At 41.5% G+C, this 288358-nt stretch overlaps 3 protein-coding genes across 4 annotated transcripts; 2 read left to right on the top strand and 1 right to left on the bottom strand.

The window, feature by feature from the left end:
* Window positions 1-19487: 19487 nt before the first annotated feature.
* Window positions 19488-180287, top strand: SLC35F3 (solute carrier family 35 member F3). Of its 2 annotated transcripts, XM_058802402.1 has the most exons (8): window positions 19488-19540; window positions 19820-20049; window positions 135938-136262; window positions 168540-168759; window positions 174404-174529; window positions 176870-177062; window positions 178569-178658; window positions 179696-180287. In XM_058802402.1, the coding sequence occupies exons 1-8, from the start codon at window positions 19488-19490 to the stop codon at window positions 179938-179940; spliced, it is 1482 nt and encodes a 493-aa protein (XP_058658385.1). In that variant the 3' UTR covers window positions 179941-180287. The 2 variants fall into 2 exon arrangements, with proteins under 2 accessions (XP_058658385.1, XP_058658386.1); XM_058802403.1 differs by lacking the exons at window positions 19488-19540; window positions 19820-20049 and adding an exon at window positions 120774-120849.
* Window positions 180288-192017: 11730 nt separating this feature from the next.
* Window positions 192018-193783, top strand: LOC131556109 (cytochrome c oxidase assembly factor 6 homolog). The gene is made up of 2 exons (XM_058802523.1): window positions 192018-192279; window positions 193293-193783. Exons 1-2 carry the CDS (start codon window positions 192136-192138, stop codon window positions 193386-193388), a joined length of 240 nt encoding a protein of 79 aa, XP_058658506.1. The 5' UTR covers window positions 192018-192135; the 3' UTR covers window positions 193389-193783.
* Window positions 193784-194397: 614 nt separating this feature from the next.
* On the bottom strand, window positions 194398-226424 carry TARBP1 (TAR (HIV-1) RNA binding protein 1). Its single transcript, XM_058801846.1, has 30 exons — window positions 225593-226424; window positions 225410-225507; window positions 224549-224618; window positions 223581-223729; window positions 222812-222864; window positions 221782-221879; window positions 220586-220721; window positions 219441-219537; window positions 218508-218597; window positions 217668-217806; window positions 216069-216165; window positions 215602-215777; window positions 212440-212537; window positions 211641-211802; window positions 209834-210024; window positions 208913-209168; window positions 208637-208825; window positions 205205-205404; window positions 204986-205057; window positions 203691-203811; window positions 202768-202878; window positions 202046-202195; window positions 200791-200877; window positions 200031-200227; window positions 199441-199522; window positions 198008-198179; window positions 197594-197785; window positions 196574-196698; window positions 195958-196094; window positions 194398-194747 (listed from the first exon to the last, which is right to left on the bottom strand). Exons 1-30 carry the CDS (start codon window positions 226422-226424, stop codon window positions 194582-194584), a joined length of 4743 nt encoding a protein of 1580 aa, XP_058657829.1. The 3' UTR covers window positions 194398-194581.
* Between the last annotated feature and the right edge of the window lie 61934 nt (window positions 226425-288358).

Here is a 288358-nt window from a genome sequence, read left to right on the forward strand (position 1 = left end):
ATTGCTTTTAAGCTTGATTTAATTCCCTAAATGTGTTAACAGCTAACAACCATCAAGTTTTTTTCTAATGCAACTTTGTAAATGCAGAGTATAAAATACAGTGAGGATTGAATTACACGGGTATGCGATTATGCTCACAAAAATGTGTTGCAATGAGCTTTTCCATTTATAGGCAGGAAATGAAGCTCTGTAATTATATGACAACATCAGAGCAGTGAAACTGGAATCTGGTTCTTTCTTTTTCTTGGTCTACTGTTAGAAGACATGAGCTTGACCCATTCTCCCTTCCATGTAGCTCAAAAGAGACTCCTGGTGAGAATCCAGTGCAAAACTGGTAATTTAGAGACTTGAGAAGTGAGACATTGCCCAAACCATGCAGGGATATCTGGCTCCAGTGCTAGTGAGCAACAGGGCAATGCCCCACAGTTCCTCAGCTCCCTCACTCAAACATAAGGTCTTTTAGAATTTAACACATCTTTTAATCAGAGTAAAGCACCCCTCAACACAGAATAATTAAACTGGTTTTGGAATATCCTCTGTTCTGAGATTCAGTGGTGCCGTAAGATATACTTGTTTGAGGGAAAAGGACAAGATCCACAACCCTCCCTGTACCACACAAGACTTCAAATTTAAGTCATAGAGGATGAACATGTTGGACCTCTGATGCTGCTTAACTGTGAAAATATTTTAAAAATACTGTACTGATACCAAGATGACATGATAATGGCAATTCATACAATGCTTTTTATAAAATATTTGACAGAAAGGCTACAAGAAAACCAAATTGATACTTTCTGAGTAAGGGATTCATTCTTATTTTGGAAAAAAAATATTGAATAAGTATTGCACCCACAGTATCATGAGCTCTTCATAACAGTGATACTTTCTGAAGTAAACTTTAAATTAAACAATTACAAATAGCTCTATGTTTCCACAAATACAGTGTGGACCTACTGCTTCTGTATGAATGCTTGCTACCGAAGTGTATGTCCCTCAAAATAGGAAGAGCTGTGTCTGAATAATCTCATTAGGAATTCTGCCTCAGCTGAAGTAATCTGTGGTTACTTTTGTGATCATGTAACTGCAGAGACTGGAAGACAGAAGGAAAGAAATGGAATAAGGTCTTTGCTGGTAAGGGTTGAGACAGGCTGGAGCTTCAGCCTGAAAAGGGCTGCTGAAGGACAGGCTGAGCTGCCAGAGGAGCTATTCATTGAGAAACTTGCTTCTGAGCAATGGCTGGGGATTTTACGCCAAAGATAAGTTAGGCATGTGATGAGAAATAGGGATAACGAACCTAGGACTGGGATTTCTCAAGGAAAGAATAGAAACACTTGTTAATTGCTAGGAAATCCACAACACTCAGGTCTTCATTTTAAAGTAGCTCTCCTTAAAGTACTTCTAGTGACCTCCCCCGTCAGAAGCTGATGCACTTCAGGCATACTTCCAACTCTACAGATGATGTTTTATGTGATCACTGAATATTAATTGCCTTTTGTACAGAACTGCAGAATTTAAACATAATGTAGATCAATGCTGATTCCTACTTTCAGTTACATAGTTCTTATATAAAATTTCTTTGTACTTGTGTAATTGTTTTCAGTACTGTGAGAATAGAGAGTATTTGTGATCCAAGCAGTTAATCTTGATTAAGCTGGAAGGGGAAGCCCCTTATTCCATACATAATGAATTAACTGTGTTAGAAAAGCTTTTTAATCAGTGATCTCTAGTAGGTACATTCTGTGTTAGGCTGCTGTTATGGTATGCTGCTGTGTTATGGTTTACTTGACTTAATTGGAGGAATATGTTATAACAATTTTTTAACCATCTTAACAAGAAATATAAATACTCTACTTGCTCTTTCTCTTCATGATCATAGGACCTATCACAAGTTGCTAGTGGAATACAAATATTCATTGTGTTAACAAGAAGTAGGATATGTATCTTTGTAATACAGAATACTGAACATTGAAGTATAGATTTTTAGTGTGGGAAAATAGATATTGCATAATCTGTGTTAGTAAAGACAAACCTCCCAGGTGTTTCACACTGTATTGCTTAGGAGAGTAGAGTACAGGTCTCTTGCTTACTCTGAAGTCCCTGTTTCTTCTTTGCTTGAGAGGATTGATATTCATGGAGGAAAAGTGGGACTGAGGAAATGATGTATATCTTACTAACACCATCAGGTGATTGTTTGAATTTTTACTCCTATCCAGAGTGAAAAGGAGGACTAACATAAAGCTGGCATTAATGCCTGCTCTGGCATGTGATCTATGTGCTCAGAAGGTTTCTATTATTGCTGTTGAGGGATCCATCTAAACCCATCCTCACTCTGTTCCAAAGTGTCTGTTTGGGTAAGCTGGGTTTGATCTTCAGTTCGTTGGAAAATAATCACTATTGCTGCATCTTACAGACTGAAGTATAAAGTCAACAATATCTCTGCAATAGCTAATGCTGATCTGATGGAACTGCAAAATTAAGATATTTGTCTTGTGGAGCTATGAAAACCATAATTAAAGCTCAGTAAAGGGAACCTCTATAAACATCTTCATGTATTTTGCTGTGCACACTGGTTTTTCAGATTGCCCTCTCTTGCCATGCTTCAAGAAAAGCAGGAGGTGAAATTTCCCATCTCCTTGATATTGATTTAATAGTTCTTTTTTCTCTTGTTCCTGAAGACAGATAATCTATAGGAAAATATTCTGAAAACCCTGTGAATCCTGATGAATGAGTTGAATTATCTTAATCATCTCAGAGAGGATACCTGACTTCAAACCACAGTAATGCTATCTGTTTCTGTCTGGCACTGGGAATGCTTACAGGGGGTGGTAACACCCTCCACCAGCTTGGGACTCCAGATAGCATTAAAAACATGATGATGAAGTACTGAGCTCTTCCCTACATTCCCTTTTTGAATGAAAGTAAGTGGCTGCTTCTGAATTCAATAGTTCATTTTGTAAAGTAGTCCTAAATAGGTAGTAGTAGATATACACACAAAAAGGAGCTGACTTTATAGTTTCTGAATACCTTGTCTTGGGAAAAGGTGCATTAGTTATCTAAAAATACATAATTTCTAAAAGATTTGGTGAACATCCCATGTTCTAACAGATCAAACTTTTCCAAAAACTAAAGACCCAAACAAACACAACTATTAACATTTGCATAACCACAGCACCTGCCCAAATTCTTCTCCAGATTTTTAGATCTCCTATTTCATATGAAGAGTAGACAAACACTTTAATACTAGAATACAGTTTGATTCTACTGTACTCTAACAGGGCTTTTTGATTAAACTTAACAACTGAGCTGCTAAGAATAGGTAGAACAAGGGTTTGTTGGTTTGGGGCTTTTTAATTTAAAAAAAAAAAAAAACAAATTAGTTTGGAAAAGACCTCTAAGACTCTAAGATCATTGACTCCAACCTATGACCAAACACCACTTGCAAACTAGACCATGACACTTTCATATCCAGTCTTTCCTTAAACAACTTCAGGGATGGTGGCTCCACCACTGCCCAGGGCAGCCCATTCCAATATTTAATCACCCTTTCTCTAAGGATTTTTTTTTTTCATGTCCAACCTAAACCTCCCTTGGCACAGCTTTAGACTAAGTCCTCTCATCCTGTCACTGGCTGCCTGGGAGAGCAGCCCCCACCTGGGTACAACCTTCTTTCAAGCAGTTGTGCCCCTGAGCTCCTTTCTCAATGCTAAACAATTCTCCCTCAGCTGCTCCTCATAGGACTTGTGCTCCAGACCCTTTACAAGATCCATTGCCCTTCTCTGGACACACTCCAGAACCTCAATGTCCTTCCTGAACAGAGGAGGTCAGAACAGGACACAGTTAACTTGTTAGAGTAATGTGCTTTAAAAATCAAAACCTGGATGCAATGTTTCTTCCTGCAGATTAATGATATTTAAGTTTCCAGTTCAGGCCAGGACAGTGAAAGGTTATGCCGTCCTGTTAGGAAAAAGAATTCTCTACAGGTTGAGTTTTGAAAATTAGAACAATTTTTCTACTTAATATCTCTGACATTTACTGATATTACTAAAATGCCAACTATAAAAAAGTTTACATGGAGAAAGATGATGTTCTGGACTGCTTGAATGGTCAAGCAAATGTTTTCAGAGGTGTTAATTGCAACATTCATCTCAATAGGATTCTGGGGCAAAGGCCAAATAGTGACAGCCTTTTTAATTTCCTCACAACTGATCAAAGCAGGCAAGAGTAGAAAAATGCTGTTAAATTTTTTTATAAGATCTTGATAAAAGCTTATCTAGTCGAGGCAAATGGATGGTATTTTGGAAAGTATTGCAAAGTCTGATCTGCTTTCCCTTCTGTTCAAATGCATTTTCTCCCTGTAAATGAAGGGTATGCATGTGTCAGTGTCAGCCTTGACATTCTAGCAAGAAAAACAGTTCTTAAAATTCAAGCAGCTCAATATTTTTCAGTAACAAAATTCTTTTGTGTTGATGGCTAAGTAGAGAAATGTGGTGGGTTGGTACTGGCAGGACACCAGGTGCTCACCACCACAGCTGCTCTGTCACTCCCCTCCTCAGCTGGGAAGGGGGAGGAAAATGCATGAAAGGCTCCTGAGTTGCAATCAGGACAGGGAGGAATCACTCAACAATTACTGCAAGGGGCAAAGCAGACTTGATGTGGGGAAATCAGTTTTAATTTACTACAGATCACATCACAGTAGGATCCTGAGGAAAAAGCCTGCAATCTTAAGACAACTTCCCCTCACCCCTCCCTTCTTCATGGGCTTAATTTTACTCCGAATTTTCTCTACCTCCTTCCTCATGAGCAGCATCTTCCTCATGAGGGACAGGGAATGGGGGCTGTGGAAGACTTCAGCATGTTTTCTCTGCTGCACTTTCCTCAGGGGAAGGAGTCCTCACACTCTTCCCTTGATGCAGCATGGGTTCTCTCCCATGCAGGAAAGTTCTCTGTGAATTTCTTCAGTAGGAGTCTTTCCAATGGGCTGCATTTTTTTACACACTTCTCCAGCATGAGCCCCTCCTGGGGACTGCCAACAAACCTGCTCTATGAGAAGCACTTCCTTCCCTTCCTTCTCTGACCTTGGTGTCCGCAGGGCTGTTACTCCCACATATTCTCACTCCTCTCTCCAGCTGTAATTGCTCCTGCACAGCAACTTCCCCTTTTAAACTAATTATGTTATCCCAGAGGTGTTATCATGACAGTGTTTTCATATGTCTGCCCACAGCAATCCTCAAGGGAAACGGGTGCATCTTCACTGGCCACAGAAAATAGATTATCTCTGACTTCGACTTTAGTTCTTTAATCTGATCAAGGGTCAGTTCTGAGGCCCTTATTGAATTTCTGTGATGGATAAAGATGATGATTAAAGTCTTGAATATGCACAGAAAAGAGACAATGAACTGCAGTATTCTAGAAGCTGCCATTATTAAGCTGGTAAGTGTTCCTTTGGTCAGAAATCTCAACTGTATGACTCTGACCTAGAACCTTCTTGGAATCCAGAAGAAATATTTATCTTCTAGTAAGGCCAGCAGTTACATTTTAAGAACCTTGCCCGCAGACTCTAGTCCCTCTAGAAAATGCATATCTGGCCACTGACTTAAAAATGACAGGATGGAGATGATGACAGTATAAAAACAGTGCAAGTTGGAGACTTACTTGCCACATCAAATGAGTGCTGGAGCATTTTCAATCTCACTTTTTTCCCTAGGTCAGTGCTATAGTCACGTCTCAGATATTTAGGAAGACCAAAGGTCATTCAATCAAGAAGTCATTATTAGTTGTTTTATTCAGGCATGGTCCGTGAGCCATTAAGGGAGAGAAGTGAAAGGAGAACACGTAATCCTGAAGTTCTACACTGTCTCATTAGTGACTAGGCTAATCACTAGTAAATTATTAGGATTTCTTCAGGAAATCCTGAATCCTGTCCTGTTCTTGTTAAGTGAAAAATATTGAAAGAGTCCTGGTGAAAGCTGCAGACAGGGTCATCAGGAAAGTAGCTGGATATAACTGATTGAAATAATAAATAACTTTGAAGTGTTGATGAAAGGCATATTCATTCATGTTTTAAAAGTGTTGTCTTCATGTCAGACAACATGAAGGCATGAGATATTCTGCTGTTTTATGGTGTTTTCGTTGTTCCTGGTGCAGAGTGTTAACATAAAACTTCAGTGCTTCCACAAACACTCAAGAACTCAAGAAGCCAATCTAATTTTTAACACCATCATGTCAGTAAAAAAGCTCTTGTGGGCTTTTATCTAGCAGTGCTAGCATGGAAAAAGACATGTGACAGTTCCAGTCAGCCTGGGAATCCTAGGATTTAATTAATCTACCACAATCTTTGTCTTCCTTTCTTAGAGCTTTTTTCCATAATTTTTGTTTTGGTTTTTCAGTTTTCTGTTTAGAATTTACCTTTGCCTGTCCTCTTTGAATTGTTTTGCTCCAAGATAGTGCAGCCTATAATGAACTCTGCAATTAATAATCAATATGCACTGCATTCAACTTTCATGTTCACCAAATCAAAGGCCAGCATGCACTATTATTTTCTTTCAAAAATTTCCAAAAAGTGTGGCAGAATGCTATTTTTAAAAAGCTCCAATGAAAGCAGATGATGTCCATGTGATTAAAGTTCCAAACAGCTGTCATATTTAGGCGCAGTACTGCTTATGCTACTGCACTTTGTAGGCCACTGCGCCAAAGGATTGGCTGTTTCAGGAGATTACTCTGATAAAATGTTGGGTCCTGAGATGCACAAGTACACTGGCTTTTGGTTCTGCTCCAAAGTTCTTGCTCTTTGATTCCTGCGAGTTTTCATAGTATATCATAGTACTAGAGGTAAAAATTGCTCAATTAGTAAGCTCAGAGTTTGCTTTGGGATAATCATGGAATGCTGGCTTTTAGAATTGCTGGAGTTATTTGATCCGTATCTTTGTAGACTCAGTCATGTTTCTAATTTACTCAAGAAAGAGGGCTCAGTTTCTTTTAGCTTGAAGTAGAGATCAGTGCCCACAAGCAGCTCCCTTGGCACACCAGCTAGGATATTAGTATGCAGGGCTTTTCCATGGCAGAGCTATATTGTAGTTTTCTATGTGTAGACATGAGAAAATCAATACACTCATTGTAATCTTCAAGGCATTGGAAAACTACAAATGCATGAACAATGGAAAACAAAGCTACTGTTATTCTAACAAGCATGCACCTGGTGGAATGAAGAGGTTTGTGTCAGTGCAGTATTGTTGATTTTCATTCTAATGCTGAACCTTGTAGATATGTTTTATTAAGCTAATGTTATCACATCTTAAACAAATTAATACATTACATTGCATGGACAAGAAGTGCTAGTAATAGAGTGTGGCAAAATGTGGCAGCAGCAGAACCTTCTGAATGGAGCTTTGCACTGAATTGACCCGTTCGAAGCCTTGCTTTTGCACCACCTGGAGGCTGTAGGCTTCTCTGAAATTAACCGCTCCAAACTCATAAGAAATGCCATTTTTCACTTACGTCTACTGAGACAGCCTAGTGTCTTGATGCTATGTAGCACCAAAACTCATTCCACTGGGAATTCCCTTATGGTCCTTGTGCCTGTGGTCACCACAAACAATGCTTTATAGTAACTTAGCATAAATTTGCCAATACCATGATGGCAAGCAAGTCCTAAAATAAGGTCCTTGTCTATTTTCCCCCACCCCATTCTTCCTGACAGCAAACTCTTGCGCTGTTGTTTGAATGTCAAAGTATTCTTATCTCCAAGGTGAGGTCATCTGAGTTGACTGATACTTACGGATTTTTGGGTGAGTTTTTTTTGAGTGGGAAAAGTCATGCCAGGTGACCCTATAGTGAAGTGTATTACAGGGTTTCTGTCAGCTCCTGTAAAAAGTGCGTGCTTGAAGCTTGACTATCATTTACTGGGTGTTGTGGGTTAGATGTCAGAACTAGGAACTGGGCATTCATTTCCACATCAACCATAAGGTTTTCATGATACTAACTAAAACTCTGTCTTAAGCTCTATTGTCATAATCTAAAAGAAAGCTGAAGCTACCTACAGCACTGAGAAATGCTGGTTTGATAGAAGTGATTCTTGGCTAGACACTGCTGTAGAAGAGCTGGTGACATGCAGGTTGAGGTCAATTCCACCACCCTGTGCCAGGAAGCATCCAGTGTTTCACCTCAGGGATCTCTTACTCTTTATCTCCAAGTGGGATAGAAATTTAGGAAGCACTTCAGTTCAACTTAAAATACATATTGCTAACAATTGTTTTGCAGCTTTAATCATGCCCTTGATTACCCATTTATATTGCCTGACAGTCTAGAACTAAGCAATCAATACGAAGGATTATTGCACATCACAGTCATGGAGCTGTCACTGGAAAGGATTTATGACTCTGAGTGCCACAAGTTGTTATCTTGTTGCAGATAAGCTGAGGCTCTTAATTCATGTTGATAATGTTTATAATTGCCTAGAAATTATTAAACACACTTTAAACAACTAGTTTCTGGAGAAATAGGAAACTTTTCTTATATGACTCCTCAACCACCACTTTCCACCAATAGTATGTTTAGAAAAGGAAGATCTAACACAAGTGCTTATGCATAAATGACTCTCAAATTTTGAACCAAGCTCATTACAGTTGCATCTAATCATGGTCCATAGAGTTGGAGTGGCAGAGGGAAGAGAAGTAAGAGAGGAAAAAAGACAATCATTTATAGAAGCTTTTCTAGTTTGACAATTAGAGCAGAAGATGCAGACTAGCCAGAACTAGAAGCTGCACAATTAATTACCAAGGCCTGCAAACTTCATCTCTTCCCAGGAGAAAAGCAGAGCTGAAAGTTTCCAGTTGTTCTGTCAAGCACAGAGTGCCCTTGCTTCTTGTTTGGTCCTTTTCCATGTTCCTGGCTCACTGCTGGAGAGAACAGCCTCCAAACAAAGGCTGTGTCACCTGCCCACCACTCTGGAGTACTTGTCAGTCTCATTTTAAGTGATGGTACAGCTCAGCATCCCTACTTAATGTTGTTATGGTGACTGTGGGAACCTAACGCTGAGCGCTGCATCTGTCTGCTTCTCTACTGCTAATGATCCTGCTGTGTACAACTTCAAAAGGAACAGAACCAATGGGTTGTTTTTTAAAGCCTGGATGATCAAAGAGACCAGCGACTACAAAACTGCTCTTCTATTAAAAAATTTATGCTTGAGTTGGATCCCAGGTAGAGGAAGGGAGGGTAGATAAATCTCTTGGTACACCTCTACAGCTAGATCCTTTGTTCATTTAGGGCCTGACCATGCTCCTGCAGAAGATGGCAAAAATGCCCCATGTGAGCTGCATCCAGGGGGGCCCACAACTGGTACAGCAGCTTGGAGAATGAGCTGATCAATGCCATGGTCTGGACCTAAGAGAGAGAGAGAGAGAGCGTGTGTGTGTGTGTGTGTGTGTGCAGACACACCTACTTTTTTGGGAAGGCACTAACAGAGGGTAAGAACATGTATTTGCTGGCACACACCTGGACAGTTTCGTATTACAGAATTGCACAGTCCTCAGGAGATATTTTCCTATCATCCCTTCAGCTCTTCGTGCCTTTTGCTTAACACTGGCAATTGAATCCATGTAGGTATGTAACTTAAAACCAAATAAAATCAACAGATGCTTCAGAAAGGTATAGAAATGAAGTGTGGGTTTTAAAAAGTTTTTAAACTCAAATAAAAATATAATTGATCAATGAACAGCATAATGGTTACCTTTCTATCCTCAGCCACAGCCATATGAGAGGTTACTAACCTCCTTTATATCCCAGGAACTTTCTGTAAATCAGATTAGTTGGCCTCTCCCTGACCTTCCCACTATATATTTGCTTGTCTTGTTGGTCTGTGTCAAGAAACACCACAACACAGACAGCACAAGGGGCAAACCCCTCCAGTAAGATGGACCTTAGGTGATAAGCAGGTGCTCCACAGCCTTCCTGCCTATTCTAGAACAAGGTAAGAAAAGGTATTCTGAACTTCAGAAGAAAATGGCATGCTGATAATTGTTATTACTGGTGGATAACTATGGGCCCTTTTGTATGATGCTCAGCTATTTAGATTCCATATTAATGAGTTCTTAAGGGTGTTCACAATTTTTTCATCCCAAAATTTCCTTTTTCTGCTTCTGAGTAGTGGAAGGAGGTTCTGTTTTTATTTTCTTGGTGCTGTCACCTTTTCCCTTGGGATTTGGCTGCTTCTGTTTTGTTATTTTAGTGACTGCCCCACTCATGTGCCTGCCTGATTTTAAGAAGCATTGGGACAACACTTTAAGGCACATGGTGTGATTCCTGAGGATGGCGCTGTGTTGGGCCAGGAGTGAAACTTTGATGATCCTTGTGGGTCCCTTGCAACTCCATATATTCCATGATTCCATGTGGTGAAATTGGAGTCATGGAAGCAGGCAAGCAGTGCTCCTCCTAACAACCCTCTGCATGGCAGGCTGCATGGAAATCTCTTTTTTGCTTCATTTTTATCTTTACAAAATGTCACCAAAGAACCTTTCTGAAAGTTAGTGCTACAAACTGCATTTCTGAAAGGTATGACACAGACAACACTCTGCAGCTCTGAGCTGGCTCATAGGCCAGAGAGCTGATGAGCATTCATGAGTAAAGCATGACAATCAAGAATAATTAAATTTCATCAGATAAAATGATAACTCTGGAGGGGGGTGAAAAAATTCTTCATACTTAACCAGAGAATGGGCGTTCAGAAATGGGAAAACAAGTCATTACACAAGCCCCAAGATTTATTTCCTTTCAATCTTGTTTGACAACTAAAACTTAATAAAATGGAAAAAGCAAGGAGGCTGCAAATAAAGAGGTAGCTATTGCCTAATGCAATACAAAACATTAAATGGTATAATAGCAGCAACAGCAGCAACACTTCCCTCAAAATCTAATATTGAGTCTGTGTTTTTACTGGTGTGATTTTTGCCTGGCACATGAAATAGCTGCTGCCAGTGAGCAATGGAGATTGATGTCTCTGCTGTGGAGATGGACAAGACTGAATCCACGCTCTGACGTGTGTGTCCTGCTACTTCCATAATGCTCATGGAGGCTGCAGCTAACACGCCTAAGCAAAGCACTTTATTGTTTTAGGATGGAAAAGTGCTGTTGCTAAACTGCATGTGTATCCATGCATGTATATCTCTTCAAAGTCATGAGCAGAGCTGCACATTACTGCTGAGTTTTTGTAAAATTTGGCTGTTAAAATGAGGCTTTAAAAATGGCTTCTGTATACTGCAGTATCTCTGTTTGTGTATGATATTGAAGAATATTACACCAGGTTGAGCAAAGAGCATCCACAACTACTGGAGGAGGGAGGGAAGGGAGCATGACTTGGCTTTGCAAGGACCAGGTTGTTTTTCATGGACTAATGCAGCCAAAGTGAATTAGAGGCATAGAACAGCCACCTCTGTAACTGCATTGTGTGGGTGGGCTTTTGTCTTGAATGGTATCATAGTAACTCACAATTCAGCAGGTGGGAGGAGAAGCCACAAAAAAAAGGCTCTTTTATTTATGACAACAAAAGGAATAAATGAAAATTTTCTCCCTAAGAGATGTCAAAAGCCAGGCTAAAATATGTTGTGATGAGGATTTGTTTTGGTTTGGTAGAGAAATACATTTGAGGTTACAAGACAATAATTTCAGTAGCAGCTGAGGGTTAAACCCTTGTCACAAATGTGTATGAGTACTGAAGGATTGCAAAACACTATCTGTAGCTCAGTGTTCAGGAAGTAGCAGTGGTTGTGTTTTATTAGGACTACTTTATTTCTTTTTTACTGTTTATGAAAGTGCATCCAAGGCAATATAAAAATCTAGGTGAGATACAGAAGGTGCAAATTGCATCTTCATTGCACTGTAAAGCATAAAAAGTTGCTGGTTTTCAACTTTTTAATGTGTGAAATCTCAACTGCAGGAGAACAATAAAAGAAAAATTATTTATTCTATTTATTTTTCTTTTTAGCTATTTGATACACCTAAAATTTTTATTTCTGTCAGGCAATAAAAAATCCAGTTACGGAGGTTTGCAATGTCCTTGTTTTCTCTATTTATTACAGATTTTAAATGTCAAGGCTAACATTTTTACTTCTTTCTAAAGCCAAATGCTCAATTAAAAAAACAAAACAAAACAAAACAAAAACAAACCTCAAAGTGACCTGAAGAAGACCGGGGGGAGATACATTCTTACAGATTCTCTGTTTCACACAGCACTGTCATTTCCTGAAGTGCCATGGAGTTCTCTGTTTTAGGAATTGTAATTTTTGTCTTTGGATTACTCTTTCAAGGGCAATATTTATATTGCAAGACAGATAAGGGGAGTGTCTCTTTTCTAATGAAGATAAGTAAGCATAATGTGATCTCTTCCTTACCTATGTGTATGGTGTTAGTTTACCTTCCTCGTATTTATCATGTTGTTAATAGGGCTCAATTTTTCTTTTAATTTTCTCACATTCCCCATTTTTACTTTAATAGGAATTTTGCAAGGGCCAGAAAAGGAAAACCTTTATACAAGGAAAACCTTTAGCTCAAAACCAATAAAGGTAGTCTAGAAAAAGGAATATAAAAATGCATTTTAGAAGAAACATTACCAAGAGAGCAACAAAAGGTTCCATGAACTTTTAAGACACTCTTATGTGTTTCGCTTAAGCAAAAATAGAAGTTATTTGCAATAAAATTTTCTTGTAGTCGCATTTCTTTTGAAAATACATTGAAGTGATTGATCACAAAAATCATGTTAACCTTCACAATGAGAGCCTACCTGTTACTTCAGAGACTAGACATTGGAAGCAACTCTACTAAACTGGTGAAGTTTCACTGGTATGAAGCAGCTTAATTGAGCTTAGAGGATAATTTTGCCATAAATTTTAATGTCTTGAAACTAGTGTGCTACTGTTGAGAAATGCAGCTGCTTCTGCATTTATAGAAATATAAATGTGTCTATATAGAAAAAACTATTTCCACCTAGGTGACCAGATATAAAGAATGTTTTAACTACCTGGGACATTCACTTTACATATTTAAGTAAATAATCTAAGCACTGTTTTTAAAACAGAAGGTTGAGATCTGTTTTATAGGCTGTTGTGTATTAGGATTATAATGCAATTTACTTGACAATAAATCTTTCTATAGTTATTGTGCCACAGATGAATGATTTTAAACAACAATGATGTAATTAATCTTGATCTTTGTGATGTTTTGATAGGCATGATAATGTACACATGCTTTTCATCCACTTTGTCTATGTCTTTCTGAGCTGTATTTGCTTATACAGATTGTGAGGCAATAGTTAAAGTGGTGTAGTACATCTCTATCAATTCTTCTAAAATAAAATGTACCTTTAGACCATCAAGTGATGCTAGCATACTTCCAGCTACCAAAAAAGAGAAAAAAACCAACTAAAACACAAAAACCCTGCTAGAGGACATTGGCATATTTGGCTTTTTTTAAAACTAAGCTTTTGTACATAGTTTTCCAATCAGCATGCACAGCAAAATAAATCCTGATGCATTAAATTGCATATGGAGAAACCATACTATTTAACATATTGTTCTGTGCAGTTAGCAGCTCTAGCATGAATGGGCAGAAGGGAAGTCTGCACAGTTAGGACCACAGCTTTTGCAAGGTCATCTTCTCCTGACTCAACCTTTAAGAATATGATTTAAAAGCTTTTTGACTTTCTTCAGCAAATGGCCTTTGGCAGGATTAAGCTGTGCTGCTGCCAATCCAGCTCAATACCAAGCATGTTAATGAGGTGTCTTGGCCTTTTTATTAATTCTACAAGCAGGGTAGTCCATTCAGCAGTGACTGAGAAAGTTTAATCAAATAATCTCATTGTTCCAAATTTATCACCACAATAAAAGAATCTACTAAGGAAATACAAGATGAAAGAACTCATTTTTAATGCTATATCATTTTCCACTAAGAAGCAGTGCAGCCTTGAGGCTCACAGCAGTGCTAATGTCTGCCTCTCTGTGGGTATGCACTGTATAGGGGTGTTGCAACCTGCAGGAACAATCTGCATAGCAAACTGTCTGCCCCTGGCTCTTACTGTTGCTCTCACTGAAAATTTATACTCTTAAGAGATTTACTTTTTCTAATGAAGTCTTTTGATTTCAAAGAACATCCGGGAAAAAAGTGTAGTGAGATACAGTCTTTATTCATGACAGGATGAAATCTGTCCATTGTAGGAGACAAAAGGTGAAGAAAGGACACTTTTTTGTATATTGAGGGGAGAAGTGAGGTCTGAGTTGGGGCAACAGAATAGTTGCAGTAGCTTCCAAAATGAATTCAAAGTCTGGAAAAATAAGTATGGTTAACTTACAAATAGGACTTAAAATGTTTACATAGAAGTAAGCAGCTTTGCCCCACACTTTGGAAGCATTTGGCAAAAGTGTAATGCTTTTTTGATCCTCTGTGCTTCCAGATCAAAAATTCAGCTGTGGGTTATTTAATGTTTCAGACACATGTGCAGCTTCAAACAGCTACCATTAATTTTATGCAGTAAAAATTGTCTGTCAAATCAGTTTCCAAGTGTTTCTTTCTCTTCAGAAATCTCTCCTGCTGAGAAATCTGTGCAGTCCAAGGCAAGTGACACATTTTTTTGCATTAAAAAAATCCAACTTTAAAAACACCTTCAAAACTAGAAAACAGCCCATAAGTTTATCTGAAGGGTGAGAATTATTAGGTTTTTCTTGGGGCTAGCACAACTTCCAGATAAGCAACTTTAAACATAACACGAATATTGTGCTCTAGTTTGCTAAAGCAACTTCCTTCCCTGAGCACAAATCCAATAAAAATTTTCTTTCATGTTCTTTCTGGAGTCCTTAATTCTCTTTCCTATATCTGTCCCCCTCATTCCTTGGTTGTTTGGCTCGCCTCTCAGCAAACTTGTGGGACAAGGGGGAACTAGGAGCCATACACAGCTAAATACAGAAAACTTGCAGTACCAGTATCCAGCCTTTCCTTCACCTGGGTTTTGTAGCCTGCTATTTCAAATAACATGAAATGGCAGAACATGAAGGGATATCAAGGCTACATAGCATACCAATGGACTTTGACAATTCTGGCATTTCTTAAGATATGGGATATTGAAGAGGTCTGTTCTGCATTCTCTCATTAACATTTCCTTTTGGGGCTCTTGCTGGAGGAAGGAAATGTTACTATTTTTCTGCTCTTTTCATTTCAGTTTTTGATTGGAACTTGGAAGAGAGGCACTGGCAGGGCTCGTACGCCACTAAGACATGACGAGTTGTCCTAATTTTTTTTATGCACTTCTCATCTAACAATGGATATCAACAAAAAAATAGGTCTATTTTCCATTCCAAATATAAAGGACTTCTATTTTCCACTGTGTCTGTCAAAGAAAGAAAGTGAACAGTTTATATTCAACCACTTCAAAGTAGCAGATTAAAATCAGCTTTCTTTCTCTAAAGCAGCATACCTCCCAGGAACTGGGACACTAACTGTGTATGGCCCTTCCTAACTATAACAGGCAGCTACATTGTCATTTCCAGAGCTTTCCAGTTGCTTTCAGCAAGGTGTCATGACAAAAATTCTGATGCTTATTTGGTTTTGCCATGCATTGCAGGGGATTCAGAGCAATGTGAGAGCTCATGTGAAAAATTTGCTCTCACTTGTCTTAAATTCATCTGACTGTTCTCTCAAGCACAGTGTTGGTTTCTCTACTTGAGAGAGCAAGAGACTCTGTCAGAGGTGGTCAAGCTGACTTTTGCTTCTCATTCAGTCTTCATGTGGCCATTCTCCGACTGCTGTATCAGTTTTTCTTGGTTCTCTGGGTTTATTTCAACCACTTCAAGATGGTATTAAATATTTTTAAAACATTAATGCAAGCAAATATCTAGGATGCACTAGACAGTTTCTGCTTTTTTTATTGTTGTTGTTGCTGATTCAAAATATTTTGTATGTGAAATGCATTATGCTCAAAGTTGCACTCCTGTCCAATCTGAACATGCTACAATTAGTCCCATGGATAGAGCTGGAGTAATTTGGGTTATGCAGCAGCATTATATTCATGTGGATGTCAAATTTGACCCCAGCTGGAGAAAATTAATAGCTTTGCCATACAGCATTTCCATATATTATATAGGACTTTTATCATGTATATTGTGTTTCTGTCCAACACCCAAATACCCTGGGACACGAACAAGTTATTAATAGCTTGGGCTTATACCTTCAGTGCTAAATATAAAAATACTAAGAAGCAGGACTAAGCATCAAATGCAGAATGATTGGTGAGAAGGGCACTTACGTCTTTCCTTGCTTAAGGAGGGAGCTAATTTGCCTTCTAAAGACTCAGGTTCTAAGGCTGACTTTTATGAACTGGGAAAGAAGGACCACATCAACTTCATGCTGGTGTTTATACAGTAGTGATTGTTTTGTTGCCTGATGAAACATGGTTGCTATCTTAGTCTAGAATGTCAGAGAATCTTTTAAATGTAAAATTCTTATCTTGGGGTCGGGGTTGGGAGAAATAAAAAAAATGCACTTTCCTTTCTCATGAAAAGAGTAGTATTTTGATAAATGTAACTTCCATCCCAGAGAATCTTCTGGCAAGCTAGTATTGATGGAAGGTGAAAATAAATACAGTTTAAGTTATATTTTCCTTTGATATGGCATCACACTGTAGACAACAATGCTAATATATCTTAATGGCTGTGCCTTTTAAGAGCTGGATATCAGTCAAGCATATAATTTCATGTTGTCTGGAAAAACATAAAAAGGAGTATCTAAAAGGACAGAATAAGGCACCACACTCTAGAATAATTAGATATTATCCCTTGCTTTAGAGTTCTTCCTTTTAGAAAAATACAGTTTCCTAACCCTTCTGTGTTTGAATGATTGCTGGTGTTTTACTAAAGTAATAAACTCTCACTAGTAAGAGGTTCAGAAAGCTCTTCTTAGTGGTTCCAGCTTGGTGTTGCATACCATTTTGCCCACTATTCCTAGAGTAGATAAATTCTGCTTAGCTAATTTTTTTCCTTACACTTTGTGGAATTGCTAGAATACCACAAGATTTTCTTCTCCTTTTATTAAAAATCTTGAACAGCTCCATAAATCTACAAATTCCAAGTCATGTGGAATTCAATACTTTATGCTTTATTGTCCAATGCCATACAGCTACAGTTTTAGCTACAATGCTTGAACATAATTAAAATAATATACATAAGAATTTTTACTTGCATGTCTCCAACAGCTGCAATTTTTAAAGAAGAAACATCCCTTACAGCAAGGTTTGGTAAGATCCTAAGAGGTAGCTGTTTGTAGATGTTGCTGTTGCATCTTATAAAATTTTGAAATGTCATCTTTATTAAATGTTTCAGTGAACTTTAAGATGTTCACTCCCATGCATTTTTTTCCTCTCTTGCAAGAGGCATGCTCACTTCAAGTTTGCCAGTGCTGCCACCCAAGCTGTTCAAAGTCACTTGTGTGTGTGAGAGGAGAAACACCCATCCGTCATTTCATTTGCACCTTGGAATGACAGCAGCTGGGGAGCAATAAAACAGCTGAAAAAATTTTACTGGATAGAAGAACAAGATGGTTCTGGCATATCAAAGTGGATATGTGTGTAATAGGGTCTCTGACTTCCACAGCTACAGTCTGGTGCTATAGAAGATGAGCAGCTAAACACATCAGTGATGAAGGCACAATTTCTAGCAGGGCTGAAGCAGCCTGTGCTAGTTTGCAGCAGCCTATGCCAAGAGGCAGGTGAGTGCTCAGCAGGTGTCAGTCACTATTGGCTGGTAAACAATGTTTGGCTTCCTTCATTATTGGAGCCTTCACTGGCTCTGAGACTATGTTTTATTTCTGGACCTATAATCATAGAGGAATTTTACACTAGATGCATGCAGTATTATGGGAAATTCTCAGAATAAATCCTATCCTTGTCCACCACGTAAAGCAAGAGAGAGCATGGACCGTGCATACCAAACGATGCTGGTCCAGTGATGGCCTTGGGAGGCCTGACTGAAATGTTTAATCCCATTCGTGCCTTTCATAGCCATTCCTGCCCCAAATGCCCTAAAGAGACTTAAATCATGACAGTGATCGGTATCCTTAGATTTAGTGAGCATGGTGCTTTTATCCCCTCATCTTAACCAAAATCATCCTTCTGCATTGATTTGTGCACCCTGCAAGGGTTTCTGTCATTACTGGCGGGCAGCATCAAGCACATGAACAATTACCCTCTGTTTGCACTGTTGGACCACTGCTGTTCATCTGTAGTGGATTTTGGAACCAGCTTCCTTAACAGCAAACATTTTCCCCCTTCACAGGTTCAAAATAAGGGTTGTAGAGGAAATAAAATAAAGTTAGTGCTTTATTAAATGCATGTGTATTTAGGATGATAATTAGTTTGATTTTCATTTGCTGGCTATGTTTTATACTTTCCCTTTCTGACAATGGCACAGTGATGCTGTAATGTTCCCTTCAGTGACAGTGAAAGGTTGCATTTCACTGATCCAGCTCACTTCCACATTTGATATCTTGGTGGTTTAATGTTCCAAGTAAACTGAGCTAGTGAAGTGGTGAAAGGTAACAACCTTTTCTCCTTGGACTTGATTTTTACCCCCTTCCAAATATATATGGATACATATATACAAAACACTCTTTGACTTCAATTGTCTATACTTCTAGGTGACCAAGTTTTGCCCAAGAATCTATTATCCGATTTTAATCTTATTTGTCTGTGAATTAATTCTTTGTATAAGGTAATATCAATGCTCACACGTTCATTTAAGCTTAACTGCATGTTCGCCACTTAAACTTGGTGATGGATTTAAAAAATTAATAAAAGGAAAGGTGAGTTGGTAGAAGGCTGCGTGATCCCGGAGCTGGTTCGGCGGCCTTAGGGGGTATCCAGGTGAGTCCCCTCGTCAGACGGGCTCCACGGTCACTTCAGAGCCGGACCTGCTGGGCTGACCAGCCCCCCCCCGCGCCGTTCCGAACTTGTTGCCATCGAACAGAGCTGAGAACGGCTTGGCTGCTCGACCGGGCGGGCACACCCAGGGAGGTGAGGCGGCCCCGGCAGGGTGTGAGGCCGCCCCGGCAGGGTGTGAGGCGGCCCCGCCCCGCCCCGCCCGAGGGCCGCTTGTGGCGGCGGCGGCGGGCCCGGGGGCTCCCCCTGCCGGCGGCCGGCGGGAGTGCGCGGGGTGGGGGGCGCGGAGCGCGCCCTGCCCTGCCCGGCCCCCGCCGCCGGCGCTCGGCGCTCCGCAGGCGGCAGCGGCTCGCAGGCGGCAGCGCTGGCCCGCCCGTCTCCGTCCCTCCATCCCTGCCCGCCTCTCTCCCTGCCTGCCTCTCCCGCCGGGGCCAGCGCCAGCCCGGGGACCCTCTGCCACGGGGGCGCCGCCTTCCCCCGCTCGCTCCTTTCCTTCCTTTCCGCCCGTTACCCGGCCGGTGAGAGCCGCCGGCTCGCCCCGCCGGGAAGCCTGGGCGCCCCCCAGCCATCGCTGCTGCTCCCCATGGGGATCCGGGAGTTCCCCAACGGCTCCGCGCGGGGCAAAGCGGCCACGCTGTGAGTACCCGCGGGGCCGGGCGGGCGGGCCGGGGGGACGGGGACACCCCACACCTCACCTCACCTCACCTTACCTCAGCCCGGCCGGCGGCGCCGCCCGCTCCCGGGGGTCGCTCCGGTGGAAGAGGGCGGCGAGGAAAGTTGTGGGTGCCGCGGGCCCGGGCCGGCTCCCCTGCCGGCGGGGGTCCCGCCGCCCGCCGCCAACTTCGCCCGGGGCCGGCGGAGGGCGGCGGCGCTGGCGGCGCGGCCCCGGGCTGACGCCCCTCTCCCGACCCGCAGCGGCATGCGGCGCTCCCCCGATGTCAGCCCCCGGCGGCTGTCCGACATCAGCCCGCAGCTGCGGCAGCTCAAGTACCTGGTGGTGGACGAGGCCATTAAGGAGGACTTGAAGTGGTCCCGCTCCGTGGAAGACCTCACCAGCGCGTCCGTGGGGCTCACCTCCATCGAGGAGCGCATCCTCCGCATCACCGGCTACTACGGCTACCAGCCCTGGGCCGCCAGCTACAAACGTGAGTCCCCGGCACGGACGGGCGTGGGGGGCTTGCCAGGACCGGGGCGCAGCCCGGAGCCGGCAGAGGGATGGGGGTTCGAGAGGCCGAGCGCTTTAGCGCTGGAACAAACCTCGCTCCGTGGAAGGAAGCGCTCTCACTCCCGGCGCTTCGATGATGCCCGTGTTGTCTTAGTCCTTTGGCAGTGCCTGGTTCACGAGAGCGTGGTGCTACGAATGATGACAGCTAAATTCTGCTAAGAAAATAGGTCAAATATTTGTCTTCACGTTGCAGGCACACTTAGCGACGGTGATTACCGTGGGTTGACAGCTGTGTAAAAGCCCCTGCACGCTCATGCACGTACCATTTCCACAAGTGACGCGTTATCAGTGTGTGTTTCTGTTGTTTTAGGAGAAAATTTCTGTCAAATTTTCGCAGCACTTGAGCTGAATGATGTGTCTTTTCCTATGTCGAGTAGAGCTGTTTCTTCCATACGCATACACTTGAGAAAGAAACTTCAAATGGTAACGATATGAAGAGAGGTGTAGCTGTATTCCATCACATACATGATTTACAAAGGAAGCATTACCTCGAGTCGCTGTAATATATCAACTAGTACTTTTTGTGTATTTTTTGTCCATCTTTCATCATATTTATGTCAGTTGTATGCATTAAAAAGTTACAGAATAGTATACCAATTAATTGAAGTCATAACATTATTTTGGTTATCTTAAGGTCGTTTGAAACATCACAGGGGTTTTTGTTGGTAAAAGGATTCTTCTGTAACCAAAATCATTGCTTTGCTGGAAACACTGGCTCTGATAAAGTGGTTGTTTTCATACTGTACTTCCTTACATATTAAGTGCAAATGTTCTGAAATATTTACTACTAGATTATCTGTTTGACAGTGTGCTTAATAATGGAATAGAATGATACAAGAATGCATGGCACACAGTACTAGTTCAGTTTTTCTCTGAGGGAGAGCTGGTCTTGATTGCCTGAAAATAGGACTTTACTAATAAATATTCTCATACTCTTCTGTGAGAGCCTTTTTTTATTTTTTCCTTTGATTGCAATTATGATAGAAATATCAGATATTTGCTACTTTACTCACTAGGAATGTGGTGTTTCTATAAGAGCAATTCCAGTGCCTGGATTGGGGCTATTCTTGAGAGTAAAGCTTATTCAGGCCAGTTTTAAGGATCAGATCATATGTGGATGCCAGACTGAGTTGGATGTTAATGGTTCTATCTGACAGAGTGACTAATAGTCTAGCTGAAGTCACACTGAGCTGCTATGGCTGAACCTTCTGAAATAATAAAGGTCATGCTGGCTCCTCAATTATAACCTATTTGTTGAAATTTATAACTCTGTCTGAAAAAGTTAATAGCAAGCCTAATCCTGCTATTCTAGTTACATTTTCTCTCCTAATTCGATTTGAATAGCAAAATTACATACTTGAGTTATAATGGTGGGCAATAAATATACTAAGTGTCTGAGTTTCATAAATGTGTGTCTAAAAATAATAGGTTATGTGAATGTGTTGCCAATTTAAAATCTGAGTTACTAGGAACATGGAAGGACACGGAGAAGGAAAGATACATCTCTACAGCATGGTTTAAGGAGAGCCATGTTGATCTGCATCAGCTCAATAGCTGACTGAATGGGGTATATCATCTAAAGTGGGAAGACAACTTTGTCACAGCTGCTTTGAAACATCTTTGAATGCTCCTTCAAGTTGGGCTGATGTCTAGTTTTGGGATATGGACTTTCCTTGAGACTTTGCAGTTAGAAAATTTATTTGGCTGAAGTACTGCGAAAGAATGATTTTCATTAAGTTTAAATTGCAACCTGGGTACTCTTTGTCATCTTATTTTGCATCCTTGTAGACAATTAGATGCACTATAATTATAATTATGGACTGCATTAATAATGGACCTGCTTTGCAGAAAATAAGTCCATATTATGGTATGATCTAGATTTATTTAGTCTATCTCTCTTGGTGACATTCTTTTTATTGTAACTAAATTGCCTATAGGGTCAGATCTACCTCTTTTGCACTGCAGTGCATTCCTTTTGTGCTTCATTTAGACTGTTTATATATATATAGCTGTATGGATGGATGTGTAAAACTGAGAGATTCAGAAAGCTTTTGCTTATTTCGTTGTTTTTGTTTTAGCAAAACTCCATTAGGGAAACTACCACTGATAAACTGAGGTAGTGTTACCATGACCCCAAAACTTGCTTGGAGAGCAATTTGAAACATACCAGGATGCCTCAAGGTTATGTAGCAACTCCAGTATTTAATATTCTTATAAATTCATTGGAAAAAGAGGAGGAAGAAGTGAAAATGTGTGTAAGACACAAACTGGATTGGACACAATGAGAAAGGACTTGTAACATTACCTTAGGGAGACCTGTCCTAGCCAGGTAACTCGCTGAAATGTCAATAAATGTCATTCAGTTATCACAAATAGAAGCCTCACATTTCCTGAAAATGCTAAAATTACCTGCCAACTTGCACATTACATTGGCTGATTTTGGGACTGTACACAGCTCAGGGAAGACCTCTGCTGTTGGACTGTACTTGCAAAGCAGATTTTAGGAGCTGGAACAATGTAATGTAGTTCCTGTGTGTTAGGATGCCTTCAGCAAATTTAGGGTAATTATAGTTATCTGCTCTCAAAAAAATATTACTGGAGACTCTGAGATGGGCAAGGAGAAAGAGTACAGGCAATCTGTAAAGAGCATCAGGAGTTTTTGCTGTTTACCTTAAAGAGGTTGAAACAAAGTGTTGGAAAGTACTGGCACATGCTGCTTAGGCAGGTAGAGAGGTTTTCTTCTGGTCATAAGAGAAAAAAGACAGGAAAAGAAGCTGAAATGCCATCAATTAAAGACTGATAGAAAATAAATCATATTGAAGAAAACATGTAATTTATTCTTGAGATGATTTCAAGGAATTATAATAGCAGTGATAAGATCTAGAATTGTGATAAAATGGGTAACATGCTGGAGATTAATATTAAACTTCTTTATCTGAATTTGAATTAGCCCCTCCTTAGGCTGTTAGGAGAATTTCTTGAGGGTTTCTTGTGCTTCCCTCCATAGCATCTGCCAACTTTCAGAAAGATGAATGTTCTAATCTGGTAGTTCTTATTTTTCTGAATTCTTTGATTTCCAGGGTAACTAATTATGTGGTTAACTGTTCTCCAGTCTAAATCAAATATTCATATGTGTCCCATGGGGAATATTTTGCAGAATGTGATTTGATTTTTCAAATATAAAGGCAGAGGGGAAGAAACAGATAAGATGCAATCAGATTGCAGAATCATACCCTTATGCAGCTTCAGATGTAACAGAGCTCAATATTTGTGAAATTCTCTTTATCAGTAAGAGGTAAGTTGACTTTGATTTTTTTTCTTTTAGTTAGAACATAGGGATCAAAGGCTTTAATAAAAATGCCCCTAAAACAATGCCATGAGATTTGCAGATCCCACTGACAGTCTTCTTGTTGTAGGGAGATGAAGCTGTTAGAGCTGTGTTAGCACTGCCATTCTCATCCATGAAGGTTATGTGAATTCTCATGATTACTGCCTCTGGAAGCCTGGGACTTCAGTTGAAGTTTGGAGGTGAACAGCTATGTTTTAAGTATCCATTTCACAGCATTGTCAGTTGGAATTAGTTTTCTAAATATTTTTCAGTAGTTCCCTAGGAGCTTTTCTGTACTTGAGAAATACAGGTGTCACAAAACTCTTGGACTGCCCTTCTGGTCAGTATGGAAGACTCATCTATTTTAATGATTGTAGCAATTGGCAGCGTGCTTGTTTCCACAGGAAATGTTCACAACTATCACCTTTGCCAAACATTCATTTTTCTCTAACTAGGTCTATTTTCTGGTGATTCAATATCACAGTGTGTCATTATGTGATTAGTATTTTAAATACATTCACGTGGGCTTGAGCCAGCTATCCCTATTTTGCAGTCTTCTTCCTACAGATCACCTGCTTCCACTCCTTGTTTAAGATTAGGGTCTTGCTTTTAAAGCAGGGACTTTCATGTATCCTTAGCCTGTGTTCATAAATACAGACTTATTATGGACAAATCAGGATTGTGTGGGCCTTGGCCTTCCTCATTTATTCACTTACATTTTTTGTGTGCTTACAGACATTTCCATACCTGCAGAAAGAAGAGAATGGTATGTAGTTTTAACTCCTCTTGGTTGTGTTTATTAGGAATTGACCATTGTCTGTGGATCATGGCTTGTTAAAGTACATTTCTCTGAGACTTCTGCCTTGTGAATAATTCCAGGTTGTCCCAGAGATAACTTTTAAGAGACATGATGTTCAGGTGAAAGGAAAGATTGTGTCTACTAAATGAAGTTCTCTGGCTTTGTTTTTCCCTGCTACTTTAAATATTAATTTTCATATTTTTCATGTTTGGTCATAGTTATTTCAGCAGCAACAAAATAAACCATATAATTTTAATGCACAGCATTTCAATATAGTACTCATCCAGTGTAGCACATTAGGTCTTGACCTGAATGTGGAATTAAAATGCTGTCACCAATATCAGTAACATACTAGAACACATTGGCTGAATAGCCTGAAGATTGCTCAGAAAGCATAATTGTCTGAGTAGGCCAATGACTGAATTATACCATAGAATGATTTGGGTAAGAAGGGACCTTAAAAGTCATCTAGTTTCAACCCCCCCTGCCATAGGCAGGGATACATTCACTGGACCAGCTGGCTCAAATCCTAATTCAGGTTTGCCTTGGAAACTTCCAGAAATGGGGTACTCCTAACTCCTCTGGGCAGACTGTTCCCAGTTATAGATTTTTACAGCCTTTCAAGGTAAGAGTTTGGTGTTGGTTTTAGCTAATTAAATGTATGAGCACTTGTAAATATTAGAGTATCAGTAATACAGCTAAAGACCAGTGTTTCCAGCTGATCCCCAGCGTTCCTCCTTGTGATTTTCTTTTCATGCTCCATTGAATGCTGAAATTTCACAGTTGCTAAAAGCAAATCCAGTGAGGATATGAATCAAGAGGAATTTGTGCAAATACCATTTTCATGTATTTGCATCTGAGGGAGAATTTAACTTACTTTTTGAGGTGATATACTCCAGAAGTTCAAAGACATAAGATGAAGATTATAATTTTTCTGGGGAAAGCCATTTTCAGGCCAACTGTAAGCAATTAATTTAAACTGCTTGCTTGCTTTCCAATGCATAAATACTGAATGCAATAAGCTTATAACTAATGCAAGACTTGGTGGTATCATTCATGTTGCTGTTTCTGAGGTCAAATGATTATGAGAGAATCTTCCTTTTCAGGTGAAAACCTGGAGTAACCTCTAGGTGCTGGTAACCTCTTGCTTGTTGCCGCTATCCAAGTTTCTCTTCACAGGTTCAATTTGTAGGTCAGCAGCCCTTCTACAACACCCAGTCTGTAGGTCAGCACTGAAGATTAGAAGATGAATAAAATATGTGCTTTATATATATTTTTTTTAATATAGGCTTATGGTGTCTGAGGCCTAATTTACTTTTTAATCAATGCTCTTCAACTCTTCATTGTCAGTACTAACATCAGTAATTTTTTTTGTTACCAACAAAACCAAAGAAAACATGGGAGCACCTACAGGTGAAAGAAAGCAATGGTGCTGAATTGCATTGGAGATTTAAAGGCACTGTAGCATTGCTGTTTCTAATGTCAGTGGCAGTTCTCTGCTGCAAGCTAAACCTCCATGGTGATACATGAACCAGGGATATTTCTGACTTGTGTCCACATGACAGCTCATACAAAAACTTTTTAGGCAATTCCCTCATTATGTAGCAGTCACTGTGACTGAGAAGAGCTGTCCCCAGAAATAGTCTCTTTAAGTATCTCAGAGACCTAATCACAAGTCTGTTTGTATCCCAAATACTACAGGATCTATTTCTCTTTTGAAAGACAACTTGCTGGGTCTCCTGGGTTTTGGCTCTCTGGGTGTTCTTGCAACTGAGAATGAGTACAATCTGGCTACCTGAGGCCGGCCAGAGCAGTACAGGTGCTGAATACTGAGCAGCTGCAAAGATACCAGGTGAATATTTTTTTAAAAAGCCTTTCAAAATCATCTTTTTCAGGACAATTCCCACAAAGAAGAAACATGGGGGATTCTTAGGCTTTTGAAAATTGGTAAAACTTTTTTGGCTAGTAATTAATAGAAAACTGGTTCCTGTTACAATATAGAGCTTAATTAATCACAAAGTTTAAGTCTTAAATTTCTTGCTGGTAAGCCAAGCAAATTCTCATTTAAACTGATTTGCTAAACATTTTTGATTGTTTAATAAATATTTAGTAAATGATAAATGTTTAGTGAATATTTAGTAACTTTTTTACTTAACAGTTTTCATTGTGTAGTGTTAAGTAACCACCACTTTTAACTAGGCAAATGAATAAACATTTTGTGTTTTGTATCTCATTTTCATAGTGAAAAAACTAAAAAATTACCGCCTGCAAAATGGGCCATCTATTTTTTTGTTTGCTGTTTAAACAAATTAATTCATTGCTTTCAGCTTTTTTTCAGTGCAGCTTTAATTACATGTCATCTTCAGCCATTTATGCAAAACAGTTCATGGGACAGCAATTAAGAGTCTGTTGATTTCCAGCATTCATTTTAAACCCTTAATGAATGTTATCATTGAATGCTGCTGTGTTAGAAAATACCACTGAAGTCTCCGCCATGAAAACCTAGCTGTACATCTTTGCAGTGTCAGGGCCCGTGTTAACAGTTTTGAAGAGTGTCACCTGGCATTTGAGAATCCTTCCACTGGAAAACTGCATTTATTTCTTTTATTTTTTTAATAGAAATGTGAACACGTCCACTAATCAATAATAATGGATTGTTGCTAAAAACACATACTACTCTGAATTGATATGGAATAATGAGGAAGCAAGTTAATTTTGAAAAACTAATTTGGAAACCATCAAGAATTATGAATGAATGCTTATTTTTGGAACTATTTTTATTGCCGACCCTTCTGGTTAAATTTCTGTAATAGTTCTGGAGTGCACTGTATGATGGATCTTTGCAACTTTAAATAATTATTTTTTAATAGAGACAATTAATTGCACAAGATAATAGTATTGAAATCAGACTACAAAGCCTTTGTTGTTGATATCCTGCTGTGATATCAGATACTGTTGTGTTACTGAAACACAAAGCCACAAAAGAACAACGACCAGCAATGCTCATTAGCTTAATAACTAATTTTACTAGATTCTAGCTCATGTCAGAGCTTTCTTCAAGGTGAAGTTTTGTGCCATAATCTCTCTTCTGTATAATGAGGTGTTTGTGTTTCATATTCCCTGTGTAAATTGCTGATAATTTCTGCCACTTACTTCAGATAAAATAAGCCTCAAGAGAAAGAGAGAGATGACAATGAGATATAGTTGAATCAGGTGATCCTTAAGGTCCTTTTCAACCCGCATTGTTCTACAATTCTACAGAAGAGTTTTGTAAAAGTCACTTTGGCCCTTTGGCAGGCACCATCCTTTGGAACACAAAGGTGTAGTTCTGTCCCTCTTGCTGTTTTGGAAGCTGAAGCCATAGACTTTCCACTGTTGCTTGTGAATGATGACTACTCTAAGAACAGAGATAAAATGGGCACTTATGTTCATAGAAATCTATCTGCAGATCATGGTTCCTACCTAGACAATGGATTGCCTTCATGTGGTACATCTTATTGTAGAAACCACTTCCCTGAGTATTTATGATTCCCTGTTTCTCTTCACTAGGCACATATTCTTTCATCCCTCAGTGTATCCTTGGAAGAAAAAAAGATGCTGTGATTGTGTGGAAGACCATAGAGAAATATTTTCTTTATGAACCACTACTTTAAGAAGTCCTTAGACAGAAGGGATGCAGCAGACATATCCCAGATTTCATTTTCTTCAGAATGTGAGAAGCTTGTTCTCCACTCAGTCATCTCCCCTTATAAAAAACTGCATCTGAATGGTTTCAGACGCTTCTATTTTTCTCTGGAACTTGATGATCTAATAAGGTTAATTTTTTTCCCAAATGTTTCCTATAATTTTGTTTCCATGAGTTTATCTGGCCAATATAGGAGTTGGGTTGTTTTTCTGAGAAAAGCTCTTCCGGCAGTGTTGGAATTTACGTATCATCACATTTAGGAAAACAACAGTGGCATCACACAGCTGATAGGCTCTGTTAACTCAGCAAGCCAATCATCTGAGGCAGGGAAATTTGAATATTTGAGCCCCTCCAGGATAAGGGAATGTAACTGGCTTCTAGTGAAATTATAAGGTCTTAATCTTGCAGTTAAAGTTTCTTTTTGCTTTTCTGTAACTGGCCTCTGTCAGATAATTCATGAAAATTATTTATGCCTCATACATCTAAAGGAAGCAACCAGATTTTCATTTCTGAACACTGGTGCAGAGTCCTATTGATCCCATTGCAATATAAATATTGTGCCAAAGCTGATCCAATAGTGACAACCCAAAAAGTTTTTTTTCTCCTTGACTCTTTCATCAGAAATCCCACAAATTTGGTGCTTTTCCTTGCTATCTCTTCACACCAGCTAAGGTACCAAAGTAGCGTGGAAATTGACCTGCTTGTCCACTCTCCAAGTAGAGCAGGCCCAGTCATTCCACCCTTAAGCTCACTGTTGTGCTGTTTGTAGCCCTGTGGCAGCCTGGGGGCTCTGCCTTCTCCAGGACATCTTGCTTTGGCTTTGCCACATCTGAGCAGTTGTGTGAACAGAGCACAAGTTTGTGCTCAGGTGGGAAGTGGAGCAAGGACCTGCTCCTTCAGAGTTGATGAGCTTACGTGAGGATGCTGATGGTATATTCATGGTCCTGTCCTGAAAACCTGGAGTTGTCTTTCCATTTTCAAACAGTAACTGCTTTCCAGACAATCTGGTTCCTTGGGTGTTCAGTAGAGATTTTCTGCTTGCAAAATTTTGCCCTAGTTGAAATATGTAGGGCCAGGATTAATACCAAAGATGCAGTGTTTGCAATGTGAAACAGGAAACAGAACTTCATGGCTTTATGATTCTGTTGTCTCTCCTGCTCACTTTATGCAATGTTTTTTGGAAACTTTAAGACTGATTTAATTAACATGCAGCCATTTATTTTGAACAAGTGAAGATGGTAATCATGTTTACTTTTTAAGCTTAGATACTAGCTACTGCTTATGGTTTTGGTTAGCACTTTCCATGGAACAGAAATTACTGACAGAAACCATTCTTCCTTGTATTTCTGCTGAAATAATTTTTTGCTGCATAGCATTTAGTGTCCTACTGGCCCTATAACTTCTCAGTTGTGGGTCTTTCTTCACTTCAGAAACAAGACATTTATAATGAAAAGAAATGTGTTTAGATTTGATTAACAGAGGCTAGTTAAAGAGAAGAAATTACAAAATAATGTAAAGGTAGAAAAAGGCAGTCAAGAAACAAACCCCTTAAAGTCAGTGGAGGCATGGAAAATGTCTTTAATTAAATCAGGAGATTTGATTACTTTCAAGTTGAGCAAGAGAAGTGAGAAAAGAGCAGAAAGGCTATTTTTTTCACAGATTTGGCTTCCTGACACTTCTACATCATATGTGGTGACTAGAGGCCTCTGTTTTTCAGGATTTATATTTCAGCTATTTCTTACATACATTGCAAGTGTATTCCATGGGCCTGAATTTGGGATCTTGGGTTTCATGCAAGCCAGAGATTGTGCCCACACGAGGTGAATTCAGGTGCATTCAGGAGTTCAAAAATTATTTAAGTTTTTTCGATAGACATGAGAATGACAGATGGGTCTTGACTTGGAAATGAGCATAAGCCCACATTCAGTTATTATTGTAGTAATAATGTGAGACTCCTACATACAGCCACATGAACTCGTGAACTTTCTTCCAGTATATGGGAAGTAAAGTCCTCTTTATCAGTCTGGGAAATTACATGAGTTGGAATGAAAACTAGGTTAACATGAAGGAATAGAGTACTGCGTGCATGGCTTCAGGGATTTCAGGAGGATATATGGCTCGTGCCTGGTTTCTCCAGCTTGCCAGGTTATCTTGAGATAATATATGAAGAAAGCACAAAGACACCTTAAATGACTGCCTTATCATGATTGTTGGCTTGTAAGACTTATGAAGATCCTCTTGGAGGGTGCAGCATGGAATTGGATCTCTGGTTCCGTTCATAAAATTACTTCACAGTCTTTGGGAAGTATTATTTGATAAACAACTTATTTAATAAACAAATTCTGTATTTTATTTTCTTGTTTCAAAGACAACCTGCTTTCAAACTTTACAGCTTAGTAATGTGTAGTTTAATATCTGTAGGAAAATCCTTGTCTTTTGCAAATACTGATTTCAAGAGGTAGAGGGCTGTATATGTGTTCTGACTTCACCCAGAGTGAGAAGTGGTTTTGTGTCTTATAATATTTCTCCAAATGGGAACAGAAATGAGAGTAAGGCATAGAAGCACAGATGAGTAATTTCTTTGTAGAGAAATGCATGGACAAGAAACACATCTTGTACTGGGAACAATACTTTGTGCCTTCTGTGGCTGCTATGTGCATAGTAAAAACTGCATCTCACTAGAAATCATTCTGGCAAACAGTATAAGGCATTCTGTATTTATTTCTACAAAATGAAAAGATTTTTGCATAGCATCTCCATAGGAATCTTTGTGATTAATATTGCTTTAAAATGATACTCATATACCAGGCAGTGTTTTATCTCTGCATGTCAAATTCTTTTGCACCCTACAACATTTCTCTAAAGGCACAATATCTCATGTCTATATAATGAAAATACACTGGAAATGGTATTGAAACTAGAATCTTAAGAGTATAAGCCTAAACTCTCTTATGACTCTCTAGGTAGTTTTTGCTTTGTGATAAGCTTGCTGAACAAGGAAGACAGGGAAATGCATCTCCAGTACAGCACTTTTTAATGTATTGTTTAGTTCTGCACCGATAGAAATGAGAGAATTAAAAAAGCTTTTGGGATGAATCCCTGACTCCAGCCAAGTACCAAAAGTACCAGACATGGTACTTTTCTCAGTAACTTCAGTCAAGCCAGGTTTCAGCTACCAGGCTTAAGTCTTTGAGTTTGCCTTTTAAGCAGGGCTTCCTGCTCTGCGTGCTGAACATTTGTTCCTAAGGCAACTGCATCAAATTACACCTACCCATACATGGTCTTTATTATATGTTCCTGAGCACTACTGAGGAGCTCAATTTAAATTATAGAATAATTATTTCTTTTAATAGATGTGCAATTTTAAATTTCTTTAAACTTGGTGTTTAGTTAATACTTAATAGCTTGTCCCAACATAAGTAGAAAGCATCTACAGGAATTAAGAAGAGGCTACTCTTTCTTCCCATTGCCTAGAAAACTGACTACCAGGGACCAGGTACTGAAAGGAAAATGAATACATATGCAATTATTTACAGCTTTAGCTTAGGAGTAAAGGATTGAGCTCCTAACAGGGTATGCTATAGAAGCAGCATATAGGAAAAAAAGTCCTCAAACAGGTCTGTTACCAGTTGAAAATTTTGTATTGCCCTAAGCTCAAACTTACATTTCTACTAAATAATAAAACATAGTTCATGTCTTTCCACTTCAGATGTGGACAATCTGCCTGTACTAGAGTGGGTGTCACTGAATGAGTCTGAGGCAGAAGCCTTTTAAAGCAGTAAAAGAAAGGCATTCTAGTTCATCATTTGTATAAGCAGCAGTTTGGAAGCCAGTTAGTTTTTGACAGCCCTGGCTCAGTCAGGTAAGGAATAAGAACATATACACCCAGAACTCCTTGCAAATGTAAACAAAGGACAGTCTGAGTTGGGATGGAATTACAGTGTTCTTGGAGAAGTTTGAAATGCTAGAGATAACAATGTTGTACATCCGTCTTAGGTCTTTGGTTTTTGCTTTTGTTGCTGTTTTTTTTTGTTAAATTATCCCACCACAAAGCCATACATGTGATGGGCAGCACGTGGCTTGGAGAAACTCCTGGTAAAGTTGAAAATCTATCTAATGAAGCTGTTTGAGTTAGTGCATTAACCTCTTATGTCTTTATTTTCAAAGGCCAGAATTGTTCCATCTTCACATTGATAAAACTGATAGAAGCTAAGAGGAATTTTACCTACCAGACACCAGTAACTAATGGCACAAAGGAATACTTCAGTCCTGAAGGGAATTGAGGGTTCTGGTCTGACCCTATAATAGGTTAGTGAAAGCTGTGCAGTTTGGCAAGCTTGGATACTCTTAAATCTCCAGAGAGTCCCAGAGCATGCTCACCAAAGTATTTTTACAAATAAAATCTGCTATATCACAAGGCTAGAGTTTCCTCTGCTATTAGAACTTGTTCTGCACGTTTCAAATGGAAGTGCAGAGTGACTGGATCTGGTCCCATCTTCCAACTGAGGGCATTTGTGTTGCAGCTATCTATTGATGTAAACCTGTATACAAAATTCCCTTCCAGCCAAGAGCATTCCCCTAGTAAACATCTAGTAAATTTTTGTTTCCTTCACTTTTTTGCCATGCGGAAGGCAATTAGACAGTTGCTATTTTTGATCTTCCAATTATCTATAACAAAGTGATCCTTCTTATTTATGCTAGGTGAGAACAGCATGGGAACAAGTCAATGAAACTGCCTTTCTCTCTGAAACAGTTAAAAGCAGGAAGAGGTAAAACAATCTCAAATGTTGAGATAATCAGAATCTTGAAACACTTTTTTGGAGGAAGGTTTGTAGAACCTATGCAAAGTTGCGTGCCCATTTGTAGGAATTGTACCAGAGAAATAAGAGATCAAGAGGCATAAAATACCCTGGATATTAACTGCTCGAGCTGAATTACTTGAATTGTAGAATAATTGGGCAGTACAACAAAATCAGCACCTTGCAAAAAGGCTTCTTCTACTGGAGATATATAGCTCTCAGTTCAACGTTAAAATAGTTGCACTGTAATCTGCTTTGTGTAATGGCAGCTGATTTTACTAAAAGGTAAGTGGTTACCTCAGCTTGGTATTGAAACTGATGAATTTCACTGACAGATTTCAATAACCAACTTTGCAAGTCTGATCTTTCTTGGGTGTTTTGTTACTGTTGATTTATTTGCCAATAGGCTGAATTATTGTCATCTCATAAAGATGATTTCATTAGATTTTTTTTTTGTGTTAAAATTAGAGCAATTCACAACCATTACATAATGCAAATAATATAGCTCAAATAATTTTGCATTTATAAGCTTTTGGAACTAGCTAATGAATGAAATTTAAACATTAAAGTAGTTATTATAAGTTAACATTTCAGGCACGTCAGTGTTGAAGAAGCATTTGGACAAAGCCAATAATAATATGCATCAACTTTTGGTCAGCCCTGAAGCTGGCAGTTGGATGAGATGATCATGGTAGGTCTGTCCAGCTGAATTTGTTCCATTTTTTCCTACTCTTCATCTCATAATTTTTAATGCTAATGTTACACCATTAAAATATTAAGGGCCTTATCCAGTAACCAAAATAATAGCTGAAAACACCCATGGGTGTAATTACAGAATCATGCATCTGCTTTGCAATTGGAAAATAGGTCTTTAGTGGTTTTATTCAGTAAAATAATGAGGAAGCTGTATTTCATTGGAGTTACTGAGTTGTGAGGAAATGTCACTGCAACTATTTGATACTTAAGTTTCAAGCCTGCAAAATTACATATGAGTAACTTAAACTGTGCAGAAGCTGTGTGGCTAAAAATATTTGTTTGTATATATTAGCTTTTAGAATGTTAATTATTTATATTGCCCTAGGCAGTTGGTTTTAGCCAACAGTGAATGTAAAATTGTTTTGAAAATACTAATTTAATATTCTTCGCATCATAAAATATAATTTTTATTTCTCTATGCTAAGTATATCTATCTAGAAGATTGCATCTTTGCTCTCATATATAAATTCTAAGTCAATTTGTGTGTGAATAGACCAAATTTTTTTTTTTTTTGGTGCAAACATAAATAATTCCATGCACTGTCAGAATACTTGAGTTCTCTTAGTCATTTTGTCCTTTTCAACATTATCACTGATCTATGCTTTAATTTTTTTCAACAGTCTGATCTTGTCATTTTTTCAGAATGTAATATAATCCGAAGTAATTTGCATGTACTGAGCAATTTAGCTTGACACAAAGGTCTGTCTGTACGGAAAAATCCTTGTGACGGGGTATCTTTGTGGTTATTTAATGCAAATTAAAACCTTATAAATTAGTGTTTTGATGGTTGTTTGACTTATTTCAGAAAAATTTATTTCTTCAGGTAATAAATCTGAGTGAGCAATTAGGCATTCTTGCAACATGTTGAGAACTTAAGTCTTTGATACCTTGTTTGCAAGAAGCACCATTTCCAGAAGCATAAAATCCTCTTCAAACCAAATACATCATTCATTTTATTTAAATTGGTTCTCTGTTGATTTTAATGAAATAAAGCACTAATTAAGCAGTGCAAGCCTGTAGAATACAGCTTAAAATAAGCTCGGAAAAGACAAGTAAGGGCAATTATTAGTTGTAGGGTTTGAGGGAAACAACATTCAGTTTTCAGATTTCTCTCTGAAATGAAACTACAATTCAAATGCCTTGGATCCCAAATGCAGCCTGTGAAAAGAAACTGTGGATACCTCTTTCTGGTGTTTTTGTACTGTTTTGTTGCTTTTTTTGTTTGTTTTCTTTTGAGCTTTTTTGTTTGTTTGGGGTTTTCCTAAGTGTTCAGATTTAACTCTGGGTCAGGTTTTTGGAAAGAGATTTTGTTACACAAAAGTCTTACAGACTTGTAGTCTGTACAAGATTTATAGTCTCTTATGTAGAGCAGAATTCTTCTTGTTCCATATAAACATCACTTAAGGGACAGCCATCTTTAAGTAGCCACACTTTTTTTGCAAGTGATTAGCTGCAATTTGAACAGAGTGTGGGGAGAGGAAGAGAAATTAATCTCACCTGCTGGGAGATGGCCTGTGAGAAGCTGTACTGTTGTTTTCAGTTCTCCAGCCAGGTCACTCTCTTACTCAGAGCCCTCAGCTTCTTCCTTTCTGCACTCTTTACCCCATTTACCACTGTAATTGTCTTTCCTCTCAACTACTGATGATTTTTTTCCCCTCTCTTGTTTAGGTTTCTTATCTGTCACGGTAAGATCTCCTTCATTTTCTAACAGTCAGCTGCACTTCCAGCTGGAGTACTGGTCATTTATAGATAAACACCAGGCCTAAAAGAAAAGGAAATTCAGTAACCCTAACAACATTCTAGACACTGATGTGGAAAAAAAAAAAAACCCTGCTAATATGTTCTGAATTTTTTGTGAGAAACCCAAAGAGATAAGGTGTCCAGTGCTAAAAAGGCAACTCTGAAAGCAGTTGGGGAAAAATGACAAAGGGGGAGGCTGGTAAATAACAAGTTATACCAGTTAATTTTAACATTTAAAATGAGTGAACTTAGGTTTCTAAATAGACATGGCGTTTCAAGTTGCTTTGTGATAGGATCTGTACAACTCCTGGGCACCAGTGCAAATATTATGAATGCAAAGTTGTATCTGTCCTGCAGAGGAATATATTTCCCAATCTGTTTGTGTGTAGCCAGTCATCTCTAAGAATGAAATGTTAGTGAATTGTATTAAAGCTCTCTGCCTCCTTTAAACCAGTGTTTTCTGAAGAGCTGGACAAACTGTCTGACCTTCCCTCACAGCTCCTGGAGGCAAAGTGAGAAATGTCAGTTCAGCAAATGTCACATAACTCACCTGAGTTCTGGTTTTGATAGTCATGATGGGCTATTCATATTCATATATATGGCAGTTAGCAGAAATGATTTTGGCAGTAACAGAGCAACAGGGATAAAATATGGAAATCTGAGGAAAACACTCTGAATCAATTCACTAAGTAAAATATTAAAAGCAAAATAAAACACAAAGTGAAAGAGATTTTTATGGAAGTGTAAAAGTACGTGGGTGAGATGCCATATGGAACATTGGGTTGCGGGCAGCCAAATTTGCATCTTATGTGAGCTCGATGAAAACTTGTAAGGAAATAAATAGGATAAGAAAAAACATTAAAGAATAGCAAAGGCATAGGAGAGGTCATGAAAGTTTCAAACAGGTCTGAAGAGCTAGAACTGGGAAGAAAACTAGGCTTCTCTTCTGTTGAAAATCTCAGAAGTGTCAAGGTTTCTGGTATCTTAATAAATTTCTTATACTCTTATTTAAATACATAATGAGCTCAAACATTAACACATGAACTGATTGCCCTCAAACAAGTTTTGTTAAAAGGTAGCAGGGCTATTTTGCAATTGTAGTCTTTTGTTTTCTATGTAGGCCAAAAGAAAAGAGCAACTTTATCTGAAATAATCAAATGAAAAAACCCACACAGTCTAGTATCAGTCCAAAATTACCTTTGCATACAGCTGGATAAATACTTAAAGAGAATGTTAAGAAGATTCCTTCAGTTTAAACATTTCTTTCTCTCTGTACTAGATCCTAAGCATCCATAATAAACAAAAATAGTGGCTAGATCTTGGTTATGCTTTTTCTTAGTATTAGTAAACAACTTAGTATTGTTTCCTGACTTAGAAATTTGTTGGCCAGCAAACTCAACTGTTCCTGATAAGGGACAGAGAAGAGAGACATCTTCCATGGAACATAGATTTTGGGGGCAATGAGGTACAATTGGGTGATCTCAGAACAAGCCGGGTCTATCTGATATTTTCTACACACATTGTTTAGACTTGTATCAGTCCAGGATAACAGGGATGCAGGGAATGGAGTAACATATTGAGGTGGTCTGTGCTCTAGAAGTGGTTTGTACTGGGAAGTTTTCTGAGAAAGGGACCCTTCCTCCCCAGATAAATTGTTCTCGGCAAAGTAACACTGGAATCCACAGTTCTCTCTCCCTCCTTTGCTTGGTGGCTGAGACTGTCCATATGCAATATTCCAGACATTCAAATGAGAATTTTAATCCTGATGTTACATTGCCCAGTGCTTTCCACTGATTTAAATATTAATATGATTTTCACACATGCAAACCAAATGCACGTATGTGCAGTGTTAGCAGCCAGTGCTGTTGGGTTTTTAGTGTTACCTTGGTGAAATGTGTCCCTGAAGAGAAACAGCTAAGTTTTAGCAGAACAAGTGCCACAAGAGAACATCATGTAATGATCCCCACTGACATGTTTGGACGGTTTCTTTATGTTGACTGATTGTTCTTGCAATTCATATCCCCCCTCCGTTTCTAATAGTTTAATTTGTTCACTTGGATAAAGCCCATTAGTTTTGCACTGAATTTATTGTCTCTATCCCAGCTATGGATTTATTCATCTAAGGCATTTTGCAAAAGTCTTAATTTAGCCTTTTCTACTGTTGCAGCAATGAATATTGTAGTTTGACAACCAGTTATTTCAACCTGCATAGAGCACTCCTTGAGTGGTGTTCATTTAGAAATGGAAAAATTAGTGAGGGAGTTTGGCAAAAACTATGTACTATGCTTTTTTCCTGGCCAGGAGAAACAATCAAACCTCTTTAAGGAAAAACAGAGGGAAGACATTAGGAAAGAAATTTGTGCCATTTTCCTATGACTAAGCTGTTCTGCTAAGTCTATAAGTACCCACAGTGTACTAAGATCCTTGTTTTGGGTGCTCAGTGGAATTCAGAGGCAGAATTACATTTTTAAATTTTTTCTTTTACTTAGAAATTGGAATGAGCATTGGAAATTTATTTCAGAATACTGGAAGTTTCTGTGTTGTCCATGATACATAATGTTGAGCAGGTGATGGATAAAAGCATAATTTGAAATAATATGACAATACAGTTATAATGAGAAAGTTTGAATTTTTTTAATGGCTTCTTATTCAGTAAGGTTTAGGATCCACAGACAGGGTACTGTAACCAGAAAACACCACAATTACATTGCCTAGCCCCAAATCAGATGTGCTTATTCGGGGCTGGTACAGTCCTTTTAATTTAGACTTGTTAACACCTAGATATAGCCCATTAGCTCTTTCAACACTTCTTTCCAGTAACTCCTGTTACTTGAGGATAGAAATACAGGAATTGCCATGGTTGCTCTAAGTTCCAACTAGTTGTTATTTAGCTTTCAAGAGAAAGCAAGGCTAGGCAGGTCTGAGAAGGTATTAAGAGAGAACCTGTCCAGAAAGTTGCTGTTAGTTTGTTTGGTGTGGTTTTTTTGGGTTTTCTTGGGTTTTTTCCCCCAATCTCTTTGAGTTTGCTGGTAAAAATAGGAGTTCACATATTTAAATTCAGGTTTTGAATGTTTTGGCAGGTGGTGTCTTACAGGTTCAGATAGCATCTTAAAATAATCTAACAGCTTCCCTATGTATATTTAAACTGCAAAATAGAATATATTGTGCCAGTTATGATAAATGATATGGAATAATTATCTTTGGCCATGCAAATAGTGGTGGCTTTATTGATTTGATTGTCACTGATTTACTGCATAATTCTCAAATACCTGACAAGGTGGAACAGGATTGAAAGATAACAGCAAGCTGATAATGAAATCATGCTTTGCTAAGCAGTATAAAAAGCCTAGCTACCAAAGTAACAGTGAAAAAATATCAGAACATTATGTCATCCCCCCCTTATGCCATGTGTCTTAGGAAACAAACTTGTCTGAAATTGGAACACAAGCAGGTGAACCAGATAAAGCAGTATAACTTAAAATATTTCTGTGTCTTAAAAGTGTAAAAAGTAGCTGCACTGATGTCTAGACATTCCACACAGTTTTAGTAAAGAAGAGGAAGATGAAAAAAGTAAATTTTAATTGCTGAAAGTATCATCAGAAGATAGACTTATTTTCTTCTTGGTCCATTTCTCAAATTAAATTATGTGCATTTTTTTCTGAAACCAGGAGGCCTTTACAGAAGTGTAAGTACAGTTCAATTACAGGAGCATTCATCCCCATTAAGTAAAAAGCAAGCTAGTCACATACTTAAACTGCTGAAAAATGCAAAAGATCTTCAAATGTAAAGTGTAAGTAAAAATTCACTTTTTTTGTTTCACAATATCGCTCTTGTGAAAATTTAATTTTGTCTTTAATGGAGATTTTCAGTTATTGTTACGTTTTCCAATGTATTTAGTATGTTATACATAAACCCTATCTGTCATGCTAGTTTTTTTCACATACTGGAACTACCTCTTGAAAGTTTCTCCCAGATGGTATCCAAAAAGACCTGTAACCTGGTAACTGGTATTATTTTTGCATATTGCTCCCAGCTTGTCCAGGCATGAAGTATATTTTGTGATTTTTGCCACTGTGTTTCCTTCCCAGACCAGTTCTGTTTGTCCTCTTTTATACTCTCATTTGATCCTGTTTATTTTGTAGTATTGGGAGGAAAGTGCTCTATATAATAATTCTGTTACTGATACTGATGGTCCCAGTTAGCTGGATTCTGAATGTTACCATAATATAAATATTTATAAGCTATGCCCACTGATTGTACTGCCAAGGTTTGGTGAGTTTCTTGTCTGACATGGGGAGGCTGCAGCCCTGCAAGCCTGTCAAATGGCGTATGTTGTGACATGGCTGGGAAGGAGGGATTGTGTGTGGTTTATTATTTAATGGGAACTGGCTCATGGAGTCAGACAAAGCGTTTGGGTTCTCCCCAGTTTTGCTGGAAAAAAGACATCTGTATTAGTTGCATAAATGTTTTTCCTTTCTTTAATAGAAAAAGGTAATTGAGAGAACTTTCCTGTTTATAACATCTATAAATATGAGATGGGGTGTTTGGATTTGCTGTAGAAGTTTGTTAGAAAACGACTCAAAGAGGCATGCTATTCTCTTTTCACATGTGTCCTGCAGGATAGTTTTGGACCTTTATATGTCTTCTTAGGTGACCTGTAATGATCACTCAGGGAGGTGAGTGACCTCAGACTGAGGGCAGCCTGAATCTTTCAGGTGCATACTGCTCCACAACTTGCATCTTTTACAGATTTTAAAAAATGTCTTTTTCACCAATTCCAAGGTGACTAATCTTTCACCTTTCTGCATTCAGAAAGATTACATCATGTTAATTACCAAGAAGTATTTGACAAGTTATGTTCTTTCCCAGGGTGGAAGTGTGAAGTGCAGGAACATAAATCAAGCCTTCTGCAGAACAGGCTGACTAGGAAGTGACTAGAGATGGGATAGACAATAGTCTTATTTTGTTATAAGCAAACTGAAGTCATCTCTGCATGTAAGTTCAGGAGGAACAGAATGACATTCAGCGCTATTCTTGGCAGTGACTTTCCTCAACACCTGGTGAGTTGACCTGTCAACAGTTATGTGAAGGAAACAGTGACAACTCGGTGAAGGAAGTGAACAGCTTGAGTGATGGCCTCTTCCCTCTCTGGTTACTGTGGCTGATAGCTCCCTCCTGGAGGATTTTCCCCATTATTTAATTCTTTTATGCATTGCACAGAAAAAAGAGCATAAAATTCTTTTATGCGCTGCACCAGGAATGAACCTCTGAGAAAATTGCTGGTTTTGATGTTGATGCTTCTGCAATGTGATGGCATCTGCAAGGAAGGTATTCCCTTTTGTTCTGTCAGGCTTAACTAACTGTGATACAGTTGAAAAAGATATTTTTCACTGTATGAAGGTCTTTTTTTGAGAGGGATATGTCTGGTGAAGCAATTTACAAAGTGATGAAATTATGTTTCAATTGAGAAGTATTTTGATGTAGCAACAGAAGGTAGGAGAGTCCACTGGTCAGGACAGAGTGAGCAGACTTGTTTGATTAGTAGCATTGCATGGCATTTTTCTCCTTTTGGCTAGCATTTCCCATTGTTTTGGTTTGTTTTTTTTCTTTTTTTTGGAGGCTGTGTATTATGCATCTCACTTGTGCCTTTGGAAGTTTACTGAATTGCCTCACATTCTTAAATGAAATTAAACCATTCCTTGATTCCAGCAGAGTGGGCTTTTGTTTCAGTCTTAGATTTGTTAGTGATGGACATGGTAAACTGCAGTATATTTTCTTTACTTTATATAGATAAATAAATATGTAACATTATTTAAAAGGCTACAAAAAAGTCTCATAAGTAAAGCCTAATTTTGAAAATTTAGGGGACCTTATGCCTAAGTAAATGCATTATAATCTATTCTGATAATTTGAAGTAAGTGTCTAAAAGTGATCAGTGTAACAGCTTTGTTTGCCGCTGAAGTGTTAAGAAATGTCAGAAGGGAAAGAGGTAGCAGTCCCTGGTTGTTTACCAGGACTGCATTTTTTGAATGGCTGAGCCCACTTTTGGAATTTGTAATCTGTTCTGGAGGAATGGAAAGAATTTTCATTTGATTGAATAAATCAAATGAGTAAGCTTGAAAGCTGAAGTACATATTACAATAAGAAGCTTCTTTTCTGCTCTGTGAATGAGGATGCAGTACATTATTTTGCTTTTGTTGGTTTTTTTTATTTTTTATATTTAAAGGATATACTAGCTCTTTAGATTCCTCTTGAGCCTCCTTTTCTTCGAAAGAATCCCAGTTCCCTCATCCTCTTCTTATAAGGCTTGTTCGCTAGATCCTTGGCCAGCTGAGAATCCTCTGAAGTACTACAAGAATTTGTTCACAGTGTGAGCTTATTCCATCCATTCTCATGAGTTTAGATGAAACAAGTTTAAGCAGAAATGAAAAATAAATAAAGAATTTAAAATAACCTGACTTGGCATCTTTTCTCTTTACTGAGAACACCCCAAGTCAGAAGCCACTGTACTTTATTCTGTCATGATTCCACATGTTCATTATTTTTCAGTTATCCATCAATACCAGAGGAATCTACATTCACTTAGCATAAGGAGAAAGAATCTTCATATCTTTTATTTAACATCTCCTTCTAAGCATCCTTCATTCTTTTACAGAGAGAATAAAATATACCAGCTATTTTTTTTTATTTGTTTGGTTTTTTGGTTTTTGCTGTGTTAGTCATCTTTTTAGCTTCTTGTCAGTATCTGAAAATGTTTTCATTCCAACTCGTGCAGGTGATTTCTTTTTTATTGGTAATATTATTATTTTTCCTTCCTTTGGTAAGAGTAGTTCTGTAGGTACATGTGGATAGAATTCAATGCTGTTTTTCAGGTTGAATATCTTATTTCTGGCTTTGTCTGGAATTTTGAGACCCTACTAATTTTCTTTGTTGGCTAAAGCAGCAAACTCAGAGATTGCCCTTATTTGGACACCTCACTACAATGCTTTGTGGATAGTGAGAAAAGTTTGGATTCTGTTGAAAGGAATGTTAGTTTGGATGAAGTTATCAATATTTCTGGTGATTGCTTAAGTGCATTTAACCATGTGGCTTGTCTTCAGTTTTCCTCTACTGCTTAGGTATAAATTATTACGTTATTGTATTTATTGGAAAAGAAAAATGTCACAGAACACTTGTATCTAGTTAACTTGTAGACTTTCTCATTAAATTATTTGTTGTTTCTTGCCTTGCTTTTATGATAAATTAACTGTAAGTTAATGTGAGGTATATCTGAAGTAGGTTTTTTTCTTTTTTCCTTTTTTAATATTTCTGCTCTGTTAATATATTTGGTATTTTTCCTAGCACCTCGTCTTTGCCTGTGCATGTTTCCATTTTACGTAAAGTATCTGTAATTTCATTTTCATTAGACTAGGATACAAGGTCTCTTTTTAATTAACAGGGGAAGACATAATCATCTCTAATTCTGCCAGAATTTTTAGGTGACCTTTTTAATCACTGAAACAAAAATAGACTTTCATTTAGACTTTCACCTAGAAGTTCGTATCTATTGCTTTTTCTTACTTTTCTCTTAGAATAACCTCAGTTAGTTGTTCCTTATGTTTTTCCTTTAATGCTTAAAACTGGCTAGATAGTTGTGTTGATGTTGTTGATTTGGGGGGGGTTTTATTCCATAGCCAATGTTATTTGCATAAAGCAATTTTCTTGTGGAAGCCTTTAGATATGTGCCTAAATTAGTGCTTTTGATCTAGTGGATCTTGTGCATTATGTCCACTCTTCTTTTGCAGTCTTTTTGCTTATCTTTCCTTCAGAGCCTGCATCTGGCTTGGGAGTGTTGTAACCTCCAGTCTCAGTACATCTCTGCCGTTAATGCAACCAGAAAGTCTGACCAGCATGTCAAGTGCTGGATTCTAAATGACATTTGCTGCATGGCAGTGCTGGTGCTGCTGTGCTTTCCCAGCACTGCTACTCCTCACAAGTGATTTCGGGTTTTAATAACATTGCTTAATTGAATATTTATCAGATGCCCACGCAAACTATTGTGGAGAACTTCTGTAATTAAGTTTTAGAACTGATGAAATCATCTGCTTCAAATAGTGTAAAGGAATTGTTTATTTTTTCATAACTTAACATGCTTTTAATATAAATACACCAAGGGAACGTGGAGGATATAGTTCTGTGTTACACAGCCAGGTTACATTATTGACAGATTGGCTTTTGCTGGATTTTTTTATGGTGTTCCGTTTATTTTGTTGTTTGTTTGTGGTTTGTTATTAGTTTTCCTTTTTAATGTTATTACACAGTCATTGGTACCTGTGAAGACAATATTCTAATTAGCTAACAAAATAAAATTAATGCTGTAACAGCCATGATTTTAAAAGAGCAAAAGTATTAGTTGTTCTCTGGTTGACATGTTAATAGAAGATAGGAAAATCTGTCTTAAAAATGAATGGTATCTTTTCATTAATCTGAAAATTACCTCAGAATCTCTGCTTAAAAGGGGAGAAGAAGTAATATACTACTAATGCATCGAGACGTTTAACACTAAGTCTACAGAATATTGGTAGGAACAGTAAGTAATACAAAAATACCAAAACATTTCAGAAATCTGGACAGGTGCAAAAGCTGTATTTTAAAAATTGCTAAGTCACATCCACACTTGGGCGAGTTTTACTTTATGCAGTTTCAAAAAAATATTTTCAACCTAAATATTTGCTAGAAAGAGAATGCCTGCAACACAGCAGTACTGAGGGCTGTCTGACAGATGGAAAAATACCACAGACATGAATTTATAATGTGATATATATGGAGGAAAAGTGTGGCTTTTCATGCATCGTCATCCCATCCTGGCAAAAAGGCAATGGAAGCAATGAGGGAATTGAACTGCATATATACTTGGTTTGCTTCTGTGCACCACCTCCTTGGTATATTGTCAAACTTGAGTGAACCCAAAGGAAATAATGTGTTTTGTATTAGGTGGCTGGAGGGGGCCATGTTGTAAGAGAGGAATTGTAGAAATTAATAAAGTATTTTGCTTGCTTAAGAAATAAAAAGGACAGAAACGCAGCACATGCTGCAATTAGCATTTAAGTCTCTGAAAATAGTAAAGGGACAATGATTCTGCTGTTTTGTACATAGATTATCAGAATTAGCATTGCCTGAGACAAACACACTCAGGAGTGGATTTGAAGTGCTTTTCTGGCTGTGAAGCATCAGACCTTCTGGCTGAAAATGCTTGAGGAGGTGCTGCTGGGGTTGTACATCATTGGTTTGTTAGTGGTTACCACATTACTTGTAATGCATCTACTGAACCTTCATTGTGTGGGAAACTACCTTAAGGAGTTCGTGGCTACTACCAATGGTACGTTTGAAAAATGGGTCCTGCTCTGTTTGCAGGCACATAAATAAGTTGTACCTTTCTGCAAGATCTTGTAATTTATTAAAAGGCACTGTAAAGAGTAGAAGCTAGAAGAGATTTATATCCAGGTGTCATGGGCTGAGACAAAGCAAATGGATCAAGGACATTGAAAGCCTGAGCAACTCAAGAAATGAGTGAGTCTCCCTACACACTTGCTGCAAATAGCTAAACTTACTTTGCTTTCCAGGTAATTTAGGTTAATTAATAATGAATTTTTATCTATAATCATGACTAATGGCCTATCTCTTTGTCCTGAGGTTGACACCAGATATTATTCCCACTGCAACACTGCAGAGACTCCCAATCACTTTAGCTCACTTCCTAATAGAATAATATTGCTGTTTTTTAACTGGCCTAGGCAGTCCAGTTACTCTTAAGATATTCAAGTATTCTGTCAAAGATGTCATAATCTCTAATCTTGTCAGTAGCACCAGAAATAATTGCTTAGAAAAATTAAGAGCATAGTCAAAAACATTCATGGGTTTGTTTGAGGTAGTCTCTGTGTCTAGCAGACTTACTCCTGTATTAAGAAGAATTTTAAAAATAAAATTCTTAGTTTTTAGCTAAAACATATTTCTTAACAATGCCTTTAGCTTTTAATGTAATATCAAAGCTGAACTTTTAGTTATGTTTTAAAATGTCATCTTTGCTTTAAAAGAGAATCTGTTGTGCCTGATTGTACTTAGAATGAAATACAATAGTTGAGAATTCTAAGGTCAATCAAATGAGATCACGTAGAACTCACTTTTTCATGCAGTCATTTCATATGCCTATTTTTTATCTTGCTATTCAATTAGATTTTTTACTTTTAAAATTATTTAGAAATAATTTGAAGAAATATTTTGAGTGAATCTTACTCCATTTGTTTCTGTTTCTCTTAAGGTCAATGTATCTTCCTTTGGTAAGGTTTTGGTGTACTGATGTTTCATGTAGGTCAATGAGGTCACATTGGTTTTTTTGTCTTATTCCCTGTATGAGATGTTTTTTAAACATTTGCTTTGTCATTATCTTTTGTGGATTGTCTGAGTATGACTTATTGTGCACTACAGTGGGCTTGTAGGAAGAAGACCTGTCATATACTACACAACATGGCAGGGAAAATGTCAGGAAGCTTTTGTGTCCTGCATCATCTTGAAAAACTTAACAGGGAAGATGATGGTTCTTACAGTTTCTTACTTTGATCTACTTTTGTTCCCATAAGTGTCAGTGGTAGAATTCTCCTGATTTCAGAGCAGCCAACACCAAGAACTATGAATATGCATAAAGGGGGTTTCAAAAGCACCAAATAAACACAATTTGATTAGCTAAGTGCCCAGCAGTCCTGAGGGAAGCAAACAAAAAAGCCTGTACTTCCTTACCTTCCACTCACTTCTTCAGACCAAAGATTGTTGTAACATTGCTGAGAAGTTGTGAGAGGCATATTATATGCACAAGATTATATGGCTGCTGTCACCCAAGAGTTGCTAGTATGAAAGGCCCTCAGCACAGTCCCATTTTCAGTGCACATTCTTTGCTCAAACCCAGTGTCACCTCAGCTTTCAGCTGTTTCAGCTCAGATACTTAAAACCAAAGCTTTGCATGGGCCATAGGTACCAATTCTCTTCTGCTGCTGTGTAGCAGGTAGGGCAGGCAGCACAGTGGAAAAAAGAGCTGGAAACAGTGAACTCATGCACTCCCACAGCAAGATTGCCACAAAACTTCTGTTAGTACTTTGACAGGTTGTGGAGGAGCTGGATCATTTACTGTATTTTTGGTGAGGTTATTGGTAGTGTGTAACACTGCAACTGATAATGGATGCCATGTAGTAGTAGAAGTATCCATCCACATGGTTATTAATTGGGCTTGTCTGTTGTTTTTTTTAGGAGAGGCTGGGAGATACTAAACATGATGGAAATTATGCATGCCCTACAGTGCCAATAATTTTAATAATAACTGTTACATCAGTAAGATACCCTTTATGTTTATTAATCTCTTGTACACGTTTTCCCAATAGAAACAGAATAACTTAAGCATGCAGAAGAATTCTATGTATTTATCTAAGAATTCCCATTCTGGGAAGTGCCACTGTGATACAGGCTTGATCCACATGAGGATGAAGAATGAACAGCATGTCAGTTCCCTTTCAAATGATGCCCAGGCTGTGGTTTTTTTTCCCTACTGTTGTTTCATCTACTGTAATTTCAACCTACTACCAACTCCAGAGACGTACACTACAGTTCAAAGCTTAATTATAGCCATCTGAAGAAAAGTGACGATGAATCAGCTCTTCACCGGGCTGAATATTAAAATGACTCAAAATAAGATATTTGCAGCATTTACAGATGTAAAAGATTCTGTGGTTGCTGAGCAACCAGGGAAGAAAAAGCAAACAGAGAACACTTTTCTTCAGTAGTGATGGGGAGCACTGACACTTCCTTGTCACTGGCAGTAGTCTGAAATGGAAGACCACCTCCTACTAGTGTAGGTTTCTGCTCAGATGAACACCTCCACCTCCTTCTGGACTTCTTGACCTTCACAGAAGGTCATTAACTAGAAGATCAATCAGCTGTGGAAGCACTTGCACAAATTGTTGGTTGTGTAGCCAGCCTTGCTAAGGAAAGCGTGCAAAGGGAACTTAATTGGACTTTGAGTCAATGCCTCTAAACATTTAACTCATCTATGCCTGTGCTTGTGTCATTAGACACCTGTCAGGGTGATGAATAGTTCATCACAAACATCAAGCCTGGATTCATCTGGCTGTGACTGAATCTCACTTCTTCCCTCCATGGATTGCAGACCATTATTCCCTTTCCCCTTGCAGCACCTTTTCATGTTTTGTTACAGTGTTAATATCCTTGTCTCCTCTGTGTATTTTGCATGCCTTTGACTTCTGTTTGTAGGTCACTATTGCCTGACTTGTGATGGTCTGATTCTGTCCAGGTGCCTGCACTGTGGTTGGCAGCTCCTCCAGCTGTGGCCTTACCTGTGCTCAGTGTTTGGAGCTCCTTTCCCAGGTGCTGCTCAGGCTGCAGGACTGCATGCCCATGTGGCACTCCAAGCAGCAGTGCAGTGCCTGCTGGTTGCTGTGCTTAGCTCACACCTCGTGTGGGGATCCAGTTGCTGGGGGAGGCTGCAGGGGGGTCCCTCCCTGTGCCTGGGGCACCCTTCTGGCCACAGCCTCACCGTAAGGGAAAGCACTTGGAGTGCATTGTACTAGACGTACCCAGTGAGCGTCCAGGCTTCTCCTCCTCGGGCATCCCAGACAGCAGTAATGTCTCAGGAACTTCTGTTCAGCTGATGATCCACAGCAGCCTGCATTTCTACAGAAATACTACGTATTCCATAATAGTGTTACTGGCTTTTCCCACCAGCACTCGGGACCTTGCAGTTCTGCTTGTTGAACAGCGTCCAGCCTTCCCATCAAGGGGTTGGAGAGACAGCACAAACTCAGGGGGTGTTTGGGCAGCTGTTTCTGCTTTCCCTAGTGTAGCAAATCATGTATTGGATGCCGAGTGAACCAGGAAAGAAAAGTACATAATCACAAAGGGAAATTACGGCAATGCATAGGGATGGATTGAGAGTGAATTTTAGCAGATATCCAATGATTCACAGGAGTATGCCAGATTCCTCTGCTTTGGATTTAATGCCAAGGAGAAATCTGAGTGATGAAATCGTGAAAAAATAATGGAAATTCACGAAATTATTCTCTTACAAAGGAAATGGAAATTACAGTTTCATCATCATAGGAAAATTCAATATTGAAAATACATTTTGCTGTAGTTCTATAGTGTGTGGACAAAAGCTTTGGTGCAGTTGCTATTTGATGCTACCATCAACCACTCCTTCTTCCCTTTTGAAAATATATTAAGATTGGTTTTACTTTTCTTTGTGGCAGAGTACGATAAAAATCATACCACTGTTTTTTTCCTTTGTGAGAGTTCTGCAGGTAAGAAGACAGGGCAGTGTAATTTACCTCCTATTCTGGCTGGCGCTTAACAACCATCTTCTCAAATGGGTACTCATCCCTGGCCCCACAAAACAGTCATTTCCATAATGTGCTTCATAACTGGCCTTTGTATTTTCCCAGTGAATTCCTTCCACACACTTTTACAGCCTGGATAAAACTGTGATTAAAAAATGAGAATCTTGCAGGTTCATTATTTTCTGTATTTTGTAAACTGAAATGTGTAATGTCTATAGATTAACTTTTCTAATTGTGAAAGTCTCGGATTGTATAGGCTTATCTAAAGTTTCAGATTGTCAGAATATTTTTTCATACTAATGTTAGGTTTTAAATGCTTGTCTGAGCCACAAAACGCAATTCCAGGGCTTCACAAGTATCAGTGCACATTATAGGCAAAGCTGGGAAGTAAATGTTGTAGGTGATATTTTTAACCACTATTGCTACGTAGTATCCTACACTTCTGCATGTCTGGGTGAGGGTTCTGGGGCTTGTGCTTCCATGTCACTTGTGCTTCTGTGTCACTTAAATGCTTTTGGAAATTTTCCGTGATGTGTTTGAGCATGAATTCAGAAGTCACTCAAAGGTTCTTAAATCTGCCTGTATATCAGAAGTTCACCATAACTGTGCTGAAAGTCTGAAAATCAAATTACTTTCCTTTCTTAAGGCTGTGCTGTTTTGTTGTGATAGAACTAAATCTTGTGAGATTAAAAAATAAAAAGCTTAGCTCTTCATTCTGTAGTAATTATACACATGCCTAATTTCAAGTACAAAAACATTTTGTGAAAGATTTTAGGAATAACAATGTGCAGTGTGTGTTTTGCCCACAGAGATTGGGGGTTTTTTTTGTAAATTGGAAAACCATTTTCACTTTCCTTTATTTCAATTGGAGGAGCCTTTTCAATTTCCTTTATTGTAGAAGTTTATCTAGAATTGGAGCAGTACAATTGTTCATATAATTTAAGGCTATGAAAAAAAAATGATAAATTATTTTTTAAAACCAAAGTAATTTCAAAAGGCAGGTGCAATCATTGCTCTTTGGGGGTTTTCTCAGCCATTTCCCTCCTCTCCTTTGTTTTCTTTGCTGTTCAGCTACCTCCAGGGCATCTTTTTCTTCATCCACCCATTCCCTGTTGCTGTATTCTTTCTTATCTTTGTTTTACTGTTCTGTTGCTGTGTGATGCAGCATTTCCAGCTCCTTTGCTTTTCTTAAACTGCACTGCAAAAACAGTACCTATGTGCTGCAGATTTGATTTGAAGTCTGAGACCTCTCTGAGACCCCATCGTCCTTCAGCATCGAGAACAGCAAATATTTTAAGGACATGCTGCTCAGCAGCTGTAGCATTTTCTCTCTTATGACTGGTCAGCAGGATTTTCCCTCTAGACTTGAATCTGTAGGCTCATAAACTCTTTTATAAAGTGTCTGGCATCTGCTCACAGGAAGGTGATTCAGGGATAAGCAAAACTGGCATTGGTAAATGAGATTATTCATAGGTGGGTTTAATAAATGACCTTGTATGTTGAACAGCAGATGTAATTAATTGTGCTTTTCCTAACAGTGGAAATGTTTCAGTAGCAGAAATAATCTGTTCACATCCACACGAGTGCAGACATACTTGGGGTGCTGCTGCTAATTTTCAATCAGAGCAGTTTCCCTGGTAATTGTAATAACATTGCCATGGGGCTCATGGGGAATTCAAGGTGAACAAGCAGATCTGCACATGGCAGAAGCTGCAGCGTATCCCAGCACATCCCCTTTGCTTGGCTCTGGAAACCAGCAGGTGACACAGGCCAGAGTAATCTATTACCTGTCAGAGACCAGATGTTGCCCAGGACCTGCTGCTGCCAGCCGGGCCAGAGTGGGTTTGTGCGCGTGTGAGGAAGAGGAAGGCTGAGCAAAGCAGTGGAGCTGGGGACCTCAGGTCCAAGAGCCCCAGGATCTGTGTGAAGTGCTCTTCTGTGGTGTGAGATGAGGCGTGGTGTTTACTGTGTTTTTGCCAAAAGGTTGAAGGGCCTCTCCCCAGGAGATGATCCATCAGGAGGGACTGTGGGATGAACTGAAAGCATTTTTCTAGCACCCTGTAGATACTTATTCTGGTTACTCTTGCTGTGCCTCTGCTTTCAGATTTAGTATTAACAATGGCAGTAATATTGGAGTTGGCTGGCAGTGAGGGATGCACGCAGTCCCAGTGTCTTAAAGCAATTTGATTCAACAGACTTGGGCAAGCAGTGCCATTGGCAAACTGACTCGAGTGGGATTGGCATCCAGTTTGTCTGCAGCCAGTGTGGCTTGAGGGTTCCTGCAGACCTGACCTTTGCTGCAGGAAATCCTGAACAATGGCCATTTGTCCAGAGGGGATCAGGGTACTTTGCAGAGGTAGCCACCTGGCAAAACCTAATACAAGGAAGTTTTAGCAATTCTTTGGATGACACAGGGAAGCAGTACTGGTTTATATATTTGCATATGAAGATAACTTTGCACTAATCTGTGTATAAAAGCAGCAGTCATGCAAAATGTAGAATGCATCTTGAATTAGACTTAAAAGCCACCAAATCCAGCAAGCAAGAAGAAAAAAAAAAAAAAAGGTGGGGATTTTATGGTCAAAAAGCCAATTAAAGCTTTACAGAGCTTATAGAAGAGATTTAAGCTTAAAGCCTCCATGAAAGCTTGCAGAACATATGCCAAAGCAGAAAATTAGCAACAGCTTGCAATAGATAATTCTTTAATCCAGAGTGAACTCTGTCATCTTAAATTGTTAGTGTTTATAATCTGAATTGACCATACTTGTTTGAAAGGAAAAGCCAAGGTGGGGTAGATAATGGGGAAATACAAAAATACCTGCACGTGACCAAGTAGCCATAATGAGTAATCCAGTTTTATTCCTCTTTATGTACAGCAAAAGCATGTTTAATATTAATAGCAATTACAGTATGTGGCAAATAGAAGCATTTAGTAACCAAGTCTATTGGAAAAGAAAGTGTCTCAGGAACCTTGCACTGTATCTATGATACACTTTATATTTTTCTAATATTTGAATTCTGAATATTCTTATTTATGCAGCTGGAACAACACAAGGACAACAGTTCATGTGGATTCTGACAAATACAGGTTTATATATATCTAGGTCAAATTGATCTCCTGCTGGATTTGTTAGGATGAATCAGTAATACAGAGTCTGTATTGAAACTGGCATTGATCTACATGAGTTTAGGGAAAGTTTTTCTGAAATGCTTTCCATTTGCTCCTAATACTTTTTATTATCATCATTACAAAACCTCAGATGATAAGGCCAGAATTATTGTCTCAGTACTGTCTTGTTCCATTTTACCTGATTCTGCCACTCACTTTTATCTTTTTATTACTAAAATACTTGACTATTCTCAGGAGCTAAATTGGATGTACTTTTAAATGTTTGTTTCTATTTGCCAGCTGAATTTAACTTTTAAGTAATCAATTAAAAAAATCTCTTTATTCATACTAGTTCTATTGATTTTGGTGGGAGATAGACTTACAAGCTTACTTTCTAATTATTTCAGTTATTGCTTTTAGAAGGAAAAGGAAAGACTGGGATTCAGAAAATGATTTAACAGAACTGTGACTGAGATAGCACAGCCTAGCATGAATCTGGTATATAGAGACAGTTATGAATGACCCAGACTATGGAAGGTCAGATATCAAGGCTCTTCTTGGGGAGAAAACAAAACAAACAACCCAGCAGAAAAGTCTGGTTCTGCTAAATATTCTCCCTTTTAGAGCTGAAAATGTGGTCCAGGATTCCTGAATCTCGATATTCCTTAAAGTTAACAAATAACTATGAAAACCTGTGTTTCATGATTATTAGCCTATGCTAACCACATCTGGTGTTGATTATTCCCCTAGTTCAAGTAACAGAAAGACAGTGCACCTAGAAATATTTCACCTGGTGTGAGTAAAGTTTCAGTAGGATGCTGTGAGATTTTTTTTTTCTCCTTGTTTTCACTTTACAAGTAGCAAAATGTGGAGAAATTCTCATTTAAAATAAAATTACAAAGACAGAAAAGTGGAGTAATTTGCAAATGCTAGAATTTAACTTGCCGGTAGAACCTGAATATGACCCAGTTTGTAGTGGAGGCATCAGAGTTTCTGAATCCAGGCCACTGCAGCCTCTGTAGCCAGTCAGTAGCTGGTTAGGTCAATCTTCTCCATCTGCTTTTACTCACCACTGGCCATAAAAAACCCTCTGATCCTGTATTGACCCTCCAAAAAAATTTAAAAAGGTGCTGCTCATGTTTTAGATTCTGCAGTTGCTAAAAATTTGTTAGCTACATCCTCCCTAAACTCTCGGGTTCTCTAGCTGGTCAGAGTGACCCCAAGAAATGTTAGAAAGTCTGTTTTCCCAGCCCAGCAGTCGAAGAAGGAGTCAGAGCCCTTCATTTCTTGGTCTCAAGGTTGTTCATTGTATCTTATCTATAAAATTCTTTCTCCTGTCCTGCCAAGGTCCACTCAGCAAGACAGTCCAATGCAGTCTGCCCGCCCTTGGGGTGGTGTTATCTTTTTATACTAAAAACTACGTATACAATATTTACAATTACTTTCCAATACCTATCATCTATATTAGACAGTAAGCTTCTACTCTAAACCAGTCTAAAAGTGCCAACATCACAGCAGAAGATGTAGGCCAAGAAGAAGAAGGAGAAAGGCTGGACATGCCCAGATTCCTCCATCTTGCCCCCTGAACCTCCATTCTAAAAACCCCAAAAATCTATTTTTCCACCCTGTGATAAATTCACTATCGTTCTACTTAAACCTCATATAAAGGTTGGTAATTGTTTTTTCCAAGGGCTAAATCAAAGGCACAGGGGTCTTGGGCTCTGCACCAAGGTCTTCAAGCCCCCTGACAGGGTCTCGAGCTCTCCAGGGCAGCCAGAGGAATTTCCTGGGTTCCCACACTAAGCCATACCACAAAGGAGGGAAAACAGTGTTGTTATTCATGTCAGAGGACACATCACTCAGCCAAGTGAGAGATTCAAGGTTTGCTGGGAATGCCCATGCTCCACCCAGCTGTATAGAAGGTTTGGTCCATAACCATTCTCAAAGGAAACAGGGGAGAACCCTGTTAGACTTGCCAGGAGGAGAACAATCAGCTAAACTGGGAGAGACTTGGAGCAGAGCTCTGCCAGCACCCACCACACAGCTCTCTGTTACCTCTGCCTGTTGCTCCAGGACAGGAATAAACTGCAGTCACCATTGCAAATGCTCCAGGAGGGAGGTTTAACAGTGTCATTATACCTACTGAAGAGGGGCCTGACTTTCTCACCACCCACTTGGCCACCTGCAGGATGGAAAGCTGAGCAGCTCTGTGGGGCCTGCAGGCCTGCATTCAGAAGAAGGTGACTCATGGCATTTATACAGGAATGGATATAAATTTGTATCTCCATCCCAAGGTGCCGCTACAGCTGTGAGCTCTGGGAGGAGCTGACACTGCAGCAGGCTTCCAGCAACATTCTTGTACTTTCTGCTTTATATTTCTCTGTGCTTATCTGGTACTGATGGAGCTGTTGCTGCAGGGTCACTGTAACAAAATGGAGTTTCTCTTATGTGGCACTGCTTGAAGCTTGCTTACATCTCTGTACTGATTGCTCCATTGTTTTGTTATTTTTATCCATGATTACATGATTTTTTTACAAATAGACATAAGAACATGCTTTCCTATTTATGTATCTTTGTGTGTAGAGCCAGTTTTCAGCCTTAGAATTAATCTTCAGCCTAATGTGTTCATAGAAATACTGTTACCTTGCATGTGAACCAAATGTTGATCATTCAGATTTTTGCTTCCCCTTTGGCAGGCAATTTAAGAACTTTCCATGTCACTTTGTTGTCTTTTCCAAAGTCAAACTGGAGGTTTTCTAACTCTAACTAGGTTTAATACATGTTGTAGGGAGTGATTTTGTGGCTAGAGATGATTTTAAATGCAACTTGTTTGTTTAAGACCACAACTGGAATTAAAAAATCTTTCGGATACTCCATGTGACCCTGTTAGGAAAAGGAATGTATTGTGAAGAAGTCAAGCAATATAAGTGAACTATCATAAACTCAGACTTGAAGGTGCAGTTCCTCAGTAGATTATTTAAACTGAGGCTTCTTCCTGCCTTATGGTTGTCAGAGTAGTAATTGTTCTATAAGTGTAATAGTTGAGTAATACTTGGAACAATTTTACATTTCTGAAGTTTGAGATTCTCACTAAAGAAGTAACTGAATACACAATGGTGTGGTTTTGTATTTAAAGAAGAGAATCGATGAATTTCTTACCTTATGCTGAATAATTACTTTTTCATGTGTACATATGGGTAGAAAGGAGAACAAAAAAAACCTCTGAAAAACATCTCGCTCTCTTGAAACTTATTAATTTCACTTTGCAGACAAATTTCTTAGGTTTTCTTGTCACAGAAGAAATTTCAAACAAAGATAATACAGAAATTGAAGGTTTTTTAAAGAGGTAAAACTTTATTGCCTTGCTGAATAAGAGGAGGGTGAGTACTGTGTCTGTGAAACTTATAGATGGTGTAGAGTTATGAGTTATTATGAGGAGAGAGAAATGGATAGGAATGAAAAAACAAAATCCTCTTTGAAAAATGCAGGGTAATACAATGAGGAGTTTAAAGATGAATGAGGTAGAAGCTGTAATTTATCAGACAAGATTAAGGTGTTTACTCATGAGCACATCTGTGAATATGTTCCATTAGTCAGAACATGCCTGAAGCTTTTATGGCCTCTTAAGACAAGGAAAGTATTATGAATATTTTTCTAGATTGCAGGTATTTTGATGTTTTATGAGGAAATTATTACCACCATGTTTTCTTAAATGCGTGTGAATGATAACATGAGTGCAGACACACTGGTAAATAGCAGAGTTTATGCTCCCGATTATCTCAGTTTTCCTTGCCTGGGATTCAGTCTGGAATAAATCACAACTGCAGAGAGTATGGGGCTCTCATATTATAGACTGCATTATGTTTATGCTATGTTTGCAGCCATCATCTGGAAAGCTCCAAGAACAAAACCAGACTTTACATCCACTGTTTGCCCATTCCAGACAGTGTTGTGAAGAAGCTGGGGGTAATGGCTCCAGTGTGAAACCTCTGTTTATGCAGCACCCCACGCACACTGGGTCTGACTCTTCTCTTGTACTAGTGTTCATAAACATCCCTGCTTACAAGATTCTCCAGCAAAATATTTTAAAGAGTAGCAGACTTATATTGTGCATCTCATCTCAGCCTCCAGTGAAACTTCCATTTATTGTAAACATCAGCCAAATATGACAGCCTTCTTCCTGTGAAGATGATGATAAATTCTGACTTCAGGGGCAAATACAGCTCAGTTACAGTCAATGGCAAAACTCCAACTGACTTGAGCGGAACTACTATTTGGCCCTTGGTGTTCATCACATTTCTAGCTAGCTAAGGACAGCTAGGAAATCCATGTGTTTATACTTTGTTCTTCAGATGATTTTCTGTCAGCTCCTTAAAGCTCTCTGTGTTTTTTTCAGCTCAGGAACTTGAATTGCTGCCACATTCATGCTTGGAAAATCTCAAGACTTTCAGTGTAGTCCTACCTACATTGAAAAATGAGTATGTGGCTCAGATTGGTACAGCCATGGGTGTTTATTTTAGAAGTTAAAGCATGTTCTTAATTTCTCTTGCTCCTACTTGCCTTGCAGAGTGTATTCACAATAGAGCAGGTATGCATCCTTCCCCCTGTTGCTGTCATAAATATCTTTCCTTTTTCTCTTCTGTGAAACCTCACACAGAACTTCAGTTGATGGATCACAAGCACCTTTAAACTGCATGAGGTAATGACAAGGACATTGTACTATGTCAGTGTGGCTCAGGCTTTGCCAGCAGAACCTTGGAAGGGAGACAGACACATGGGATGCTCCCCCCACCACTGTCTTCACTTCAGGACTGCAAAAGCAGGTCTGTCTGAGCTAGGACTCGAGGAGGTTTTGTATGAACTTTGGAACTCCTGTTCTCGCACTCTGCGTCTGCACGTGGCTCAGAGTAAACCACGCCATGCATGTAATCAGGGGCCTGGAAACAGACTTTGCAAGGAGAACTGGAGGCTTCAGTTTTATCACAGGAGTTCAGAAACTAGGGCACTAAGCTTACCATGTGAAGTGAGAGACACAATTCCTTTGTTCCAGGTTGAGTTTTGGATGCTAGCAGCTGGAAATTGTTTTTCATTAGCAAGCCAGGTAGCCTTCATTCCATCTGTACAGAATGCAGCTTGTTACCTTTCACTTTTAAAAATTACCTTAAAAATTTTTGCTAAATGATTTTCATAAAAAGATTTTAATAGCAACCTATACAGGAATGTGACTGACAAGACTGTAATCTTTAAATGCCATAAGAGATGCTTGCAAAGAACCCATTTTATTCTGACTACTTGGATATAGGTAGGAAGAAATTAAGATTTTTTTTTTTCCTTCAGAGAGTGTATTTTTTTGAACGTCGCAAATAAATTAAGAAATTCTCATTTAGTCCTGGTTGGTTTAATGATGTAGGTCTCTTGACTTCCAACCTGAGAAAGCCATGGATTATGTTTTGTTTATCAATGTTTTTCTCAAATTACCATCCCCAATTTAGAAGCACAACTTGATAAAAAAACTAACAAAACTCCTCAATGCAACAAGCAAACCCCAAACATAAACAAAACCCACACAAAACAAGCAAAGAGAATCCCAAATCTTTGTCCCATCTTGGTGTGGTCCATTTGCCTCTGACTCGCATTTATAACTTGATTTTTCCAACAATAGGAGCATATAAGGAAGGACCAATTAAATACTGGATATCATTGTGACCTCTGCTAGAAGGTCTGAAGAGACCAAATATCAATTAAGGGAGGAATAATATGGCAGCAAACGATTGCTTAGGATGTTGGAATATTGCAAATAGCAGAAAGAATCCTGTTTGTCTAAACTGACTCTGGGTTAAAAAAGGTGCTTTAGAGAAGCTTGAGAGAAAGAGGCCTAAAGACACCTTTTTACATAACTTTATCCTTACTTGAAACACTTTCTGCCTTTGGTATATTATTTCCAAATCTCCCCATCTTCTCCTCTTTCAAACCAGTCCATTGGACTACCAGCCATGCTGAGTCTTACTGTCAAATTTCTGAAAAGTGTACACAGTGGATTTCCATATATGTTTGCTGTGCTTGTTACAGGATGAACTTGTGGGATGGTAAAAAGAATTGAGTGAAAGCATAAGCAGGGAGAGGGTTTCAATAGGTGAAAGTATGTATGAATGGAAATTTTTGGTTGGAAGTGAACACTACTGGAAGTGAGAGGATAAGAACTAGATAGATGCATAGCAGTACAACAGGAAAACTGTTGAGGCAAAAATACAGTAAAGGGGTCTTGATTACTGTAATTCTTGTTGGATAGCAGTGAAATGAAAAAAATTCTTCCAATTTATGGAAGAAAATATTCTGGTTTCTACCCCCATGTTGTCTCCTTTTGCTCTCAGTATCTGTGACCACCAGTGTCTGTGTGACACTGTAAAAGCATGGCAAGAGCTGGGCCCAGAAAATATATTGGAAATGCAGCTCCCACCCTGACCATTTAGGTATAATTTCTAGAGAGCTTTGAGATTAAGAAAACTGAAAGTGTTCAGTTCAGTGGAAGCTGAGGAATCAGTGGAGGAATTAATTGGAAATTAAGAGAGAAGTAGATGGGAAAAGTTATTTGTAGGCAAGTCATGCATTAATCTAGCCGTGCTTCAGTTTTGGATGATAGTTTGAAATCTGTGAGGAAACAGCAGGAAGAGGATCTTCAAAGTAAGAGTTTGACTTAGCACCAGAAATTAAGAGGCTTTGTAAATTGTTTGCCCAAAGATGGGGCACTTACAGATTAAGGTCTGAATTACAGATTTTAGGGAAGCTCACAGGGAAGATAGACACATCAAAGTTTATTAATGATTAGATCAGTGATTTTAAGCATTATAGTTCAATCAGCTGTCATTGGCAGACATCAGGTTGGTTTATTACTCTTCCTTTTGATGGGCACTGCAGTGGTAAGCATCGCTAGGACAGGTTTACTATTTGTCTTTATCCACATGTTCTCATATAGAGGAGCTATGTAAGCATCATTTTTTTGTATGATAATTAATTTTAAAATTTTGCTAAAATCTCAAGGTGCTAGAATGAAAAATGCTATTTGTTTGAATAACTGAAGATTTCTAACATGGAATTATGGATTACTTCAGTCTTTTTGCATAATATTGTTTATATTTGTTCCATTTCTGGATAAGTCTTACAAATGAGTTTCTTTCAAGACCTGACAGTGATAGATATATTATATATGTGAACATAGACAAATGATAAATGTATTAAGAACAAACTATTTTTCAATAGGGATCTGTCTTCCCGAGAGTATTTCTCATGTACCTGTCTATCCAACATTTTCAGTTCTCCTTAACCTTTTTTAAGTCATCTTGTGTATATGGTGTCCTTTGAGTGCTTTATTTCTTCTTCTTCTTCTTTTTCTTCTTCTTCTCTTTTTTTTTTTTTTTTTTTTTTTTAAACTGATGTCTTTGAATGCTTTGGCAATCTTTGCAATCTTTGTTCATCTGTTTGCCATAACTCTGAAATTGTACTGCTGTAGCACTACAGAGGGAGAGAGATATTGTAGGCTGCACAAACCTGTCAACTTTTTTCTGACTCACTGTAAGACCATTGTAGAAAATCATAGGTCAATCTAATTCTAACACATGTTATTTCTTGGAGTGGCTATTATCAGATATTTTGAGAACAAGGTAAGAACAGGACACACATAAAATAGGGCTTTCCTAGTAAGGAATTACTTCCCTGTTCTTGGAATTCATTTGCTTAGGGTCTTAGGATTTCACAGTGAAGAAAAGTACACCAGTATCCCACCTACATGATATAGACCGTATTTGTTATTATCTAACTCATTGTGGGATTTTTGTTAATTTTGTCAGGCTTTTTTTCTCTCTACTTGAAATAGAGAGACTCCTTAGAGACTCCCAAGTAGCATTCTTCTCCCTGTCACATTTCTCTTGCCGTTGATTTGTTCTCTTGCTTCCAGTAGAGGCAAAATTTCAAACAATTTTGTAGTTCTTTCCTTCCATATAATAACTGATCCAGCAAACAGTGTCCACACAGCTCTGAGAATATGGTTTAAGTTGCATGACTGCAAAGATTTTCAGAAATGGAAGTTCACATATTATAGCTATAACTTAAACACTGTTTTCTTCAGATTTTATTTTTCTGTTTCCTGGCAACAGACTGGATTTTTTGCTTTCATCTCTCTTTAGTAGGTACTAAGTTTTGGGAATGCATTTCCAATCATTAAACAGAAGAAAGTTAGTGCAAAAGATGCCTATACAGTCTTTTTAGAACATTATATTCTTAAATTAATTTGTTCTCTTTCTTGTGTAAGTTTGCATCTATCATAGGTCTTCTGTGATGTAGCTTCCATATCTTTAGCCAAAGGCAAAAGCCCAACTGATGTCTTGAAAACAAATAATTGCTCATCTCTGGATTAACTACATCTCATCAGGAAATAGTCTCTCAAATTCTGGCAGATATTAAATGTAAATGCTTCTGGATAGTAAATGTATATAAGGGAATTAACCAAAGTAACTCAGAGTTTAGTTTCTGGGAAAAACATAAAGACATTCATTTAATTGTATAGGATATGTCTGAATGTGTTTGATGTCTTGCTTCTTTAAATGTTTACTTCTGATTTCTCTTTTTAAGTTTTTTTATGTTCAGTAGTTCTGTGTTAGCCCAGATTTTAGGGAGTGAAACATGTGCATGCAATGCAGAGTATAATGATCCTTGAGGAATTGTGTTGAGTACAAGAAGAGCTATACAAGGTGATATCAAAGGCCCAGGTGCTTCAGCACCTTCACTCCATCACTGACTGTGAACTGTTTTCTAAGGAGGACTAAGATCAGGACAAGCCCACCCTGACATCTGTTTCTAATACTGCATCCAATATTTGCAGCTCAGTGACTTCCTGGGCAAGATGTTGCTCCACTCAGCATAATGAAGGCCTAAGATAAACATAGATGTAATTTGAATCCCATTTTTTTACTGTTATTGTTTAAAATGCTTTTAATATATGGGATTATCAGCATCCTTATTTTGAACATAAATATTTTTATTTTGTCTGTGGCTGAAAAACAAAAAGTGTAAACTATAATTGTATTATTAAGCACAATCTGAGGCCATTTCAAAATGAAGACTGCGTTACCATAAAAGAAGTATTGCTATTCCTTTGTCTAGAGTATACTCTTTTGTTGGATGTGTCATTGGAAGTTGGACAAACTGAACATAAAAATCTTTTTCCCCTTAGAATATATTTCAACAGAGACTGTTTCACATTCTCACTCTTTGTTTTGCTGTATCTATACAAATGTCCATTACTGTGAAGTACCTGACCACATCTGTGAGTAGTTTCCAAGCTTTTGAACTCTCCCAGACCTCTTCATGTATTAGCTGCATTCAGATTTGCCATGCTGATTTTATTTTTGTATGCTGGTGCATGACATCTTTGAAAAACCCCAAACAAATCCTTAATGTTCTTTGATGAACTGCTGGGTTGTTGTTTTGTTATGAAGTTTGCCTTGAAAGGAAAGGATGAAAAACATGTATTGACCTTTCCTGATGAAAAGCAATGGAGACCATACAGTATTTCCCTTCTTATGCCCAAGTAGCTAGGTACATCAAAATGCCCTTGCATCCTCCTTGCTTTCATAGGTCTAAACATCAAAGTAAAGCTACTCACCTCTGCTTCCAGGGCTGCTTGTTTTTTACTATTAAACACCCCAGTGTAGGTTGGAACATTTTGTATGTTTGGAAAGAAGAAGAAATAAGCGAATTTCAATAATCTCTGGAATCCTGGTATCTGTCCTCCTGTATGAGTGCACTGGCTTCTCCAGCCATCTTTCTTCTGTGTTTTAAGGATACACAGCTCTGTTTCCCACAAGATGTTACCTTTTTACAAGTACGAATGGCAAATCCACACCTTGACTCCAGATCTGTCTGTAAGTCAAGGTCAGGGCGCTCCACTGGGCTGTGTCCTGGGGAGCCATCTCACCCTGGCAGTGCTAAGTGCAGTAACAGGAGCCACAGGGAGCCAGTGCCAGCTCCTGATGTGTCCTCTATTCCCTTGCAGTTGCTGAGCTGCCTGATTTCAGGGCCTGTGCTAACCTCTGTGCCCCATTCTGTTACTCCTCTCCCTGTCTATGGATGGGGGCTGGATTCTGCTCTGAAAGCCCAGCATCATCCTATCTAGCATCTTTTTGTGAAGCAAGCCCTAACTTTATCAACTCTATTTCAACTCTTAAAGCAGAGAAATGCAAGTTAAAGACATTTTAAAGCCTCTTTGCAATGTCAAACTTGTTGCTGTGATTAAGCGAAGTATTTGTGCCAACGTATGGTATCTCATGAATCATTCAAATAGCTGATAATGGACAATCTGTATTCTGTAGTTTGATCACAGATTTATTTTTTTGCAATTCTTAGGGATGAAATGTGAACTCTGGTGGTACAGACTGTGTCTCATCCTTCTCGATAATAAAGGAGCTAAAAAAACTTCAGAGGTCTCATTAATTTAAATTTCCAGGAATCAAAAATAAGACGAAGCCTTTTCATTATGCATGAAGAAAACTTACTAAGCATCCATCTCTCAGCCAGTTGACTTGTCTTTTTCTGCTGAACTGATTTTGTGGTGGGTTGACTTTGGCTGCACACCAGGAATCCACCAAAACCACTTGATTATTACCCCTCCTGAGCTGGACAAGGGAGATTGTTACTAAGTTGTTGTACACATCCTAGGCAGCCAAAATTTAAAAAAAAAAAAAAAAAGAAAAAAGGCAAATAACATATGGACAGTATTTTTTATTGTTGGTTGGAGAGTTTAGTCAAAACAGGAGGCAGGAGGAACTGTGCTGTGTGCAGTTACAGACCCCTTTCTAGTGGCCGCCCCATCCACAAAATTCCCTCCCAAGAAGTGAAGGCCCTGGGGCCCTGGGAGATGCTGCTTTGGTTTCTATACAAAATCATTTTTACTGTCATTTCCACACAAAATGCACAATTATGTCAGAATAAAACAGCAAGAAGCTGTTCCCTGTATAACTTTATATATCAAGTAACTGTGCTCCTTCCCAGCTGAAAGAGTCGAGTTACTGTTAAGGCCATCTTTGTTGCTTCCTCCCTTTATGTCCATGGAGCAGTCTGGCTTGCACCTCCCTGGGCAGTCGTGCTCAGGGAAAGAGGGCAGAGAATCATGAGAATCATGATTCACTTTGACAATGCCATAAAACTGAAACAATTGTTCTGTACACACAGAGGATACCTGATTTACTTCATGCTTTTAGGTTCATAACTCAGGAATCTCTAAAATTTGCTTCTGAATGTTATACATAGACCAATTTACTTTGTTGATCAATTTGTATTTTGTGAAAGTACAGCCAAGACTGTAAAATACCTGCATAATCCTCTTAAGTTGGAATGTCACTATGAATTCAGAGGTTTAATATTCAATAGCATCATTTAACTACACTCAAAGCTATGTAATCATATATTACTCTAAGTTTCATTTTACTATGGAAAGCTGTTTCTACAGACAGCTGAATTTTAATAACTAAAAACAGTAATAAAAAAATATATATCTTTAGTTAGACTTGTCTGAATAATTATGATTTATACCAAAGAGGTATAAATCACCATTATGGGGTATCTCATTAAGTGCAGAAGTTAAATCATGGTGTACATTTTACTCCAGTGGGCTCATTCCCATTTATAAAGCAAGTCACTCATGGCAGTATAATTCAGAAGATCCTACTGTGCTGTTTATAAGACTATTCCTAAGCATGTTCCTAATAGTTAATTCCTAATTGTTCAGATCATTTTCACAGAGAAACTTCTGAACTGGATTTTCATCTGTGTTTTCCTTGCGATGCTGTAGAGAAGCACAAAAATCATCTCATGGGTTTCCTCTTGAGTATGATCTTTCAAATTGCAGCAGTTGCAACAAATATGTAAAAGCTGGTGTAGGCTCTGTATATTCTCTCAATATTGACCTTTATGCAATTGCTGGAATTTTTAGTAAATTTTAAAAATAATACGGGGATAAAAATCATGACAAACCCCAAGCTGGAAGTTGCTGGAGTCCACCTCTTAGTGACATCCATCTTGAGTTATCGTACTTCCTTACCAGGGATCAGGAATGTGTCTTCGTGTTTCTGCTCCTGTTCCAGTTGCCAGTGATAGCACAGTCCATTGACCTTCCTTTTTTGTCTCAGCCCTTTGGATCAGAGTGAAACATGACTGGAGATCATAGAAGTTAAAAAATGCCTTGATCTTCCTTTTCTCTCCACATTTCTATTGTATAAGATATTGTCTAAGAGAATTTCCTTTCCTGCTCTCTGAACTTCCTTTGTGTCTCTGAGGATACATTAATATTAATACTCACCTGTTTCTTAGCAGAGCAAGAAGGCCCAAGTTTGTAATTCTTTGCTAATCTAAGTGCCAGTTCTTAGTTTTATTTTATATCCTCTTATTATTGTAAATGCATTAAGGTAATTTTTTTGGTCTTTGTCCAGTTTTGGCATTTTAAATTTTGATGTAAAGATATTGAGAGGGGAAACATCTGGCACTTGGTGAACTGACTCTTCACAGCAAGATTTTTAACAAAAAAAAAATCTGCACACTCCTTTCTTACCCTTGGAAGAAATCAGCAGTTTTTATTTGTGCAGGAGAAGTGGCCAAGTGTCCTCAGCACAAGAGTTAAGCACCCTTTAATCTACTCAGGAGTGCATTCTTGAGGTCAAGAGAAGTTTGTTTCAGCTATTGCTGACTAAATTTCATCTTTAGGTCATAGAAAACAGACATGTTTACTGGAGTGGCTGGGATCATGACATTTATCCTATATCAATTGTGTACCTGAAAAATTATGTGGGAAGTTTCTTGCTAAAGTTAATTTGGTCCAAGAATTTAGTTTTCAGCCAGATGGCTGGAGTTATTCCACCCGTTAGTGTGATAACCATGAAGTAACACTTCTCTATGCATTCTGCATGATGGCTCTTTTATCACCAATCTCCTGAAACTTGTATTGCTTATTCTTTAAATCTGTGATTGTATGTATAAGCTTGCTTAATATATTGATAGTTTATCTGTGAGTCCCACCCATGTTAGGAGAATCCGTATGAGCTGCACTGGGATACCCCAACAGCATTAACACCTGAAGATCATAGTGCAGAAATGAAGCCAGAAGTGGAAGAAATAATGACCCTGTCTCCCACCCTTCACTCTTTTCCTCTGTATACATCTGTAACAATTAAGGGTCTATTTAATTAACTTCTATGTCAAACAGCCTCCAAAACCCTTATTTCATAACACACTGAAGTAGCATAGAGCTGTCTCTTGATTTATGTTTTTCAACTCATATTCACTTCCAGATTACATTAAAATGAATTTATTAGTGAAATTAGTGTTCTGAAATGTGAATCCAGGTGGTACAACCTTCAAATGAGTTGGCTTGATATCAAGCAGAGTAATTTCTTTAAGCTGTATAAGTAGTTAAGCTGTCAGCATCCAAACCAATGTACACAATTATCCACTTTGAGCTGTGGGAAAGGTGTGGGTACAGAAATCATCTCTCTTAGAAAAAGCAGCTGTGTAACTGGATTTTTAATTTTTACTGGAAAATTAAAACAGCCGTACTTGTAGGAAATGGCCTTCATTTTGATAATTTGGGTTTTTCTTGGGCCATCAGAAAAGTTATTCTGTGTCACAATGTAGTATCAGAACCTTCAGCTGCTCAAAGCTATAAGGAAATGCTTAATACTTCACAGTATTTTAAACCTTTTCTTAAAATATTTTCTTTTTGCATACACACTTTATTGCCTCAATACAAAATATTTGAAAAGCAGCTTAAAAATATTTTAAAAACTAAATTGTTTTAATGGAGATTGTTGAATTGTTGGTAATAGTTGCTAATATCAGGATTGGTAATTTTACTTGGAGGGTAATGTCATTATTCCAATTTACTTAACGAGACAACTTTGTAATGGTGAAAGTTAATGTTTGATCCTAGTTTATCTTACACTACTGCCTGATATTTAGAAAATAACCCATTGAAATGTCTGAAGGTTTTCTACTTAGCTGTATAATATGTTTATTTCTTTCAAGTGACTGAATTGCAAAAAAAAAGTAATTTAAGTGAATTTTTTTAATATCTATGTACTTTTTAAGCTCTTCTATGAATTTGGCTTGTTCTAGATGAAATTTAAAAAAAACAGAAGTAAAAAAAAACTACTTCTCTTGATAATTTTACTTTCATCAGGCTCTACTTTGGAGAAATTATATTAATTTAAAAACTGTATTTCTTTGCAAAAATATTTTTCTACAAGTAGGGATTTGCTAAATATTTTTAATCTTAGAAGTAGATGATATGCAACTTTGCTGCAGTCTTCATGTTTTTCTCAATTTGCTAATGTCACAAGTTCAACTAACAATGAAGGTCACTTGTAATCAAAGGTAATGAAGGAGAAAATTTACTTCTCTTTTATTCAGAATATACATCTTTGTATATATGGTTTATAAGAAGATTACTGTGTACATTCAATCTTTTCCATTCTTATTTATGGTATATTTTTACAAAATAAATGGGGAAGAGGGAGAAAAAGATAAAATAAATAGTATAACTATAGATACTACTCAGAGGAATTAGACTTATATTGTAACTAGAGGGGTTTTTTTGTGTTTCTCTTTCTTTCTAGAAATATCAGTAAGATTTCAAAATCCCCTTTCCTTTAAAACTAGTCTATATTTCAACATTTTTACCTGTTCTTCCAAAAGAATTTTCTTCTTGAACATTTTTTATTTCAAAAGCTTGCCAGAATGTGTTCATGTATTTTGTAATGGTTGTACATTCTGCAGTATGAGGAAGTTGAAAGTGTGATGAACCTAGATACATGTTCCTATGGATGTCCAAGCCTTTATCCAGTTTTTAATAATGGATCAGAGGAAGATATCTTTCCAATGCATAGCACAAGTACATGTTGCTTAAGTATGCAGGTTTGGGTAGTTTTTCAACCAGAGTTTTGTTGAGGAGGAGCTGGCTACATCCTAACCTGAAAGATACTGAGGAGCTACTTCTAGGCCATACAAAAAGCAGTAGAAATTGTGCTGTACCTTTTGAATGAAAAACTGAAGTAATATTTTTTCTCAGGCTGATGATTTAGGCAGTTTCTAATCTCTGTGAGCTCATAGATATGATTTCTCTAGGTGCCATGTGGCACAGGAGCATCTGGTCTTTGCAGTGTTCGTGGCGTACGAGTCTGTGGCTCTTGTTTAAATTTCAGCTGTATTCTTTGCCTTGGAGGTGGGGTTGTGTGTGTGTGTGCAGGTGCTGTTTTGAAGTGAGGACAGGGAAGAGGAGAGCTCAGTTAATCTTTTTGACTCTTCTGCTGTGGATGGCATGTTGCTGACACCTTGGTGGTTCAGCTTACCTAGGCAGTAGCCTTATAAACTCCTAGGGAACTTTCTGAAAAATTTGGGGTTTAGGACTAAACTTCCAAAACCCTGTTTCTGCTTTTTTCTACCTGTGTTTGATTTTTAACTGACCATCCACTGCATCAAACAGGTTCATTGGTCAGCAGATGGAAATAAAATTTTAAACTGTGCTACCTTTTCCGACATTTGCAGTGCTAAAGCCAAACAGAGCTGAAGAGGAATATTTTTCTGCCTTTAATGTATTTTGAAAAATGCCTGCTTTGAAGTTTGAAGTGTAAGAACAAGTCCTTGTCACAATGGATTAGTGAACATGGAATATATCAAGCTGTCACCAGGGCGTTAGGACTCAGGAATGGCTGTGACAGTCCAGCCCAGAGATCTGTCCAGCATGGTTTCTTATCTCAAACAGTGCCAGCAGCAGGCTTTGAGGGCAGAGTCACAGACAGGGCAGGAATGCAGCTGTAGCTCCCCAGAGTATTCTCCCCAGCTCCTATGGTTTGTGGCTCAGGGATTTTTTGAGTATCATTGTCATTGGTTGCCTTTGGTAGGCACTGTGAATGTGTCACTAAGTGCTGCATCTGCCCTACAAGGAGGGGATGTAGATGTACAAGTGTAGCATCTGCCCTACAAGGAGGTTTGCAAGTGCATCAGGACACAGCTGCTTACTCAGCCTGGTGTGCCCTGCAGGGAAACATGCATATGTACATAGGTTAGGAGGCAGCAGGTCACTGAGCCTAGCCAACCACCATGGGGTCTGCATGCCCTGGCACTGCTGGGTTTGGTGGCACTGGTGTGATGATTCATATTCATTGATGAATTTTTAGGATTTTTAAGAAAAAATAGAGGTTAAAAAAAAAAAAAAAAAGAAAATTGCATGTATCTATGTCACAGCTTTGTTTCCAGGACTTGAATCCTGGACCTTTCATACTTTATTAGATTCTGGTTGCTTGGACTTTGAGTGCCTCCAGAATGGCTCACTGTCCTCGGTTCACAGTATTGGACCCAGCAGTGGGACACAGCACTGTGGGACGCTTGGCCCCATAACTTGCTGCAAACCTAGTGAAAAGGAAAGCCCTGTGGAAGCTGAACCATAGCAGGGCGAGAGGCAGCTGGCTGACTGGAAGTGCCTGTGGGATATTGCTGAATTCACATGAGCTGCTGCGTGTGCACTGCTTGCAAGGACAGCCCACGTAGACAAGTTCGCAGCTGGCTGTCTCCTTCCCTAGCAGGGAGGCTGTGCAAGGGGGAGAATTTGCTTTAGGCTTTTCAATGTAAACAACAACTACAACAACAACAACGATATTTTATTGATATTTATTATTTTTATCTCTGAGATACTTGGGAACCACTGATCTTGCTTTCCTTTTTGTCAACTGCATGTCTGAATTCCATTTTGTGTTCTCTGAATTGGTGGGAAACATATTTTGATATGTTATATCAAATAGGCAATGTGAATAGGAAGATTCTGCCCTGGTATTCTTCTAGTTGTACCTTCTCTCTTAAACATAAAGGATTTTACCATCTTTATATGCTATATGCATACAGAAAGAAACTTGACCTTAGATACTTTACATATCTGTGCAAAAAGTGTGCTCAGAATATGACATAAATGTTACATTCAGTTTTCAGGATGGGTGTAAACTGTTTTCAGTGGTAAAACACAAAGGTATCAAAAATCAGAACTTAAAAATATGAAAACTAAACCAGAAACAATTAACCAAGTCTACATGTAGGCACAGGTGCTTCCATGTTGAAAGTCTCCCTCTCAGAAGTAATGATGGAGCCAGAAACATCTTTAAAAACCAGAAAGTCTTCTCTAAATGTAATCGTGCTGCATTCACTTAATGTATGTGACATTTCTTTCTTTTCAGGGCTCACTTGAATCCTAACCCTTACACTGTACATTCATTTCTTGCTAATCAGGGCCTGACAAGTCACTGTTTTTTACCATTTCACATTATTTTGATCAAAAGGTCATGCATGCTGTGACTTATCGCTCAACCAAATCATGCTCACGATCTCTCACCTATGCAGTACATTATTTTATTGATTTCCACCTCCCCTAACATTTTTGGTGCTTGTCTGCAGTATCTAAAGCATAACAGCTTAATAGATTGACAGGAAACCTTCAAGGCAGGGTTTCTTACAGGGTCATTCCAGCACTAATTTAAAAAGAAAATAAAGCAGCTTTTCTGTTATGATAAAGAGCATTCAGGAGGAGGAACTAAAAGAGGAGGGAAAGAAACAGGAAAGCAGTTGTTGCTTACATGAGGAAACAAAAGGATTGGTTGATAGGAGAGCTAACACAAGTAGTAATTGCTCACAGAGCTATGGGATTTTTCATACAGACTTCAATGATTAAGATGTGAAATGGGAGTGGGGAGTGAATTTTGAAGAACAGTGTCCAAAGTAGCACGTTTGAAAATACTAGGTTTCGGTGGTTGTTTGGTTTGGTTTTTAAAGAAAAGGCATAGTGATAGCTTGCTTCCTTCCTGACATTACCCTGATTTGTGGGTTTATTTTCTCTTGTTTTATAGCTATATGTCATTTATTTATTTCTTTTCTACTGTTTTTAGATGACTGTCCAAAAGAATGAGGATAAATGTTGCATAATTGTAATATATTTTATCACAAACACACACAGACACATATATAAAATTCTGGGTGTGAGCAAGAAGTAAACTCTTTGGCATTACAAAGCCCTTTGAGGCTTTGAGCAGTTGCATGGCTAAAGCAGAATTGAAGGTTGCATATCAACAGGAGATCAGGCAACAGAGATGTGACCGCAAACCCTAGGACGTGGTCAGTGACACCTCCACGAAAGTGTTTCATATGAGCTCTGCTGGGTTTTTAAAGCATGTAGCTTACTAAAGCTGTTTGCCAGATAAAGGGATCCTGACCATTTCTATTGCATAATGCCAAAACCATTTTTCAGCTAACCACGTATATTTTCAACTGTATATGGTATAATTTCAACATTTTGTGCAGGTTTGTCTGTATGTTCAGCACCTGAAAAGGTGCTGAAACACATTTAAGGGCCCAGAGGCACCACTGGGATTGGAAAACAGTTAAGGAAAGAAAGCACCACCTCTGTTTGAAGTCAAGTCCTTTTGTAAATTTCCCTGCATTTATCTTTGCTATTTTTCATGTGCCAGTTCCTTCTGCAGATCTCATCTCACACTGCCTCAAAAGACCATGAATCAGTAAATCACAGTCCTTTACAAGGCCTGTGCTCTCTGAGAGTTTGAGTCTACTATGGTAGTAGTAAAAACAGCAGGTTGCCTCGCTTGCAGGCCCCTGTTTGAAAAATGGCATTGTTACACAGTGGGCAGAACAATCAATCTTCATCTGGAGCTTTCAATGTGAGTAACTTATAAAACAGAAAAATTGGTTTTGCTATTTGAGCCACAGGGTGCTCAAGCAGTCAAAAATTATTATGTAAAATCGGGCAATATACTGCTAATGTGATCTGCATTTAATGAATATCCTGATGTATGTAATTCATGCATACTTAGCTGAAGAACCTGAGTGTGCTTTTGCACTTGGACACACATACCTTTTGCATATTCCATCACAGGTACCAATTTTCCCAGCAAAAAGGGACCAAAAAGTACAGAAGGAGTGTGGTCTATTAAAGCTAAAAAATTTCACACACTTCAGATTGGTGAAACCACTGTATGTGAGACAGAATCATAGAACAGCCCAGGCTGGAAAGGACCTCAAAAGATCATCTGGGATTACCTAGCACCCTGTTCCACTGCATGTTGAACACCTCCAGTGATGGGGACTCCTCTCACCATGTCCCTGGGGAGGTTTTTTGGATACCTGAATGACATCTTAGTACCAGGATATTAATAGCCTGGAGAGGAAGCACTAAGAAGAAATGCTAAAAATTGCCTTAAGGATGAATTAAGACTGATTTTTCCTTGTTCATTTTATGTGTTAGAAGCACCTAAGTGGACCAGATATGAGTTGTCTTGTAACCTTTTAAGTACAGAAAGAATATTTTATAATCATATGCTAGACTTCACATCAGGCAGTCAGTGGGGTAACAAAAGCTGATAAAGTGCCATCACATCACAACAGAGCAGGAGTCAAATGGCTGCAGGTAACTTCAAGGAGGTTATGAACTTCAAGGCTGCATTATACATATTTATTTTTTAATGCAATAACTTAAAGTGAAAAGAGGAAACTAATTGTACATGGTCTTGGTTTTAGCAGGATTCCACTGAGAAAACATGCTGCTGTAGACATCAAATTAGGCTGGTTTGACTTGCTAGAATCTGTCTTTTCAGATTACATGGAGATGCTTCTGAGACACAAGAAGTGTTGCTAAGGCAAAATGCATTAAGAATTACATTCAGTGCTTCAGAGCACTGAATAGACATTTTTTACCCTCAGAATTTACTTGCTTGTCTGCACTTTTCACGAATTGCACTCAGCTCCCAGGTAGAGCTGGTGGTGGAGAAAATAGCCAGGTTCATGTAAATTCTCCAAGTAAAGAGTTGATCCTTCTGAGACATGGAGATTAGTTTATCATCATTAGAAAGGAAACTCTGTGCTGAATCTGATATGAAAAGTATAATTTGAAAATAAATTTGTATCTTCTATTCATAGTCTTAGTTTGGTCATAATAGCTACAAGTTTATCAGCTAGATTTCAGAACAGCTCCTCTGGAGATGAAGTCATGGACAGTTTTTTTCTAGAAATCACATTTCAGATTATGTCAGTTAGTGAAGAAAAACCTGCAGCAGGGCTTAGGAACCTCCTTGATGACTCTGTGGTGCTGAAGCTCACCCAAGAGGAGAAGGCTTAAAAAGATTTATTTTCTCTCAAGCTTAGCAGATTTCAAGGGTCTCAAGGAGGTGAAGGGCCTCTCTAGACAGAGAACTTCTCTGTCTGGAATATATCTCTCCTTATGCCTTGAAGGGCTCAGTTGTGACATTTGAGATCTAATTTTGCACTGAAACTCAGCTGCTTCTTGTGTTGGATTGGGCTTCTTTTAAGAAAATGAATTGCCTTAGGCTGTCTTCCTTAAAATATGACTCTTGCAGATGCCAGTTTTTCTTAAAGGAAAAAAAGCCTGGTATTGGCTATGTTTAGCAAATGCCTCTCCCAAGAATTTCTGCAAAAGCACTTACTGCAGATCTGACCAGTTTCAGCCCGAAGCTTGTGGGAGATTTGCTCAGCACTTGTCTGGAGATCTGAGCTATTTATTAGCTCAGCATTGCTTTTTATTGTGAAAATATAAAGCCCACAATGTTAATGAATGCAAGTAAAAATAGAGGTGTATTTAGTGTAATATCCAGAGTCAAAATGTGGATAGCATGGCTCTCTTGATAATGAGGCATCTCTATAAGGTTTTGTATTAGGTAAGAACAGTACTATTGATGAAACAGAATCCCAAGTGCTTCTTGGTATTTAGTGGCTGTTTCTACCCCAAGTCAGCTGCAGATGCCAGCCATCCACTCACTGCTTACATTGTTTAGACAAGCACATTTTTCTTCCCATGCTCTAGAGATGTAGATCCACTTGCTGAACAAGTGGAGATTCTGCTCAACTTTTGGATTCTGTGAACTCTTTTTGGGCTTACTTCAGGAGAGATTCCCAGTAATGTTTGTGGTTGTTCTCGTGAGGAGCAGAGGGTACATTCACCTTCCTAGTATGATTCATCAATTTTCTGTGTTTCTTTAAACAGTTCTAACAAAAATTCTCTCTGCTTATGTTGCAGAGGGATTATGTATGAATAGGCCTTGTAGCCATTATCAGCCTTGAGACAAATAGGTTGTGTCCAATGCATGGATCAGCAAGCTTTGAAAAAAATAAATGCCTACCATGAAACCTCTTGCAATTCTTCTTCCCTTGAGCATTTCAGCTACTTTGGCTTCTCTTATGAAAATCTTGAGTCTCCATCCTTTGAGAAAATTGCTCCGCTGAGAGCAGTATTCATGTGGTTTGAATGTTTCCTGGTCTTCAAGCCCTATCTGCAGACTAAGGGGAGTAGAGCTGTGTTCTGTAGCAGTGACAGCTCACAAGCAGAACCGCCAGCTTCTACAAGAAAAGCAGTAACACCATTAGAAAAAATGTAAATTTCTGCAAGTGACATCTTCTTCCTGTGATGGTGATACATACTGTGAGTATACTGTTATCAAGAAGATATTCTTCACTGCTTAGAAATCAGACTTAGAAATCAGATTTTTCCTATCTCTGCTTTACTGAAAAACCAGGGAAGTTCCCTAAGCTCCTTTAGGTGATTTCTTAGGGACTTTAACTTTCATAACACATACAGGTAAAAAGACATTTCTCTGTCTTTAGAAATCCCAACATACATTCAGTGGATAAAAATGATTCTGCTGGGACCTTTTAACATTTAGTCAGAAAGAAGAGCAGGAAAACCTCTTCCTAACAGAGCAAAGACTTAGGGATTTCCATTGCTGCCTTGCTTTGGGTGACAAGAAGCTCTTTGTAATGGTGTATACTCTGAGGTCTCTGGTTTTGCACAATCCATTAGGGGCCCTCTCAAATACTTTCTTAAGAATCATCCCATAACACACTGAAAAAAACCCTGATTTTAGACTTGTGACTTTAGACAAATGTGTTGACCATCAAGGTCTTCCATATCCAACTTCTTAACATTTCTAAAGAATACCTGGCATGGAGGAAATTCAGAGTTCTCTGCTATATAAACATTCAACCATGGAAAGATTTTTATACAAGACTCTGCTTGTTTCAGAGGATCCCTTGAGAGCCCAACTCAGAGAAGCCCATCAAGGAGTTCTGGATGGTTTCAAATTGCCTCAGATGTCATCATTGTTAGAGGCTTCTGGCAAGCCTGAGCTATTGCCTCTATCAATTGCAAGTAAAAGGGGATTTTTCATCTTATCAACCAATTTTGCTAACAAGTGTGGCTTGACAGCTCCATTCAGGGTGCTGATAACTTTTATTCCAGGCTTCAGAATGCAGTGCCCAAGGGAACACTCAGTAAGCTACAGCAATTACAACTTTTAGCTGTGCTTTCTTCACTGCTTATTTTCAAGCAGAAGGATTATCTGATGTAAGGTTAACCCTGTCATCAGCTTGTTTCCCAAGATCTCAGGCAACTGCTGTTGGCACACTGATGCACACATCAGATTTCCTGGTATATGTGAGTCAGATTATATCTTTGTGGCTTAAACCAAATTCTGTATAAGCACTACAGTTTAGTGCAGGCTCTCACAGACCTACAGTGATGTTTGTGAGTGCTCCATCTAGGCTAGTTTACCCTGCCTCTCAGACAGGCTGCTAGGCTTAGATGCCATAAGAAATGCCATTAAAGAAATGCCATAAGAAATGCCGTCAAAGCCAATGCCATGTCCAGGACCCAGTTTAGGTGATTGAGAATTAGTTTGTATGCCTTCACTAAACTGCATCATGCAAGGTAGAAATCAACTTGACTCATATATGGGTTTTGTGAGACAGAATTGCTTATTTTGTATTTCTTATTAAAATGATGATAGGAATTTTCTTGTCTGGAATGCTTGATGTGGGCATGCATCTGCAAGCCAATAGGAACTTCTTAACGGAAAGTTTTGTCTCATCATGAATTGTCACAAGTTGCTAAGTAATATGTTTTGTTCATATTTTTCCTTTCACTCAAGAGTATTGGATAATTTTGACTTTTCTGTTCTTTCCTGACAGTGAATGGATTTATTAATGGCACTTGCATGAGAAGGAAGTTGTTCAGATTTGTTAGAAATTACTGCTTTTTGAGGCCAGTGGGTTTTGTATTAAGTTTAGCTACCACTGTCCCTGCCTGGCTGGAGATTTCAATTACAGATAAACAGCAGGGTCAGTGATCATGAAGTATTTCCCCACTGTGGAGTCCTGCATTCACGTTTCAAGCAGAAGTTCATAGCCATAACATATAGGAGGTAATACACATGGGTTGGATCTGAAAGGAAATAATGTTCTCTCACAGGGAGACACTTTTGTTTGGAGATGAATATTCTGTACTTCCAGATTACTCCTGAGAAATATTGTCACTATCCAAATTAATAGTAGAGACTTTCCTACTAAATGCAAGTGTTTTGCAGGTGAAAAGCATTACTTTCTCTCTTAGCAGTTCTATTAATGACATTGCTCTGGGATTTTCACTCTGTATTAAATCTCTCAAACCTTCCTTTTGATATCAGCTAAATAGTAACCATTTTTCAACTATAACCCAATTCTGAATTTCTTTTCCTGCTGCCTTCACAGACATCTCTACACTGGGAGTTTTCCTAGAAGTCTGGTTTTAATTATAGTCCCTTTTTCTCTTGCCGTTCGACGCTTACCAAGGTGACTTGGCCTGGTCGTAAATTTGGGAATGCTACACTCAATCTGCAAATAAACCAACTTTAATATATCTTGATCTTGATAACATACAGCAAGGGAGAAAATGGTCAAAAGTTTGTGAAGGTGTGCTCCATACCTTGGAGCACACAGGGAAGATCATACAGGGCAATCCAGTTCTATGTGGAAGAACACACAGTTGCCCTGAATAAGCCTGGTCTACAGTCAGGAGCTCTGAAATTATAGCAGTGCTAGGCTCAGCCTGTGTGATACCACCAGGGAATGGATCTGAAAATCAGCCTAATGACACAGCACTCTTTGGTGTCACCAGACACCAATCTGTGCAGAAGTCCTTGTCATTTGTGTAGTTAGCAGCCCATGTGGACATTCCCAAAGCAATGCTCACCAAGCTGTTGAGATAAATCCACAGAGAGCTTTCAGGTTAGTCCTTTGCTATCTATACAGCAAAGCAGTGCATGACTTTGTGGTCTCTTACATATGTGATGTCCTGCATTAAGTTCACAGAGTCCCTCCTTTGGCTTTCCATGCAGTGTTTGCAGAGAAGTAGCACACACAGTCTACTTGCAGATGACTCGTGAAGTGAGTACAGGGCTGCAATACTTTAAAGACTATGCTGATTTGTCTCATATCCCTTTGATCTTTAATTTCCTTTTACTGGGTAATTTCACAGTAGTGTGCTCAAAATGAGTGGTGATAGGGGCATGAAAAATCAGAATGAAGAACTGAAGCATATTGTGTCCTACCAAAAGGCACATATAACTTATTTTAGGCACCCTGAGTGTTGTTCTCATTTGTGTTGAAACCTCTTTCTACAATTCTAATGATGTGAAGAAACATTAGAAGATATATTTACATGTAGTTTATACCCAGAGAAATATAAAGGGGTGAAGGCAGCTGTCATGAATATAATTAAGACTTTTAGTGGAGGAATGATTTAAGCTCTAATGAGCAAAAGGCTTCATAGAACAATGTAGAGCACTGGTACCAACTTACTAAATTCTCCCACCATAAAGACAAGTTGGGAGCTCAAGCTGTCTCCTCCAGAGGGGTGATAGCAGCAGTGTTAAGAAAAATCTTCCTTCTGTTTTCAAGCCTTCTATTTTCATGTTTCCTGTCAGGATTTTGAAAGCAATAAGGCAGCTGGCAGGGCTGGAAGAAAGCCACTGCTGCAGGCCAGTGTGTCAGACTGCTTGGGTAAAGCTGTGAGAGGTGATGGCAGGAAGGTTGGAGAAGGAGCAGCAGTAAGGAGGTGTCCCAGTTTAAGGCAGATTTGGGAGAAAAAATGTCACCCTAGGACAGGAGGGGATAAGTAGGAGAAGCCAACATGAAGAGGCTTGAAGACTCTGGTTAAGAGGAATCAACAATACATTTTTAGCATATTGCTGTTGCTCAATATTGAGCTTGTTGCTTTAATATTGAAAGGTGGATAAACACAAGATTCAGCAGTCCCAGGAAAAGTGGTTTGATATAGCCCATTGAGATTTATACTGAGATGACTTCATAGCATCCTTCTAGTTTCAGAAGCTCCTTAAAATTGATGGAAACATCACTCTTGTTAATCATTATACTTTTTTACCCTACCAGAGCACTGGGAGAAGAACTCAGCGTGACTCAGGAGCAAGTATGTTTCTCCATATCCAGAGCTGGCAGCCAAATGGGTCATGTGTAAGCTGGCACTGACTGTGCAGGTTCCTGTTTCTATTCCTGGGCACCAGCTGGGCAAGAAGCAGACTTTTCTCACTTCTGAGTACAGCAGCGCTGAATATTGGCAAACGTTACTGTGCAAATCAGGATCAAAATATTATCAAAACTTTCAAAGCTCGAATCCTTTCTTTCATTCTGAAAAACCCTGGCTTTGAGTGCTGTTTCGTGACAAGATGCTCACTATGTCCCCAACAATCCTTGCAATGGGATTGTTGCATGGTTTCTGTTAATAATCACCTTCCCAGTGAAAGTAAGTGAAGAAAGGGGCTAGTGCATGTATTATAAGACTTATACACCTGGTGATGCATAGTTTGCTATTATTTTCCAACCAGCTCATAGCTGTACAACTGAGTGAGCCAAGAGATGAAATATTAATAGGGAACTGAGAAGAAGTGGGATTTGTTAGTGTTGCTGAGAAGCCTGAGACCTAGTGAGAACCTTGCTCTTATCCTGCTGTTGGCATTTCTTGGAACTTACTAGCTTGGATGCTGGGAATGCCACTAATGAGGGAGTCTGTGCACTGCCTGGAGGGTCCATGTTTCATTTCATTTTCTGACTAACTAGTTCTCTGAGGAACTTGAAGCTCTCACATCTTTTGATTTGTGATGAAACAGGACATGTAAATTTTTGTTTTCTTTACTCATTCTCTCTGTTGGAGGGCAGAAGCCCTTCTAGTCACTTGTTGGTTGAATCCCAGATTTTTGTGATTGTATACCCAGGCCCTCTTTTTGCTTTATACTGCACTAGTAAATTCAGTAGCTGCATCTGCTGGGTTTTGGGATGTTCAGTATTTTAATCACTGAGCTTTCCAGAACTGCCAGTCAGAAATCCACAATGGAAGGTTTGAAAAGCAGCGATGTTGTACTAGTAGTAGTAGTAGTAGTAGTAATAACAATAATAACAACAGTAATAATAATAATTCTAGTAATAATGTAGTACATTTTATTGCTATTAATATTATTTTATACCTGTTCATTTTGTCACCTTGTGACTGAATCCCAGAGTGCATGAGCATCATGTTTTTCACCATATTTCCCTAGCCAACAAGAACTAGGAATGTTTTTAAAGGTATTTCAGATTCTCACAGGGACAGATCCACAGTTATCATAGATGCAGAATAGCAGGTGTCTTGAGAATCTTCATGAAATTGGGAGAATTGACAATGCTAAAAGTCTGACCTTAATGAAACTGATATGATTCTTTGCACAAAGATTTCATTGTGTTTATTGCTGCACTGTGACTTTTTGCAGCCAAAAGCATATGCTTCTTTTTGGTAGTGTCACAATACCCATAGATACAGTGATACTTTTCTCTCCTGTGTAAACTAGCTGGTGGGTATTTTTTTCCTTTTTGTCTTAAAAATCTGCAATTTCCAAAGGTACACCTCTCAGACCCCCACACACTGTAAGCAAGAGCATTCCCATAGGATGCTCTTCTTGCTCTGCTATACCCTGCATATTTCCTTTCTTACCAGATGTGACAATTGAACGCCTTCTCGTTGCTCACACAATGTGGTTTTGAGGTTATGACAACAGAGTGGGAGTCAAGCCTCCCAGATTGCAGCAGCTCAGAGAAATTCAAGCAGCTTTGTAGTTGCTCTGCCTGGGGTCAGAAGGCAGCAAATGGGAGATGGCTCAGTCTGTAAACTCTGACCACGTTCAGCGGAGGCACAGGGGTCTGCACCCAGCCCTGAGCTTAAAGCCCCAAGTTTGTCCTGCCAGCCCTGTCACTGATGCAGTCTGGCCAAGATCCCTGCCGTGTCTTTGTTGTTTTATTGTCCCCACCTGCTAAAGAGAGATTTCCTTCCTTCTTTGTAAAGGGATAGAAATGTTCACTCTCATTTTAGATGTGGTGAAACACACATATGCATGCATGCATACATATAGATCAAATACATGTATATACATGTATATGTACATATACGTATACATAAACACTCTAGTGAACCGGGACTTGTTTTGATCAAGGATTGAAAGTCATAACTTCTGGTCTGGGGAATTTTTTTTTTTGTATTTCTGAAGTAACCATAAATCGTGCCTGATTTTGAACTCTTATTTCTCAGGCCCTAAATCACCATCCATTTATCTTCAGATTTCATGCATTGTGTGATGAGGAGTGTTCTGAATTTCCAAACAGCTTCCATAAATTATTTAGAACTGAAAATGCCATGTTAAAAAAAAAGTAGAAGTAAATAAAGTGAGCATCTTTGCTGGTGATGGAGCCCTGAGAATAAAAGCATAGGGACTTGTGCTCCCTCTTTTGACCATGGCCTGGTCAGAACATCCTGAAGCTTGGGACAGCAAGGTCTTTAGAATGACAGAATGTGTAGAGGACACATGTCAGGAAACGTTTCCTACTTCAGGAATGAAGCTGTCTGAAGTTAGGGAGAGAAGAGGAGGCAGCCAGCTTGCAAAGAGTTTGGGAGCCTTTGGATGGCTTTGTCTAAGGAGCAGTCACTGTGTACAAATGTTCAGTTCAAATCCAGATAAGCACATATTAATGGAATTCTACCAGTTGCAATGGGAGTCTGCAAAACACAGGCTCAAATTAGCTGAAATGTCAAAGTCTTTTGTCTTGCATTTGCTCTCTTTCTCATCTTGCTTTTTGAACTGTCTTTTATTGAATCTCACAGTTCTTTAAAGCTGTGGTATTTGGTGAAGGAAAGGCTCACACATTCACATTTCAAATATTTAAAGTCCTCTCAAAACTCAAAAGGTAAGTTGCTCTCTAGAGAGAGGGGAGCTGGGACTGTCAAGTATTGTCTCAGCTGCTTGGTCTGGCAATGCTCCCTCCACTGTGGCAGAGGTGGTAAAGGTCTTGGAGAATCACGCTGGGGCTTTATGGTGGACACTGATACAAGTTGCCCAGAGAGGTTGTGGAGCCTCCAACCCAGGAGATATTCAAGATACATGGATATGGTCCTAGGAAACTGGCTCTGACCCTGCTTGAGCATGGCTTGGACTAGATGATTTCTAGAGCTCCCATCCTACCTCAGCCCTTCTGTCAGTCTTTATTGAAAGTGGCTTTTCATATCTTGGAATTTGTGACTTAAGTCATCCTGGCTTGAAATGGCACTGGGCAGACTTGTCACTGAAGTGAGGACAGTGTGTGGGCCCAGAAGTGCTGACACACAGCAGCAGGTCAGCACTCAGCAGTGTCCAGCAACATTGTTCGTGTGCCTTATTACAGCGCAAGTGTGGCTGGTGCTGGTGCTGCTCACGATCCTGCGTCGTGCTGCCATCTCCTGGGATAGCCCCTCCATAGCTCCTCCTGCCTCAAGCTACCTGGAGCCTCCTGGTCTCTCTCCTGTCCTTCCTCATTCTCACTGAACCACAGCAGGCCTCGGTGAGATCAGCAGTGTCACAGAGGATGCTGCCAGGCTTTGGGAGGTGTTTCAGGGTTTGCTGTTTCGGAAGGTCAGTGATAGGGAAGGTGCTTGTGAGTTGGGTAAAATATGAGGTTTAGAAATCTCATCTGCATCATGTTCCATGATTCATTCCCCAGGACAGTGCCTGTGTGGCTTCAGCACCCTGGAAGGGATTGCTCTTGCTGGGTCCCTTCTCTGAGCAGCCTCCCAAAGCTGTGCAGGAGAGAGCTCTGCCTCCCGGCGCTCTGTAGGAAGCATGCAGCAGGGCAGGGAACTGAACCAGTTCAGCTTTTCTGATCCTAGGCTAGCACCAAGTGGTGCTGCATGCTTGACATTCACACCACAAGGGATGAAACAGAGCTCCATGTCCAGCTAAACTCCTGTGTGCACCCTAAATTCCTCAAATCTGCACGGTAGGTGCAGATGTATCTCCTATACATAAATTCTGGTTTACATGGCCCATTGGTGTCTCTGCTGCATCTGGAAACCTTATATAACCAGGAAATCCTTGAACTGTGGTCATTAAACTTCTTTAAAAGTATGTCTAGATGTGAAAAACATACATTTATAAACAAATAAACCTGCTGCTTTGGGAGTTTGAGTACAGCATCTAGTTTCTTGTGATGTTGTTGAAATGACCATAACATGCTGAACTTCAGCAGAATTCCTTCACCTGTGCTACTTTGTAGTTTTGGGAGAAATTTCAGGGGGTTTTGATAATTATTACATACACTTTCCTCACTGTGCAACTCTGGAATTCTGCAAGTTTTCTCTTACAGAATAGAAGTGACCTACTTTAGTGATATACTGCATGTAGAATGACTGCTTGAGTTTTTTCACCAGTTTTTTGCTGTTAGAAGTGAGTTGCTGGTAAATTAAAAAAAAAAAACTCCTCTGTGTGAAGAGAGATTAAATCTGGACCTATACTTGTATATAGATCTTTGTGGCCCATTGTGGTCAGGGTAATGTCATTTGCTTGAATGTTTTTTTGCAAAAACTTTTGCTTGAAAGTTCCAAAATGCAGCAATTTCATTCATTCTCCAGGGAGTTTTCCTGTTTCCCAGTTTATCAGGGAAAGCCCTAACTGTCAGGTACTGCAGGGGCTTCAGGAATATCCCAGCTCTAGAAGAATCTGGGTTTTGAACTGGGGTCTCTGGAAGGAGTTTAATGATAAAACATGTGAAAAGCAGCTTCTCCAGTGTCCTGGGAGATATTAAACTAGTCTTGGGGTGAATCAGTTCCCAGGGCTGGAAGGCTTCATTGGCACAAATAAATGGTTGAGGGCTTGAAAGGATTAGAAAATGTATTTGAACACAAGGTGGCACTGTAGGAATTAATTTTACAATGTTTAATTCATATTCTGAGTTAATGGGTTTTTTTGTGGTGCTCTTAATAGGCCCACAGAGAGTATTCTTGTTTCCACATCCATGTTTTCAGGAATTTGTAAGGGCATATTTACTGTAAAATTAATAGGAATCAACCTCAGCGGTGCGGCTTAGCTGATCATAGGCTCTGCAATTTTTGCTCTGAAAAACCTGAACAAACACAATGCAAATATTAAGCCCTTCCCCACCCTGTTCACAAAAATGTGAAAATATGGAGCCTGAGGAGCATCTGTGGTGTTGACTAACTTGCTGAGATGGGCTTGATCTGTATCATCCATCTCCTGTTCCTCTCTTGGTTGCTTTGCCCTATGTGTAAAATGTATGATCATTGGGCCCATGGCATTACTTTCATTCTCCTTTGCCTGCTGCCTCACAGGGCTATCCAGTATGTGATCAAATTTCTAGTGTCTATTAAAATATATATCAGTTTCAAGTTAAAAGCCATGCTTTTAGCTATTGCCAGTCTCAAGAAATTTATCTCAAGGACTCTTTATCTCAATATCTTCAAGTTGTGATAGGCACTTAAAAAATCTGTAAGTTGAAGTCAAACTTACTTTATTGCTGACTTGGGTCTGCTGATTTCACATCTCATTGGTTACAAATGTAATGGAACAAGATGTTCTATTGAATTTACAGAAGATTTTCTGAAGTGTTTCTCATTCTTTCATTGCTCTTTCATTTTCATAGGCATGAAAACGTTTATAAAAGCACAACTGGTCACTATTTGCCTTGGATGTCATAAAATACACCATGCACATACAGCATTTGGGCTGAGGAGGTGTCCAGTATTTTTTTTTCAATGTGTTCACAAATGCTTCTCCAGTTATTAGAACTTGGAATCCTATCATCAGCCACAAACACTCAAAAGATGTGAATTGCTCTTCACAGCCAAGGCATTATTTCACAAAACACAATATGCTTGTTTCTTCTTATGGTCCCAAACATAAAAATGTCACTGTGTTTTTCAAGCCTGGTTTCTAAGGACACAAAATTGTACTTAGATGGTTGGTTCAGATCTTCTTTTGACAGTGTCATGATCTATAAGCATTTTTATTGAAAAACCTTAAAATGTGATCAAGTATCCAAGGCTGGAACTTTAGCAGAAGAAAATATGTAATAAAACAATAACTGCTGCAAACATCTTCAAAATTTTTTCACACAAGTGCCATGGCACTAAAGTGTGGAGCTGTGAGTTTCTCTGTATCTTTTTAAAAAGATTATTTAGCTATGAATGATTGCCTTCATAAGATTAGAAGGTACTTTATTTGTCTGTAATTTTTTAGTCCCAGAACTTCCTGCACTGCCTGCTGTGGTATCACACAATGCTGATATCACAATGGTTAAAAGCAACACCACTTGTCATGTGATGCCAATGCCTGCCAGGGAATAACACCTCCAACTTACTGCTGGGAAAGATCAGGGTCCAGATACTAACCTAAACTAAAAATTTTGGTCTTACTTTTAGTTTGTGGTTCCTTCATATGTCAATGAGTCCATATCAGATAATTGTATCAGTCAAGTTTTATATGAGTTTCAAATAAAATCTTGCATATAAATGCTGTATGGCACCCCCCAAGGAAGTGTGAAGGCTGACCACTGATGCAGAAGGCTTGCAGTCATCTGGTATTCACTGTTCTTCCTTTAAAACATTTCTAGTTTGCACAATACTTCATAATCTGGAAAGAGAGAAATTATATCTGAAAGAGAGAAATTATATAAGGAGCTGCTGAAACCTCCCAGCTCAGTGCTAGTGCATTGCTTAACCAATTTTCTGTCATAGCCACCACACAGGCAATCTCCAAGGTACTCAAAACCATTTCCATTTTGTGGTATTCCTTAAGTCAAAACTTGTGGGTGTCTCCATGTCTTTCCATCTCCATCCATAAATCCACCAGCACTCTGAGAATGTCTCACAGCTGGAAAGAAGTGGAGAGACTTGTGTCAAGAAATAATCTTGGGTCCTGGGAAGCTGTAAAGTTTAGCCCATGTTGGATCTCTGAGCAGCTAATTTGCTCTCAGGTGACACCGGTCCTGGGATGCCTTGTGCTCAGCTCAGGGTCCTGAGACAGCAGTTTTGGGAAGCGGCAGTTTTGGATGTGGTAGTGGTACCAAACTGGTGTATAAGCACCTTCTGTGTCCTTTTAGTTTTATGATCCAGGCCTCCATTCCTAGGAGAACATTTGTCCTGCAGATGTCAGCTGAGTGACACATGCTGGAAAGTTTGGCTTAGCTCTACTTTATGAGGAGGATATGGGTTTGGCAGTGATTCATAACGGAATAGTTGCAAGCCTTTATTTTCACACTACTTTGAAATGTGACAGTATTTCTGCTTTTCAGTTTTTCAAAAAAATTCATTTTACTATTTCTAAATATGTGAAAATGAAGCCTGGATGAATATATGTCTATTTATTAAAACACTTCACTAGGAAATTCCTGGTGAAATGAACCATCTTGTCTCTGAGCAGGGTGGATTGTATAACTAGATAATCTTGAAGGTCCCTTTCAAGTGAAACCATTCTATGATTCTATAGTATCAATAGTTGAAAGTGTCTTTGACAGTATAGAACAAAAATGCATATTAACAAGTTGTTTTTCTTATTTACCTATCAAATGAAGGAAGTATTCCAATTATTTACACTTTATCCTGTTAATAACTGTCTAATTTGGCTGTTGGTTGTAGTAATCACCCAGTTAAATTAATATGTTGTGTATGGTAATCACATCAATGATCAGTGTAAGATAGTCTTGGTGATATTGTGTTTACTCTTTGATACTACCTAGAGCAGGTACAAATTTCACGTGGCATTCATTTTAATCTGCAGCCTCTGCTCTGCAAGAAGACTCCTGGTTATTAAATCATAAAACTCAAAAAGTAGTAATGGTAGGCTTAATTTTCAGATTTTTTTTAATCCTAAATAAAACATCAGCAATCAGAACTTCTCAGAAAGTGAGAGTACCAGAATGGAAAACAACAGAAAAGATTGTCAGTACAAAGGGCTGAATTCCCATTTTCCCCTGGTTTGGGCCAGCAGGTGTGGTAGGGGATGGTCAACAAGAGAAGCCTATTATTGTGGCTTAACAAATCAGTGCCAGTGAGCCAAGCTGCACTGAGCACCTCGGGCACAGCTGCTCAGTAAAGCAGCTGGACAGAGGTCCAAGCATTTGGCATTTTGTCACCCTTTTGGAGTGGGTGGTGAGCACCCAGAAGGCTCAGTGCTGTGACTGTATGCTGGGGAGCTCACAGCTGGTGAGCCCTGGGAGCAAATATCCCTCACACTCAGGTGTGCCCTGGCCTTGTTCCTGTGATTGCATTGGAGGCACTCTGGCCTGGAGCATTCCTAGTTACCAGTATCAGGAAAAGGTAATGAAAATGAGAAGTTTGCTGATGATAATGCAGTGCATCTCAGCTTTTTCAAAATACAATTAAAGACCAGAAGTGTAAATGACATGGATTCATTTCACAGGAACAAAGGCTTTTAAAAATAAATATTTCCAGTTACTTCTTGAAAGCTTGTATTACGTAGCTGAAGGAGAAGAATCAGCCTGATTTTTTTGTAGACAGAATAAAGTCTACCAATGCCTCTGTTGACATACACAAGTAGATACTGTCAGCTCTAATCTGAAATGCTCAGTGATATAAAGATTTCTTTGTGTTAGTCTACAATATTAAAGGAAAATGATCAAATGTAAGCCCAAGCCTCATTCCTCAATGATAGATTTCCTCTCCTTTGTTCCTAGCAAATTAAAAAGACATTTGAAAGCAGGAAGGTTTGAGATTTGATTTGGAAGAAGTAGAACTCTAGCCTATAAATAATAATTTCAATTGATCTATAGTAGTTATCTGTTTATGGTACATTGCTTCAAAAGAAGAAAACTGAAGTGTAGGCTAGAAAAATCTCTATGTTGCAATAAATAAGCCACTCTTTGTCACTTTTTGATGAGACAAAATTTCTCTTTTAGTCAGGAACTTCTGCAGATGTCCTCAGTGACCTTGGTGAGATATCCCTCTGTAACCTGTTGCACTTGCCACTATACAGAACCTGGGCTCCTTTCTGGGGGGCAGGTTCTGGCTCAAATGTCAGCCACTCTGGAGTGCTCCTCACCAAAGGACTTGGAGTTGGACCCAAGGGGTGCTAACTTCCCCCAAGTCCTCCCTTAAGCCTGAACATATGTGTCTGTACTGTGTTTAAGTAAAGCAGGTGATGCTTTTCAGGATCTTGAGATCAGTATTTAAATTGAAGTGTAGCAGTTCCATCCCTGTGCTTCAAGGAGACTTTTTGCTGCTCAATTTCTTTTAGGCTTTTCTGCCTTGGCTTCTCTGCCAGAGGTTTCTGTATCCTAGGAGGATGAAGCAAGGTTTGCTTCTCATTTGGGCACACTGCAGCTTAAAAAAAACCAAAAAACAAAAAACAAAAAAAAAACCAAAAAAACCCAAAAAAACCCAAAAAAAAAAAAAAATCCAAAAGTAAACCAAAGGGAAATCAGGGAAAAGAATGGTGACATTTAGAGATTTCTTAAAACAATAGGAAACTTTGTCCAGAAAGACTGAGAGGTTCACATTCAATGTAACATGGTCATGGTTGACACCAAACATTTCCCTTAGAAAGTGCTTATTTTAGCGAGTATAGGAGTCAAAAAACTATCTTGTATCACATACTTACATCATTTCAAAAAAGCTCTATCATCTGACAATGCTATTGTTCACATATTTTTAATTTTAAGTAGTCCTGCAAGGAACAGGGAGTTGGAATTGATGGTCCTTATGGGTCACTTCCCACTTGACATATTCCGTGATTCTATATATAACAGGAAACCTAATGAATTTACAGCTGGAAAGGAATTGCCAAGCAAAGAGAGGAAGGTGGTTTCTCTTTCACAAAGCTCTCTGGCTGCAAGCTGCTGGAAGGCAGAAGGATACAACCAGAGATACCACTGTATATTCCCTCTCTCCTTTACTCCTCCAAGCTCCTGCGCAGTGTGCCCCCAAATACACCCACAGGTGGGGACACTCATAGACACTGTACACTCTGAACAGTTTCATTAGGGTTCTTGTTTCTGTTTTTCACATGTGTAACACAGCCACAGACACCCATTTTCTTACAAGCTCCTCTGCCTGACAGCAATGTCAATGTTTTAATTGTACAAATAGTAATATGTGTAAGGCTTTGCAAAGTGGCTTCCTAAACTCATGGTACATTCATATTCTAAATTTGAAGTGGAAAGCCGGGGAATGGTATCTAAAATGAAAATTAGTGAGATCCCTACTTTAAATAGTTAAATTATTGCAAAATTTTCTGAAGAGATTTTATTTCAGTTGTGATCAAAAAACCCGAATTGTTTCTCATTAATTGCACTTGTGATTTCTCATTAGCACTGTGCCTGTGATGAGTGATGCAGGGTGATGCTGTTTCTGTCTTCTAATGTAAGACACAAGGTCTTAATACTTTGTATTTCTCAGTAAAGAAAATACTATGGGTTGGTTTTCCTTTTGAAAGAATTTGTCTTCACTGGAATGACACAAAGGATCACAACCTGTTAATGTATTCCCACCATTTATTGAACATCTCATTAGTGAAAGTCTCTGGGCATTTGCAATCTTACTTTACCGTAAGAAAAGAGATGGAGCAATCAAGATATTTCAAAAAAGTCTCATAGGAGATAATCTTCCAGGAAGCTAATACAGGGCCATTTTGTGAGCAATTTGCCATTGGAAGAACTTGCAACCCTGAAAAACTGATTCACAGTAGTAGAAGCTGGTTTTGATTATCTTCACTGGCACTATCAGCTTTTATCATCCTTTGCAAACCAGAGAAAGCAAATAGGAATTTACAAAGGTGAGAGTCTGGACACTCCAAACCTTTCGCCACATGACCCTCATTTGGGCATCATGTACATGCATTGGGACACAGAAGATCATTCTAAGGACCTGAGCTTGCCCTTTTTCAGGTACATTGCTGCCAGAGACTTCGAAAGTTTTAGATTATAATAAAGTCTACAAGTACTTTTTAACAGCACGAGTTTCAAGCAATGATGCCAGCTCCAAGGCAATACCATTTGCAGCCACTATACCCCCCTTTCCTTGTATTGAAAGAAAATATTGCAAACTTGGCTGTAGCTGGCATCTTAGAGCTATATTATAGAATCACAGAACACCTAGGAGACAGGATACAAATGGTAACTGAGTTATGAAGCAGGGTTTGGTAGCCGCTCACATTATTCATATCTGATGATCAGAACCAAAACTGTGATTTTAAACATTTCTTTTTGCAAACAGAAAATGCTTACCTTATTATAAAAATAGCAGCTAAAATGTGTGTGTCCTACAGGTATCTATTATCTATCTATCAAAACCTACAAATGGCAACATCTAGGATCACAAATGGGTGTGGTGGATGAGCAAGGGTGAACCAGAGCAAGGCAAAGTTCTATTATAAACAACTATTTTTGTTTAATAACTATGGTAATGGTTCCTTTGTAAAGGTCTGACAGCTATTTGCTGTTGGTGGCAATGTCTTCTTTTTTCTAGTTGAAAGAAAGTTCTGTGGATACAGTCAGAAAACTTTTTGATTTCTTGATATTGGTGGTCCCAATGTAGTAGTTTAACATGCAAAATCTTTCATTATTAAGGAGTTAGATTTCGCAAATTTAGAACATTCTAGCATGCCTGTGTTGTAAAATTATATTGTAATCATCAAACTCTCTTTTGTTCCCAAGACATTGACATCCTTCTTAATTTTCAGTTTAAAGTGTAAATGTTTTTCCACCACTCACACTGGCATAAGCACACAGATTGATATATTTGTATACTAGATGTCTGGGCCCAATGGAATTGTAGTGAAAGAAGAGCAGGTACATGGGTCTGAATATTCCATCTCAGTTGGTGGGGAAGAGGAGTAGTTCTTAAAATCTGATTGTCATGTAAGTCCATTCAGATTTTCCAAAGTACATCGAGAGCAGTATCTTTTCTGTTATTGGAGATAAATATTTGACTTGAGAAATTGGCCCATAGGAGGCAACTGAGAAGGGAAAATAGCAAAGAAAAGTGAGAAAAGAAAAAATTAGAGAGTGGCCCAAAACTCTACAGCTTCAGGAGCCAGTGTGCAATATTTACTTTTGGTTGATCATTTTAAAGGGCAAGTTGGCACTTGTTCCAGTATATTTGCTTTAATCTTCAAAGTACTGAGTTGAGAAGGAGGTGTGGCAAGATTAAAGAATTTGAATTAGAAACTCTTAAGAAGCCTGTTAGAGAGGTTTACAAGATATATTTGAATTTCTCTGCTCTAGAACTCTCTCTTTGAGTGTCTTGCTTTCTTTTCTCTCACAGTTGGCCTTAGAAGCTATTAATTAGGTAAAATGTTAACCTTTTTAATGCTGTTCTGCTCTTGTTCTTATGGGTCATTACTCTTTCCATACCACTTAATTTACACTATTTAAATTTCTTTTTAATATTGATTCTTGCAAATATGTAATAGCCCTTTCCCCACATAATATCAATTCTAGAAGGCTTTTCTTAGGTCAAACTGTTCTCATTGTTCTTTTACATCTGACTCCAGTGGAGTTGTCTCACACTTTTAAGGAGCTCATTATTCTTCAGGGATCCTGGTTTCTGAGGGAAAAGCCCCCTGGATGTATTCACAAAACAAACTCAGTAGGTAAACATCAGTAGCCAAACATTTCCCCCCTGAGATCTGGCATCTTGTGCACCTCCGCTGTTCCGCCCACAGCTGGGTGTGTTTGTGTGTTTGCAGGGTTTGTGTCCTGTTGCAGCCTTTGTGATGAGTTTGTGATGTAGGCAGCCAGTAAGTCAAAAGGAGATACAGGAGTGGAGGGCCTCTGAAGCATCTCCAAAAACAAAACAACATCTGTGCTCTTTTCTGCACTCTCCAGGCAGGTGAAGGGCTGGCAGATGTGCAGGAATTGTTAGGCAGCTGTGGAAGCTTCCAGATCAAGTGCTGTCCTTGAAAAGCACAGTTGGGGTGGAGGGTTTCACTCAAACTACAGGATGTCTGATTATAAATAAAATTACATACAAATGTCAAGTAACTCTTTGAAATTCAGATTGTGATTACTTACTTCCATAAATCTAATTGCTTTATAGAAAGCCCTTTCCTTTTAGTTTAAGTTTTAAAAATTTACCAACAATAGGAGATAATTTCAGTGACACAATTTATGCAGTATTTAAATGTTTCATCTGTTTTTATGAGAGATAATAAGCAAATACTTTGTGTTTGAATACTGTACCTTGGAAAAGTCACTGACAAAATTAGTAAGTTTATTAATATGTATTTCAGAAAGGACAGCAGGAATTAATTTATTTTCCAGAATGCACATTAATTTCTGATGAGTAATGCTTCATACAGAGTGATTAGTCCTATTTTTATATCCCCCACAATTTATCATTGTTAAAATCACCACCACGTGCCAGATGTATTCATATTACAGCAGCTTTTGTTTGACAGAGCTGTCCACAAACCACTGTACCTCTGATTGACTCTAATCTATTAATGAGATTTTCAGATAATTCTTTCCATTGCTTTGGAAGACGTTTCAGCATTCCATTGCTTCACTTTAATCCAAATCTTAAGGACTTTTTAACAATATAAGACACAGATAACAATGCTACCATTTAGTAGTTCTTCTAAAGATGTACAGACCTTCTTTGTGTGACCCCATAAGAATGAATTCAGAGCAAGTGTTTAGCATAACACCTACAAGAAATGGGAATGCGTGGGAAGTGCAGCCTCCTGTGATTTGTGGGGTGTGCTAGAGCAGTGCTGCGAGGAGCCTTTGCAGAACAAGCATTGGCTGGGGTGCAGCAGGGTTCTGGACAGCACTCTGGACATCTGCTACCATCCTAATGGCAGCTGGTCAGCTGAAAACATCTGATAAAATCACTTCTTGTCACAAAACCAAAACATTTTATGGGATGTATGTAGAACTGAATGTATGTACTTCCAGAATATATGTGCTTCTATCTAGAATAAAAATATTGTTTTATTAATAGGGAAGTGTTTCCTTTGATTTTGATTTTGCTCTTAAATTTAGTGTCTTTTTTACTATAGTTATTGTCTTGGGTGATGAGACTATTTAATCCAAATTTGTATCATTTAATTACTTCCCAATGTGAGTTCAATATTGTTGGTTTGGAATTGTTTCATTCTCTTTCTCTGAGCTTCAGAGTGTATGATCCTTCATTCATTTGGGCATTCATACTTCTTGACCTCCTTTCACTGTCTGTAGTTGCAGGATGAAGTTGCTTCATTACTTGTCTTGTGCTGACCCAAATACAGTCTGAGTTACAGACTCCAAAACTTTTCATATCAGGCTGTTTATCAGGTTGACATCAATACACAGTAATTTTCCTTGCCTACTTAAATTTTTAATATTTAATAAATCATATTGAAATGCTAAAAATAGTTCAGAATCTTAATGGCCATTTGGAGACAGAAAGAACACTGGGAGAGACATTTCACTTAAAGCCATCTGACTTTCATAAAATGTTAATCATATGGGGTAGGACCCAGCTTGCATCTACATACTGCAACTCTGCATCTGACTGTCTAGCTTGGATCTGAATTTTAGATGTCTGGTGGAGAAAGCCTCCTAAAATAAGCACCTGCCTTCCATGTCAAATGAATGGAAATCTCTAAAGTGCTCCAGAGACCTGTCTGCTTGAATTCAAGCATCTAAGTAGGTATTTATCTCTCAGCTCAGTGGTGAAATTGAAAAGGTAAATTTTGCTTCAGTAACTCAATAGGTAATCTCTCACCAGGTGCAAAAATGAAATGAGCAAGTAAAGATCTGCTTATGCAACAGTCTCACAACTGGCATGTGTAGAAGAGAAGGTATGATTTAATCTGCTCATAATTCTACCTAGAAACACTACTAAGGGCATTTAACTGTGCTTTTTTGTCATAGTTCAAAAATGGTTATTTGTGAAAACTTGCCTTAGCTGGAAACTAGATAAACCAGGGTAATTTCTTCTTAGAAAACATATTTGCCTCACTTCAAAGGTACCTTTAAAGGATATCTTTATTAAGTATTATTTATAACAATTAAACTACGGGCTAGTTCAGCAGCAATACCTATGCATGTGACTTTCACCTTAAAGATGTGGAGGTTTTTTGTAATGGTCCAAATGCAACACTGTCAGCAATCAGTTTCTTGGTTTTGTTATAACCTTGTAATTTAAAAGTAACCTTTCAGCAATATTTTCCAGTAAGAGATATGAGAGTCCATCATTAACAAGTAACAAGGAAAAACATAGGTAAACTTTAAAAATAAAAACATGAATTTTAGTAGAATTTCACATTGTGGTGGCATGAGGCAAATCTGTTTTTGCAAAGTGAATGGGCAGCATGGCTTCCTAAGACAGTTATTTTGAATAGGCTTCAGTTTGACATGGGCTAGCATTACTGACTTCAATCTGAAGTGTTGTGGAAAAGGTTGAGTCCAAAGAACAAATTTGAGTTTAAAAATAAATAATAGGAGAATAGCCATGATCAGAATTTGGCTGATGTGTTCCTGTTGCTTTGAACAGGTTTTGATATACAATTTTGCTAGAGTAGTTCTTAATTTTAAGGAAGGCTGCCATTATATAGAAGTCCTGAGCAAAGCAGAAGATGAAAGGCAGTGCTGTGACCAGTGCTGCAGCAGCAAAGTCCTGTGGGAAGGACAGACACCCTCCCTGGCCATGGCCAGCTGGCTGCTTGTCACTGTAGGCTGTGTGAGCTACTTTGGTTGTTTCCTGGGGAGAGGGCAAGGGTTGATTGGTTCACCACTGGAGCTTGCCTCTGTCTCTTCCTTAATGCCTTGGGACTGAAAGAAGGTACTTGACTGAGTTGCATGTATCAGCAGGGGCTGGTATGGGCCAGAAATGTGCTGCTGTCTGTCCAGGAGCCTCACAGTTCAGAGAGGAGGGGGCAGAAACATCCCCTCCCAGCCCAGTGCATCCCTTTCCCTGCTTGCCTCTTCCCCACACTGGCAGGGGCATCTGTGCTGGTCAGCAGCATCAAGGCTGGAAAGTGCATGGGCATATGGACCACAGTATTATAAAAATAATCTAAAGAATTTATGTTGCTTTTTACTATTCCCACTGTGCTCAAGAATATTGTCCATACTGCAATTTAATGTTGCTTTCACATAAAAAGTAACAAATTTTTAATCTATTTACAGGAGGAAACCAGTAATTCTATATTTCTTTTAAAATGTCTGTGTTTAGAACCTTTTTCATGAGTAAAATACAATTTTGCAATAAGCATATTAGGTCTATGGAAATGTGCATCAGATCTATAGTCAGTTAAGATGATACATGTGAAGCTTAAAAGTAAAACTATGGATGTTTATTTAAATGTTTATTGGGAAAGAAGCTATGTGGATGTTTATGAATTATGGATGTTTTCCATAGCTAAATATTGCCAGCAAGCTTTATGTTTCCTCTTTACATTTATTTCAGTTTTTATATCTGTTATAACACATCCTAGGTTTTAAATAACCCGAGTAATTTCTAAACAGGGTGTCACTGGTGTACTCAGTTCTGAGCTAAATGTCAATTCAAGTGCAGAAAGCAGCAGCTGTTAAAGGGGATTACAAAAGTCAATATTTAGACTATTACCAGTGTCTAATAAAGCTGATTATTGAACACATTCACTGGGTATATGAAGTGTATAGAAGGAAGGGCCTATTTGTCTTCAAAACACTGGAAAAAATAATATTGCTGGCAAACATTGTTAGAATAAATAGCCCTATGGCAGTACCTCCTGCTTGAGGAGTGTGTGTGTTTATATGAAATTAATCAAATCATGTTGATCTTTCCCATTTTAATAGTTTTAAAACCAATTCTAATAATTCTTCAATAAGCACCTGCCTATTCCTTATGTACCCTTGAAAATCTTGCCCTTCAGTTATTGTAGCTATAAAAGAATCGTTGGCTCCTGAATTAGTCAAGGAATATTTCACAATGTGTTTCTTTGTAATTTTTTATTTATTTTTGTAAGATTTTTTGTAAAAGTTTCTGTATGCCTCTTACACATGGTACTCACAGCTATAAGATGGATTTTTGGCCTGGCATTTGAAGTTAGTGAAGCTGCAGAGAGACACCTATTGTTACAGATGGCATTTTAGGGACCTAAACATATTCAATTTCCATTCATTTTAGTGGAAATTTGGCATATTATCAGCTTTTGAACTTCCTCATCTGTACATACCCGTACCTTCATGCTTCTGACCTTTAAATATGTGACCCTCAAGGTACATTGTCTTCAGTAAACTCACCCTTGTAATTTTCTCCTTGAACTTCAGCACCCTGAGTCCTTTTTGGGAAGATCAGCATTATGTTTGCAATCACTTGATCTTACATTTCCCACTGGGAAGATAAAATACTAACTAAGACAACAATACCTGGATTTTCTCCTGCATGTCCTTCGTGGTCCCCTGTGGTACCGTGCTGACTTTTGTCCCACAAGGATGCTGTGCCCTGAACAATGCGCTCTGGAGTGTGAAGGGTTTGCAGGAGCAGAGCTTCAGCAAGCACTGTGAGCAGCTCCTGCCTTTGGGAAGCAGCTTGCACCTCCAGGGGAGGGATTTGGGATCACAGGCTACAGCCCCAGAAGTGAGAGGAAAAGATGACAGCCCCAGTGGTGTAGAAATTAATAAAAAAGGGTGAAATACACTTTCTGCCTAAAAGGCATTTGCGTTCTACACAGAGCACATAGTGGTATGCCTCAGCCCAGTGCTACCACCAGTGGCAATTTCAACAGCCTTCCATCTCTTCTCCACTGCAGCTGCAGAGCATACCTGCTCATATTGTGGTACACTCATATGCTGAGAAGTAAAATGTATTTTTTATGTTTTCTACTGTAAAGCACAATTTCATTCAGTCACTTGTTTCTGTTGAATTGTCCCCCAAAATTGCCCCGCTTTCACTTTGGAAGCCAAATTTAGAGATTGGCCTTGGTTTGACCTTCCATCTGTAGGCTGGGGATTTGGCCTTTTCTTATTACTAACTAAACAGCAAGCCACTTTCAGTAGTTCATGGAGCAGAACCCAAGTCATATGTGGTCTCCTCCAGCTCCAAAAAATAACTGAAAAGAGAAGAAAAGAGAAGAAAAGAAAAAAGGTATTTGATTTATTACTTTCACACAAATCTGTGAAATAAGAAAAAGTAACTTGTCGGAAGAACAATTTTAAATAATAGATTTCCAGGCTCAAAATAGTCTTCTCATAACATCTTGGAAGTGCTGCTGCAGCTCAGTTCTTGAGTGTCTGTAAAATTCCAGTGAATTTAAAATCAGTAAGGGGAGGGAGAAATGTTCCTTCAGCAAACTGGGTTAAAGGGAGGATCTCATTAAAAAAATCAGGATACTTTGGCAGTTGCCTTTTAAGATTAAAACCAAAACTAGTTAAGTGAATAGGATTCTGCCAACTCAGAAGTTGTAATAAATAGTAATAGCTAAACTATTTGTGGCAATAAAATGATCCTAAACCAACATATTTTAAGTCTCATGGAGAGCACTGGAATTCACTGTATAGACTTTAAGATCTCTGCAGATGCATTGCACCTCGGCTGTTAATCATGGAGCAGATTTTTGTCTAAAAGAGACTTGGTACAACATCAGACACAAAGAGTGTGTCACCACCAGAAGATCACAGTGGTAGTGCTGAGTTTGAAGTATCTGGTTATGGATTGCTGTCAGGAACTTCAGAAAAAAATGTAACCAGTAGGTTCAGGTTGTGCAACTTCTCAGCACATTTGCGGAGAGGAAGGAGCACAATGTTGTGGTTTAAGCACAGGTCTGGGAGCCAGGAGGTCTGGATCTATTCGTGGCCATGTTCTGTGTCCTTGGATAAGTCAGGTTATCCTTTCTGGGCTCCTGCACATCCGGTATTATATATCTGTGCTTAGATAAACACATTGCAAAGTGTTCCTATTGTGGTCACTACACTTCTCTTCTGAGGGCATCTTTGCCTTCAAGGCCATGGGGATGATAGGGGAGGAGCAGGAGAAAGTTTGGGGTTTTTTCCAGGTTGAGTCAGTAACTTCTCCAAGTTCACATCTGACAGAGTGTTACGTGTGTCTTTCCTCCAAGAGCTAAGTGTCACCCTGCATGCCCCAGTCAGCCTTGGTGGCACTTGGCTGTTCTCCCCATGCAGTGAAACAGATGGGAATAAGTAGTGCATGTCTCATGTTTAATAATCTGAACTCCTTGCATGCTTTTCAGCAGCATGTAAGGCTGTAAACTTCCCTGCCAAAAGGAATGCCAAGACAAAGCAGTAGCAAGAATCCCTCTGATTTGTGGACACTAGAGGGCATTAGAGGAATATTTTACTAATACATATATGTTTAAAAAAAAAATAGAGGGCAAAATAGTTCCCTAAATCTCAATAGTATCACTAGTAACACTAGTGATATGAAGCTGTAGGGTTGTACCAGGAATTGACATTTTTAGGTGCTTACCTGAATTGTTAGCAATCCATCCATTACTATTCATACAACATTGCTAATCAAACATAACATATCTCAGGTGTTAGCTTCAAAGGACACTCTAGGTTCTAAGATGTGATTAAGTAATATAAATGAAAAAGAGGATCACGAATTTGGTTGTTCATATTGTGGCTGATCAGGTCCCCAACCACTTCTGCACTGTGCTTCCACATCAGGTGGTGGAAGAGAATTTGCAGAGGTGACTGCATCTTTCCCTTCTGGACACAGAGCAGGTGGAAGTTGATATTTTGCTTTGCCTCTAGCCATGCACTGGATACTAATAGTGATGTGGAAAACAAACAAATGACCAAAAACCCAAAACAAACCAAAAAATCAAACAAAAGAAGTCAGGAAAGCTGGATCACTAAAGCCACTGGAAGATGACAGTGTTCTGTGTGCAGTTCTGGGGGGTGGCTTTTGTGCAGAAGGTGGTGGGTGGTTCTGATTTTGTGCTACCCTGTGACAATGGGAAAATAATAGTTGGGATGTGAAAAATAAGAGCTGTTTTCTTTACTGTCTGAGACAGGGAGCTGTGAAACTGTGTCAGTATTAATATCTCAAAAGGTAGAGCAATATTTTCATTAGTCTGTTCTGCTACAGTTTTTCTTTCCTGCAGCAGTTCTGACAGATAGAGCAGCAGCAGGAGAGAGTAAAATAAAAGGAATTAGTCTGAATTTTTACTGCAGGCTTTTCATCACAGAACACGAGTGGGAGGCAAAAATAATAGGAGCATACTGCCATCAGGTAGAAAATTAATAATGTAGAAAACTGCATAAAAACACACAGGTTTCTTGTCAGATGCTGGGTAATGGGGTTTGGCTCTCACTGGTGCTCATGGTTTTCAAAGAACAGCTGAGAAGAGTCCCTAATGCCCAAGCTTGTTGCAAACACTGATTACTGAACCTGAAGCAAGTTCTGGAATTGCTATATGAGTCACAAATTTTGAGTACATTTAGCTTATGAATGCATGAAACACCTGTGCTGAGACACAGAAAGCACTTCACCTCAGAAAGCTTTTGTCTGGTTGTCTTGACATCGCCATCAATATATTTGTCTCCACGTCACTGTCATGACAGACTGATCTTAGCTGGAGTTCTCAGCTGTTGCTGTAATCCAAAGACTAAATCCTGCCGCCCAGCAACCATGCCTGCTACTGTCTCTGTTTTAGGAGATTTAAAACTTTGGCAGTTCACAAGTCTGTGACCAGTGGGCTGGGTGGACTTCTTTTACTTGGAATTTAAAAGCAGGTCTCAATCATTCTTTGTTGTGACAGCATTGACAAACTCATCCTTTGCCTCTACTAAAGAAGGTTTGACAGATATAGCTGCACAGCAGAATACAACCCTCCTAAATTTACTCCTTTCCAGGAGTGATTTTTTGCCTGTGCAAGTTAATCCAGAACGAGATTGGGTAGGTCAGCAGAAGTGTTTCCTGCCAGTATGGCGGCCACACTGGGCCATTTTCTGGGAAAGTTGCATCCTTTATGGACTAGATATTGTTTGGCTGTCTGGACTGGTGCAATCATTCTGGTGAAGCCTCTGGTGTGTAGGTGAGGTCTCACTGATGCCAGGGGCTGTACGGAGTGGAAGCAGATTTCCTCACTTGTCTGGGGCCTGGAAAGGAGATACAGCTGGTTCCTGGCATTCCTTTTGGAAGTCAGGGGAAGGAACTAGTTGCACATTTTTCTGATACTAGAGCCCATGCTTAATAAACAGGAGGACGTGTCCATGCATAAAAAAAAAAAAAGTGTGATACTAGCTCCTTTTCACCAGCTGGCTCCAGCTAGCTCTGAGGATACAGATTTTAGCAAACAGCCTGCCTACCTAATCCCCAGAGGCCCCTGCTCCCATCTTTAGCTCGTGCAGAAGCACTCACTGCTGCCATCCTCCCCTGTCATGGTTCCCCCAGCTGGCATGTCTGACCTGGCCCTGGCACTGACCAGGCCCTGGCACTGACCAGGCCTGCCCTTGCTCTGAGGTGCCAGCAAGCCCTCAGTGTCCTGCACAGAGGGAAAACAGCCTTTAGCTCCACCTCTGCAGTGCTGTGACTTTTAACTTCTGGGTCTGTGTGTTTGAAAGATTTGAGAACTCACACTGTGCCCCTGGATAGCTTTTCCTTACATTACCTTGCATTTCATTGTAGCCAGGCAGTGGTGTTTGAGTTCTCTTTCTTTCTCATACAGAAGGCCAAATGGTGATAAGCTCCCTCTCCCCTGCCTTGCTATCAAAGTCTGCTAGATATTTACCTACCCCTCAAATAGGGTTCAAGTGGGTGGTTTTCATCCTTAGGTTGTTAATAAGTTCCAAGCTGAAGCCGTTTCTCAGATGGCATTGCAAATGTTATTTCAATTACACACTATTGCATTTGTGGCACTTCCAGTAGGATGAGATTGCCTGCCCCAGAAATAAAGTGTGATTTACAGTAAAGACACTTAATGGATGCTGGCATATGTGTCTTTGTAATGTCATATCTGCATGAGTGACAGAATGCCAAGGAGAGCAGCAAAGGTTTCTTTCCTACCTTTGACTCTCCCACTGTTTGGCAGAGGGCAGCAGACAGCCTAGCTCTCAGAAATACTATTTTTCTATTGCACAGAAACAAGGGAATGAGACTTTCAGCTGGCATGTGCACTTGATGCCCATTTTTTATCTATTTGAACATGTGCAGGAAGAAAAACCATGGTAACAGAAACCAGCTATGGATGAAATGTGCTGGTGAGTATTTTTTGAAAACAGTATTCTGAACTGAGTAATTTCATTTCCTCCTCTCTGTGGTGCTTTCATCAGGTCATGTTCTGCAGTGTGGTTTTGCCACTGTGCATTATGCATTACTGATTTAATTCCTATCACAAAAGAGGTGCCAATTCATTTCCAAAGATGCACAGAGACTGGCAGGAATTTAGACAGGAAGACTGAGGTAACAAACCCAAACTAAGCAATGCAGTCACCAATAGATTAAAAAATCACTGTGACATGGCACATCTTGTCCAGACATTAATATTTTGAGAGCTTCAATTGCATGAAGTTTATTCTGGTCACTATTTCAAATTAATTTTCCTCTAAACAATTAGACTGGGAATAGGATATACCTACACTAATACTGAGTGTTTCACTCAATGGATCGTTGTTAAAGACCAAAAGTTGGAATTCATATTGAAAGCAATTGGAAGTATAACAGTAGAGTAGTGAGCCATATGGAAGCAGTTGTGAGTGTTATGAACTGATAGGATACAAATGTCTAATTTTGTCTCTTCCTCCAGTAAACACTTACAGAAGGAATCCAGCTTCAAATTGTACACTTGCTTTGTGTTAGCAATAAACAGCCATTTGTTAACAATGATCTGTTTTGATAACTATGTTCTTTGACATTTCAGGGTTTCTATCTTTGAAAATGTTCGTCTGTCCTACCCAAACTGCAGTTAACTCTTCTCAAGTCACTTACAGAAGAGCTAGAAACTCATCTCCTCAGATTCACTCATGCTGCTTCATAACCAGAATATTTAATAATCTAAGTTTTAAAATCTGCTATGCCAGGGTGGTTCCCAGCACAGTCAGCAGTGCCTCTGTATGGCTCAGGTATAAGGAAATGGGGCTTCTCAGCCCTTTACAACCTCAGAAGGATTGGAGGAAGAGAGGGTCAAACTGCAAAAGCATTGATGTGAAATTAAGGGACAGAAATATGGTAGAAGTGTAGGACAGGAATGAAGGGGAGTCCTGTTTGTCTATTTGGCTGAGGTAGAAGGGGGTCACCCAGCAAACACATAACATAGACCATGATTTGCCAGGGGACAAAAGAAACTTTCCAAGGAAAAGCAGGAGCCTGCTTGACTTGTTGTCTGGGTCAATAATCAGGGATAAAGGCCAGAAAGGGCAGGCAAAAGACAGGATATAGGGAACTGCAATGCATAAATCCACCAGTGTGACACAGTTATGTGTTATGGGCAGTGAGGCAGATGCTTCCTTGTCTCTCTCATGGCTCATTGTGGTTACTGGAAGGTAAAGCCTGCTGCTGACTGTAACTGAAGGCAGCACCTAATGCTAGAAGATGGTTCAGGATTTACAGCCTCCCATGTTTAGTACTTGTGTAGCAATATTCAAGAGAAAATACAGAAATGCATTAGAGATTTTTTTGGCACCTCCCTCATACTTGCGAGGTGACCAGAGATAGCAGAGCCACCCCAAGCATTCTGTGTTTTCATACTGGAAGTTACCCCACTGTTGTAACTTAACAATACTTTGCACTTTCATGAACACTCACCTGATTCAAAGTTCCACAAAATAGTTAAGGAATAAGGGATTTATATTTATTTCTGGTTGAAGGGTGAAATCATGAACAGAACAACAGTTACTTCCTCTGTTTAAATTTCAGTTGCTTTGTTTGAAACTGAAGCTCAAGGCAGAAGGCTCTGAAGCTTACCTTTGGCTAGTTATTTTAAGCAACTTGTGGGCTGCAGCAGAGTAGGAGGGTATCACTGGCAAATAAGCTTTGTATTTTTGACAGGGAGACTTCTGGCATTTCAGAAAGTTGGATCCTTTTGCAGAAGACTGATATGTGTGGCAGCATTTCTGATGTGTGAGGTTTTTCATCTGGAAAAGAAACCCCTTCCCTTTGTAGTAAGGCATCTTTTGCATCATTCTTGCAGGATGAGAGAGGGAGACTTAATGGTTCAGCTCCTGTGCAGGCTGACATCAGATAGCATGTGTAAAACATTCCATAGGTTCTGCCTAATGATTTGTTGGCAATGTTTAAAAATATAGGTTGGTGTAAGTTAATTGTTGAAGAAGTGTGGTTCTTCAAAATAGAAACAGGCTTGACACTGCTGGGCAAAGCTTTGACATAACATAACTGGGTTTTAGGGTTTCCATGAACTTCAACATGTCAGGACAAATTATTCATTTGCACAATTGAAGTGTCTTCTTCCCCCTCCTCTCCAAAATACAGAAAGCCTAAAAGGGAGCCAGCTTCCATTAGTCTGTCCATATGTCTTCCCCACAAGGTCTGCAGAGGTTTCAGCTCAAAAAACACATGGAGAGTGTATGAATACTCAGTAAATTTACAGGAAAAACATGTTGTTGTTTACTTCCTGAAATATAAAGTCACTTGGGACCTCAGGCAGGAAAGATTTTAACACAATTATGTGTAATACAATTATTCATACTAAAGATTCTAAAGTGGAAATTACCTGGAAAAGTTTGTTGATGATGTGCAAGGCAGAAGACTCAATCTCAAATGTCTGCCCTTAAAACTGTGCCAGCTCTGTAGAGCTAAGACAAATAAAATTTTAGATTGTGGTTTTCACCTGAAACAGATGAATAATAGGGCACAAATATGTATTTTAATAATCACTTTGCTATGACTCAGTAGCACTGGATAAGGAAAGTTAGAGATGCACTTGAATTCCAGACTTGGCAGTGTACCATGGCCTGGAGATGTGGAGCAAGATGAAGGACACTTAGAAAACACTGAGGGTTTGACATAGTTGCACTCAAGTGCCACAGAAATTAAGAGTCAAGGGCACTCACTTCTAAAAACAGAACTTGGTTTAGGAACACATGCATTTTGGGGGATGGAGGATTAAGAAAATGATGACAGAAAAGGATACCATAGTGTATTTAAAATACCACAAATGTAATCCAGGGCAGTATTTGGTAGCTTTTATCCTACAGACTTCATAGCCCAGTTGAAACATTTTCTTCTTTAAATCCTTCTTATTTGCTTAGGCATCAAATGATATGAGGCAAAATATATTATTAGCTGGTCATTAGGCAGTTTGGGGGATTTACTCCTATCTCACACAGATATTTTTTCATGTTAAATATTCTTGCTACCTTATCAAAGCTGACAAACTTATGAATGAGGCTACTAAAATTACTTTTACTTCATGCTTCTACAAATGCTTTATTTTTAAATATACGAAGATGGGTGAGTAGTCCTTATTTTAAAGAGTGGAAGGAGAGGCTGCACATTTCAGACTGTTTTCTCACTGACTTAGTGTACCCATACTGCAGGTGTGCACATCCTGTCACTCCTAAGAAAAGTCCTTATTTACAAGATGTTCAGGAGAAGCTTCTGATGATGTCTGAGAGAAAACAAAGAGGAATGCATCTGGAACAGAAAGGAGATGTGTTACTTTTGTCTGAAGTGCTCACTGGGTGTAACCCTTTCATTGGATGAAATCCTCCCCCCACAACTAAAGCATTTCATCTTCAGTGCAGACACAAATTTTACCCAGGAGTTTTTTCCACTGATGCTAATTACCTTTGGATCATTCTCTCTGCATGAAAAGATTGTCTGGGGAGTCAGTAGCAAGGTAATTTCCACTGCTAACGGCTCTTCAGAACAACTAAAACTCAAATCCCAATTTACAGTGTTTGTCTTTTGATGTTTTTAATATTGTCAGCAATGGAAGTGCTTCTACACTTTGCTGCCACATACCCTACTTTCAAACTAATTGATGCACCCTGTACAGTTCAGAATAACTAAACTCTGCTTCTCTTTCCTCTTCTAGGGAGAGGTTACTCATTTATCTTCCAGCCTTACAAGTTTCTCCCCTTTTTCAAGTTTCTGGAATACATATATCTTTCCATACTTTTGTTAACCTGAGGGTCACCCAAGGTGCTAAATGAACAACTCCTTAGATACCTTTGACTGTGAGGAGAAATCAGGGCTGATTTCTCCCTAACACTTGGTCATAAGCACCTCCAGGGCTTTTGGGTCTCTTCATAGATACCAAGCTGCAGACACAGTGGGTTTCTGCACTCTGCTTTTGGTCTGGATTCTTGCCTACCCAGGAAGTAAGAAAACCCAGGGGCATTAGGTTGTGTCAAATCTTTTTCAATTTTAACCTAAAATATAAACCCCCCAAGTTTATTCTGGTGAAGAGTGGTGCTCTGATAATGTAAAACAAAACTAAAGTGAGAAGTGGAAAACAGCAGCCTGCACTGTCAGAGTACTCATCTGCATGGCAGCAGGGCTCTGAGTGTGGACTTGGCAGTGGTAACCAAGTGTCCTTTTGGCAGCAATCCCCTGCCCATGAGTGAGTCTCCAAATCTACCTAGCACAACAGGCAACTTAGTTTGCCACTTTGATTTGCCTTGGGAGCTCTCCTACTTTTTTTGAATCTACCCTGTTCCTCTTTTCAGGATGGATTCCCATCTTCTGTCATCTCAGTCTGGCCACCCACCATGAGGTAGATTTTGTGCTTATAAGCAGCCTTTTACCTTCTTATCTGGCACCAAGCTCTGAAATAAAATGATGCTAATATGGCGAGTGGGGCCTTTCTCTCCACTGTGTTGCTTAATTAGCACATTCTTTCAAGTTTGAATGGTCGCTGCATCTTGTGAAATAATAACTGTGCTAGTTACTCATGGTAACTACATTTCCAGGACTGTATCATATTTATAAATCATGTATCTAAAATATTCCCTTTGCTTGTACTAACAGACTCTCAGCTTTGTGTTTGCTTTGAGTTATGCAAAGAGAGCACACCCAGTGTGCAGCAGTACAGATGATGCTCTTACCAGTACTCTCTCCATGCACCATCCTCCCCTCACTTTCCATCGGGGTTTGTTCCCATCACAGCGCTGTTGCTCCACACTAACAACAGCCACACACAACTGCAGCAAATGCCAAATACACCTGGTAGTGCTGCAAGCAGAATGTCTTGTCTCAGCTCTAAAACACATAACAAAGCCAAATCAGAACAATCTCAAGGTGATTGGAACAACCAGCCAGAATGGCTGAATGAGGAGGAAAAGCCCTATCACTCTTTGTGTGAAAATCTAAAGCATTTTGGTGACTTAGAGGCCAATTGTAGTGCTTTGACAAAGATGTTTTATAAAAAGCAGCCTTTATAGGGAGGCTCAAACTGAAGAGAAGTATTTGACATAGGCCGTATTTTAATTGCAAAATAAGTCACTATACAGTATACTGCGGGTTCTAATAATAATCTCTTACTTGTTTATTATCATGCACCAGTTACATATGAACACAAGGACATTTTGAAGAAGCAAATAAAATTAAATGTTCTATCACTAGAATTACTTATAAAATTTTCAGGATTTTTTTCTCTCTTGCCTTCTAGTTCAAGTGAGTCTTCTATAAATAGTGTGTCTACATGAAGATTATTTTACAATGCATTTTAAGATGTCATATGTACAGGTTATAAATATGATGTTCTGAATACCTACACAATTTTTCTGTACTTCTCATAATGTTCTTTCATCTGGGAACCTGATGTCTGATAGCCGTTCACAGATGAGGTGTGCCTGGTTTAAATCCTTTGCTGTGTTTCTTTCAATCTCCACTGAAAACTTTTTACACTTTCCAGCACCCCCAATGGTCCAGTTCACTGCTGAAAAGGTAGTGATTCACTGAATGCTTCCTTCTGTGGGACTTCTTTTCTTCTTCAGTTCCATGGACTTCAGCAGAACAGGCCAACTGTGCACTTGGTGAGTTACCAGAGTTGCCAAGGAGTAAGTTTTCCAGAGATAGCAGTAGTAGCTTTTCCATTGACTCGTGTGGAATTTGGATCTTATCTTCAAGACCAGGCTGCACATACCTTTATCCTGGAGGGTCAATAGACATAGTTCACACAGTCAGCTTGTACAGATATGCTCAGGAAAGTCAGGACATCTCCTCATACAAATAGCAAGCTGAGCTCCTGAAAGGGAAAACAGAGCCTTTCTGCTTTACTAAAGCTCTTTGAACACATCTTTATCCATATATGATCTGAAGAGAAACCAGAGTATACATCCACAGAAGTAGCAGAGAGGGAAGTACTGTCATAAATTTTGCCTAAAAGCAAAATGTCCAATGCTGTAGGAGCTTTGAGGTCTTCACCCAGGATGGCTGAGCAAGACCTTGTAGTTGCAGAGCTCTGGGTCTCTGGGTGCCCTCATCTCCTCTCCCCAAATGCCTTGCAAGAGGCTGTGCCATTGCAGAACACTTGTGCTTGGCCTGGGGGGCTGGGGGCACCTGGCTCTGTCACAAATGGGTTTCCACATGCAGCACTGCACCCACAGCAATGCACACTGCCCTCAGCTGCTGCTGCTGCTTGGAAGTCCAAGGTGTGACTTAGTCTGCTGGCATCCACAGCCTGACTGCAGTACTGCTTCATTTCATCCTTTTGCTTCTGAGGAAGTAATTTAACTGTCTCAGGAGATTTAAATGATGGGCAGCCATAAAGTGAATGAAAACAAGTATTTTCTAGCAAAGCAATAGACTCCATTCTTGATCATAAATATGAAAACATAGTTATAAATAAGAATGTTGAAGAAGGAAGATGAGATAAAATCATATATATATATATATATGTGAAATATTCTGTCTTCAAACTTATAAAAAGTTTAGACATGACTTAGCTGTTATAGCTAAGGGCTAATCAAGAGATCAGCATGCTGCATTGTAGAGTGGAGTAAATTGTGGGCTCTCCTTGCTCAGTCTCTGCTTGCATTTTCTCTAATACTTAGTTGTCAGGATTACAATGTGGATAAAGCATATGTCAGAGCAATTCTAGGACCTCTGCTTTCCTATTAATCCACTTAGGGAAATGTATTGTATTTGCAGCCTGGGTTGGCTGCAAATGTGCTTGAGACATTATAATGGATATAATGAATGTTCTTGTACTATTGTTCAAGCCTGTCTAGGTTGGACTGTGCAAAGCCTCTCTTCATGGGAGAGGTGACCTTTTACAACAGACATATCTTCCTGCTAATTACATTGCAGTGTCTTTCTGTCCCAGACAGAATGACTGTAATGTAAACATTCCTCCTTTCTGTAGGTAAATGTGATTTACACGTTATGGAAGGCAATACCTGTACAGCATTTTGGTCTCATAAATTCACTTACAGGAAAGACAGACATGTAGCCAGTTCTCTTTCTCCCTTAACATTCAAAACATTAAAATGTGACTTTGTATTTTCAGTTCCTTCTTTTCTTCCTCTGACTTCTGTCAAAGTTGTTGGCAGGATTAATCACATTAAATCAGACCACTACCCTTCCAGTCTTTCTGGGTTGCACACCGAAGTAATATAATTCCCCATAAGTATAAATTCCTTATTTATTACATTAAATTTATATGTTGTCCTCAGTTTTAACCAACTCTTCGTGGACCACCTTCAGCAGCAATAGGAGAAAACATGAGGAGGGAAAAGACCAGAATCACAGAGAAGGTCCAGAATGAAGAGACGATGGAAAGACAGAGTTAATTCATTTAGAGATGGGTTAAATAGGAGAGAGCAAAGTGAGTGCAGAGAAAATAAAAAGATGGTCGAGGGATCATGTTTCAGTCCTCTCCTGTTTGAATTTTCTCATAAAACAAAAAAAAAGAGAGAATTGTTTTGGATTACTTAGCCAGTAAAACAGAGAGGCAGCAGCTGTGAAACTGAGCAATGTTTTTCACATGGGGCAAAACTGACCTGCAGGACTCCTGCAGTGAAAAATATCCTGAGACTGTGAGTTCAGCAGGACTCGGGAGAGGATGGGGCTTTTTGGGTGGAGTTCAATGTAGTCCCAGCAACACCAAATGAAAGTGTTGAGGGTTAAATATATGACATGGAGGGAAGGAGGTGAATCAGCATCAGTAAAGCACTGATGCACATTTTTAGCTTTAGATATCTACTTAACGCCACTCAGCAAATCACTTTGTAAGCAGCTACAGAGCTCTGAAGATCTGCTCAAGTTGGTTAAGTTGAAGCTTCATTATTTGGTGTTTTGATTATATGCCTGGGCACTTTTCCATAGTATGGAGCTTGAAATTGAAATGTGCTGAGGGGTAATGTCAACAGCAAGCATAATAAGCATGAAATTATGAACCATGCAGTACAGCAGAAAAACACAAACTGCAAATGTATCAGAAGGTGTAATATTTGAAAGCAGTCCTCCTATTGCCGTTGCTCTGGCTTCAGCTGATGAGATGTAGGACCTGTTTAATATACATGACTTTTGTCAGGAATCATGGCATGTTACTGATGTGACAGATAAAAGTGTATGACTTACAATATGCTATTTTATATGACTATAATAGAAATTATTTTGTTCTGTGCTCACTTTCCTTTGTTCTTGTGAATCTGAGACTCAGTTCAAGTCATTCTTGGGATCCATGGCAAATTCCTAAGGCTCCTTCACATTAAAATATGTACTGAGGAAGGAAGGTCTGAAAAGAAAAATGAGAACAAATTAAAATAAGCTCTTGGTTTAGATTTATATTAAACCATTCTGACACACTCTTTTCTCTTATGTATTATCCACAGTTGCTTTGCCTTTCTCCTCCAGACATATTAGCCTACTCCTTCTTATTCAGATTCTCCCTTTTCCTTACTTAGGCTTTGGATTCTCATAATCATCCTCAGTGCTGAACAGCAAAAAATTTCCTGCAAGCCTGGAGGACCTTCTCTGTTCCCTTTTATCCATCTGTATTATCTGCAACAGAAGTAGCAGTGATTCTAATTATGGAATTTCTGTAATCATTAACATTTTATAAATAATCTGTTTTTTCTTTGAGATGGTCTTATTCCAGCAGCAGATATTCTGCTCATATTCTCCTCTGTTACTGGCAAATTGTTCAGGATTTGGCATTCTTCAACCTGCAAAAAATCTCCCTTCCCCCATTTGCTACATTCATGGGTACCATTTTCTGTTAATCTCTTTTTAAAATGAAGTTTGTTAATACTCATGTGCAGCATATAAGCAGGCAGGAGAATATCAGAATGTTAGTAGATAAGTGAAAAGGGAAGCATTAATGATTTCTGTTTGCTCTTCAATAACTTTCACCTCAAAGTCATGCAACTATTAAAAAAACCCCAACCAAACAAGACCAAAGCAAAAAACAAAACAAAACAAAGAACACCCCCCCCCCCAAAAAAAAAACCCAACCCAACAAACAAACAAACAAAAAAACCCAAACAATGCCAGAACACCTGAAGACCATCACTCTCAGCACTGATCAGGCAATCATTGGCAGTCCCTTTGGGTAGCAATTTCATCACACCAAATACATTGTACTTGTTTCGAGCTGGAAATAAAAAAGAAAACATAATTTCTCTAGGTGAAACACAGGAAAAAATAGAGCAGATTAAAGAATTTTCCCAAAGCTCCTGCTGATGGGGTTAAGGGAATAAAAGGTACGTATGAAAGGTGGAACATAATGGCCCTGGTAGTTGCCAGTATATAATGCCATCACACTACCATTTATATATAGCAAGGTTTTCAGTGAGTTTCAGTGACTACCATTGAAGCAGATAAATCAATTTTAAAACTACAAACCCTCTGGAAGTGAGACCTATCTGGCTGAACTTGTTATACATCTCTGCACACTGAAATGTAGTCATTTCACTGGAAAAGCAATAGGATGTGGTGTCTCTTCAGTTAAAGACTTTTTCTTTTTAAAAAAAATCAGCAAACCAAAAAAAAAATCCAATTAATAGTAGGAGGAGTAGAAATCACTGTGAAATAAAATGTACAAGGGTTTTTTGCTTGTTTTTTTTTTTTCCACTGCAGTGACCCAGGAAATAAATGATAGGAAGAAAGAGGATATCCACACCAGAGATAAAAGACTTTTTCCAATGAATGTAAGATGCTCTTCCCTATTTCTGGTGGTATTCAATGATTACAACACATGATAAACAGATGATTCTACCATTAAGGGTGAATTGTTTAGGATTAGCAATTACATATGACAAAGTTATGTTTGATAAGGTAGTGGGGAGATAGGGATGTAGCAAGATAAAAACAAATAGCTTGGCTCAATACTAAAGTACTTAAAATTATCAGATAGAGTGCCAATATCTAGGTGTTGGCTGCATTGAAGAATAACCTTTGTTGAAGCAGCTGTGTGGTTATATACAAGATAAAGAAGTCCTTTAAGTAAAAGGACTTAAACCAATCCTGCTCCTTAGGGATTTAGACAGTTTGCAGTCAGGCATGAACTGGCAGTTAAATTGGGTGAAGCTTGATGTGGGTAGTATGGATTGACTAAAACTTATTTTCTTATCTTTGTCTACATTATACACTGACAGAGGAGGAAGAGCAGGGTCAAAACTCTTCAAGTATATAGCATTAACCTAGATTAAGCATCATCATTATTACTATTATTACTATTACTACTGTATTACACAGACTGAAGCATAGAAGTTAAGGGTCAGTTTTCATCTAAATATATTTTCCTAAAAGCTAGCCCTTATTTTACTCAGTGATTATAAAAGTAGCTCTTAAATATAAGAATGAAAAAACTGTTCTGAGATCCTGGTTAACAAGCCCAAGAGTCTTCTCTCCTGTTTGACGGGCAAGAAGTTATCTCAAGCTTAGTCATGCAATGGTTTTAACTCCTTGTAAATTTAAAGCTGTGGTTTTATTCTTTCATCTATCTCACACAAGCCTTCCAGGCATAGTTCTGCAATCTCTCTTGTTCATCCAAACAATCAGGAACAGAGCACAATATAAGCTTTTCTGATGGGCAAAAAGAAGCCAAGAAAAAGCTTGTCAATTCCCATATAATAGTCATATGTCAAGGGAGTACATATGCTTTTTCTGTTAGGGTTTCTAAGTTCCTTTAAAGGCACTAGCTATGTCCTATACAGTGATTAAGGGCTTCAGCAAATAGAGCCTGAGAGGCCTTATAACCATCCATATATATGCATTTGCTCCCTTCCTATAAATGCATTTACTTACTGATTTTCTCTTATTTTCTCTATGTGTCTGTTGTTGTTGTCATTTTAATCCGCTCTAGAAAATCAGTGCTAGAGAAATACCATTAGTGGGGGAAGGACTGAGCTAACAGCAAGTCTTATGCTTATTTCTAGTGAAGTGCTGGCTTGTTCCTAGTGGTGTCTGAAAGAGCCAGAGAGCCTGGGCTGAGTCTAAAGCTTTATTTTTTTGGATCTCAGTGAGCAGTACTCAGTTTGTAATTATGTTTTGCATTAGAAATGCCAATATCCAGCCAGGTGTAAATTGACACTGAAGAGCTGTTTCTTTCCAGTGAGTTACTACATGAAACAAGTATAAGTTATTTGCAAGGTGTTTTGCACTTAGTTAATCAGGAATAAATTGCTTGGCTTTTGTGCTATTTATTTCCATTAGGTGGTATGGGATCCAGATTTATGTTTTGAAGCATTGAGGGACTGTGTATTGCGTTGGTGAAGGCTTTAGACTGTTATGTGAAAGAAAAGCAGTTGAAAAAATACATGCTGCTGCCTGAATTATTACACATATCTACATAATAAAGCCCCAGCCGCCTTTGCCTCCTGCCTGTGACGGCAACAAAAAGTACTTGTGATTTTAATTACTTAGAGCAAAATTCAAGTGGTGTATTGATATCAACAGAACCCTAGGACAGAATTATAGTAATGTTTTATATACACTTGGGGGGATGCTGTTGGAAATAACATGCAAGGTATAAATCTGATCTCCTGCTGCTTCTCAGTGGAAATTTAACCTGAGATCCAGACCTTCATCTGCTGGGAGTGGGAGAGGGAACAAGAGCATGAACAGTCAACTCAGGAGGAGTTTCCTTGTTCCAGATCTCGGGAGAAAATTTCTGCCACGGGTGCAGAGGCTGGAGACTGTCTGATGGAGGTTCAGTGCAGTTGAGAGGGAGATGGATGGGCTGTCTCTGGCCCTCAGGTTCCTTGTGCTGTGATCATTCAGGCATCTGCCCAGCTCCTAGCAAAGATCAGGGCATGTCTCATCCTACTGCAAGTGTCACCAGAAGCTGATGCTGCCCCAGGGTTATGCTAAGACCTTTGGGTGCCAGCCAAGGGAGCCTGATGGAGGGCAGCTCTCTCCCCATTACTCCTACTTCATATCTATGTGCCATGCAGTGGATGCTCCTGTGGAAATATCTGACAAGTCTGCTTTGTGTAACAGGAGGGACACAAGTCAGCTGGATTCTCCAAAGGATTTGTCCTGGTGACCACAGTGAAGAGGTCAAACTGCAGCTAAAGAATTTGTCTGAAGTCTCTTTGCACAAGGACGCATTAACCCCTAACAACACATTATAGGACAAGAAGCCTCCTTTAAATAGAAAACTACATTTTTAGTAGTGTGTTTTTTACTCTACTTGAAAGGAACAGGATCTGATGAGTTCCACTGCTCTATCCAGCACAAATGGACTTTTCTCACAAGAGGCAGTTCCTTCTGTTTTTCTGGATAAACCTAACAGTCTTATTATTTCTTATTCCAATTATGTTTTGTGTTTGTGTTCTGATGTTTGTCTTTGGCTTATCCTACCTGGCAGTCCTCACTGTCCTTCTTTATCTTGGATTTTTCTATCTAATGTTTTGCCCTATTTTACTTTTCCTGTGGATTCCTAGCTTAACATGACCCTCCCTCCAACTACGCAAGGAGCTAATATTTTTTTGTTTGTCTGCATTCTAAATCTGTTTTCCTTTTAGCTGTTTTATTATTACAGTTTTATCAGCATTGACAGTTCCAACACAGAGTGCATTGAATGCAATAACAAAGTTCCCATTAGTTCAAAAGAAAATCAACTGAGTCATGGGAACGTAAAACCATGTGCGTAATCTTATTATAGATATCCCTGGTACTGTTAATTAATCACCCAGATTCATTCCCCAAAAGCATTAACCAAATCCAGTCTAGAAGTTGGGGGATTAAGGATAAGCGGTAAGAAGGCTTTATAGAGAGTTGTCCTGTTATTGTGTGAAAGTCAGGGCTTATAGCTTAGAATGACACATCTTTGGTTCTCACTGCCATTGTCACATAAGCATGGAACTCGAAGTTTCTACTCCAGCATTTTTAAAAATTGCCGTGACTATTTTAACAAGATCTGTAAAGATTTTGCAGTTTCTGCTTGCATGAACCCACTATAACTTCTTTCATATCTTACTGCAAGAAAAAAAGACAAGATCCACCAATGGATAATCATATCCCAAGGAAGGTTGTAGAAACTGTTGCTTTTTTGAAACACTATGTAAATTGCAAACTCCTAAACGGTGGCAGGGATCAAGCTGACAAAAGATAAAAGCATATTTTTAAAAGCATACAGAACCTCCACAAACAGCACATATATATATTGTGCCCAGGTGGGTGGGGAAAAAATAAGGTAGTAAATGTATTTAATTAGTGTAGTAAATTTATGTGCCATAGTACAGTACCAGCTGAAAATAGGGAGGAGTATGAGAGTGAGTAAGAGAAACCATAATTTTCTTCCTGTTTCTTTCCTGACCTCCTTCACAGATCCTAAGGCTGTGGTTCCTCTATATCTGCTGAAACCTGAGGCAATGTGTAAAACTTTCTCACCAATATCTGACCAGTATTTACAAAATATTTTAGAGCTAAGCTGAATTTCCTATCTGAAGAATTAAACATGCAAAGTTTTTGCTAATTTAGATTAAATTCATCAAATAGAAAATATAATGTTACAATCCTGCCTTGTTTATCCAAAGTAAACTGCTGGAAAAAAGCCTCCTGTTTTCCTCAGCCTTAGCCCTCTCTTGAAGGCTTCAACAAACACAATGTTACAGTCTAAGTAAAAGATTGAATTTAATCCAAAATATTTGGGGTAGATAATACTCTTTGCTGCCCATGCATTCATCTGATATGGCTACATTTAAATCTCTGGGATTATTGTAGTTTTGCATTGTTATGAATCTCCTGACTATATCCATCATCCTTCATATAAAGTACCTTCTTTCTGAAGGGACAGAGCAGCCCTCCTTATTTTTCCAGCCACAACCTCAGGCTAGTTTCCTGTCTTTAAGCCTGCTCTTTTAATCAAAACTCCCATGGCCTTGAACCAGCACAAAGGACTTATTCTTATCTGTGGTGTTGCCCATGAATATCAGTCACTATACCTTTGCTGTAGGCATTCATCTGACATTGCATTGTTCAGCAATGCACTTGTGAGGTTAAAATAATTCACTTTGTAAAGATGTATAAGACTGTGAATCAATCTATGAACATCTAGAGTATTAAGAGAGATACTTCTTAGTCTACAAAGCACTGTTCCACTGTCATTTCAAAAATTCATGTTTTATATGTGACCCAAAGATTTTAATTATTCTTGCACTAGTGATAAACAGCAGCAATAATATACTCACCCTCTGCACTAATAATAAAAGGCATCCTCTTCATTAAGAAAGGGTAATAGATTACAAATATTAAGCCTGTTAGATATACTCTGAGTATTGAATAACAGTAATGCTTGGATGTTCTCAGGGCTTTTCAGCATAGGATCTCAAAAGCACATGGAGAAAGTAGCCAAGTTTTGTCCCAAGGTACTTGTGAGTAAGTGGTGGCAGCAGCTTCACTCAGGCCTGGTGCCACAATGATGGCAGAGCCTGAAATGGAGTGGGAGGGTTGCACTGACACTGCTCACTGCACACACTAGTGTGCTTTTACATTTTACGTTAGGCATTTCCACCCCAGCATTTTCTCCCTTTTCCATTTCCCAGTGTCTGAAGGCAGATACTCATCTGGAAAACAGGTTTATATTGCTGTCGCATAATAAGATAGCTGGGTCCCAACTATATTAATATGTGCCCTAATGGCAGCTGGAAGAAGTAAAAGGAAAAGCTCCTCCCAAAACAGAGAAATAGCCAGTGGGCTCAAGAAAAACAATTGCCCTCAGTGAGAGTGGGAGACTGGAGTGATTAGGATAGCAGGATAGAGAGGATATAATTACAAAGCACATGGTGCCAAAAGGCTCATCCTATATAATTTCTTTTAAATAATATCTGTGCTTGAAGGGGGAACTCATTGTGCCAAACTGATTGGTCTCTTTGAGGGCAATCAGCACAGCTACTTGCTTTAAGCATTTCAGCAAGAGTTCCCAGGAAAATTAACCTGTTTGCTTCCAGAGATCTGACTTGCTACTTCCTGAGAATAAACCCAGAAGCCCAGTCTGCTGAACCTCACTTGGCAGGGCAAACTTGGAAAATCTGGGGAGGCGTTGTGCCCAGGACATTATTTTTAATCCTCATCTTGAATTCTTCTGGACATAGCACCATTATTGTGCAGTCAGAAATTAAATCATAGAGCAAAGGGTCTGAGGGCTTGAGAGGTGCACAGCTTCTGGACAGCTACAGCAAATTTACTTTGAAGCCACAAATCATGAGGTCTAAGACACTTCCAAAAGTCCCAGTACTGACTGTTAAGGGTTGTGATGGACAGGTACAGTTAAAAAAGAAGGCACAATTGAATGGATTTTTCTGTTTGTCTGTGTAACTTTATAAGTGGACGTGGCATCCAGTTCATTCTGCAAGCTTTTTAGTATTGGCACTGGGAGGAATTTGACAAAGGAAAGACATGAAGGAGAAAAGACAATGCAAAGGAAAAAAAGAACCAAGGAAATACTGTCAATAGAAAATAAGAAAGACAAAGTGCAGAGTATACACAGGGAACAGGAAAGAATGTAGTTATTTAAAGTGTTTAAAATCAGTCTTCCTGGTAAAAGGAGAACACAGGAATCAGTCTGGATCTTCTTGCTCTTACACATTCTTGTATTTTAAATAGGCAGCAATTTTCTTTCTGGCAAATATCTGGTGAGTTATTTATTTAGGTTGAAACCCTCTCCATTTCACAGGCCATTGGGAGTGCTTAAATCCTACCTAATCTTTGGTTCAAGCAGCTGGCAACAAAACTTAAATTAGACAGATTTTGTGATTTTCATCCTAGAACACTGTCTGTAAAACAAGTGACTTGAAATATGGAATATGTGTTCTCAGAAGTATTTCTACTGTTACTTTCTGAAAGATCTTTGGATGCCCCTTTTTCATCTCATCTCTTGTTCCTGTCCTGCCTAATACAAACTGGGAGGGCAGTGCATAGTTCTGTAAATATTCAGGTGAGAAGATGAAAAGAAATGTGATTCTGTGTTCAGTTCCTGTGGTCTGTTTTTGGATGTTTGAGGCCAGGAGCATGTGCTTATTTGCTCAGACAGTTCTGAAAGAATTTTTTTTTGAGGACAAAAGATCCCCTCACAGACTGAATTTATTTCTTTTCTTTCTGAGTCACAGTCTGAACAACAGATTTTTTTTTTAATCGTGTTTTTAGGGTCTAGATATTTTCATTCTGTATTCATATATTCCAACTTTAGATGTTTTTCACCTACTTTTCCTTCAGTACTCAAAGTGTGAGCTACTGTCAAACATGGTCTCCTGGCCTTTGTGTCTTTGTTAGAAGTCCTTCTGAGCTGGAGTGTTTCAGGAGTAGAGGTTTAACTCAGATTATACAATGTTTGTGGTGGCAGAAAATGTGCACAACTACCTTGAAATGCATTTCACATCCAGTGCTTTACAAAACTGACCAGGAGCGGGCTGGTGGTGAAGAATGTAGAGGTGATGCTCAGGTTTTTTTAATATTGTACGGGTTAAGAAGTTATTGTTGCTGCATTGTTGATGTTGATGGTGTAACACTGTAATTTTTTGTGATTTGAGGAGATGTAGGTCTTGTAGTCAGACAGTGTCCCATATGCAAATCCGAAAGGAAAAGCAATTACCAGATAAACCCAGGAGGGCGTTAAAACTCTGAGCTTAAATCTAGCTTTTTTCTTACATTTTGCAAAATCCACCAGTATTATTTGAAATGCAGCTGTTCTTTATGCACAAAACCAGGAGAGCTTCTCATAAAATATTGGAAATAGTTAATATTTTATGAGACTTGGAAGTAAAATCCAGCAGTGCCGTCTCCTCCAGTAATGCTTACAGCAGTTATAAACAGAAGGTTAAAAAAAAAATGAGAGGAAGATATTCTCACTAGGACTTTGCATCCATGTCTAGGAACTGTTGGATATATATTGTTGACAGTCTGCAGCCCTTATGGGCACCTCACATGTCACTGTTATCTGCAGATTGGAAGAGAAGGCATTCAGGTATAGATAGCAGTGACTCTACAGCAGAGTCACTGCTATCTATCTACTGAGCACCTTTGGCCAGGGAGGTCTGAATCCCTCCTCTTCCTTTCTCCTTCCTCTTACAGCCTTGTTCTGTGAACTCAAGGCATGATGCTAAAAGTAACTGAATGTTTTTGGAAGAGGAAAAATTGGAAAGACATTGTCCTTACAGCTAGGTTAATATTGCAGAGATAAACTGTACGTAAATTTGATGAAAATTTGAATTTGTTCTGAGTGGAGGTTGTGAATGTAGGAGGCTGCAAACAGAATAGTGGTGGATGGTCACCACAGAAAGCATCTCAATGCAGATTTCAGAGTGATTGCAGGACAGAAACCATTACTTCCAAAATAGCTAATATTTGTGTTGGAAATGTGCTTTTGACATCTGTGGTTTTGGAGCTTCGAAAGAGAAACAGATTATAAAGTTATTAGCTATTGTAGCCAACCAAAAGTAACACAGCAGTCAAGTAAAACAAGCTCCTCATAAAGAGACTGATAATTATTTGTGGACAATATTCACAAATTACTTCAAATATACTAGAGGAAAGGATAATTTTTTCCTGGGGGGTTGTGGCCAGTGTTGGTATTATGGATGTGTTTGACTCCTAGCACATGAATTCATTCTGGTATGAGACGGAGCCTATTAGGAAATTGGCTACATGAGTAAAAATCCACACTCCATTTCCTTTAAGGTTGCTAAGCACAACAATTATTGCCCTCAGTGGTAAGGCAAGCACATAAATTAATAAATGTCCTATTAATGAGTACACTAAACATGAAAATATCTGAACTGGGAAAATACCAACTGTGCCTGTTAGGAACAGGGCATTGTGTTTCATGTTGGTTAAACAAACTAGCTAACAGGATAAAAATCAAAGGCTGTAGCACACATAACTGAGAATTTAGTTTTGTCTTGAATCTACCTTCCTGTGCAAATAAAGAATCTTTCAGGAAGGGGGTTATGATCCACATCTTTAAAAGCAGTGTGAAGCTGAGTATTAGCACACTTTTATAAAGGTTTATATGTACAAAACCAACCCAATTACTATAATTTTTTAATCTAAAATGAAGAAGGCAAGCCAACTCTAAGAAAACTAGTTTCATCAAACTACAAAGTTTACAAATTCTTCAACCTGGGCAAATTCTGACTGTCATATCCTGAATTTTTAATCTGATATTCCATTTTTCACATCCTTGCTCTTGATTTGTAATGAAAATCTGTCTTCTCCAGTTTCCAAGGTTTGAGAGTTTCTCTCCACATTTGTAAGCTGTCCACAGCCCAGACATCCACCAGCTTTTTGCCTCCTGAATACAGGAGTAGTGTTCTAAAGGTAAAAAGCCATAAATTTGACTTGAAAATTTACCCCATGTGAATCAATTTTGCATTGCTTATACTGTAAGATGCTCACGGTAAATGAAATTAAGTGTAATCCAGCAGTAAATGTGTTAAAGCTTGGGGATGTGGGGATGCTGCAGCTACAGAAAGTAACAAGCCTGCTGCCAAATGCAGCTTTCACAGAAGAGTCCCTGGAACACAGTCCTCAGGCACCCCAGTCTTCATTAAATAAACACAACTTTTTTTTGTTGTGATATGTGGCTGGTATTTTTATGCACAGTGTAAGACAGGGGCCTAGTGTGGATCTCTGGTGTGAGTGTGTGTGCCTGTAAGGGCAGCAAGAGAAACCAGAGGCTGTAAAAATGCTCAGGGGTTGGAGTTGAGCAGAGCTGTGTATGAATCATCTGTACTTCACACATACATTGGGCAAAAGGTTTCCAAGAGCACACAAGCAGTTGGATGTCCTCTCCCATGGCTGAAACCAGTCTTAGTTGGATACTGAATGTCCTCAATGGCTTTGAAACCTTCTCAGGGTGACTAAACTAAACACTGAGGAGCAGAAGTTTGAGTGCTGTGGCCGTGCAAGGCATCATCAGAGGAGGAAGGAGGACAAGATGCCTCTTAGCTCTTCTCAGCACCAGCTGCACAGGGGCCAGACAGCCACAGGAGAGACTTACTGCCACTCACGTTTGGAGTTCTGGGCTTAAATAAAACATTGGGAGCCTGAAATGTGTTAACAACTCTGCAAACCCTGAAATATTACACGTGGTTAAAGTAACATGTCATCCAAAACCCCATTTTTACTCTGTGACATTCTGTGTGAGCAGCACCACCCTCCAAGTAAAAGAATGTATTTACTGTGTCTTTAACAAAGAGAGCATAAGCCTTTTAGAAGGAAAGAATATAAGTGCTCAGCAACAAAGACTTTTTAATTAATATACTTTTAATTCTTATGACCATCCCACTGATTACAAGTATAACCAGAAGAGAAGTCTGATTATCCTTAGGCAGCCATTTACTTATGGGAAAAACTGATGGCATTTGGATGTAAAGTGCTGATTTAGTGTTTTCCTCCATATATAGCAGAGGCTGAGATGATCCTGGAAGATCTGCTCAGAGTAGAAGCCAGACAGAGTTTGCCAGGTTCTGGTGTTACTTGTCACCTTAATCTAAGGGAGTCTCTTAAATTATGTGGCTGTATTTTAACTACCAGTGAGCCTGAAGTTTCTTCCCAAAGGCAGTGTAAAAGAAGTTAATATTTTATGATGTGCTTTGAAATCCTCAGATAACAGGCACTGCAACATTGAAAAATATTTCACGGACAGAATCATCTGAGGTGAAATCTGCCTCTCTTTATGTAGCTTCTTTCAATAACCAGAAACCAATTGGACTCTGAGACTAAATAGTGCAATGAAACAAGATGGACCCATGGTTCTCAAATGCTTATGATCTGTAACATCCCTGGAAGCTGAATTGGTCAGACAATTCTACTAAAAAGTCTTGTAAATAACCATGAAAACCAGTAACCATCATTTGACCAAGCTGATATTTTGTAGTCTTAACAGTAAGCACATGATTTTTTTTTTCAGAAGAATCACTTTGAAAGCAGCCTAATGATTTTTGTATAAGGTTCATCCCAAAGGTTGCAGAGAAGAGGCATAGGAAGCACAAAACACCCTGGAGCTTCATCAGACTGCAGATCCACTGATGAGACCCATGCAAACTAATAGTGTGGCTCTGACCCCTTGAGAAAGCTCACCTCTTAAATATAAAGAACTTTATAGCCAGAAGAAGTAGGGTGGTGTTTTCCCACGGTTTCCTGAAAAGTCTGTCAGGACTGATTTTCAATAGCTACTATTTATATAATCAAAGAATAGTTTGGAATGTTTGTGGAGTATTGATGGCTGCCCAGTCTTGTTTGCAAAGTACACTCATTTTAATTTGACCAGATCTTAAGAAATGTTGAGTATTTGCGCCCTGTCTGCTGACGCATTTCAGTTTGGAACCTGGTAAATCTGCAGAGTATTTTCATATCCACAGAAAAAATCACAGGGAGCCAAAGGCTGCTAAGGTCACTGTGCTCAGCATCTTGTGAATTCTGGTGCTCTGCTTACAGTGATATAAATCTATTTTGCATCTTTCATACTCATTCATTATGGTGAGTTCTCTCCTGAATCCGCTTGCATTAAGTCTCATTAACTAATGCCAGTTAGATTTTTGTGCTCTGACAGAGGGGTAGCTCTAATCATATGTTGTTGGTATGTCACTATTGGGGATCTTAAAATTATTGCTGAAAAAACCAAAAACACCATAAAAGGTTGCTACATACCAGCAGCATCCAGTTGTGACATATGACATTTTACTTAACATGTGTGAGCATGGACATACTTCATTTTGTGCCTTTATGTGTCAAAAAGAAGTTGTTGGATTATGTTAGGAAAGCTGTAGAGTATGTGACTGCAGGTGTTGGAGTATTGGTAAATCCATGGAGTATTTCATCTTGGCTGCTGGGTCCAGTTTTGGTCTCCCGCCAAGAGGATACAGCAGGAACAGAAAGGCTGTGGCGAGGATGGCAGAAAGTACTGAAGGCAGGGATGAAAATTGACCCAGAATAGTGGCTGGACTTGAAAACAAAGGAGGGATAATACTGAGTAAATAATGAATTGGTTCGCAGAGTGTAAATTCTCCTTTTCCCTAGACAGCGCGAAGAGAGCTGGGCAGAGCGCGATGAGCCAGGAGCCCTTTCCGTGCGGTGCGGGAGCCCATTGCCAGCAGCCGCGGCCGGGATCGCGGCTGGCTCGGGGATCCCTGGCGCACCGGCGGGAGCGGGAACGGGAGCGGTGTCCGCAGCCGCATTACGGTCCGGCTCCCTGCGACCTCCGCCGGGCCGGACCGCGGTGCCGGCGCCGTCCGGGGGCTCGGCAGCGCCTGTGGCCGCGGCGTGCGGCGCCTCCCCCACCCCGACCCGGGGGGCGGCCCCGGGAGCCCTGGGGGCGGGCGGGGGGGGCCGTGCCGGTGACGTCGGGTTTGCAGCAGCCCCGAGCGGCAGCGGGCGGGCGGGCGAGCCCCAGCCCCCGCCGCCCGGTGCTGCGGCAGAGGGCGGCGGGCCGGGAGCCGGAGCGGGGAGCGCCGCCGAGGAGGGCTCCGGCGGCGCCAGGATGTAGGCGCGGGGCGGCGGGGAGCTGCCGCCGGCGACGGGCTCGCCATGAAGAAGCATTCGGCCAGGGTGGCCCCGCTCAGCGCCTGCAACAGCCCCGTCCTCACCCTCACCAAAGTGGAAGGTAAACGACGTCGCGGCGAGCGGGACGAGGGCATCCCGGGAAGACCGGGTACCGCGACCGGGGATGCTCCGGGGAGACCGAGCGCGGTGCTGGGGCGATGCCGGCGGCGGGGACTGCGCGACTCCCGAGCGGGCGGTGCGAACCCACGGGGCGCGCTGCTCCCCCGCCGCTCGGCATCGCCGGCGCTTACCCCTGCCCGCCGCCCTGCTTAGCCCCGGGGCTTCCCTCGCCCTCGCTCCCGAGGCAGAGCATCTCTCCGCACCTCCCCTCGGGACGCGGGAGCAGCCCCCAAACCCGTGGGCAAGTATCTGCCATGCAGGACCCTTGGCAGGAGGGAAGGAAGATGATCGGCAGATTTGTTCTCCCGATGTGAGGAACGCCGCCCCGTGTTCCAGCCATCTGTCCTCACCTCTGTTTGCCAGTCCGGCTGCATGGTAGCCGTGGAGTTGGAGTCTTATGGCCGGGAGGGATGTAAGAGCCAAAGAGCAGTGGGGGCTGGCAGACCTTTAGGGACCACTGGGACCTTTGAAGACTTTCAGGGATCACGGCCGGGGACCTTGAAAAGGACACTGATGTGCTCAGAAGGGTTCCCTGGAGAAATCTGAGGATGAGGAGCTGTTTTCTTGGTAGAGACCTGTAAGCCTTGTCCTAGAGATGGAGGGGTGATGCGAAGGCAGGGTGCAGGTCAGGGAGAGGAGCCTGTCTGAAGCATGGATACAGAGCTCTGTTCCTGAAGGAAGAGCAAAGGGAAAGCTACTGGTTTGGGGGATACCATTGGGGTATGTCGTTGGTTGAGAAAATGGTGTTGGTGAAAGGAGAAGGTTGGCTGGGGGGAATGGAAGGAAGAGAGGCAGAAAAAGGATGAGAAGAGTGAGGCAAAGAGGAAGAAAAGCTAAAAAAAAGGAAAGATTGAATGGCAAGACATAAAATGTGAATGTGAGACTCCAGAGAAAGCTCATGAAAAAGAAAAAACTAATACTGAAAAGCTGAGAAATTAATAAAGGAAAAGAAAAAATGGTAGCAAAAGCTCTGTGGAGCAGAAAGTGAGAAAATGCAGAAATGTGCAAGAGGAGGAAAGGAACTAAAAGCAGCAAGAGTGGAAAGTAAGGGGTACCTGAAGGTTCTTAGTTCACAGAATATTCAGCTGTTGCATTCCCATAACATAAAAACCACCTACTGCAGAGATAGGAAAAGACATCCCAGTTTTCTGATGGAAAGAGCCTGATCTTCATTACACTGTAATTAGAATTTTAAAAAGCCCTTGGAGTTGACCCCATGCACAGTAGAGTGTTTCTCTCGAGGTTTGTACTGGAGGCTCCTCTGGGCTAGGAGCTCGCCTCCCTTTCTTTTGGTGCACTGCACAAGCTTTATGAATCATAAATAATAATAACCTACCAGGTTCCAGCTTTGAAATGTGGGTCATCTCATTCCTCTTTTACCAGTTCAAATACAGTTTATTACCTACCTTATAATAGAAACAGAAGGAGAGACAATCTTTCACTGTGCCATAAAATTGAATCCTTTCAAGCATTTCCATGTCTGCTCTGCATACCAGCTCTCAGATACCCTATTGCTGCCCACCAGGGACTTTGTTGACCTAGTTGGACTTTCCCTTCTTTACTTCAGACTCCTTTTTCCTTTACCATCAGTGGCAAAAATCTAAATTGCTTTGATGGTGCCTGGAGTTTCTTTCCTTCTCTTTAACAAAACAGACTGGCTCCGTTTGAGAGCTTCCTTTCCCAAACCAATTGACAGCATTTCCTTTCAGGCTAACATTGACTAATTTTGCCAGCTGGTGTTAAAGCCATATAAAAAAAAAAATGTAGTTATAGGCAAAAATAAAGTGAGACAGCTGGCACACTGTGGACTGCTGACTTCCCTTGGCCTGGCTGCCGTACCTCTGGCAAAGATTTGCCTTCCTCTGGTAGTCCAAGTCCATTGCAAAGGCATAGACAATGCTAAGAGCAAGACAACAAAAACTTTAATCTGCTTCACAGTTAGGATTATTTTCTACCCTATCAACCACCATCAAAGGGTTTCAAGGATCTTTGGCAGAACCACTAGGAATATGTTTCATTCTGGGATGGTTAGCCAAGAGGAGCCTTTCATTGATATGCATTGCTGTAAAGCCCTCCAGCATTCCTTGTATTTTCCTGCCGGTGCAGTGACTTCTTTGCTTTAAAAGGAAGATAAGGACTTTGTGCCTTCAGAAGCGTGACTGCCATTTCGAATTATTTCGGAGATTGAATCATCAGTATGCTCGGAGCCTGCTGTACCAGCACTTTTAAAGACAACTGTGTCTACATGCATTGCTCAGGCAGGCAGTAACAACCATACCATGTGTTTTCTGTGCCTGGTACCATTGTACACCCTTCATATTTTGAGAAATGTATGCTTGGTGCCTGATTTGTGCTTGTTCTTCCTTCTGTTGTTGTTTTTCTCACCAATTTCTGTCCACACTGCAGTGGCCATTCCTCTCAGACCAGCCAATTGACTGGTTCACCCTATTTGTACATGGAAGCACAGTGTGCTTTGAGGACTGACTTCTCTTCCCCAGGAAGGTATATATCTCCATTCTTGCTCTGCATCTTAAGATCTTCCAGAGACAGGTAGCATCAGCTTTGACAAAGAACTGCAGAACAATCATCACACCAGAGGAAACACATCCTCCACTTAATTAGCCCCTACTAGGAGCTGCTTATTCTCAGGCTTTCAGCAGCAAGGAAATGCTATTGCAGCCTCCCATGTAGCACATTTCCTCTGCACTGTTCTGTCAGGAATGAGTGACTGGTGATATTCCAAACTGAGTTGCCGTAGAACCAGATGAAGCACACGTTCAGCTGGAGTAACCCTGCCTGCATTGCTGGAGTTGCAGGGAACTTGTATAACTATGAATGAGAAATAAATTTGGCCTTTAGTACCTTTGCATGCCTGCAGGGAATTCATCACAAGCGTATCAACACTGTAATTGCTTTAATAATAAATCTTTTTCACTTCTTTAGCAAGCACAAACCAAAGATCCCAAGCATAGCAAAAACTTCCATGAGAAGCAGTCGGTTTCTTTAAGAGAGGAGATTCTTATTATCCTCATTTTGCAGATGGAGCAGCTGAGAAACTGCAGAATGAAGCAACTTGCCTAAAAACAAGCAGCACATCTTTTGACAGAGCAGGCAAGAAAAGACCTGCAGCAGATAGGAATGGACCCCCAAACTTTCCACACATATCTTTGTGGCCATGAGAGGGCTATGGATGGATGCAACAGGGGTCAGAGAAGCCTTACTTTATTGAAATCAGCGACCAAAGCTTTCTTTTTGGGAAATAAGCTCAAATGCTGCATAAATACATTTCTGAATAAATACTGTGTAACTATTAGCAGCATTCTGCTGGTGGCATCCAAAGGTTTTGGTAGTCAGGCAATGCTTGTACAACTGAGCACTAGGGCAGGCTGTGTAAACATCTCACCCAGGACTTGACAACTGTAGAAGCAAGATTTGGTGGCCATTGGTCTTTTTCCCATGAAAGCCATACATGACAAACTATGCAGTGCTTATGCATCCTAGAAAACAGAAGCAACTGGTGAGCAAGAGAGGCTGGTGTGGCTCAGCCAGGGCTGTGGGTTTGGGTGTGCTTCCCCACTGAAGCAGCCTTGGCAAGGAATTTGTGTTGGCTTCTGCATGGAGGACTTAACTTTGAAAGTGCTCACTTATGTTCAGTGTGAGCAGTCAGGGCACCTCAACCCACCCAGTTCTTGCTCCTTAGCTATGGTAACAGTTTCCTCCTTCTCCTGCCCAGAACTGGTGAAGGTGAAGGTGACAAATTTACATGGATGGGAATTTTAGGTTTGCTGTGTGTCTGCTTCTCCCTTGGATCTACCAGCGCGCACCCCATTACCACAGGATAATGTCACTTACTCAGCTGACAGAAAAGCAGTGCCTTCTTCCGTGGGTACTGAGTGTTAAGTACACATGGACAGTAATTACACTCTGGCTTTGGCCCAAGGCAGCTTTTGCCCAATTTTTGTATTCCTTGCAGTATTTTCACTTAGTACAACAGCATATTTGAGCGGATAGCCAAGATCTTGTTCCAAAGGCGTGAGGAGTTTCTTGTTGCATAACACCTGGCTCACTTCCCAAATGGCACCATGCTTTCTTAGGCTTTAAGCAGCCTCAAAATGAGCTGCTCTTAGCTGTGCTAGCTTACTCACTGGGGAGTCCCTCTAGCTGATCATGTCCCCCTGGTTATTTTGTCTACTATCTCACCTGTGAAAACTCCTGAGTTATAGGTTTGGAGGTGACTCATTACTTCTGCACTGTGTCCCCTCCTCAAATGATACAAAAATAAAATAAGACCATTTTGATGTTACTAAACTAATGCCAGAGCAGGAGTTTTAATGCATCACAAAGCAGAAAGAGAAGTTATTAAAGATTTATCTAAGCTTCCTTACTTTAGTGGCTGAAATGAGACAGTATGTACACACAATGGACGAACTGTAGTTTCACTTACAATGATGGAACTTAAGAATGACAGCATCCATTGGATCATCTTCTCAGTCCTTCCATAGATCACAGACCATTACATTTCACCCACTTATCCCTAAATGAAGTAAGGTGCCTTTTGTAGTCATCTTGAATCAATTTAGGCATTTGCTTTCAAAAAATAAGCAGATTACTAATCTACCTATTTAATTATAGGCTTCTACCATGAGAAGCTGGAACAAGAACCAGTAAAAAATAAATATGAAGTCACCAGAATGCATTATTCACTGTCTCCTGTATTTTAATTTTATAAATCTTGTAAAAGGAATTTTGTCCTTCGTTCCTGATGGCTGACAATCGTAAACAGTAGGATTTGTAGCTCAGTATAAGGGCCAAGGTTCCAAAAAGACTCCTAGTTCAACATAAAAGTCTAAGTTAGCTCAACATGTATTCCCCAGCAATTTCCCAGCAACAAGGCTCATATATAGGATTATTTATGTTGTTGCTTTTCTAGCACATCATACTCAGTACAGCACATTCACTTATGTAGTAAGCAGCTCTCTCCGCTTGGCTGGAGCGCCACTGCCAACCTTTAGTCCACAGCCTAGTTAATCTTTGTTAATTATAAACTGTGAGATGCCACTGCAGACCTGGATAGCATCCTGCAGAAGCAGGAATTTGGCCAATGAAAGAGTAGGTTCACTTTGTAGTCTTCACTGAGCTTTGCTGACAGCCACTGCGGCACAAGATCAAAGGCAACAGGAAACAAGGTGTTTTCAGCAGTGCAGAGCTGGCTTGCCTCTAGGCAGAGTTGCCCACCATCTATTGGAGAAATCAGGTACCTGATCTCCCATGTTAGCTGCCTGGTTCCAAACACATGCATCTCCTCTATCTGGACATAATACAGGGGTACCCAGCCTGGAAATTTTGTGAGCTCTACTCAAGGCATGAATTTTGACACAAGATCAAGCACCCTTTGGTTATACAAAAGTTGTATGTTGGCTCTTCTGGAAGTGTTAGGTATACATTTAGTTCAGTTTCACTACTTCTGACCCTAAGCCTCCTCAAACCCAAACAAGTGTGAACCCTGTAAGTCTTGTCATTCAGTCATTAAAAGTACAGAAATGAGGAGGTAAGAGCTCGAAATGCCTTTTCCACAATCACCTCAAATTGCCTAGCACAGCTCTCAGTAACAGTAATATTTAATTTGTGACTGAAAAAGGCATGAGTCTGTCTTCTGTAGCTGACTGAAACAAGTGAGGAATGGTGGGTTGCAAAAGCCTTTCTCACTGCAAAGAGGATGAGGCAAGTATCAGAGAGAAAATAGAAACTAGAATTTTTGTGTGCAATGTATTTTCACATGGAGTTACACTGAGTACCTCAGTGCCCACATGGGCCTAGCCCAAACCTGTCTTTTTTTAAAGGAGACTCAGCTTTTGATGAGTGTGCTGCTGAGAAGTGAGGAGGCATCTCTTCTTCTTTCCAGGGGATCATTGAGTCAATCATGTGGGGACTTCTGTGGGTATATATGCATTACTCCAACCACTGTGAGCACGCTCGAGTCCATGTCAAGTCCCCACTAGTATCTAGTTATTGGTTGACAGAGAACAGACTATCTCTGACTGCTCTAACTACCTTGATCTGAACTTAGGACTTAAGAAATGCATTGTGTTTGACGTTCAATAGCAGGTTAAACCATTAGCTTCTAGGAGAAAAATCAGGTGAAGTTGGAATTTACTATGGAGGAAACCAATGGGCTACAGGAGAGTCTTCTGTCTAAAACTGTGCTTACTTGAAAGCCAGGGAGCTCTGAGTTTTTGAAAGCTCCTCAAGAATGAAAGAACGTTGGCTTGTTTTTGATAAAGTGCAGTCAGCAGTGCCTCCACAGTTAGCATGAATTCACTTATCTCCTGTATATATGCACTGATATAAATGTGCTCTTTATATTAGTATGTAAGTAATTGAATTCCCTTGGAGATAAAACTATTACTCAAGAAAGATATGTAGCACTCAAATGCCTGGATAATTATTGCAGTAGCTTCCTGCAGAGAATCCAGACTGGTTTTTTTACCATCTCTCAACCCTTTGTTCAGTCTGAAATTTGAACAGACTGATCAAAATTTGCCCAGAATACAGTTTTGCTCATATCTGATTTTTGTTCTAATAGCAGTTCTGCTTCCATAACCCCTCAGAGTAAGTGGTGAAACTCCCAGTGACCTCGCCAGGTGACTCACTCTAAGATTCAATCCAATTCAATTTTTATTCAAGAATGGAATGCAGAATAATATCAAGAACACGTAACTTATAATCAGGGTTACTCCTTGCACATGGTTACTTTCCAGTCCCATGATGCTGCTACTGTAAAAAGCACCCAGTATCTTCCATTTTCACTCTGGATTCTGGTCATGAATTCTGATTAATAATAATAAGGACAGTATTTAGGGGAACTCCTCACCTCATAAAATTCAGTGTAGAATATCATAATCAGGCCCATTTGAATGCAGCACTTCTAATGGATTTTCAAGGCAGTTGCCTCTGAAGATGAATTAAATGGATTAAAGTCCAAATTGCTGCAGTATGAAGTTGATAACTTTTTGGTCCTCTTTATATATCACTAACAGGAATTAGAATATTTTGCAGAAAGCCTTGCTGGCACATTTGACAGAGGCAGAAGGGCATATGTATGCTAGGGAGGAGAATTTGGCATGTCTTCAAAAATATGTGGAGATTATTTCATTCCAGCTCTTAGTAGGTTTAGATATAATATTTAGCACAGGATAAAACAGGAATTAATATATATTAACCATCAGTGATAAAACCCCCTCTATCTGTGAATTATACTTCAGGATATGAGAATACCTGCTACAAGAAATTTAGGCTTATTTGATACAAATCAAGCTATATGGATGATCTGATGATTTCAGTAATGGGACAGATTTCCACAGATGAGACTCACCTTGATTGTCAATGAACCAAAAGTCTTATTTTCTACCCTGCTGGAATTGAAGAAAGAGGATCAGATAAGGTCGAGTAGCCAGCATAGATTATTGTAACACTTTAATAATTAGTTCATTTATACTAAGAATTTCAATAGCAGAAGAGGGTCTGAACTAAGAATGCTTTTTCCTTGGTTTGAGTTTTTGTTCATGCAATTTTCCCTACTTTCATATACCTATATCCCTTATTCTGCAGCCTCAAGCAAATTCAAACCTTCTGACCTAATAAGTTATTACCCTAGGTTTGTTCTTTAAAATAATTATATTGTGGACTTTAAAACTATTTTCTCTATTAATTTATTCTAAATTTAGTGATTCTATTTCATGGTCAAATTAAGTTAAATTATTTTTATCCCATACTGTAAGAGCAAAGTATTTAAAGAAAGCACTTTAAACTTTTCTCAAATAGCATCTGAAAATCCATTTGTGCAATGCTGTGTTGACCAAATATTCTAATTTAAAACCTGATTTAATAAGGTTTTATGGGGTTTTGTAATTTCTCCATTGTGATACATTAATTGCTATTCAATAAAAACAGAGTACTGATCTTCTAGACCTTCAGCCCCAACCATGGTTGGAAAACTGGGGAACTGTGGGCAAACCCAAAGTCGTTCTAGTGCTGTGTTACAGTCCCACACACCAGCCACCCACAGGGACTCACAGCTTTCCTGTAGGAATCCAGGAGCAGCTTCCTCAAAACTCCCACGCAGCTGCCATATGGGCCTGACCAAAAGTCCATCGGGTCCTGCCTCCAGCTTGGTGGAACATGTATTTTCTAGGCATTCATCTCTCACAGTGTGGGTGTGCTGAGAGCTGCAGCTTGCCCAGATGTAGAAAAAGATTTTTTTTCTGCTTTGTTACTAGCAATTTTTGGCAGTTACTTTGTTTTTTTCACTTCTCTTGAACACTGTGTTGCCCTTTTCTACGGAGCATCCTGTGAAGAGCTCACAATCCCTGGTGGCCAGAGCCCATCACCGAGGTGCAGCATGTGGGTTTGTTTACTCCCACCTGCACCTCTTTATCAGCACACTCCTCCATCTGCCCATATGTCACCCAGTCACATTGTCCCTCATCCCTGCTGCTGGCCACTGCCCTTGCTGACCTGCCTGGCTTCACATCATTAGGAAACTCTGTCACCTTTGTCACCTTGTAGCTCACTCCCGTGGTGAGGTAGCCGTGGTTAATGGTGAAGAGTGCAGCTCCCACCACAAACCTCTGCAGAGCTTTGGCTGCTTCCCCCACTGCTGTGTATACTCCTCATTAGTTTCCTATCCTGTACTGAGCCTTTTATGCATTCCAGCACTTTCCCTGTCTATTTTCTGTAAGGCTCTTTGGAGTAGGATTTTTTCAGGACCCTCTTCACAACCTGGAAAGGATAGCTGCCTCTCCTTTACCCGTGTGCTTGTTGACCACTGTCAGTGAGCACTGGTGAGGCTGCAGGATGAATCATCCAATCTGCCCAGCACATAATGCTGTCCTTTATGCTGTCTAAGATGTCCATCCTAAGTATTGCTCACTCTCTTTAGCACTTACCACTCTGTTCCAAAGCTGAGTTGGCAGGTAAGTGGCTGAAACCTTTCCTTCAACAACTGGAGGTGGAGTGTGTGCCCCTCTTCAGTAGCTCAGTGCTTAGAGCAGCCTTCCACCCCTCTGCTAGGAGAAGGAAATCCATCTGCCAGAGTGTCCACAGGCCCTCCAAGACTGGAGGAACCCAGCTAGCAGCAAAAAACTGGTTGGCTCAGAATAGAAAACATTCTTACTTATTAGGAAAGCATAAATTCAGGAGGTCATTTTCCCAGAGGAGAAAAAGTGAGGCCCTAGCCTTGTTCCAGTGACTACTTCAAGTACAGAATGGAGATATTTCCTGGAGATGACTCCTCAGATGAGAGATGGGACCTCTCAAATGTGTCTGAATCCTGACAGGGTCTGGGTTTAGGAGAGGCACATGGGTGTTAGGAGTCACGGTCCTTTGGCATGCCCACGAACAGATTCTTTGGCATCTGGTGGGCTCTAGTGGGATCGTGAGGAGGTTACAGCTGCTACAAGCAGCTTTGGCAAAGGTGGAGCTAATTTGGAAAATGTGGGAATGTCCCTTGATGCAGAATTTGGTCTGTGCGTGCCCTCATTGCAATGGTGCAGGAAGGTTGCATACATGGAGACTACTGGCTTCAGAAATAAAATATTAACAGTTTCTCAAAACCAGACACCAGGATGACCTGTGAAAGGAGAGGCCATCACTGACAATGGCACAAGAAAAGCTGCACTAGGTCCCTGAGACCTCACTCTTTCACCTGACTGACTGCAAAGAAAATGCCTGGGAAACAGATCTGAACAAATATCAACATTTCAGGTTTAGACAGCTACAGTGGTAATTAGAGATGTAAATCACTTAATGAATTTGGTATTTCATCTTCTCTTCACAGGATGATGCCTCAGCTGTTTTTTAACAACTTAGTTCAAAAATCTTGAACACCTTAATAATGCATGGTTAGTGTGGTAGGAACAGGGTAAAAACTGTGGTAGACAGGAAGGGGATAAAAACAAAATTTGAGGAGTTTGTGAGTTTGCTGTTGAGGCAAATAATATTGGGTATCCAGGAGACCACCATCAGGAGCCATCGTGTGTGTTCTCAGGTATGTTGGCACTAATTGTCTCTCACTGATCCCTCCATCTAGTAAATACTGGGTGAAGAAGTCCCACAGCATTCAAGGCTGTGAGAATATGCCTTGGGAGTATCTGGCCCTGATCCCTCTGCATGTCACAGATTTCTAGAGCTCTAACCATGCTGAGGATCAGGCACTGTCTCACAGGACTTCCCTCAGCTCCTTCTCCCCTCTTTATGATGAGCGTATATTTTTGCAAGCTTTACAGACTTGTTCTGCGCATTGCTCAAGCAGTTACAAAACATTTGACAGGCTGGCAAAATGGAAATACCTTCAGGATGTCTCATTTATAATTGTCAGCAAGACCTGTGAGGGTTGTTCTTTTTTATCAGAACTTTTTTCCAGAAGCCTGTTTTAAAGAACTGTTTAAGAATATGCTTACTTTACATTCCTGGCCTGGGGAAGCTGGAAGAGTTGAGCATTATCATTAGGTACATGTTTTGGTCCCTAGTAGGCAGGATCTTAGTCTGTAAGGGTCACTTTCTCACTCTGAAGGGTTGGAAAGGGCACCCAGCACTTGTGTAATGCTTCCTTGCCTGATTTGCTGAGTAGCTGACAGCTGCTAAAGCAGGTCATTGATGACAGCTAAATATGTTCCTGTGCGCTGCACAGCTCTGGGTCCAGCAGCGCTGTCTGTGGTGGCTTTACCCTCTGTTCCTGACAGCAGTGCTGGAGAGGTGGGACTCATCTCACCCAGCTTCAGACACCCACACCAGAGACACCTACTTCCAGCTTGTCTCCCCAGACTGTTTGGAGCTGGTGGAGAGAAGCAAGCACTCAAGAGAGAGTGATTCATCTGGCTCGTTTTAATCATCCACTTTAGGAGGAGATAAATCGTGCTATGGAAATGTCTTTTTTCTGTCTACTAACTATGCAGAAAGTGTAAATCACTGTCTCAGATACACAAGTCGGCATGGCAGATGTCTCAGACTAAGAAGATGAATGCCACCCTTGGTTTTTATCAGTATTGTATTTTTAATACACACATTTAGGTACAGTGTGGTCCTACAGTAAGTCCATAGCTGTCTACCTGTGCACAGGAGTCTTAAGACTCTTGTACAGACTTTAGAAGAGGCCTGGACAACCTATTTAACGGTGTTTCCTTTAAATGCAGTGCTTTTCCATGCCTCCTTTACTTCATGGCCTTTGGCTGGGTCTGTGGAGTAAATAGCTTGGGTGTAGATGGCCCTTGCTGCAGGTGTCCAAAGCCACTTGAGGGGGGTCTTAGCCATAACAGAAGAAACAGAAGGACATCTGTTTTCTGAGGCTAATGGCATTGGCAGTAGCTTTGGAGATTTCCTTCCTTTGTTTCTGAATGCCATGGGACAGAGGTTGGACTGAAAGGGAGGGAGGAGGAATAGTTCCATTTGAGATTTATGAGAAAGGAAAATGCATAAGCAAGAGGAACAACGAAAAACCAAAATGAGTGAAAGGAAGATAGGCATTTTTCCTCTACCTCAGTATCTTAACTTGTTCTTTTCAGGGATACAGTAGCATACAGAGCAGTTTGCTGCAGGAAGCAATGGAAAAAACCCATTAAAAGTCTGCAGAACTAAAATTCTTCAATGTCTTGCCTCATTGATTCTAAAACAACATTTTACCTTCTTTAAATTCGTGTGCATTCTGTTGCCAGCTGACTGTTGTGCAGTGTTAGAGAGAGAGAGAGAAGCTTTTCAGCAACGTGTGGATTTAGTGTCACCCCATCTGTGCACCTGTGGTTTGGGTGAGGAAAATGTCCCCAGGAGAGACACAGGGACTAGACAGCTCTGGATTTTGTGTTTGCCAGCTGGCAGGCAAGAGCCCTCCACAGTAAATAAGAGGATGAGACCACTTATATGATTATATATCATCTGTAGGGTCTGCCCTCTCCAAAGAAAATCTGGTTTTAGGGGGCAGATTATGTCACAGGTATCCTTCAGGTCAGTGTTGCATTCATTGGAAAAGTCTGTGCCCATTTGGCATCTAACTCTCCAGCAGCACAAGCAATCATGAGGACACAATAAAGTTTCACTGACAGATACTACAGATACTGACAGATATTACAAATCTCAGCTTGTAGCTGTTAATCATCAGACAGTGATTTTTACCCCTATCATCGTGAAATCCATTGTGCCTTGGATAAGTTTTTAGTCCCTCCAGTCTGTAGATGCGTCCAAAGAATGAACATCCCTAGAAAGTTAACCTTTCAGGTGCAAGTTCACTTTAGAAGTTACACATGCAGAATTGTCTATTGGTGAAAGCAAAATGTTTCTTTTGGTGTGTTTAACACAAAATTAAAGATACCTTGACAAGTAATTTGCCTGTGTAGCAGAGAAAACATCAGTAACTTCAGCTTTAGGGAGCGATTGTCATGGAACAGAGTGGAAGGCAGTGATATTCCTGCAAGCTGTCCAGATGAACTGCTGACTCTTGTGTACGTGCACAGCACAGTGGGGACCTGGGTAGGTGGCTTCAGCCCTTCATGGGGGAAAGATCTTCACCCCAGTGTCTGTACTGGGCTGTCTGTCAGCACTGTGTTACCAGATGTTGGGTGTCTGGTGCATCAGACAGTTGTGATTGGATTCTCATTTTAGGAAAGAACAACACAGCTCCAGTGTTGTGATTCAGAGCACCCACTCATCTTAAAATCTCATATATCCTAGTGGCTTTAGGCACATTCCCTAATGTTGAATATCTTCAGCAGAAGTGGTTTAAATCCTAGTTTCCTGTTTCCCTGGGGAGTAACTGCAGAAAGATGTGAATTGCAGATACCCCACTGGCTGTCTCAAGAAGGAGGACCACTTTTTTCTACCTCTTCAAGCAGTTTAAAGAACATAAACTCTGAGTGAAGTTGCGTTGATATAGAGGCACAAACTCCTCTTAAGCTCTCGTTTGGCATGCTGGCTTCCTGAATTTGTTTTTTCTGTGTGCAGAAACCCAGTGGTCAAAGGGAAGAAGGATGATGGAGTTTGTTAGGGTGTGTGAAGTGTTTGGTGTTGCAGTGACAATGCCCAGAAGAAAATCTTGAGTGGAAAGGAAAAATTTGGTGATCATTCTAGGACCTGTGTGGTGGACAGCAAAGAGGGCACTGGCAAATGCCCATTACGTGGTGAAGGTAAAAGAAATGAGTCTACCCTTGTTTGGTATAATCTGAACCCTGGCACTGGTCTGTGCAGCAAGTGAGGCAAGAAGCATTAGTTACAAGCAACGTATTACTAAAAAAATGTTTTAGAATTATTTTGAATGAGCTGAGCATTCACAGGCAGTCTGTTTTTCAATTCAAACTTTTGGCAGGTGGTTTGTAACCTTTCCATTGTGTGTTTAACACAAGGTCATATTAACTTTGGACAATTCATTGGCTTGCTGGTGCATCTCTTGTTATGTAGGAGGGTGCCCACACAATCTTCTGTTGAAAAGTGAAATAAGTGGAGAGATCAGATCTCTAGAAGCCACACAAAAAGGCTAGATGTTTATATCTTTGCTGCTGTACATTCTTGTTAGATATCAGGTCGTCAAACAGAAGCCACAATCCTCCTTCTTATAAAATACAGCTTTACCAGGCAACCTAATGGAACTTTTAGCTCAGATCATGCATTTCTTATCTGTAGGAAAATAACTAAATAGCTGTTTCCATAGAAAGAAACATTTTCGTTCATAATGTATTAGGTGATATAAATACAAATTCAGGTTAGCTTGAAGTAAGATTTTCCATTCCACATATGAATTCACACCAGGATAAGGAAGGATTTTTTTTTTTTTTTTTTTTTTTTTTTTTTTTTTTTTTTTTTTTTAATGTGGACCTCTCAGTCTGCCTTGAATATTTATAAATGTTTGGAAATTATATGGTCTCTCATTTTCCTGGGTTTACTTACATGTTTCCACTTTTCAATGCATGCAGTAAGTTCTGGACAGTTTTGAAATTTTAGATTCCTGGATTTCAATATGAACTACTGTTAATTCCTGCTTTAGATGAATAGACCAACTAAACTGCAGTCAGCAGTCTTAGAGAAATCCCTGCTGAATGTTGCGTGTGGGTGACTGACAACTCCAGCAGGTGTTGACTGGGGTGAATTTAGGAAAGGCAGGTAGAAGGCTCTGAAGGCAGTGGCCTGCTGCTGAGGTCTGCCAGCATGTTTTGATCTCTCCGGAACTCAACCAGCTAACCCTTCCTTATTCCTTCACAAGCTGGATACATTATCGACCGACAGCTGTAGGATAGCAGGGCTATAACAATTCATGTTTGAGGGTTGAAGGGGCAAGGTTTTTAGGTGAAAATTTTCCAGCAGCATGCTAAGCTTAGTTATAATGGGGCAAAACTCCAGTCCAGTCTTTGTGCATGATTCAAACTAAAAAAAGTTAGGCTTGCCTGGTCAGAGACGGACTTCAGGGCAGCATGTGGTTTGGTCTAGTTTTTGCTATCTGGCTACAGCCACAGGAGACCTGCTTTTCCAGGGATCACTGAAGTGCCTGGTGATCCAACTCAGTATTAATCATGCTATTTATGTTGCAATGATTTTGCTTAACTTCAAGATAAAGTATGTTGCCCTCCTTCTCTTTTAAGGAACACCATATTCCATAAACTGGCCATTTCTGCATTTTCCGAGACAAAAACAATTTCAAGTGTTGTTTTTCCCTTTGCTGCTTTATCAAACTCAATACCACATTTTTTATTCATTTACACATCCTAACAGCACGAGTTAAGGTGGTGTGTTAAGCCTTTCTATGTACATCAAAGCAACATGTAATTTTCACTTCCATTTTACCCAAGGCTTCTAAATCTAGAGGCGATAATTGTTATTTGCCTTCTAATTATGCCTCGGTTCAACCAGAGGCTTTGCAATGATCTAAAAACAAAGGACATGTCGTGGCAAGATCCGGTGGGTTCCTTTGCACCTGACTTCAGACGGGCCTAAGATTTGAAAACCAAAATGCAGGATGGATTTCCTTAGTAAGGCATGTGTTTTCTTCTCCTCAGGGGATGAGCGCTCCCGGGAGTCTCCGGCCCCAGCCGAAGCGCAGATGCAAGCTGGGGCGGAAGGCGGTGGAAGGGTGAGCCGCTGCTGCTGGAAATGTTCCGTGACGCAACTCAAGAAGATTTTCTGGGGTGTGGCCGTGGTCCTGGGTGTCTGCTCCTCTTGGTCGGGCTCAACCCAGCTAGCAAAACTGACCTTTAAGAAATGCGATGCACCCTTCACTCTAACGTGGTTTGCAACAAACTGGAACTTTTTATTCTTTCCTTTGTATTATCTGGGACATGTTTTTAAGTCAGCTGAAAAGCAGTCTCCAAAACAAAGATACAGGTATGGGAGCTTTTGTTTTTAATCCCGTGGCTCTTGCATGCTGCTCTGCATTTCACAGACATTTTGTTCAAATCAGTCAGTTACATCAAACTCGTGTTTGCTTTCCTCTCCAGGTTTGTTAAAGGATGGTCTGAGTTCATTGTGTGTCCAGTGTTAGGTGCTGTTATTATTCCTAATATAATATCCAACATATGCAAGTCATGTAATGAAAGTCTTCATTTTCTGCAATTACTTATCAAGAGATTTCTGCAAATACTTTTTTTTTTAATTAATATCTCTCTCCCCTACCCATGGCTGACTTCTGTGTCAGTCTCTGAGTAAGCTAAGTAAGCTTTTCTTTTCTAAGCTGAGGACCAGAGCAGAGCCTTGAATAGCTGAGTAAAAAGTCCTGCAGTATTTTCCTGGCACTACGCCCTTGACATCAAAGGCCAAGCTCTGATCCCAGTTAAACTTGAGCTGTTATGTTTATTTCCGGGAGGAAGCGCAGTCATAACCAAAGGCAGCACTTTGTCTTCAGCACACCTTGTCTTTGCAGCGAGCCAAACCCACAGAGCCTGAGCCCTGAGTGCCCTGAGTGCCTCCAGGAGAGGCTGAGGATGCTCGGGCTGCTTGAAGGACTGCATCTCCCTGAGCACTCCCTCAGCTCTGCTCTGCTCTGCTCATTTTGGCCTGAGAGGTGCCTGGGACAGATGGGATGACTCAGACATCAAGATGTCCCATGTCAGAGAGCTTCCCTGATACGTCGAAGGATGTGAACAACCTTTTCCCCTTCTGTTACACAGTGGGGCTCATAGACTTTTAATGAAGTAGCTCAGAAAAGTAAACAGTAAGAAGTGCACATTTCTCAGCTCCCAGCTGCACAGCAGCAAGGTGGAAACTTACTACAAGAAAAATCTAAGAAACCAGGTTACTCAGGAAATGCTCTACCTCAGATGACTGGGGTTAAGATATTTTACTGCGTAGCCATCATTACAGCGTCTTCATCTTTTAAATAATGTGGGGGCCGCAGATAATGGGTATGACCATTCACTGCAGGTTCTAGGGCAGGATCCAGAAGTTCTAAAGGCATTTTCCTAAGTGTCATGTTTCCCAAGCTTTAGTCTTCAGGTTGTATTTGTTCGCAGCAAATACAGAGATAAGAGGAATATGGAGGTTACAGAAAGCTACAGCTCAATCTAAAACCAGCAATAAATGCTAGCCTAAAAGCAAATACCTTTTCATTTCATTGGTTTTAAGTATTTTTCTTCCCAGCTGCCCTCAGATAATGTTTTAAATACCGCTGAATTCTGGGGTGAGCTGTTGTGGTTTGCCAAATCCCTGGGGTTAAAAACGCAGAGCACTGTACTCATTGCTGCAGTAAATTGATACAGTTGGTAGTTTCATGTCTTTTATTAATTAAATGAGGGCTGAATTGAAGAGCAGGTGCCAGCCCTGCAGCCTGTTTGGGATGCAGGGGGACATCATTAGCAGTAGGCTTGCCCAAGCTTCATAAAGTGTGTGTGTTTGTGTGTCTGACAAGCAGACCGAACAGGGTTAACTTAGAGAGGTTTTTCTGGGTGTCAGGGAAGATGTGTGCTTTTGGAGATGCAGCTGTGGCTCCCAGCTTTGCTGCAGATTTGTTCTGTGGTTTGGAGCAAGTCACTGCAGCCCTCTGATTTCCTTGTGCTCCCTGCTGTTTTGGAGGAGCCAGTCCTTCAGGGAGGGGGCAGGATTCCTCCTTGCCATGTTTACAGTGTCTGCCTCAGCATGTCCCCTGTCTCCACTGACCCTTTTGGTGGTGCTGCACCAAGAGTTACTGTGAAATTATTTACTGTTTGCCTGCTTGCTCCATTACAGCTGAGGTGTCACATGTGTATATGTCAGTAAACCTGAGCATTACAGTCCAGCCTCCCCTCCCCATTATTCCTTTTTTTCCATGTTATATATGTGTGCAGATATATAAAGAGATGCACAGGGACTTTGCAGCTCCAAATGAGGCATCATCATCCTCAGGAAAGCTTGCAGTCCAGGCATGTTTGGGCACATTAGGGAGATATTTCAAAGACTTCTGGGTAGTTAAAAGAAGACAATTCTGACCTAGAACTGTAAAGAAACTGGCATAATCACTTTCTACTTCTTTTATCCTTTACTTTCATCTATATTTTACATCTTATCTGAGCTCTCTGGTAAGAATTCGGAACAAGATAAATTAAAAGGCAATAGTGGGAAAAGGTGGAAATATGATATCTAAGTCATCTTAGCAGTGAAGTAGAAAAGGAAGGTGTTCTCAGATCTTGCCTACACAGGCTGCTAAAATCCACAGGTACCTAATGTTTTTGGCAGCAAACCTCCCCCAAGACACCTGCCCATCCACCTAAGCAGCACTGGGCTGCTCAGCCTCCCCTACCCCTGGCACAGGCACTGCTTTCACACTGCCCCTTCCCGAGGGCACCAGAGGCAGCATGTGTGCTTTGGGTACATCCCTGCACAGTCAGAGGGCATGAAAAAACAGCAACCACCAGGAAAAATACAAAAAAGGGGGATCATAAAATGTAGTAACAGTGAATAGATGTATAGTCCCTTCTGCACAGACTATATGGTTTATTACAGTTTTTAAGTTTATGTTGAATTATACCACTATGTATGCTATGCTGTAAATACATGAATTTTTATGTTTTGTAGTCTCACAGAACATACCTGTCATGGACATAAACCAGTTTTTAGTTGGTTTATGAGAGAAAACCAGACTGTTTTCCCCTTTTTATAGCATGTGTATAATAGTAGTAAATTTGCCACCAAAATTTTGTAGTGACACATTGAATGTTAGAGCAGGTTTATTCAGTTTTTTATCAGATTTCGAGTATTAAGCCACAATGTGACGTGTTAAGGACTCGTGATTGAACCATATTGCACGATAAGGAACTTGCTGTTTTAGCTGAAGTAGACTATCAGCGTGTCCACACCGTGGGGAGAGAGTCACTCTTCACAGCAAACCAGAACTCATGCATTCACTTCCAACTGCTCTACACTCCCTGATCAGCTCCATCAAATGCTGCCAGGGTTGTGCCCAGGTGTAGACTGCTCAGGGAGAACTTCTCCCATGGTTGCCACCAAGGATATTGTGGCACAGGACTGCATGCATGGAAGTGATGCAGAGAGCTCTGGAAGGCCATGGAAGAGCATGCCAGCATCACTCTCCTACTTCTTGTGCAAGTGCTCAGTAGCTTAAAATAAAATTACTGTAACTAAATTATTATTCATTTCAACCATTGTCCAGTCCAGAAATAACACATGTAATGATTTGTGTGCCTAATGCATCATTTAAGAGTACTTCATACTTTTTGCTTCCAAACTGCTTTATAAAATGACACATTTAATCTGATGAGCTATCCTCCATCATGCCTACATTATTAATTTATGACGTAACATAAATTAAAAGCACTAGGGATTAAAACTCCCTGGCTACATGAAAGATTAAATTAAAATCTCTGCAAGATATTGCTTAGCTTTGTGTATGTCTAGGCAGAAAACATGCCTTTTATAAAGATTCATCCTCTGTGTTCCAGCTGGGAGGAATAACAGAGGGGTTTGTTCACATTTTAGAAAAATACCTCCGAAAGATTGTTTATTTTGATGGTATAGTCCTATCTAATGACTTTTTTGAGAAGGAAAGGACTTTCAAGAATGCTTTGCTGGATTATTTATTTATTTATAATTTAGATCTTGACATTTTATTTCATAAAGATTTAGGATTAAAGAAAACACCAGAAGCTAGAACCTAAATCTCTTCTGAAACCTTGAATGCACCTGATGTGTGGGTGAATGAAAGAATCATCACAGTGCAGCCCCTGCACTGATCTGCAACCACATTTGAACATGTTTTAGAATGTTCTTTATCAGAAAAGGTTACAGGTAACACTGAAGTATTGCTGTGTCTTTGAATCAAAATACTGGTGCAACAATGGTTGAGGATGAGCGTCGTAGATCTCACTTACTCTTATATACCAACATATTGAGTTCATAAAAGTCACTTTTGATCTATATGCCCAGAAGTCACTTTTGATCTATGGGCTCAGAATTGAGATTTCATTCTTCAGGGGCCACAGAGTTTCAGTGCCATAGCTTCACTTGAGGTCCAGGAGAATGTGGGCCAGTTTCTAAATGTGTTTCCCAGGTATTTCTGCTGTGATGGAAAAGATGAGACTCCGGCCATCACCCACAGCAGTACAAGGAGCTGAGTCTGTTAGTTTGATCCTGACGCACATGAAGTGCCATTCACTGCTCCATGGGTACTGCCCTCCTTTTCTGCAGCAGGCACAGAACCCACTGCTAACCAAACCCCTGACCATGAGCAAGCTCAAAGGGGAAAGAAGGTCAGAGCCATTTGGCATGACTGGATGCTGTTTTACTGTCGATTTTTCAGTGGTTTGTGTTCGTGAGTCTCTCTTTCCCAGCAACATTAAAATGTTGCAGTGTGGTTAACTTTTGGCATCCTGCTGATTTATATTACTACTTGGATGGAAGCTTCGCCACCAGAGCAGACAGCATTAAGAGAATCATAAATAAGCTGTGGAGGCATCAAGACATGACAAATGCAAGTGTTTTTAGCAAATGTCACCCAATGAAGCATGTTTTCTTTCAAAAAACTTCAGTTTATAAACGCTAGTTGTCTAATTCAGAACATCCTTAAAATAATACCTATTTACTTTGTGCTTCTCAAAATAAAATCATTTTACATTTCAAGTTCACATTAGCTTCTTGGAGAAAATAAAAATAATAATAAAAACCAACCAAGAAACAAAATAAACAATTGAAATTAAAAGATAAAGTATCTGATTCTTACCCGAGTTTGACAGAGACCAGTTAGGAGTAACTCCAGATTAAATCAGTTTGATGTCTACAGCAAGAGCTCAGTTTGATGTCTACAGTCATCTGTCACCTTTGTGCTTGGTATCAAAACAATTAATTAAAAGAAGATGTGGATATTGTACAAGAGGTTTATGATAATTGTAGTCATCTTTATCTCTCCTACAGATATGAGAGGTGCTGGAGGTGTTGTGTTATTGATGGAGCACTGTATCACTTCTCTGACTGTTTCCAGTGAATATGCACTTCTCAGTGAATATGCCCTATGCTAGATGTCCTGGCTGAAGACAAGGGCAAATTGTACAAACAGAAAGCAGCGGTAGTAGTGAAGCCTTCTGCTGGAGCAGCATGGCATTTGTGGTAGTGGTGGTGCTGGTGGATGTGTGTCCAGTGTCCAGCCTTCTGTCCGTAGGGTATCTAGCTTGGTCGTGGAGCATCCATTTGGGCTTAGCTCAGCTGAAGCCCAAGCCACAGAGCTCAGGGTGATGCTGTTGTTAACTTCTGTTGCCACTTCCCGATGAAACCTGCAGTAGCTGCTTTTCTTGCCTTTTGAAGAGGAAAGTGTGTCCCCATGGGAGGTGGGATTGGTGTGCTGTCACCCCACAGGGGTTCTGGAGGTGGCTTCTTGCTGCTGCCTTGACATAATACACCTGTGCTGTACCATGGCCAGGTGATTGCATGAGTCGTGGTTTCAGCTGCTTCTTTGGGCAGACTTGTGTTCTTAGGTCATGGTCTCTTGGTCTTTATGCCCCCTGAAAAATTTTCTCAGCCAGCTCTCAAAAATATGCTCTGCAGGCTGCCTGTTCCTGAGAAAATAACAGCTCCTGAGTTTTTCTAGAGGAGCCTCATGTTCACATAAGACTCTTCTGAAGACAGTACCAAGGGTTGGATTAAGGAGGAAATGTGACACAGCTGGCTTCTCAGTGTCACACTGCATATTCCAGCACTGCCAGCTTGGAGCTTAATGTCTGCTTTCCCCACAGAACTCAGAGGAGAAAAAAACCTACAGAAGCACAAATGTGAGGTGTGTAAGGTAAACAGCAGGAAAGGGTGAGGAGAAAGAAAAAGGCTGTGGTCAAACTGGCAGCTCGTGGGAGCCCTCCACCAGCCCAGATTTAGGCACCTAACTAGAATTCAGATGCTGCTCCTCTTGATGTGTTCCATTGAAAAGCTTGAAGAACTGCTCCTGGACCATGGGGAAGGTGATAGTTTTTCTCTCCTTCAAGTGCATGGTATGGAGCTTGGTACCTGCATCAGGCTCTTGATGTGAGTGGCTGCCAGAAAGCCACAAAATTAATGGCCCAGTCCTATCTTCTCTGGAGGCAGCTCTCACAATGGTAAGCCTGCATGTTGAGGAACATAAAGTGGCATTTATATGCTTACCTCCCTTTCTAAACTTCCTGGAAATACCTTTGAGAGATTTCTTTTAAAGTTCTGTTTGACTAATTTGCTAATTCCTTCTATTCAGGTAGCTAACACTGTCTCTGAAAACTCATGTTTTAGCTTTTGTGAGAAAATGATTATGGGTCCTTCTTTAGGACACCAATCCTTTCTAATTTAACCTCACAGATTCTACTTGGAGTTTTCATTTGTTTTTCAGACCATGATGTTCTGAAAAGAGCTAAACATTTGTGTCCTGTGAAAAGCTTTCCCTTAATCTGAAGAGCCTTAATCTCTTCAGAATCACCTCTTCTGGGCTTTTGGACTTCAGTGAAGTACTAATTGGGAATAAAAATTGGCTACTGCCTGATCAGGACAGATCCACATTCTTTAATCTTGAGCCTGGTTTGCAAAATCATTCCAAGGATGATTGAATTAAGTAATGTCCTGTAATTTTGTCTTGCTGTTCCATTACTTTTGTCTCCTGTGCTGTGGCTTGAACAGATGCTTCAAAATAATTCTATTATCTGCCTCCTATGAGGTAACAGTGCTTGAGGCAAGGACTAGGAGAAATAATTGTTCTTGTCACCTGCAGACAGGGCATGTGCTATGAAATGATGTATTTATGTAATGGCTTTTGCTTGGGAAAAAATGCTGTGTCTTGCAGCACCAAATGCTCTCTCTGGTCAGTAGTTAAACTGCATTTCATTATCACTGCCTCTGGTAAGTTAAGCAAGCTGCTAAGCTCCCACACTGCTAGGGCTTTTCTCAGGAGAGCTCACAAGCAATCTGCCTCTGCTGGTCCCACCCAAGATGATCTGACCTCTCTGCATTCTCTGAGACCCTGGGACAAAAGCAAGCCAGGCTGAAGGGACCTCAGGTCACCTCCTCCCTCTCCTGCCTCCAGGCATGACCTGCACACACAGGCAGAAAAGTAGAAAAATATATTTTATGGCTGGCAAAGGAAAAAAAAAAAAGGACTGGAAAAAGAGCATAAGATCATGTTTACTGCATAGAGGAAGAAGCAGAAAGCTGAGGTGAGCATGGATTTGCTGTTTTTCCAATCATCATACATGGGAGAAGGTTTCACAGGTGGCCTTTTTGCAGAATGTTGTTTACCTTAGTCACCACACCAAGTACCCTGACCCCCAGTGCACAAACTCATTAAACGGGGACTGTCCTAGATAGATTCTCCACAATGTTTACAGCAGCAACAAAAATAACTACAAAACCCAAGAAGGAGTGATAAGGAATTCTGCTTTTGTTTTTTCCAGCCCAGATCTGTGTCAAAATACCTTGAAGGCATCTACCTTTAAAGCTGCTTTAAAAAAGGAAAGTGCATGTATGGCAACAGACTTTGTAGCTATAATTAACAGCTCTCAATAAAGACAGATGATACAGTGAGAAGTGTTGGAGGCTGACAGTACCACAGAAGTGGAAAAAACCTATTTGTCCAGCTGCCTAGTGGTTATGGACTGTGTCCAGATTTCCCAGGATTGTTTGTGTTAGTATGAAAAGGCAGCCTCATATAAATGCACATGTACCTGGCTGAGGATCCTGTTCAGTCCAGGTCTCCAGGAGCTGGCCACCCTTGCTTGCTAGACAAAGCTGTAAGTGGTAAAAAGGGACAAATAGCCAAAGGTGGAGGCTGGCAGCAACGGAGATATATGAACAGGGCATCATAAACTGAAAAACTCTACACCTACATAATGTTGTTTGTGAACATCATAAGGGCTTTTGGAGGGAAATAATGTTAAGGTATGAGCTGAAGGGCAGACAGGTTCATGTATGTGTTCACACACTCATGTATGAGCATTTTTTGTTTTACAATGCTAAAATAGCTTTCCGAATAGTAGCTTTTTGCCAGAGAATCTGATTCAAACATGGGGAAGGCAAAAAACATATGGTTTTATTACCTTGTTCACCTGCTTTGGGTGACAGTGAAGACTGCTTCTCTTCATCCTGGCTGTAGAAAAGGAAAAAACCTTCCTGTTGGTTTGTTTGCCAGTCCTTGGGGTCAGGGCTACAACTCAGCGAGTTTAAAGAAAAGAGCCTCATTTACTTTATGGCTTCATGGTCCCTGCCATATCATTTGGGTCTCTTGGCTAAGCAAGCCTACACAAAGTCTCCTGTGGCTGCCTCATCTGTTCCCTGTTCTTCATATCTCTGACTGAGATATGAGCTGACCGAGCTCTTCCTCACCTGGAGCTGGTGTTGGTTGGTTTTGGTTTGTTAATTTATAAATTGTGTCCCTTCTCCTTGGAGCTGGGAGCTGTTTACTCATTTACTGGAGCTGTTCATTTCACAAGCAGTTAGAGACTGCTGCAATGTTCCCTTCATATCTTCAAAAACCTTCCCCTGCCTGAGTGAAACATTCAGATTTCCACTGGGGGAGTGGGCCTCTGGAAGCCTTATGTGAAGGATGGCGTCCCCCATCTCTTCCAGCATCCTCAGCTGTTAAGCCTCAGGGATCTCAAGTCCCTTCAAGCACCTGAGTGCCCCTTCAGTGACAGAGTATTATTAACCTTCTTGTAGTACATTGCTAAGCTGAGACACCTTGGATGGTATGAATCCAGGTCCATTTGCAAGAGAAGGACTCTATGTCTTCTCCCTCTGCATCATCTGGCATTTGGCCTTGCATTGCATCTGAAAAAATGTTCTGCTTCACCAAAATACTGCATTTTTTTAACATTATTCTCTTCACTCCATCTATTATAGAGGCTAGCCAGGCCAAGTGAAAATTTTATTTTGCCTTTTCTGCCCTGGAACTGCAGCTTCCTTCACTAGTCTGGGTTATTATACCTTCAGCTGGAGTACATATAGATTTCCAAGTACAGAAAGATAATTCTTCCAATATGAAAACCTCCTATTCAATAGGACACTAGAAAATAGCAGGAATCTCACCTCTCCTTTCAGTACCTCTGAAGAGTGACTGGAAGAAAAATGAAACCATAGCTCTGTAATGTTGTCTGTAATGGTATTTTTTCCATCTAGCAAGTGGTGGTCTTGTTAGACCATCTCACCATGATCCCTGAACATCAGGTCATAGAATCATGGTGTAATTCCAGCTGCTGGGGACCTGGGGAGGCAGCTCTAGTCCAACCTGCTCACTGCAGAGCGACATCAGATCTACCTTTTAATTTTGTCAGTGGTTAGTGGTCTGTTGACATTGAATGAGGTTAGTGGTCTGTTGACATTGAATGAGGCATAACTGTTATTAAATTTAGGTGTGCTTTATTGCATCTTTTATTGTACTGTCCCTAGGATATCCCAAAATTACACATACCACAACATACTGCAGTGAATGTTCCCATTCTGCTTCTGCTTGCCCATTTTTGCCAGAGGCTTCTTAAATGTTTTTCTGTCCTCAGGCAAAGAGATGTTGATTCAAACAAGGAGCATTTGATTTATTTTTTTTTAACCTTGAAATTTAAAAAGAAATTGTATTAAGCCACTAAAATGAGAGTTTAGCTTATTTTTAATAATCAAATAAATTTTCATCTAGCATTTTTAGTTTTAATGAAGTTCTCTATATTAAATGTGATGGGTGCAGGCAGCACTTGACCCTATCTAGAATAATTCCACTGAGTCCCATAACAGAATGCTAATTTTGTCACAGAATGGCAGAGATCTTAAAGATCATCCAGTTCCAACTCCCCCACCATGGGCAGGGACACCTCCTACTAGACCAGATTGCTCAAATCCCCATCCAGCCTGACCTTAAACACTTCCAGGGATGCGGCATCACAGCTTCTCTGGACACCCTGTTCTAGTGCCTCACCACCCTCACAGCAACTAATTTCTTCCAAATTTCTATCAGAAAGTGTCTGGCTGGGTGAATATTAAAAATATCAAGTTAATAACTATTTAGATGTATTTCATCTCACAGAGGGGAACTCAGGTTTTTACCAGCCTGAAATTCACCTCCACATTACTTTTTTTTAAGTGTCTTTTCATTCTGGAGAAGTGAAATAGAAAAACTTAGTGTTGAAAAATAGTGTGCCAGAAGAGGATATAGTGACATATAGACACATGATCAGCCCGTCTGATAATATGTATGCAGTCCTGCCCTTGCTCATGACATTTTTAACAATTAAGGCCAACCATCTAAAAGTCTTACAGCATTTAACAAAGAGCTCTATTGATTTCACAGGTTTTCCAGAGAATTTACAAAACCATGCTCTTCTGTAGTTCCAGACAGATTCTGCCATAATTTTCTGCTTTATCAAGTTCCATGTGTATTTTTTTAGCAGAGTTGTTGTATCTGTAAGACAGATAACTGTATGGGGGTATGATGAAGATCAGCTAAACCATGGATTGAGGAAGGTGAGGAAAGAGCTAAGTGGCCTTAAGCAGAATAAGGAGGATAATTGAAACAAGGAATGTGGTTTCTCTCAGTGTGCAAGCGAGCTGTCAGCAGTCCGAAAAACAAGAAGAACCTTAAAGAGTGGTTAGTGCATGCTTGGGAATCAGAGATGGTGGGCCAGATGTTGTGTGTTGTGGAAGCAGAATGCATGAGTTCTGCTGAAATGTAACATTTGCATGAGTGATAGTAATTATAGCTGCTCTATGAGCTAAGAGGGCTCAATAAATCCTGTGGGATTTCAGTTTGCTTCTCATTGCATTGCTCATGTATAGGGTGCTGTGGCTGGCTGCTGGCTCTTAGCATGGGATATACCAGGTTTGGCTTGGTTTGGCTCAGCAGCCATCCAAGTTATAGAGGTCCAAATAAGTCACTCAGAACCACCTAGGGGAAGATATAATCATACCACCAAGAATTATTTCATTTGTTAATGGGTTTGTTTATTAAAAAGAATGAATGTGCAACTAAAATTTGCCAAACTGCCAAAGATATCTTCTTGCAGTCTTTTCAAAAGTAAGCAGTGAATTGGCTTTATTTTCAGGTGAACAAGAGTGATAACGAGGAAATTTCTCTTGAAAATTGTGCCAGTTAAACGTATAGTTAATAGTGAACTTTACTTTTGGCTGGCAAGTTGCAAACTAACTTGTCTGCTGCTTTATATTTCTTGAGCTTTGCTTTGTTTTAAGGATTAAAACAAAACAAAACAAAAAACAGCTGGCTTCCCGGATGTGTTTGCTGCAAGAAACCAGACACAAGTGCTTTCGAGAAACTGGAGACAAGTGTGTTTCCTCCATAGGAATTGTGCTAAAAACAAACTGTTCTCTTTGTCAGTGTGGCCTCAGACACTTTCCACTATTATGCTGCTGGTATCTGGAGTCTCAAAAAGCTTGTTTCTAGCTCAGAACAGTAAATAACCACAGGTTTTGGGGACATGTAGAAACATCTCATTAGGGATATCTGAGAGATGACAAAGTCTTGTTATCAATCTCATGTTGTGATCTGAGTGTGCAACAACAAATTATCCTTTCTTAAGCAACTCAGTACCAAAAGCTACAGATAGGTTTGGCTTCAAGAAAAGCTCAGCTGTTACAAGCCTTTGGGCTAACAGCCATGACCATGCAGTTCTTCCACATGAAGCATGCTGATGGCATCTACTAGATGTTGTGCAGCTGACAGGAAAAAGATGCAATAGTTCATTAGTTTTTTCATTCCCTTTAATTCAGACATTTTCAAAAGGAATGGCACTGAAAGCTTTGTAGTACTGAAGGTGCATAATAATTGCATCAAAATTGCCCATCTGCGGCTAAAGCAAGATAATTGCCTAGGCGTGTTCACATTTGCAGAAGAGATTTTGAATAATAAATGTTTATAAAGCCCTTCTGTCATGATGTTATCCAATCCTCACCCATGAGCCAAACTCTCAGTTCATTTATACTCTTTTCAAACCAAAAATATCTCATGTTGGCACAGCTCTGGTGAAGACGAGAATCTGGACTAGTGTAAGTTACCTGAAACTGTCTTCCAGCTCCCCAGCAACATTTAGGAACCAAATGGAAAGAGAATAATCAGCAAAACCTGGTGATTCCCTGCTAGTGTTATTTTATGTATCTTTAATAATTAATTGGACTAATTACTAAAATTTAGGAGTGCCAATGCTGATTTTCAGTGACGCTGAATGGCACTCCTTCCTGAGGAGCAAAGCTTGTCAAAGGGTCAGAGGCACAAAAAGGCTAAGACATGTGTCCCATCCTGCAAACAGCCCTAAACATCTGTGTGAGGCTTCCAGCAGACATTTCCTCCTCCTCAGGAGCCTCTCTTCTCTGCCAGAGGTAAGGTGTAAGCAGATCCATCCCCACAAGCACAGACAGGCTGAAGATACAGCGGCACTGGTAGCAACAGGTGAGATGCAAGCCATCTTAATTTGGCTTCTCATGGCTGATCTAACCTGCTCCAGCAGATAAGCTCCTCAGCACACACTCAGCTCACCCAAACCTTTGAACACAGTCCCTCCATGCTCAACAAAGTGCAGACAGCTGAAAGACATGTCCTGGTTTAAGTGCATGCTTACCTGGTCAATCCCTCCTCCACTGGGACTCCGTTTATAGCTGCCTCCTTGTTCTGATGTTCTCCCCTTTTCTGGCAATTAGAGATGTAAATAGCACTGACCAGAGAAGATTTGTTAATGCAGCTTGTTTCTTCTTCAAGAATGAATTAATTGATTTTTCCATTAGACTTGGTACAAATCACACTGGTGTGCCCCTAGTCCTCGGTGTGCCTGAGTGATTCCCGATAGCTGTGTCACAGTCTTCACAACACATCTCATGCCTCTCCCTGCTCACACTGAGCTGTTCATTCCAGACCACCACTGCACAACAAACAAGAGCAGGTGATTTGCAGTGAGAGGGAAAATGTGTCCATCTGAATGCCATGTTCACTTGCTTTCTGCCACTGCATGCCACTGGTCTTCCTGCTTGAACAGGAACTGTCATTCCTGCTGTGGGATCCCTTCAACAAAATAGCCACCTGCCTCCCCCATGACCAGCCAGCTGTGCAGCTCTTCAGCTCATCCTTGGTGTTGTAGTGAGATTTCAGCAGGCTGTACCTCCTGGATAACCTCGGCATGGCCATGGCAAAGCTGACCAGCTCTCCAGCACTGGGAAGGTAGCCAGGTACCCTAGGAGATAACCAATCTGGTGCCCCCAGCTACTTGGAGCCCTGTGCATCTCACAGTGCTTTGCCCACCTGCCATAATGAGGTGCTTTAGATCCCTTCCCTGCAATGGCAGGGGCCTGCCAGAGGAGCAGCACCTCACTTCTAGGGATCCAGCAGAGATTAGGGTAGCAAAACAGGCATTGCCTCTGCCAGGTTTCTGAACAGATAGCTGAAACAACATTGCTACTTTTTTCACTCTTCCCGGGAAACAATCTGTAAAGAAAGTCAGACTAAAATTAGTAACAACATGAACTAGTGTTCAGTACATTTTTCTGTCTCTTGAGGGCTTAAGCTTATTGAGTAACCTCCCTTTCTCTCAGTTTCATCACAGTGCATTAAGTTTTGAGAAGGGCTGAGTTCAAACACTGAAGCTCTTTATTCAAGTTGTGTAGGTGCAGTATTGATAGAGCCAAATTTAGCAGATTCCCTCGTGCACATTTACAGTAAAATGAGCCAGATTTTGTGTTAGGTACCTTGGGGGGAGAGGGGGAAGGGAATGACAGATAAGGATATCGCAGGGCACTGTGACTCTGAATGACTCTGTTGCTGAGATTTAGTGAGGCGTCAGGATATTTTGGGTAGCATTTTTGAGGTTCTGCTGCTGGGTTTTCCATTCTTGCTGAAGTCTGTGGTGGAACTGTAAAGATTCAGTTGGAAGGAGTGGTGAACCAATAGTAGAAGCTGTTGGAAATGTCTCCTTGTGGTGCTGTACATATGTGTGTGTTATAGAAGTGTGTATATAGGCACCATTTGATATCAGATACACACTGAGCCCCTTTATCCTGCAAGAACAGGGATTTCCTAGGGGGGTAACAAGCTTGTTTACTTTTGACAGTCTTTATAGAACATCCTGCAGATCAGGAGCTCTCCTGTAAACTTCAAACTGTTGAAAGGAAAGTGAAGCCACAGATTTTGGGCTTTCTAGCTCTAGGATCAATGTGGGGCATGCTCTCAAATGGGTAGAAAAACTCCCTTGTGCAACAAGTATCTTGCCCCGGGGGTCTGGATAGAAAAGCACAGTTTTCCTCCAGGATCAGGCCCGAATTTGTTTGCTGAGGGAGCTGGCACCTTCCTTCCTGCAGCAGGAAGAATGTTGCTCCTTCTCAAGCATCTGTCTGCAAAGCACTGCCTGGTGCTGCCCCCAAGCCCCTTCCTCCCTGCCTGCAAGCAGGGCTGAAGCCCCAGGAAGAGGACAAGGCACCCCCAGCACCCACCTGCCTACAAACCTTCCCAAAGAGAAAACTGTCCTTCAGCAAAGTTTTTTGACTCTCTCCTGGACTGAAATCCCACCGTGGCTGATGCCCTGTGTGAGAGACACTGTACTTAACCTTCCTACATCTATTTTAAGATCCAAATTGATCACCCATAATTCCTTTTGAAGTTTATGGGTAGTGACAATCTTCAGCCCACTGGAAAAGTCAGTGCATTAGTACCTGAATATGAATTGATGTTTTTAATTTGGTGTGATCCTCCCAGGATTTCAGTGTGAAGGTGGCGTAATCAAGTAATTTCTTGCAGTTTGCTCATTTGTGCGGTCTGTGGATTATTTGTCAAATTATTTTTGTATTATCTTCATGAGAAATTTAATCAATCTCACCAACACCAAATTGTTTGTGTGTTGGTGTACTTTTTAGGATGATTTATGCATACATTAAGTGTGATCGCGAGCCATTTCCTAACACACGTAAACCTCAATTGTCAAAGATCTCCAGGGATGCTCTAAGTTTCAATATCAGCCTCACATAAAATGCAATTACGCCATTCTGGCAGTTAACATGAGTAAAAATGGACATGGGGAGTTACTAAAATAATAGTTTATTTGTTATTTCACAAATCACAATCCCTCCTAAGAATTCATTGACCACATACCCTCAACTTGGTACATTCGTCCTTGTTACATATGCTATTGATAATGAAGAGAAAAGACTAAATATATTTTTACTGAACAAGCATAGCAGTAAAATAAAATTCATATCAAAGAGCAAGCATTATAGATAGATTAGTCTTTTACTATGTAATTTGAAGATATTATTCCATGTTTTCTTTTCGGACAGTTGACATTGTTTGCTTCCATCTCCTGTATAATCTTGAAGCTGCCTGCTCATCCTCTCTCACATGCTGGGATTATTTTAGTTTATGGCTCAGCCCACCTACCAACTATTTCAGCTCCTGGGATGCAGTGAGCTAATTAATGCATCCGTCATCTTACATGTTCTTCAGATGCCACGAGCAATAAGGAGACTCAGCCTTAAGCTTTGATCTCTCACTTTTCTCCCAGGCTCAGGGCTCTGTGGCTTAACTCAAGGCATACACATTTTCATTGCTGAACACTTCATTCGTGTATTTTTGTTCTCTATTTATTGACTTCTAATTCCCTTCCTCTCCTAGACACATGCTATATTAAATCTCCATTATCTAAGCCCATGTCTGCTTTTCCTAGCTCACACAGTCATGCAAGTGTCACTGTTGCTTAATATTTGTATTAAATTAGCAACCAGGAAATCCTGATCTGGACCAGCTTGTGCTAGGGTGCTTTTTCAGCAGGGAAAAAACCACAGCACCTGTGCCACAGAGTTTGCCATCAAGGCTGAGGCAAACTGCTGAAACCTGCCATTTTCCATTGAACTGGTGAGGTGAGGGCTGACTTCCTGGGACCTGACTTTGGTCCCACAGTACCTGCCAAGGAAAGGCCATGTCCAGAGAAGGGCAGCAAAGCTGGGGAAGAGTCTGGAGCACGAGTCTCATAAGGAGCAGCTGAGGGAGCTGGGGTCATTTAGCCTGGAGAAAAGGAGGTTTGGGGGGGACCTTATCACTCTCTACAAGTACCTGAAAGGTTGCAATGAGGTGACATCAGTCTCTTCTCCCAGCCAACAAGTGACAGAAGGAAATGAAATGGCCTCAAGTTGTGCCAGAGGAGGTTTAGATTGGGTATTAGGAAAAATTTCTTCATGGAAAGGGTTCCAATGTCAAACATTAGAACAGGCTGCCCAGAGAAGTGGTGGAGTCACCATTCCTGGAAGTATTAAAAAATACGTGGCTGTGACCCTTGAGGATGTGGTTTATTTGTGAACATGGCAATGGTGCTAAGCTGATGGTTGGACTTGGTAACCTTAGAGGCCTTTTTTGACCTTAGTGATTCTTTGCCTCTAAGACTGGACAGAAGGACAGGGACATCAAGGAGGTGCTTTTCTCATCTCTTCATGGACCTCACCATGAACCTAAGGAATACAACATGTGACGCAGTAGCACAACCTGGCAGGTGAACAGGAAGGGAAATAGTTACAAACATCCTTGTAGATGCAAATAACCCCAGGATTTTCAAAAGGCCCAGTTCCTCTTCTGCCTGAGATCTGCTTTCTGCCAACATAGTGCCTCAATCTCCCCCAGTTCATGTCAGAATGTGACAAAGGGTGTCCAGATCTCACTAATGACAGTGACAGCGGAAGGCCTATGTGAGAAGCAGGCAAATGACAAATCTCACTGCAAAGCTCCCCCAAAAAGCTTGCAACACTGAGCTCAGCCTGGCTGGGCTGGCTTAACCAGAAGTAGTTTTTGAAATAAAAGGTTGAAAGAAGTCTCAGAGTTTTAGAAAGATGTAAACATGTTTTTCCAGATAAAGCCAACAAGTTATTTGATTAAATTAATCTATGTCTGAACTTAAACTGAGGTAAGTGCTTACAGGGTATGTAGGCTGTGATAAATCCCCAGCAGTAATTCTGTTAAATTTTTCAACACCCCCTGCTATGCATGTGTAAGGATTCACAGGCACACTGAAACAGGCTTGTGCTTGTCTCTTCTGCTTTTAACCACTCTCAGAACAGCCCTGTGCCTCCTCTCACATGCTTTCTGCTATAAACCCAACCATTTTCATTTCCCAGGCAATCCAGTGTACGTGGCTGCAATTGCACTAACCATAACTGCAACCAAAGGGTATCTGATCCAAATTATGTAGCACGTTCTGATGTTGGCCTCTGGAGCCACAGATCTGGGAGAGGGCCAGAAAAGCCATTTTACAATTACAGTCTGTCACAGACCTTAAAAATTTGTTATTAAAATGAAGACAGAGCAGGCACACCCACAGGGCAGGCATTAATCATGGCTAGATAAGGTCCAATTCTCTCTTAGGTGGCAAGCTGCAAGGTTTCAGCAGGAGCTGGCTCCTGCTGCAAGGACACCCTGTGCTTCCTTCCCTCATAGTGCTTTTACCCTGTAATAGCAGGGAGCAGATTTTTCACTGCTCTCTGTGCAGCTGCTCTGGAAATAGTGTGATGCTGGAAGCAAGGATCACAAGGTCATTTTCTAAAATGAAGGAAGGAATAAGCATGTCACAGGAGTAGAAGGTAGAAGACAAATGAGCCCGGTAATTTCGTATCTGGCAAATACTTGGCTCTCCTCACTGCAGCTCAGCTCTCAGAACCACCAAGCAGGAGAGAGGCCCTTCCAGTCTCACTCAGAAAATCACAGACCCCATTCTCCTTCTACCTATGAAATCCAAGAAGATGCCATGAACTGCAGCTGTGTGTCCCAAAGCTATTTCATTTTAGCCAAAAGTGAGTGCTATAAGAATGGATATGCTGAATGCTTCACTGATGTGGATTAGAAGGAGCTTTACTCCTCTAGTTATAAATAGTCAAAGAACAGAAATTACTTTTGTGACTTCAAATCAGGTTGTAGTACACGAGGGTCTTCTCTAATATTCTTACATTTTATTTTAGAAATCTTCTGTCATAAAATGAAGATGTTCATCCATGCTACAGTCAATCCCATGGTATCTGAGCATCTAAATCTAAGAAAACTCTTTAACAGGCTGTATTCCAGACATTTTATTAAAGCCATTACCAGGGGCACATCAAAATGTAATAGCACAGAAGCAGATAACAGCCAGAACATTTCCAGCATGAAACGCATGATTAAGGGAAATCCATGTTAAAAGTTGTCATTTCCATTTGACACTTTCAAATGTCACAGTCATATTTCTGAGACAAATCCAGATACCATGTTTCTGAGTCACCTCAAGTTTACTGTCATCAGTCAGTCTCTGCCATTTGAAAGCAAAGGCTGTCTTTGCAAATCTTCCAGGAGCGCTTGCTAGACAGTGTACCTACTGCACCCTGAATAATCTGTATTCTTCCTCTATCTGCTCTGCTAATTCCCAACAGGTAATGATACTGTTTTCTTTCCAGAAATGTAGTCTTAGTGAATCCCAATCGCCCTGCACCATCACAACATGCAGTGTATTCTTAGAGGGTGGCAAAGTCCTGGCTGATCTGTGCAGATAATCAGGGGCTTACAACAGTGACTCATAAAGGCAATAGAGAAGTACTTTGGCTCTATACTTACACCTGAGTGGTTCAGACTGCTTTAACTAATGAAACTTTAATTCATTTTCAGCTCCTGAACTGCTGGGAGCTACACTTGTGTTACAGGCTGAGTGAAGGTACATGGCTAATGCATCCAAGGTGGGTTAAGCAGGAGAGCAGGAAGAGAAAGACAAGAAAGTGGCAGCTTGTCCTGGAGGACAGGTTTCTTCATGTGTGCCATGTCCCTGGTGCCTCTGCCATCAGCAGCTGGACACAGGCTGGTAATTCTTGTGGGGTCCAGGTCCAGGACAGGGTTTGGCTGACACAGGCTGGTAATTCTTGTGGGGTCCAGGTCCATCTCTTCAGAGGCACCTCTGAGTGAATGCCTCACTGACACAGATTGGCCAGAGAAGGGAGGGACAGTTGATGCTGTATTAGTCTTTCAGTAATTTTGTTCCCAAAAAGACAAGTATGGCATTTGGACCAGCAGATGGATTTTCCAGTTTATTACCTCAGGAGTTCTGCATCGTGTGCCAAAAAGTTCCTATGTTATTACCATTACAAATAAGGGCTCCTTTCTGGTTTTCAGCCTTTCACAAAGTAAATGGGTATGTTCAGCAATGACAGGGCTGAGATCCTTGTTTGTGGATTCCCAGCCAAGATCAGGATGGTGCTAGCCATCATATGCTAGCAAGGCACGAGCTCACTCCTCCTCAGGGCAGTTTGCAAAGTGCTTCTCTGAACAGAACTGTTTTCTTTGCACTGAGGTTCACACAAAGCAGAGCCAAAAGAAACCATTTAGTAGGCAATAAAAAATATAAAACAAAAAGAACAAGTACATAAAAAATGTCACTAGGAAGGAGAGCAGTGTGTGCTGTAGCAGCCTTATCCAAACCACACTGACATTCCCCCCACACATGCAGGGCAATGACAAGATGCAACTGCTTTGTATTTCCTTACTTCTGTGGAACCAGACTCTGGCCAAAGACTTTTGGTGCTTTACAACCTCTGATCATGTAAGAGGAAAACCTTAAATATATAAAATATTTCATATAAATAATATAACATTTAAAACACACAGATACGCACTCTGAAGCATTGTATCTGTGGAAGGCTTCAGACTCTAAACAAATTTCTGCATGGCCTCTGAAGAACAGCTGTGTATTCCATCCAAACACATAAATAATAATGGTTAGCATCCTATTCAGAGGGACTTTCCTGGCTTCCAGCAATTTTTTAGTCACAAGCCCCATTTAACTCCATCATCTCTAATTCAAGTCTTTTGTTTTTAAATATGGCAAATCTAAAACTACCTTAAGTATCCCCCACCATGGTTCTCATTTCTGTTTTTTTCAGGGACTTCAAATAGATCTCATTTTCTTATAACCTCTAAGCAGTGTAATCACCTCAGTGCCATAATCCTTTTGCTTACTTGTAGAATGAATTAATTTTTATCTGATCTCTCTCTTTTATTTCTTCTCTGTTCTTTTTAATATCACCCTTGCTTTACTCCATTCTGAATGAAGCAATTGAAGGCTAATAGCCCCATTAGGTATTTATGTTACTATTTTCAGTCTAAGGAGGATGTTGGCTGTAAAGTCCAGAGTGGGACATTGACAGCAGCTGGAAGAAAAGTCAGCACCAAAGGTGGCTGCTCTAATAGCCAGCAGTGGAGGCACAAGGTGATCCACACATGTGCCACTCCACACTTCTAGTAGAAACCAGGGAGGTAGATAAAGCTACACCACTCAGGCTGCTGGCTTGAGCAGAGGAGGAAGGGCAAGGCTTACCCACTTCCACAACTCTGAAAAGTCAAGAGCTTTTCACCTGGGGTGTCTGGGGAGTTTCAAGGAGCTGATGGAAGGAGCTGGAAATTTTCTGAGCTGCAAAAGTAGGCACAAATCATGTTCCTAGAATTGTGCTGCAGTAGCTCAGCTTCCTCTCTAGAGAGAGAATCTATCACAAAACTCAGTACTCTGCTCACTTCTTTGGAGTGTACAAAGGAGAAAAGTTCACAGCCTGCAGATTTATGGATCAGGAAGCTGATTCAGCTTCTGAACCATGTAAGAAAGAGTGGCCCATCAATCCATAAGCATAAAAAGAGCTTGAGAGAATTATGAAGATGCCAACATCTCAGAGTGCAAGAAGATTGAAAGACAACTGTATCTTGTATTTATCCTGTAGACCTTCCTCTCATGCTCAGAAAGAAAATGAAGGTGATGCTCTGTACACTTGTGTCTTGAGAAGAGCCTTCAGAGAATATTTTGTTTTTATATAAGATCCGCATATAATACTGCATGTAATTTTACAGATTCTTTTACAACTCTGAAAAGTAGGGAGGAGAAAATTCCTTGGAGACAAGGCTTCTGAACTGGCATGTGCATGATCAGGTTTATTGTTTCTTTTTAGTATTTCCTCTGCAGGTCTTATTATGAAGATAACTATAAGGCTATGGAGGGTAAAATTGCTCTCCCTCTCTTGAAGAAAGTCCCTTCTTGTCTGTGAAGCTTGGGTCAGCAGTGCGTTTTATGCAGTCACAGAGAAGAGTTGTTAAGGGATAATATAAAGGGTCATTATTAGGCTTTGCTTTCTAGGATGCATTCTGAAATTTTAAAAGAAATCTTGTCCTAAATGGATGACAGGCAAAATCCAGGAGCATACAGAGGTGAAAAATGAGAATAAAACCTCCTTTCAAGGACAATACAATCTGGGCTATTTTTTGTTATCATTTTCTGCCTATTTTTTTCACTTCCATTATTTTCCACTATAGACCTAATTGATATTTATTAGGAATTAAAAAAACAAATTACACTTAAATTGTTCAAATCAAAAAATTTCAAAACTTATTTTAGAATTTTTGTAAGTTTTTTTGTTAACCTGTACCCTTCTTCAGAAGCTTCTGATTCAGTGAATGGGCATTTTATTTCACTGCAAATGGAATAAAAATAAACATGTACAACTTTTCAACCAACATTTGTAGAACAATATTGTAGAGGAGATGTTACCCTCAAAAATCCAAACCACACAACTTCCTGCAGCTCTTCACTGGAGTTATTGCTGCCTCATCCTTCATGAGTACATTCTCTTGGCATTTCAGCTACTGTGGCTCCATTTCTGTGCTATCTGGTCCTTTAAAAACACAGTCACTTTCAGTATTTTTTAATTTGCATGTTTACTTTCAAGCAACAAAGTGCTTGTGTGGGGAGTGGAAATTTTCATGTTTCCCTTGGACAGCAGGAAATTGATTTCAAGCCGTTCTCAGTTATTGTATGCCACTTGAGAGACCTTAATGTTCCAGCAGCAGAGATGAAAGCCATTCAATTTCTGTTACATACTGCTCTGGTTTTGCTGCTTATACTAAGGTGTTACACAAATTTAATGCAACTAGCAACATCAATGTTTCTTAAGGATCAGCCTATTGGGAGAAAGGTCAAAACAAGTAAAGCTGCTTAGAAACCTCAATCTCAGAAGCAATGGACATCATATTTTCTGACACCCCTCCCTTTTGGCTCCAAACTCATTAGCTGTACTCGTTCACCTCATGTGACTGAAATTCTCTATCTTTCAGAGGCTGCTGTCAAAGATTGCTGTGCTCTGAAAGGTGCTGTTCAATCAGGCTCTGGGGTGAGGGTAGATGCCATCACAGGGTCTTGAGATCTCCTCACTCTCTTCCATGGTCCCCTCCTTGCTCTGCTGCTGTGTGCAAGATTGAGATGACTTGCTGAAGAACAGAAAGTGAGTGCAAGGCAGAGAGTGCTCTGGTTGTGTGTTAAATGGACATCAGCAGTGCAACTAAAAAGGCAAACAAACTTCAAACAGAAAAGAGTCACCTGTTATTGAGAGAAGGTAGTCTAAAAATGACCACAAATACAAGTATTTAGGAAAGATTATTTCCTTTCTATGTCCCGTTTACTTAATGCATCTAGGGGCAAGTTGTGCATTGTGTCAGCTTCTCTGTTATGTCAGCAAACTCTCAGCTTTCTTCTTTGTATAACTTTCTTTCTTTTCACAGACTAGCTGCCAAGTTAGTGGTGTGTCTTTTGGTATCTCCTGTGTCCTGTCTCCCCAGTATCCTGTCATGGTGCTGAGCAATTACTGCTTAGGCTGTGAAGTTGATTAGTTTATGCCCTTGGCCCAAGGCTGGCAGTGCCAGCAGCAAGGGCTGACAGGGCTTTGCCCAGCTGGGGCCAAATCTCCACACTAAGTCTGTCTGACAATTCACAGGCATAAAGGTGAAAATTAAATATGTGTGTTTCAGTAACAGCTGTCTCAGGGTGTTTGCACAGCCAATTTTGTCACTTAGATATTTTCTCCTCTTTGTTTTGCCTCTTGTCTTGTTCCTTCTCCCAAGGCACAGCAGCACTGCTCCCTTTCCTATCAGCACCATACTCCTACATCAGCAGAGCACAGAAGCCAAGACAGCAACTACTAGAAAAGCATTTTATTCTTGCATACTTTTTTGGTCTGCCTATGCCAACCACTACAAAAATCTAATTTGCAGAAGGCCAGCTGGCCAGTTTCTCCTAAAAGTTTCATTCTGACCCTTCCAAAAAGTACTAAGTGGTTCAGGTCACAGCTGAAGAGGACAAGCTGGATTTAAATCACATCAGGCCATGCTTAAGATATCCAGAAGCAATTGCTGCACAGTTTCAGAGTGTGCAGGCCTTTCACACCCAGAACATCACTGACGTCAATGGAAATTTTGGATGGTGATGGAGAGCAGTGATGCTCTTGACTCCGGCAGTCAAAGCCTTGAGAGTCGAATGTTTGGGTTTTCTCTGCCTCAGTTTGTATTTGCTGTCCCTCAGCACACACTGAATGCAGCACAAATGCTTGGCTGCATTTACCTCAGCACAGCCCTGGGAAATAACAGCAGGCCTGTACCCTCACACCCCATGCCAAGGGAGGACAGGCTGCCTGTGGGATTTGTCCAAGCTCTCGCTGAAAATTTGTGATAAACCATCACTATGGACCTCAAATCCAGCCTCCTAGTGCCCTTTCCAAGTGCTTTCCATGGAAAGCTTTCCATGCTTTTAATCTTTGCAGTAAATAAAGTACTGAAGCATTGCATAAAGGGCCTCTCCATACTGCTGGGACCTGCAGGCAATTGTCTGATCCACTTGGGTTACATTAAAAATAAGGTGGGTTTGTGGTTCAGGCTTCCTTCCAAAAACCAGTTTGATTAACTAACGTTTTAAAGGCCAACATTAGCAAACCCATTCATACTGGGCCATGCAGGACACAGTTTAGTTGTGACTTTGGTGCCAGTGCATCTCCCAAGTCACCCAAAACACAGCCCCTGCTCTTTAGTGCAACACCCACCTGCAGTGGGCAAGGAAACAAAGGCTCTGAGGCAGATCTGACATCTGGGATGCCTTCCCCAGAGCTGGGGTGTGCTCCCCCAGCTGGGCCCAGGAGGCTGAGGAGGCTGGGGATGCTGAGGAGCTATGGTGCTGTGCTGCTCCCTGTCCAGGAGAAGCTGCACCTGCAGGGGTGAGAGTTCTTCCCTTCAGGCATGCAGAGCCCCAGGGGTTTTTCTAGTTGCTTTTCTAGTTGCAGCTGCAAAGGATAAAAGTGAGGAGCAAGGGCCTTTAGGGGAATGGTCTCTCTGGAGACCCAGCAGCCCCAGGGCACTTCCATGTGACTGGTGCAGCGGGAGATCCTCAGGAAGGTCTGAATTCATCAGCACTAAGTTGCTGCCAGCAGTCAGCATCCTGGTTTGGAGGATGGCAGCAGCCACGAGGTGCATGGTACAAGCAGGAGCATTCCTGCTGGGCCTAGGCATTAAGGACATCTGCTCACCAGCCAATCTCCTGGGATGAAAATACCTGCAACACCTGGCTGTGCCAGCATGCTCCTTGGACTGGGCACTCCCTGTCCTTGTTGCTCCTTGATGAAGCCAGGAGGAGGAAGAAGTGCACAGTTTAACTAGCAATCAATGGTCATCTTCAAATTTTATGGCCAGCCGTAGTCACTGCACAAATTGGATTTAAAGAATCAATGTGACATTTGCTTTGGGCAAGAAAGCTGTTTTAAGGGAATTACAGAGCCCTGATATGAACTCCCTATTTCATTCTTGGGCTTTTTTGAACTCTTGAGTAAATGCTGTCTGATGATGCGGCGCTGCTCATTTTCTCAGCTTGCTCTGCAGCTCCCTAAGGATTGTCATTGCTTCCATACAGATCATTAACTGCTCCTCACACCCTGCCCTGCCTGCCTGTGCCTGTGCCTGGCTCTCCGTGGTGCTGCTGGAGCTGGCAGCCCAGCCTGTTCTCCATTTGGGTTGTCTGGTTCTGGGTCCTGACATACTCTTCATCACAGCCCACTGTGCAAATGGGTCAGTTCCCTCCAGCTCATCCTCCAGCCCTGGCTCAGAAGCAGAAGCTGTCCCTCTGCTTGCACTGTGGGCATGCCAGTAACCCCCAGGAGCCTTTGAGGCTTTCATTCCCCTCCTGGCCTCTGCTCTGCTGGGCTCTAACAAAGATTTGAGGCCAACCGTGGGTGCTTCACCAGATCGAGTCAAGGGCTGCATTTCTCATGGGCTCAGAACATAAAGGTGCTTCACAAAGCAATCTTTGAGTGTAACTAAAAAGCTCATTTCTGTGTTCAAGTGTGATGCCTGCCTGGTCTGTGGATGTTTGGAGCTTGCACACAGCAACAGTCTTACATTTTATTTGTATAATGCTGGTTGTCTAGACGAGCATAAAGTACTTCAGCTCTGGGTACCCCTGGGGTCTAAAGGCAGAAAATGTTGGATAATTCATGATAATTTCAGCTGCCTGACTGCTGAAGGAATCTTGTCACACTAAAAGCTTCTTCTTGCCAGGAATGCTTGCTGCATTTTCTGAAATGTGGTTTGGTCTTGTTCTTTTAAAGCTTTTTTATTTAAATGTTAGTTTAAACAGTCTTTCATTAAGGTTTCTGAGTCTGTTCTAAGACTTGTCGTGAAAATGTGTATTCAGGTGGTTTGTAAGATTTGTATTATTTGCTTCTTTTGGAGCCATTCTGGTCTATTATGTAAATCCATAGCTAAGCATTTCCTGGGACCATTTATTGTGCAAATGTTTAGTATGGCACGTGTGCAGTGCTGAGCAAAACCAATGGCTTCTGTCTCTCTAGTTCAGAGAAGGTCAGTCTCTGGATTTTTTATTTCATTTATTTTTTTCTTTCATTTAAGAGAAAACAATTTTCTCATTCCATTGCCTATCAGAATGTATTTTCTGCAAATGAGTTGGAAACTCCCAGAACAGATAAAAGTTTAAAGGCAGAACACCAGCCCCAAACCAAGTGTAGAAACAAGTAATCAAGTCAGTCTCAGGCATAGACATTTAAAAGGGGCAGCTGGATGCTTGATTGACTTCTGTGGTAATTTCTTGCATTTAATAATGTGCTTACAGAAAAATGTACATTTGATGATGGGCATTAAAAAGCCATTAGAGTATTTCAGATAAGCCACCCTTTGTATCCATCTCCAGAATCCAGGGCTGTCACTGGCGCTGATGTTCCCTCCGGGGCTGCAGTGCTGCCATTCCCATTAGGAAGGGTATAAGGAGGCTGAAGGGCCAGGGTTTGCAGCCCTAGTTCAGTGTGCAGCCCCAGCACAGACAGACTGGATAGGTACAGACAGACTGGATAGGTACAGACACCTCTGAGGAGCCATAGGTCCTTGGCCATGGGCTGCAGCATTCCTCAGTGGGCACTGCAGGCAGCACGGCAGGCAGGGCACAGCAGCACACCCAGGACAGCTCTCAGACCTGTGCCACAAGAGAAACTTGTGCCCTCCCAGCACCTGGAGGCAGTTTTCCTGAGGAAAAACACAGGTACCCAGGTTTTGTTGTAGGAGCCTCAGAGCAGCAATAAAAGGGCAATAAAAGCCATGGCAGGAGTCCTGGGCATCTCTGTGCAAAGTACTGAGGCCAGCAGGTTTATTCACAGCATTTATGATCTGGGACACACCACAGGAGCCTCCGTGCAACTGTTCTGCTGGCATGTGAACCTGTGGTGACTCAGGAAAAAGGTGCTCAGGGACTGTCTTGATAAGAAACAGGAGCTGGCACTAAAATAAACATGCAGGAAAAGCAAATCCCCATCTCTCTGAAGGTGCAATCAACAGGCAGCCCTCATCCTGCCACTTCAAATCACCCAGAGACTTTGCTTCTCTGGGCCCCAGCTTGCACATCTGTAAAATGGGCTTCATGAGCTCAACCTTTTCTTGCACTGCTTTGAAGTCCACCCATCTGAGAGGCTTATTTTGTCATGGCTACTCTTTGGGTCAGTGCTGGCTCAAAGGGGAAAGAAGCAAAGCTGGAGACATGATCCTTTTTTCTGCAAAACACATCTTTGCTTTCCTGGAGAGCATTCTTGAAGAATATATTGAGTTAGCTTGCATTTTATCTGTACAGCAGTCATACTTGCCTCCACTTGTGAGCTTAATGCATGAGAGATGCTGTGATCCTAACAGGATGAATTACAAAAAACCATCCTTGTGAGGTTTTTTCAGTGGGAGAAATTAAACTTGAGTCTAGTTTCCTTCTCTCCTATTACTGTCAACACATCTTGTCTGTCTGCTTTTCTTTTGCTCCTACAACTGGCTTGCAAGTCCTCCCAGAAGACATGGCATGACATTTTAGTCCATGTCTTTTTTTTTTTGTACATTGAACAGAAAATGTAAGACTGTTGCACATCTGCAGATTATTTATCCATGCAGGCCTCATTGGTGCTGGGATTAGCAAAACACGTTTTGCCTGCCAATCTCTAATCAAGAAGAAGGATTCACTGGCACAGTGGTGGCTTTGCTGTGCTCCAGGGAGGTGATGCTCACTCTGCTGAAAATCAGAAGCAATTTAGCCAAATTCAATTTGCAGGTACAGACCTTGCAAGGTCAAAGAAAGAAGCACAGTCTACAAAGAAATAATATTACCCTCTAAGAACAACAGCAGATCCAAATCTGTTTGGGAGGAAGAGGCTGCAGCGTGAGCACTGAGACAATGAAAAAATTCTAGCAAAAGTTAACAGTCTGGAAAGGAGAAATAACTGGCTTGTGCAAAGTACTCCCTGAGGATGTGTATTACTCCCAGAAATTTTCTACTTTAGTGCAGATTTTCCAAAGATGTAATGGCAGTTTCAGTGGCTTTTTAGCATAGGCTTGTCCTGCAGGGACTATCAAGAGACCAAACCCCTGGCCTGGTGCAGCACACTCTGTGTACTTTTTCTCATTCTTGTCTACCTTTTCTCTTCATAGGTGGGATTTTCTTTTTTCAGAATAGGGGGAAAAGCATTCATTCCAGTGTTGGCAAGATTTTATAAATCCATTTGCACGAGGTTCAGAGAAGTGGGGAAGCATCACGACTGCCTAGCAATGGTTAAAAGACAAAAGAGGCAGTGGAAGGTGAATAGTGTTAAATATATAATTGTTAACTCAGTGGGGAAAAAGTGGAGCTTTACTGTCATATTTCATTTGCAAGTTTTATTTGAATGCAGCACCTGCTTTCCATATAATTAACTCTTACTTAGCACAGAATTTTGGCACTGATGACTTCTGATTTACTTTACTGGGGATGCTTGATTCCAGTGACGGAGTTATTCTGCAAGTATTGTGCTGGAGACTTGCCTAATGGAGTAGAGCTAATTTGCCATTTGCTGGGTTAATGAAGATACACACTAAAAAGAGTGTGAAGAACAAGACCTAGTACATGAAAGCTAAAGAAACCAGCAAACAATTTAGAGTTAAGACACAAACAAAAGATTGCTGTGCCTCAGGCTTTTCTGTGGCATCTTTTATGCTACAGAATTCCAATATCCTGGATACAGAATATCCAATATCCAGAATATCCAATTCCTGTAGTACCGTAGCAGCCTTGAGGTTGTCTGAACATGGATGTGGCACTTGTAGGTGGAAGCAAACTTTTCTGTATTGCTGCTGTGGCAATTAAACCAGCACAATTCCCTTCCAGTCTCCTTCCTCTGACATTCCATTCCAGTCTAACACAGACCATAACAAAGGCTGTTTCCTTTGCTAATGCCTTCCATTTATATTTTAAACCAATTGCTGTGAATACAATGGAGTGCCAGTTCATGATGGCAGAATTGAGTAAAATAATGCAGGAAGATGGTTTATCTCAAAAAAATGCAGCATTAGACCCTGCAATGTCACAGCTCCCTGCTGTGTGCTGCCACCTTACCTGCACACATCTCCACACTTGCAGGAATTTACCCCTCACATAGAGGATTACAGAGAATACAGGGGAGATGATCTCAGCAGAGGAGCTCTGCAGGGCAGCTTCTCTGCCAAAGAGAAGCCATGCTCAGCATGAACTGGGGATCCACAGGGTCAGGGCACACCTGAGCTTTGCATCTGCTTTCCCCTGTAGCCCTTCTGGCTGTTGTCCACACCCAAAGTCCCACTGTTTCATGAGCAGAGCAGGGTGTTCCCAGCAAGCAAAACTGTATCATTGAGAGAGTACCAAAGCAGTCTCTGGTTTCAGGAGGAAGGTGAGAGCAGCAGGTGCAGGATTTCTGGTGATGTGACCAGGAATAGGTTTGGTCAGTCTAAGATGACAATTTCTCTTTTAACCCAGTGTGGGGGTTGACATGGTGGATGTGTCTGTGTCTGTGCTGGTCCAGAGATTATTGGACAGCAGGAACAGCTGTGTTCAAATGCTCTGTCCAAATATTTAAGCTGAAGGTTGCTTTTTCTGGAGTCATCCCTGACTGTTTTGAGCTTACAGTGTAGATTCTACCACAGTCCTGCCTCACTTCCTGTAACTATTTATCTACCATTACTCACTGAAAACTCTCTTCATCAAACTCTTCATGGTATGGCTTCACAAGCTGTGCTACAGCACCAAGGAAAAATCAGTAAGCAGTGGCAAACCTGGGGAGACAATTACTTGTGAGAGGTTTATTGTATGGCACATGGTCATTCTGGTGCACAAAACGTGCCACATTCTCCCAGATGCTCCTCTTGCTTTGCTGAAGGTGCCAGGTCCAAGGCAGCATCTAACCCATCTGCTGGAGTGCCCCTATTTAGAACAGCAGGGTGCATGGCTGGCAGCACCCTCCACGTCCCTAGGAGTCCTCTGTGCTGGGTAAGGAAATCTGCCATGAGGAGGTCTCCTTTGAAAGCTGGAGCCAGCCTTTGAGATGTAATTCATGCTTGGTGAAGCCAGCCAGAACAGCTAAAAGGAGCTGTACATTGGTATTGTATAGGGCAAAGAGAGATTCCCAAAGTGGGCACTGCAGCTCAGGGTCATGATCCATGTCAGGGCAAGGCTGTCCTTTGGGGCACTATGCTGGATGCTTCAGGGATCCAGGCTGTGATTCGATAGGAATCCAGTGGTATTTACTAGACAAGAATCAGGCCCACAAAACAGTAAAAGCACATCTTTCTGCTATATATGAAATAGTGATAGCCAATTCTATATGTGGGGAACAGATTGTTGGCAGGAGGAACTTTTTTCCCCCAGGATGAATCCCAACATAAATTCCATTTTTGTCCTTTCATTTGAGTACGGCCTTCCTGTTCCTCTCATACTACTCTTGTTTCATGTCATTTAATTGTACCTCTGCCTGTGGTTTTTTGTTTTGAGAGCATGAGGCTGGCTGCCTATGACACCTGGCTGTGAAACCCTCCATGGTGTCTTAGGAAGCAGGTTAAATGAAGTTTGGGACTGGCTTTTTCAGTGTGCCTCTGCTTCCCTTTGCACTCCCTGTGTCCCCTGTGGCAGGTGCCTGGTACAGCCAGCGCTGTGCAGGACTGGAGGCCAGACCTGCAGTGGGTGTAGTGTTTGTGGAAGGGAAGAATGGATACTGCTGAGCGCAGGCAGCATCTGTCAGGGTCATGAGCATCCCTGAGCAGCCCAGCACAGCTCCAGCAGGTGGGAAGTCAGGCTGTGGTTTGCAGTGCAGATGGGCAGCTCTTCTGCTGATGCAGAGAGGCAGTTAACAGGTTTGGCAGGGAATAGGCTGCTGCCAGCAGGCAGTCTTGCAGAGGACAAGGGACACTGAGGGACACAATGCAGAACCAGCAGCTCCAATGAAAGAGTCCATGTACAGCAGCCAAAGTACAGGGGCATCACATCCAGAGATGGGCAAGTTCTGCATAGCTATGATTTGATACAAAGGCCTGGCAGGCAACAAAACCCAATAAACACAAAAAATGTGTTTCCTCTGCCTTCCAGTCTTGCTGTAGCAGATGTAGACTTGTGGATGCAGAGATCTGAAGTGGCTCAAAGAATGGATGGGGTTTTTTAGGTATTCATTTGGTACAGCCCTGTCTTCTGGGAAAGTAGATCAAAATAATGCTTTCATCAGTGTCCAAATAATGATCTTTACATGCCCAGTCTCAGGAAACAAACAGCTTGAAATTCATGACAGCAGTGAAAAACTATTTGTCCATCATTGTCAGCAGGAAATTTAATTCTGGCCAGGTTTTGTCAGAACACCCCAATAAAGAACTTCAGGGCCCGGGGGAGGTTGCAAGTTTGAAAGGAGCAATGGCAGTGCAGGCCAGGGCACTGTGCTGGCTGCCCCACACACACCTCGCAGGCTGCTGGCACAGCCCCAACCCCCAGGCTGATTCATCGCTTCTGTGTGTTCCCGAATTTCCATGCAGCATGGGTTCCCCCCAGCCCTGCAGCCCCATGCCAGCCCTGCCAGCAGGCCCCAGCTGCACCCCATCACCTCCTGTGTCCTGTGCTACATTTGGGACACAGACAGACTGCTGGTGCTTCTGCTCTTTGGGCCCGGGCTGAACCTGCCCAGGCTGCCTCCTGCTCAGGGATTCACAGCATCCCCAGCCTGGAGTGCACACATGAGCCCCTGACTCCCCACTGCTGCTCCAGCTGCTCCAGCGTGTCCCCAGCTGCTGCCATGCCATGTTCTCACCTCCCACAGAACCACACAGAATAATGAGGATGGAAGAGACCTCTAAGATTGAGTCCAACCTATGCCCTAACACCTCAACTAGACTATAGCATCAAGTGCCATGTCCAGTCTTTTTTTAAACACCCAGAGATGGTGATTCTACCACCTCCCTGGGAAGAGCATTCCAGTACTTTATTACTCTTACAGTGAAAAATTTCTTCCTTATATCCAACCTGTACCTTCCCTGACATAGCTTGAGACTGTGTCCTCAGGCAGCTGCCTGCCACCCCCTCCTGCTCCTGCCCTGATGCTGCTGGAGATTTGAGCCAGGTCCCTCCCCCTGGGTGGAAAAACCCTGGACCAGGCTCCTGCAAGGCTTCTTCCAAGCCCCACACAGCAGATCAGCTTCCCATGGTTTCAGCAGGAGCAGGGAGCTAGGGGCTTTGCTGCCAAGCCTGGGCCCTCAGCATCCAGGTGCCCACAGGGGTGAAGGGAGGAGGATGGCCCCACACTGCTTCAAGATGTTCACACAAGAGAAGGGACTGATGGGAAGAGTGAGATTTCACCTCCTGTCATCACCTCTCCCTTTGCTCTTTCTTTGCAGCCCCCTCCCTTGTTTGCAGCCCCTGCCTGTTTGTACCCTGTGCAGGTGCTGGCTGTTGCAGCAGAAGCTGAAACTTGGTTTTTTCCCTCTCTTTAAGGTGTGTGCCTCTCTTTCCCCAAAGGAAAAGAAGAGGAGCAAAAAAAGCCATATATTTGCTGCAGACTGTGACTGGCTTATGTAATAACACTGCCTTTCTCTCCTTGTTTTAGGGAGTGCTGCCGATTTTTTGGAGACAATGGCTTGACTTTGAAGGTGTTTTTTACCAAGGCAGCACCCTTTGGTGTTCTTTGGACACTCACAAACTACCTTTACTTACATGCAATAAAGAAAATAAACACTACGGATGTCTCCGTGTTGTTCTGCTGCAACAAAGCTTTTGTGTTCTTGCTTTCATGGATCGTTCTGAGGGACAGGTTCATGGGAGTGAGGGTAAGTGACTCCTTATCTCTGTCTCCCCTCTTCCCCCTCACCCTGTGTCTTTCCTTTACCCCTTGCCTCCTGCCAGCTGGTTCAAGCAGCACCCATGCAGACAGCTGTGTGGGCACAGAAGTCCCTGTGGAGCAGGGCTGCATCATTCCCTGCATCCTTCCCTGCAGCCTTCCCAGGTGCCTGTGAGCTCCTGGAGCCCCTGGCTCCCCCAGCCCAGTGCCTTTGGGCACATTCCTTCAGGAAAGAGGTGACTTGCTCCAGTGTGTGTCACAAAGGATATGTGCTGTCTCCATGCTGCTGTGGATGTGTGTCAGCCCCTGCCAGTGCCCTCCAAGTGACCATTCCCAGGCTGCCACCAGACCTGGGTGTTTCTAACTGTGCGTTCTCGCAAGCCCTGCCTGCACACAATGCCCTTCTGGTCCCATCCTGGGAATTTACCAGGGCCCTCACCTTCACACGTGTGACAGCAGGCTTGCAGGGTGGGACAGTTGTCTTCTGCATCCCCTGTGTCAGGTGCAGCAGCTGCAGGCAGCAGAGGAGAGCTGGGCTGCCCTCGCCCACCCGTGGCCCAGACGTGTCTGCACGTGTCACTGATGGAAGGTTGGTGTCCACAGCGAGTTGCATCTGGCCAGCAGCGCAAGGCTGCTCTTCTGGTGGCACCCCAAATGTTTGCTTACACCTTTAGTTCTGCACCCCATGTGAATGCCTCTGCAGCAGCAGCAGCAGAGCCATGTGCAGAAGGTTCATCAGAAACCCCCCAGGTCCCTGCTGACCCTTTTGCCATTCCAGCAGCCCTCAGCACATCACATCCTTGGGCAGCAAAGTGGGTGGATGAGTAACCCACCACCCCAGGGCCGAGGAGCTCCTGCCAGGGCCAGGAACAACTGCAAGGAAAAGGCACCAGTGGGTCCCTCTTTCCTTGCTTCACCAATTGATCTTAATTAATAATCAAGATCAACAGCAATAACTGTAATTATTCCTGTCTCCTGCCCACTACTTGAGGAGCTCCCCGCTCACCCACCTTGGCTGGTGGTGCTAAGAAGAGGTTGTTGCATGGAATAGCTGAGAGTTAACTTTTCAGGAAGTATTCCTCTCTGGCAGGAGAATTTGGCAGAAGACCTTGGCCAGCCTTTCAGTGGTGGCAGCCAAGAGGCTGCTCAGGGGATGATTGCAAAATGTACCTGCCAAAAGCTCAGCATGGCCAGCTGGTGTCTGCCCACCCCTCTGCCCAAGTAGCCCTACCCTCAAAACAAATTAACTGTGATTTTTGAGTGCAGAAGTAAGACTATCCTGAAATGATCCTGGAGCTGGGGAAGTCTCATTGCTACCAAAGCTGGATGTGCTGGCCATTTTGATAAATGAAAATAAAAAAAGGTATTTTTGTGTCTTCATCTCTCTTGTGGCACTCTCAGCTGTAGCACTGGTGGGACACCAGGAGAGGTGGTGTGTGGAGGAGTGACCACTGTAGTCTGCCCCTGCAGCCTGTTCCTCAGTCTGGATGTGCCACCTCCCACCGTGGATGTAGCTGTGGTGTGGAGGGAAAGAAGCCAACCTGTGTGTGCAGGGATACCCACATGGGCACATACATGCTGGAGCACAGGTGCTTCTTGGGCTCTCCTGACTTGATGGCCATGATGGAAAAGCCAGGATGGTCAGGGACTTTGCAGTCCCTTGGGAAGGTTGTCTTGTGCCATGGCAGGGGACATGCACTGGGGGATGAATCCTGTTCTGTTTGCCTCCCTTCTCAAAGGGGCAGAAGGAGGGGAAGGAGCAGAGAAGCAGACCCAAGTGCTGGTCCTGGCCATGTCCAGCTGTCTTTTGTTCCCTATCTGCACTACTTTGGGAAAGCAGCAGTGAAGCAGAGCAGCAGAAGAGGGGCCAGAGCAGTGGTGGCTGTGTGATACCCCTGCCATGTGTTCCAGCCCCTCCCCGTGGAACCTGGCATTGGTGAGATTGTGGCAGGAGGGCTTCCTGAGAGGGAACCCAGCTGTCTCCTGAATGCAAGAAAGAACAAGCTATCTCCTTCCCAGGTGGCAGGCCAGCAAGGGACCTGGGTGCAGGGAGAAGGGGTTTGCAGACAGACTGGGCTATTTGCTCTGAAGCACTTGTGGCACCCTGACCTGTGGCAATGTGAGAGTGAGGAGGCACTTGTCCTTGGAGATTGGAAGGGCACATGGCAGCAGAGAGTTCTACCACCCAGCTTTGTGTGGCACAGTGGGAGTGCCAGGGCATTCCTCTCTGCATGGGATCTTCGGAGAGAATAATTTTCTTCCCTCTTTCCTCTCTTTTCTGTACAGCCCATGTGAAAAGCAACAGGCAGAAAAAGTGTCAGTGCTGGGGGACAGCCTCAGGATGACCCCAGTACACTGCCCTCTTCCTGGGACTGGCAACCAGCAGGAAAGACAGCTGCTAGGGCTTCCCTGGGAGTGACCTGGGGCTGCAGCCACCACACAGCCCCACATGGTGACTCGGGGCCACACTGTGTCAGTCAGAGTTGCTGACCCTCCTAAAGCACCCTTTGAGAGGGTATCAGACAAGGCTGCGAGGGGGAGAGTGCCCTCCCACACTCCAGCTCCATCCCACACCAGTGCAGCAGGCCAAGCTCTGACTGCACATTTGGGTGCAGTCAGAGCTTTGGGTCCCTGTTCATGCCCACTGACAGAGACAGGGTGAGAAAGGCAGCTGCTCAGTGGGGTTAAAGCAAGTACAATTATCCTACTTGGCCTTCAGAAGGGCAACTACTTGCTCTCTAAGCACATACATCACAATTTAGCTGGAATTTAAAGTAAGAACAATTACAAGTTCCCATCCTTGCCATTCAGGTACTTTTAAGTGCCTTCATCTCCCCTAATGAAGTTGAGATTCCCCCCCCCCCATTGTGCCCAGGGAATGATTGGCTGGGCTGGGAGCTGCCAAAGACCCAGAGATAATGAAGCTGTGAGTGCCTGCAGCACTGCCTCTGCAAACCCTGCAGTGCTGAGACATCTGTGGCACTGTGCTGTGAGCAGCCTGTCACCACCACTAACAATGTGCTGGATAGAAAGGCTGACAGGCTTTCAGAGAAGGTGTCTGTGGCACCCCTGGCAGGTCAACAGGACACTGCAAAGGGAGGCCAAGACTCATCTGACACTTGAGACACGCTTGATGGAAGAGGCAAGGACCTCTGCCCCAGCAGAACTGTTTGCAGACTGCATTTATTTGCTTTGATCTTTGACTTTGGTGTTTCCCTCCATGGTACAATGAATAAAACAGCTCAGGATCCAAGAGAGCCATCACCTGCAAGTGCCTCCTGTGTACATAACATACAGACAAGCACATCTGCCTGTGGCACTTGGAAATACATCTCCTAGCAAATCTCAAACACAGGCTCTTGGAAGGTGCTCTGAAGCTGATCAGCTCCTGATGTTAAAAGCAAAGCTGGAGACTTTTCATTCTGCAGTTCATGCATGCACCCCCAGGTTTCCAGTGCAGAGGCATCACAGCTGCCTTAGGGGGATGAGCCAGGCTTCCTCCTCCCTCACACCTGGAGCTGCCAGCTGGGTGCCACAGCTGGAATGTGGTTGTGGTTCTCCTCAGCCCTCCAGTGAAGGCTGGACAAGCCCCACACAGCTCACAGGAGGACAGCCACACCTGCAGCAGATGCTACAGGAAATGCTGCATCTTCCACTCTTTGTCAACTCATGTGTAGCACAGGTGATGTTGAAGGAAGGCACAGAGTTGCCATCTTTCAGCTAAGCCTGAGCCATGCACCTTGCGGCTCTCCCAAGAGCCACAGCAAAGGGAGTCAGAGCAAAGGTGCCTCTGCCCCAGAAGCCTGCCTGCACCAGCTGCCTGTAGTAGAAAAATCTGTCTAAATAGGAAAAGCCTGTCATGATATTTCCTCATGAGACTTTCCAGCCTCCAACAATTTGAGGCCCAAGGACTTCCTGAGATGGAAGCAGTGTTTCTATAGCTCATAGTCATTGATGGAATTTTTTTCTTCCATGAGTTTATCCTTGTAAACTTTTCACATCCACAGGGTGCAATGGCAAAGCTTTCCTTCACCTAATTATGTGTTGGGTGAAGGCAAATCTCTTTTTCCTTGTTCTGTACCTGCCTCATGCTAGTCTCATGCAATGCCCTTTTTTCTTGTGCTTCTGAATTTGAATTTGACAAGCACCAGCACACTGGTGAGAGAACTGCCCCACACTGCTGCAGAGCCATGCAGGGTGGGGTTCTCTCTTTGCCTTAAAAAGAAGCCTGTCCTGGACCATAGAGCTCAGTTACACCACCACAAAACTTCACTTTACAAATTATGCCCCACAGCTGCATAGAGAGACCAGATGCCAAGAGGGCTGCAAGCCAAGATGCTGTATCTGAACCTCTCCAAATCTGCAGTGTGGATACCCAGCCTTTGCAGTTTGTACTGGGCTCCACCCTGATCAAGCCATAAATCAGTATTCTGCCTTATGCCATCCTGCCATTATACAGCAACCCCTGTGGAGGAATTTATATGGTTTTGTTTGCAAAAATGGGCCGTTTTTATTAGGGGAAATTGAAGGTGTTGATGTCAGTGTGAGGAAAGGATCTGATTATCTGGTGTATGGGTGTCCCCTGGCACCAGCCCCAGCTCAGCCCAGGGAAGAGGCTGCTGGTGCTGCTGGGGTTGGGACCTGCAGCTGGCAAAGAGGTACCTCACCACACCCTGCTGATCAGGCAGCAGCAGAGCTTCGCACACAGACCTTCCCCTGCAGCCCTGGTATATCTCTGATGGGAAGCAGGAAAGATGAGAGGAGGCTCATGGTTGTGTAGGCAGCTGCAGCCTGTGGATGGGGCTTAAAATCCCAGTCTGGTCCTGCCAGAGGGGACAGCTGGCTGGCACTTACCCATCTGTGGATCAAAATAAACTAATACCTCAGTCATCTTGGAGGCATCACCTTGAGTGTGCAGCCAAAAGGCCTGTGCTGTAAGCAGGGCATCCCCCACAGCCCTGCAGGGGCAGGAAGCCTGGGCATACAGAAAGCCCTATTCACCCCAGAATTAACACCCTGAGAGGCTGAAGGACAATCCCAGAGAAGCCAGAGCTTTCTTGCACACCCTGGTAAATCGGGGCAGCGCATCCCCTGCCTTTGTGAATGTTCCTTCTGTTTGGGAGACACCCCTCAGGCATTGCAGTGTGCATAGCTGGCTGGAAAAAACCTCCTCCTACTCCTGAAATTACTCGTCTAGACTGGAAAGCAGTTGTATGAATTTTATTCCCCTATTTATTTCTATAAGTTTATTTCTGAAGTTTTTGCTCCAAAACTTCAACAGGACTCGAAGCCTTTTCTGCAAGCTGCAGGGAATTATTACTTGTGTATTATTGTCATGCACAGGCTGCAGGCACCCACTGATGGGGAAGCTCAGTCGGAGGCACTGAGCCCTGCAGTCTGGCCTGTCACACATGCCTGGAGCAGCCACTCCTTTGCAGCTCTTCCTGCAGCTTCCCTGCAGCCAGGCAATCCACAAGAGCAGGCAGCATCTGGTATTGGCCCAGGCTTGCTACTATTTTCTACATAAGCAGATGATGCAGATTTACTGTGCATGTAAATCTGCATTGCCTGTTTCTCCATCGTGGGGGTTGTCTAGTAACACTTTCTTGCTTTCTTTCTTTGTCTCCAACCAGATTGTGGCTGCTATATTTGCTATTGCAGGGATAGTTATGATGACGTACGCCGATGGGTTTCACAGCCACTCCGTTATTGGGATAGCCCTGGTGGTGGGCTCTGCCTCAATGTCTGCTCTCTACAAGGTAAGCACACCTGGATCCCTCCCCCCAGAGAGATGCCTGCCACCCTCATCACTCACTTTGGCTTGCAAACCTCTGTGCAGTTCAGTGCCATGTGCCCTGCTTTAAGAGCTCTGCCGTAAACACACTGCTCTGCAGCACTGCATTCAGGTGTTCCCTTGCTTTGATGTCTGCTCTCTCTTAGGATAAAAACTCCTATTTCCTTGGAATCATCTTCTCCAGTGCTCCTCCAGCAGGGGGAGGATTTACAGACATCCCACCTTCATAAAAAATGAAGCTGCTTTTCCATAGATCCTGGATTCAAGCACTCATTCTGGAAGCACCCTGCAGAGATTTAGTTTCTCTGAGTCATTTGGTTACCTCCCCTTGCCAGTCCTCCTTCAGGAACATATGTAGCCTGTGTTGGGCTGAAAGCATTGCTTATCATGGAAGCAATTGCATCCTTAACATGCAGAGCACGTGCCTGTGAATCAAGACCTCAACCTGAGCAGCTGGGTAAGCTGCACTATGTGTAAGATGCAGCCTTCTCTGCTGAGCGGAGCCATTTCACTCAGCCTGGGACACTTCTGGGCACTTGCCTGTGTGCTGCTCGTAGTGCTCAGAGCCACAGCCCACAGTGAGGAATAAGCATTTGTAAGTGTGGTTTGCCCACCCTGGCTTGGATGTGTAGATCAGGAGGAGGTGTAGACATCTGGTCTCATGAGTTGCACTGTACCAGTCATCCAACAGGAACTGGCCAGGAGAGCCCTGCAGCCCTAACACCAGCAGTCCAGGGAAACTGACCAAACTGAGAAGCATCTGCCTGTGCCCCTCAGCACCGTGCTGTGATACTTTTTGCTGACTTTGTCAGATCAGACCATGTCTTACATTAGGAAAGTCAGGAAGTTTCATACAGCTCATTCCTCTAATAGAGCATTTCCTTGCAGGACCAGAGACATGGCCCACCAGACCAGAGGAAATAAAGGCTAGAGCCTTTGTGTTCCCTTTCCCATGACCCTGCCACTCTTTCTGGGAGTGGGAGTCTCAGGGCTGCTCCACCAGAGCCCGTGCACAGGAGGGTGGTGGTGGCAGTGCCAGCAGGGTGTTACCCTGCCGTGTGCTCTGCATGCCAGGACAGATGAAGCTCTGCAGCTTGTTGTGCAGCACATGCTGCTGCCACTGCTGCTGCCACTGCTGCTGCCACTGCTGCTGCCACTGCTGCTGCTGCCACCCTGCTCTTGCTTTCCAGAGTCTGGCTCAGTTCCCATGAGCTGTGTGTGCCGAAGGGACAGGCAGATCTGCAGGCAGACAGGTCTCACACGTGCAGCGGAGCCCATCTGGGGTAGGAAGATAGGTCGAGGTGACCCTGCTGGGCGTAACACAACAGCTGTCCCCAGGTGGCAATGAGGAGTAAGTGGCTTTTGGGACATTTTGCTCCATATTGCAGAGCAGCATCACAGCTGCACTGGCCAGTGATGGGATGGGGGGAATGGCAGAGCCCTGCTGGCACTGCAGCCCTGCCTGCTCTGTGTAGGCAAAGGAGAGAACTGACACTGGTGGGGGGACTGCCAGTGCTGCACAAACCACTCAGTCACAGTCCATTGGCTGTCCTGGTCTGCAGCCAGCAGCAGAGGAAAACTGTTCCCAAACCATGGTATCCAACAGAATCTCTGCAGCTCTGTGGTGAAAACCAGTGCAGACTCCAGACAGGACCTGTCCACAGGCAGTCCCCAGCCACACATGGGCTGCTCACAGCCCTCATTTCTTCTGGTTTGTTTTTTTTTCTTTTCCCACTAACAAACCAAAGCTTTTAAATCCCTCCCTGCAGTCCCATTGCCCAGGTTGCATCTGCACTCTGGGCCATGGGGCTGCTGCTCTATCTGCCTCCTGGAGATGAGTTCCAGGGAGAAGGTGGAAGGACAGCCAGTCAGCATGGACTGTGCTTGTCCAAAGCCTGGACCAGTGATGTCTCATGCAGGGAGATTCTTCATCTAGACTGCTTCATCTCCTCCCCCTGCCCTGCTCCACAGTCTTCTTAATGTCAAGTTTTCTGGAGGTGAAATAGTGAAGGGTCTAAGCTAGGGCTGAAGGGTCTAAGTTAGGGTTAGTGACCTTGCCTTTCAGGACAGTCACAGACAAAGGTGCTGAATGCCCTTTCTGCATGGACTCAGTTGGCAGCTGCCCTTGCCTGTGTTCCAGGGGTGCCAGGAGGGGAAAGGCTGGGCCACACAAGCTGCTCACCACAGTTCCCTGAGAAGCCATCCCGAGTTTCTGGCAAGCATCCCTGCACAGGTGCCAGAACAGAACCAGCCCTCCAGGGATGGTGGTGCAAGAAAATTAAACCCATGTCTTTTCCTCTTTTAGGTTTTATTCAAACTTCTTTTGGGCAGTGCTAAATTTGGAGAAGCTGCCTTATTCCTGTCTGTGTTAGCTGTCTTCAATGTCCTCTTTGTTACCTGTATTCCTGTCATCCTTTATTTTACCAAAGTGGAGTACTGGAGCTCTTTTGACATCATTCCTTGGGGGAACCTCTGCGGATTTTCAATTCTCTTATTGAGTGAGTAGATGGGGGAGCTCTCACACTGCTGGGGGTGGAGGAGGGTGCCAGAAACTGGCCACTGGTGGAAACTGCAAGCCTCTCCTGTACTGGAGCTGTTTTCCCTTCTCAACTTAATTATTAACTTGAGATATTATGAGAGGGTCTATTCCTAAGGCCAAAGCAGACCTCGCTTCTGCTGTTATTACCACACCAAAACACAGTGGGTCTCTTAGAAGGGACTGTGGAACTAAACTGTGAAGCTTGTCCCAACATGAACTCTGTGTGACAGAGACAGGTAACACTTGCCTGGGCTGTGATGGAAGCAGGGGTATTATCTGGGGCTCATCAGCATCCCCACAGCAAGGAGCTTAGGCCAGGCTTGACAAGGCCAGACTCCAATGCCTCTGCTGCCTGCAGTAGTAGCTAATTGCTACTCGTAAAGAGGAGGAAACTTGTGAAATTATAGTGTTGCACAGTGACGGAAATTTTGATAAGTGGCAATCCTCTCTTCTGCTGCCACTGCTGTGTCACCAAAGGAGCCCAGAGGGGAGGGATGCCAATCTAAGTTTTAAAGGTAATCAGAAACATGATGTTATCCATTGTTAAATTAGGTGTGTTGACTCACTGCCACAGTTGGTCCCTACACTGGATGATGGAATCCCCTCTCCTAAAATATTAATTCCCACTGGAAATAGCTCTTCTCTACCTCTGTCTTGAGTCCCAGCTCCTTTTACCCTGAACAATCACAACTTCAGAAGTACCTCCAGGTTACTTATCAGTGGACTCAGAGGAAGCTGTCTGTAAGAAAGTGGTGCAGAATTTGGCAAGCAATCCCTGGCATGTGCAATACATGGGTACTACTGGAAGACAGCTCCTAACAAGCTCAGTATTGGCAAGGCTCTCCTGAGTCTGCTAAAGCTGATCACCTTAAAACAAGGGTGAATTTGATCCAAAGCAATTATTAATCTGTCATGAAACACCCCACAAACTGTGTATGGTATTACAATGGAGTGATATTATAATCATTCCATAGTAATGATAGTATAATTTCATTGTATGAAATTATATTTAGCAAGTTCCTGCCTGGAAGAGGGTTAGATTTACAGCATCTTCCACCTGCAACTGGAGGCAGCTTTTGCACAAAAAAGCACCCAGACAGAAGCTCCTGTTCAGCTGGAATCTCCCAGATGAGGAGTGTTAAGTCTTTCAGCAGGGCCAAGGGGATCACTGGATAGTATGAAGAGTGGGAATTACTGCACATGATGCTGAGAGACAGGCTGTACCCAAAACCCACCCTGATCCTGCCACTGGGCTCCAGAGGGATACAGAGCTCCCCAGAAACAGCAATGTCGCAGGCAGGTGGCCATGCAGCAGACAGAGCTTTGTCCTCTTCAGGAAAAACAACAGATGCTGATGTACCCTTTATTTGAACAACAAATAGAGTAATAAAGCATAAGTGTTTCAAGTGACACTCCTTCTACCTAATTTCACTGTACTAAAAGACATTTTTCTTTCCTTCACCAGCATTCAATATTCTACTAAATTTTGGGATTGCTATTACCTACCCCACCTTGATTTCTCTTGGAATTGTACTGAGTGTCCCAGTGAATGCAGGTACGATTTTCTGTCTTTTGCATCTTAATTAATACATTAAATCTGTGGCCTTTCAAATACACAGCAGGGATGAAAGAAAATAGATTTATTAAACATGTTTTGCACCTTCTCTCAAAGACTTACAGAGATGACTGATTAAAAATTTATTCTTTATGCGTCAAATATGTGTTGTTATATTACATGAATATTCATAATCCCTAAAATTGGTTTTTAAATTACTGTCCGAAGAAGCCTGCATACTGAAAAACAAAGTAAGTTTGAAGACATTCATCTCTGGGCTGGAATAAAAACCCCTGGATAAAGCAGAAATCAGTTCTTAATGATGTCTTCAAGACAGGCTTAACACTAAATTCAAACAAATATAATTGCTTACATTTTAGAGCAGATATGTAATAGTGACTCTGCTTGCCTTGGTAAATAACACTGTGGGTGTTTATCAAGAACACTGGACAGTTCAATTTTGGACATGGCATGGTATATTTTTCTGACAGTTTTTCTGAAATTTAGTGAAAGCCAAGAGACTGCAGAGTCTGAGAGGGCTGGGCAGGGGAGTGCAGGCACAATCCCAACCTAAAGCAGCTCTTAAAACCCAGCACGCTCAGCTGGCGCCAGGGTGCAGGTGGCAGCTCCCAGCTTCACACTGACTAAGTGCACACAGAGCTGGGCACTGCTCTGGCCCATTTGGCTACCAAAGGTGTGATCCCTCCAGAGTGTGTGGATGGCTTAGCTTGGGCAGGGTCTCTTCACAGGGCACTCAGGGTGACAAGAAAAATTTGCAACCAGGAGCTGCTATGCAGGGAAGGGGAATGCCCCTTTCTCTGTGTCCCTGCACCTCAGCAGGAGTTCCTGCAATGTGGGTGGACGTACCCTGCTGTGTGCTGAACCAGCAGGAAAGAGTGCCCTTGCCATCACTGCCTCCATGGCCATGTTCTCCTGCCACAGCCAGCCCTCAGAGCTGGGGAGGTGAGGGGGAGGGCAGGGGATGCTGTCCTAAAGCCTTTTCCCATGTAATGACACCCGTTCAATGTCCCACACAGTTGTTGATCACTACACCAGTGAAATTGTCTTCAATAGTGTCCGGGTCATCGCCATCATCATTATTGGCCTGGGCTTCCTCCTGCTGCTCTTGCCAGAGGAATGGGATGTCTGGGTAATAAAGCTCCTCACACGTCTCAAAGTCCGGAAGAAGGAAGAAATTCCTGAAGGGAATGGAGACATTGCTTCAGGACTGCCTAATAAAAGCCGGAGAACTCGCCCTTCCATGTCATCCTTTGCTCATTAAATGCTCTTTTTACCAAAACTTTGTGGTTAACGTTATATATGATGATGCAAAGGTCTTTTCTTGGGAAGAAGCACACCTGTCCAACACGGTGTACATACCTGTACAGTTTTGATATGATCACCATCTAAAGCATCAAGTCTTGGCATGTCCAGTTTGCTTGTACTTTTTTCACATCTGACCTTTCACTTAAGTAGTACACTGAAAAAAACTGCAAACCAAGAACCTCTCTTCTCTTTTTAAATGAATGTAATATATAGTCAAAATATATTTGCATAGGCTATTTTAAAGAACGACTTTCATGAAAAGCAGGGCAGACATTTTGAACATTAGGTACTGAATGATGCATTGCACACTGTGATTTAAAAGAAACAAATGCTATGCTACATCACATGTTTATTTTTGACCAGAGCTGTACTTTGAAAGTTTTCAAGGAGCAAAAAAAAGGGAAACTTTTTGGGGGACGGGAAGAGGGGGGGAAGAGCGGAAGGAAGATTTAGAAATCACTCTATGTAGGTGAGCGCATGTTGCGCTGCAAACAGGGAAAATTCAAGCGCAAAAAATGCTTGCACTAAAGCATAGAGAGAAAGCAGTCTAGAGCCCAAATCTCCTTATTCTGCAAATGACTGTAGTCCACGTTTAAAATCATGCAAGAGAAATCCAGTGCCTTCTACAGAACTCTTGTCTTTATCCACGCAGAACCAGGTCCTGCTGCGAGGCACTTGCAAGGGCAGGGCTCAGGTTGGTGGCCCCGGCGGACCCCAAGCTCCCACCGCCACCGAGACGTGCCTGCCGCGCACGCCGTGGCTCCTGTGGGAGCGTGGGGCCCAGGGCACTGCAAGGGCGGGCGCAGGAGACCTGGTTCTCTTCTCACCTCACAGGTTTGACCCCTGTGCGGAGCTGCGCTTGATCAATGCCAATGTGGGGAAGGGAAATCTCGGTCACGTGTGGGACGATCCGACGGAAAATGATCCAAGGGGCTGGCAAGAGCGTGGTTGCTGATGTACAGTCTGAGAGCATGGACTAAGGGGGTGAATCGCCAGTTGCTTTTACTCCATAATTGTGAGTGTTAAGAGTTAAAAATGTAAGATATTTACATCAAATGTAACACTTTTTATGAAACTTGTAAGCACCAGGATGTTTACTTACGCGATTTTGGTTCGCCATTAAATTTCTATCTGTGATAGATCACATGCTATGTAAAAAGGGGGGGAAAGGTTATAGTTTACTATTTTTGAAGTTTACATTGTTGCATACAAAATTAAAAGTGTTCTTTTGAACTGCTGCCATAGCCTAAGGTCCCTGCTGCCACTGAGGTCCTCTTTGTCTCAGGCAGGGGTGGCATCCACTTCAAAACATTTTAGCAAATCAACTTCAGATTCCATTATCTGTTTGGCAAAGCTAAATAATAAAAGATTTTAAACTCAGCCTCAGTCAATGCTATTCTTTTCCTTCTCTTGACTGAACCTTTGTTGCAGTTCTCCTGTGGGTGGTATTTGGCCAAAGTGATCAGAAGGGAGAAACAAACATCAAAGCAACAGAGGCTGCATCTCATGGCACTGCTAGCATGTCTGCCCAAGACAGCAAAGTCTGCTCTATAGTACCTGGACGAAGCCATCCAGAGGGATGCTGTTAGGCATCAGTCAGGAAACAGACATCCAGCAGAAGCAGACCAAAGGAAAAATTAATCTTTGAATGTATCAGTGAGCAGCCATATGTCCATAGGCTAACAGGTACTTGGGGCAGCATGTGGGACATGAATTTGTACATTAACAGGCCGCAGTCCATGCTTATCCCCACCATTTTGCTTGATGACCAGACATTAAAGATTTGCTAGGAGAGATTACACCCCCAAATTTTTATATATATTTCTTTGGGAAGAGGAGGGTAAAGGCACAAGACAGGAGCACAGGTACAACTTCAATAACTGCATTGAAGGGCACACATCTCTATGTGTGACTTGACCTCACAACTCCCAGATTTAAGTTTATTCCATCTTCAGACAAATCATTTTGTCATCTTGAGGATGTCATCCTCCTCAAACCTCCTCTCTGAGCAAGGCCAGAGAAGAATATATCAAGGGTCCTTCCATTTTTCATAGTTCCAGAAAGTGGCATCTGCCGTGATCCCCACTTCATTTTGTTGTGTTTGATGCAGTCTAAGTATTCAAAAGGCTCCAAATGCCCAAACTGCAACTATTGTGTGTTTTTAAACAAAAGGGAAGCAGGTTTTTTTAGTATTCAGTATGGATTGTGGGGGAATTTATGCACCAGAACGGATAGCAGCATTAGTAAAACTGATTTACCAAATATAACTAAGTCATTGTTTCATTGGCTCATCTTTCCTGAGAACAGGCTAAACACCTGCAAGGGCTGGAGCTTCAAACAGCACTTCATAAACCATCTCTCTTCTGAGTGTGAACTAGGCAAACTGGACTTCCCCGTGTGAAGCAATTCTGAGCTAGCCATGTTAGCCAGATGAAAGGAGCTACATTTCTTCAGGCAACACCTTGCCCCAAGCATAAACACCTGACTTGACAGTAAGCCACTGGGTAGAAAAACAGTGAAGTTCCAGACAGTGAAGTCCAGGATGTCATTAGGAGAACAAGAATGCAGCATGACCATATGGTCTGTGTGCACATCCCTAAGTGCCAAAGCATCGCAGGTCTGAAGCTGAGGAATGAAGAAAACTGGAGTTGTTGTCTTTCACCAGAAGGACAAGCCAGAGCAAGCCCCTCTGAAAAGGCATTAGATGTAACTGGGCCACCCTTCAGGTGAAGGCAAGATTGAATTCCTGATCTCAGACTGTGAAAGGATGCCCTGGACAAATTCAGTGCCTTGGAGAGGAGGGCTGAGCTGTGGCAGACTCTCCTGCCTGCCCTCAGAGGCCAAAGCACTGTGTGCAATCCCTGCAGCAGCCGGTGAGTCAGACCCCACACTGCCCTGCAGGGCTGTACCTGCAGCACAGAGCCACACAGGCCTGGAATCAGCACTTTCAGCCCACCATTGCCACCTTGAACCTCCTCCTTAGGCAGAACTGCAGGTCCCTCCAGCATGAGGCTTCTTCAGGTGTCTCGGAAGCTGGTCTCCTGCATCATCATTGTGCATCTCCTGCCCTGACAGAGCACTGCCAGCCACAATGTGCACACTTGCTCAAGGGCTGACCTGGACTGGCAACTGCCTGGCCCAGCTTAGCCCTCAAAGTGTCCAGTAACAATCTAGTGGGCTTGTTATAACAGCACATTGAGAGAACAAATCTCAGAAAAGCAAATAGAATCATCAGACCTCTCTGCAGCTGCTGGCTTTCAGTGCTGCAGAATACAGCAGTGAGAAGGCACAGCAGTCCCCCTCCTGCCTTGTGTGCCTTTGTTCTTGTCCTGTTGTCTCCTGATGCTATCTTTATAATAATTTTTTATTGGAACTCTCCACAGAGAATGCACGAGCCTTTTATCAGCACATGGGTCAGAGATGGGCTTATTTTAAAAAGCTTTTCCTGATCTTCTCTCTAGAATGGCTGTGTTCATATCAGTAGTCTTCAGAAAACAGCCACGAAGGGCAGATCCAACCACAGTAATCAAGAGATGCACAAAAAACACTGAAACCAGAATGTAGCTTAACTGTTTTGGGAGCTGAGGCTAGACGAGCAGGACCTGTAGCTCACCAAGTTCTGGGGCTTAACTGATGTTTCCTGTAAGCTCAGGAACAAATCTCCCATCGGAAGTGTGAGCTTGGGAAAAAATCTCTCACCCCCAGCTCTCCAGAGCAGTCTAAAACAAAACAGTGCAATACTGAGCTGCTCAGAGTTACTAAAGATAATGTATCTTCAACTTACATAGAGGGCAACATGACCAGGCTGACCGTTCCTGGTCAAAAACCTGCCTGTTATGGTGTCTGCAGGCGCAAAAACAAACAGAGAAATGAAGGTTTCCCTGTGCAGTGAGTGAACATGAAAGCCTAGATGGATTTGCATATGTCTGGATCACATTCCAAATAAACTCACAAGTGGGCACAAGTGAAACACATGGAAACACCCTCCCCTTCACTGAAAAGGATGTGGACTCTCCAGCCTTTCAGAAGCCCTAGGAACAGCACCAGCCACCTTGCCCTGGCTGTGTGGACTCAGGCAGCAGCCTGGGACTGGGCATTTCTTCAAGGAAGGGGCAAAGAAAAGCAGCCAGGAACAATGCAGCTCATGTGAAGCAGAAGCACAGGAGAGCTGATGATAGAATCAGAAATAAATTCCTCTGGTGAAACTCCTTCCAGGCCCACCTTCCCATTGCAATGACTCCAGTTTGAAGACCTGGAGTCTGCACATGCTGTAAAGCCATAAATACTGCTGTTCAGCTCCAGGTCTCCTGCTTGTACTGCAGGAAGGATGGAGCCTTCAAGGCCTCCAAACCTGAGCTATTCTTGGTGAAGGCCAAGGCTGAGAGGCTTCTTTCACAGTCCAGCCCTCATGCAAGCCCTCTGCAGAAACCGCCTGCACAAATGGATTTTGATGGATGAATTTAATTACCTCATAATTATTAAAAGAAAAGCAATCAGATTCCCTTCTTTAGCTGGCATGTTCTAGGGCATTTCCACAATAATCTGAACCTTATGCAGAAGTCCTGAACATTAATAAGGAAGAAAGAAAAAAAAATGAGCATAAAAATCTTATGACCTGTAGCCTAAAAACCTTCTAAGGGGAAATCAAAGTATTAAGGACAGGACCAGTAGCTCAAAGTAGTGTTTCTGAAAATAACAAACCTTATACTTTTTTTTCTACCTGACACTCTGTTAAGGGGTGTCTTCATATATGCACAAGATCATTTTAAAGAGGGTGGCAATTAGTATTTATCCAGGCATTTACAGATAAACTGGGAAGCAAACAACCTCTCAGAAGGGAAGAGTGGAATTTCTAAGCAGAGTTACAATTCTGGAAAAGGCTTAAACAAGGGAGCTTGTGAGACTCAAATTAGCAAAGTACTTAGGAACCTGTCATATGGAATTTTTCTACAGTGACCTAGAGACAGTTCTTTGATCCTACTGCTGAAGCAGATGATCCCTTCAGAAGAGAATTTTCCAGCTCTTTATCCACAGGTTTTCCTCCTCTTCCGGATTCAGTCTCCCTAACTCCTCAAGACAGCCATCAGCGCATTGATTGGGAACAACAGCAATCAAAAAGCTATTTTGCTGTTTGGCTACATGACAGTGACAGATCCCCTCTCAGGGTTAGTCTCTTGAGTCAGTAAAAAAGTATTATCAGGAAAGGGATTTTTGACCAATCATTTGGCAAATCAGTGACCAAGAAGACTGACCTCAGCACAACTCCTTTGGTAATCTCTCTCCTTTTGAATAGCATTTTTTTCCTGCTATTTCCTGCCTCACTACTCAGTTATTAAGCCATAAGAAAATGTTCTTTTATCCACAGTAGCATCACTGCTTTTGTAAGGAGCATCATTAAAAACACTTCAAAAATCTAAGTGTAGTGTTTCCAATTATCTCAAAATTATCTCAAAAAAAAAAAAAAAAAAAGCCAAAATAAGTCTGCAGAAAGTCATCCATTCTTCAGACTCTTTTTAACATGAAAGGACAAGACAACTGAGAGACTGAGACTTCAGCAACATTTTGCCTTTCCTTAAGGGAGGACTTTCTTGCCTACCTTCCACAGAACACTTACACCAAAACTCCAGCTTCTGCACATACCCACGACTGACCCAGACACTTAAAAGATTCTTGAATTAAGACCTGGATTCCTGTGAGTTCCAAGCAGCAGGATTTGTAAATACTTCAAAAATGTGAACTTGTCTATGAGCATGTGTTATGGGCCCGTGAATGTGGCTTTCCAGTCTCCCAGCAATAGGTCTCACTGCCCCTTTGGCTTCTGAAGCTGCCAAGTTTTTAATGACTGCAGCCTAGAAGGCAGAGAAGGCTGCACAATGGTCTCCAGGTGATTTTTGGCCAATTATACATTTTAAATGCCTTCCTGACTTGTACAACAAGCATCAGTGTTTCATTGTGTGATTTTGGATTTGGTCAGAGGCATCTCACTTGCTAACTTGGCTACTAAGAAAATTGATATTGATCTTGGCAGCAAATAGCACATTTGAGAACGCTGCTGCCTTTGTGCATGTGTAAGCAATCCCATCTGGTACACTACACCTACACTGCAGACATGTTTATAGTGCACATAAGGTAATTGGTGCAGCTGATGAGTTAATAAATACAATACCTGAATGCAAGAATGCAAATGGGTATTTTACAAAAGATTTTAGGATGTACTTCAGTTTTAGAGAGAACTAGGAACCACTTCCTTTCTTTAGTACATAACATGTCACGGAAATTTGAAGACATCCAGTTAAACTCAAAAGATGAGTTTTCATCTTCTAGCTACATAGCTTTGAAAACTGAAGTCTGCTTGTAGAACAGGCAGATTTCCAGTTTCCTATCTAGCTCTCTTGCAAAAAGCTGAGCATCACCACTGCTGCAAAGCAAACTCTCATCCTTGGTTGGCTTGGAGAATTGCTAAGCAGGAGCCAATAGAAGAGTGAGAATTAGTCAGTCTTCCCACCAGTGCCTGTTTTTCCCAAAATACTCTTTTTTCTGTTTTCTTCCTTTCTAACAACTGAAAAAATGGAATTCTGGCATTAAAAACAAGTGCCTACAAATAATGTAAATTATTTCATCACCCTGAAAGAATCCAAACCCTGCAGTTTTTGGACTTTTTCTTCACCATAATCACCACACTCCAAGGTACTGACTGATTTTCAGACCACACTCCCCAGAGTACTCCACTGATGTCCATGACAGGCCACGAAGATAAGACAAGCCTTTGCTCAGCAGGCTTCAAATCACCAAACACAGGCCTGGGGAAGGTGAAGAACAACCATTCTGTCCTTTCCCCTCTGTGTCCATATCAGCCTGCACAGATGGTTCCTCTTTCCCAGCCAAATCCCCTCCAGTGCTGCCTGATGAATGCACACAGCCAGCCTCTGGTGCCCAGGGAGCTGCACAGAAAGCTGGGGCAGTGTCCCTGCCTCTGTCCCTGCCTCTGTCCCTCCCATGTCCCAGGCCCAGTGTGCTGCATCCTCTAGGTTCACATCACACTGGCACTCCCTAGTGCAGGGACACCCATCACAACACCCAGCAAAGAGAGTCTTCTGAAGAAATGGAGTTAAGAATCCCAACACACAGTCAGAGAAACAAACTCACCCACATGATAATTCAGATCTTCTTAGGGATCTGGAGAACTGATCTGCTAGGATTACCCAACAAAAGCTGCAGTTTTCTTTTTCCTCATACACTCCTCCTTCTTTATTTATACATAAACCTAAATTTTTGCAAACTCATCTGAAGTTTAGGCATGCTATTGTTAAAAAGAAATCACAAAAGTAAACCACAGGGTGAAGTCTTTATGAAATAATGAAAAGAAGTGCTTTGCATAAGGCTGTAGAAAGTACAGTATACACTTCTTAAATGTTTCCAATCTAAGATTACTGTATGCAGTTAATGAGGCTTCTTTGCTTAATTTACTCCTTTTAATAATAAAACCAGGTACAATTAATCATTGTAATGATTTTGCTTTTTTATAATTATTTTCTTTCATCAAGCATAGCAAGGAACACTGTATAGCCAAAGAAGTCAGTTATATCCTTAATAGACATTTAAGAAGGAAGGTGGGAAGGAGGGAAAGAATCTAAATATATACCATATATCTTATCTTTAGAACGATGTATTTTTTAATTTTATAAAAAAAAATTCTTGCTATTCCACAATAAAAGAAAATGCCCCAGGCTACCTAAGGTAAGATTTCTTTATAATTTCCAGCAAAATAAATAGTTAGACAAAGGGCTATATTGCTTAAATAAATAATTTTTAAATTCAGTTCCCTGAAAATCTGTCATGCATAAGTACCATTCCTCAGAAGATTTCAATGAAAGAAAAACAAATTGACTGAACTCCTTGTATAAGCACAGAGCTCCAGTACATCAAGGATTGCTTCTATTATTGGTCATGGGGACACCAATAACATGCTAATTGCTTCCAGAGTAAAAAGAGAAATAATTATAGTTACAAATGAAGAATCTGCTGGGCAAATTTCAATTAAATCCGGGGTTAGTGAGGCTGTAGGTGAGGAGTGAGCTGTTAGGCATTAACTGGAAGGCAAAGCACACACAATGCCCTATCCCAATTAGCAAGAACAGGCACAAAAGAGCTTGAGAGCTGAACCACTGTATAAACACCACATGATTCACTTTAACACACTACTGGCAAGAGTTTCAGTGGGAAACTGGCATCTACTTCTTTAACATCTATCACACTAACTGCTAAATGGAAATGTAACTCAAAGGCTTCAACTGTGGCAACCATCACACCTAACAAATCTGGAATTTTTCCTCCCATCTTTCTAGAACATTAGCCTCTGCCTATTACCATAAATATCCCATTCACTACTCCCTGGGCACATTTCCCAAAATAAAAGACTAAAGATAAATACTTAGAATTGGCCAACTAACAACAAAAAACCTCCACTGTCTTTATAGACAGCAGTTTAACCAAATGGAAATATTGCCGTTAAAATTTTATTATCTGAATCTGTGTATTTTTTAATGCACTTTCTAAAACCATATCACTAAATTTCCTTAATATCTATTACAGAGAGTTATTTACAATTGTCTCCAGTGACTACTTTTCGGGTTACAGGTCATTAAAGAATAAACTATTTTAACAAATATCCCAGATGTGCTATCTGGGCTTTGTGATTAATTATATATAATCACATTATCCCTTCTGTTTCATAAATGCAGTAACTAAACAACTTTACATACATCATAAATTTGAAATCTGAAACACAACTGGCATTTCCTATTATTACATTCCATTATCACATATTCCGGTCTCGAGACTAAACATTAATTTTCTTTTCAATATTAATGCTTGTAAAACCTTGCTTCTCAAAAGCCTGAGCGCAAAAGGGTCCTAAGTGAGCTACAACACAAATTTACTTCTACATTCATTCTTTGCAACATAAAAGCAACTGAAATTCTATTTTTGTAGTAACTTTAACTCACCTTAAACCCCTTGTTCTATTATTAGAAACAACTATATGACTGCATTTCTGTCTCTTACCTATCATAGTGTAGCAAAAAGAAGGGAAATAGGCAGGGCAGAGAGCAAGGACAAGTGTTATACACCACAGAGCATACAGCAAAAGTCACATTCACATTGCTCCAAAAGAACATCCCTTCCCGTGAAAAATGTGTATTTTATGATTGGCTTTTCACAAATATTAAAATGAATATTATATGTGTTATGTTAGAAAGTCATGCTGTATTAATTTTCTTAAGTTGAGTGTTAAATATAGTTTTAGGTTATAACATAATGTTAAAATAAAAACTATGCTATGTAAGATACTTCTTTTAAGAAAGGACTCGCAGCGAGATAGCAGCCACAGGACACGTAAATCTTTCAGAGGAAAAGAATTTATTACTCCCTTATCAGAAGAAACGAACTTCTTCCCGCCTTGCTCAGCCCTGAAGTCACTGTCAGGATTAAGAGGAAGAAGCTGACACTGACCATACAGAATCCTTTGTTTGAATGGAATTTATGCATCATATATAAGGTGTACAAATATGCAACAGGCTATTATTTTTAAGGGTTAATCCTCTGTTAGCGTCTGTCCTTTTGGGGCTTATTTTGCCTAGGAAAAGGTACCCGGACGTCCGTAACTCTTTGTTTTTATTGTCCCACATTGTCCTAATCCAAATTTTCCAAATTATTATTACTCTAATTATATTGCTATTTTTATAACCATTTTATTATTATTAAACTTTTAACATTTTAAAAACAAGTGACTGGCGTTTTTCACACTTCCAAAGGAATGGTTTGGGCATTTCAACATACAAAATCCCCTCCAGATCTGGCTGGTTTACAAGGGGGCTCTGCTAAAGAAGTGAAAATCTTTGTTCCTCTCCTACAATAGATTTCATGTACCACGATGGGTGAACTACCTGCAAGGAGAACCAGGGATGGGTGAGCCACCTGCAAGGAGAGCCAGGAAAGGATGCCCACCTCCCAGCCAGAATCATTACCAGGTGCTGAGGAGAAAAGCCAGCCCAAGGTGGGTTGACAGCTACAGCCACCCCCTGCACAGGCTGCTGGGCGGCCTCACACACCAGACAGAGCATTGGCCACAGCAAACTCCCAGGAAAGCTGCTGGACATTCTGGGAGCTGCCGGGATAAGCAGCCTATAAAGCTGCCCAGGCATCGGGGAGCTGCCAAGGGCGCAGCAGCTGGCAGAGCTGGGCTCTTCCAGCTGCCCAAATGTCACCTTTCCCAAAACTGCACTGTGTTACTATGGGAACGTGCGCCACAGCTTTCAAAACTGCAAAACTGGTCCACGTTTCCAGGTGGAATTGATGCATAAAAGGAGACGGCCAACTCTTCGGCATGCAGGAAATGCCGCCGAGTCCCAGATGAGATAATGAAACAGAGTGTGCCTCTGGATGCTCTCTGGCAGCGCTGCAGACCTCGCTCACCACCTGGCTGCCCCCAGGCTTCTCTTGCTCGTTTACCACCATGGCTAGGGTACATTTTTCTTTCACTTTCAGCTCGACTCCGTGACAGAGTCCGTTCCAAGAAATCTTTCTGGTTTGTGCACGCTGAATGAAATCAATGGGCCAGCTCTCAGGAGGAACCCTGCTGCAAGGAAAACTGACAAAAATGCATTATCTGTATACGCTATCTTTATCAGCCTTCCACCCAGTCACTACCTTACTGTCATGCTATTTAAAGCACGGCAAATTTCCAGTGCTGTAAGTGCTCTCAGATGCTTTTTCCCCCTAATTAATTAAATTAACAAAGCCTGAAGTAGCTCAGAGCAATTGCCACTGCTCAGCATTACTGGAACTTGCACTCTAACTCCTATGAGTTGGCTTCATGAATACCACATGGAAACCGGTCCCGGCCCCAAACATTTTACACCGTGATTTTATCCAGCTGTCTTCCTCATGTGTCAAAAAGGAAAGCAGAGACACTTCGTTTCCCTGAGCAGACAATCCACTAGGGCACTGCACGGGACTCAGGAGAAGTACAGCTGTTTATTGTGACAACAGAGGGCGACATCGGAAAGAAATTAACTATAGAAAAGCACATCAGGCAACTGATACTGTTTTGCGGAGATAAACAAAACTTCACAACTTTTGTGAAAGTTGTAAAGCCGGTATGCTTATTACAGTGCTGGACGCATGTGGGAATTGTTCTCTTAAGATGTCATGTGTACTTCTGGGAACTTCAGGTCTTTTTTAATCTCTCTCTCAAATATATATGCACACAATTTTACAATATGTTCATACATATTCATTTTTACGAATTCTGCGTGACATTTGTCGCTAGTTCTTCTTTATCAGAAAGAATTCCTAGGTCAGGTTGACGTGCTTTCACAGCAGTCTTTTTGTCTTTCATTATTACTGGTGTCACTCTCTGGGGCTTTCTTCACTGGAGAGTGATGGATCAGGCATTCTGCTTCTTGATCTTGATTGCCGTGAAGGTGGTGAGAAGCACCTGGAACGGTCCCTCCTTACTGTGGTTTTAAAGTGTTCTTAACATACACATAATCTCCAGGCTGTATGTTCTGTACTGGCTCATCTGACTTTCTGCTCTGAGTTCCAGCTACGTGTTTTTCAATTTCTCTGAGCCGTCTGCTTAAAGCCACCGTGTAGTGTTACTTCTTAAAGTGGGTGGACATTCTCTTTTGTATTCTATATGGTGTTCCATAAAGCAATTCAAAAGGACTCAGCTTTTCTTTAGCTTGAGGTTTAGTTTCACTAGCAATAGTGCTAGCGGAAGAGCTTGGGCCAGGGTAGATTAACTTCTTGCCCGAGTCTTACAATCTGCTGCTTAATCAAATGATTTATTTTCTTCAAATGATTCATTTTCTCAGAGCATCTTCTGCGACCGAGAGGCTGCGGCAGCCCTGACGGGGCCGGGACCGGGCAGAGCCCTGCGAACGGGATGTCCGTGCCGGCACCACGGGGCGGGACCAGCGGCGGGGCGGGACACGCCGGGGAAGGGCCGGGATCGCTTCCGGAGCGCGACCTTGGCGGGCGGGCGGGTGAGTGCGGGGCCGTGCGGGGCTGTCCCAGCGGCGGCAGCGCCTTCCCCCGCAGCCGCGGCACGGCGGGCAGCGCTCGGACGGCGGCCTCGGTGTGCTCAGGGATGGCGGCGCCGACGAAGGAGGAGAGGAAGGCGTGCTGGGGGGCCCGGGACGAGTTCTGGCAGTGCCTGGACAGCCACGGGGATGACGCCGCCAAGTGCGAGAAGCTGCGCCGGGCCTTCGAGTCGCGCTGCCCGCAGCAGTGGGTGAGCTCCGGGCGGGATGCTCCATGGGGATTGCCCAGCTGCCGCAGGGCCCAGCCTGGGCTTGCCGTGCCGCCAGGCGGAGCTTGATTCGCACCCTTCTGGCTGGCCGGGAAAGGAGGCTCCTCAGCACAGCCCTGCCTAGCCCGGGAACTAAAAAAAAAGCAGTGTTGAGGGTATAGTACAAAGAGAAAGGAAAATGTTGTTTTAAACTTCCAGATAAACACACTGGGTTATTGTTGTAATTAGAAAACAAAAATGTTTTAGAAGCTTGTAGAAGTATGCAGAAATTCCTGTTTAAGGGCCAGTACAGAAGGGAGCTGCCACACAGGCCATGCAGGCATTTTAAGACTGGCATCTGATGCCTTGTGCATAAAAATACCTTTTTTTCCTGCAGTGTAATTTCACAGTAAGGCACCTTCCTGCAATGTAATGCATTCATGTTGTGTTTATTAGTTTCTTGAGCTCAAGCTGTAATTCTTTTTAAATAGGCACTGCCCTTTGGTACCATACAGTGGTGTTTGAGGGTCTGAACAGTTCCTATTGCAGGTAGTAGACTGAAGGCAGCTAAAAAGCCTGAGTACCTTCACATCTGCTGCACTGACACTTTGAACAGTGCATTTCTGGTGTTTGTTATCTCTAGGGATGATGGTCTCATCTGCAGGGCTTTGCACATCAGTGGCTCTGGACACTGAACTCAGAGGTTACATAGACTGTGCTACCATAGAAAAGCTGCTGGACTTACCTTTGCATCACAAACAATTTTTTGTTCAGAGCAGTGAAAAGAGAAAAGCATGTAAGATCTTCATGAAGTAACAGGGTAGTGAACTTAAAAAAACTGAAGTTCAATTTCAAAATGGTAAAGAACCCCCACACTGCTCTTTAGTCTTCAACAGAAGAAACTCCTAACTAGTGCATTAAAGTCCTCCTTCAGTTCAGTGATCAAAGACTGCTTACACAAAACCCCTTCCTCTTGCTAGTTTCTTATAATGAACATTGTTTCTCTTTTTAAACAGGTTAAACACTTTGACAAAAGAAGAGACTTTTTAAAATATAAAAAGAAGCTTGAAACAGAAGGGTATAGTCCTCCAGAAGCTGCTGGAAAGGTTTAGGAACTCTGCTCTCAAATCAAGTCAGACTAGAGGAGGAAGAAGCCAGAGAAAGCAACAGAAGCTGCTAGAGTGCAAGAACTGGTAATGTAGCAGTCTCCCTGAAATACAGACTGCTCTTCTTGTTGCCAGGTCTCACATGACTGCTAAAAACGGGGTCATGGGCAGCTTTTTGATGAGTTTAAGTCAAAGAAATATGGTGCAGGGCTGTTCATAAATTTAAGGGTTTGAATGTATAATTAGTAAAATTATTTCACAGGAATAAATGATTATTTAATACTGCTATGTACATATTCCAAGGAGAAAATGAAATTGTTTTTCTGTAAGTGAACCACCCTTTTCCTAAATTAAAAAAAGTCCATTCCAACTTGCCTTTTTTGTCGAAAACAGTGGGTTGTATAATAAAATTTGTATTTGTCATTTACCAAATATTTCAAAGTGTTTTAAAATACAGTTTAAGTCAGATATTAACTTACACAACAGTGGTCATTAGAAGACCTAAAGCATCCTGTGCATATGATATGAAATTCACTGTTTGGAGGATGCTCTTTTTTTTTTTTTAAGCAATAGGAATTTTTACACTGGTGATAGGTTTTCAGTCAGTATCTCTACTAGAAGTATGTCCAGTTATTTATGACAATTCTCACATTATGGCCTTTTGTAGAATTGGATTACCTTAGTGATGCAGCTTTATTTAAAGGTTCTGACTGTTTACAGCAGGATTAATAAATGTGGCTGTAGAAGGCATTTAAACAAGGAGCAGCATTGAATGTAATTACGTAAGTGGAGTTACCTTCCAAATATCATATAACCTATTATATTTAGGTGCTGGAATCATTGAATACTATGGTTAAAGGCACAACTTCAATTTCAAGCACAGTCACCACAACTGAAGTTCCTGCAGTAAAAATCCTGTGTTTTGAATTTGAGATTTTTCACAGTACTGTGCTGACATTCAGCAGAAAAAAACACATACACCACTTGCAATATAAATAGCATTTATTTCCAATGCAACAATTTAAGGAGGTAAAGTATTAAGGCATTTAAAAGTCACTCTGAACACTGGAGAGAGAACAGAACATGCAAAGTTGAGAATCCTCTTTCACCCTGAGTTTGTATCTCATCTATCCAGAACTTCACGTGGTAGCACCATAGGAAGCCATCCAGCTGTACAGTAAGGCACAGACTCTGGGCAGTCATTGCTGCTGTTTTTGCTTGATCACTTGTTGTCTTGTGTACTCCCAGATCAACAGAGCCCCGCTCACATGGACATTGAGGGACCGGATGATGCCCTGCTGAGGAATTTCCACACAGACATCCAGGTGGTGAATCAGGTTGGCTGGGATTCCTTCATGCTCGTTTCTAGGAAAGAAGGAACAGTAACTTGCATCTGAGAGAGAGGCATGTGTGTTCCAGAAAGCAAAAAATACAAATGTCAAAACAGCATCCAAACACCTCTTGACAAATGCCACATCTGCCTACAGAGTAAGGCACAATTTCTTGTCACTTCTGATGACAAGAAATTGTTTAAAAACAGTAATACATTACAAAGAAAACGTGGAGGGAGCTGACTTAACTTTTGATGTAAAAAACTTGGTGGAAGACTCAGTTTTCAGTTCACTGGCCAAGCAATAGCTGAGCACCCAGCATAAAGACACTCTGCTTTTGTTTTTAAACCATATATAGTGAAATCATCATGGTATGAAGCTGCTGGCACAGCAGGAAAGCTCAACTGCCCACTTTACATTCAGGTCTTGGCATGAAGGAATGTCCAAACTGAGCACACCAGAGAATACTGAAGTTGACTGGTAATTAAAACTATTATTTTTAATTAGAATAGAACAAAGTGATTGTGAGCGCTCCATTCTGAAGACAAGCTACATGTAAAAAAGTTGGAAAAAAATCTTTATCCTAAGAAGATAGCCAGGCCCTTCTTCCTGGTCTCACTCAGTAGCCCTGCAATGCCAGGAGCTTTCTCACTGCTATGTGCTTTACTGCAGATTTCTTTTGAGCAGCCTCCCTGCCTTTGTATCACATCTGAGACTTGTCTGCTTATACAGCCTGATAACTGCTTTTCTTTGAGGTTGTCTCATGCTCTGCTTGTACTGCAGAAGCTTGCTACTTCATCTTGTGTCTCTCATCCCGATGTTTTAAATCACCTCCCAGCCATGCACAGCCTGCTCCAGCCCTCCTCACTGAGCTCAGCAGGGCAAACGCAGCCTCCTCCTCGCTGAGCTCACAACCCACAGCCCACACAGACAGGGCCCCAAACAAAACTGAACAGAAAGTGTCTTCAGCACTCCCAGAAAAATAGAACCCATGCTGTTGCTACCTTCACCCCTTATTAAAAGGTGTTCCAGTGTATGCATTGGTTGTTAAATATGAGAAGCGTCATTCAGTAGATAGCAATACTTGGTCGTCTTTAGCACACAAAGCCAAGGACTGCTCTTTCCATGATCATTTCCCATTCCAGAATCCTCTTTACTGGTGTCACTTGGTTTTCACGTGTCCAAACTCTAGAGAATGGGATGGACTACAAGAGGTAGGTTTACAAAACAGTGTGTGCTCTTACCCCAGCAATAATAGTGATTTCTCTGGGAAGCAATATTCTGTAAGATCGAAACTTTTAGCTGTTTGTTCCACACCAATAATAGTGTAGCCTTCTGTTTTTTTCTCCTGTAAATAATCAACAAGCTGACATGGTTTCACCTGTGCATTAAAAGTAGAGAGAAATACAAAAATATTTATATATCACCTTTTGTAAACTTCTGAAATTATTGTAAAAAAAAAAAAAAACAACAATTTACTTTGACACTTTTTAAGACCAATGACTTTCATCCCCAAAGACTCTGTCCATATAAATAGCTTAACATTTTAAAAGCCCTTCAGCAGTAGCACAAAAAGTTCATGGCACAAAATACTCCCACCAATACCATGAAGAAAGATGTAACAATTACAGCTCACATAATCAGCTTATCACAGCAATAAGAAATTGCAAGTGTTTTCTAAATTCTTTTTTGTAAGGTTGACCCAAAACATACAAGATTAAGTGTCAGAGGTAACAGCAGAAGCTTCCATTAAACAAAAAGATTTTTTTTCAAGATAAAAAATGTAAGGCTCTGAACTATGCATCTGACAAACTGAAGATTCCGAGCACATTTTTTAGCTATTAAAACATTTCCATTCACCTCGACAAGGGGGAGCCACTGCTCTGCAGAAACACTCAGATGCTGAAACTGCTTATCCTGTATGTAATGAAGACTGCCAACAACTAGTGCAGATGCTCCAAATATTTCACTTGTACGACATAAACCTACAAAAACAAGAAATAAAGCTATTTTTGTGTAGAAACTAAACACCAAGCCAGAACACCGAGTGAAAATGACAAAGAATGCAGAAGAGAAATGGCTACTTTAGATATCTATTTTTAATTAGTTTCAGGTCTTCCAAGCCACACCTTGTTCCATATAAATTACAGGGGAAAAGTGTTGTGTAATTTAGCAGAAAGACAAAAATTAGAAAAGCACTGTGTCTTGAAAACATGCTTTTACAATACTAATTATACAAAGTAAGGAGTTAAGTGTCCAAGCCTTAGCAAGGCTGGATGGTTTGACACATCCACACCTGCTAAATGACAGAGGATGACACATCACAGCATTAGAGTGCAGACAGCAATAATAGCCTGTGGGCTTTTCATTACCCTCTGCAGTTACTGAAACTGCTAACATCAAACATAAATGGCAATAAAGTATTTGCAGGATTTATTGTGTCACAGCCGACACATCGTGAAGGCAGTTCTTAATGGGGAAATGGGGCCCTGCTGTCCAACAGACATGAGAATCTTGTAGGTTTACAAGATTTCGTTTAATTGCTACAGAAAAAAAATGCAAAAGCAAATAATTTCCTTTAATTGCATACACAGTTGAAAAACTCAACTATAGCAAATAGAGAATTGGCAAGAAACTGAGCATGATTTACAGCAAAATTCTACTTAGTTAATGCATGCTATGTGTAAGTTCTTTTTTTTTCCTTAAAATGTAACTGTAGAAGACCCCTTTCTTTGGCTACCAGTTTCTTTTAGGATAATAATCTATTCTTCTGAGCAGTACTTAAATAATTTTCTAATTATCAACATAAAATGAAATTAACTTCTATTCTCTAAGTGTGCTCCAAGGTCTAAAATAAAAGTTTGACTATATCAACCTTACCTCCTAAATTGGTAGGTTTATCAATGAGTGAAGCCACCACAATCAATCTGCTGTTTGATTTGCCAAGTTTAGCAGCACGATCCTGAAATGCCATTTCCAAGTCTAAACTAGGAGTACTGTTCTTCCAGGGTATAATTTTCTTCTGAACATCAGTCCACTCTGTCTGGCTGTCTGCTTCAGCCAGATGTGAACCTGTAACAATAAATTGTATATTCATATGGATATGCAAGTGGGAGTGAAACTAGTGCTTCAATAAAGAAGATAATTCAAATTGTGATACTGGAGATACCATTCATGATCTACTGTTATTTTATGGGACATGTTCTGCTCACATAGGTGCAAGTTTACTTCAGCTGAAAAGAGGTCAGGCTGAATACCAATAATTACAATTTATACAGATTAGCTCTATTTTACCCATGTCTTGCTGAGCCCAGTCACTTGGTTTCAGCTCACGAAGCTCCGTTCGGGAATGGCACCACTGAAACGCTGCTGGCCAAGGAATGTCAGTGAATCTGTCAAATCTAGAGAGGGAGATCCATTCATCCTCAGCCAGTTCTGAAAGGCGGGGAAGGATGTAAAATATTGTCTGCAATGGAACACAGTGTTATCAGCAGAGTGTCACTAAAGCAAGCAAAAATAGATAATTAATGGAACATGTCGACTATCTAACCTCCTATGATTTTAATATTTTTTTTTCTTGGTATTTCATACAGCTAACCAGTATATCTCTCAATATTCATAACTTTACTTATAGTGCTAGCGAAAACTTCCATAAATCTAGACTTATTGTCTAATTAAACTTTTCCTGAGAATCTGCACTGAAGAGCTCTCAAATACTCTTAGAACTTTCTAGTAAAGGATTTATTTATTGTCAAAAGAAAAACAGTTGAAAGCTTTAAGATCTAGTGTTAAAATCCAGCTCAGCACAACCAATACATCTAACTAACCATGATTTATTGAGGAGGAAAAAACACATATCCCAAGGGAAAGACTGAGCAAGTAAAAGACTTTAAAATCCAGACTTTTTGTTTATCCCAATGTGCCCTTCAAGACAAAGGTGAAGATGCACCCTGAATACATTTAAATGCTTCACGAGTATTAGTCTTCCTTTGTTGGGTTTTTGCCTCCTATTAAGGACTTTTACTTTCCACTGTCTAGCATATTTGTGTTCACAAGAATATGTCACAGAACAACAGTTAAAAGAAGAAAAAATTTCTTCTGTCAAAGATGGCACTGTTTCTGCAAAAACATATACCCAATTCATATCCATGACTATCTTGTATTTTGACCTTAGTTCTTCTGTCTCTTCTATTTATCTGCACCCTTATTTTTGCCTTCCTTCCATTTTCAATGATGAAAATGTTTATTCAGCTGTTAGTTATCTGAGCTATATCAAAAAAGGTGGCTGAAAAAGGTGCTCTGGAAGTAATATATCTCTATCCCATTCGCATCAAACAATCCAGCTAAGCAACCTCAAGTAACTTCTGGGAACAGATGCCTTAAAAATCCTAATAACCTTGCCTAAAATCCTAATAATCCTTACCTCAACTAAGTAGATGCTCTGCAGTTGCTAGAATGAACCTTTCCAGTCACAAATGTAAAACCTGATTAATTCCCACAGACAGGCACATTCATCACACATATCTCTTCCTAACTGACCTGGGTTTTTAACACAGTATAAAGTAGAAAAACTAAGATGCAATCTGAGTCTAAAGCCTGTCACAATTTGGGTGAAGTAATTTTTTGGGGGTTTAAATGAATAACAGTTGATAATTTCATCCCACATTAGAAGATACCAAAAAAGATAAAAATACAATTGCAAAACTAGACAAATAGTGTGGTCTTGCCTCTAGACTATAATCCTCAACTGGATGAAACGTTGCAAAGAAGAAGTGATCTTGGATTCGCTGCCAGTTCCTTCTGGCATTCCTGCAAGTGCAGAAAGTAATGTAAGATACATTTAAAAATCAAGGGAAATTAAATTGAAAAATTCAATGGTAAGATTGGCATAAGGCAACCTAATTTATTTACTGTATCTTGTACAGGAAAGAAAATACTTCAACAATTAAGTAAGGGCCCATTTTTAAAAAATTACAGCATTCAGAAAATAAGCTTTACTTATGTTTCAAGAAAGGCCCAAAAGAAAGACACGTCTCCAAATTCTATTACCAAAAGGAGTGAGTTTGGCAAGAAGTATCCCATGGAAACTGGATACTAGCCTATGGTTCAGTGTCAGATTTTAGCTGTTAAAAAAAAAAAAACTAAATCAAGATTCTTCCCTTTGCTGCTTTTTTTCTGTATCGTTTCTCCCCATACTAACTTCTTTTTAAACAGTAACAAAAACTCCCATAAAAATTATCAAGTGCCATTTTAGAAAATGTAACTTGCTGCAAATGGCTCAGAAGAACAATGTGAAGCTGTAAAGAATGTTACTAACCCTGTGCCATGCATGTTTTCCACTTGTTGAAGGCTAGATTCAATAACTGGTGTCAGAGCTTCAAATTCTTCCACATGCAGCATTCTGCACATAGCCCAGATTTTTTTAAGGGCAATTAATGCATAAAGTCGAACGCTGAAATTATGGCTGAAGCACCACTGCAGAACAACTATGAGGGCTTTCTTCAAAGCTGGCTTCTAAAGAAACAAAGACAAAGAGGTTTCTTTCATGTTAAGTCTTAATGTACAATTCAGAAGTTATGAGTGGCCCAAGAAAAAGCTCCTCAAAAGATATCCTTTTGGAAATCACAAAGCTTTGAAATTATATTAATTTCCTTCATTCCATCTCATCAAGACAAAACCTACAGCCTCGCTTGTTCCTTGAAAAGGTATTCATTTGCTTTAAAAATCATTATTCTGCCTACAAGGAAACCTCTACTTCATTCTGGTTAAAAGAGCAGCAAGAACAACAAACCCAGGTGCATCCACATGTTTATGTAAAACTGGGGTAGCTGTTCTAGAAAATATCACAGGTAATCAGGCTCTATGTAACCAGCACACCTGCTAAGTTAGCTAATTTTCCAAAGTCCAATATTTTACAAAGGTGACAGAAAGAGTTGGTGTTTTGCATAACAAAGAATACCTTAGTAGGAAGTAGGTATTAAAGAGATACTTAAACATTTTGGCAGTCTATTTTCAATTCAGAACTCTGTATAAGCACTGGAGGTGAATAAAGAATGAACACTCTTAGAGAAATGTACCTTCTCTGAGGTATTTTGAAGAATGATGTCAAAGTGGGCCAACACTGATAAAAATGTGCAGATGCTTTTTTTAAGCTTTTCTTCATCCTAAAGTAAAAAAGTAGTAGTAAAAGTATGTAGTAAGTAAAAAGGAATGGAACAAGAGATAATGAAATATAAAATGGTTTTATACTTTATGCATTTTCACACCATGTTCTGCACATGCAATAATATTGACACTATTAAAAATCTACTTGTTTCCACAGCCATATTTCTGATAATACAAGGTCAATATTATTAGGATTTAGTTCTTCCTAGCATGTTATTTGCATTTTCCTAACACATCAGTCAGAATGAAGTATATAGTGGTATAAGTGAGCTAAAATTCAACCCAAGTTCACTGTATTCCCCAGGAATGCAAAAGGTCAGCACCATTCTATAACCTCTTGCCTGGGGCTCCCGCTACCCAGAGCTCAATCTGCAGCTCACACTGCAGTTGCACACTGAGCCACCTGCACTAAATGTATTCCTCAACACCAGGAGAGCCTCTGAAAATGCAATCTGTATTCCCTTGTCATAAATCCACGTGTTTTCTGCTTGCTCTGATGGTTTGAACGGGCTCACTGTGATAGTACATTTGTTATTATCAGTGTGAAATCACTTTGATCCAACAAATTATCATCTGCTAAAAGGACGGCAATTCCAACAGCCCGAGCTTTTGGAAGGAATTCTGAAACAGTCAGCTCTCCTCAGCCAACCCTTTCACAACTTTTGGGTATCATCACTCAAACCCTGCTCCAGTTCTAAAATCTCATTACAGAACTCCACCGTGAGAGAAGTCCATATTAAAAGCTGCAAATTGAATATGCATTATACAAGTCATGTTCTCACTGACAAAGAGGATGGGACAAAAATGATAAAATAGACAAAGGTGGGCTGTGGAAACCACAAGTAACTTAGATGTCCAGACCCAGGATCTAGGGCATCCATATGGTCCTGATAGCTCTTATATTGGACTACTCTTGACTCACTATGCCAGCTCCACTCTGCCCAGAATAAAACATCATAAAAGGAATTCTCTCAACAGGAAGAACTGACTTTTCTTTTGCCATTTTTAGGTGTCTCAGATTATTGCTCAGACTCACAAGCTAAACTGCTCTGCAGCCCTCTGTTTTTAATGGAAGACTGAAACACACAAAAAATAAGGAATGGGGTGACAAACTGTACCCTCTTTGTTCAAATTACTCTCCAAAGGAATGCCAAAGGTATTACTTACATAGCAAAAGCAATCCCAGAATTTATCAAGGAATTGGGGATATTTATGTAGAGTCAAGATAACAATCCATTCTATGAAGTATTTCACAGATGCCTGATTATTACTGAATCCAGCCTGAAAAACTCTGTCAAGAGTTCCACTCAAAAAATTCTGAGAAAACAAAATCAGGCAATCCTTTAGTATATTACTAGAGTTATTTCCATGAAGAAAAAAAAATTAAATAAAAGAACAATCTCACCTTTATCATAGTATTAAGATATATTTTTCAAGATGCAAATGAAAGCCTTTTAAAACCATCTAATTTCTTTATTATACTTCTCAAATATTTTCTTATGAAGCAGCATTTGATGAAAGTAACACTTGTCAATTTCTTGACTGTTCATAAACTAGCAACATTTTTACTAAATGAAAAGCTTTTAATCAGATAGTCAGTGCAAACTTCTGGTCAGCTTTAACAGGAACAATCTGGCCTCCTAAACTTCACAAATCTAAGAATCAGTTTGCAATATCCTCTAGAAATGCATGATAAATCCCTGACTTTAGACAAAGAATTAAGCGACATAAAACTTCCACAACACAGAACTTCCACATCAGCCACAGGTTATATGCCTTTTATACCCTGCTGTAATTTAACATATGCAGCTTGCATGACACCAAATTAGGTCTTGAAAATAGGTAGGTATTTATTTATTTATTTAAAAATTTATTGTAAAGAGCAATACCTGGTTAAGCTTTGGGAGAAGAACTAGGAGTGTCTGCCATACCCGGTTTTTAATTCTATGCTGCAAAGAGTTTGCATAATAGCGTGTTCTAGACCTGGACACCAGCTCATCCTGAAAGAAAATTAAAAGGTTTATAGCCTATTCTTCCTTTAAATTTGAATACATGTAAATACACTTTCCTGTACTAAGAAAGCATCATCTACAAAGCTGGGATCAGCACTGAACATAAGCTTAGGAAAATATATTTACTTAATTTATTAAGAATTAAATTCTGAAGCTTATAATTAAACAATAAAGTAAGTAAATATCTACTAAAGCTCGCTTTTCCCCGCTTGGTCAATCTCACAACGCAAATATTAATCATTTTTCTGCAGTACTTAATTGAGAGGAATGAGGGACCCATGCATTCCTAGTTCTTCAGACAAAAGTAGGATTCAAGAGTACCAGAACATATGGGTGATGTTGTAATAGCAGCTGCAGTAATTTAGACTTTAGACTCCTGCCAATGCATAAGTAGCTCTCATATAAACAAAAATTGGACCCCCAACCTTCTCCATCATTTCTATCTATAAAGGTATTCTAAGGAGACAGTAGCTGTCTCAATTTAAGAGGTAGTCTGCAATAGTTAAAGCGAAATGCAGTGCTTCAGAATGCAGCCTAAAGGAAGATTCTTAAAGGAACAACGGTTACAATTTGGATAATGTTCCAGGAAACTAAAATATCCACTAAAAAGAGAGAAATAAATGCAAAAGGCAATTTTTACTATTCTGGTTGAATTAACTTCAGTTTCATAACAAAGAAAAGAATATTACTTGGCAAATCTTGAGTCTACACAAACAACACAAACAAACCTGTCAACGGTAAATATTTTGCATTTTACTAGTTGTACTAACAGTGCATTTATATAACAAGAGAAATTTTACCTTATCAAGTAGTTTGATGAAAATGTCTTCCATAAACGTCTTATGCAAGACATTTGTTCCATCCAACAAGCACAGAAATTTAACAGCACAAATGCGAACAAAGTGATCATCTCGATTTGTACTGTAAAATATGAATAAAAATAAAAATCAAACTCTACTTGTTTAGACATAAAGATAATTCCTAAATCATAAAAAAGCACCAAACATCATCTGGAAGCACCAAACATCATACAGCCATCAAATTGTCTACAGTGAGACAACATGAAAATACCCAGAAGTGCAATTTTAAAATCTGTTCATCATTGGTGATGAAAAAAAATTAGTGAGTTCAAAACCTGACCCCCTGACCCCAAGTCTATCTAGAGTTCTTCAGTAACATCTAGATGTTTAAAAAACTTTTCCACAGAAAAAGCTGCATCAGAAAGTTTTTTAAATTTTGTGCCTGTAAACTGTAATCTTCTAACAACTAATTAATGCTTGCAGTTTGGTCAAATATCTAATCCCAAAAAACAATTCATTCCTATTAGTTAAGCACAGACATCCAGAACAATTCATGGCAAGAATAAAATTAATGACATTACAGGCTGTGACAGCTGCAGAGCATCACAAGACAATATATAATGACCAAAAAGCTCTTGGAGAAAATACAGAGTAGTGAACTTTTGCAGTAGATTTTTTTTAGAAGTTCAGGTTTTATAAACTACTAACATTTCTGAAAACAAGGTGAAATAACTTTTTCTCTGAATTTCTTCCACTGAATAAAAATGGGAGTGAAACTATTAAAAAATCAACAATCCAGTAGCAAACATCCCCAATTCAAAGATTGGAGGCAGAGCCTTTGGGCAGTACACAGTAGAAAAGGGCTTGCAACCAATGGTAAAAAGGTGGCTCAAAATCTGGCTGCATTAAAACCTGAGTTTTTTAACTGTCTTTCTTACAATGACAAGGTATGTATTAGCTCAGCATCCTATAAAGTATTACTTTATTGAAGTGAGACAATGAGGAAGTAGTTATTTCAGCCACAGTCAGATTAACAAGTGAAATATATTTTCCTGAAAATCTATTTTTCTACAGTTTGTATTTGAATTATGAATATAATGTGATGTACAATGCTTTTACCAGCATTTTAAAAGGTTATGAATATATTCCTTGTGGGTCCCTTCCAACCCATGATATCCTATGATGGTATGATAAGCAGCCAAGTTCAAAATCAGCATCTTTCCTCTCAGAGCATCAACCAGGACAAAGACACAATTCACAACAAATATTGTAAGATGTATCCTCAAAAGCATTACCTTTCTGTAACAACATTTGCTGCACATTTTTCTCCAAGATTTTCTATAAAGGCATGCACATCCTGAATTGGTCTTCAGAGATAAAAGATGACAAGGCAACAAAATTAGCAGAGTAACATACAAAATCTGTTTTCAGTTTTTCAATAGTCATCTCAAAGTTTAAAAGACAAAAAAACACACAAAATTTTAAAATAGAAATCACAAATATTTTTTGTATACCTTTGATCTTTTCTAAATACAGTTCCAAAGACACAAGCCTCAGTGATAAGTTCACTATAATTTCCAGCATTTAAGAAAGCATTTGTCAAGGCACTTCTCTCATCAACAGTGGGAAATATCCAAGACTGACAACAATGACTAAGGACTACGTTGAAGACTCCAGTCTTTGTAGTGGACAGATCTATGAGCTTGAAAATTATCTGAAAATAAGAAAAAAGATTCAAAATCTAGTTTTCAGAAGTGCCAGATCTATTAGAATAAAATTGCAGTGATATCTACTTTAATAGGCCTCATGATCTTTTGCATCCTATCAGTAAATGCTGTAAATGCTGTCTTCAATCTGTTTATAATTCCCTGATATAAGAGCAGGTGAATGGGCAACAATTGGCCCAGTATATACTTATAAACCAGAACTGATATTTGCTTAAACAGATAAAATGCCAGATGCTTTAATCAAATCTCCTGGTAAGTGGAACAAATGAGCCAGGGCTTACTTCATGAGCACAAACCTAGTGTTTTAATCAATCCTTATACCAATTTACAAAAAAAAATTAAACATAAAGTAAAATTTCTTACATAAGTTGCCATATCACTAGTTCTGTCCATTAAGGAGGATTACATTAATGTCAAAGTTCATATTTAAGTTAAAGTGCAAAAGTGTCTTTGTACCATTTATTTTTTGTTTTTAAGGAGGGCATATTTATGATATTTGAAACTGCTATCTAACGCTTCTCCAAAAAGAAAAACAAGAAAAACAAAACAAGAAAAATGGCCCCAAAACATTTCTTTCCCTTCCTTAGGATAAGTGCAAGAGTAAATCTCACATACAAAGTAAATTTTGTTTCTAAGAAATTGCAAGCATCTGGGAGAGGGCGGGGAGATGCAGAATGAACAGGTAAGGCTTTCTAAGAATTCCTTTTAGACATCAGTTAGAGCTGTCCATGAAATAGGTTTTTCAGAAGGTGTAATAGCTCCTAATAGACAAAGCTGCTTTGCTTCCCTGCATTGAAATGACAGTTTTGATAATGTGAAAATTCTTTGTCAGTAATGCTGGTTTTATAGAGAAAGTTGTTCTGAATTGCTAAGCATTAAAGCACCAAGAAGCTCATGAAGAACTTAAAACTGAAATACTGCAATGCAGTCTGGAGAAACACTTACTGGAGAGAAAGCTCTACACTAGAAGCATATAGGGTTTTTACCAAGATTTCAAACCTATTTTCCAGTGCAAAGGCTTGTAACTTTCCTAGTAATTCCAAAATTAAGTGTTTGTTTCACCTGTAGGGGAGCAGCACAGCATTTACTATGCATTTCTCAATCCTGAAATTTTTTCAACTGTTTCACTACTATAGTAAAAGTTCAGCACACACAAAAAAAAATCTAAGATATTTAAGTTCTAGCATAATTAACATAAGAATAATCACAAAGAAAAAAGAAGAGTGCAGCAGAAGAAATTAATCTAAAGAAGACAGTGCTCTAGGCACCTTCTCTGGAAGCCCTTCTCAGTATTACCATAGCAATAATCCCTTTTTTGACTCAAAAATACCCCTTTGTTCCACCCCTTCCAACTATTAAAAAAACAGAGTGCACTGTGGTAAACAAAATTAAAACTGTGCTTCTGTGACAAATCAACATCAGGCAGGTCCATATTGTCCTCTCTTTAGCTACAACTGCACAGCCATTGCACAGCGGGTCAATGGCACAGGGACTGCCGAGGACTGGAATAAGAATATACATAAGTAGGCACTTGCTTGGGAACTTTATCTTCATTTTCTTATGAAGGGGCAGAAGGTGGCTCGACCAGAAGCCCTTTGTTGAGTATAGGAGACCTTCATTAGCTCCTTGATGCCTGCTGCCATGGTATGTCCCACTGCAGACAATGGGATAGCTGTCACACAGACTCAAGACTCTCAACATTGGCAAAACACACCTTACATAATGCTTGAAATACTAATGCTGAAGTTAAGGCAGTAATTGTAAGAATTAAACAGGTTTTAAGATCAAGAAAAATAAAATACTAACTATAGCTCATTAGTTATTGCAACACTGAGCATACAATTAGCTGTTACAGATAATCATTAAAAGTAAAAGCAAACCAACTTCTACAACAGAAGAGATAAATTATCATCTTTACATACATTTCTTATTTTGGCCTGGGTCCACAGGGAGACTGCAAATGCCAAGTGTTTAAAATAAAGAATGGTAACATTCATTTGAATCAAGTTTTTAAAAAAGAAACAAAGAGAAAACAATTGGGGCTACATTTCAAGGTAATTAAGGCTAATACAGATATATCACAGCAGTTTCAAATAGCTAGAAAGTGTCAATTTCTGTAATTTATTAAAAACAATTTTGGCATGTCTGGGCTGAAAATAAATTTGAGACATTTGCTGATACTTACAGTTATGAGTGTGACACCAGGACAGGGCTACTTATGGTGACTTCAAAGGAAAAGTGCCACCCCTCCCAGTGTGATTTTTGTGCTAAGGGCAAGGCAGCACATGTGGTTCTAAATCTAACAGACAAATACACTGGTAGATAATTCACAATGTATTACTAAAGTCTTGCACTCACTGTGGACTGTTCTGTACAAATATTTAATTAATGCTTAGAGGGGAAAAAAGAAAAAGAAAAAATCCCCAAGAAAGATTATGTAGAAAGAAATAGTTAACAACTTTGCAGTGTATAAAGCCAATAGGAACCAACATGCCAGTACTGAATATGGTTTTCTGGACTTAATCAAAAAAAGAACACCACGACACATGCAGGAACTCTTGGAGTTCTGGCAGCTGCATAGATCTTCCAAAAGAAGAATAAAGATTTTATTTTTCTTCTTAACTCAGGAAGCAGGTCTCCCATGCAGTATTAAACTGAACTCTAAGGTGACTGTGTTTTTTGTTTTCTGCACTTGGACTATGAGAGGAAAAGAAGCCTTTAAAGAAGCAGTAAAAATGCTTTATTCAAGAGCATGTACAAAATTTTGAACTGTTCTAGCTTTTCATCTAAGAGACCATTTTCATAAAGAGTAAACTATTAGAAAACGGCATCATTTTCCCAGAATATTAATAGTTTATGACAGTTCAGGTGTCAAATCCTAAACAAGATAGTCAAGAGGAAGAGGAATTTTATTTTTATGTAAAAATAAAATAAATTAACAAAACTAATTTTACTGCATGCAGAAATACTGAACAGTCTAAAAAGTCAAAGACACAGTAATTTTCATTTTCTGTGCCACAAGATGGAACAATATCTTTGTTTATCTTCAATCTTATTCTCAGGTCTTTTACCTTAACACTCTCAAACCTAAGCCTTTTCAGAAATGAAAAATTCACAACAATAGCTGAAGGGAAAATAAAGCATAAAATACGTTATTACATCCACACAAAATTTATGTTCCCTTCTCAAAAAAAAAAAAGAAGAATTCTTGAAACTGACCTCTTTTATTTTGGTATATGTTTGACCTTTTGCACTTGCAGCAACAGCTAGAACCTCAGTATCAAAGATGAACTGAACAAAAGCTTTTAAATTGGCCCAAAATATTAGCTGTGTGTTGCTCAAAGAGGATATAATTTTCCAAGCCAAATCAAATGCTTCTATGCAGAGAGCCTCTGATGAGTCCAGAAGCTGTAAATAAGGAGATAAAAAATTGTTACATTCAACAAAAAAATAACACCCAAAAAACTATTAATACTGTACAGGTTAATATTTTACCTTGGGAACAAGGACTTTCATGCAGTCAAACACAGGTGAAACTTGGTCTGAAGGAAGAATAGACAGGGCTTCCAATGCAGACTGTAGAATTTCTTTTGACCTTTCAGCCATGGACAGTGACATTACTGAAGTTTCTTCACACCCTTGAGCCAGAGTTGCAAATGAATTTAAAACAAAACGGAGGCAAATCCACTGGTCACGAACATAGCGCGCAACAATTTTCCCCCATCCTTGAGATGTCTTCTCTTCACATGAGCTGTGAAAAAAATACTTTTCTTAAACAAATACTGTGTTATGTTTATCCTGCACATTCCTACTCCACCAGGAAGTGCTCTAACTGTACAAACTCACTGCACTACATCAAGGTGCTAAGATTTATACAGTTCACGTGGACAAGTACATGGAAAAGAAATCTAAAAATTAAGTGGTTTTTAAAAGAGAAAAATCAATTATGGGCTTAGTCTTACCTGTGAGAGTATTCAGTGGAAACATCACTATGTGCTGGCTGTGGTTTTTTGTTACCCAAATATTTGGGTTTTGGCTCTCTGGCTTCCTCTGGGTTTCCCTTCCCAACAGTAAATAATTTACATTTAAACTTGCTTGTGTACATGTCATGGCTTTCTGCAGTGCACATATATTTAATCTGGCCTAAGGGTAAGCAGTGTTCATAGCTAGCTCTGGTTTCACAGAACTAGAGGACTTAACAAAAGAACCTTTGGTCTGATCAATTATGGCTGCTTTAATGCTCCAAAACCTGGATGCTAAGACAGAAGAGCAACTGAGTGAACCATTTGTGCACAGAATTCTTCCTTTTTATCTTGGCAAAAAGTTGTCAAAGAACAGGAAAAGCCAACACCTTAACCACTGCTTCACATTAATCAAGTTTGTTCTAGAGAATTACTGAAGCTTTAACAGACATACCTGTTTTTTTCTTCAATATAAGATGGCTTCTTTAATACTTCATTGAATCGAAAAAAGGAAATTAATTTCTTCAGAGCATCCACAGAAGGCAGAGATTCCAGGTGCACTTCCAGCTCCCCATCCATTATCTCACAAACAGCTGCCAGTGAAGCCATGCCAGCCACTTTTCTAATTTGTTCCTTAAGATTCAGCTCCAAAGTAAAACCAAATCATACATGAAAAAACACATACCAACTTCTCATATGATACAAATAACCTACTAATAACATACTTCTGCTAATAATCCTCCTCTTGGAATCACCACAGACATCATAAAGTAGCAACTCTGCATCCTTCTACTTGTGTATTTTCTTCCCCTGAGCCTAACACAGCCTAGCTTGGGCTGGGTCAGCACAAATGTTCACAAGTTACAAGCACTGACAGAGGCATAAATATTCCAAATTACAGCCACTTGGGCATGAAGTGCAGGCAGTGTGGCTGTGATGGAACTCTCCTGTCTTGCCAGGTAACAGTTCATACACATTGCTGGAGAGCAATTAGAAAAAAGGATGTGGGTCCAGTTAATCAGAAACCCAACACAACAGCTGAAATTTGGAATACAACACACTAGCTGCTCCAAGCACCCAAAAGATCACAACCATGCCATGGTTATTTTGTGTGATAAACACTTATATTCAAAAGAGGCTTGAAATTAAAAGTCTCATTTAAAAAAATGCCAAGAAGTATATAATGCCTGTACAGTAAGAAAACTTTTATGTTATTTAAATATCTCCAAGTTGCATTTGGCTGTCTAGAGCACAGGAAAGACTTTTTTCATCTGTTATTACTCAGCATTTTCTTCTTCTGAAACTGAAGCAGCTGAAGAAACCATAACAAAAGTATAATTCCCCTAAATTCAAAATAAGTTGGTAAAGGCCCGCAGTGAACACTGAGTTTGAACCAGAAAATGTTTACTTTGAAACTACTGGGAAAAGTATATAATTCACATAAATTAAGGAAAGAAATAAAATAAATTAAGTATTGTTCTTTGTTCCCTTAAAACACAAACCTAGCTATAATTAAATACTTACAATCTTTTAAGGTGTTATTACTTGTTCTTGAACAAAACAGTAATACCAAATAATAAGACCAAAGTTTCTATTGCCCAACAAAACTTAATTTAAATCTCCTTTCTGTCATGGAAGTCATTAATGTTTCTTTCTGCTTTGAAAATTTATCTATTTCAGCTACAGTAGCCTAACACAGAACTATGGGACAATCAACATAACTATATGAAAATGCCAAAGCAATGCTCAGTTCTGGAGTTTCTTTTTCTCTGTATGTTCCAGGTTTGAAGTCAACAAGCACAAAAGATATTTTCATTCAACAGTTATTGATCAGTAAAATTAGTTCACATTTGAGGAAAAAAAAATCTTTGAGCACATAGTTCATGATTACAGTAAGAATTTTAGCTATATAGACTTCTAAATAATTCAATAAAAAAAACCCAAAGTACTAAAAATCTTAGCTACGAATATTATACATTCATACTACACTGCCAAATAAAGACGTGTGTTAAGGAATATATATGCACATACACAGTCACACAAACTACTATTTAACTTCACATTAGATATAATATTATGCATTATAAACATCACAATAGAAATAAGTAATTGCATCTTAACTTATGTAATAGTATGTCTATATAATTATTACTACAGAATCTAAATTCTGCATATTAACAGAATTATTAGCAGATGTTTTAATTACTACTTCTTGGCCTGTTTTAGATTAATATTTGTTGTTGTAAATACTGTTAAATTACCTTTTCAGAATTTCTCTCCTGAAGATTACGAATAGATGCACTTATCAGGGATGAAAGGAAATTCCTGATAGATGACATTTTCTTCAAGCTGACTTTCAAGCACAAATTCATTATCTCTGGAATTAAAGCCAAGTACAAATCACAACGATCCAGGTCGCCAACCTAAACGTGAGGAAACAAATGCAATCCAAATCAGTAAGAGGGGAAAATGAAACTGAAAATCAGAACGAAAACGACTGGTAACAATGACAGCAGAAGGAAAACTACAACATTGCAATTGATCAATTTTAATTTTGGGGTTTGTTTGGAGGAGGTTATTAACTTCTAAATCTTTAAAACTGACTTTCAGATGCCATTCTCTTGATGCAACTCTAACTTTTGCTTTGCTTAAAAAGTCTCAGGCTTCTTTGGGGTAGAAACTTAGAAAACACAGCACAGCAATGAGCAAACAGTGTAAGATAGTCAAATAATATGTACTAAAAGCCTCCAAACACCTAACAACTCACATCCACAGCTAAACTAGTAGATATTAAGCAGTACATGCTACTCAGGATTTCTTACAATATGATTTCCTTAGATTTAAGAAGAAACAAGAAATGCAGACTACAAACACTAAACACTACTTGTAAAGAAACTTCTTTTTTCTTTCTTACTGTGCCCATTCAAGAAAGTTAACAGAAGTGTGTCATGCAAATTGACTTTCTAGGTGTTCAAAGATTTTATATGAACTTTAGGAACACTGGTAAATCAAACTAACAAGCAAAACCACACCAAAGGATGTCTCATAATCATTACTCACAGTGCTTAACTCATTGGTAGTAAGCCGTCGGAGAACAAATTCAAGAATACTCTCCACAGGTGTCACAAGAGATTTCCAGATAAAGAACAGTACTTCATCTGTGTGGAGGGAAAAAAAAGTATATATATAGAAATACAAGTCCCTTAAGAATCTTGTTATATCATGCAGATTTGCTTATGTTACAAAGTTCTACAGTAACAGTACTCAAATAGCTAAAAACAATTTGAAACACCTCTGTACTCTTCCACAGTGTAAGCCATAAGGCTGAAAGAATCAATCCAGATTACATTATTATATTATTTCCTGAGATTCACAATGTATTAGTGAACCAAACCAATGCAAAACCAGAACACTACAGTCCAACTTTCCAATTTTTAATGCACACTTTAGTTCTAGTCCTAATGATCTGCACAAACAGCTTATAATTGAACTTAGTTTTTAAAAAATACCAAAAGATTTCATATGCAACAATTAACTTTATGTTAGAAAAATATACTTTTCCATTCCTAATATTTATAGACTTGAAAACTGGCTTTGGGGGCTTGCTGGTTGTTGGTCTGGTTTTTTGATGTTTAAGAAAAATTAATATTTGGAAATACTGTAACTTTACAAGATTTTAGCTGAGTAGCTTCCAGGCTTAACATTGGAAATGAAAATACAAAATTATGACACAAAATGTGGTACTGTCCAAGAAAAGGCTAGGCTAACAAGTATGCCACACGTACATAGCATTTCACAAACAAAGACACAAGTTTATACACAAGGGAGGCAGGTCACTCTTGTAAAACATATTTAACCACAACCACACAGCAGTCTGTGTTTCAAGGGTAAGGGCTAGCTGAAAGCCACGGAAATAACATCTCAGTATGAAAACAGAGTAAAATACTCTGCATGGCCTCCTTGTTTTAAAAATACCAGTCATTAGATTCAGTGTTTAGGAGAATTACCCAGAGGCTACAACTGCTGTTTCTTTCTGGAGTTGACCCTAAGTAACAATTCATGTAGCAAACCTATTATGAAATGGAAGGCCTTCAAAATGTAAAAATATAAAGGGAAATATTTCCAGAAGTTCCAAATCCATATTGTACTTACTTTCAGCATTCTCTGCTAAAATGGCTTATTGGACTACATTTCTAAAGCTTAAATTGTTTAGAACCAACAGTCCAATTATGTCAGATTATCATCATGTTTCATCACAAGTCTCACATCACTAAAACATCATCTGCACTTTACAGACAAAAAATCTTCAGTTAAGCATGTTGGACATAAAACCCAATTCATTACCAGGGGCTCTGTGACATTAGCAAAAGATAATAATTATCAAAATCTTACTGTTTAAAATAATGAAATCTAATGACAGTTTAGACAGCAAGAACTGTAGAAGAATGCTAATGATTTCAGCATGCCTTTCAGACATGTCTATCCCCCTTAAAATATTCTTAAATAAAACACTTCCCACTTGTAATTATTTTGGTTTTGCAAGGTTAAATTCCTTTATTACTCCCTACCATTTTACTGTTTTGCATTTGACAAACAGGACTTTTCACCTCCCACTTAATCAACACAGAAACATAACTTTGGTATTGCGCAGCATTAATCTTCCCACCCCACACTTCAGTCAATTCACAGCTGCACAAAAAAAAATATATTTATTACTTGGTTCTCCTGTGCAGGAGGAAGAAGCACAAAAACACTGTAGAAAATAATTTTAAGAAAAGCAATCCTTGCTTAACATAAAACTACAATGCAATTCAGCAAGCTCCTCAAAAGACTGATGATGGGCTGTACTGGAGCACCTCTAGGGACCTTCAAAAGGATGGGGACACTGCAGTGCTCAGCCTTGCCATACCTTTGGAACTCTGTTAGCAGAGCTCAACATGCCATGCCAGGTGTCAAAATTCCCACAGCAGGAGCAATCCATTGCAGGTACATTAGCAAGCACGAGAAAAAAGGCACAAGGAACTTATTTATTATTGATACTAAAAAATTAGCATGGGCTTGTATGTGTTTTGTAGGGTTCTGCTTCAGGCTTGTTCTATCCTTGTGCTGTAGACTGAATGCACAGTGGTAGCTTACTAGAGACTTCTTCCAGTTTAGTTCATTTCAAGGAACCCACTTCACCAGTCAGAGAGACCATGGGCCAACATCAGCTTTAACAGTCTGCATGATTAGTGCTCAGTATGTCACACAAACAGCTAAAATTTAAGGGGACGGGGTTGAATGCATACAGCACTTGTTAAAATAAGGGTGGACATTTATTTTGGGACTGCACTTAGACATGTATATGAAACCTGGACATATAACCTAAAACGATTTATGTTACAAATAAGAGCCTAGATATGGAACCTCCCCACTCCAAAATGACTTTTCTATTCCACGTTATAAACACCCTGAAAAAATCCCAAATTAATCTAGGAGAGCAGAAACCAAACACCAAGATCCCTCCTATTCCCATTCAGCATCCCAAAATTCAATGAAAATAATACTGCAATTTTTCATTTGCTCTCAGGAAAAACATTCAGGTCTATTCTGGTTACAAACAGACCAAGTTCTCTCAAAAGGAATAGGAAGGCCTCCATAGTTTTTGTTCAAACTCTCCTGAAAGGTCTACAAGTTAAAGTGCTCCATCTGTGGTGGGCAACAGTCCCAGACAGACAGATCACCAGGCTTGTATTTCAGAGGGCACCTCTTAGCCTACCAGTCAACTCAGAAAACAGGATGTGCAGCAGGATCACTTTATGCACTCAGGGAAGACTCTGGCTGAACCTGTGGTATCTGAGCAGGTTAGGCTGGGATTCTGTAGTTACTTCTTTCTGAAGTGTCTAAATGATTCATTCTAAATGATTCATGGAATCCATTCATTTGCCTATAAATATTTGCAATACAGTCACACTCTTCAAATTTTAACTGATAATCTAATCCTAATGGATAACAACTGCTTTCTCAGAAGACTTCCACATTCTCAATTCCCAGTCCTTAGGACACCTGTAAGACTGGACCCACAGCTCAAGTTTTATAACACACATGTCAGATTGCCAACTTTTGCATTTACCACTTCTAGGCTAGTATTAGTTTGAGACTATAGCCATGAAACAGTGAAGTAGCTTAGCTGCAGTTAAGACTGTAATGAACAGAAGACAGTAGACTGAAGATGTCACTAACCATCTTGTGCATTGGAACATTTTAACCAACGGGTCTGCAATAACTTCAAGAGAAGCTGAAGGCTTTTATCTGCTTTCAGTGTTGGTATGTAAGCATTACTGCCAAGTTTCATCAAGACATCCAGAAGAGGGTTCAAGAAAGCCTCTAGTTCAATCCACTCTATGTTGCTTTTTCCACTACACAAAAACAAAAATTAAAAAGAAAGTCTTCTTCTGAGTATCTGCCTTAAGTGCTGAAGTTACTTATGGAAATAAATAGGACAGGTTTCCAAGACACTTAAGTATCTTTAGAATGTTACCCAGTATGTCTGCAGCAACAGCTGGACAAGGCCTAAGGAATGATCAGGCTGATGCAAAGTCTACAGAGAAAAGAGGACAGCATCCCAGCTTCATCAGGCTTCACTGGATCCTTCAAGAGTGAGGAGATTGAAAAAGACAGAAATGTAAAACAAGGTATTTCATACTTACCTGCATTTATTCTTCATCTGCTCCACGTCAGCAGCCAACAGAACCATTGTTGAGACAAGCTTAGCTTCAAACGAGTCAGGCATAAAGCAATTTTCTCCTGATTAAAGATATTTTAAGGTTTCCACAGTAACTAAAAAATACCTTTGCATTAACTTCTAAAACTTCTGGGTTTGTAACTTATTAAAATAAATTAATAGTAGAAAAAACAATGCTAACGTAAGTATTACTACTAATTTTTGGCATTTTTTATCTAGATGTTAATTTAATTCTACTGGCCTTTATGCTCAAATAAATTTTAGGCAATATGTTACATAGCAGTTCACAACAGACTTTTCTGTTACTTTAAAAAAATACATTGGCATATTCAAATTAATTTAATGAAGAACATAATTCCACTATGCTTCATCTGAAACATCAGCTGTGATTTTGACCACAGAACCAACCACATAAAGAACCAGTACTACTCTGTAAAGAGGAAATTATAAAAAACCTAAGTTTCTCTTTTCATCAATCTTTTATACAGAACTTCATCATCATACTTACAAAATTATTCTTAAATAGCAGTATGCAATTTGATTTCAGGGTTTTTTTTAACTGGTATGTTTCTGGCTTTGAGAAATTTAGAAAACAAAACACACTTGGGAGGTCCAATTCAAGCAGCTGGACATGATTCATTTTTTTCCCCCCCTCTAAAGAGCTACCTATTAGTTAAGTTTCATATAAAACTGGAATTACAAACATCACTTTTTACAAGTGAAATCCAGATGCTTGCCATGGAATTGCAGATAATATGGACCAAGGACTAAACAAACATGTCAGGAAGAAGGTCTGCCAAAATTTTTAGCAAATTCACCCTGAAGCATGAACAGAGAGAATTTGCTTACTACTTCTCTAACAGTAAGACAATCCAGTCAAGTTTCCTGGTCTGCAGAAAGTTTCTGAAGCTATTTCTGATCAGCAAATTCTGACCTAGTATTTTTGTCTCCTCTACATATAGTACTTAAAAGTGTTCAGTTTTGACTTTTTGACAATATAAAACTATATAGAATTCACTATGACTGCAAATGCCACACAAAAGTTGAAATATTTTTTAAAAAATCAATTTGCCATTCTTTTCAATGTGTCTGAAAGAAGACACTAGGCTGACATTGTAAATAATTAAAAATGTGGCCCTTTTCCCTCTATAAAAACACCTGGTCATGTTACAAAGCTCTGCTGAGAAAGGTGACAGAACCTATGTGGTTCACACTCCCTTGTGCTTTCCTCTGCCCCTGCAGTCCAGAATTTTCAGACACCATCAAAAGAATGACAAAATAAATCTAATGGACAAGCATCAGGGCAGCATTAAAACTGAACATTAAGACTTAATGTTCAATTAATACTGCAGGACTTGAATTTATGGAGGAAAGGAAATAAATATAAATTTTATTTATGGAATTAAAAAATAAGGTTCAGACTTAAGAATTGTGAACACACAGGTAGGGTAGAACTTGAACAGGTGCAATAAAAAATTATTTTTCTAAAATCTAAGGGAATGTTGTAAATTTTTTTTAAATTCTCTTTAAAATGGTGGGTTTTATTTATACACATTTAACTTACTTTCAGATGCAGGTGTCTTAAGGTACTGTCCCACAAGACTCTGCACATATTGACACAATGATGATGCCTCCTGACGTCCAAAATCAGAGGTTACAGACTTCCTGAAGCACTTGTCATTCACTTGCAACCAGCTGCAAAGCTGAATGAAGAACACTGTGTTATCCTTGAGCACGTCTGGCAGCTGTGCACTGGCATCACTGATTTAACACCAGAGCACTGTTAAACACAAACTCTCCCATCAGCAAACCCACACACTGCAAGAGGTGCTCAGTGCATGAGCAACCTCTAGCCTTAGCAGACTGTTCCCTTCCAACTACACACAGAAAAATGTTCTTCCAGAGGGTAGCTCAGAGCACCCCAAAAAGTCAGTGGTACCAATATAAGAAAAACACCAACTCTCAAAATTAAGCAACACTGGTAAAAATTCCCTTATGTCAAAAGAGTTTCTTCCAATCAATGCTATCTAATGAGACCAGCTTTTTTTTTTTTTTTTAACTTGTACGCCAAAAATGAATGGAGCAAGATGAAATGTACAGCATACATGACAAGAAGACACTATGCAAAAAATCACTTTATCATCATTATATGGCTGTACAAGTAACCAAAAGTTATGGCTACATGATCAGCTGGCTCTAGCATATACTACATAAAAAATCATTTCATCTTTCAACTTTCATTCACAGCATTTTACATCTTGCAAAGACATAAAATACATATACAATTTAAAATCTCACTCCACATGGTATGCACATTTTTTTCCTTTGAGATTATCCTGCCAGTGATGATATTATTTCTACCAGTGATGGGCTTGATGAACATAAAACCAGCTTCAGTTCTCACCTCTGTCCATAACAAAGTATCTCTCCTTAGGGACTCGTCTGGTCTAAGGGACAGAAGAAAGCTTGAAACTTCTGGGAAGGACACTTTCTCCTGAAGAAATTAATCAAGATACAATAGTTGCCAACAAAATATACAACAAATAATACCTGTATGACAACTCAACACGTTTGCCTTTATCTGGCAAATTTCAGTAAAAGAAATTAATTTTCTTTTTCATGATTCAGACTCATTTCTGCCTCTTTGGGACCAACTTATCAGTATCAAGGAACAAAACTTAATTTTCCCAAGTATTAAAGTCTATCTGAACATAAATGAATGACTGCAAGAATAGTGCTATTCAATGGTGACACCTTTTAAATTAATATAGATAATACTCATAAGTACTAGTTCTGCATTTCTAAAGATTAAATCAGACAGGTTTATAGCCACAGCACAGAAGACTACTTCTTTACAAAGCTAGCTATAAAACAAACAAAACATGAGTACTTTGACCACTGAATAAGTACAGTCCTGCTATTTCAACAGTAATGGTAGTTTTATCATTCTGGTATCACAAATACTTTTATTATTAGGAACTACAGGAAAGTCTATTTAGTTTCAATCTGTTAAAACCTGAGTTTATGTAATGGATGTGGAATAATATCCTGTTATGATAACTACCACATGACAACCCTACAACAAAACATCAACTAATAAAAACTAAGGAAAAAGAATATTTCTTATGGAAAACCAAAGGTAACAGAAGCATACCACACTTACACAGTACAATTTAGACAGTCACTAAAAAAATTGCAAATCCAGCAAAATCGGTATAAATACTGTATTTAACATTTTTTAATACTGTTGTTCCTGTAAAAGTGTCACTGTGTTTCTATCACATCAAGGAAAAAGAAAAAACAAAAAATAAAACAAAACACAAAGCCCCAAACTGACCACATCTGTCAAATGCATAGTTGTTTGAAGAAGATAGCACTGAGCAGCTCCACGCAATAAAATCTGGTGTGTAATCATAGTACACTGGAGGACATCTCTGCAAAGAGGAGAAATACACACTGTATAAATCACACACTTAAAAATGTAAGCATTTTCATGTATTTTCTAATTATTAACCATTTAAAACACATTAGATTGCATGTAACAGACATATTCTATTAAGTGTGGCACAAATACTGCCCGGTCAGGCCACAAACAGTCCAGTACCAACATTTCTGTCACATGTACTTTCAAAAACTGATAATAAAACTTGGATGAGCACAAACCTAAAAAAACAGAAAGGGGGAGAAGAAAGAATAAAACAAAAACTAAAGGAACAATCCCCATGATCACACCAGTTCAGACTGGTAATTTAATATTAGCCTTTCTATCAGTAACAAGTTACAATGCTTCCCATCAAAATCTCACTCAAGCAAAAAACTGAAACTTTCAGTGGTCTTTTATCAGCAAAGGTATATCCAACATATTTTTCTTCTCTTTGTAAACTGCTTCTATTCAGTATTCCTTAAACCACCAGTAAGATTTTATTTAAATGCTCCAATTTGATTAAACTGGAATGACAACTGATTTTTAGTGGCTCTAGGAAGTGAAAGCAGACACTTAGGAAACAGCAGTGTGATTAAGGTCCATAGTAAGGCCAAGAACTTTTACTTAGACTTTTACCTAGAACTTTTACCTAGACTTTTATTTAGAAATCATTCAGTTTCCAGCATTGTGGGCTGTCCCCTGATATAGCCTCAATTGCTATTAAACCAGGCTGTAATGTAACTAGAAAAAAAGGAAGTGTGATATGTATCAACCAGGAATTGTGGAAGACCAGGGAAAAATTATTCTAAAAAAGTAGAAACTATGAAGATCTAAAATGCAAAAACTCAGGTATTTTTAACTTCATACAGAGATATAAATAAACTGGTTCTTGAATTGCTTTCCTCTGCAAATTAGACATAAAGGAGACAGAGCCTTTAATTCCCATGCACAACCATCCCTTCAGAAGTAACAACCATGAATCAAATTCTGGCTCTGCAGACTGTCAGCACATTTCTTTGGAAGAAGGCTGTAAGAACACAATGCAGTATATGTTTTACCTTAGAGCATGAAGTCCTTCAGCACCAAGTACTTTACATGCAGGGATAGATGCCAAAGCCATGGAAAGAAACAAAATAGGAACAGCACACCAATGCCTACTTGTCATCTTCTGAATAAATTTTAACAGGAAGCTACCTTAAAATAAAAGTAAACAAAAGAACCCTGAGTGATTTTGTCCTCTCCAATGCTTTTAAATAACATGAACACCAGCAGAAGAGTGTTATTGTAATTTCTGACAATTAAATGAAAGACAACAGAATAGTTTCCTAATTATTTCTATTTTAAAAAATCACATTCCAAGGAAGTCTGCCAGTAAGGTGATATGATTCAGAGACAAACAGAAATAAACCTAATTTTGACTTTGGTAATCTGCATTAATGACCATGCCCAGGAACGGAATTTTAACTCAATTGTTTTGAGTACTAAACAATGCCTTTTTTAAGTTGATATTGAGCTTGTGATATGGTTACCCAAGATTCAACCAGTTAAATGGATGCTGGAATGGGCAGAGCAATTCTCAGCAAGCCACCACATCCACAGTTTGTGGAAGCAGGCTATCCATTTCAGGATTCCCCACCATAGACCCCTGTTTAGTGATAAAATATATGCCTGGGGACAGGACAGAAAAATAGGGCATCTATGGCATTACAAATATATACCAGGATACACCTGTAGACAAAGGGTGCTGCAAAGAGCTGATTCTACCCTGATTTGACCCAATTAGCCCAGGTATTAACTTCTGGTCACCTTCATTTTAGCCTACACTACCATCAAAATTTGGAACAGTCTCAGAAATCTTCCTCCACCCAACCTGACAATGAAAGAATCTCTACTCTGTTTCAGCCCTGGCCCTTTTGGATGAGTCACTACACAAGTCAGGACTAAAAAAGTCTGGCAGATGAAGAAAAAAGAATCTCCAAGTACTGTTCACTTCAGATCTCAGGAGCTTGTTTGGGCTTTTTATATTTCCATTAATAAGCAAATCTCCTTCATTTTGGCCCTAGAACAATTCTGTAGCTTTGTACTGCAAGATACCTCAAAGTTCCTGAAGATCTTTTCTCTGGAAACTCCACTGTTGGGACAACTCTTCATTTTTTCTCTCAAGTAAACACTCACATGACATACCAAAAGCAGCTCCATAGCTTTTCTTTTGTTTTTTATTTTAAAAAAAGATAAAGGTGAATTTGATACATACCTTTTTCTTCTTCTGGAAGAAGAGTGAGATAAGTAGCCAAAAACTTCTGTAACTTCATTCCCAAAGGAGGACAGGCTCCTATTGATTGACCTGGTGTCCTTTTGGGTTTTAAAACATTAGTTACACAACTGGTATGTTAACAGCTTCAGGATTAGACTTAACAGATTTAATCTAAAATCCATTTCTAGATTTGAAATGTTTAGAACTGCCTCTAAACAAAAACAAAAGTCATTCAGTGACACTCCATGAGACCAAGAGAGACAAACTATGCCTCATGAGAAGTCTCTGGATCCTGGCTACTTAGGATGAGCATCAGTCAAGAGATTCTACAGCTTTCTCTCAGCTTGATATTAACTGCAGAAACTTTGTATATTCTTGGTATACTCAAACATGCACCCTCCTCTACACATGCCAACATGTTTCACCCGAAATACAGAGCTAAAAGAGAAGACTAAGATTGTGAAGTATTGATTCAACACAGCTCTAACATACTGAAACACTTGGGAGTTGCTTCACCTTCTGAATTCCCATCCATGTATGTCCATGGAAAGATACTGCAGATTGAGAAGAGAAATGCTTAACTGATGCAAGAGCCTGCAGAGCTCACATTTGTCCTGCCATGTTTAGATGAAACAACCTATTTTGACTACACCTTATCCATAATCACATAATTCAAACTATCACCAGTGACAGTCAGTTTTATCCCCCCAAAAATGAACCTATTAATCCACTGAACTCTTTGTTTCATGGGCTTCCCCCACCAGATCAAGACTGTGATCATCAATTTGACCAAGGAGCACTGAAAATTGCAAAAATCAAGTCTTGTCACTAGATCCATACTTCATTTGCTCACAGCCACCCATCCTTCCTGAGAAACTCTCCCTGTCAGTAAGTTTAACAGCACCATTTTTTATTAATGTGTTTTCTTTAGCTAAGATTTTATCAACATACTTAAACCAGCATTATTAGAACACATTTACAGCAATCAAGAAATTAAATACACATCTGATTAATTAAACCAGTGGTTTACCTGCTGTAGAGGGAACTTTCTGACAGGGCATCCATTAGTGGTCCAATAACAAACTGAAAAAAGAAACAAGAACAATGGTGAAATGTACAGTTCCAAGGCACTGTTACATAGAAGCTAACTGGACTTATTTCACCAGACTTTACAGGACAGAGCCAGAAATTCAAGAATACTCTTGTTAATGGTAAACAGTAGAAGCAAAAGTGGAATAAACTAAAGGGAAAGGGGACCAGGAAAGTGAACAAGAAAAGAGATTTTTCAACTAAATACATTTCACAGAGTATTGTGAAAGATGCAGGCAAGCAAAAAATCACACTGGGAAACAGAGAAAATAGATTTAAACATGAAATAGAAGAATGACAAAAGCCATCATAGCTAAAAAGAATCTAGAGTGCATAGTAAGGTTGACTATTTCAAGTTATTTATCAAGAGGCTGACTTAATTTGTATAGATCAGGAATGTTAACCTTTGAGGGAAATGCTCCTATGAGGTTTAAATAGTACAATGTAGATCATCCCTTACTAAAGTGTAGGCTGGATGGACAGTCAATACACACATGACAGTAACAAAAAAAAACTTAAGCTTTAAAATATTCTCTAAGTGGGAAGAAATATTAAAGTGTGGAGGGCTTATGGCTACAGTGTAGCATAATACACTGATTATGCTACAGAGACAGAATTTGTCCAATTCCAACTACTGAAGCAATTAGCGTTAAGATCTGTTACAAATTAGAACACTTGTTTCTTGTGGCAGGTGACAGTAACACCCTTACCTCTGAGAAAACAAATGAATTTGGAAGATGCTTTGTTTCATAAAGCTCCAGAAAATGAAGAATTCCTTCCTTTGTCAGTGTTTTATTCTCACTCTCAAACATTCGTCTGTAAATGCACACATGCCACGATGGGTGAAACAGCCAACAACCTGTTTACAAAACAGAAATTCTTCTGAACTGACACAGAAATGACAGCGACACACAAATACATAACATACTGACATTCTGGACAATGTTATAGTCTATTCACATTTCAAAAAGGTGACTACAGCTGTCAGTTTTATAAAAACACCCTGCTAAATCTAACTTAAAAATTATCACAGTTTTCCAAAGTTACCCTCTACTTTATTAGTTACAAATTAAAATGACTACAAAGTGCCACATCCTTCTTCCTGCAACTCTATTTATACCACTGTATTTACTCACAAAAGTTTCACATTAATTTCAACTTTACAAATCTCTAACATCTTGCACTACCTAATTACATGTATTCGTATGCCCTAGACAAACTGCCTCAGCACCCGTTTTATTTATCCTCTCCCCACTTCTAACAAATTAAGTTGGGTTTTTTTTTTCCCTTTTACAAAGTTGTGCGGGTGAATTGTCTCCTACAACCCCAAAAATCTCTAGCTTTACTTTCACATTATCTTAAGTCAAGAAAAATACAATGGGAAATGACCATTTATTTGGATTTGTTGACAGAAAAATAGTATTTCAAGACAATACAGTAAGCAATAAATATATGCTAGGATTTCTCCTCAGAGCAGAGTGGCCACTGCCTATGCATGTCTGCCAAACAACCTATGTATAAAACAAACCTACAAAAACTGGAACAGCCACCCAGAAAACACCTAATTTGAGAAACAAAACATTACAAAAAGATGCTACTGAAACAAAAGAAGAAAACAGAGAAGTGCAACTTAACTGACTAATATTTAAGAGGTTAAGTAGAAAAAGTTCCATCTTACCTTTATCCCCTGATATGGCAAGCTCATATAAACTGTTTAGTTTTGGTAATACTGGCTTTATGACATGGATCTGAAATGCAAATCAAGTATAAATAGTTTATATCTCAAACCCAGGAGCTGTCAGTTACTTGGACTAGAATTTACTACCAATAGCATTAATATAGCAATTGACAATAAAAGTACATTTAAAAAAACCTCCAAAGCCTGTCTTATGCAGTACTCAGTCACAGTTTAGCACTGAAAAAAACTTCAATGATACCATATTTTAAGAAAAATACTTACTAATAACCATTATATTCCTCAGAATTAAAACAGAGCATCTAAAATTAAACATTTAAATTAATAGTATCTCAGTTACAGGACAATCATGTCCAAATAAAATAACTACAGGGAGCTGGGCACACTACTAACAGTTAACATCACAATACTATGCAATTATGGAAGCTTCAAGTCAACAGGAATCTTTCTGCCGAGCACACTGGACTCACAAAATGGTTTTAATCCAAGGTACTCCCCCATATAGAGTCCCCTCTACCAAAGAGAGGTTACTAAGTGCAATCACCAGATTTTTCACTAGGCTGGTTACCCTGGTCTTGCAATTACCTGCACTCCAGGTTTCTGTCACTGCATTAACCAGATGTATTCCGATGACAGAGAAGAGCTCTGAATTTACTCCCAACAAATGACACGCGCTGTGTTTTAAGTATTTAAGAGTTGAAACAAAAGTATTCCAGTTAACGCTGACTTAGACATCCTCCATCACCATAACTGGAAATATTCTCCGTACACAAACATTCACACATGCCACAAGTGAGGCAGCACGTCTGTCCAGGACGGGCACAGACTTTACAGCGCTCCTACCTGGTTTCCCTCCAAAGTTTCCATTATCAAAATGTAAGTTTCCCAAAACTGTAGGAGTTGCTCGTTCTTCTCAGCAGACCACCAGAACAGACTCGGTTCTAAGGAGAGAAGCCAAAGACAGGCGTTTCTCGCGGTCCCGCACGCCGGGCCGCGCAGTCCGTCCCTCCGCCCGCCGGTCCGTACCGTGTGCGCCGTCCGGGGCGCAGCGCAGCTCGGCGCGCTGCCCGCCGCTCAGGTCGAGCGCTCGCTTCAGCAGGTAGCGGGCCCGCTTGCGGCACAGCCCGTCCCGCTCCGTCAGGCCCTCCTGCACCAGCCGCCAGAACCGCGGGCACAGCCGCGCGTCCAGCCCCGGCTCGGCCGGGCCCCGCGGCAGCAGCGCGTCCGCCAGGGCGCTCAGCGCCAGCAGCGCCCGCCCGGCCCGCGCCGCGCCGCCCGCGCCCAGCAGCCCCTCCCAGACGTGCGGCAGCGCCGCCCCGTTCGCGCCCAGCGCCGGCAGCAGCCGCCCGGCCACCAGCGCCGCCGCCGCCTCGCCCTCGCCCTCCTCCCGCAGCAGCGCCAGCGCCGCCGCCGCGCACCGCGACAGCAGCTCCGGCTCCTCCAGCCGCGGCGCCGCCGCCACCAGCGCCTCCACCGCCGCCTCCTGCGCGGCCGCCCCGCCGCCCGCCGCCAGCTCGGCCAGCGCGTCGCGGGCCAGGCGCGCCGCCAGCGGCGCCCCGCAGAGCTGCACGCAGTGCCGCAGCGCGCCCCGCGCCGCCCGCAGCCGCTCCGCGCTCCCCGCAGCGGCGCCCTCTCCGCCCCGCAGCAGCGGCCGACACCGCTCCAGCGCCACCTCCCAGGCCGCCCGCCGCAGCGCCTCCGCCTCGCCCGCCGCCGCCGGCCCGCCCGCCGCCAGTCGCTGCAGCAGCAGGCGCAGCGCCTCCGCCCGCTCGGCCGAGAGCGGCGCGCTGAGCGCCCGCAGCAGCGCGGCGCGGTCCCCGCAGCGGGACAGCAGCGTGTCCGCCAGCACCACCTCCATCGCCGGGGGGACGCGGAGGAGGAGCGGCGGCTGCGCAGGCGGGGGCGGGCGGGGCCCACGAGGGGCGGCGGGAGGCGAAAACACGGAGTGATTGACTGGTTTGGCTCTGTGTTTGTGGGTTTCAAATATTCTACATCTTTGGGTCATAACCCGCCTGCGTGAGCGTTCCCAGCCTGGCGGCTGCTCAGCACAACCTGGCCCAGTATGGGAGGCATAGTGGAGATGCCCCAGGTGCGAGCCTCTCTCTTGGGAGGGTGAAATTCCATCATTGTGTGCCATAAAAACACTGTCTATTCTTCATGTGCATTACAACACAACATCAGGTAGCAGTAATACACAAAATGCCCAGTTTTCCCACCTGCCAAATTTGTTCTAACCATTTATGCCAAAAGAAGTTGCTGAACAGTTCACTGTTCTCATCAGAGCCTACCAGAGGTTTGCCCGAGTGTCTTGTGTCTGCCTCAGGTCAGAGGCAATCCTGGATGCTGCCTCCATGTTGTTGGCTTGTTAGGAGGGCCCAGGTCAGCAGCACTGAGGCCAGAGAACAACTCCTGCACAGTTCAGTGTACTGGTGCAGCTAAAACTTGACTCAGAAAATCAAGCTGATTTCCAGTAAGTGTAAATTCACCACAGGACATTACAATTCCCATGAAAAATAAACTTAGAGATCTGCATTCCAAAAGTGGCGGCAGACTACTCTCCTAGAAGTTGTGGTCATAGGAAAAGGCAAACCTGGAACCTTCTGTTCCTGTGAAAGCAATGGATAGCAAATTCCTGGTACAGCACAACGTGCTTTCCAATGGGTGTGGGCATTACTCTGGCCAAGATGTGGTTGATTAAAATCTAATGAACAAGAAATGCTTACTGCAAGTTTTCCAAGTGAAGTTCCACTTAATCACTCCTCTCCAAATCACATGAGTAGTCTCTCCTTTTCCTGGCTATCCATTTTCTCCAATTTTTTTTAGAATTTTTTTATCTTTGAGATCCTACTGATTGCAAAGTCACTGAATTTTCTTATTAGAATTGAGCCTGTACTGTGACTATATATGCAATATATTATGGAAAAAGAAGGTGGAAGTTAATTCTTTTAAACCCTCCAGCTAAAATGGTTTCCATGCACCTTACCACTCTGCATGTGTTCTGTTACACATAAATTACAGAATCTGTTAAAAGCTCAAGAAAACAGCTCAAATTATACATTTTACTCAAATGTAAAGTAAAACTTGGTACTTTGTTTCACACACACAGAAACATGTTTCACAGGAGGAATTGTTACAACGTGCTTTAGTAAACAGGATGCTTACAGTTGAAATCTCTTACATGCCATAATATATTCTGTTTTTCTATTTGTTCTTTAGTAATTTTTCCATTTCCACTTATAGCATGCAGGCTGATTAATTATGGGAGTTCCTTTTACCAGGCTTGAAACAGTTCTGAGCAAGGGATCCCTTCTTTCTATAGGTTTACTCTTCCCTTCCTGGCATCAGTAACTAAATGAGGACAGGTTTCTGTTGCTGCATTCACAGACACGTTTCTGTCACACCATTTCTTTAATGGTCTGCACAACCACTAGTAATCAAAACAGAATCAAATATACTATGTGTTGTGCTGTTTCTTCATTATTGTCTCAATTCTGCTCTGCCTTTAGTTTTATCCCAGCAGGGTGCCAAATCTAAAGTCTTATTATGCCAATTTAAACAACAACATTTAAATTTGAACTGTCCTTCTGTAGATTGTCTTATCAGACAAAAAGGGAGGTTGGGCTTGGGGAGCTTCTGAGTGGAATATTATGACAACAAAACAAAAAAAAACAAGCCAGAAAGGTGGATATGGAGTTAAGAGAGAGAAAATGAGCAAGCATTTTGTAATTTTCAGCAGTGTTTTGTAATTTTCAGGTGTCAAGAAGCACACCATTCACACCCTCCTACCATGCTTGTTAAGTGCCTTGATGGTAACACCCTAAATTTGTGCTTTCCAACTCTACAGTTCCAACACATACCCCTGCATCACCCAAGGCCATGCCCTGTTCTGTTTTCTCCACTTTCCAAGCTTATCCCAACCACTTCTGCCTTGTTCCTAAGCCAGCCCTGCTCCCAGGCCCCCACCCTGCCAGTTGCAGGCACCTGTAGGGTCCCAAAGCCTTTTCAGCCTTGGTTTGCTGCACTCAGAATGTCCCACACCTGCCAATCTCTTATGTACTCTGCTCTCCTATTTATAGGGTATTCTGTATTCCCTGATCCTCCAGGTCCCCTCCAAACTCAGCATATGGCCTAGATCAAAGGCTGAAATACCTTGATTTTTTTTTTATTTTTTTTTTTTGAGAGGACATCTTGTATGTGCTTTCTTTATTTCTGTCATGCCAGGTATTCTCCCTCAATCAGATTAGTCTATCTTAAGAATGTAAGACTGAGGAATTGCCTGAAACATCAAAAGCAGTCCACCACAATTGCAGACAGCCCTGAAATAAATGGCCAGTCTGAACGTGTCCCTTTCTTGGGCCACTTCTATCTATAGGCCACAAAATGCTTCTCAGCTCCTTGTACCTCCAGATGTAGAGCTCACTTCACACTCTGCTTCCTTAGCTAGCATTTCTCTGTGTCATTTAATACTATTACTGAGAAAATGAGAGGCAGGACAAAGATGAGAAATGTATTATTGTTGATTTTTATCTGAACTTTCTAACAGTACCTTTGCTGATGGTGTGGGTTTCCAGCACATGATAACAAGTTGACCAAATTTGGGCTGATTTTATAATTTGAAGGCTTTACAGTAGAAGTTTGTTGGTTTTCATCAGGGCCCATAATTCTACACCAATTTAGCAATATAAGAGGACTGAGGTTCTTTCCTCAGACTCATAGTTAAAAAATCAGTGCCTTTAGTTACCTGCATATTCTTCTGGACAAATGTATGCTTGTTCTTATGTATTTGCTTTCCCCTATCATCACACAAATAAGCAATTCTGTATAGGAAAAATTTCTGGATTATCACTCTTGTCGCCCTGGTTTTCTAGGATTTTCTAAGCCTTCTGATGTTGACATTCTTATAGTGAACTTTTCCACACACTTTTTCTGTAAACAACTCATTGTTTTTCATTCCTTTTCGAGGAGGAGAGATTTGATGGACTGTCAGTTTGACCTGTGGCATTGCAGAGGTGTCACTGTCACCTTCCAATCCACTGTCACCCTTGTAAAACTATAAATAGTGGAGTCAGAGAATAAAACTTCCCTTTTTTCCTTTCACCTGAAAGCGGTGTGTGCCTGTGTCCTTTCATGTCAGTCGGCGACACACTCTAGTGGCTGGTTACCTTAGAAAAGGATTATGGACAAAACCACAGTAGAAACTACAGAAAATTACAGGTCCTGGAAATCCCCAGTTACAGTTTTGGAAGGATGTGTTATGCTGTTGCCATAAAGCCACTGCTAAGGTGCTGAGGCAGCACAGGTTATTAGAACTCAGACCAAGTCTCTGTCTTTAAAAAGTTTCATTTCAATGATGGTTTTAGATTACACAAAATCCATTTGTTCTCATGAAAGTCCCGTACCACCATCTGCACATTTACAGGTAATTCTGCACAGTCCATAAGGAGGAAGGCTCACCTAACCCTACACCATGACTTTTTTCCACTTACAGGAGTCTGTGGGAGTGTGTTTGCACAGTGTAAGGTCCCTACAGGGACCAGGTACATAACACAGCCTTTTCTTCCCTCTCCCACTGCATGCAGAAGAAGGAAATGAGAAATTTCTGAAAGTTATGCAGAAAATTTCCCACCACATCTCTCCCACACAATAGCGACATTAAAAGCCCAGATGAGCTCCATGCAATGAACCTTACCAGTTATTATGGTTACATATATTCATGTTTTCTTCTAGATTTCCTCAGTGCTTTTTTTGTGCAAAAAACAGCACACATAGCTTTTATACAACTCTCATGCTGAGACAGCACTTCCCCTCCCTGCCAGGGGAAAAGAAAAAAGAAATTTACAGAAGGTGAGAAAGGGAAAGAACAAAACTGCCTAATTTTTGTCAGTTTTCCCATAAGTCCCTGAACTCTTTTGCTAAGACAGAGGCAGAAGTGTTCTAACTGAACAATTGATATGCAGCAGGAAAGCTGGTCACAATTTCCACAAGGTGGTTGTGCTGTTATCTCCTCATCCTCCAGTGCTTGTTTCATTTGCCTTCCCAGCCCCCAAATGATTCTTCCAACTCTTCCACATCACAATGCAAACATGTATTAATTTTCAGCATTTCAAAATGAGATTCAGCTTGCCTCTCCAGCTAGTCCCTTCAGCCATCACCTTCTCTCCCTCCTCCTTTTCATTTCTGAACTTATTACCCACATCCAGTGAGCCTGGAGTTTGTCCTCTGTGGCATCCCAGTCTGATTCCTATATCCCAACCTGACTATCCTGTCTGCTGTTATTACAGTATATCAGCTATGATTGCTCACAAGCTACCTGTTGAGTTACTAGCTCCACTTTTCTATCCCCAAACTGCTTTATGAAAGATGAATAAACCCTTTATATTGCAAAGTGTGTATGCAGAATTTCCCCAAAACAGGCACATTCCTATCTACTCACATACTTAAAAGTTACTGTCTGATCTGTTGGTGTATCACATCCACATCCCCCTTCCTGGCTTAACAAAAGCAATCTTACCCTAATTAGATCTTGCTGTTGTGAAGATCTGTTTCTTAACCTGCCATTTTGACCTTGCCACCTCTCCCTTTATGTCCCTCTGCTACTTCCCTCTTCTGTGCTACATCAAACACATGCTGTTTCTTTTCCCTTTCCATTTCCAGACCCATTAGTCTATCCTTCCTCATCCTCTCATCTAATACCAAGACACTGACTCACACTGACCTACCCACGCTGCCAGTCTGAGTTGTCTATGCATTAGTCTTTCAAGTAAGACTTCACGTTTATCTTGTGCTAACTCCCACCTCATTTTCCTCTATTATACCCCAAACATCCCTTTGTTGTCACAGTGACACAAATTTGAGGCAGCATGTGTTCTGTGACCTTCTGTGATCTATGGCCTTCTGGACTGATAAGCTGATCCTCTCTCTGTGTGCATCTTGTCATCGCTTGGTGCTGCATATTTTCCATGGTGACAATTAGTACAGTACTATTGGTAGAGAATAAGAGTAACACTAATTGAGATAAATAAATTAATTAACAAACCCAGAAACCATCAATGTGTCAAGCTGCAGGCAAAAGGAGCCCAATGTTTGCAACTGAACTTTTGTGAGCAGAAGAGTAAAAGGCAAATGTAAATGTGTCTCACAGAGAGAAGTGCTATGAGAACTCCTTGTTGCCTTTCATGCACACATACTGCCCCACATACATTCAGAGCTGTTCAGATATTGAAACGCGTGAAAACTTAGTTCAGGTCCAGCAGTAGCTCCAGATTTTCCAATCAGACTCATGTCTGAAGCACTCAGACACAAGAGTGAAGCCTTCATGATCCCTGCAGAACAGAAGATGGTGCTGTTGTCACTGACATGTGCCTCTCAGGTTTTTTTCTGGTGAAAAGAAAGCAAGTTATAGCAAAGAAAAGGAAACGAGAGAAACTAAAAGGAAAGGTACAGGAAGAAACGTAACTGGCATTTCTTGGATTTTTTTTTCCACTGGAGAAATTAAGAAACTCAAAGAGAAGAATGATAAATGCACAGAAAACCAAAAGCACTATCTAAAAGAGCAATTAGGAGGTGCAGAGAGGGCAGCACAGATCAGTCATTTAATGGATACTTTCTTCCTCATTTCTCTGAAGATACTGTAAACTACACTTAGGAAGGTGCTGAGTGCCAGCAGTTCCCCAGTGACTCCATAAGGAGCTATTATTGAATGTCAGCACCTGGGATCATCAGGGTCAGTGTGTCTCTAGCCAGGTGTTTGAAAACCAAGGCATCAAAAAACAGTGGGAATTTTATAAAGTAGCACTAAGTAATGGAGTGGAGAAGAAGAAAGAGCAGGATCAGGGAGGCAGGGAGGAGCTGTGAGTGCAGCACAGACCCTCTCACACTGAATCATGGGCTTCCAGCCTTATCAGGGCTGTGCTCCATGGCTTCCTTCTTTATCTGCATGGGGAAAATCAGCACAGGAAAGAAACAACAAGGTGTCTTAAGGACAGTGCTGTTAGTGTTGTGAGATTGTGCACATTTGTGTAAGAGATTCCAGCGTGAAATTCTTCTTTGACTGAGCAGGACAGCTACATTCACCAGAAACACTACAATATTCCTGGGCTTTTTAGGATGTTTACTTTAAAAATAAAGCCAGAGTTCAACTGTTGAAATGCTGTAAACATCCTGTGTTCAGAAGCAGCATTTAAAGACAGCTGATGAAAAGCAGTATTGTCCAATTAAACATTCCTAATGATTGGAAGTTACAAATCTACTATGTGGTTTGTCACTGTAAGCTACAGAGGGAAAGTTAAGCTGGTAAATCTCTCCAGTTAGACTGAGTGCGGTGGAATGGTCAGGAAAAGATGAATTAGGAAAAAGAATTAAATATAATCCTTTGCCATCTGTCTTTATTTTGCAAACCTACTTGACAGGATACTACTGAAATCTGCCAACATTTTTTATCTGCTTCATGTAGCTGAAGAGCATTTGTTGTACAGACTGGAATTAAAATGCTTCCCAATAACAGTCAGCCATCCCACTTATTATCCTTGTTTGCTTTCCTTAAAAAAAAAAAAAAACAAACAGTATTTTGGCTTCAGCTTAAGCTGCACCATTAATTTTTGACCTCTCTCCTTCACTAGGACTCAGAGCTGGGTGTTAAAGGTTAAATAGATTTCACTATTGGTTTTGCAGGGAAGCAAAAGGGCTGTTGAAATGTATGTGGTACATTCTTCTCCAGCTTTCAGTCTGAAGAGCATATGTAGATGTGGAAGCAGTGTGACATCGAGAGAATGTCCATATGGTATCACAGTTTCTCCATAACAGTTTTTGTCTTCAGGCCTTCATCTAGCAAACCATGTCAGCATGAGCTTATCTCTAAGCACATGCCTGAGTATTTTGCTGCCTTGGATTTTGGTGTACAGGGGATTCTGCTCATAATGAACCAGATAAGAGGATCTACTACAGTGGGGAAAATATGCTGTAGCTTCTGCATGAAAATTTACCAGTGGCAACCCCGGGAGCCTTTAGTCTTTTTTAAGTCCTGGTGTTATTAGTGAGAATAATACTACAGGAAGGGGATTAAAAAAACCCCAAACATAAACAAAGCACACCACAAGGACCAGTCTGGTTCTTACTTATTTCCTTTGAAATACCAGCAAAATGCCACCTTTTTTTTATTGTTGTTTTTTAGCAGTGAGGGAGGGAGGAAAGGAGGAAGGAAGAGAGGACAGAGGCAGGGAGGAAGCTTTCACTTTATTTCCAACTCCTATGTATTTTTCTTTGCAAATGTGAAGGTTAGCATGTCAGTATCCTTTCAGAATGCACAATATGAAGAGATTTGTAGCTCCTTGGCTTCAGAAAATAGAGCACTGATGATTAGCTGATTAGCTTTTCACAGATGAGCTAAAGTTAATTTGTCCCTTCTGGAAGTGTAGAGATAGCCTGCTAGGTACAAAGAAGTTATCTTTGGTTTGCAGATCAGTGGAGGAATTCATCAGGCACTGGTTGAGACCAAGGTTATTTCCTCAGAGGGAATTCAGATTATGAAAGACCTACACCACTGCTGCCTTCCTTCTCTCACAGTCTTTCACATCAACGGGGAGCAAGGGAAAACAGCTTTAAAATATTCTCCTTCATCCTCCATAGTACTTTAGATTACATTAGTTTAACTAACCTCACAAGGAAAAAAGCACAAATCTGTTGTGCTAAGATGCAATTTTCACATTTTGACTTATGCATCTCACTTCAAAGAACTTCTTCCAAGTTTATTTTGAGTTTCCCATGCTAAAAATAAAGACACAGAACAAATCAGTTCAGTTTAGCTGAGAGCAGCAGTTTTAGAAGCATTAGGCAAGAAGAAGCTCTAGTGTTTTCAAAACAGCACTGATGCTGCTGTCTTTAATGGGGATGGCTAATCCTCCCTGTTTTCTCGTATTCCAAATGATTCTCTCTAAGTGGAAGCCTGCCAGTTATTCTGCTAAACTCCTGACTCATTCCAACTTCATTTAGGGCCTTCCTAATTGATTGCAGGATATCTTCAAAGTCAGAAGAGGGCTCTTGTTTGATGCTGTAAAAGGTTTGCCAAAAGGTTACAATCTCTTCTGTTTCTGTAATGTACTTTAAAGATACTGGAATTGAAGGAAAAACTTCCAGATCAGCAAATTTTTAGAAATATCTCACTTTTACAATTTTGTTATAAAGACAGTGGGTGTTATTTAAATATTTTTTAATTATTAATTAATTCATTTACCTGGGTCTTGCAGGTTTACTTTGAGTTCTTTTCCTGCTGCTCATACATGAACAGTAAAAATAAGCACTTGTTGTATTGCCACAACTGTTTTTTTCCTTCACCCCTTAAATCTCCATCTTGTAAAAAATGATAATAGTACTCTTTTACACATTTATGAGGCCTTCCATTAAAGTCTATTTGAAGCATTTTATACACAACAATGTATGAAGCCTCAAAGCACACTGCTGAGGTATTTATTACCAGGTTTTTACACTCAGGAGAATTTACCACAATAATCACGAAATTCCAAGACCACAGTAACTAATTGTCAAGTTTTTGGCGAAAAGAAATACTTCAGTGGAACCCAGTATTCAGAAGCTGAAACATTTTCTAAAAGTGTGGTTCTCCTCTAGTAGCTGCCCAAATATGAAGGCATCCAAAATAACTCCCCATCTTCAAGAATCTCAACATTAAGATGTTTTCTTCGACCTCCGCCTCCTGTCACTGCATCTAATTAGTTCTTTTTTTTAATCATGTTGCATAATTCTGAAACTTTCCACTGCAGAGGCATAACACTACCTTGTAAAAACTTTGCTTCCTTCAGAAAAAAAAAAAAAAAAGAGAAGACATTTTCCAGAAGCATTTGGCCTTAGCCTAGACCCCCTTCTAGTTTTCAATGCAATGACTCAATATATATGAGTGCTGAGCAAAGCCATTTCTTGGGAGGTTCTGTAAATTTGTTCATGGGAAACTGGCTTTATACTACATGCTGATATTGGAGTTACATTTATAAGCTTATTTTAGGGATCTTTGACCATCTGTGCTTTTCAAAAAATGGTGTTTTCAGATCATGGTGCAAAGCTTTTCCTCACACAAGCTTCCAGCTTTTGCCTAGCTCTGCAAGGAAGTTCTCAGACAAACTGTCATAATACCTGTTCTAGATTTAGCCAAAATGTGTATTCCTTCTTTATCCTTCACATGAGATCCTCTCACATACACAAAAAGGCATATTGTTTTTAACAGTAAATGTAAAAATGCTGGCTAGTTCCATATTCTGGACTGTAAGACATTCTAAAATGTGCTGCAACAGAGAAAAACAAGTCTAAAAATAACATGGAGGTGTGTGTCTGTTTGACTTTGTGTGTGGAAGGGGAATACTGCATTTCTCATCTCTTGATAATTCTATGTAAATATACCCAGTTTATATTACAGAAATACTTTCTCCACCTAAATGGTACTGAGGCAGATTCATCCTGGACTCTTAAAAAAAAAAGAAACGTTTGTGTAGATTCTAATTTGTGAATCACTGTTAATAAATAACTTGTTGCAGGAGCTACTTGGTTAGTCATTGCTTATGGTATGAAGTCCAAGCCAAATTCCTGTTCATCCTGTTAAGATCTGTAACACAGAATTCAAGCAGAGTCTGTTTGGTACAGGAAACAACCTACTTTTTTCATCAAGATGTTCTTTCACTTTAGAAGTAAAATTAACCCAAAATGGGATTTGGCTTTTTTTTTTTTTTTTTTTTTTTTTTTTTAATCTTTACTAAATCAGAGGAAACCTTTCTCTCATCTTAAAAAAAAACTCATCTGGCCATAAGGATTAGCAATACTGCTTCATTCAGGGCCTCATAAGTGACAAAATAAACATGAGAGATGAAGGATAGGGGGAAGGTTAAAATAAATAATGTTGTTCTTAGAAAAGAACCTGCAGTAGCAGGTTTTAACTCCTGCAGTAGCAAAGGAGGCCCGGCAGATGGTGGAAGGAGACCACAGTGCTAAAGGAAAGCTCTCTGCATTGTGCTTGTTATAGACATTAGTTCTTAAAGGAAGTTACTGACTTATTTTTCATAATGCTATCTAAGTGTTCAAAACAAAAATAGGACCATAATTGTTTTGGATATGCATTTTATGTCCAAAAATCTTATGATTTTGACCAGCATCGCAAACATATTCTTTTTCACTATGGAGCTGAGACTTTGTTTTAAAGCCAGTGGATATCAATGACAGCAAAAAATCACTTAACCAATAAAAATGCTGCTGGCTGCCTGTATTTTGTGTTGCAGAGGTAATGAATGAGGTTATTTTGGGGTGGTTTTTTTGGCTGGTTGTTTGGTGGGGTGGGTTTTTGTTGGGGTTTTTTTTTTGGTTGGTTGGTTGGTTGGTTTGTTGTTTTTTTTGGTTGGGTTTTTGGTTGGTTGTTTTTTTTTTTGATGGGGGAGTTTTTATTTATATGGGGGGAGTATTTATTTTATTAAATATTATCAAATATTTAATATTTGATATTTATCAAATGTCAGCATTTTGATTTATTATTCAGGTACTGCTGAAGATTGTATCTGCATTACCCAAAGCCATAACAAGAAGAAAAAGACATTATGCTTTTCAGACCATATTTGCACTCTGAGTGACAAGACCCTGCAGAGCTCCCTATCTGCAGCAGCTTTCTGTCATGAGTGCCAGTGAAGACCTGGAATCCAGCAATATGTCTGCTCTAATCCTAAGAAATGTACAACTGGAGGCTGACATCTTGTTTTATCTGGTTCATTTGTTAAATATTCTCTCTCTCTAACTTCTATGTCTGTCTTATGTCATATAAAGATAGACATTAAACACCTGAGAGATGATCCAGATCAAAGGCACCCTGAATTTTCTCTGTAAAGGATCAATTATTATATTTTAAAAAACCATCAGTGTTACTGCAATTTTGGTGACACTTTCAGTAATTAGAATGGGCTTCAGACATGTGAGGACAGAAATGCTAGCAATAAGGAACCCCCTTTTAGGAATGCTAGTGCAGAAGCACTGGATGACAGGCAGTAGCTCTGTCATCAGTAACAGCATGACACACCTTTCCTAGTCATCATTTTGACACCTAAATCCCACAAGCACCTCAAGCATTTCTTGGCCTTAGCAGAAGACCCATAAAAATACATTCCCCAAATATTTTTCGAAGAGCCAGGCTTATTTTATTACAGCAGGTAGAAAATAAAACTGTTTAGACCCTTTTTTGATCAGTAGGCATCCTATTGTTTTTTTGGGGGGCACAGGGGAGAGGGCATGTATATCTTGCTGAGTGATGCTAAGTGGGCTTATATTTTCAGATGCCTTTTGCAGACTTGGTGGCTAGATGCCCAAGTGCTCAAGCTTGAAAAGGTTGCTGTAGGCACACTGTCTTTTAGGGTCTTCAGAATGAAGAGCAGTTGCTTATTGTTGCCCTCAGTACAGTTCCCTAAAATGATGTGTTTGTAAGGCACACTGCCAGGGCCAGCAGAAATGTCACTTCTCCTGTGCTCTGTGGCAGGCACAGAAGCCCGACTGCCCAGGGCTGTGCTCCCCTAGGGACTCTGCTGCTCCCTGCTCCGCTCTGCCTCCCACCCACTGCAGCTGCCTGCTACCTGCAGCTCAGCTTTCCATGCTGCAGGTTTATCTCTCCCTCTGTGCCTCCTGTGCTTCTCACTCACCCCTGGCTAAGGTGACATTATCCTCTGCCGGAATATCCAAGTCCCAAATGGGCTCTTCAGTTTTGCAGCTTTAGTCACATTTGAGACCACAGCATTAAACATGAACAGCATCACCTGTGAGAACCTTTATATGTACATTCTTAATATGCCTCATTTTATAGCTAGTGTACTGGGCTGGGGGTTTTTGTTTGGTTTTTTTCTCTTCACTTCTTTTGGGAGCAAGGCTATTTTCCTCTGTGTCTGAAGAGGCTTTTCTTTCATGCCAGGGTACTGTACTGCCTTGTGTAAACGCCTGGAAGCAGCCTTCATGTTGGAGTTGGTGCATTGTTCACTTGTGAGCACAGATGACTGCATTCTGCTTGAGCTCTCAGCAATGTATTTCTGGGGTGTCACGTCTGTCCCCACAGTCACTGCTCTTTTGCTTTGATCCGTGCCTCTCAGTCAGGTCTGCAGAGTGCATAATTCACTGTTATCTCTGTGTCTTCTGTGCATTTCAGGAAAATGCATTTTTAAAAATGCTATATTACATGAAACAAGACTTATGTGTTCAATAAAATCATTTGCATCCCAGAACCTGGTATGTCCGGCAGAAATAATCTGATAAAAATACCTTGTCCTGCAGGTACTTCTGTGAGGTCTTTATTTCGTCAGTCATGGGAGGCTTTGGCTTTCACATGTTTCTTCTGTACGTGATTGCTTTCATGGCTGTTAGTACCAGACGATGGAAGCAGATTGAGCTGGGTTTTCTGTGAGATTGTTTCTCCATTCAAAAACAGAGATGCTATGTGTTACTTGGCATTAATAAAATTTCAGGCATTTTAAGTGCTAATTTGACTTTGCCATTTGGTGGCAATGCTGTGGTGGTAACAGAAGGGAGTCCATTTCAGGATGGATTGCAAGGAAACAGATGTGTTCCCACTGCATAGGGTATTCTGCCTATTAAAGTGCTTCATTCCTTTAAACTCACCCAGTTGACTAGATGTCTGAGTAGCAGCCCAAAGAGCCACATTTAGGGCTGGGAAGCAAATCTCTGTTTTCCCTATGGATGGTGGAAAGAGCAGTGTGCTTCCACTTTTCATTGCTGGTTGCCCTAAACATGGCACAACAGACCAAATGTTGGCTAGCCTCTGTCATATTTGGCCAGGACAGTGTATTTCTGGCTTCCTCTGCACAGACTGCAGTTCCAGAGGAGAGCTGGACAATTCCCAAAGAAAATGTCCATTCCCTGCAATCTGGGTATTGTGATTACCCTCAATCTGTTTTAGGAGATCCAGTACTCCTGAAAATGTAGTCATTCCCCCCTGCTTTCTGGCCTTTCCAGTAGGAAAAAAAAAATCTGTTTGGAGCTACCTCCCTGTTCTGCTGGAGATACCAATATTAAGCTGAAGGTTAGCAAGAGGAACATGTCCCTTTCTAAGGTGTAGAACTGCTCACTAGCAATATGTTATGTATGTGCCTCGTTATTAAAAGTGAGATAATTAGACGTCTGTTTTTTCACATGGGTAACTGGTGTATTCTCTGATGATACCAGTTGTCCATATTGCACCTCTGTTCAGGAGCTGTATCAATGACTTGCACATACGTGAAAGCTGTGGGAGAAAAGCAGTCAGATAGGTTGCAAATCCCAACAGACTGTGGATGGAGTGTGTGCATCTGGGAGCAGGAGGCTTCGGTATGCTCTGAATTGCTGAGGCTGGTCTCAGCTCTTGGGAGACAAACAGATGTGTCAGACAGGATCCTGCAAACAGTCCCCACACCAGGATGGTTTCATTCAGCTCTAGGTCTGTTCCCTGACTCTGAAGAAGAAGGTTGGCTCACGGTGTGTCACAGCTGCTGCCACATGATCTCTGTGTCCATCTCCAGAACGCAGCAGCCATTGCACTGATCCCTCAGGGTCCTTTTGATGCTTCCTGCTGACAGCACGGACACTCCACCACTTCACATCTGATCCCAGCACTGCTCACTACCATTTGCATATGCTCTTCTCCTGGATGTGGAGAGGTAGTTTCTTTCTTTCTTTCTTTCCCCAAAAGTTTTTGTCAATACCCTATATACCATTAATATCTTTGTTTTCACCAAGCTGGATATGCCCTCATTCAGCTGAACAGCCTTTTCCTGCTTGTTGAAGGTGCTCCAGGTTTCAGAAAGGGGTACGTTGTCTGGAGTCTCAGCATCCATACTACTTGTGTGACTTACTGCTTACCATTACTTTAAAATATCTTTCTTTTCCGTTCCCTCTACTGCGTCAATTATTTTCTCTTTTTATTCTGTAGTCACTCCTGGAGGCACAAATTGAAAAGATAGAAATAGATGAAGGCAATTGTATGCCTGGAAGACATCCTCCCCTTCGAACACTTCTTGATTTGCCTCCCAACAGCTTCATTGCAAGGATACTAGTGAATATTGCCAGCTCGGCACATGTAATTATTTTTTTTAATTTGTTCTGCCTCCATTGCCTGCATGAATTCTTTGCTTCAAACTTAAAGCCCCTGTGTAGTGACAATTTACTGGATGCAGCCAGAAATAGAGGATTTGTTGTTGCCAGCATCACTGATTCAACCTGCAATTTACTTTGCCTAATGGCGTGGGGTCATTGCATTGCTTTAATTCAGCTTTGCATGGTTACAATTCCTTTCCCTCCTTGGCATAGCTGCAAGGAAGCCCTTGCATCCTAACACATTTAGTAATGTTCCACTGTCTCCGTGGCATTCATTTTTCTAACTAAGTGCTGCTGCTCTTTCTTGGCACATAGCTCAGTTTTGTTTTTGCCCTTTTGCACCATATTAATGTCATTGCTGTGCATTCTATCATGTGCACATTTTTCTTACAGCACTAAAGGTCTTCCCTGATGTCTTCTGCTTCATATTCATGAATTTGCTTTTGATATTATTTTATGCTTTTCAGTTCTACCTTCTGAAATATCCATGTCTTCCCCACCTACACTGTGCTTTGCAGCAGCTTTAAACACTGCTATAGTATACTATCAGTGAGGACAGCTTTTCTTTCAGCAGTCTCATTGCACTTTTTTCCCACTTATGAATCTAACACTAATTATTTCAGGTTTAAGATTGCGTACTCGCATGAGTCAGCCATTTTCTGCACAGTTTGGCAGCATACCAATGTATTGTTTCCCCAGCTTCTTGATTACACAACTGTGGGGAAGATACCTTCCCTATGTGCCATTTTTCTGAGGACTGGAAATGCTTCTGAGACATTTCTAGGATTTTGCATTGAGTTCTTCCAGTCTGCAGTTGGTATGCATCCAGATACTGCAGAAACACATGGGAGTTATAGCCCAGTACAGCTAAGAGCAGGAATGGGCTTCTTTTGGCTTCCTGGTTACCCAGCCCCACAGCAACGGGCTACAAACCCCATGTCACTCTAAGAAAGGGCTAGCAGAGCTAATGCCAATACTTCCTCTTTTATTTTCTGCAGCTTTGGGACAAGACCCTGCTATGAACCCATGATGTCTTCTCTGTACTTCTGAGTTCTGGGGAAGTGTAGTCTTGCCTCTTTTTTCCCAGTCTTCACAGCTGTCTGTGACACATGGCTGCCTAATCTCTTTTGCCACAATATCCAAAGTCCACTCTGGCGCTGAATATGAACCTGAGGGAGAACCAGGGAGCCGGTACTGGTCAATGGCTCTTCTCCCCTTTACCTCCTGCTCTGGGAGTATTTTGATGGCAAGGAGCTCCCCTGCCTTCCAGCAGAGCTACTTTCTCTTCTGGAGCTCACACAGCCTGTCCCAAAAGAAAATTGCTGGGTCTTCCTTTGTTGTGCCAGGACAGACTTAAGTAGTCAGCTAGGGAAGGACTGCTGTAATGGAGACTGTAGATTTTGTACAGGAGTCAAAGCAAGAGACAGCTGTGCAGCCTGAAAGATGATCAGAAGATAAAATGACAAAGACTGAATTTCTAAAGACATTATACTGCCAATTAAAAGCCTGAAATCTTCCTTGCTTGCTCTGCCCCAGAAATTCAGATCAAATCATTCACTGAGCTGTTCCCACAAAAGGAACTGGAAATTCAATAGGTCACATTGTCAGCTAGAATAAGTCCACTGACTCCAGGGGAACTACTCTACTTTCTGTCATCAGAGAACCTGGCCCCATGACCACGAGCTTCAGATTTTCCACATGGCTGTTTCCTTGGGACTTACATCATCACCCTGAACAACAAGAGTTCAAGGTCACAGTGAAGAAAGATTTTTAAAGAAGAAAAACAAGAGACCCAAAAAAAGCTCAAGTTCATGCTGTGCCTCCATAACACCACCTGGTTTATTAGATCTGTGGATCAGTATCTTCCTCAGGTTCCATGTGATTGGTGCCATATGTCAGTGCTGAGTCCTTCAACTCAGGACCATAAATGGTGGAGGTCAAGGACCCACAGGGCAGCTGTGCCATGACTTTGCTTCTTGCCAGTCCCATCCCATCTACGATACAATACTTGTGGCATCAGGGTACAGATAAGGAATGCATTCAAAGTGTTAGCTTCCTTTACTGTAGTGTCCTAATCTGCTGTTCACCAATATAGAAAGGGATATCTTTTATCTCAGTTTTACAGTAAGAACCCAAATAATAAAATAACATGTAGGATTTCCAGGATGAGCAATGCCAATGAAAACAAGCTTTAAAAATTCTGCCGGAAATTTCCAAAGCATGACATTCACCCCCAGGTAGAAAGCCTGCAGATAGTTCTGTGTATCAATTAAGAGGTGCTAAGTCACTTCTCCAGCCTCACATGGGCTGCTCCATCAGTTAGATTCAGTTAAAAATCAGTTAGGAAGAAGAAGTCAGTGCTGCTATGAAGAAGAATGATCATTACCTAACACATCTTTCCTTGCAAAGGCATGAATTCAGTAATTTACAGGTTCTTTCCTATTTCTGACTACTGTGATCTTATATGCTGTATATCATCTTAACAAAATAAGAGCTTTGGTGTTATCCCTCCTGTCCTCTGCTGTCACCCCAAACCTTTTATGTGAGGACTGAAAATCTAAACTGTTTTTTTCAGAATTGTCAGAACAGCAGGGGTAAAAACTCCTTAAAATGAGATACTAATTATTAATGTGAATGCTTTTCACATCCATCTCCTACTCAATGGAATGATTCAGTTGAACATTGCTCAGTGAGAAGATCAATTTCTCATACTTCTTTAATTTTTTATCCATTTGTAAAGTTTCCCAAGACCTAGACAGCAATAAGACAGCAAAGAAATTGCCCAAGGCATCCTCTTAAAGAGGCAGTATGGGCTGGGTGCTGTTCTGCACAGATTAGTCTAAATTGGTAGTTATTCCATGATGTCAGTGAAACTGAACTGCTGAAATGCAGAGGCGAATCTGGCCCATGATCTAATTCCATGATGAAATTGCTAGTGTAAATAAATGACTGCTGCTGTTCAGTGCTTCCCCCCTCACTCCCCAAAGTGCCCTAATGAATAATGAGTTTTATGAATAAGCTTTAATGAATGACTGAACACATTTTAACAGTAAGTTAGAACTCTTTCCTTCACACTTTCCTCTGCTGCCTTCCTTTGCTTCCTTGAACCAAAGAATTGCCCTCTTAAACTACCTGTCAATCACACATACAATTACCACATCCCAAAAGGTGTTATCAAACAGCAAAAGTGTCCAGTTTTTAATTCCAGGAAAAACATTCCATATTTGTTTTAAACATCTAACTCAGGTTTCAAAATGCAAGTGCTGAAACAGAACAAACCTCTAAGCATTTATTCCTTCCTTCCCTCCACCCCCCAAGATTAAAATCCATTCATTTCAATCAAGTCATTCAGAGGAAGGCTGTAAAATGAATGACATAATTAGCCACTTAATATACTGCATATGGAATTTTAATTTCAGATGAAAATCAGAGAGGCTTTTCTAAAGCTCTTCACTGAGACAAAAAAATAGTGGTATGTGAAGACAGCTAATGCTTTACAGTTTAGTGCTACTTTTTTTCTGAGTTCCCTAATACTCTCAGCATTACTTAATAAATTTTCTGAATTTACTGAAATTTACTCAGGTTTACTGAATAAACCTTCTTGAGTTCCATCAGAAGGGGCAAATATACCTTTACAGGGTGAAGAAGTCAGGAAAACAGTGAGACTAAGGACCCAGTTTTGCCAGGTTACAATGCAATCACAAAAGAATGAAGTGACTACTTCCTCTGACTGAATCCTATGGGAACCAGTTTGGGGACAATTTTCTGAAATGTCTTCCAAGAGAGTGAAGCACAAAAATCAAAAATTAAGGAGCCACCAAATGGGTCTGTACTTCTGAAAACACTCATTCTCATGACTCCCAAAGTCATATGAGTAATATGTATCTGATCCAGAAACAGTTTTAACCAATCTCCTGCTGACCAACACAGTGGGATTTTATGGCTACAGCCTAAATATTAATCAACATTAATCAAAATTAAATCAATATTCATCAAAATTTAAAAAATTACCCAAACCAAAACCAAAACAACCATCCCACAGAAGAGCTAGAAGGCAATTGGACAGTTCACTATCTGATGAACTTCTCCTCTGACTGCCTCTGTAACCAGTCCATCCTGTTCAATCCTGTTGGCCACTCATTTCTGTCCTGCTTGTATTGACATATTCTGTAGGCTTTTAACCATGTTACTGAGTCAGGCAACACCAGAAGATGACCCATTAGCCTATTAGATTAAACAAGAAACACTAAACAGGAGATAATAGTCAAAGGGGAGGGAATGGGAACAAGTCAACATTACTCAAGGGTTAGAAAGATGTTCCAAACTGTAATCTGTGTTCATTACCTTGAGTAAATATACAGTCAACCTCCATTTGCACAAGTCTTGATCACATGAAGGAATAATTTCAGGGAGAAAAAACCACATTCCACCAGTGTAGAATTTGTGCAATGAAAGACTCTTCCCCACACGTGCTCCTCCCAGACTTTGGGAGCAATTTCATTTACCTGCATTACTTTCACTGCTCACTGATGACTTTCAGATCCATCTGCCCATACCACAGGGAATGCAGCAAGAATTACAATGGTTCTGCTGTGGAACAAAATAGTCGCAAGAAAACTTTGGAGACAGAAGGAAAGGTTTAAAAACTCATGATTAAAGTATTGAAATCCTCTGGCATTGATCTACATTCCAGATTACCTCAATTGCACTACCCTCTTCCTTTTTTTGTTTCGTTTTGTTCTTTTTGTGAAAGTCAAAACAACTGTATTAAAAAAAAGCTTATCAGCATAAGTCCATAATATTACTGTTCTTTTTTTAATTTGCCTTTTTTTTTTCAAGGATTGAACTAAGTTTTCTAAACCTCATTTGCTCTTTGGGTTGCATGTGAGAGTTTTTTCTTATTTTGGCCTGAGAGAGAGGCTAAGGAGGAACCTCCTGATCTGAATGGAAACCTTTGAGGGCTCCCTCATACCACATCACACCAATCCCATGCACTTTACTAGATGCATAATTGAAGTCATTGCAACATTATTCTCAGCCTAGGCTGGCATACGTCACTGATGGTGAAAAAAATCAAAAGTGAACCTGCCCAAGGAAGCAGAAGAAAACCTTTATGGAAATTTGCAGCATCTAAACACTAAAAGGTTGTGGGGCTGTTTTGCTGGAAAATTGTTCTTGTTGAACAGGAGTAGCATGAAATCTTGTACCACCACTGGCACACACAAGATGAAAATGTGCACCAAAACCTTGGGTCTTTCTTCCATGTCCCATTGGCCGTCAGAAACAACGGGGTTGTCAGCTCTTTGGGGAAAAGAAAAGGTATGGGCCTTGCAAGACCACTGGAAGCCCCTTCCCAAAACATTTATCAAGGAGCTTAGGCCAGCAGCTTAGAGTCACATGACATTCTTTCACTTTGATTGCCACAGAGGATTGATTGGGAAAGAGAAGGGATCTGTCCGGTTTTTCCAGTATTTCAGCTCTCAGCCTCTTGGGGACCTGATGCTGAGGCAAGAACCATTGCTCTGATCCTTTGTGTAACCAGGCTCCTGGCCTTGGACCCTGGCACCCTGTTAAATTCTGAAGCCCCATCACCTCTCACCTGGCAGCTCTGCAGTACAGCCCTCGGATGTTAACCACCAGACCGCACATGGAAATGCAAATGTTTCATTTTTAGATGTTTATGAAGGTCCCCTCACAACCCCTCTGGCTTCATATAATGCATAACAAAACACAATGGCAAAGGCCTGCAGATAGTTAAGTCATCTCACTGCAGAGTTAAGTTGTATAAGACCTCCAAAATCATCTTTTCCAGCCTGAGCCAACACAGAGCCTGGCATTGCACTCCAACAGCCAGCATATTTGGAAGCAAATGAAGGACCCACCACTGATGCCTGGCAATTATGGAAGAGCAATATTGCAAAAACTTATTAAAATCCATCTCAGAGTGTCTTGCTTCCACGCACCACTTTTTTCCTCCTTTAATTATTTGGTGTTCTCAGCTGCAGGAAACACCCCCCTGCCCTTGGAACTGGAGCAACTGTGTCAGAGAGATCACGGTCCCTTTAAAGTTCATGTGGTTACAACATTGCCGTCCCACTTCTATCACAAACAGTGTCACTGCACATCTGGTCTGGCTGTGCCTGTTTTCTGCATGCCCTTTCCTGCCTAGGGATCACCTTGAGCAGATGTCGCCCTCCATCCAGCGGCTGGTGAGCAGCCATGGTGGCACCGATCCAACAGAGGAAACTGATGAGCCATCATGTTTCCCTATCCAATGCCAGCAGGGTCCTGGCTTGATTGCCCTCTTTAAAATGCTGCTTCCAGATGGAAATTCCCACTTGGAGAAAACTCTCTAAAATGCACGTACCCGTAGGACATTACTGGGCAAAAACAAGAAGAGGAGTCTGTTGATGTCTCTAAAGCCTGCATCTGCACTAATCTGACTCCAGGCCTCGTTGTTCCTGTTGTGCTCTCTGCAATAGCTTACTTACACTGTCAACAGGAGGATATATCAGGGCAGCCAAGCACTGACTGACTCAGCATAGTCAGAGCTTAAGAATTCCCTGCGGATGGATGGACAGAAGTCAGCATGGAGGACAGAGTCACCAGTGTTCAGCTCAAAATGGCTGTAGGGGGAAGATCTACAAAATACAATACAGCAGCAAGCCAGTTTAAACTTTTCCCAGTTACAACCTTTCTCTCCTTCTAGACAAAGATTAGAGGCTGTTTCAGTGTGACTAGTGTTTAGTATTCCCTGGCCCACGGTGTGAGATGCAAGAGACATGCACCATGGCAACATGAAGGTTCAACATGCTGCTTTCCCACAGCACCGAGTCTTGAACTACAGACCACACTTTCCACATTTGCACCACATTTTCTGCGTGGTTCAGACACACAGACCTTCTCTGCTCCCCTCCACACTACAGACCTGCAACAATGCCTCAATGCTCCTGCTGAAGAAGTCAATAAATAAAAAAGCTTGTGGCGTATGCTTTATGATAAACAGACTTCTTATAATGGCAGGTGTGGAGAAAAGATGGAGAGAAGGTGGATGAAGTTCTTCGAACACTGCTTAGCTGGGAGGACATTACTTCTGCATATTTTCCTGAGCTGTCATTTCAAAGATGATGCTTTGAGTGGGATTTGTCTCACTCTGCTTTAGATATCTGCATCTGAGCAAGTCACCTTTCATATTCAATGCAGAGAAATAGGCATGTCTGGAGTGTGAATCATCTGATTTACTTTATGCATCTCCTTTAGACTAAGATGAATCACACTCCAGAAGTGCTTATTTTTCTGTATTGACTATAAAGGGAATCAAGATGAATACTCAGATAGAGTACAGACACCTACATTTGGTCATATCACTCTTACCCTGCACCTGCTGAGACACATCTTGGGGTAACATCCTCCACACAGGCAATCATTACTCTCACTCTGCCACTCACCCATGCCAAAGCCTACAGCCAAGACAGCAGTTCACTTAAGATCACTCTCCAAAATCTGCTGCACATCCAGAGCCAGTACAGGGATCTGAACATCAGTCTGCTACAGAAATTAATAAGGGAAATAAGTGGGAAATGTATTACTGTATTGAAGAAAGCCTCAGAATGGAAGGGTAGAACTGGAGTAACCTGCCTGGAATTACCATTATTGGCATAGGAGATGAGATCCCATTAAAGACACTTAGTAGAGGGTGGGGTCTGGGGAACATAATCATTTCCATTGGTAACTGCAACAGCAGGAATCACAAATGTAAAAAAAAAAAAAAAAAAAAAAAAAAAAAAGAGAGAAATTATCAACTATGACTAGCTGACTAGCTTTTGATTTTTTCACAAAACCCAAGAAACAGGCAAGCAAGCTGGTTGGAAGATTTCATCGAGAACCCGCTCATCTCATGAACATGACACCTGGCGCACACTGTGGTTTTTCAGTGAAATCAGTTAAAAACATTGCCTTGCTTGACAGAACACTCATTATCCACAGTAATGTTTCCTTGACCCACCAGGACAAGTTCATAGATATCCTATCTGGACGTCCTCAAGGTTCAGAAATCTTGTCCTGTTCACATCCATGCCCCCAAGAGCACTCATGGCTGTCAGAGATGTCCAAAAATACAGCATACACTTCTCACATGAGGCAGATACTAGCCAGAAATAACCAGTGTTTCCATTCAGCATGGCTATCTGCCCTTTGGTCTCCCAAGCATTCACTCTATCCACATTCTGCAGCTACACAAGGAAACATTCATTTGTCCTGGCCCAAGTCTCCAGCAAGAGATTTCCTAAGTCAGGGCATGGGAGGACAAGCTGGGTTTCTGTAATTAACATATGGAGTCATAGCACTGTTGATATCCATTAGCACAGACCTATGAAATGTCCAGGACAAACACGAATTTTGGATAAACACAGAGCAGATTTTTATAACATGGATGAAGTATTAAAAGATTCTTTTATTTTATAAAGACAATTCAAAACATCTGGAATCTCAAATAAGTGTCTGTACACACTGTTTTAACTCAAACTCCCTGATATTTATGGAATTTCCCTTGCACTGCACTCTGAGCAGAGCTGACTGGCTGAGTTGACCCAGGCTTCTTTCCTGTGTTGGGAGAAACAGCTGAACACAGAGCACCTGCTTTGGGTGGACAAACACAAGTTAGCTGACAAGCCATTTTTTAATGGGAATATTTGGCTGAGTATCCATCCCAAAATCAGGCCTGAGTTTCTAAATACTCTGGCATCACAAAAGGACATGTGATTCCTTTCTTTATGGGCCCAGCATAGCTCCTCCTCTGCTATCATAGCATCTGTCACCCTCTCCAAGCAGCTTGAGTTGACTCACCTGTAGGTGACTCATTTCAAACTCTGCTCTGAAAACAAAAGTCTCAGTGCTGGGTCTTTAGATACACTAGTTGTTGCCGGTGTTATCTTTCCATAACAGAGGAAAAAAAGTGAAGCCAAAGCAACAATGTCCTTCAGATTGCAACCTGAGGACCTGTGTTTACCATCAGAAAGCCACACTTTCCTAACTCAGTATTTCCTCAGGCTGCCACTGACTTTCTCTGCTTACCACAGCAGGAAGTTGCACCATATGACACCTGCCCAGAATACAGAGCATTTGGCTTTAAAAGCACAAAGTCACGGGGAAACAATGATTAACTGTAAATCACCATGGAATCCAGTCCCCAGGGGAATACCTGCAGACAGCCTAGCAAATTGGTATGGATGTACATCGGCTTGCCAGACTGCATCCAAGGCTAATTTAATGGAGTATTGCTGCAGCACAAACAGAAGCAAGATACTGCCTAGTCCTCCAGCAAGTTTCAGTGCTCTCTTTCAGAATATCATGGATCAAAACTACTCCTATTAAGTTGGCATGCTTAAATGAGGCAAAAGAACATGATGTGTCAAATCTGTGCCAGCCTCTGAGGATCACTTCCTTCAGACAGATATTAAAGCTGGTCAGCACAGCCTCTGAAGCTTTTTATCCTGGATCATGCATAGGAAGAGGACATAAAAAGTTGAACTTATTTGGGGCTTTGTAGGTCATTATCAGTGCCGTGAGGGTACTTTTACATTCAATGAGGTCAATGGCAAGACTCCCACTGCCTTCTTGGTGTGCATAGGCAGGGAGTGTTGAACTGCACTCAGAAGCAGGAAAGAAATGTTATTGGAAAGCTGATCGAAAGTGCAGAGCTCAAGGGCAAGCTGGCACACATCACCTTCAGCTGCAGTTACTTGGTGACTGTAAGCAGTACTCCTGAGCGACAGAAGTTTTATAGATTCAGATATCCCTGGGATTATCAAAGCCTAGCTGTCAGTGGTGCAAAAGACCTCAATTTGCACCTTTCTGGGACTAGGAAAAGGTAATTCACAGAAACATAAAAATTCAAACCTATTTAAGAGCTGACCTTCATTCAACAATCTTTTTTGAGTAACGACACAAGCAGTCAGGATAGACCAATTGTGCTTTCAAGGCTCTGCTTCTAAAAGTTTTGCTATGTATTTACCTCAGAAAACACCCTTTGCAGCAGACAGGAGCCTTGGGTTATATATAGAAATATGTGATAGCAATAGACAGTGAGGAGCCACAGGGCTGACAGTAGGAAGGGTCAGGGCTTTGAAGTCAGATCTGGGGCTCATGTCTCTTGGTAAGAAATCTGGGGTCCATAGCAGGAGAATGGAGGCAAGGAGGCAATCCTTGAAGGGGTGAATTACAAGCTCTGTCTCAGAGAAGGAAATTTTTCTCTGTCCTTTGCCTTCCCCACAGTGCTGATCCTGCTATGGGGGCTTCTTCTACCTCAGCCTCTTGTCCCTGCAGCACAAAGGCAACCTCCCTCAAGAAGGCAACCACAGACCTGTACACAGACCTGTACACAGACCTCTCTGCAGCAGCCAAGAGGCAAAAGCAGCTACAGCTGGGATCAGTTCTGCTCCTGGCATCTGTATTCAAGCCCAGCTGCTCAGCTGGGGCCTTGCTCCTGCCTCTTGCCAGGCCGGTAACCTACAGCCAAACACCCCCGGGTCTGAACATCAGCACTCTCCACCTGCCTCCAGCGCATGACCCTGTCCCAGTTTTGGATCACCCTCGTGAGTCACATTTTTCCTACCTCCCTCTTCCAGCTCTCCCAGTGGAGCGGCAGCATGGGGCCAAGAGTAGAACCCATCATTATCTGCTCCAACCCAATGAGCACCAGGCTCCGTGAGGGATGCTGGGGTGCAGACCAAGCAGCTGAGCTTGGTTATCTCTGTGTGGGATTCAGGAGTCCTGGGGTTAAGGGGAAAGCTAGTTCTGCCAGCACTCTGGGACAGCATGGCTGCTCCTCCTGAGGGATGCCGCTGTAGTGGGCACTCCGTGTTCTCCCACTGAAATGAGTCACCTGGCCACGAAAATTGGAGACCAAAGTGTAAGGACAAATCGCACAGGGCTCAGGCAGGAGCATCAGTTCCCTTTCCAAGTGTCTCTGCACGGGCCTGTGCAAACGCCTCAGCTGAAGGGCTCAGGCGTTAACACAGGCCTCGCTGCTGACACAGGCTGTCGGGCAGGGATGCAGGGGAATGCCCCTCCTGCCCTGCCTGTCTCTAACCCTCCCTGAAGGGCTCAGGCCCTTCCTCGCTGCTGACACAGGCTGTCAGATCGGGGTGCTCGGGAGTGCCCCTCCTGCCCGGCCTGCCTCTAACCTCAGCGGGCGCCTCCCTCCCCGCCCCGCTTGCCCACAGCTGCCGAAGGAAGCTGCTCGCCGTGGGGGGCTACGCAGGAGACGAATTCCTGCGCTGGGGTCAAATTCCTCCAGCAAGGAATCTGGAAGTCCTTCAGTACTAGCTAAAGACTGCTCTCTGTCCCCTTGGCAGAACTGAGTTTCAGCCAGCAGAGTGTTTTTCTGCTCGATCAGTGGGTTGCGTGAAATGCATACAACAGTGATAAATTATCATGAGCACTTTGTACTGCTCCTTGACCAAACCTAAGCTCCTCACGAAGTGATTTCTTAGAATTACTTCTTTGCTCTCTCTTCCCGAACTATTAAATTACAAGTCTGTGATTAATTACTACAGCAAACTTTAAGCTGTCACCTAAGAACAAAAGGTCTTTTTGATAGCGGATGTTTACTTTCAGCTGAAAGGGCAAATGCTCAAATTTTGTGCATTGTATCTTACTTGCATTTTAATTCTTCAAGATGAAAATATCATTTGGCTGCACAGAGAAGCAGAAAGGTGAAAATGTCATTGGATAAAACCTGGGACTTTTTCTCAAAATTGGCACCTACAAATGTCTTCCGGAAGCTAGAGGTCACTGCTCACACAGTCCCACAGCTTTTGGGCATTAACCCGAAGTTATTGTGTGGAACTGGAATTCCTACAGCAAGGTCAGATAGTTTATCCCAAATGTTAGCAAATTCCAGCAACTGATCTAACACAGATGCTTTCACTCCCTCCAGTGGGATGCTCCGGAGGCAGAGAAGGAGTGGTTTTGAACAGGGCTGCCGCTTCCTCTGTGCATGCAAACGGCAACCCCGCTGCAGATGGGCTTTGTGCTTCACCCACATCTGACTGTAACTGCTGTGACCCTCCCCCAAAAGGTATTAAGCCTCATCTCCATAGGTATATAATTTTTTAATACATAGGGCAGCAGGAGACACTAGCTACACTGTCACCTAAGTGTTTCTGGAAGAGGAAAAAAAGCTATTCAGCATTAAAGATTCAGGAATGTCTGTTGACATATTAAGGAAACAACCTCGGGGGACAGCTGACACGGCTCCAAGAAGCATTACCAAGGGAACAGTGACGCAAATGTCTTCCATTTTTACAGGCTGGCAGCTCGCCAGGTTCCCTCGCCTGATGGCTGATGTAATGCTAATCCCTATCTGGGTTAGTGCTCGGATATCAACCACAGCAGCTCACTGAGCTGCAATCAATATAGCACACTTTTTATAGAAGAGTGTACAAAAAAAATTCTGCTCTAATCTACTAGGAATATGTACAGTAGAGTAATAGCAGGGGAAATTTAATGGCTAGCCTGGAGCTCACCCAGCATGCGCTTTTGCAAGCGCGCACGTGTGTGCACAGGCTTGTACACAAACCCATCTACACCTCAAATAATGGCAAGTCCAGGCGAGGGCCACACATTGAGAAAGGGCTGGCTGTTCATCACGTACAAGAAGAGCCTTCCAATTCCTTTACTAAGGGAGGTATTGGCAGAGGAAAGCAAGCAAAATGGGACAGGAAAATAAAATGGATTATCAGTCATAGCATGGAATGAAATGGATGTTTCTGCTTTAATGGCAACATTTTGCAGTTCTGTGAGTACCGGAGGGCTCTGTGGGGATTAAGGAAGCCTTACAGCACACCTCTGCAGGAAAGGCAGCACTGAGTCAGAGTGAAGGATGCACAGTGGGTCAGTAGCTGTCAAAACCCACCAGCCCTTCAGTCAGTGTGTAAATTCCTTCATAGTGCCACCAACACCAGCACCTTAAGATGAGAAATGAGCAGGAAAGGAGTCCAGAAATCCTGAATTACCATGAAATTATCTGAGGAGCAATCTGGCTTCCTCATAAAAGAAGAATGTTGAAATACTGAGTAATTTCCAGTTAATATAGTCCTGGCTCTATACCATCTACCATGCAAAACCTTTCCACTGCTTGACTGCACCTAAACCACTCAAGAGCACTGGTGTGCTGAGAGATGATAGTGCAGCTTCCTGCTTCAGCACACCATTTCCTGTAAGGGATAAACCCCTGTCAGTTTATTTCACAGGATACTGGTGTCATAGCTGGGAAAGTACCTAAGGGTGTTCTTGTCCCCGATAAAATTTTAAGATAAAATCCATGTGTAACAAAGCAGATGAATTCCAGCCTTATCCCATGCTTAACTAGTGTGATGAGGAATTATGAAGGACAATACACTGTTTCCTTCTATTCCCCCTTTATCAGGTAATATTTAAGGGAAAATTTAGAAAAATGCTACTTAAAAGTAGAAGCTGTTATTCCAGTAATATTATTGGTCCTTGGGTTAACTCCTGGCAGATGTGAGAAGAATATTAACCACACCATTCAGGATTTCCAAAGAGGGTCAGCTTCACAGAGCAGCCCAAGAGCTGGGTTGGTATTTTGGGAAAATCCAGTTACATGGCCTATGGAGATTAAAAAGGCAATACTCTCTACCACATCTTTCCCCAGGCCATGCTCAAGGCAATCTTTCTACAGCAGCTGGTGTTGGCTGGACTGAGTAACTGACCCTTCCTTTCACTGCAGCAAAAATGAAGGAAATCCATGCCCATACATGTTAGGTCATACCTACTCAAGCAGCACATGGCATAAAGCTCCCCTGAGATGCTCACCAGCACCCAGCTGAGCCTTGCATATCTGTCAGGCATTCCCTTGTGTTTCTGCCTCCCTTTTGCCAGGAGCTGCCAGGGCACAGTGCTGCTTCCATCCCTCCCTCCTCTGTCCTTTATTCCCCACCAACAGAGGGGTGTGGGAATAAACTTCTCACACAGCAGCAGTAGCTTCAGGAAGGGCTGACTGTGGCAGTGATGCGGAGATGGTGGTCTGCAAAAGGGTTTTCTGGATCTCTCCAGTAGGCAAAAAGAAAGGAGCAAAACAGGGAAGAAGAATGAGGCAGGACCTACCAAAAAAAGCAGGGCAAGTGTGGCAAAACAAAAGCAAGAAGAGGACAGCATTTGGCTTCATAACTTCTTCCTTCATTTCTACATCTTTGGTCACCAGAAGCCATGGCCCTCTTCCATCCACCCATGCTGCTCAGTGCTTCCTGGCCCAACATTGGCTCCTCTGCCTTTAGTTCCCAAAATACACCCTAAGCAAATGGATAGTCTTGTTAGAACAGCCTCATAAAACAGACTAGTTGAGAGCATTAATATAATCATGTTGCCCTCTCTCTGATTTGTGAAGAGGTAAAATGTTTGAGCACCAAAGAGCTCTGTTCTCCTGCAAAGGATTTAGCTGAGGTTGCTCACATGTCATTACGGGAGGAGAAAGCTTATTTCCCTTTCAAAAAAGAAAAAAGAGCAAGGAAGAGGCAAATAGCTCACACAAAGATACATTTCAACACACTTTATACATGTGAGTGCTCCAGACTTGCCCTCCCTTTGCAGCACACACACACGTAACAGGGAGGGAACTATAAGCCCAGTCCTCCTTGCAGACAAAGCAAAGATCACCTCATGGAATTATGATGCAATACCAATGTAAAAGGAAACTCCAAGTCCTTCCTATGCAATCTGTAGGACATTGGCATAATTTTTTAACATATGTGTTTATATTTCCTTAATATTTAATGAAATTGTTAAGAAAAACCATATTCTAAAAATTTTGATGTAAATACAGTTGGTCATGCTTGAGTTCTGAGTGAAGAACAGTCTCCATTATTTTTTCTACATGCTCATGCTATATTATAATAAAAGCATACTCTGTTCTGACAGATGTGTTGTGTGCTTTATAAATAGTTTTCACAGTTGGAAACATTGATGTTTAGCAAAAATCCCAGTGCCAGCAAATGCAATGTGGAGAACCTCCTTTGTAGCAAACTATCTGTGTGCTGACCATGGGAGGTGATCTCCAGATCATGCATGAGGGACCTACTCTGTATCTCCATGCAGCTCAGCAGGGCTCCTGAGGGTCCAGCACTGCTCCAGTAGAGCACTCGCCTCTCTGGAGGACACAAACCCGAGTGAGAAAACTCCAGACAAGCTAATAGTCTGGTCTAGGTCGAGTTTGAAATATTGCATTTTAAAATCCAAGATATATATCAGTTAGCACCAGTGCCCTGCAAGGTTCATTGCCTTCCCAGCGTCTCTCTCACTTATGGAGGGGTCCAACAGTCTCTGACAATCCAATTGATGTGACTCAGGCATTATCATACAATCTTTCTGACTCTAAACACCCTACTTCATAGCAGTACTCCTAGAAATAGTCAGAGAGCTCCAAAAAGATCATTCTGGTATTTTGTTTTAAAATGTCAATGCAAGGCTGATATTTATAATCTCTAATGACCAATCATTTAAAACTAGGTGGTTTTCAGAGCAAAAGTATGAGATAAAAATTCACAGGAACAAGAAAATGTCATCTTTACATAGGCAGAGCAAATATGGTTCTGTGTTTTCAGTGCAGGAATCATTCTTATCCAGGCCAGCAGCATCTGGGGATTTCCACATTTTTCCTATATATAAACAAAATAAACTTGGGGTGTGGATCAGTCTCAAGTTCCAAATACCTCTGATTCCATGCCAAAATGAAGGGTCAGGTGCAAAACTGACTCCAGTTCCCAGCTGGAATAATACACACGCCCCTGTGTGCAGGGCTGGAGTCAGTGTGTTCGTGGATGGATTTGTGTCCATCCCATATTAATGGCAGGGTCAGAAGGAATATCTTAATGAACAATGCATTTTACACAGCTTCCCTGCATGATGATCCTGCACCACGTCAATGTACGTTGGCAGCAAGTGAGAGACACAAGCCAGTTCTTAGGCTTTAATGCCCGATGGCATCTTGATGGGATGAAAACATGGTTGAACGACATGCAGGAAATGCTGCTAATGGAAGTTGGCGTTTAGGAAAGAAAAAGCAAACATTTCTTAGCCTGAGAAACACTGAATTGGAGCATTCTTTCCTGAATTAATGGGAACACATTTCTGTTATTTATGTTAGCAACTGTGTGGCAACTGATGGTAATTTTCCTCATGGTTTTCATGTTATACTCTCTTTTTTGATATGTTGTTCCCTGTCTAAGGCACACACTGTTCAGGGGCAAGGCTGAGATCTGGGAACCCTCCTAGCAGCCCTGCGAAAAGCTGGGCCTGTGCTCCCATGAGGACCACAGAACACAAAAATTCTATTCCTAAAGGTAGAGGAGAATCTGCTTTAGCCCAGAGCACAGGGGCCTGGGTTTCTTCTCACACTCCTGCACAAGCATGAATTAGCAAGAGAGGGATTTGCCTGTTCTGTTGTAACAAGTGTCACACAAAAGTAGACGAAAAGTAGTTTTAACAGCAGCATCGGCCTTTGTAGATGCATTTCTTAGTGGCAAGACACCCATCAAAGGTGAACATTTGGCCTCCTGCCTTAAAGTGAAGGCATAGCTGGCTGAAGAGCTGAGCTGAGACCTGGCATGGTGAACATTGCTCAGTGGTAAGTTTGAGGAGGCCAAAGAGAATGACACTTCTTTGTCCTGCCCGTTAGGCACTCGTGCCCTGTCCAGCTGCGTGCAGCTGCACCACTGAGTCTGTGACCATCAGAGGAGCCATGCTCGGATCTGAGTAGCTGGAATCGCTTCACCCCCAGGTCATTACGATATTCAATTATGGCTCTGTGCTTAAGTGACACAATAGGTACGGGAATTGAAAGCACAAGAACTCCTAACCTCTGATCCCAACTCTGCAACAGAATCCCTTGCTGGCTTTAGGCAAGGTACTTAACATCTCCACCTCGGTTTTCCCATTTGCAGAAGGGGGCTAATGATACTCAGCTACCTACTCCACAGGGAAGTCCTGAGGATTCATTACTTAATGTAAAGCGGCTAGAAGATGAAAACCTGCATGTAAGTGCCAAGCATTATTACAGTTACCAGGTTTAGCTTCAATTTTTTCAGACTTGCTTTCCTCTTTGAAATGAGAAAAAGTGTTCCTTTTAGTTGACCAAGATGAGTGTTCTGCAATGCATTTCCTATAGAAGTGGGAAGGCACACTGGGAATATGAAAGAAAAGGAGAAAAATGTGTCCCTTTGAATCCCAATCTACCTTTCACATCCTCTCAGGAAATTGTTTTGAAAGTGTCAACACTTGGTGCAATATGCTGCAGTCACACAGCAAAAATTTTACTCTTTCAAGAATGTTTTATGAGCCCCAGGTATAAATCATCTCTAGCAGGGATGGTGAAGCGTAATGTTAATAGTCTGTGATTTTCCTCAGAGGTAAAGAAATTATTCTAAGCTTTTCCCCAATTTGTTCACGAAACTTTAACAAGAAAATACTGAGAGGCATTCTGGCACATCACTGGGATATGTGCATCAAGAAAAACTGAGGAGAGTGTTTCCGTTGACCAAATTATTTCCTTCAGTCTCAAATTATTTAAATGTTTGATTTTAAGCAACAGTTCTGGTATAGCAAACTGCTTTCATGGCAAGGCAGTCAATATAATGCTTTGTCAGCATCTTTAAACAGACTGGCATAATTGTGTGATGGAAGGCGGGGGGGCTGGTCATCCTAACATGAGCTGTGCTGAAACTACAATCTGCAATAAATGGACACAGCAAACAAAAGGACCAATTCAGTATTTTCAAATGCTGAGATTATTGGAAACAAAGGAAACAATTTTGTCACCCCAGGAAAAAAAAGTTCTTTTATGATTGTTCTGAAAAAGCCCCCTGCCATGAACGGCTGCCACTCCTAAGAATTCAAAACATGCAGCTAATGCACATGGGTCTGCTTCCAGCTTCATTAATATGAGATTTTGGCACTGCAGGAGCACCTCCTGTGTGTACTGGATCTGTATCTGGCATAAGCACACCAGTATGTTTCTATTGAATTAGTCAGAGCACATGATGTGGTGTTTGTGCCAGTTTTATGCTGACTGGAGGATGGACATTACCTGGTTCAGTTCAGTGTCTACCAGAGTGTGTCAAACATATCTGAACCAGCACAGTAAGTTGTGCTTGTCTGGTGCTTGGCTGCACATGGCTATGATGTCCTGGTCCAGCACAGAATGCTTTTTAGGCCAGATTTTATTTTTTTTTTAGATGAAACTATGATTTAAGACATACAGTGCAGTTACATGCCTTGCTTATATTAGCTAAGATGTTCTGCCCCTTTACTGTAAGGTGTTGTTTAGTTACCATATTATCATAACAGAGATTATATAATTCCAGAGAAAAAGCTCTTCTTTGATGTTCACTTGCAGGCTTCAGGTTCCTTAGTGAATGTAGGAATTGTTGGGTGCCTCCTGAATGTAAAACACTTATGTGTCTCTTCAATAAGTAAAAGAAAGTCACCAAGTTATCGTGAGCAAAGCATGTAAAGAAAAGGAGTATTAGATCAGAAAAGAAATCTACAATCTGTTTCTGCTTTTCTCACTTCCCATTGACTGGGGACTAGGACCAACCACCCAGCGCTCTGAGTTGCTCCACTTTCAACAAATATTGGTCAAATCCTGCAGGATCAGAGCCAGCTTTGAGACATGCTGGCAAAAGGATTCTGCTAGGATCCTCCCTTCCTCATCATCCCTCCCAAGCAGAACAGAGTAATTTGCAGCAAAGTGGGTGGGGAGGGCTCAGAAATCTTTGAGCCCCTACAGCTTACCCAGGCGACACAGAGGCCAGCCACATGTATGCTGGGGATGTCAGTGCCCCAGCTATTTTCTAGAAACAATTCCCTCTGAAGGGAGCAGTCCTTCAGACAAAGCCTCATGACACATTCGGGTGACTTTTAGGCTCTTTTCCTTTTCTTCTAATTACTTAGTCATGGAACCCAGAATAATTAGCATAAATGGTCAAAAGAGCCACAGAAACAAAATGCCTCTTGGGACACTGCAACACAATGCTGCACTAGTGAAAAGAAACTTCATTAACCTAAGAACAGTGTGAGGGTCTTTGTTTCACCTGCTTTTTCCTGCATCTCTGTCTTATTATTCCTCCTTCCACCTCTGACTTCTTCTGTTTTCTCCACATAATTCTCTCCTGTCTTGGTTTGCATTCCCTCTTCCAAAAACAATTTTCTTCTCTTGTTCATTATGTCACGCCTTTTCTTTGCACTACGGTTTTACCTACATCTCTAATTATTTCTCTGATCATTCCCATTTATTCCTGGCCATTTTCAGCCTCAGTTTCCTTGGTCTGGCTTTTTAGGTCACCACTGCTCTTCTCTTCACTTCTCCCTGTCTGATGTTTTCTCTTCTTTCATAGTCATATCCCTGAGGAAATTAAGTTCTTTCACTTTGAATCTTACATATTCTTATTCCCCATTCTTGCAGTCCTTCCCTTTTTTACACTGTGTGTTACTCTTTTTACCTCACACCCCACTGCCCTGCAAACTTGCTGTATCTTTACCCATTAGCTACTTGGCAAAACGTCATTGACAAGTTATGGGTGTCACTACAGCCACAGGAGCCACAGCCAAGGGAGTGATGTTTACAGAAGCAAGACTGGGCTGAAAAGAAGCTCTGCTTGTGCACAAGCTAACCCATGGAGAGTTATTAGTTTGGCTTATCAGAGGGTGGGTCAGCAGACAGGAAAATCCCAAGCTTATCTGTTTGTCCTTTGTATAGCTATGCCTGTTTTGTCATTATTACTAATCCCTCCCCACTTTCCCAAAGAATGTTGTGGGTGCTGCAAGGATCAAGGGCTGCTGGTTGCCCCTTCCTTTATCCCTCTTGGAAGTGGGGAGGGTTACTGTAGCCAAAAGCATGCAGCAGCAGAGCCAGATCCCCTCTTCCACTTATGTTGGTATGCAGCTTGGAGGCGAGTCAGCTCTTTGGATGAGATGTTCTTTCTGTGGCTGGAAATTGCATCAGAAGTTCATCGCAGAGGACAGCTGAGCCACCGGGCAGCAGCCAGCAGTGCCTGTTAGGCTGCTTTTGCACTCTCTTTCTGAGCTTTACCCAGGTAGTTCCCTGCTGCACTGCCAGCTGATCTCCAGGAAGGACAGCCATGAGCGACTTGGGTGCTAGAACTGGTCACTGGCCATGTAGAAATAGTGCACAATGTGCTTGTAAGTTGCTGTGATGAATCCTCTCTGCTCATGGCCAGCCTTCACGCTAAATTCTCTCTTCACTGTGAAAAAGCCTAGAAACTACCCGGACTAAGTCCTTCCCAAGGGTACCATCACTAAGTCAACAAAGTTGCAGTATAAATGCATGTGTCCCATTGTTAGGGGTGGGAGAGGCAAAACTGACAGGGGTTTGTCAGGAACACCCACAAAGATCCCTAGACACAAAGCAACCAAGTTTAAAGATCCAAAGGCCAGTGTCTTGCAACAGCAGCAGCCAAGTGCAGTCAAGCAACAAACGAACATTTGCTTTTCTGCTTCATATCCTTCCCAGTTCTTTCCTTAAGAAATGCAGAGGATTAATAATTTTGGCCGCAGAGCCTGAGTTCACACAAACACATATGAAACCGGCAAACAATACCCCCATTAAACGCATCGAGAAGCTCAGAGACTGGAACGACTCACCTCCAAGAGCTTCACCCAAGTCCCACAGGAAGGCTACAGCAGAGCCAGAAATAGAGCCCAGACCTCCTGACTCCAAGCCCTGGGCCCTAACAAAAACACCAGCTTCCCTCCACCAACCCTCTCTTCATACACTACATTGACCAGACTGGAAAAGGCATTCAAAATAAATAAAAACCGCTTCTTGCGCCAAGTTTTAAAAAACATTTTCTTGTCATGGCTGGTTGTTTTTCTCCTGCTAGACATTAGGCAGTCTCCACGAGTGAGACAGCTCTCCTTTCTTTTCCAGGAAACACAGTTGTCTCCCACATGTTGCATTCAATGTAGCTCAAAGAAATGTTTTAGGAAATTCCCCCTAATTCAGTGAAATTGTTAGCTTGGCAGTGGCATGCTGGAAACAGGACTGAAAGGTTGCCTTGGAGCTTTTTTTTTCATTTTTCCTTTTTAAATGTACAGGAGAGCTCAGGCTTCAGACGGGCTGCTGAGGAAGACAGAAACTCATGTTACATAGGAAGTATTTGGCAGGCCTGAACAGAGAAATTTCCAGAAGTGTTTGCGTGGCAAGAGCTCTGTGCCAATCCACATTTTTTAGCTATTCTGGCTGCATGCCCAGCCGAAAAGAAAGTCTTGTATCTCCGTGCAGTTCACTGGCTTCCCTGAGGAGTTTCCATACTGCATGGCAACATTGGATAATCTCATTTGTGGGCCAGAAAAACTCCTGCTACTTACACTGTTACTAAATACCAGATGTGCTTAATAAAGAGTAAGTGGAGCCAAACCTAGGGTAATCACATAACCTATCATTAACATTTTCTAAAAACAAAAAAAATGCCATTGGAACAGCAGATTACTGTTTTGCTTTGTTTGCTTTACGCCCTGTTACGGGAACCCCTGGGGTGCTGGGAAGGGAGCACGGCAGGAGCAGACAGCTCTGGCACGGCCGATGACATTGTTTACAATCACACCCCTGCACATCTGAAACATGTGTGAGAAAGTAAAGGCTAAGCAGATTTTGCTGCGCTGGCGAGGGAGAGGAGGATTGCAACAGGAAGTCTACGCCACCAAGAAAGTGCTGGAGTGTCATGTTTCTTCATTCCGGGGAGGTGGCTGGGAAGGGGGGATGCAGCAAGGGCGGCGTGAGTTTGGTCTTTCATTATACGTACATCCCCTGGTCCCTGGTGCACAGCAATACAGCAGTGGACCGTGTTCCTTGAAATTTAATGATGGCCCAAATCCTCCAAGCCCATTTAAAATACATTTTTGTGTGAGTCAGGGGGCCAGTCACCACACAAAATGTGTGTGCACATTTATTATGGATTTAAATGGATGTTGCACATGTGCATGTCTGATGCTGAGCAGACCCCTGAGGGAAATAGCTAAATCTCAGCAATGGCGAGTGAATTCTGCTGTGGCAGGCTATTCAGAGGAGGGAAACAGATGCACTGTGGTATGTGGAGCCCCGTGTGCCCTGGGCAGTGGAGGTACAGAGAGCAGGGAGTCACCCAGGTGTGAGACAGGCACGCCCTCCCCAAAATGAGACATGGGTCTTGCTTCTCTCACAGCTGTCTCTGCAACTGACAGGGGAGAATGGACTTAAATGACTAGAAAAAGAGCTCTTTTCTTTATTTCAGTGTCCACTAAATGGAAGAGAAGCCTGGCAATGCATGCAGACCAGGTCCTTGCAAGGCCACCCTTCACAGGTCTGCTTGCTCCACAGGCTGTGTGGAAAGCAAGATAAGGAGATGGGAACAGGGACAAGTCCAGGCCTTGCTTGTTTTGTACGTGAAGGGGAAGGCAGGGAGCGGGAGCAGTGAGTCACTCTCATCACACAACAGCCCTGAGCAGTGCCACTGCTCTAGGCCCTCCAGGTAAACTCTGACTCAAGTCAGTAGGAGTTGCAACCATGCAAACCTGGGATATCTGATGCCAGGAGCTGTGCCAAGTGCACGAGGTGAGGAGGTCACAGTAGGTACCAGCCTGCCACAGTCCAGGAGCAGGAGGGCAGCCACAGCCCAGTGCTCACATGGCTCCCAGTGTGACTGAACCCCAGTGTTTTCCAAAGCCTGGATACAAGGAGAGAAAAGCTGCTGCAAACCCACTACTTGTGCTGTCCCTGCTGGGCCCCATTCATTGCACCCCTGCGCAAGGTGGTGCCCACACTGCGCGTGTCCCCAGGAGCCCAGCAGCGCTGCTCCCCAAGGCTGTGCAGAGTGACAGCGAGTGTCAGTGCTGCCTGTGCTGCCCCTGGGCCACACAGATGGCACAGCCCTGCTTCCCAGCACAGGCGCCAGCTGCACAGTGGTGCTGATGGAGCAGCTGATCATGCTCAGGCCAGGCTTTTGCCAGATATAGGTATTCTTGGCTGGCCCTTAGCCTGAGGCTCAGGGCAGCAGATGACTCAGGGCACCAAAACAGCCATGTCCCCACCAGCTGTTATGTCTGCTCCACAGTCCTGGGTCCCAGGCTCGCTGCTGCCACCACTCAGAGGTCAGGCTGAGGAGAATGTGGTTAGCCTGCTGAGGGGGTGAAACTCCGGAACACTTGGGTCCTGCCACACATCTCCCTCTTCCAGCCCCACCCTTCCCCTTGTCCCATGGCCAGAGTGGTCCTGGCTGCTCAACCTCCAGGTGGAAAGACATGGTTTCACCCATGCTACTGAGCAGCCCCAAAACACCCTGCACTATTCCAATCTTATCTCTGGCACCTTTCCTGTCTTTGTCACCATAATGTCTTGGGCGCTTCTGGAGCATTGGGGGAGCAGTCTGTTACTCGGCAGCCAGAACAGGAGCAAGAGGCCTCCTTCACCCACAGGTGCAGGCCAAGTGACCAGATTTCCCAAACTAAAAACCTTGGACAGAAGTTATGTAGCCACCAGCTCACTCCCTCAGCCTGCCCACTCAAAGACTGTATCAGTGCAGCTGCCGGTTCAGGGAAGCCTCACCCCACCAGCTGTGGGTGGTGCCCAAGAGAGCCAGGGGAAAATTAGATAGCTGCTGCCCAATCTTGTATCACTGTTTCCACTTGAAGGTTTAAGGATCTTTTAAAGTCGGGAAACAGCAGAGAGGAACAGATAATCAGCTGCATAAAGCCACTCCCGCCTTCCCTCACTGCTGTCAAGGTCTCCCAGCCCTTGCCCACCCTGCCAGATGCCTTCAGCTTGCTGTTCCCCTCTTTGCCTCCCCCCAGGATGCTGAGGGAATAGTCAGGCAAGGCTCCTTGACTGCGAGGGTTCAGGCACCCCCACACAACCCACCAGGTCTGTCCCCTTCCTCACTGCACTGCAAAGGCCGCTCCAGTTTGGGGACAAAGCCACAACATGTTCTCCTACAGCTGCTTCCAGGAGTTCAGCAACTGCCCTGCTCTTTGGAATTTGGTTTGGTTGTTGCGTTGTGAAGGGGTGCCCATCAGACAATCCTGGAAATGAGCACCTAACCCTATTCCTATCTGGCAGCTGGAAAGAAAGGCTCCTGCCAAGAGTCACAAGGCACAAACAGCTCACTTCACTGCCCTGCCAGGTGACAAAGTCCAGTAGCAGATTCAGTCTGCAAAGGGGAGCTCAGGAGCTTGGTAGCATTGGGATGCATGTGAGGTTTCCATTGTCTGCTGCAGCCAAGCAGAACTGGAGCAACACTTGGCAAGGCATTGCACAGGTCTGAACTGTGGGGCAGTCCTTGACCTGAAAATCTATCTCAAGAGAGACCATAAAGACAATAAAAGGAACAAGGAAGCAGAAGGGACAAAAAAAGGATTTGTAAATATCGCAGTAGTGGCATAATCAGTGTGAAGAGATGGGGTTTACAGTCTCAACTAGGAAAGAGCTAATGAAGAGGTATGAGAAGGACAAGAGCAGGAAAGAGCAGAGAAGGCAGATGAAATGAAACTGAGAAGTAGGCAAAAGAGAAAGGGAAGGAAACTCTGGCAAGTCCTATTTCACCTTCTCTGTTCACCAGCAGGTAAGATATAGGGAAAGGGACATGAAACACACCACATGCAGTAAAGGTGCAGAGGGTGACTGCTTCACCCTTCATTTCTTACACTGGTAAGCCTAAGCTGACCCTGTCTTTTCCCATGTCACAGGGCTGCCATGTCTGTTAAAACAACCTCTCGTAGCTCCCATCAATCAGAGACAAATTTGGACAAGTGGGCAACACTGTGTCAGGGAGCAACCACAGCGTAATGCACACAGGAAAGATCTGTTAGGGCTCTCCAACACATTGACAGGTTTTATCTTATCTGTTGCCAGGAGGGACAAAGAACTGGAGGGACAGTGAAGGTCAATCAGGCACTTAGGGGAGCTCAGAACAAGGGAATAACTGATTACATTGAAGGACATCACATTTGCAATTAAGACTGAGCTCCAAAAGTGTGGGGGAAGTAAGCTGTTTCTCTTCCCTAGTTCAGTGTAAGGAAGACTCCCCAGCTACCAGAACCAACAACTGTGTGGAACTGCTGTTCCCCTTCCTACGTGCCCACCAGGTTCTGAATGAGGGAGGGTGAACAATAAGCCTGTGGGTATTTACAAGAAAAAGACTTACTGCAGAGTGTTTCTGGACACAGCTCTATTGCCAGTAAAAAGCATGATGAGAAGGATACTTTTTTGATGAAGCCTCATTCGATTGGTTTATGGGTAAAGGTGAATCTAATATATATCATATTTATCTGATGGCAAACAGAGTGCACTTGTGAAATCCATCTGACTAGATATTCTGAGAAAATCTTCATTAAACCTCTTTGAATCATTCCATTGTTGTCAGGGTTTCAGCTGGAAATGGTTCTGGATGCAAAGGAATGGCAGGTCACTAATGGCTTATTTCTTATTAAATGCTTTGGGTTTAGGAACTTAAAGGATATGCAGATACTTTTCTCATTTGCAACTTCACGTGAAGCAAAAGACTAGATGAAGATAAATAACCAAAGCAACTTGCCTTTTGCTTGAGAAGTAAAAACACAGCTTCTTGCTATGTTAAAAAAAAAATGTATGAAAATGAGTGAGAAGTGCTTTTGACCCTCTGTAAGAGAATTGCTCTATCACTGATCCACATTAGCAGGCCTTGAAATGCAACTGCTGTGGGCCAAAGAGAAAGGTATGTACCAGAGAGCTTATGTCACAGAGAGAGGCTCACCGTATCTGCCTTAACCACCCAACTCTGCTGCTCATGTCCTATCGTTTGATCTTTCTTGGTTTAGCACAGCAATTTCAGAGCATCAAAACAAATTGATTGCTTGTGGGTTTAGAGCTGGGTCCTCTGCTGGATGGCCCTTAAATCCTCTCATCAAAAATGGCAAGCATAAGATGCCCTTCCTGACGGCTTCAGCCTGGAAAGAGCAGTTTCATGCTCCAGGGAGCTGCTGAAAAGATACAAAGGCTGTATCTGCTGGACACCTCTCTGTCACCTCATGAGCAAAGCTTTGCAAGTTATCTCCCAGCTTTCACCAGAGGGGAAAAAACTAATCACAGCTTTCTTGATTTAGTCCCCCCCACCCCCAGTGGACGTTCATCTGCACAGGGCCACGTGACAGTGTCCCTGCTACCCCAGCCTGCTATCAGTTCAGCCTTCTCTCACCTCATTTTCTTGGCTGCTAAATGATGCTGAAGTCACACTCAGAACACGAGTTGCAGTGAAACAGGGGACTAATACACCGAAATGAGAACCTCTATGGAAACACCTACCAAAATAATGAAAGGTGTGATGTAAAACTGGCTTAGGTGTTTGAGAGTTGTGTCTGCATGTCACATAACTGTGATGTTGGCCTACAGCCAGTGGTAGGAAACTTGACAGTGCAAGCTACACTAGATCAGCTCCAGACCCTGGCAAGGCCCCTCCCATACCTCCAGGTGCAGGTTAAAGCTCTTCATCCCTGCTGCATCCCAGGCAGTTCTTGTCTTTCCCCTTGCACATGTGACTTTTAAGATGACCAGGAACAAGCAGGGAGATGCCACAGCCATTGCTCTTGTCCCCCAGCTCTCTGTCTCAGCCACACTTGCCACTCTGCACTCAAAGGAAGTGAGGTCTGATCACAGTGGGCATTTTGGGGGTAATGTGTTAAAAAAGCTGCTTCCCCATTTTCATCTAGGGCTTCCCCTTGCCACCTGCCTTACCTGCAGGACTGCACTGACTGTGACTCCCTGGGAGATGGCTGCCAGTGCCAGAGTGGCAGCAGACACAAGTCCCCAGCTACCCATGTCCCTTCAGCATCTTTTTGGGAGGCTCAGCAGCTTCCTCTCATCAGTGGGGCTCCTCTTCCCTTCCCCATATTTCTACCATGGTCTCTCAGCTACAACACTGCTACAAAAAATTTTGTCCAGGCACCATGAGGTGAGCTCCTTGCAGCTTTCCAGCGCATGAATGGTGAGTGGCAATTCTAGAAGGCTTGGTGCAGGTATGGGCAGCTGCTCTCAGCTAGACAAACAGGGGGCTAAGTATCTGTCACCTAGCAAGCTGCTGGAGGTACAGCAAGGGACCACCCAAGCCCTCAGCTTTTTAACATGTGAAGATCATGACCTTGGGGGGAAGGAGGAGGTGATTTTCCAGTATTACTGAGAGGAATGGAGGCAGACAGCTGTTGGGATCTCCTGATATCATACAAAAAAGGCATTACATGATCAAGAATAAATGCACATTTTCTAATTCCCATACCCGTGGCAGCCATTGTACTGTTTCCTTCCCAGTATGGGCCATCAGGCTTCATTCAGCCTTTGGAAAGGACAGCTAGCTATTTATAGATGCTGCCTACATTACTCCAAGGAGCAGCATCTTTCTATATTTTACAAACTCACTCCAAGTTTCCTTGAGTATCGTGCCAACACAGGGTGAATTTCTGAGAGTAATCTTTCCTCCTTTTTCCCAGAACACAGAACATCTGGGACTATTGAGATATCATCTTGTGGCATTGGATGACTTTTTTTTTTTTTTAATTTTTATTTTTATTTTTTATGAGTTTCTGTGTAACAACTTCATGATGTTTTTCCTGGGAGGACAACTGTCTCATCTAAAACCTTGTCTCACATATTCCTTTATGGAGGACATTTTATGCTAAAGTTCTTGAAAGAATTTCCTTTTGTGCTCTGTCCCCACCTTTCTCTGTTAAATTCCTCTCAAATGTCTCTCTGATGCTTAACCTCTAGGTCGCCCTATTCAACAAACCAAAGCAAAATGCTGGTTTGAATAAGCTCAGGATACACTGATGTCATTTCTGAATATTAGCAGGCCACATGATACTACCAACTTTATTTGATCCCATTTGCTGAGGCAGCCTGAATTTCTCAGGGGCAGGTTTTTTTAATCCTGATTCATTATTGTTCAAGCCCATCAAGTAAATGGCTGTGGAGCGGAAGCTTGAATGGGCTCGTTTAATAGGAAAAGTCATTCATCTGCAGCACAGCAGCTCTGCAGCAAGGCTGTCTTCCCTCTTCTGCTTCTCTCTGGGTCTGCATCAGCAGCAATGATGCTGAACCCTGGTAGGGAAACACTGGGGAGAGATCTTTGACTTCACACTAACTGCTTTTGTTCACTGCAAGAAATCCTTTCTGAAGTAAACAGACTGATTGTTTCCATGGGTCAGCCAGCTATTTTAAATTTATTTCTCATGTATGACTTGGTACTGCTGAGGCCCCATGGCAAGCTGTGCTCTTTATCTGAGGCAGCCTCCCACTCAGGCCCCAGACTGTAACCTTGGGATCTGTTGATGCTACATTTGCAGCTCCCTACAGGTCCTATCACTGCTACTATGGAAAGCCAAAATAGGCTGTGGAACCATAGCACCTGCCAGCTTAGGAAAACTAGCCCTAAGGTGTTGGGATGAGCAGGACTCTGTGAGCTAGGAGCTGTACTGCTCTTCTTTACCCTCCTGACTTCTGCCATGTTTGAATTAAGAATCAAACTCTGAAATGGCCTGAACTGGTGCATGGAAATTCAGTGGAGCCCTGCGAGGTAATGGCAGATGAAGTTCTGGCACTCAAACCTATATTTTTATACATAAAACTTGCTATTTTTCCCCAGTCCTTAGCTTTGCAGCAATGCCAGGAAAATGCCCTGGCTGCATTTCCCCTGTGAAAGCACAAATGTAAGGTTGTTGCTGGACACTTGCACTGAAGACGTGTTCAAGGCAGAAAACTGCTGGTGTTTATTGGTCACAGGGCCATTTCTGCACCCACCAATGCACGTGGGACCTGGCCTGTCCCCTGCTCCCTGCCTGCTAAAACCGACTGAAACTCATTACATACCAGGAATACCAGCATCCCCACAAAGCCTGTGCTGGGTGGAGGAGGAGGCTCTCCCTCTCTCCCTGCTTTCCTTTCCGCCCAGCTTGGCTAGTTCTTTGGCAGAGCCCCAGGACTTGGGAGGGGGGAGGAGAGCGGGGCTTGGGAGGGCAGCAACTTCCCGAGCTTACCCACGGCCTCATTTTGATCTGCTGCACTGCCTGCTCATTTCCACTTCACAGATGCTGCTGAGCTCTGCCACGGAGACACAAATCCCAGAAGGGGAAGGGAGCGTGCTGGGGAGGGAAGAGATGAAAGCAGAAAAGAGCTGCATTTATTAAGCTGTTTTTCTTTCAGTGAAAAGAAGCATTTATCAGTGATTTCATATGTCATGTGAGATGTGGCTCCCTGCCAATTTCTAAGGATGCAAACAAGGCGCCTGACATCATACACTAAATATAGAGCAGTTCTTGCTTTAGGTGATTAAATAATGCAGATGCAAAAGCCCAGGTTTTCAGTTACACATTCATTACCATCCGTCTCTCAGGTTCTCATCATCAGGAGAAAAACATCCGACTCCAGCAAGGAGTGACAGGTGAAGAATGCAAAACAACTGCAGACAATAGGTGATTAAGCAGAATTTCCTTGTTCTCTGCTTTTTTTTCCCTTACAGCTACATTTCATTTCAGCAGTAATCCATGGTGCAGCTTTTCTAGCACAGCTCTGCTGCCTCCCTCCCTTTCCCTTCAAGCCAAGCGGGAGTGACAAGCCTGGGTGGGGAGAGCCTGAACAATGAACACAGCCAAAATGTGGAAACTTCCCCAGGCACTTAGCAAGGGAAAAAAAGCAGAAGAAAGAAAATGGCCAAAAAAAAAAAGAGAAAGCCTCTGATCAGACTGTGCAAGCAGTAAAGCAGAAGCATCCCCCAGCAAAGCAGTTTTCCATGCTCTGTCAGAGAGAGATTTTAATTATGGCCTTCCAATGCTAATCATTCTTGACTCCTCTATTGGTTGGGTTATTTTCAAGGCACCCATTTTAACAACCACACAAGCAAACCTGTAACTGGTTCCATGGCATATTATTTTAGCTCTCAGAAAGCCCTCCAGGAAGGATTACAATTGGTAATAAAGCTGAATCGATGACTTTCTCCCTTCTCCTCCTTCAGATCAAAGGCCCTGAGCAGGAGGAAGCATCCCCAACCCATCCTTTCTGGGGGAGAACAGAGACAGGAGAGAGGGAAACCAGAAGACAATGCGCCATCAAAGCTGCCGCAAGGTGTTGGATCAATGACAACATCTGCATGAGGGTCTGGGCTACAATAGAAGCTGTTACCATGGAAACAGGTGCAAAAGCATCAGGCGGGAAGAAGCAGGCGATGATGAAAGGTGAGAAAGAGGGAGAGAGTATTTTTAGCTCCCTGAGGAGGAATGCTATACAATGACATCACCCTATCTCATTATTTGCACCCGTGCTGTACAACACGTTGTGGCACCTGCCCCAGACTGCTAAATGGGAAAATGTTATTATGGATGTGCATTATAAATACTGCAGTGAAACTTGAGCTTGGGAGTTATTAGACATCACTATTCTGTAATAAAGGAGAGCATTTAATACATTGTGCTGTAAAGATTCACTGTACTGTGTAAGACGCATCATGTCTAGAATTTTAATATTCTCAGAAAGTAATTATGACTCATCCTTTTATTGTTATTAAGAAGCAGAGTGAAAATAATTTTACACATTTGATATCCCACACACCAACAAGCCTTTTACACTGGAGAAACATGGCCTAATTTTCCAGAGCTCTGCGTGCCAGCATGCTCTGAGTGAATGTGGTAGTAGTCATAGGTGCTGAGCACTGCCAAAAATCCAGCCATCTGTGTCACATGTGAACGAAGCCTCATTAATCTCAAAAACACAAAGTATACGTTTCACTGCCTGTGTTCAGCTCCTTTGGAAGGGCCAGACCCCTTTTGCAGTTAAGGACCAGTAGATACCCATAACATCTGCTGAAGCCCTGATTCCAGGGAGGGAGAAAATTCTGGCTGTCAGACATGGCTCCCGGCTGCCAAACAGAGGGGAAAACTTCCAGCCTGGGGAGCTGGAACAATCTGGGGCTCATCTGCCTTGTGCCCGCAGCTCACCACACCAGAGAGGCTGGAATCACCATTCCTGTCACGCTGCTCACAGTGAAGTGGGAAGGATAAACCCAGAGGAATGTGTGTTCCTTGTGACTGCAGAACTGTGAGCCCCAGAGCTCCCAGCCCTGGAATAACTAGCGATAAACACCGCGCTCAGCCAGAGCGTGTCGGGGGCACTGGGGCCTGTCACTGGAGATAGGCAGGGACTGAAATTCCCAGCCCGTGCTGATACCCACTGGTGCTGCCAAACAGCAGTGGGTGAGTGACAGGCTTGCCCTGGCTCTTGCCGTGTGCTCAGCACAGCACGTGGGCACGCAGCCATTTGTTTTCGCAGTTTGGCCGGATCCTGCGTCAGCAGGCCGGAGCGGGAGTGGGTGACCGGGGCGGCGCCAGGCACCGGTGCCAAGGGTGTAGGGCAGGCGGTGGAGCGTGGCCTGGCTGCAAGGAGCCAGGCAGGCTGATGTCATGCTGGAGCCCTCCTCCTTGGCGAGAGCTAAATATACCCTCCCTGTGCCCCACAGCCTGGCCCGGGAGCACGAGAGGCTGGGGGGACAGCTGAAGGCCTGGCCTCGCCTGCCCTGCCATAAAAGGCACTGGTGCACAACCCAGCCAGCTGGGGAAACAGAGCAAGAAATAGCACAGGGACCATGGTGGGTGACAGGAAACACAAGCAAGCCAGGGAGTTACCACCTAGCGGCAGGCACAGGCAGCTTACAAGCAGGGACAACTGGTAGCAAAACCTGATTTTCTTTTTGGTTTGTTTTTTTTCACCATGCAATCACAATGTGCACTCTTCTCTCTGTTTGAGCTATCTTTCCTACCAGAAGATCTGACTCTTTAAATATATAATAAATAGCGAAATGTACAGAACATATGAATGCTACTTCTGACCCATCTTTAGGAGGAAAAGACGAAGGTTATCCAACACAGCACAGCTCAGGCTGCTGAAGGTCCCATAGTGTACATCTACAAAGAAAGGTAGAAAAGGTGAGTGAATTTAGCTGAACCTGAAATTACAACACCTGAAAACATTTTTTTTCCCCTAGTTTAAACGCATTCTCCTTGCTCCAACATCCCTGAGTCTATTGTACCTAATCCTCATGATGATTAACCAGACCATGCCTGAAAGAGCAGCCTTTCTTTACTATATCACTGGCTAACTTGAACTATTCTGAACATCAGCTTCACTCTGCTTAACCTCACCCCCATTTCCTAGTTAAGCTAATGCCCAGCACAATGCTGAAGTGCTTCTGCTTTCTTCCTGGCACCTCTTTTTTGGCATTTCTCATTTTATTTTTGAGGAAGGAGGTTACTGTTCTATATCTTACGATATTCGTGCTGGATATAGATGAAACAATATTTCATGTGACTTATCATACAATTTGTCTTACATGTTAGCTTTGGCATTGCCAGCATTGTAGTCATGCCAGTAGAGAAACTTTGATCTGAGTGTAAAACTCAGCCAGGCTTGATGTAGGGTTGTAGAAAATAATTTCAAATATGAAAAATCTGACCTGTGCTTTTGGGGATACAAATGCTGTTGATACCCTAAATATCACATTTTATAGAAGATATGACCTCTCCACTAAAATCAAGAACCATTTTAGGACAACATTAGGAGTCACTCTGGGCACGTGTGGAATTCACCAGACACATTTTGGGCACTGTCCCAACCTGAATCACAGCAGTCCTGGACATGTATGGCTCAAGAGACCATCCAGCTCCTATTTCCCTCCCCTTCCCTCTCTTTCTAGCTGATATTCCCGGCTGATGTGTGTTTAACCTTTTGAGAATGTCTTTGGTGACAGGAACAGCCCTCAGCCAGGGCTCACCTCACTTGCTGGTCACAGCATGTTTTTCCCTAGCTGTAACCCAGCTCACTCTGATTGAGAAAGACTCAACTTCTCTGCCTACCTGAAAACTAGTTGGTCTAATGCCAGTCCTTAGATATTTGACATGCTGCCACATCTGCCCTCATCCTCCAGTTGTCCATCCTGAATAAACCAATTCTTTCAATGTCTCCTTGTTAGCCAGGTCTTCCAGACTACCACCGTGCCTCTCTCTGTTCCACGTTCACCAGCACCGTTCTCTGCCCAGCTCTGTCTTGATGAGGGAAAAATGGTGATTTCCCCAAACCCACATCTGGCATGACCTCTGGCACCTCCCACTTGGCCCCTTCTCCATTCCATGCCTCTGTCTTCTGTGTATCTGCCTTGCCCCCCGCCCAGACTCACTCTGCTCTGCTGCTGCCAGCCTGGCACTTTTCCACAGCATCATTCTGTGTTTGAGTCCTTCTTCTAAGTGTGTGCTGAGCACTCCCCTGTATTGAATTTCACTTTATTGATCTCAGACAGTTTCTCCCATTTGCCAAGACCACTTTGACTTCCAGCCCTACAAAGTGCTTGCAAATTGTGCTTCCCCACCTGGAGGAACTCACAGATTTTACAATGTACTTTCTCTTCCATTACGCTCCTCAATATCAATATAAATAATAGCAGCACTGTCTGCTTGCTTGCTGCTCCCCCTTCCCTTCAGCCTCTCTAGGTACCAGGGCAGTGAGCACTCTTGCCCAAGAGACAGAAAAGACATGGGCTTGCCACCTGAGTGGCACCTGGGTAACAGCAGTGCCCTGAAAACAGGGGGTAATGCACATTGTCCCATGCTCAGCCTCTTGTTGCTACCAGTACCAGGCATGAGGGCCTCTTGCCTCCATCCTCAGCCAAAAAGCTGCTCCCATGTGCAGAGTGCACTCATGGGAGTGCTGAACCACAAGCTTGCAGCTAGAAGACAAGAGGGGATTGGTTTGGCTCAGCAGGGCTGCTGAAGGTCAGACTACCAGAAATGTTTGCTGAGCTAGTTTGTGCAGCTTCAGCTCATGCTCGCCAGGGACCCAGCTGAACAATTAAAGGAAATATCAGTGCAGTCGCAGGTTGCAGCACATTCACAGCCCTGCCTTCAATGAATAAAATAAATCATTCACACTGATTCTCTAATCAACCCAATCCTCAGAGGTGTAAATTATGCTGGCAGGTGTATAATCAGTGAAGTTTCCAAATTAACCTAAAAAACCCCAAAGAACCCTCTGAGTCTCTCAGCATTGGCTGAGCTGAGCACGGGCTGTCTAAAAAAAGTGCAACACATAACTGGGTAGCAGTGACTGTGCCTTGCAAAACCTGATAGAAAAACAACCATCCTGGAACCTAGAGCTTTGGTTCAAAAGGATGATGCTCCAACCTGGGCTGTCCTTTCATCACTGACCCTGCCCAGATGCTCAGGGCCTGCTGTGTTTGCATGGAAATCCCATCAGGATCCTACACCTCTGCAGGAGCATCTTAGGAAAGGTCCTAATCCTTTCAGCCAGCAGCCCTGTAGGCAGGAAACACACCGTAGCACATGACTAGGAATAAACACAGAGTGCAGGGGTATGGCCATCAGTTGGTGTCACCCTCTGGTAAATGCACCCCTGACAGCAGCCTCAGTTGTGCTGTTGGGTGGAAGGGGACATCAGCTTGACAGTCTCAGCTTGATTTTGTCTTCTCACTGCTTCTGTGGAATGAAATGCCACTGTTCCTTGAAGAAGTGAAGGTAGTTGCTGTGTGACAGCACCCAGCAGACAGCCAATGTTGTTCACCCACATCTGCAAAGGAATTTGGAACCACTTTACTTATTCTCTTTAGAGATGTGGGGTGAAATAATTTACTGGTGTAACAAAAAAGAGATGCCAGGACTCTAAATGCAACATTTGTTATAGGAAAGCAGTGAAACAAAGCAGCAAAACCTGAGTTAAAAGCATATTTCCTGTTCAACATGGGGGGGACAAAGAGTGTTTGGATGGGTCCCAGCCTACTGCTTTATGTAGCCATTGTTTTATTGTGTAAAATAAAATAAAATGGATTCCAGCAAATAATGGTAAATATTTGATGATATAATTATGTCTTATTAATGCAATGTTCTTTCTTTTGCAAATTAAATTTTCACAAGAATTCATCACCCATTTAATTTTTATTATTTAGGCCGTGAGTATGTCACAGATGTTTGTTATATACTTTCATAACCATTTGATTAATATTAAATGCTTAAAATAAAAACTCCATTTATTTTTCAGTTATAATGGCCCTATGAAAATATTACAAATACAAGTTGGTATTTATGGCCCACATTAGCTCTTAGTACTACTTTTGATATTTTTATTGCTGTGCAGGACATGCACAGTTCATTACATATGAAAAATAGTTTAATTTTCAGGAGCTTTGTAATGAACCGTAAGCTGAAGAATTTTCCTTGCCTTGCCACAGAAACCCTCTCAGTTCTCCTGATTGCACCTCTTTTATCCTGAAGAAGGCAGACAGAGGAAGGCAGAAATCTACTCTATTTATATGTATGGCTGTAAGAGAGGATTTCTTAAAAAGCATGAATGCAGGAGATACAAGGTTTGAACATCCTGAAATACACAGCTCCTCTTCATCCAAATGCACAGATATGGACTATGGCTGGGCAGGAACTGGGGGAGAGCATTAGCCATCAGGAGTTATCTCCTGGGTTTGCAGGGCACCTGTAACACCTGTAGGATGTGGCAATGAACTGAACCTCTCTGTTTGGCAGTTACTGAGCACACAAGAAAGCTCTTTCAGGCTGCTTAAAACGCATGGCTGCTGTGGATTTCAGTCTCCAAAAATGCCCAGGAGCAGGCTCCCCTGCAGCACCAGGAGCAGCATTAGGTTTTCTACTCCAGTAGCTCAGGGAATTTCAAGTGCATCAGCTTTTTTCAGAACGATTAAAAGCATCACAGTTGTTAGTGTGCCTGTGTAGGATGTTAGACCTAAACCTACGAAGCCTTGCTTTCCTTTAGCTACACCAGGTTGGTGCTCTGTCAGCTTTGACAATACCCTAGGGAGTTAAAGTGTCACTGTATCTCCTGCGAACCACAGGCTCCTCCTACAGAGCATCTTCCCAGCTCCATTGAAGCTGGATTTCACCTACATGGTCATCTGTTACCTGCTGGAAGAAAATTAGATCCCAGGATTGCTAAGCATCCTAATGCCATCAGGAAAGAGAGCTGCAGATAACAGCATCCATGACCACCACCACTTCCACATCCTGGAAAATGACAGGGTGACCAGGCACAACAAGGCTTCCCTTGCCCAGCTTTCTCTTAGCAACTTGGAAGAAGCATGCTTACATCCAGCTGCACTGGGCTTTTATGAGGTGTGGTGGACTTCTGCCGCGCACGTTGTGTTCATTTATAGCGGTGCACAGTGAATGCAAAACCCCTCCTGCCTGTCCTGATTGTTTCCTATATGCATTTCCTTGCTACACCTGACTGGCCAAGGCAAGTACAAGAAAGACAAGGAGGACCTGAAGAAGATCCAGCAGAGGACCAAAGATAATGAGGGGTCTGGAGCATCACTCTTTTGAGGTGAGACTGCAGGAGCTAGACCTGTTTGGTCTGGAGAAGAGAAGGCTGAGAGGGGACCTCACTAATGTATATAAATATCTCACAGGTGGGTATCAAAAGGAAGGTGCCAAACTCTTTTCAGTGATGCCCAGTAACAGAGCAAGGAGCAAAGCCCATAAACTGAAACACAAGAAGTTCCACCTCAACATGCAGGAGAACTTCTTTATGTAGAGGGTGGCAGAGCACTGAAACAGGCTGCCCAGGGAGATTGTGGAGTATCCTTGTATGGAGACATTCAAAACCCACCTGGATGCATTCCTGTGTGACCTGCTCAAGGTGACACTGCTGTGACAGGAGAGTTGGACTAGATGATGGACCAGAGGTCCCTCCCAACCCAAACAATTTTGTGATTCTGTGAACTTGCTGCAATGGTGGGTCTATACAGCAGCAGTGTGCCTCACCTGGGTGAAACCAACTGATGGTGCCAGGCTTTAGAAAGTTAAACAGTCCCTCTAAATATTCTCTGCTGCTTTGTTTCTGAAAGGCTGCCAGACAGCCATCCTACCTCTGTGGTGGGTAGTGCCCCCTGCCATTTGGAATTTGCTAGGCAGAGTGAGCAGACACAGCTACCAACAAAAGGTGTGAATTCTCAGAGGCTGCTGAAGTGACATTTCAAACAAGCACAGAAAATGCTCCCAAAGTTACAGTGGTTTCAGTACCAGAGGTAAAAGCAGTAGTCTCCTCCTGCACCACCAGCACATGCTCTCCAGAACTCATCCTGGTTCTCATTTTAGTTCCCCAGTTTCTGGGTGTGTATCAGGCATGGCTTTTCACCGAACTGAAACCTCTCATTTCAGGAGATGTTTAGGAAAACATTTTCTTCCTGAGTCTGGTATGGGAAGTTCTGGGCTGTGAGAGGAAGAATATGCAGAGGCCTTCATGCGCTCTTTCCACCCCTTCCCTCTCTCAGCCACACACCCATGCTCTCTGCCTCCACATGTGAATATCACTGGAGGAACACAAGTGTGTGTGGCCATGTCCTTGTCATTGCAGCCCACTGTGGGCTGCTAGGTCTGAGGAAGTGAATTCAGACCTGAGGTACAGGAGTCAGGACCCCATTTCTAAGTGCTGCTGAAACCCCTGCTGGGAGCAGGGACCTTCTCTTACTGCCAGAACAGGATGTGCTTTGTTTTCTTCCAAAAGTGCCATCTCAGAAAGCAGGAAGGAAGCAGTGCCCAGCAGTACCCAGGGTGGGGCTGGTGGCTGCAGCCCGGCTGGCAGGGCACCTGGAAGGAGGTTTGTGTCCCCTCACCCCCAACACTGCTCTCCACTCACTGGGCTGCTGTTTCCATTTAGTGCAAAGCACTCCATGTTTCTCAGGCACCATCATAAAATTTGTTAGAGAGTGTCAAAGTGGGAGATGTGATTAATTTGGTTTGTAGGTAACAGCTGCCATGGAAAATAGAAGGCCCTTTGGCGCCTGTCCCATTGTGCATCTGGTCCGTCCCATTGTGCGTCTCTGCTAAATTGAAGGGAAGCCTTCCTCCCTTCAAAAACTGTGCTTCCCTTCAGCTGTTGGGTTTTGGAATCTTTGGAAAGAAACAAACCTCTGGCATGAGAGCCATCAGCAAGAGCCCGGACAACACAAAGTACACTGTTAAAAATACTCTGCTTTGAATGAACGGAAAACATTTTTTCTTACACACTAGGAGCAAAGATGCAGCTGCATATCAGCTTCAGTGAGGGCTAGGCACAGGCACAAGGTGCACAGACAAGAGCAGGGGGAATGAAGCCCACTGAGTCCCTTTGCCCTGCATCATTCCCAAAGCTCAGGGCCCAGCTGTTTCTGGAGGTGCTGCCATGCTGGGCTCTGCAGCAGCCGGGGCCTTTGGGCTGCCTCCTGGGAGCTTTGTTTGTTTCTGGAAACTGAAATGCCTCAGTTCCAAATCATGACAGGAGATGATGCTTTACTTAGGGTTGAAATCTGAGCCAAAATCTATTCCTGGCAATGACTTGAAGGTCATGCACCAGTAAAGAGTTCCTACCCCAATGGTATGTGCTCTTACACAGATGCGGCTGTTGCTCTTTCTCTGACAGTGACAGATTTTAGGCCAACCTTTCATGGGTGTGTTTGTTTTCTCCTCCAGTCTGCATTGCTCTCCTAATCTGTGCCCCCACTCGCTTGTGCCCTCCCCAAAGGGATGTGATTAAGCACAGCTAGTGCAGAACTTTACAGTAACAGCAAATTCCTCTGTGCCTGCAGAGTTCACCAGCAGTGAGAAGGCAATGTGACTTTGCAAGCATGCCTTGCATAGCTTCTCGTCTTCATATCCCCTGAGGTGAGCAATGCAGGTCACACACAGCCCTTGCACCAGTCACAGGAGCTGGGGACAGCCTAGGGGACTCAGAAGTGGAAGCCAGTCAGCAAAGTGTCCATGGAGACATGTCCTATCACTGCCTTTCCCAGTTGGTGGGATGCAGCACTGCACACAGACCTCTGAGGTGGCTGTGAGGAGCACACCTTTGGTTTGCAGCACTTAGGACCTGGCTCCCTTTCTTGAGAACATAACAGATATCCTTTGCAGGGCTTGGTCTTCACACTGCAGAGGAGTTCAGGCTCTCACAATAAAGAGGTAGTTTATTACCAAATCCCATTCCTCCTCACTCTTCCCTGGAGTAACACACCCATCATGCAGAACAGAGAGGCATAAAGTTCCCAAAAGGGCTGCACTGATTCCCCCAGCTGCCCCACACCACTCTGGTGCTTCTGCCTCTCAAGATGATTTTTTTAAGGCAGCTCTCTGTGGGTGTTTGACATATAAGGAGCCATCAGTAAGAAACAAAGAAAGCTGAGTATTATGAATGATAGCCACAGGATGGGCAAGTCAATCAGGGATAAATTGGGAGTAAGGAAAGAGGAGCCTGGTGTACTACTTATCCCTATGGTCAAAGCTGGATTAGAGCAAACAGTTGCTTGTATTTATAAACTTCCCAACACCCTGCTGTGGCTGAAGAAGAGGAGAGAGGAAGGATCACAAGACCCTCTCTGGCTGGGGCTTGGGAAAGGAAGTCTCTGAAATATGAATGCTGGACATTCTCTTCCCCTCCCCCCAGGGTGAAGATTTTCCACAGTGTCACTCCTGCTGTCACTCACAGTGGGAGCACCCTGGTGATCTGATCCTTACTCCCCGAGCCTCAGGAGAGTTTTTCTTGTGCCCAGAGACCCAACCTGAAGGGAGGCAGGGAGAAACCTGCTCCTCTGGGCCCTGCCCCTCACCCCCTGATGCCTCCAAGGGCTGGTGGAGCTAATTAATTTACTATTAGTACAGTCCTTTTTCAGTGTGGGTCTGTGTTTATGTTTACTTTCAGGAGCTAGAGATGGTGCAGATGGCTAATTTGTTTGTTCGCTATTGTTCTTTCTAGCTGCCTAGAGCTGTTTTTGTACTTCTGTATTTGTCATGGTTACTGCATACTCAAAATCTCAAGTGCCTCTTTTCCTGTGTGATGGAAAGCCTACTGAGTATCAGCTGAAAAGTCATGACTGTTTAGAAGGATTCTGTCTTTTGTCCCTTTGTCCGGCACTGCCCCCCATTGCCTTTGTTTAGGTGGGTGTTCTGGAAGGCAGAGAGCCAGCTGCAGCCCAGAGCTTTCCCAGAACATCCAGAAAACCTGGACAATGGGCTTTTCCCTGGCTCTGAGAGCCTCCAAAGTGGGTCACCTTCCGTGCCAGTAGCAAGGAATATGGGCAGGCACAACTTGTGCTGCTGGCAAGGGAAATGGTGGTGGTGGGGAGGGAAGCAGCTGCATTTGATCACACAGTATTGCTGCCCAGTTGCTGCTGGTGGGAAGAACAAGCCTGCTGATTAGCATTCCCAAGAATACAATTAGGAGACAAGGCTATTTTCAGCAGTGTCCCCTCTCAAGGCTTGTAAAGACACAAGCGCAAAGAAGCCCGGAGTAGGCACTTCCTCTACCACAGGCGCTGGATGGCTTATATTAGCACAATGCTCCAAATCCCCTGTAAGTCCTCCCAGAAAGGGAGAGTAAATATAGTTTGTCAAACAGATATCTTTAGCACACTGTCTCGTCTGCCAGCATGGATCTTTCTGCATGACCTCTTGCTAAGTCAGGGCAATTTCTTCTCATTCGCTTGCTCCTGCCTGCAATGCCATTCCTGGAGGGGAACCAGGGCTCCCTGGGGCTGGGGGGAGACTGTTTCCACCCCCCCTTGCTGACCAGCCTCTGTACAGACATAGCAGGGTTATTGACCTCTAAACCCAGTTTTTCCCATCTGCTTTTAAGGGGAAAAAAAAATGGGATGGAAGAGCACACAAAAGGAGGATGAAGGGAAAGCAAGCTGGCTCTGCTGGGGATCCCCTCTGAACTCCAGCAGGCAAGGGACGTGCTGAGTCCACACCTCCACAACAGATCCTCTGTGATGATGGGCTGGTGATGGAAGAAGAAACACAGGGAAGTTTTGCAGGCTCTGAAACCAGCCCTACCTTGCACTGCTGCTTAGACAGCAGTGTCTCCCTGCCTGGCCTCGCTTTGGCGCCACTTATTTCTCTGTGCCACTGCTCATGCACACACTCTTCTCTTGTGCCACTGCTCATGCACACACACACTTCTCTTGTGCCACTGCTCATGCACACACACAGGTCTCCACTGCATCAGCAGTAGTGTAAGCACAATGTGAGGACGGTGGGCAAGTGCCACCTTTGGAGGTTTGCTCAGCCTGGGACGATTGTTGCTGGCTCATGGGCCATGACTGGGGCTCTGGTAAGGCTGGCACATCACAAGGCAGCAGCCCTTTTGAGCTGAAAAAGGGGTATGTGGGAAATGGGGTCCCACACTTTCAGGCACCTTCCCTGGTAGATGAAGAGCATCCTTTTTTGTAGAAAAGAAAACAGAGTGAAGGACCAGAGCTGACTGCAGCTCTGGCCACCCACCAGCTGCCCCTAAAACTGGGGCACTGCAGCAGGGGGAGCCCCTGTCCCTGGGCCTGCAGTCCCTGCCCCACTACAAGGCAGCCCCCTCACAGCAAGCAGCTATCTGGAAAATTTGATAGCACCCAGCAGCCAAAAAAGCCTGATGCAGGACAGGTCATGGCCATAGCAGAAAGTCAGGCAGAGTTTGCCTTCCCCAGGGAAGCTGGAGCAGGGAGGAGGCAGGCAGCCACAGCGTGCTGTGTCCATAGGAGCGCTGGGTTTCACAGCAGGTCTCCTGTGCCCGTTGCAGTGGGCAGTGATGTGCCTCTGCACAAAACTCCATATGTCTGAGCCACTCATTTTCCAACAAATCATTTCCTTTTTATTAATCTCAGTGGAGTCTCATCTCTTCAGGATACTGCCACAGGCAAATGGTGTAACACAAAGCTCAGAGACTCCACTGTAATGAAAAGGAGGAAATTAGAGAGTTAATGGCCCCAGCAGTTGCTATAAGCTTCACTCTCCAGGCTGCACTCAGATGGAGAGGCATCATATTGCAGCTCCATCCCCTGTGCCACTCTCTACATGGTTGGGGAACTCTCCAGACCAAGAACAACATCGTTTTGTTGCTGTCTGCCAGACGGAGAAACCGAACCTGCTCTTTTGTCAGGAGGCCCCTGCCTCCTCCTGCACCACTGAACAGAGCTGTTCTGACTCTCCAAGGTCCCCATCTCTGCAGCACAGCCACTTCAGCTTGGGGGAAAGGAGGCCAGTGTGGGGCCTGCTGAGCTGCTGCTTATCCCACAGGTGATATCCATGGGGTGGTTGTGTTTAATAGCTCTGGGCATGGAGAGGGAGCCCAGATCTGGCTGAGCACCAGCAAGGGGAGAGAAGAGGAGATGTCACCAGCATCCATCTGCCTCCTGCAGCGGATCACATCCAGCAAACCTCCCTCTCCTGGCAATAACCAAGGGTAGCTCCATTAAACATGAAAGAAGAACAAGAAACCTGCATGCTGGGGTGCCCTAGGTGATTGCAGCCAAAGGAAAGTCAGACAGCTGCATGGCAGGCATGTGGCACAGAGCTGCATGTATCGTGTGGCCAAGCCAATGCAGGGACACCATAACCACCTCCTACAACACGGGTTGCACGACAGGCTCCAATCCATGTGCTCTTTCCTCTCAGCTCCATCTTCTCCTCCATTAACTTTGAGTGAGGGAGGAAGGAAGAACTGGCAGGAGCCTGTGCTGTCTGGGGTGCACAGATGCCACTCACCTCTCTGCATGCAGGACATTTCTCAGCCCTCCTCTCTCACCACCTCGTGGTGCCTCCTGATGGAGGTGGTGCTACCCCCTTGCAATCCTCCCCTGCCCAGTGTGTGCCAAAATGCGCTGCCTTGGCCCTGCACAGCCCTTTGGTGCTTCCCTACCTCCCCCCAGCAGGAAAATGATATTGAGACCAGCCACAGGACTCCTTCATGCTGCACAGCTATAACAAGGTCAGCCTATTCCCCATGGTTTCCTCAGATGCCAGTGCACACATTCAGCACAGACATGCCAGCAGACAGAAAACCTCTTGGAGAGCATATCCAGTGATTCAAATGAAGCTCTCTACTCTGGCTCAGTTCTCCAGCTTATTCTTTTCCTTAACTTTGAAGCAATTCCTGAGTCTATCGTAACTTCCATGTGCCTGACCCAGCTATGCTTGCCCCAGCTCCTGTCTTCACCAGCTCTCCAGTGGGCTTGAGGTTAACAGAGGAGTCCAGCTGCCCCCACTCCTGATCCTGACATTGTTTGCATCCAAGAACTCACAAAAATTCCATTAAGACACTGCTGAGGAGACAGCAGCAGTAATAAATGGCTTCAAGAAATTCTCCCAGCCTTTCCTATTTATTATAAAGCAGTGAGATGCCAGCACCAATGAGCAAAGTCTTAAAATACTTGTGAGATTCTGCTTGGAAACATGATGTTTTTCTCTTGTTATTCATGAGCAAGGATGGTATTTCCCAGGTAAATGAACTTGAAAAACATTTCTCAAGTTAGTTTAAGTGTGAATTTTTCAACAACATTTCCTGCTTGTTTTTCAAAAGGCAAATTAAACTTGCAGTGACAACAAAACCACTTTTGCTTTTGCTTGAAGGGAAACAAATGCTGTGGAGCAAAGCCAAACGAAGTGGATCAAGTCCTTCACTCCTTCAGTTCTGCACTTCCTTCTGATTATTCTGAAAAGTAGCCAAGATTTGCCCAGCATGGAGACAAAGCCCTGCAATGCTGGGGACAGGACCCAGCATTTTATTTGGCCAATCATTAACCAACCCCTGCCCATTTCCTTCACAGTTTTTCTGAAGACATGGTTGTGAAAAAGTTGAGGATGGAGGAATTGTGCTTTGCCCAGGTCCAGATTGCTCTTCTGCCTTATCTGAACATACAAAGTACCCTGAAAGAACCAACATTTCTTCTGAATTATTTATAGTTTATGGAAATTAAAATAACATAGAAATCTGCAATGATTTAATTAATTATGGATAAGTAACAAGGTAATGCTAGCAATACATTTAACTGAAAAACCTATTTATAACAAAATGATTTCTTATAAATAATTAAAGCAGAACTGTCTGTGTCGTAACTCATAATTTACATTTAAGTCCTGATTCTTCTCGCACTTCTGGTGAAACTTTAATCATTGGAATGCTCCCATGGAGCTGATGAAGTCAATGACAGAGCTGTTGGCAGGATGGAATCCAGTTTAGAATTAGAAGAAAAGATTCCAAAAGAAAAACTTTGCTTTTTCTGTTTTGGTTTTTAAACTAAGGGTCAGCAATTCAGTCCCTAAGAGATGAACCTTGCTTTTTCCTTGGTGAGGAAATTCACCCTTAATTTACCTTTCTTAACCCCATCTTAAAAGCAAATGAAGCCCAGATGACACTGTCTCACAAGTTATGCTCACCATTTCCTTAAACCACTCTTGCCCAACAACAATTTGGACCCTGACTGATACACTTGTGGGTACCATGGCAAAGCCCAAAACTTGGTTACTGAGCAGTGATGGGAGGAAGGGCACCTGGAGGAGCATGCCATATATCAGCTAAACAAGAGGGACCAAATTCAGGCTGCCTTCACCACCCTCTCCCTGGTATTTCAGTGAACTTGAGGATTACAAGATGTTCTTATTCCATTTTGTCCCTTTTCAAGAAGGTGACAGTAAGGAACCACCCTTTCTATTTTCAGCAAAACGCTCACTCCAAGTATCTTGGCATCTCTCAGCAGGCAAGGGTTGAGCCTCAAGGAGTGCAGGGTTTCAGTCCAGGCCTGTTGTCAGCTTTCCTTGATGGTCCTCAGAACTTTGCAGACTTGAGGGTCTGTGAGCTCCCTCTGTGAGGGTCTCACTGTCCCACTCAGTGAGATACTGGTGGCAGCCTGCTGGAGTCCAGATGAGCCCCAAGGGCCTTACACTGGACCACTGTCCATAGGGCTGTGAGATGACTGGCTTCAGTAATTAACAAATTTCCATCCTGGACACAATCTGGGTCAGTAATAGCTAGAATTTTCTGAAGTCCAGTAATAATGATAGCATTCCACACTGGCTACAATTCAGGTAAGGAAAGTTCCAAGGCTGTCAGGGAATGGCTGATTATTCCTGCTCTTTTCACTCCCCTGGCCATGCAAGAGTTCCTGGTACAATTTAGGGATGCTTCATTGGCCAGCTCTTTATACGGAGCCCAAGGCCTGATAGGGATCCCTTAGATCACAAAGTGCTCCAGAGGAATGGGGTGAATGCACCATCACAGTCAGAAGAAATGGGCACAGTGTGTCTTTAGAGCTCCTTGGAGAGAGCTCAAACAAGCCCTGAGGCTGCACACAGTGAGCAGGGTCAATATAGGGGAGACCCAGCCCTCTCAGACAGGCACCTCCCAAGGCTCTCCCAGCAGGAAGGTGCCCCTGGCAGCAGGGGAAGGGAGAAGGGCAGGCTGGCAGGGCTGGGGCTCCTGTCCTGTCCCTCTGCAGCCAAGGAGCAGCTAAAAAGGGAACCCGGAAACTTTCCTACACAAACCACACTTATTGGTGTTGTTCCAGCTCTTCATGGACTGTTATCCATCAAAAGCACCACTGAAATTGGCACCCTTCACAGAAAAGGAAGGGATCCACCCCAAAACACTAAATGTCAGGAAACTTTTGTGACACAGGGTAAAGAAACACACACTGCTGCTGCAATTCAAAATGTTCCTGCTTGGAAGGCAACCGGGAAGCAGCATGGCTGGTTCACACCTTCCACCAGAGCCAGGAGCACACCAAACCCCCAGAGCCCTTGCTGTGAGCCCTCCCAGAGGGTGGCCAGAGGCCAGATGACTAACCACCCAGAGTGCTCCACCATTCCCAGAAAGCCTTAATAGCTGGAGAGCCTCCCCATTAATAAGCAGACTTCAGGAAATACCCCAGTTGTGCAGGAAAGGAGCTGAAATCAGTCATTCACCTTCACAAGTCATGGTCAGACAAAGAAGTCTGGACAAAGGGCCACAGTAACCCAAAGAAGCAGAGCTGGTAAGATAAAATAACCATTTGGATTATAAAAATATTAATTGAGAGCATAAGGAGCTGGTCCAGTTAAGGGCACAGGTTGTCTCTCCAAAGCAAAGCAGAGGGCAAACACAAATGGAAGAGCTCTCAGTATGAAAGTAAACATCAAAATACTAATTATAAAGCACATCTAAACATGTTTATCATGGCTTGAATCTCCCAAGAAAAGCAGAATGGATGTCTAAGCAGAATTTTTGAATGAATTAGGGCAAGTTAAAGCCCCAGCTGGGCCAATCCAGCCCCCTTCTTTCCAGGTACAGGGAAGCCCACACCCAGAGCCATTACTGCATGACGCGTTGCGTTGCCCAGAGTTAACAAAGACAGCATGGTACTTTCTGCAAGGAAAATAACACCTTCCCTCTGTAATTTCTGTAGGGTAGGTTGCCCTAATTGTATTCTCATGGGGAAGATGGATAGAATCCTATTTAATCACCACCACAAAAATCACTGGGAACTCAGTATTTGGATTTTTAAAATTATTACAGTATGAATAGTTATGAAAGTGTGTTGGAAAAAGTCGTCCTTATGCTGGTTTGTCTTCACTGCAATTTCTGAAGTAGGATCTACAAAGGCATGAGTCAGTGTGCAGAAGCTGATTTATTTCCCAATTTTTGTGAAGTGAAAGAAACATAATGTTCAGCATCACCTTCCTCTGCTTACATTGAAGTCTTTCATCAGTACCCTGATTTTAGATTTTTCTAACTATCAGCTGAGGGGTGAGACATTTAAAAAAGAGAAAATTAATTGCTCTTAGTGTTTAGCAGCACCTGAACAAGGCAGACAGAAAAAACCCAAAACTTATAAGTAGTCCAGACAAACAAAATTAAATGCCTTATTGTGTTATGCAGTTTTTGTCTAATATCTGTAAGCCCCTTTCTACATACAGTTGGAGAATATGACACACCTATAAAAAAGGATTAGAAAATTATTGGAGAAAACAATTATTGAAAAAAATATTAATTAAGGATGTCTACTCAAACTGTGCTCCCTCCCCCTCAAAAAAATAAATCAGACCTCTTTCAGCTCACCAAGATGCGAAAAGAAGGAAAAAAACCCCAAAACCATGTGAGGAAGAAGGGGAAGGCCCAGTTGCTCTCTCGTGCCCCTGGCTGAGGGGGTGGCAGGTGAGGCCCCCATTGCAGCTGGGGCTCCCCAAAGCCCCTCACCTGCACAGTTCCCCCAGCAGCCCCATTCCCACCCATCCATGTGGGAACTGCTGCAATTGCTGTCCCTGCAAGGAAGCAACCTGGTGAACCAACAGCCCTTTCAATCTCCGGGTGCTTATCTCCTGGTTGTTTTAAAGGGCTGCTAGAAAGAAAAGAAGGGAATAGAATGAGGCTTCTCTGGGCTGGCAGTGGGTGGGGGAAATAAGTGTTTTATGTTTTATAGTGAAAGACAGCAAAAGACAATGCAGACTTGGCATTTTGGCAGTGAAGAGTGAATGTCCTCCTTCCCAGAGGCAGCAGCTGAAAATCATAGACTCAGATAATGGTTTGGGTTGAAAGAGGACATTGAAGACCATCTCATTTCAACTCCCTGCCATGGGCAGGGACACTTTCCAATAGATCTGGTTGCTCAGAGCCCCATCTCACCTGGGCTTGAACACTTCCAAGGTGCCTCCACACTGGAGGCTCCCCAGGATTTATTTCTCAGGGAAGCCACAGGCCCCCATCCAGGAGGACATCCCCAGCCCTGGACACAGCACCCCAGGAGGAATGAGGGACCGCCAGGGCAGGAGGCAGCAGGTTGGGGGGCAGCCAGGAGGACCCCGAGA

Source organism: Ammospiza caudacuta, chromosome 3 (assembly GCF_027887145.1).
Source record: "Ammospiza caudacuta isolate bAmmCau1 chromosome 3, bAmmCau1.pri, whole genome shotgun sequence".
Taxonomy (NCBI): domain Eukaryota; kingdom Metazoa; phylum Chordata; class Aves; order Passeriformes; family Passerellidae; genus Ammospiza; species Ammospiza caudacuta.

What these genes read in the sequence shown, in the direction of transcription:
- TARBP1 (XM_058801846.1), bottom strand. Translation starts at nt 226,424, where the DNA reads ATGGAGGTGGTGCTGGCGGACACGCTGCTGTCCCGCTGCGGGGACCGC. An exon ending in AAACTTTGGAGGGAAACCAG is followed by an intron (nt 224,619 to 225,409) that starts GTAGGAGCGCTG and finishes TTTGCATTTCAG; the next exon opens with ATCCATGTCATAAAGCCAGT. An exon ending in TGCCATATCAGGGGATAAAG is followed by an intron (nt 223,730 to 224,548) that starts GTAAGATGGAAC and finishes TTTTGTAAACAG; the next exon opens with GTTGTTGGCTGTTTCACCCA.
- SLC35F3 (XM_058802402.1), top strand. Translation starts at nt 19,488, where the DNA reads ATGGGGATCCGGGAGTTCCCCAACGGCTCCGCGCGGGGCAAAGCGGCC. An exon ending in CGGGGCAAAGCGGCCACGCT is followed by an intron (nt 19,541 to 19,819) that starts GTGAGTACCCGC and finishes CCCGACCCGCAG; the next exon opens with CGGCATGCGGCGCTCCCCCG. An exon ending in CTGGGCCGCCAGCTACAAAC is followed by an intron (nt 20,050 to 135,937) that starts GTGAGTCCCCGG and finishes TCTTCTCCTCAG; the next exon opens with GGGATGAGCGCTCCCGGGAG.
- LOC131556109 (XM_058802523.1), top strand. Translation starts at nt 192,136, where the DNA reads ATGGCGGCGCCGACGAAGGAGGAGAGGAAGGCGTGCTGGGGGGCCCGG. An exon ending in CGCGCTGCCCGCAGCAGTGG is followed by an intron (nt 192,280 to 193,292) that starts GTGAGCTCCGGG and finishes CTTTTTAAACAG; the next exon opens with GTTAAACACTTTGACAAAAG.